Raw genomic sequence first — 288,358 nt, forward strand, 5'->3', positions numbered from 1 at the left:
TCTTCCTTTTATCATCTATACACAATGAGGACACTGAACAACCTTTTTCTAAGTTGACTTGTATTTTAAAATTCTATTATCTTTCATGGACTTATTTTCTTCTTTACTTAATGTTCAAAAGTGTTTTAAATGTTTAAGAACGGAGGGATGCCTGGCTTGCTTGGGGGAGCATGCTACTCTTGATCTCAGGGTTGTAAGTTTGAGGCCCATGTTGGGTATAGAAATTACTTAAAAAGAAAATCTAAATAATGCATACTTACCTACCTACATACATACATGTTTCAGGATGGTAAACACTTGCCAAATTTCAAGGCCTTAATGTAGTGAAGAAACTTAAGCCTCGATCTCAAGCTTAGAGAAATGGGTTCCATAAAATAAAAAGTAATCTGTCTTGGCTCAAAAGTAGTCATTTTTCTTAAGTCAAAAGCTTGGATTTACTCACTTTTCAGAACAGCTCATACTTTCAACTTGCTGATGATTACATAGTTAATCATGCAGTAAAATGTCTTTAAAAGATGGATAAATAGATTTATCCAAGTGCAGTGTGATATTATGAGTGAATAAACCATGACTGCTGCTCTTTTCTAATTGTTTCAAGGCACACTGATATCCATGTTTTACTTTCAGGTGCTAAGGTGCCAGCAAGTCTAAATTCTCAGGAGGTGGCAATATGATCACCAAAGCTTCCCCCCAGGGACTGTTGGGGACCTAAGAAGCAGTTTCCAGAACTCATTTTACTTCTCTTGACCTCAAACATAGTTCCTTTGCCAAGGCTTCTTTTCTCCTTAGACCCCAATTCAGCTTCTCTTGGGTAAGGCCTCGCAGAAATTTTGTGGTCATATGTACATAGCTCTAGATCACTGGTCTTCCCCTTTACCAGCTGTATGGCCATACATCTTCTCTGTGTATCAGGATCTAGTTATCATGTCCTTCTTCACACATCTGGGGCACAAAAGATCTAATACTTGCTGTGTCTCTAGTACATTGTCTGGTGTGATGAGTGTTAAATAAATGTCAGAACCCTTCTTATTTCTCAGTTTCCTCCAGTAAGATTTCTTCTCTATTGCACTATTGTTTGTCTACAGCACTTTACTTTTTATTTTATTTTTTTTAGCATTTTTTTTAAATTTATTTATTCAGAGAGACTGAGAGGCAGAGACACAGGCAGAGGGAGAAGCAGGCCCCATGCAGGGAGCCCGGCGCGGGACTCGATCCTGGGTCTCCAGGATCAGACCCCAGGCTGCAGGCGGCGCTAAACCGCTGCACCACCTGGGGTGCCCAGTCCACAGCACTTTAATTTGGCACTTTGAATTGTTTCTCAAATGACTCGTATGGGTATAATTTATCTATTCAATTTCTTAGATGGAAGAGTCTCAGTTACAGGACAAGCATTTATGGAACATGCTAGAAGCTTGAGGAAAGTCCAGTAACATCATCCACTATGAAGAAACCAAAAATAGAACTAATATATATTAGGTGGTTCTACATACCAGGTGTTGCGCTGTGGACTTTGAATACATTAGCTCCTTTAATTCTTAAAAAAAAAAAAATCCCATGAGGCAGATAATTTTATTGCCTCTCTACTAATGAAAACATGACATTTAAAAAAGCTGATGGTGTGACCAAGACATACACAGATAAAGATCAACAGTTGAGATCTGGAACCCACATCTTTCCAATTTTGAATATAAATTCTTCTTTAAAAATGAATTTACTATCAACAACTGGTACTTGTAGAGTTGCTACAGAGTACCCAGCACCCATCACCCAACTGTAGATGGTGTAGATGGTGCTTCTGAGGGACAGTTGGAAATTGGCTCCACAGCAGTGTTCTTGCTCTGATGTCACTAGAAAGCTCATATTTCTGCTCTTCCAGCTGTAGGGTGATACAGAAAGGAGAGGAGAGATTGTCAACTCCTCAGCAAAGGTGATCTCTATTAACCTGCCTACAATGAAAGCAAGAGTGTCTCTAAGCCCTATTATTATTCAGCCTTTTCTTTCTTTCTTTCTTTCTTTCTTTCTTTCTTTTCTTTCTTTCTTTCTTTCTTTCTTCTCTCTCTCTTTCTTTCTTTTTCTTTCTTTCTTTCTTCTCTCTTTTTTTCTTTCTTTTTAAAATTTATTTATTTTAGAGAGACAGAGAGAAAGAATTGGTGTGGGGGCTGGGCTGGGGGTGCAGAGGGAAAGAGAATCATAGTGGACTTCCCACTGAGCCTGAAGCCTGACACCTGCGGCCTCCATCTCACCACCCTGAGATCAGGACCCTGAGATCACAACCTGAGCTGAAATCATGAGTCAGATACTTAAACCAACTGTGCCACCCAGGCGCCCCTATTCAGACTCTTCTTTAATAATTGTTATTTCCTTTCTTTCACAGTTGACTGTGATCTATGATAGATCTCTATCTGTGTTGGGGGCTTTATTTATTTGAGAGAGAGCATGCGTGCACACAAGCAGAGGGAGGAGCAAAGGGAGAGGGAGAAACAGACTCCCCACTCAGCAGAGAGCCCATGGATCCCAGGGCCCCACCTGATATCATGACCTGAGCCAAAGGCATCCACTTAATCAACTGAGCCACCCAGGTGCCCCTATCTGTACTGGTTTTAAATGACTAAATTCATAGCTTTGGGGGAAAAAACTCAATAATTCTCACTGAAGTTTAAAGCTTTTGTTTTTTTTGTTGTTGTTTTGTTTTTTGTTTTGTTTTGTTTTTAGCTTAAAGCTTTTGAATCACCATTGAATATTTAAACATTCTGATGTTCTAGGATTTTAAATGGATCCCGACATTATATGGACATTTTACACCAAGGTAATAATGATTACATTCCTTTACAGAATTGTTGAATTGCTGTATTGGACACCTGAAACTAATATAACACCATATGTTAACTATATTGGAATTAAAATTAAAAAAAATAACTTTAGAATAAAATTAAACCCTTTCCTCACAAAAAAAATGATTACATTCCTTTGAACTTCTGTCTTAAATATGGCCTTGGCCTAATTGTTATTGCTACTTCTTAATTATTAAAACAAAACTGTACTCAAAATGTTGTCAAAAACCAACCTCTGTACCTAGAAACCAAAATATATAAGGTGAAGACAGAGCTTGGTTATAAAGAAGGAGGACAGTTTATTACTTAGCCAGTTGAGGAAGCTGCTGTGGGCTAATGCCTCCAAGGTTGCAAGCCTGCCCCAGGGCATTTATAGAAAAACACAGGATCTGGGGCGTTTCCACAGGAATCTAGTACATGTAGCCAGCCCAATTCATCATGTCTTCAATTCATCGTGATTAGTACTGGCCTGGCCAGCTGAGTCTTGTTATTAAATATATATTGAGGTCAGTGAGATATTAGTATCGATACCAAGTTCCTGGAACAAAGAATTCTAGAGGAAAACAAGTGAAGAGGAGAAGGCTTCAAGAATGGGGAAGAGACAAATCTGTTCAGTTTAAAGTCAAGACTTGCCAAAGCTCTAGTGTGTCCCTCTTAATTTCCGTCTGTCTTTATGTTTGTGTTGTGGTTTCAAAAATTCTCAGGGGACCAAGGTACATGGTTGTAACAACACACAGGTAACAAAAAATAGAAACTTTGAATATATGCTTCCTTCAAAACATCCTTATATGTGCAAGTGTTGGCAAGGATGCAGAGCAAAAAGAATTCTCATATGTTGTTGGTTGGAAAGTAAGATAATGACTGGAAAAAAAGTTGTCAGTTTCTTAAAAAGCTAAATCTACACCTATCACATGATGATTTATCCATTCCACTCTAGTTATTTACCTAAGAGAAATGAATGCACACACCTACACAAAGTCTCATACATGTAAATTCATAAGAGCAAAAAACCAGAAGCAATCTAAGTGTCCTTCAAGAGGTGAATGGATACAAATCTAGCTTCCTGAATGGGATTAGCTTCTTTTTGTTAGCTTAGTTAGAATGAATTCCAATATGTAAAGAGCTTGGAAGTTGTCCTTTATTCTTAGAAGAAAAAAGCTGAACAAATTGAAAATCATTGGCTTAATGTGAAAGCCATGAAGTACAAACATGAAAAATCATGTTGTTAAGTGCTTCCTAAATGCCCCCAGAAGACCTAATCTGACCAGAGTTTGTCATCCTCTCCAATTAATGCAAATGCCATTATAATGCCATAACAAAATTCTTAGCTAATGGGATCTTGCCATGCTAATATGCAAAATAGCGGGTCGCCAGTGTGGCTCAGTCAGTTAAGAGTCTTCAGCTCAGGTCATGATCCCCGGGTCCTGGGATAGAGCCCCACTTTGGGCTCCCTGCTCAACAGAGAGCCTGCTTCCTCGCCTACTCCCCCTGCTTGTGCTCTCTGTCAAATAAATAAATAAATTTCTTAAAAATAAATAAGTAAATTCATTAAAAAGAAACAAACAAATAAATAAGTGAAAGCATACATTTCAAAATAGTAAAAATTGTGATTGTAAACTCCACGGGCTGCTTCAGGTTTATTCCTTCGGTTAAACTCATAAGCCTGGAGGCAAAAGAGCTTTATATACTAGAGCTGAACCACACAGGACATACTTTCCACTGGTGATAAGATATTAGCAGAACTTCTAGGAAAGCACTTGTCAGGTCACTTTGGGAGGCCACAGCAGCAAACTGGATTGAACTACAATAATCATATATATGTGAACCTAGAGGAAAGGCTCAGCGCTCAGTATCAGAGGAAAGGCTCAGGCTCAGGCCTGTCTTCACACAGGCCTTTCTTAACTACACAATATGAGGTGCCTTTTTTTTTTTTTTTTATCATAGTCGTGCTTTTGTTCATGATCACATTTTACTTTCTGAAGTGCTACTGAAATTATTTGTTTATTTTCTGTCTCCTTCCCCAACTTTGAAAACTAAATTCCATGAAAGAGCAAGGACATTTTGTATCTGATTCACAGGTATAAATCTAGATTTTTGCAAAGTATTTGCCCCATGATAGTTATTCTAAATGAATCTTTTAATTTTTATTTTTTAAAGATTTTATTTGAGAGATGTATTTGAGAGAGAGAACATGAGCAGGGATGGGACGGGGTGAGGGAAGAAAGGAGGGGAGCAGAGGGAGAGGCAAAAGGAGAGGGGGGCAGAGGGAAAGGGAGAAGCAGGCTCCCCACTGATCAGGGAGCCGAATTTGGGGCTCAACCACAGAACCCCAGGATCATGACCTGAGCTGAAGGCAGATGCTTAACGGACTGAACCAACCAGGTGCTCCTCTAAATAAGCTTTTTGAAGCCTTTTATCTATTTTTATCCACTTGTTATATTTATTGCTCCCTCCATCTAGTTAATTAACTCTCATGACTTCACATATTTTTCTTCTCCTTCTTTGTGAGAATATTTAAGTTCTACACTCTTTGTAAATATTGTTATATAATACAGTGTTATCCCCTATTATCACCATGCTACACATTAGATCCTTAAACCTTATTCATCGTATAGCTTAAAGTTTGTACCCTTTTACCATATATTATACCATATATTGTTGCTTTAGTGTCATAGATTTCACATGGTACCCACTTTTTGCTCTTTTAAATATATTTACCAAAGATTGTATTCTGACCTAAGTCCTGGGAATGGATATAGGAGAAAGTTTTGTGAATTGTTAAAGTGTGTGTAAAAGAAAATTAGATGCAAAGAAATAATCTCCTAGACATGTTCGAGCCATATTAAAGCTAGTATTTTAGGTATAGATTATATTACCTTTGTAAAATCAAGTAACCAAGCTATTGATTTGATAGCTTTAAAGCTTTTTAAACCGGCACGTTGTGCGCTGTTGTGTGGGATTTGTCTTTGAATATGTTCGTATATTTAAACCACAAAGAGGCAAGGTTGTACTATGTCATATGTGCAAAGATGCACATACTTGAACCTAGTTGAGAAATATGAGAACTCTAAAAACAGTTTCTGTGACCAACATGCCAATGACATATACTCCCAGCTTCATAATTACTGGGAAGTTTTTCTTTTCATTTTTAATCTGAAAATTTTGGCATCTTCTACATCCAGATAGCTGGATTTCATTATTTGGCCATGTGAATCTTCGCTAATAATCTGATATTAGTACACATCTTCAAGGTCATTCTGACATTAGGTTGGTCTTTAGTATTTAATTGAGATGGTCTAATGGCAAGGAGTAAAAATACTGACAGAACTTATGAGGGATCCACTAGAGGGCAGTAAAGTGCAAACCAAATGTAAATTTCCCCAAGGAAAGGCTGGTGCTTTCGTGAAAAAAATCTGTACTGCAAGCAAGATTTCTTAAATGCAAAACATTCAAATTAGTTTAATAATGAAAAAGAATTTACATACACATGTTTCACTTTGTTGGAAGTAGAGCTCCAAAGATTCATTAGGTTGAAGAGCAAAATGAGAACAGAATTGGTCCTCGTTACATCTCTTACACTAATTGTGGGATTTGGGGCAATCTACAGTTTGTCTTTCTGGTTCTCTTCTATGATACATGGGTTTGCACAAGATAATCCTTAAAGTTTTTTTTGCCTCTAAAATCCCAAAGTTTAATGATTATATTTTAGTCATAAAAGACTTGCTGATTAGGCTCTTACATTGTTTGATCAACCATAGCTTGATATTAGTGGAGATTCTGTTTGGAAATATCCATCATTATTTCATGGAAAATTTAGGTTCCTGAAATACGTTGGTTACCTTAATAAAATGATACTTCTGCCCCTAAACTATTACTTGTATATAATCTAGTGACAATAGTGATTCCAATGTTTCCTGGAATAAGTTTCGCTATTTAAACCATCAGTGTAGTCATTTTTATATATAAAAAAAAAAGTGGGGCCCCTCTGTGGCTCAGTTTGTGAACTTCTGCCTTTGGCTCAGGTCAACATCCCAGGGTTCTGAGATTGAGTCCCGTGTTATGCTCCTTGCTCAGTGAGGAGTCTACTTCCCCCTATGGCCCTCTCTCTGCTCATGCTCTCTCTCTCTCAAATAGATAAAAGCTTTTTAAAAAATTTAAAATTTAAAAAATTTACAAAGCAGCGAAATAAAATCCCAACATGGAGCAGCCCTGGTGGCTCAGTGGTTTAGCGCTGCCTTCAGCCCGGGGTTTGATCCTGGAGACCTGGGATCGAGTCCCACATCAGGCTCCCTGCATGGGGCCTGCTTCTCCCTCTGCCTGTGTCTCTGCCTCTCTCTCTGTGTCTCTCGTGAATAAAAAAATAAAATCTTAAAAATAAAATAAAATCCCAACATGATATATTGTATGTAGCCAAGTTGTTTTCACTTTCCATTTATTTTCCTTTTAAAGTACTAGATATGTGAACTCAGTTACTCTACCAAAATTCTGACATCTTGAAGCAAGTTATACATTTTTTAAAAAGTTGTTGGTTTGAAGGCCAGGGATGTGGTGACTTAGCGTAAGTAGACTGAAGTGCGCATGAAAGGTCTGAGCTACGGTTATGTCATCATTCACTCCAGTAACCACATGGAGCTTCTGGCTGGGGCTGATTTGGACAGAGCCAAGGGAGTTCACAGTTATTCTTCACATTTGTTCAGTGATGGTCATTGTGGATATCTACCACAGTAACATTTTCAGTTTATGCCTGGGTTGTGACTAACACCGAAACCCTGTTTTAAACAGCATTTTTTTCATGAGCACCAGTTGATGAAACTCAACAGTTTAGTGCAAGCAGAGACAATTTCTGAATCCAGACTGCAAATGTGGTCATATTTAATACCACACCACATATTCACATATGAATATGTGAGATATTCAATATATGAATATATGAATATTCAACCTTCATTTAAGGACACATTTTCCTCCTGCAAATGTGGATGTGGAATCCAGACTGCAAATGTGGTCATATTTAATACCACACCACATATTCACATATGAATATGTGAGATATTCAATATATGAATATATGAATATTCAACCTTCATTTAAGGACACATTTTCCTCCTGTATGTGTAGCAAAGGAAGAAATAAGCTTGTTTGGCAGTGAGTATGAGCAAGGGAGGACAATCATCCCTTAAAACAATACATTTATTGTTAATATCAGAAGCCAGAGGTAGAACAGTATTATAGGTATATTCTAGACTACCTGCCCTGGCACATAGCTCAGCTGGGGGCAATTAGGCTAGCACTCTTTTTTCTATGATTCTGAGGCTAGTTAGCATCTTCTCAGATGGAATCTTAGACATTTGCATGAGAATATGAATTACTCATTTCAACCGATTTGCTTTTCTGCTAGGGTCTGAGGATGTGAAGAGACCCCTAACTCAGGATCCACAGTTTCAGATATAAGTTGCAGTCCCACAACAGTAATGAGACGAACCCTCCAGGTGCTTGGTATTACTTCTAGAAGGTAGTGAGTAAAATACTGATTGACTACGTACAAATCCTGACTCAGCTGTGTATTCAGTGCCTCAATACCCTCATCTGCAAAATGGGGACAACTGTGCCTGCCTTTTAGGTTTTTGTAAAAAAAAAAAATCAAACAAGTTAATATTTGTAAAACTATTATTATTTTAGCTTAGACTATTAAGATGGCTTCAATTTTTCCAGTGCTTCCCGCCGGATATGGCTAAAAGCATCAATCGGGTTGGCAGTTTCTATTAATAATTTACTGCTGGTCTTGAAAAAGTTGCTTCATCCCTGTTAGCTTCATTTTTTCACCTGAGGTCTTAAATGATGCTTCCAAAGTAATACACGCTCTAAGTTGGTCTCCGCGGATGTTGTGGAATAAACAACCTTGGATAGAGGAGGTTGGGGCAAACAGGTCATCAGGCACCGTCTCGTGTTAACACTTCGTGGGGACCATCGTCCGCGCATACTAGGAACACGGCTGCAGAACACCGTGTCACTTGCTGAAACGAAAGTGGGAGGTACCCACGCAGGATATTCCGTCCTTTATTGTGATAACGACTCCAGCAACATGTGTGCCAACGTGGGACTGAACAATGCCTGAGTCGAAGAGTCGATGAATGGCAGCTATGTCGCGCGCGGCGGCGGTCGGAGGCCGGGCCCCGCGGGGAGCAGCAGGGCGCCCAGCAGCAGCTCGCCCTGGCCCCGCAGGCGGCCCCGCTCGCGGCCGCGGCCCCGCTCCTCCGCCTGGACGCGCACGGCCAGGCGGCGCAGCTGCTCCTCCGACAGCCCGTCCAGCCACACGTCCTGCTCCGAGGCGGCCGCGCGGCTCGGCCGGACCACGGCGCTGCGCTGCGGGCGCGTCTGGCCCGGCGGCCGCAGCACGAAGCTCACGCGGCAGCCGACGGCGCGGGGCTCGGCGGCCTCGGCGGCCCCCGCGGCCCCCGCGGCCCGGCCCTCGGCGCCGAGCAGCCGCACGCGGAGCCGCCCGCTGGCCCGACTGTACTCGGCGGCCAGGCGCAGGGCGCCCCCGGCGCGGCCCAGGGCCACGGTGCCCTCGGCCTCCAGGCGCTCGGGCCGCGGGTCGGGGCCGGGGCCGGGCGGCGGCGGGGAGGGGGAGGGGGAGGGGGAGGGAGCCCGGGTCCCGGCGGGCGGCTCGTCCCCGCGGCCGTCCCGGTCCCCGCCGCACGCGGAGCGGGCGCGGGCCAGGCCGCGGCTCCCCCGGGCTCGCAGCGCGCGGCTCAGCAGCCCTTCGGGGGCGCGCAGGAGGCGGCGGGCGCGGGCCGGCGGGGCGGGCGCGCGCGGCGCCGGGCGGGGGCGGGCGGGGAGCGCGGGGGCGGCGGCGGCCGGGGCTGCGCCCGGGGGCGGGGGCGGGGGCGGGGGCGGGGGCGGGGGCGGGGCGGCGCCGGGGCCGCCGAGGAAGAGCGACTCCTTGCGGCGCGTGTGCGGACTCTCGAGCAGCGCGCAGAAGCCGTAGGCGGTGCGCCCGCGGGGCAGGTGCGGCAGCGAGAGCGCGGCCTGCGAGCGCGGGTCCCAGTCCGTGTGTCCGGCCGCAGCGTCTAGTGCGGCCGCCTGGCTCCAGGAGACCCGGAGTGCGGCCACGCCGGTGCAGGGCGCGAGGCGCGGGGGGATGCAGAACTCGGGGATGCGGTCGGGGGTGAGCACGTTTTCCCAGGCGGCCGGCGTGAGCGTCGGGAGCCGGTGGGCCCGGCCCTGGGGAACCCCGTTCCTGCCCCTCCGCAGACGCTCGGGGCCCGAGCGGAGCCTGTCCAGGCACCACATCAGGCGGGCGCGGGACCCAGGTGACCCCCGCGGTGCTGGCCGGCTTGCACTCCACGCGGCGCGCCAGCCGTCGGCGGTGGGGGCTGCGGGGCGCAGCGACCCGCGTCTTGCCTTCTGTTAGGGCTCCTGCCCCCCGCCTCGCCCGCGACGCTGCGAGCCAGCCCCCGCGCTGCTGTTGCAAGCTGTATTGCAAGTTTCAGGTGCGGACGGTCGTTCTCGGTCGTCTCCAGGAGGCATGTAGCCTTCGGGGCTTGTTGATTTAATCTCGATCCTCCTTCGCTGGCCGAAGGCGGAGATTCTCGAAACGTGGCCTTCTAACTTTGGTCGTGCCGTCCTCAGTGCCAAGAGGCGCTTTGTCTGTGCAATCGTTTCCCGAATCCTTGGGTTACTGCGCTCTAGTCCTTGGCGAGAATTACAGTAAGGATCCCCTCTAGGACTCACGGCTGCCCCCAGGGCAGTTAGACAAGGATGGGAGTCCCTCTTAGCGTACCTGGGGTCCGGTGTCAGGTGGGTGCCTGCACGGTCCGCCCGGGCGCCGAGCCAGAGGCGCGCCGCCCGTAGCAAGTTCGAAGCGCGCGCGGCAGGAGTCAGCAGCGCTGCTCCAGGACTGCGGGCCTGAGCCTTTATACCTGCGGCCCCACCGCTGGCCACGGGGCGGGCGCGACAGGCGCCGCTGGGTAACCTGACACCCGGCCTTCCGCTCTGCCACGTGGCTGGGTCGACTGCGCAAATCCAAGACGTCCAGTACTTTCTCTCTCCTGCGGCAGGTGGGTCTGTTATTCTCAGAAACCCTAAACAAGGTTCTATGTTGTCACATGCAAAAGGGTTAAATCTTGACTCTATCGAGTGCCTTAACCTGCTTTCTCGTTTTCAGTCCTGATTTTAAATGTGTTCTCTTGGTTGATTTTAAGTCACCCCACTTAAGCCATGTGTGCTGATTTTTTAAAAATATTTTATTTATTTATTCATGATAGACACACACACACACAGAGGCAGAGGGAGAAGCAAGCCCCATGCAGGGAGCCTGATGTGGGACTCGATCCCGGGACTGCAGGATCATGCCTGGACCGAAGGCAGACGCCAAACCGCTGAGCTACCTAGGGATCCCCCCATGTGCTGATTTTTGATTGGGGAAAATACGTTCCTGCATACAACTGTGCTGTTCAAACCATCCTTTGAAGCCACCCCCCACCACCTCTGGTCTTTCTAGGCTGTACCCACTTGGGAGACCCCTTTTCTTCCTTTTGAAAACTGACCTATTCTGTAAGAGAACTGCTTTCAGCTAGCTCAGATTAAAAGAGATTTGAGGCATTTTGTTCAGCATTTGGGTGTATACTGTTTCTTTTTAAAATACTGCCTGGTAGGGGGATCCCTGGGTGGCTCAGTGGTTTAGCGACTGCCTTTGGCCGGGGGCGTGATCCTGGGGTCCCGGGATCAAGTCCCACATCAGGCTCCCTTCTTCTCCCTCTGCCTGTGTCTCTGCCTCTCTCTCTCTCTCTCATTAATAAATAAATAAAATCTTAAAAAAAGATACTGCCTTGTAAGTTAATTGCTTCTCCAAATAATGTTCAGTAATTATATAAAATAATGTTCAGTGAAATCAAATTCATCCAAAGGTGGTTTTAGGATTGGGCATAAGCATTTTCTTTTCGGGATATACATACACAAACATTGTGCTCCATGATTTATATATAGTCTGTAGAATTGTCCCATAAATCTGCAAATTATGATTATTCCTAGTAACTTACCAAGTTCACATAGTGATGGAAAATGGAGGAAATAATACACATTAGCAATGAATGAGTTATTTTGGGAACTAAATGAATCTGATAATGTAAAATACTTAGCATTGTGCCTGGAACCTGGTTAGTGCTAAATACATAGAAGTAATGATTATTATTAATAATAATAAAAATAAAAGAGGCAATCGTGAGTGTTGTGGTTAAGAAAACTGGGCCTGGGCATGCGGCAGTGGCTCAATCACTTAAGCGTCTCCCTTCCACTCAGGTCTTGATCTCAGGGTCCTGGGATTGGGCCCCACGTTGCACTCCCTGCTTAGTGGGGTATCTGCTTCTCCCTAGCTCTCTGTCTCTCCTCCCACTCCTATTCGTTCTCTCCCTCTCTTCACTCAAATAAATGAAATCTTAGAAGAAAAAAAAAAGAAACTGGGTCTGAAATCAGACCTGGTTTTGATTGTAGAATGGCTTCTTATTATGTCACTTGAGCAAGTTATTTAACCTTTCTAAGCCACAGTATCAAATGTACAATAGTAGGTGGGACCTTTGACAGGTAATGAAATTAATGATAGTATAAAAGAGATCCTGGAGAGCTCCCTCACTACTTCTGATAATAATATGTACTTACAGGGTTGTCATAAAAATATAATAAGATAATCCATATTAAGAGTCTAGCATACAGCGTAAGATACACAATGTCTGATATGATGTGTTATTATAGAAGAGAACAAATTCTCATTTATTCATTCATTCAAAGCACTTATTTACTGAATGCTCCAGGGTTTCAGCCACCATGTTAGACAGGTGGACCCAGGCTGTATAAGATCACATCAGCTATATACATCCATCACAATGATGGGGATGAAATATTTTATTTTGTTTAGCTGAGGCAGGAGTGAGAAGGAACTATTGAACAGAATTTATATATGTAGTCTTGGTAGGGAGGTAGGGTTGACAGTCCCTAGGTTTCCCATGCCCTTAACTAGATATATCATTTTCATGCCTGGCCAAAACTCTTGGGGCTGTGCTAAATCTATGGAAGAATAATTGCTGAATCATATACTTGTGGGTCATGTTCATGTTTTGACTCACTTTTTGTTAGGGGACAAGAGGCTGTTAGTGCTCCAAGTGAGAGCTCAGAGAGCCCTTGATTAAAATGTTGAGGCTCACAATTTGAGAAGCAAAGCTATATTGTGGTAAGAGAAGGGGAAAAAGTGCCAGAGCATGAGAAATGATTTATGGGTGAAGAAATACAGACTTTGGAGTAAATTTGTCCCAGGTTGAATCTGTTTATGCAACTTTTTAGCTATGGAACTGTAGGGAAGTTAATTAAGCTCTTTGAGTCTGTGTTATAAAACGGGGGTAATAATACCTACCACCCAAAATTGTTGTGTTAAAAATACATGAAATGTCTGGTACACAGCAAGTGCTGGTGGACTGCTAGCTGTTATTATTATACAGGTTTACGTAGGGATTAGGTGATTCACACAAGGAGTCCTTTAAAAACATTTTTCTTTGTGGCCAAATAAGACAGATTTGCTTTGTTTTTATTAACAGTTCACCTTCTTCAGTAACACTTTAGCAGCATTTCCTGTATAAGGTTTCTTGAAAACAGCAGGCCTGTCTTTGCATGGCTAGTTTCCTGTAACCACATTAAGCCTTATGTTTTACTTACCTCAGAAGCAAGAGCCATGGAATACTTGGGAGGACAGTGTAACAGGGTCAAGCCCTGTGCCTGGAACACACAGATCTACTCAGAAGAAGGCTGTGGCCCTTCATGGAAACATCCATTAATGGAACTATAAAATAATTTGGTGAAGTAAGTATGAACAAATTACATACCATCTAGGCCAGAGGTGTTAGGAGGAAACTGAACAATGTAAAGTGGACTTAAAAAAATAATAAATTGGAGGTTGGGTGTCGCAGAAAGCAAGAAAAAGTTGACAACCGAATAAAAAATACCAGTGTTCTGGCTCATTCTTCTTTCTCATTTAAGGAGGTAGAGTATGGAGATGGAAAAAACACAGATCAGGGAGCCAGGACATTGGGTTTTAGCTCTGACAGTCACTAACTTGTGGAATATTAGCAAGTCCCTTAATTCTCTTTCATACTCGTCTCCACCTGTCAGATGAGGAGGTTGACTTAGCCAGATTTGTTTTCCTCTGACTCTCAAATTCTGCAATCTGCTCTAGTGCTTCCTGCCAGCCAATCTTCCTAACTTTCCTGACAGTCCACAGTGTTAGGCTTATTCTCTAGCTTTCTCCTTCATTTCCTTCCTTTCCCCCAAATGCCTTTTGCTTCTCTCAACAAAAGGTAAGGAAATAGCATGTGCGTATGAAGTAGTACAAAGTTAGAATTTCTTATATTTCAATTTTTAAACAAGAATTAATTTTTTTGAGAGGGAGAGAGCGTATGCATGTGATTTGGGGGAGAGGGACAATGGGAGAAGGAGAAAGAGAACCTTAAGCAGACTCTGCAACAGCACAGAGCCCAATATGGGGCTCCATCTCAGGACCCTGAGATCATGACCTGAGCTGAAATCAAGAGTTAGACGCTTAACTGACTGAGCCATCCCGGTGCCCCAAGAGTTGTTAACTTTTAACAAGTATTCCTAATTTTGACTTTCATTTTTAAAATGGAAATTATATTTTGCTCACCTGTTTTTATTGCTCAATCCCACATTGTGATTTACTTTTGTGATTGTCTTTGTTGTCTGCATGATTGTTGAGCCAGATTGTATATAAGAAATGTAATTGCTACAATGTTCACTTTCTTTAAACCTTCATATCCTCATTCCTTTGGGTATACTGCTATACATCAGAATGCTAATGGTGTTCCTTTACATTAGTTTGTTTTGGATTAGGACTGTAAATATCTGATTTCTTCAAGAAGTATGTAGGATTTGGAGCATTACAGTATGCACATTAGCAAACCCTCAAAACATACTTAAAATGGAAAATATTAAAATTTATAGGCTTTTTATATTATATGGTAATAGCATTATTTATACTGCCAATTTTGAGCTGAATTTTCCACTCCAAAATTTTCTGTTCTTTCATTAACTTTCCAAAGTAAGATATTTGAGAATTACTACTAGCCTACCACTGATTTAACTATAATTATTGAAAGAGAAAAGGGTAGCAATATTCAGGAAGCTAAAGGAAATTAATACCTGCTGCATAATTCTGGGTTAATTGCTTAATATTCCTGACTTATTTTTCTGTAAAAAAATGGTGCTAATACTACCTGCATTACTTATCTCACAGATTTCTTTTGTAGGATTACATGAAAATGTATATACCTTGGCTCATAAATTATGACTGAATATTAATAAAATGGAATAATCCATATAAAAGCACACACATTATTCTTTCAACAGTGTAAAGTATCATAGAAGTGCAAGGAGTTATTATTATATGAGGATTAGTATTGACCACGTCTCCCAGCGGATTGTGCCTTCTGTTTCATTTGTTTGACCATGTTATCCTGCCTATGGCAGCTTCCATATTATCTTGCACTGTTATTCATATATCCTTGCATTATTTGCTTAACTGTTTTATGGTGCATGCTTATCCCAACCAGAACATAATATTTTGTTTTATTTTCCCCTCAGTGCATCATTGGTGTGAGTGTACAAGGGGAGAGGGATTGCTGGAGGAGGATGGGCAGACTAGAAACACCTTGGGGACAGATTGAGGAGGGTGTTCTGAACACTGGAAAGTTAGTGGGTGTTTTTGAGCAGTTGACTGAGTTCACCTTCCTTTAGAAACTAGCTCCTGTGGCAATGTGCAGACGGACGGAGAAGGGAAAAGCTGGAGGCCATTTAGAAGGTGATTGTGTGCTCCAGGTGAGATAGAAGAATTAGGAAAAGTGGCAAAAACACAATAGACAGGTTTGGCTTTTAATTGGTTGCAGATGGTGAAGTGCAAACAAAGTGCCTCTGAGGTATTTTGTCAGGGTGACTGAGCAAGGAAAAACAAATGGTTAAGGATTTATTTTCTGTGTGTGGCAGTAGAGGGTGGAGGTAGATCTTGATAGTACTGATTTGTATTAATTCTTTCTTTTACATCCATTTTACATAACACCCGTTGCAGACTTTTTGATTTTTTTTCTTCTCCAGTGGATGTTGAACTTAAGTGATTTTTCTTTTTGATCCTTAGTCCATTCAGCCTATTGTAATAAAATACTACAGACTGTGTGGTTTAAAAACAATGCAAATTCATTTCTCACAATTCTGAAGACTGGAAGTCCAATATCAAGGTGCCAGGCAATTCAGAATCTGGTGTGGATCCACTTCCTGGCTCATAAGATTACTGGTTTCTTGTGTTCTGACATGGCAAAAGTAATGAAGGAGCTGTCTGAGTCCTTTTTTTTTGGGGGGGGGTGTCATTTTTAGAAGGGTACTAAATCCACTCATGAGGACTTTGCTTAATTACCTAATGACTTAAGTACCACTTTAAGGCCCCACCTCCTAATACAATTACCATTAGGGATTAGGATTTCAATGCTTGAATTTGGGGGGAGACACAAATATTTGGTTGATAGCAGTTGTTTAGGAGCACTTCATAGTTTTTCAGACATGATATGTAGCAAAGCCATTAATAAATATTTGTGATTACAAATAGTTTTGGCATTTAGGTTTCTGTCCACCATACCCCAACAGCTTTTTGAAATATTATAAAAAAGTCCAGTTCTCTGAAGAGAATTGGTCAGTGGGTGGTTAGATCTTATGAAGGTAGAGAGGCCTTGCATCATAAAAACCCCCACTCTCAATGTCTTGCCACACTGGGAACAGTTCAACTATAATAGGGAAGAAAGTGATCTCTAAATAACAGCGAACCCAGACTTAAAGGAAGTACTTGGTTGGTTCTTCATTTTCTTAAGGAGGTAACGGAGAAGTGGTTCCCGAGTAAAAGTGAATCAAGCTCAGGGAAAGGGCAGGAACAAAATGCATATTCAGTTGCCATCTTAATCTTTCATTTCTTTGATGCCATTCTGTTCCCTCTTTTACTTTTAAATAAAGTTTTCAAGAAGCAAAAAGAAACGGAGCTGTGTGGCGTTAACTGCAGCAGGACCAGGGCACAGCGGCCCCTTCCCCCCGCCTGACCCAGGGGTGAAAGGCTGGTTGCGTAGGAGGCGCTGCGGATGGACGCAGGGCCTGGGAGGCGCGGGTCCGCTCGGGGCCAAGCGGGGCACCGGGGATCTGCTTCTGCCCAGGACGGTGGGCTCTCGGGGACCCGAGGTCGCCCGACTGGAGGCGACGGTAGGCGCACGGAGCGGCCACATAGATGTCGCTGCGCTCAGTAACTCCTGCCCTTCCTTTTCTTTTTTGAATTTTTATTTATTTTTTAATTTATTCATTCATGATTGAGCGAGAGGCAGAGACACAGGCAGAGGGAGAAGCAGGCTCCCTGCAGGGAGCCCGACGTGGGACTCGATCCTGGGACTGCAGGATCACGCCCCGGGCCAAAGGGCTGAGCCACCCAGGGATCCCCGCCCTTCCTTTTCCTTAAAGGAAAAGTCCCGGTCCTCTGGTGCCTCGGGCTGCGAGGGCAGGCGCAAAGCCGGCCTCCGCGTTGCTCCTCCGCCCGCCCTCGGGTGGCCGGGACCGCAGCTGCAGAGCGGAGGCGAGCTTTCCGCACCGCGCGCGCATCCTGGGGTCCCCGGCGGCGGGGGGGGGCGGCAGCGGCGGCGGCGGCGGGAGCGAGGGCGGGGGCGCCTGCGCGTGCGCGCCCGCGCGCCTGCGCAGAGCCTGGGTCACGCGCGCGGCGTGGGGGCGTGGCGGCGCCCCCGGGGCTGTCATTCGCGGCGCGCCTCGCCGCCCTCAGCTGCGCCGGGCGGTTCCGGCCCCTCCCTCTGCCGGTCGGTTCCTCAGTCCCACCATGGTGCTGGAGTCGGTGGTCGCGGACCTGCTGAACCGCTTCCTGGGGGACTATGTGGAGAACCTGAACAAGTCCCAGCTGAAGCTGGGGATCTGGGGCGGTAAGCGAGAGGGCGCGGCGGGCGGCCTGCCCGTGCGGGCTGCGGGGGCCCCGCCGCGGCCCCTCCCGCGCGGCTCCAGCCCGGGCCCAGCTCCCTCTGCCGCCCGAGACTCCGCCTCCGGGGAGGGCGCTCGGCGGGGCCCCCTCCCCAGGCGGCAGGTGCGCGGGTGCCGGAGGCCCGGGGTGCCCGCCCGGCGGGGGGAGACGCGGCCGGGGTCGCGCTCGCGCTGCGGGAGCTCCCACCTTCCGGCCCCGGGGGCGGACCCCGCGCCCCGCCGGGACCCCCCCCCCCCCCGGCCTCACCTGGCCCCCGGGGCTCCACGGCCTGCGAAGAGAGGTTCCTCCTCCCGCACCGCGTGCAGCCGGCATGGCTGTGCGCTCACACACTCTGATAAGTGGCACCAAGGAAAGGAAGAAAAAGGAAATCGCCTTTCCCAGTCACCTTCTCCGGGCATTTTATGGCGAGCAGGACCTGCTTTCCTCCTCTATAGAGCGGCAGGATTTGAGAAGGGACCGATTGGCCCTGGAAGATCGTTACTAAAGGCCTGTTTAGTATGGGTTCTTACGATACTTTTAGCATCCGAGAAAACGATTTTCTTCCCTTAACGTTTCCTTCGCTCCAGTAGACTTTTTTTTCAGTTCTGTTTTGGATGACAGACAGAAATAATTCAAGCCACGACGGGCATCATCATTAGCTAGGCGCATGCCCCAAACGCACACTGCCCCCCACACCGAGTATGTACAAGTAGACGGGAAGTAGTATGCTCGCACGCTCTTCGGGAGGATTATTTGTGCTGATGATGCCTATTAAGCTTTGGGGATCTTGAGGATACTTGTTTCACTCTGTAAAGGACTTTTGGGAATTTTGTCAGCTTTGGAAGGAAACCCAAAGAACTGCTCAAGCGCGTGGAGCTGCTTTTACTTTAGTCTAAAAGTTAAAGACCTGCACTGCCTGATAGGGTAGCCAGCAGCCACTGCGTCTATTAGGCACTCCGAATGCAGTTAGTTCACATTGAGGTTTGCTCTGAGTGTCCAAGAAGGTGGAGTTTTGAAAATACTCAGTAGGAGAAAGTGTAGTATCTCAGTCTTTTATGTTGATTATGTGTTGAAATAATATTTGGGCACATTGGGTTAAACATAACATATCATTAAAAGTTCATTCCTCCGTTTCTTTTTTCCTTTTTTTTTTTTAAATCTGGCCCCTGAAATTTATAATTACAGACGTGAACCATATATTTATATCGAGCGATGTTGTTCTAGAACCATGAGCACTGCCCTAGATTGTGGATGAGCCTTCTTTGAAGAGGTGGCTGGTCATTTGATTGGTTCTGTGTGGTTTGCCCAACACTGCATTCTTTGTTTACATGCCCTATAATGCAAAAGAAAGAGAAGTTAAGATGAGACATTTAAGGAGTCAAACATGGGCTGCCTTCTGCAGCAATCAACCCTAGCAGTCAACTAGGCTAGCATTTATGAAATGTGGGCTCTAGGTTGTTGTGTTGGACAAGCCATTAACCTTCCTTGGCCTTCGTTTTTTTCATCTTAATTTAAACTTTAAAAGAAAAAAAAATCATACCAGATAATGGAATATTCCTATGTGGTCACTACTCAAAATCACCTAAAGTTAAGTTAAAGTAAGGTTAAGTTAAAACACTGTATCCTATTTACATCAGATGGATTTTTTTAAAAAAAGAAAGTTTATGGATATATTCAAAGGTTTCTTCTCTATCAAATCTTACTTTCCTTTTTCTTTAAAATTGGAAGTTGTAATAGGTAGCATCTGAGGTTCCTTCCAGTGCCAATACTTTCGTGTTAGTTGTACATGTTTTTAGTATGAAATTGTGAAGTATGCTACCTGGGGATTTTGAACTTTTACACATCTGAAATTAAAAATGCCACAATATTATGTCATTTAAAATTCGTCCCTTTTTTAGGTGGTATGTAGGAAAAGAAACTTTCTTTCTTTTTTCTTTCTTTTTTTTTTTTTTTTAGAACGAGGTATGCTGTTGGTGGCAAACATCGGTTTTAATATAGGGCTGAGAAAATAAACTCCTTTCAGGAACTAACTGTATCTACTGGAGGTCCACTTAGGGATTCCCTCAGCTTTATCAGCCCACATCTCTGCTTCTATAAAGTTTTGCCACCCTTTGTTTTGGTGGTAAACAAGTGGGTGTATTAATGAAATAGCTGATAATTTAGGACATCCATTACATTGACAAGTTTTATAAAGAATTGGAAATTTTATATAATCTTATTTGAAAACTTTTAGTAAATAAGGGTTATGTGTAGTAGAGTTTGGCTGTTTCCATTTTTTTCTTGTTAAATTTTTACGTTGTGATAAAAGAATTCAACTCTAAACATTTCACAGGACTGATGTTACTATTCTTTAGAAACAAATGGAAAACTAAATTGATATTGAAAAAAAAGATTTTATTTGTTTATTTGACAGAGTGAGCACAAGCAGAGGGAACAGCAGGCAGAGGGAGAAGGAGAAGCAGGCTCCCTGTGGAGCATGGACCCCAATGTGAGACTCAATCCCAGGACCCTGGAATCATGACCTGAGTGGAGGGCAGACACTTACCTGACTGAACCACCCAGGCACCCCGTAAATTGATACTACTTACCTGGAATGTTTGACTAGGCTAAAGCAGTGATTTTCGACTGGAAATGACTTTGCCCCAAAGGAATATTTGGCAATGTCTGAGACATTTTTGGTTGTCACGTTGAGTAACGGGGGTATGCTGCTGGGATCTAGTGGGTAGACCCTAGGCATACTGCTACATCCTGCAATGCACAGGACAGCTCCTTACACCAAGGAATTAGCCAGCCGAAAATGTTTGTTGAGAAACTCAGGTTGAAGGAGAATATTGAGTTTGTCTTTTGCATTTTTAAGAGACCTTCTGGGTGCTGAACAAGTTGTAATAAGAAGTGGAAAAGGACTTAGATGTATATTCCTCATGAAATTTGTAACTTGAGAGAAACATATCTTAAGTGATTGAAAGGTATGTTGGTAAAAATGCAAAATCTTTGGATGATATCAGGAAGTAGTTTTAAAAGTAAACAACTTGAAAAGGATTGTGGTGTATGTATATTCATACATATTTACAGTGAAATTCATAATAAAAAGTTGTAGAGTAAGAAGGAAAGGGAAATTTTATTTGAAAGTCTTGAATCAGGAAGAGTACTAAGAATATTACCTTTAAATTGGAGAAGCAAAAAAAAAAGCTATCTTTTTTGTTTTGTTTTTATTCTTTTAAAGATTTTTTTTAATGCCAAACAGTTCATGTATGTTTTCACAGTGATTTAAGCAGAATGATCTTTTAAAAAATCTTGCTTGTTGTAGGAAAATGAAGCCCTGGTTATTTACTGTGAGATCCATAGGCAAAATATTTTTATTCTTTAAACCTCAGTTTCCTTATCTGTAAAATGGGGAAATAGCACTGTGTTTGTGACACAGTCCGAAAATCCTCTGTAATTATAATTGTTAAATTGCTAACACTGATAGTAATAGTGATGATAAACAAACATAGCTGGGTTAATGGAAAACAGCCTGCTTTGTTTTATTTTCATGAGTATATTTCTTCTAGGCTTCAAACTTTATAATTTTCATATTCTGAAATGTGACAGTTTGGTTTAGAGCAAACACAACACATCTAAATATTTCTTATTTTCCAAACTTTTTAAAAGGAAAAAAACTCATTTGCATTTGAATTTGCACTTAAAATACTTACATTTACACTTATATACTTAGATGCCAGCTAGTTTGTAAGTAAGGCTTTCAGACCCAGAAGAGTCTGTGGTGGGCATGTTGCTTGCTTATGTAGGTAGGAAGGTTTTTGTTCTCCACAACCTGATACCTAAAGATAAATTGCACAGCCTTTAGCTATTTGAGCTGTGTCCAGGATATAATTGTTTTAAGAGTAACATATATTGAAAAGGTATGTTGAAACACCCTATCTTTTGCAACTTGGCTTAAGTAAGTATTGTGGCAATCTAGAACCTTTGTCGATTTGATTTTTCAAAGTGATTAACTGTGGAAAGTCAGCAGGAAAATCCTTCATTCCGAATTCTCTCTTTGATTAAACAGAGTATACCTAGAGACTGTGATGTGTTCGTTGCAAGGAGTGGCTACAGTGATCAGGAGTAGAAGCCAAGTGGAGTGCCTGCAGAGTTTGTATTTTTGCAAACCAGGCTGAACCTATGCTGATTACTGTTCTTCACCTCAGGCCTGATGCTATTCTGTCAGCTGCCAGATACTTTTGGGCAGAGCAGCATAAGGAAGTAAGGATCTAATTCCATCTCTGTTGGTGCCCAATTTGTGGGGCTTTTGGCAAGTCATTGACCAGACAACTAGTTTCTTATCTGTAGGTGAGAGGGTTGACAAGGTCATCTCTTCTGGCTTTTAATCTTTGTGATTGAACAAGGCCAGAGTAGAGGGATCTCCTTCATTGGATACGTCTTTGTGCCACTTGCTTTGCCTACATAGTGGGAAGTCGTAATCACTGCATCTTTCTTCTTTTTCTTCACTTGGAATGGTGAGCAAAGAGTCACAGGCATGAAATATAACATTAAGATAAATGAAATTCCAGCCTCATACTGATATATTTGTGAATCCAAATCTAATATTTTACATTATCTTAACAGGTAGCCGTAGAGTATCTTGAGAATACAAGAAAAATCTGGCCTCTTTGCTTCTTTTTAACCTTAACAAAACAGCAGTATCTAGATATTTCTAAAGTTTTAGAGGGATTTTTTTTTAGTCCTTTCCTCCTTCTGGCCAACCCTTGGTATAGTGAAGGCCATGCTTGTTAGTAGTTTGTCCTATAGCATGTAAAATAAATAACAGTTCAATATTGAAATATATATTTAGGCTCGGTTATTATCAAAGCAATGCTTAAAAACTTCAATTGAAAATACCTTACCATATTTTGAAATAGCATCATAAATGAAAATCCCTTTTCCAGAAATAAAACTGGAAGTTGGTAGTTTGATAACCATTCTGCTAGGAAGCTCTGCTACACTACTCACTATTACAAGATCCCTGAAAGGGAGAAAGTTTGCTGGTAATCTGGCAGTTTTTCATCTTTCTTTGCCAAGACTTCCTGTTTCAACAGGGAAATGGAAAGAGTAAGAGTCGATTGTTTCCTTTCCTTTTTTCTGCCAAGACAGAGTCTCTGTGAACTCCTAGTAAGAGCAGTTTGCGGGAGGCACCTACCTGGCTCAGTGGGAGGAGGGAGAGGCGGAGGAGCTTGTGTGCCTCTTGATCTTGGGTTTGTGTAGGGGTTACTTAGATAAATAAAACTTAAAAAAAAAAAAGTCTGTTAACTAGTTAATTTGGGTTGAATGGAAAGATTCAATTGAAATGAATTGCTACAATAGTTTCTTCAATATTCTTTACTAAACCAATGATTATTAAAAATAATTTGATTTATGTTTTAAAAAACTGCTCAGTCATTACTTTAACTCACTTTATTGGAGAATGAATGTCTGAATATTTTATATAATTTCAAATGAATAATGAGTCTGTGATAGATGCGTAAAGGTAACAAATATATAGCATTACCTGTTTATTATTCTTTTTTTTTAAATTTTTATTTATTTATGATAGTCACACACAGAGAGAGAGAGAGGCAGAGACACAGGCAGAGGGAGAAGCAGGCTCCATGCACCAGGAGCCTGATGTGGGATTTGATCCCGGGTCTCCAGGATTGGGCCCTGGGCCAAAGGCAGGCGCCAAACCGCTGCGCCACCCAGGGATCCCCCTGTTTATTATTCTATAGTATGCAAAGCTAGTTTCATGGAGTAACGCATGGCATCTTTGTTGGAGTTTTTTGTTTTGTTTTTAAACAGTTTTGAATTAGTTTGTTTTACATTAAGAACATTGACCAGGATTAGGTTTATCCAGTTTATCTCCGATTATCATTAGGTTCTATTAGCACTGCTACTTGTTAATTGTCTGATCTTAGATAAATTGCCTGATCTCTTTAGGCTTCTTTTTTTTTTTTTTTTTGGTTGTTATATGTAAAGTGAGAGGGAATTAGGTTTAAAGATATTTATGGTTCTGAATAACTTAGGAATTTCTTTTGTTTCTAGAAAAACGTAGATTTTTGAAAAGTCCTAAAGTGGTTATTTTGCAATGCTTTCTCCTGCTTCTGTATTTTCCACTGTGGCACTATCCTTTTTTCTGATAATCCTCCTAACATACACCTGGACTCTGTCTTTCTTACTGGTTTTGTCCTTGTTAGTTGTATTGATTTTAGTTTTCCTTTGTGTTTGGATTTTTTTCACAGTCTTAAAATGCAAAGACCAAAAGTGGATCCATCAACTACACAGGCCTCTCCGTGTATGGCATTTTTTCCCCTCAAGGGAGATAGAATTATTTTCAGAATTAAAATTCTTTACCCATTCTTCTCTGCTCTTTGGAAGACAGTGTGATACTCTGAACAAAACACTGGGCATCAGAGAATTTGATCTCTGGTCTACCACTTACTAGGTTGACATAGTAACCTTAGGCCAGTCATTAGCCTCCCTAAGCCTCGGTTTCTTTTGCTTGATGTCTATGTCCTGTCTCCTTCATTAGAAGGCTGTGAGGATCAAGAAAGGTTATAGCTCAGAGGGTCTAAAATAGAACGATTTTATGTTCTTACTGTAGTCATCCTACCCCAGTGAAATATGCATTCTAAATCAATTATGTCTGTTTATTGAGCACCTACTATGAGGAGACTCAGTAAGAAGTTTATAATCAGATTAGGGATTTATGTAGTTAAGTGCCACTAGAAAGATATAGCTAAACTTCTGTGAAAGTCTAGATAATTTCTGATTGAAGGTATTTAACATCAGTTATTACCTTTCTTTATTTATTTTGTAGACTATTATGTTTTAGAAGCCATTCTTAGACTTAAGCTTGTTCCATATTATGCCAGTACCATTTCATTTGTATTCACAAATCTACTCATTTGGTTGTTTTCTATAATTTGGCAACCATTTTTTTTCTATTGGTTTTTTTTATTTTTATTTTTTATTTTATTTATTTATTTATTTGTTTGTTTATTTATTTATTTTAATTTTTTTAAATTTATTTACAATAGTCATACAGAGAGAGAGAGAGAGGCAGAGACACAGGCAGAGGGACAAGCAGGCTCTATGCACTGGGAGCCTGACGTGGGATTCGATCCCGGGTCTCCAGGATCGCGCCCTGGGCCAAAGGCAGGCGCCAAACCGCTGCGCCACCCAGGGATCCCTGTTTTTTTTTTTTATTTTATTTAAAGATTTTATTTATTTATTCATGAGAGACACACAGAGAGGGTGGGGGGGCAGAGACACAGGCAGAGGGAGAAGCAGGCTCCATGCAGGAAGCCTGACGTGGGACTTGATCCTGGAACTCCAGGATCACGCCCTGGGCTGAAGGCAGGCGCTAAACCGCTGAGCCACCCAGGGATCCCCTCTATTGTATTTTTTTAGATGACTCCAACTCTATTTACGTTGGTGTCCTTTGCTAATTTAATAGATTTTTGTCATAATTTTCATCTTCTGGTTCATTAGTAAAGATTATTAAATTTTGATCCAGAATTTACCCTTTAAACTAGTTCTGAAAATACCCTTTACAATTAATTTGGAAACTTTGTGTGACTTCCTAGCTATGTATGCTCGTCAAAATGTTTCTAGTTTATTACTGAGAATCATATAAGGTGAGAATGAGAAGTCTTCTCTTTTGAAACACTGACTGCACTTACTACTTATCCTTTAGACCTGTCAGTCCATCATAAAAGGAAATCACTTCATAGAACTTCCTTACTTGTGTATCACCACTGTCTTCTTGGAACTTCTCTATGGTAGTAGAGACACCTGATTGTGAGGTTGGCTTTAGTGCCCTCCTTGCTGGCAGAGTTAGGTTTATCTAGTTTATCTCCAATTATTCTTTTTTTTTCTTTTTAAAGATTTTAATTATTTATTCATGAGAGACACACACACACACAGAGGTAGACACATAGGCAGAGGGAGAAGCAGGCTTCCTGCAAGGAGCCTGATTTGGGACTAGATCCCAGGACCTCGGGATCACAACCTGAGCCAAAGGCAGATGCTCAACCACTGAGCCACCCAGGCGCCCCTCCAATTATCATTCATTCTTTTTCTTGTTTGTTTGTTTTTTAAAGTCTTGACACAAATATTTATCCTTCCTCTAGGTTTTCAGGAACTTTCTATGGCCTCTGTACTTAGCCTTGTGATCTGGCTATAGCACTAAAGTTATTTGCTTATATATGGAATTATTATGTTATCTTGAAGTAGAAGCAGGAAATTAAATCTAACTTTTCCCTCAGTATTCATTTAAAAATAAAACGGTTGATATTTAGGAGGGGGTCTGCTTTAGTCTTAGTCTTATCAATTATTTTTTATGTAAACAAAATTTCTAATATTCTGAGGATATAGATAATTAAACTCCTGCAGATATGCCTGCAGAAAAGCATGCAGGTTAGTGGAAGGGTACATGTTAGCACAGTGCCTTACATAGATAAAGCACTCATCTACTGGTCGAATGAATGAATGCACTTTTACCCTGGTGTTAATCTGTAATATGCTGCTATCCCTCCCCTTTTCTTTGTGGTAGGGCTAGTGGCTCCACCTTCAGTGCAGATAATTTATAGAATGTGTCATTCTTATTTCATTGTTATATTTACTGTTAGATAGTATCACGTTTTGCAGAGAGGAAGTTTGCATTTGCTTGCTAGACTCTACGTAGCAGAAATAAGATACTTTTTAATGTGTCTTGTAAGGTAGATATTAGATGTAGGAGGAATGTATATAAATATATTGAGGTCCTACTGACATTAGAATTTACCTTTGTTTTGTTTTCCATTATTACAGTTTGTATAATATTAGCAATCATATTTGATTATTAAAAAAGCTAGAAAATACTGAAAAACATTAATTAAAAAAATCTTTAATCCTGTTAGCAATAATCAGTTACCTCTTTTGTCTGACTTTCTAAGTATACTTGTTCAACTGTGTTAATTGTATTGGTAGTTTTCAGTATTTCACGTTTAAATATCATCTATTTGGAATGCCTGGATGGCTCAGCAGTTGAGCATCTGCCTTTTGCTCCCGGAGTCCCAGGATCAAGTCCCGCATCGGGCTCCCCATTGGAAGCCTGCTTCTTCCCTCTGTCTATGTCTCTGCCTCTCTTTCTGTCTCTCATGAGTAAATAAATAAAATCTAAATAAATAAATACCGTCTATTCATTAAAGATGAAAGACTGTGATTAAAAATAGCCCACTTTTTATAAACGCATTTATATTTTTACCTACATTGTGTTAGTGTCTTAATAATTGTTAAAAAAATACTTTATATCTAATGTAGATTATTTGTGAGCACCCCTAATGACATTTGACCCACTAGTGAGGATCACTGAGTAGAGCTATCCAAATTCATGAGTAAGTTTGCAAGTCTCTTTATGGGCCTTAGATCTTGTTAAACTAGTTTGGATTGCTTCAAATATGTACTAGCATCTGTGCAGCTCAGTTCTTTTGACTTGAATAGAGTTCCCAATTGTGATTATTTATAATCCATAATTGATCAAATTAAATCCAGCAATATTTTTCCTTTTTATGTAATTTTTACATGCAATACTTCTTTTTTAAAAAGATTTTATTTATTTATTCATGAGAGACATACACACAGAGAGAGAGAGAGAGAGAGAGAGAGAGAGAGAGACAGAGACATGGGCAGAGGGAGAAGCAGGCACCATGCAGGGAGCCCAATGTGGGACTTGATCCCGGGACTCCAGGATCACGCCCTGAGCCGAACGCAGGTGACAAATCGCTGAGCCACCCAGGGATCTCCTTTTTTTTTTTTTTTTTTTTAAAGATTTTATTTATTCATTCAGGAGAGATACAGAGAGAGAGAGAGAGGCAGAGACACAGGCAGAGGGAAAAGCAGGCTCCCTGTGGGGAGCCCTATGTGGGATTCTATCCCAGGACCCTGGGATCATGCCCTGAACTGAAGGCAGGCACTCAATCACCGAGCCACCCAGACATCCCTACATATAATACTTAAGGATTTTTTTTTCCCAATTCCAGAACATGTGTCTTTTTTCCACCACTACTTTATTATTCCTGAATTTGGTCTGTGATGTCATCTTGTCAGTTCTACCTATAAAATAACTTCTTACCCTGACTCTACCTCTTTGACTTTGAAGTTACTATTTCAGGTTTTAATTTCTCTTTTAGCGTTTTTTTTTTTTTTTTTTTTTTTTTTAGAGAGAGAGAGAGAGCTTGTGAGTAGGGACAGGGACAGAGGCAGAAGGAGAGGGAGAAAGAATCTTAAGTAGACTCCTGGGTAAGATGGGGCAGCACAGGACAGGACGATGGGATGATATGGATTCATCTCATGACCCTGAGATCATGATGAGAGCAGAAATCAGAAGTCAAATGCTTACTGCACTGAGCCACCCAGATCCCCTTCTTTTTAGTGTATTGTGGAAGCTGCTCCACTGCCTGTACTCTTTCCCTTTTGTCCTATTATAATGCTGATACTATTTTCTTCCCACTTGTAAGGCTTACCTCCTTCTCTCCTTTTTTTTGCAGCTTTCAGCAGTTTATTTTAGAAAATTAAAATAAATGTATAACAAATGAACTTTATTATAGAAATAACCACTCTGATCATTATGGTATCTAGTTTTATAGTTGTTTTCTTTGTATGTGTACATATGTATACTCTTTAAATTATATCAGATTGTTTCAATCTGGGCATTCTTTGACTTTTTAAAAAAATTCATATTTTTTGAATATTTTCCCTTAGCTGTCTACACTTTTGCTCTATATCATAGATGTATTATGATGTATGCCTTCTAGTTCCTGAGGTCCTCCATCCCTCTAGTCTCTCTCCCTCCCATTCATCCATTCTTTCTGCCCTTCTAACCAATACTGTAGTATCCTTATAGCTAAATTGTTTGGACAGATCCATGGTTATTTCTTAGAAGAGTAGAGTAATGGTTCTAGAATACGGCTCTGATTTTATCATCCTTGTAATGTGTATTTCATCTTTGTGTTGTGACCAGTCTGAACTTTTCATGTTTAGTCTGGCTCCTGCCAACCTAACTTTATCTCCTATCCTTTTCTCATACCCTCCAGCTACATCAAATCACATGTGGTTTCTAAAATGTGTCTTACTCATGCAGGTGTGTTTGCCCTCTTTTCTTACCCACCCAGTAAATATTTCTTTAGCCTTCTAGCCTAGCCTTTCTGGGAAGTTCTTGATCTTCCTAGGCAGTTAGGTGTCTCCTTCTTTGCATTTGTGCACTTTTCTCCTCTAATGCCACTAGAATATTTCCAAAATTTTAGAAATTTAGTCTCCTTTGCTAGGTTGAGAGTTCCGTACTAGCAGGGATGTTGTTATCGTTTCTCTCTTTTCAGCACCTAACTCATAGGAGGTGCTTTTTGTTTGAAGAAATCTGAGATCTGGGGTAAAGTCATCTCTAGCAATGGCATAATAGAATTAAATATTCTTTTAAATTCACAACAAAATACTGCGAGGGAAAAACTCCTTGATTGAAAAATACGTATGGCTATAGCATACAAAGTATCGTGTTTTTAAAAATCTAAATGTGTCATGAGTGATTAAGAAAATATATAACAGAGGTGCCTAGGTAGCTCAGTCAATTAAGCATATGCATTTGTTCATGATCCTAGGATCCTGAGATTGAGCCTCCTATCAGGCTCCCTGCTGGGCAGGGAGCCTGCTTCTCTCCCTCTGTTCCTCCTCCCTGCTCGTGCTCTCTCTTTCTCTCTCTTTCAACCAAATAAATCTCTAGAAAGAAAAAAAAAGAAAATATATAACTGAATAAGTCATGCATTTAATATTGAAATGATAATTTTTATTAACCTTTAGATAATTTAAATGAAATGGAAACTTTCTTTTCATTAGATTTTTATGTAAGCAACAATGTTTAATTATAATATATCAACAAATAGGGATGCCTGGGTGGCTTAATGGTTGAGCGTCTGCCTTTGGCTCAGGCCATGATCCTGGGGTCCTGGGATCGAGTCTCACATCGGGCTCCCCACGGGGAGCCTGCTTCTCCCTCTGCCTGTGTTTCTGCCTCTCTCTGTGTGTCTCTCATGAATAAATAAAAAATCTTAAAAAAAATACATCAACAAATAACAGTACAATGTTTAAAACTGGAGTCATGTAATGGTATCATGATGGCTTTAAATAGATTTAAGAAGAATTGAACTAAACAGAACCATAGGGGCATCTGGTTGGTTCAATTGGTAGAGCATGTTACTCTTGATCTTGGTGTTGTGAGTTTGAGTGCCACATGGAAGGTATAGAGTTTACTTAAAAAAATAAAAGTAACTTTAATTTTAAAATTTTTAAAAGTTTTTTTTAATATATATTTATTCATGAGAGACACAGTAAGAGAGAGGCAGAGACCTAGGCAGAGTGAGAAGCAAGCTCCATGCAGGGAGCCTGATGTGGGACTCGATCCTGGGACTCCTGGATTACACCCTGAGCTGAGGGCAGGTGTTTAACTGCTGAGCCACCCAGGCGTCCCAAACAGTAACTTTAGAACCATAAACAATAATCATTGGGAAGTTAGCATGTTTGGAGTTTTAAAAGACCAACATTATATTCCTGTAGAAAATGTTCATTAACACCATAATTAAGGAGAAAATCCTGGGTTACAATATAATCTGTTCTAATAGTGATCTCTTTATGTCCTTTTTGTGAGGGGGTGCTTTGGCTTAATCATACAAAATGATAGGTACTTTCTTAGGTTCTAGAATTCTTCAGTCTGAAAGTCTCCAAATTCTTTTACATTGTCTATTTGAATGTTAGCCAGTTTAAATATTTTATAATTTCTTTTGTGTTGGGCTAGCCTATAGTATATATATATATATATATATATACACACACACACACACATCAGTGTATGTATGTATCCATGTGTCATATATATATATATGTGTGTGTATATATATATCTCAAGTGTTATTAGCTGCTTAAGTTCTTGAAGTTTCCTTTGCTTATTGTCTTTTTATCACTTAGCATAGTATCATAGTGTTTGGTACTGCATTATGAGGTTACATTAATTGGTATTTTAACTTCATATTTTTCCTTTTTTTTTTTTTAAGGTAATGTGGCCTTAGATAACCTACAGATAAAAGAAAATGCTCTGGTAAGTTTTCAAGCTATGTTGATTATTCAGTTAATTTGGTAAGCTCCCAGAAATTCTTGGTTACCTGGTACCAGATAACGTGAGTCGTTCAGGGAAGGATTACTTGTTTAATGGTTTGCTATAGGAAAATCTGAGATTGAAAATTTGGATTTTTTTTCCCCTGATGATCAAAATGGTATCTTTTGGGAAATGGAATGTTTTTCCTTGACTTGACTGAATAGCTTTATAGTAGACATTTGTCTTCCTTGAAATAATTTTCTCCAAAATTGTCTTTACATATTTTTTTGGTAAATAAGAATTTGATTTTAGCAATTTGTCAAATGAATAATTATATCTTTGGAAATACATTGACAGTCCAGCTTTATAATATTATGGTACTATTAATAAGTCAGGTAGCTTTTTTGGATTCTAGCTCTCTATCCCTTACTTCCCATCCCCTTCCCTGTTAGGCTTTAAGCCTATTAGACTTAATTTGATTCTATGAAGTCACTTAAGAATGAGTTTATTTATTTATTTATTTTTAGACTTTAAAAAAAATGTATTTGTTTTAAAGAGGGAGAGTGCACATGCAGGTGAGGGGAGGGGCAGAGGGAGAAGGGAGAAAGTGAATCCCAAGCAGACTCTGCTGAGCATGGAACCTGATGCGGGGCTATCTCACAACGCTGACATCATGTCCTGAGCCAAAATCAGCAGTCATACTCTTAACCCACTGAGCCACCCAGGTGCCCCAGAATGAGTAATTATTCTTTAATAATTGATCAAATTTCTAACAAACTATAGTATGTTTATAATCCTAGTGTTGACTTCTGGTTGGATTTCTACATATTAAACTGTGTATCTAAAGAGAGTCTTATACTCAAAGTGCTCACATGACTGGTCTCAGGGAGGCCAGTTTTGGATACTGAAGATCCTAGAGATCGAACTTTGTCACGAGAAGTAACAATTAATTTTGTTCTCCTGAAAATAACTTGGCAGGCATGGTGGAAAGGGCATGGACCTTGTAGACTAGCAGACCTGGGTTTCAGAGCTAGCTCTGCCCTTTCACCAGCTATGAGACTTCTGGCAAGTTTCTCAGTTTCCGTGAGCATTAGTTTAATCATCTTTTTTTTTAATTTATTATTTTTAAAGATTTTATTTATTCATGAGACAGAGACAGAGGCAGAGACAAAGGCAGAGGGAGTCTTATACAGAACTCAATCCCAGGACCCCAGGATCATGCCCTAAGCCAAAGGCAGATGCTCTACCACTGAGCCACTGAAGCACCCCCAGTTTAATCATCTTTAAATTGAAGTTAATAATACAAAATGATATAATATCTCTGTTCCTTTGTGGCTTGAATAAGATTAAAAGTAGAGCCTGGCAAGTAGTGGGCACTCAAAATATTTAAATTTTCTTTTCCTTTATATAGGATGCTACAACTTTTTAAACTTTACCCCAAAATTTAGAGCTTAAGACTCTTTTGCTGGAGACTGGAATAAAGGTTATTTTTTTCTTTTTTAGGAAAATATTTTAGAAGGAAAGAAGTATAAATAGAATTGCAGTGAGAGGATATGTATGTAACATGCTTAAGAGAGAAATTGAAATCTCTCTCAGTCTAGTTTGAATTTGGGTTATAATTAAATATAATAAATTATTTTGTAATTAATTTTCCCCATTAATTCAAGCTAGCTTCCTCAATTAAATTGGATTGGTGAGAATTTACTTTGAATATGGCTGTTTACGTTTATTTTTTGTGAAAAATTATTTCATGAGAGTCAAAAGTGAGCATGAGACCAAACTTTTAGAAGTGTATAGTTTACAGTTTGTATCCTGTATAACTTAAAGTATAAGATGAATGCCCTTGAATGCATCCCCCTCTCCCTGCACTTGCCTCTTCTCTCTTGGGTGTAGAGCAGCTCTCTTACCATCAGAGAAGAATTTTGCTTTTTGGTTTAGAAGAAGATCAGTATTGCGTTCAATTCCTGTTCACCTAGAATGCTTGCGTAATCAGATGATTGGGTAAAATGATTTTTTTAGTTAATTGTTACCTAAGGTATTTCAATCACCAGGTTGATAGTATGTACTAAGGTACATCTAACAAAAAGGCTATTCTGATTGGTTTAGTTTTTAAAAATTATAAAGATTCGGGGATCCTTGGGTGGCTCAGCGGTTTGGCGCCTGCCTTCGGCCCAGGGCATGATCCTGGAGACCCAGGATTGAGTCCCACATCGGACTCCTGGCATGGAGCCTGCTTCTCCCTCTGCCTGTGTTTCTGCCTCTCTCTCTCTCTCTCTCTCCCCCCCCCCTGTCTATCATGAATAAATAAATAAAATCTTAAAAAAATTATAAAGATTCAAGTGATCATTGTGAATATCAGTTATTGTTTAGTACTCTGTGACTATAAAAGTTATTTGTGCTTTCCAATCCAGATAAGTGCAAGTTTATTTTTATTAATGATTGGTACCTGTCAGTAACTTATCTAAAATAAATGCTAATTTGGTTAGTAATAAGTAGGGAAGCTCTCTTTCCTTTTAGGATTGTTTTATTTATTTACCAAATGTTTTATTTGAGAGAAAATAGTTGTTATTATTTTCAACTAATTTTTGTGAAAGGACTCTTCCTTTTCCTATTCTAGTATTTCAGTTAAGCAGTGTCCATCTATTATTTTAAAAGCTCCTGGCATTTCCATTGGTCTTGGTGTGGTTTATTAAAACAAGTAACCAGTTTACCCAATTACTTTAATTACTCTTTTTTTTTAAGATTTTATTTATTTATTAGAGAGAGAGTGCAGAAGCGGAGGGTGGGAGGGCAGAGAGAGAAGCCAATTCCTGCTGAGCAGAGAACCTGACATGGGACTCAGACCAGGGACCCTGGGATCATGACCTAAGCTGAAGGCAGACGCTTAACTGACTGCGCCACCCAGGCATTCCTAACCATAAACACTTTTTCTGTTGCCTCTATTTATAGTTGTGTTTCTCTTGTGAATCTTTCCTCAGAGTCCAATTTAAGTCACTAGAAACTTTTTTTTTCAGGATGTCCTTTCTGAATTACTCAGATACAGAAAATTTATTTCATGTTTTTCCTTCGAGATGATTGTATATTGTTTTGGGGGGGATTTTATTTATTTGAGAAAGAGAGCGAAAGAGCATGAGGGGGGTGAGGGAAATGGGGGGAGGGGGGTGGCAGGGCAGAGGGAGAGGGAGAAGCACACGCTCTTCTGAGCAGGGAGCCCAATGTGGGGCTTGATCCCAGGACCCTGGGTTCATAACCTGAGCAGAAGGCAGACGCTTAACCAACTGAGCCATCCAGGCACCCCAAGGTGATTGTGTATTTAAATGATGATACAAAGGTGATTTTGTGGGAGCTTAATAATTTAAGATGTCTTTAAATTTTTTTTCTTCCTTTCTAAGAGTGAATTGGATGTTCCTTTTAAAGTCAAAGCTGGCCAAATTGGTAAGTACTCTTCACTTGAGTTATTCTTAGTCCTTTAAGTTTTTTTTTTTTAATTTTTATTTATTTATGATAGTCACACACAGAAAGAGAGAGAGAGAGAGGAAGAGACATAGGCAGAGGGAGAAGCAGGCTCCATGTACTGGGAGCCCGACGTGGGATTCGATCCTGGGTCTCCAGGATCGCGCCCTGGGCCAAAGGCAGGCACTAAACTGCTGCACCACCCAGGGATCCCAGTCCTTTTAGTTTTTTATTTTTCCTGTGTTATTTAATCTAAAACATTTTTTAGCTTGGACAAAAATGTGAGAGGTTTTGGAGTTCTGGGCCTAATATATGCTATTGTAATACATAGATACTTTAAGATTTTGACAAAAGGGTAGAAAATTACCCTCTTAAAAAAAAAGACATTTGAAAGGCAATGATACTTATTAGGCTTTGATTCTACTGCACGAAACATATCTTGATATTCAAAATTGATATTTAAGTTTTGTATGCTTTTTCTTTATATGTGAAAGGGATATAATTTGCAAAACTCTAGTAAATATAATTCAAGTATAGCTTATTTCCCTCATATTTTGTTCAACCATCTGGATATATTATGCAGCAACGTAGTATAGAGGATATGTCTTGGTAAGTAGAAAGTCTTTGCAGCTAAACTTTTTTTTTTTTAAAGATTTTATTTATTTATTCATGAGAGACACATTGAGAGAGAGAGAGGCAGAGACGCAGGCAGAGGGAGAAGCAGGCTCTATGCAGGGAGCCTGACATGGGACTCGATCCTGGGGGTCTCCAGGATCACGCCTTGGGCTGAAGGCGGCACTAAACCGCTGAGCCATCGGGGCTGCCCTCAGCTAAACTCTTTTTTTTTTTTAATTTTTAATTTTTAATTTTTAATTTTTTAATAAATTAATTTTTATTGGTGTTCAATTTACCAACATACAGAATAACACCCAGTGCTCATCCCATCAAGTGTCCCCCTCAGTGCCCGTCACCCATTCACCCCCACCCCCCGCCCTCCTCCCCTTCCACCACCCCTAGTTCGTTTCCCAGAGTTAGGAGTCTTTATGTTCTGTGTCCCTTTCTGATATTTCCTACACATTTCTTCTCCCTTCCCTTATATTCCCTTTCACTATTATTCATATTCCCCAAATGAATGAGAACATACACTGTTTGTCTTTCTCCGATTGACTTACTTCACTCAGCATAATACCCTCCAGTTCCATCCATGTCGAAGCAAATGGTGGGTATTTGTCGTTTCTAATGGCTGAGTAATATTCCATTGTATACATAAACCACATCTTCTTTATCCATTCATCTTTCGATGGGCACCGAGGCTCCTTCCACAGTTTGGCTATCGTGGACATGGCTGCTAGAAACATCGGGGTGCAGGTGTCCTGGCGTTTCATTGCATCTGAATCTTTGGGGTAAATCCCCAACAGTGCAATTGCTGGGTCATAGGGCAGGTCTATTTTTAACTCTTTGAGGAACCTCCACACAGTTTTCCAGAGTGGCTGCACCAGTTCACATTCCCACCAGCAGTGTAAGAGTGTTCCCTTTTCACCGCATCCTCTGCAACATTTGTTGTTTCCTGCCTTGTTAATTTTCCCCATTCTCACTGGTGTGAGGTGGTATCTCATTGTGGTTTTGATTTGTATTTCCCTGATGGCAAGTGATGCAGAGCATTTTCTCATGTGCATGTTGACCATGTCTATGTCTTCCTCTGTGAGATTTCTCTTCATGTCCTTTGCCCATTTCATGATTGGATTGTTTGTTTCTTTGCTGTTGAGTTTAATAAGTTCTTTATAGATCTTGGAAACTAGCCCTTTATCTGATATGTTATTTGCAAATATCTTCTCCCATTCTGTAGGTTGTCTTTTAGTTCTGTTGACTGTATCCTTTGCTGTGCAAAAGCTTCTTATCTTGATGAAGTCCCAATAGTTCATTTTTGCTTTTGTTTCTTTTGCCTTCGTGGATGTATCTTGCAAGAAGTTACTGTGGCCAAGTTCAAAAAGGGTGTTGCCTGTGTTCTCCTCTAGGATTTTGATGGAATCTTGTCTCACATTTAGATCTTTCATCCATTTTGAGTTTATCTTTGTGTATGGTGTAAGAGTGGTCTAGTTTCATTCTTCTTCATGTGGATGTCCAATTTTCCCAGCACCATTTATTGAAGAGACTGTCTTTCTTCCAGTGGATCGTCTTTCCTCCTTTATCGAATATTAGTTGACCATAAAGTTCAGGGTCCACTTCTGGGTTCTCTATTCTGTTCCATTGATCTATGTGTCTGTTTTTGTGCCGGTACCACACTGTCTTGATGACCACAGCTTTGTAGTACAACCTGAAATCTGGCATTGTGATGCCCCCAGATATGGTTTTCTTTTTAAAATTCCCCTGGCTATTCGGGGTCTTTTCTGATTCCACACAAATCTTAAAATAATTTGTTCTAAGTCTCTGAAGAAAGTCCATGGTATTTTGATAGGGATTGCATTAAACGTGTAAATTGCCCTGGGTAACATTGACATTTTCACAATATTAATTCTGCCAATCCATGAGCATGGAATATTTTTCCATCTCTTTATGTCTTCCTCAATTTCTTTCAGAAGTGTTCTATAGTTTTTAGGGTATAGATCCTTTACCTCTTTGGTTAGGTTTATTCCTAGGTATCTTATGCTTTTGGGTGCAATTGTAAATGGGATTGACTCCTTAATTTCTCTTTCTTCAGTCTCATTGTTAGTGTATAGAAATGCCACTCATTTCTGGGCATTGATTTTGTATCCTGCCACGCTACCAAATTGCTGTATGAGTTCTAGCAATCTTGGGGTGGAGGCTTTTGGGTTTTCTATGTACAGTATCATGTCATCGGCGAAGAGGGAGAGTTTGACTTCTTCTTTGCCAATTTGAATGCCTTTAATGTCTTTTTGTTGTCTGATTGCTGAGGCTAGGACTTCCAGTACTATGTTGAATAGCAGTGGTGAGAGTGGACATCCCTGTCTTGTTCCTGATCTTAGGGGAAAGGCTCCCAGTGCTTCCCCATTGAGAATGATATTTGCTGTGGGCTTTTCGTAGATGGCTTTTAAGATATCGAGGAAAGTTCCCTCTATCCCTACACTCTGAAGAGTTTTGATCAGGAATGGATGCTGTATTTTGTCAAATGCTTTCGCTGCATCTAATGAGGATCATATAGTTCTTGGTTTTTCTCTTGCTGATATGATGAATCACATTGATTGTTTTACGAGTGTTGAACCAGCCTTGTGTCCCGGGGATAAATCCTACTTGGTCATGGTGAATAATTTTCTTAATGTGTTGTTGGAGCCTATTGGCTAGTATCTTGTTGAGAATTTTTGCATCCATGTTCATCAGGGATATTGGTCTGTAATTCTCCTTTTTGGTGGGGTCTTTGTCTGGTTTTGGAATTAAGATGATGCTGGCCTCATAGAATGAATTTGGAAGTACTCCATCTCTTTCTATCTTTCCAAACAGCTTTAGTAGAATAGGTATGATTTCTTCTTTAAACGTTTGATAGAATTCCCCTGGGAAGCCATCTGGCCCTGGACTCTTGTGTCTTGGGAAGTTTTTGATGACTTCTTCAATTTCCTCCCTGGTTATTGGCCTGTTCAGGTTTTCTATTTCTTACTGATCCAGTTTTGGTAGTTTGTGGCTTTCCAGGAATGCGTCCATTTCTTCTAGATTGCCTAATTTATTGGCGTAGAGCTGTTCATAATATGTTTTTAAAATCGTTTGTATTTCCTTGGTGTTGGTAGTGATCTCTCCTTTCTCATTCATGATTTTATTAATTTGAGTCTTCTCTCTCTTCTTTTTAATAAGGTTGGCTAATGGTTTATCTATCTTATTAATTCTTTCAAAGAACCAACTCCTGGTTCTATTGATCTGTTCCACAGTTCTTCTGGTCTCAATTTCGTTGAGTTCTGCTCGAATTTTAATTAACTCTCTTCTTCTGCTGGGGGTCGGGTCGATTTGCTGTTTTTTCTCTAGCTTCTTTATGTGTAAGGTTAGCTTTTGTACTTGGGTTCTTACCAGTTTTTGAATGGATGCTTGTATTGCGATGTATTTCCCCCTCAGGACTGCTTTTGCTGCATCCCAAAGATTTTGAACGGTTGTATCTTCATTCTCATTAGTTTCCATGAATCTTTTTAATTCTTCCTTAATTTCCTGGTTGACCCTTTTATCTTTTAGCAGGATGGTCCTTAACCTCCACGTGTTTGATGTCCTTCCAAACTTCTTGTTGTGATTTAGTTCTAATTTCAAGGCATTATGGTCTGAGAATATGCAGGGGATGATCCCAATCTTTTGGTATTGGTTCAGACCCGATTTGTGACCCAGTATGTGGTCTATTCTGGAGAAAGTTCCATGTGCACTTGAGAAGAATGTGTATTCAGTTGAGTTTGGATGTAAAGTTCTGTAGATATCTGTGAAATCTATCTGGTCCAGTGTATCATTTAAAGCTCTCGTTTCTTTGGAGATGTTGTGCTTAGAAGACCTATCGAGGGTAGAAAGAGCTAGATTGAAGTCACCAAGTATAAGTGTATTATTATCTAAGTTCACTTTGGTTAATAATTGGTTTAAGTATTTGGCAGCTCCCACATTCGGGGCATATATATTGAGGATTGTTAAGTCCTCTTGCTCAGCTAAACTCTTAACACTGAGATCATCCATAACTAAACATTCATCTTTGTTGAAGAAATTTTTAGTAGAACAATAACTGTGAAGTCCTCTCAACTGTTCCATACTTACCTGATTTTCACTTTTTTAAAATGTAATTTATACCTCTAGACAACTTGCTGTTACTTTAGAATTTTCATTTATGCCACCATCATTCCTTCCACTTCCATCACCCTGCTATTTCACCATGTGGCTTTCCTTCTTCACTTATTTTATATTCAAGAAAGGTATTGTCTCACTATTCTAGCATCTCTTAGCAATTACTTGAATACTTCTGTTTGAGTCTACTTATATTACCTATACATGTTCCTTTTTTTTTTTTTAAGATTTTATTTATTTGACAGAGAGAGTGAGAGAGAGCACAAGCAGGGGGAGTAGTAGGCAGAGGGAGAGGGAGAAGCTGGCTCCCTGCTAAGTAGGACATGGGCTCAATCCCAGGACCCTGGGATCATGACCTGAGTCGAAGGTAGACGCTTAACTGACTGAGCCACCCAGGCACCCCCATATGTGTTCCTTTTAATTTAAAATAACACTTTTGTGTTTCTGTCCCTTGAAACAGGAGATACTCCCTTAAATTGAAAGCTTCAGGCCATGCATTATCTTTTTTGTTTGTCTGTTACACAGAGCCTTGTGCTGTGTGAAGTGCTGATATTTAGCTATGGTGGTATCTAGTATTGCCACTCTGCATGCTGAATTGAAATACTACAATAAAGTTAAAGTCATTCTTTCATTTTTTTTTACCTTTGAGATATTTATGCACACATTGCTATGTGCAAGATTATGTAGGTAGCTGTGGGAGAGGCAAGGATAAATAGATATTTGTCTTTAAGGAAGTTTCAAATTTAGGACATAGTATTGAAATTGCATTTCCAGAGTATTAGATGAGTTATATTTGTCTAAAGAACTATTACATTATTTATTATGTTATTAGAACTGGGTTTATATTTTAGAAGAGGTTTGCTAATGTTTCAGAATTTGTTCTTTTTTCTTTTTCAATTATTAAAAGAATTAAATGACATTCTTTAGGATTACTCACTGACCATCTACATATAAGGATGCAAAGCATATTTTTTAAAAAATTTATCTCTTTTTTGGTTTATGGAGCATTTATATTAGTTATTAAACTTTTATTAGGTTAAAATATTATACCTAACCTGTGAAGTTAGTGTGACTAAGTTAAGCTCAAGTATGTTTTGGTTTGGGATGCCTGGGTGGCTTAGTGGTTGAGTGTCTGCCTTCTGCTCAGGGCCTGATCGCAGGGTCATAGGATCGAGTCCCACATTGGGGTTCCTGCAGGAAGCCTGCTTCTCCCTCTGCCTATGTCTCTGACTCTCCTCTCTCTCTCTCTCTCTCTCTCTGTTGTGTTTCTCATGAGTGAACAAATAAAATCTTAAAAAAAAAAGAATGTTTTGGTTTTCTAATAGCTAAACTGTGAGTTGGTTATCCTTTTACTTAAAAATAAAAAATTAAAAAAAATAAAAAATAAAACATTTCCTGTTCTATAAATGGGAAGCAATGATATAACTCAATTCCAGTGGAATTCAGGCTAATGAAGGATAGGAGGAAAAATGCGTTAGGGTAAATGGAGAGAAGAAAAGGTAGAGGGGACAGACAATCCCTTTTCCTTAAGCTATAGGGCTAAAGGGACATTTTCAACTTTTTCAGTCTCATGCTCACCATAAAGGCAATCAAATCAGCTTTATTTTTTTTTCTAAGATTTTATTTAATTTTAGAGAGAGAGAGAGTATGGGCATACATGAGCAGGGAAAGGGGCAGAGGCAGAGGGAGAAGGAGAAGGAGAATCTTGAGCAGACTCTGAGCTAAGTAATCATGGGGCCTGACAGAGGGCTCCATTCTGTTACCCTGAGATTATGACCAGGGCAGAAATCAAGAGTTGGATGCTATCCACTGAGCCACCCAGGTGCCCCTCAAATCAACTTTTTAGGAGTTTATGAGTTAACTACATATATAGCAATATTTGTTATAAATACAAGTGATTTTCACTGTAAAGTTATCAGACTTAGAAATGGACCAGGAGTATACTGGCATTACCTCTAGACTCCCCTGACATGGGAGCTGTTTAGGAAACTCAACAGGTTTATAAACTGAAGAAAAATAAAATTTAGATGGAGAAATAATTTGAGATTTTAACCCTGGGAATAGATTCCCAGGTAAAACTGGCTTACCTGCATAAGCCATGCAGGTGCATCAAAATATGCTCCCTTAAGTTGCATTATTTTATTTCCTCTTCAGCTTATTATCCGGTTAAACAGTTCCTTGAACTTTGGCATCTTTATTTAAAGATGCCAGTGATTCTGGTGGTATAAGTAGTTGAGTCATTCTGGCATCCACACTGATGACTTGGGTAGACTTATGTCATTTATTTAACTTCTCTGGGAATGAATTTCTTGTTTTCAAAATTGAAATAAAAGCTGTCTCATCCCTTCTTACAGGTTGGGAATATTAAATGAAATGATATCAGAAAGTTTGGAAAGCATAAAGCACAATATACATAGTTACTTCTAATAGTAATTAATATGGAAGAAATCTTTGCAAACTTCAGTATTGGGGTTTTTTTCTTTTTTCTTTTTTTCCTGAGTTAATATACATACTATATGTGTGAAGGGTTTTGTTATACTTTTTCTCTAGATGGAAAGTGGGAAATGTGTATTTTCTGGAGCAGCCCAAATAAGAATTTAAGGTTGAAATTATATTTCTTTAGATAAATTAACTTTGAAGATTCCTTGGAAGAACCTTTATGGAGAAGCAGTTATTGCAACCTTGGAGGGACTATACCTGCTTGTTGTCCCTGGAGCAAGTATGTTGTATTAGGTTATATCCATTCAGTAACAGCATAGTGAAATTAAATTGTTAACCTTGGTTAAGTATTTTAAAATGTTTAATAAAATAGATAATTCAAATAAACTAATCAATACATATATACATGTATTTTACATATATGCACATATATATTGCCACATTTGTATACAAAATAATTTATGTTGTAAGAAATTATTCCTTTTTTTAACCATTTGTTAAATTCTCTGTGAATAATTATTTTGCAGCTAAGTCTTCATTTTGAGTTGAGATGCATTAAATAATTTACTTTTGAAGAATGAAGTGAATTAAGTTTTTAAAAATGTACTGATGTGTTAATATACAGATTTAAAGAATGGAGATTTTTTTCTCTATTTTTTTGCTTCTGATTTTGAGGAATGTTCAAAAATGTGTGAAATAGGTCATTTTTTCATCGTAAATGAATGCATTTTAATTTTTAATGAATGTTGTAAAGCAGTAGTGTTTATTTAAGCAATATGTTTATTTAAGCAATGTATTTTCAGTTATAAGAATAATTTAATGTTAAGAAAAGTTTGGATATTTTAGGGAAAAATTACTTGTTCTCCCAATCATAAAGCAAACACAATTTTTATTTTTATATTTTGCTTTCCATTCTTTACCATATACATATTTGAGTTGATATATATCACATATAGACAACATGAATCTGAGTTTTTTACTTAATGTATGTATTTTTGATATGTGATAGTGGTAATTTTGAAAGGCTGTATGATATTTCATTGTGAGATGCCTACTGTTTTGGGCTGTTACATTGAACATTATAAACACCTTATTCTTAGAGATACCATTTTTGTTCTTTTGTGTTATTTCCTTAGGATACAGTATCAGAAATGAGATTTCTGGATAAAAAGGAAATATTTTTTTTTCTGATTGTTGATATATATTCTTGAGTTACTTTCTGAAAGTCTTTAATCTATATTGATACCAGCTAGTATTAGATTACATGTTTATTATACTTACTCAAAATTTTACCCCTCAGACAAAATAACTGGAAATTTTCTGATACATTTTCTGCCTGCCTTTTGTTTCTCCCTTTTACCTTTCTACTCACTCTTTCCCACTTAACCTTTTTTCCTTTTTCCTTTCTCCCTTTAATTCCGTTCTTTCTTCCTTTCTATTTTGATGAAAGCTTTGTAAATAAATAGGAGTTATTTATGTTTAAACTTTCTGTAAAACTAATTTAAAGAATGCAACTCTTTTGAGTTACAAAAAAAATGGCTTACAAGACTTACAGTACAAATACACAATCATAATGAGGTTGAACTTTTCCTCTTTATTTAATAATTGCATTTCCTAGTGTATGAACTAATTATATATTTTTAGGTATTAAATATGACGCTGAAAAAGAAGAAAAATCTTTGCAAGATATTAAACAGAAAGAGCTATCCCGAATTGAAGAAGCCCTTCAAAAAGCGGCAGAGAAAGGTATGTTTATGTTTTAGATAAATTTATATATATCTGTATTTTAGATAATGCACTGTAGGGAGGATGCTTTCATAAGACTCCATAAGTTGTCATTCCAAAGAAAGAATATTCTTTTAAGATCATATCTCAAAATACCGATTACAAATATTATAATGACTCACATTTAGAAATCATTGCCATGTGATTGTTTTATCTGCCAGTTTAATTTTCCCACTTTCCTCAACCAGTTGTTTTTATTGTGACTTTTCTGTGAGTTTTTGCAGGCCTGTTTGTTTTTGCCAAATGTTAATAGATTATTATACTTCTACATTTTTAGGTATATCCATGGATATATCTATGAGGATAATGAGGTTCAGCGTATCAATATAGTGAAATAATGTTTAGAAGAAATGGTGCTATAATTCTGTTGTTAGCTGTATCTCTTTATTATTATATAGGATATTTTTAAAAACTTGGTTCTTCAGATTTCAACATTTTAACATCTTGCCTTAAGTTTTAATTTTTTATTTTTATCTAAAAATAAATCTGATGACTTTTTTGATTTGGAGCAAGAATAAGGATAAGGATAAGATGAAAAAGCAGTCTATAAGGCAAATACGTTTAAGAACTTTTCCAAACCTCCAGTTTTTCTCTTTCAAGTGAAATCACACTCTGGTTGCTGATTCTCTAACTCACTCTCTGTGTGAGAGTTATTAGCATTTTATATCATTTTTGTATCATTTGGTTGGCATGTTTATGTATTTCTGTGATGAAAGAGGATGATACCACAAATGCTAATGCATTTCTCTTTGGTCTCTCTTAAAAGATATGGCAAACCTTGAATTAGAAATGACAGAAATTATATTCAGATATACTAAGATTTTGTTTTCTAGTTTAAGCTACTAATGTTTAATTGAATCAGTAAGAAATCTCTCTTAAAAATAGCTTACTCAGGGATGCTGGGGTGGCTCAGTGGTTGAGCATCTGCCTTCGGCACAAGGCATGATCCCAGAGTCCCTGGATCAAGTCCCACATCGGGCTCCTTGCATGGAGCCTGCTTCTCCTCCTTCTGCCTGTGTCTCTACCTCTCTCTTTACCTCTCTCTGTTTCTCATGAATAAATAAAGTCTTAAAAAAATAGCTTGTTCATTAAAATTCTTTATCAGTGATTCTAATTCTTTTTGCCCTGAGTGGTTTTTCTTTTCCTTTTTTTTTTTTTTTAAGATTTATTCATTTATTTGAGAGAGAGAGGGAGGGAGGGAGAGAGAGAGAGCACACAGAGGGAGAGGGAGAAGCAGTCTGCCCTAGGAGCAGGGATCCAGATGCGGGGCTTGATCCTAGGACCCTGGGATCATGACCTGAGCCAAAGGCAGACTTCTAACTGACTGAGTTACCCAGGCACCTGCCTGCCAATTGCTTTTCCTTTCTTTCTTTTCTTTTCTTTCTTTCTTTTTTTTTTTTTTTTTTTTGCCAATTGCTTTTTCTTATGCAAAGTGATTGATTCTTTTACAAAAAAATTATGAAAATACTTAAAATACAGAGAAGGTTGTCCTAATGGAAGAGATTTTGAAAAGCTTAGTATTTTTTCTTTCTCTTTTCATAGTTGAGCACATCTTATTTTCTGAAGCTTGAAAGTCTGTATTTTTATGAAAACAGTATCCTTCATTTCTATTACTTAGTGTGCCAAATAAAACAAGATGAGAATGGTTTTGTTTATTACAATTTAGTGTGATTATTTACTTTTACTCAGTTTTGGTTAATTAGTGTGTGTGGAAATAGTACATAAATTGAGGAGAAAGACTTGGAGAGCACTAGAATTTAGTTTCTTTCTTGATACAGTTCAGATTAAGTATATTTTTTAACACACTGTATTTAATGATACATATTTATCAGTAGGCGTATTGATATATATTTAGATAAATTGATACACATAAGAAAATATCAAAATATATGTATTATATGTAATACAGCATAATTATACACTCATATAATTTATTATGTATATACAAGATTATGTTATACTTTTCCTTTCAGAAACAAACCCCAAATTCCTCTTTCTTTTTTATTTTTGGATGGAAATAATTGTGATTATATAAAAAATATTTTCATGTTTACAGTGGGCTGTAAGAAAAAGCATATATAGTCTCTCCTTTTGTAGTAGTTGACAGCTTAATTGGTAAATGATAACCTGCTATACATATTGTATTGAGTACCTATGAGATTTTGACTTCTGGGTCTTAACGTTTAGGAAATTTATATGTTTAGGCCTGGCAGAGAGGTTAAGGATAATTTGATATGTTTATAGGAGCAAAAGAGATGATATATTTATAGGGTAAAAGATGAATTCTTGGTGCCTAGCTGCCTCAATTGGTAGAACATATGACTTTTGATCTTGGGGTTGTGTATTTAAGCCCCATGTTGGGTTTAGAGATTACTTAAAAAATAAAATCTTAAAAAAAAGAGATGGGATAATTGGAATATATGTTAATATATTTTAAGTTGCAATAAGTACATTTAATTATCTTGAGGGCGTATAATTTTTTTCTAGCTTCTATGAATATGGATCACCATAATGTTATTATTCATAGAAATGATAAAAAGACCCTAGTCTTTAGATGCTCTGCATTTCACCATTATTAATAGTTCTTACTTAATACCATACTTTATTTTTGAGACTTATAATTTTTCCACTTATTTCTTGGTTTTAAAAGCACAAAAGCACTATGGCATAGGTATAGAGACTCAGAGAGATAAGGAGAAAAAGTGATTCAACTCTGAGCAGCAGATAATATAATTGAGAACAAAATCATCTTGCTAATCTGCTTTTAAAAAGTATTTCTACTTAATTTGTTTCATTTGGTAAAATACAGTGCTGCCCACAATCGTGTGGAAAAAAATAAAACGAAAATATCAGTTAGTTCATTCCTAAACAATTTCCTCAACTGTAAAAATAAACTTCTTGATATTTTTCTCCTTTTATTTTATTGTGGTGAGTTTTATTTTCCTGAGAAGGCTATTATAAAGTAAAGGGAGGGATCCCTGGGTGGCGCAGCGGTTTAGCGCCTGCCTTTGGCCCAGGGCACGATCCTGGAGACCCGGGATCGAATCCCACATTGGGCTCCCAGTGCATGGGGCCTGCTTCTCCCTCTGCCTATGTCTCTGCCTCTCTCTCTCTCTGTGATGACTATCATAAATAAATAAAAATTAAAAAAAAAATAAAGGGAAAGATGAAATTCTTAGTGAGGCCAAAGATTCCCAAATGCTATATATTTTGTATTTAAAATGTTAATTTTGTCTAAGTAATATATACGCACACTTTAAAATCAAAGTTTTGCCATAAAGACTTCTGATGAAAAATGTCAGTCCCCTCTTCCACTCTTTTCTACCCTTTAGACCCATTCCTTAAAGGGAACCACAGTTTTAGAAATATTAATGTGGTGTCATTATCTAGTCTATTAATGTAAGGTATTATCTGGGATTTCCTCTTATGATACTTAAGGAGTTTACTTCTCTTACCATCTCCTTTCACTCTAAATTTCCCTCCCTGTCCTCTAAATGTGGTTATATCATAATTTTTGGCCAATTAGTAGTCAAAATTTACACTACTATGAAGTGTAATTGTTCACTGTAGGTGAAATATTGTACTATGATTATGTTTCCTTTCTTATGCTTATTTTTCTTGACTTTGTAAATGCCTTTTTTATTTGCTTTGTTTTCTTTGTAAATTTACCTTTAATTCTTTTCACTTACTACTTGAAATCTGTTACATGACTATCAGTATTACTTTCTAATTGCTCATACCCACCATTGGTCCCCACCCCAGACCCATTTTTCTCTTGAGATCTCCCTTTATAATGATTGTTTTTCAGGCCTGCTGCACAGTTGGCCTCCTGGAATTGGTCTTTTGTGTTTAATTCACTATTTTCTGGGTCCTTTGCCTTTCATTCTTTGTTAGTTTGTTACTTTGCTAAAATGTATCTAGTAGCTTTTAAGAAAGGATACATTGTATATAATTGTTAAAATCCTTTCAAGTCTGAAAGTCTTTGTTTACTTATAAACTTGTTTTAGGGATCCCTGGGTGGTGCAGTGATTTGGCGCCTGCCTTTGGCCCAGGGCGTGATCCTGGAGACCCGGGATCGAATCCCTTGTCGGGCTCCCGGTGCATGGAGCCTGCTTCTCCCTCTGGCTGTGTCTCTGCCCCCTCTCTCTCTCTCTCTGTGACTATCATAAATAAATAAAAATTTTAAAAAAAGGAATACAAAAAAAATAAACTTGTTTTATTTGGCTGGGAATAGAATGCTCGGTTTTAAATGAAAATTTTGAGAACAGTATCGTTTACTAAATGATATTACTAGGTTCTTTTGAGAAGTTTGATGCCAGTCTGCTCAACACATTGTTGGAAACATAAAAATCAGAAAATCTGTGAATCTTGCTGTCAATAACCTTACATTTTAGTTGAAAAAATAAGAAATATGCATAGTCATAAATAGGAAAAAGTGTTGAGTAACGTCAAAGAGGTATAGGATAAGAGTGGTAGGGGAGTTCAGAATGAACATATTATCTTAAGCCAAAGGGATCAGGGCAGACACTATGAAGATAAATATTTCAGCTAAGTCTAAAAGATGAGTTTGCAGAAAAGGAGAGAGGGTCTTCTGGTAGAGGGGACAGTATAGAGAGGGAAGTATAGAATAGGAGGAATAGGTAAGAATTTGGGAGTTTGATGGAGTAGCAGCTAACATTTATTGAGCATTTACTGTTTGTCATTCTTCAAAATGCTTCATATGTATTAACTAATTTAATAGTCATAATTCTAGGATATAATGCTATCATTGTTCCCAATTTACAGTTGAGACAGCTAAGTTAAATAACTTGTCCCAAGTCACACAGCTGGAAAATGATAGAGCTATAATTTGAACATACTCTGGCTCTATATAGATCCTGTATTTTTAGTTTTGTGCTATAATGGACTTTCATTTGTAACCAGTGGGAGAATCAGTAGGAAGTTTTCCTTTTTCTTTCTTGAAAAATCCAGGGATTGATGTCATCAAAGCTGTGTTTTAGGAAGGTTAAACTTGCTGTTGTGTCTGGGCTGTATGTGAGGAGGGAAATGGAGGATGATGCTATGTCACCATCACTAACAAGAATGGATAGAAAGGATTCAGACAATATATCTAAAGGGAACAGGTCAGACTAAAAGTAACTCTGAAGTTAATATTTCATTCTGCAGATGGGCAATACAGTGGGCAAAAAGGGAACCAAAATAGCAGACTTTTGCTGTTTGAAAATTTCCAATAATTCAATGAGTTGTTAGCCATAATAGATATTTGTCTGCCTTGCTTAATTTAAATTATTGTTATAATTTTAATTATTAGGAAATTTTGTTATAATGTTATAATAATAAAGTTTGTATGTTGAAATAATAGAGGTGGTTTCACTGTTTCCTTAGAAATATATTGTTTTGGTGTCACCACATTATACTTGTCTGTTACATGATTTCTGATTCTTTTAATTAAGTTTAGACATGTTTTACATGTGAAATTAAGGTGTCTCTCACATGCTTTGCATTCTGGTTATTGCTGCCATGCGGATGCAGGCGCACATTCAGGGGAATTCATATATGGCTTGGAAAGCTTTGTTTACAAGGACATCAAGCCTGGTGGGTATGCATGGTTCATTATATTTAGTTATTAAAAGATTATATTCTTATCCACTCTTGAGCTTTTAATGGAGTCCATTTGATATACCATTTTTTTAAAGAAAATATGGAAATGTAATTCATGTTTTTCACCTTTGCCATCATTTCCATTTCCCAGCCTTCTGTAGCCATTTGTTCATTCACTAAATATTTAGTGTCTTCTAGGGCAAACACTGTGCTGGATGCTTAGTGTTCATAGGGTGAATCAAACATGACCTATTGCCTCTTGTGAAGCTTGCATAGATCATATGGATAACTTTGAAATCCAGACTGACTGCCTTTCTGACTGGTTCTGCAGTGTAGTAGTTTCTCAATTAGGAAATTCCTCTCAATAGCAGTGGCTTTCACACTTGTAAAAAGCAATAAAATGGAACCTTTCTTAGTGAGTGAGACTTTATTTAGAGCCTTGATAAGAGGTGTTCCTCTGGGATTCTTCATAGCTTTCCTGATTGGCTTTTTCTCTGTAGGAGCTCTATAAGCACGTGGAGACTGTTGTCTTCTACAGCATATTAAACTTTGAGTCTTCACAGAAGGCATATTTGAAGGCTCACTGCTTGAGGATTTATAATAGGCCTTTTTTATATGATAGGGAATTAAATACTACAAGTACATTAAAATAATAATTCCAGTATTTTATAAAAGTATTTTATATATTTGTATTTTCTGTAACTTTGCTGGGGTTTATGATATTAGTCACACTTAAAATTTGTTTTGATTAAGTGGCAAGTGGGGTCTGTACTCAAAATGTAAACAGTAAGCATTATGTTAGAATTACCTCTGTAGCTAGAAGCTTCATTAATATTTAGGTTCATTTGACAAATGGAAGAAGAATTTACATGGCAAATTTCATAGCACTGAGTGAAATTACCCCAAAAGGCGTTTCTCTTTTAATAAAAACTGTCCCTTTAGCAAGTATAACTATGTTAATTTGTCTTACAGTTATTTTATTTAATTCAGAATATAGTCTAGAAATACTCATGGCTCACTGTTTAATTTTGTTATAATTGGACCAGATTTCTGCAGTCTGCCAGAGCGATGTTTTCTAATCCTTCTAGGAGTAATCTGCCTTCAAGATCCAGATGAATTCCAGTGGCCCATTTAAGTCATAACAAAAATCATTGGGCAACATTGGTGGTAAAAATAAACAATTCCCCTCCCCCTTCTGCAAAACCAGAGTGGTCACTATAAAGGAAAACCTAATTGATTCAGAGTTTACTCTGAACACTGCATTAACCTGAATAAAAAACTTGGCCTAGAATATTAGTGATTCTGAAACAAGAATAGTTAATTTGTTGATGATATCTTCATTTGGCTAGGACATAATATATACTCTGATCTTTTAATTTTTTACTTTCTGAGTGCACATTCCTTCCTTATTTCATGTCATTTAAAAAAATTATTCCAGGGCACGTTTCTTAAAACGTTAATACTGTTTTTCATTTTAATACTGAAATAATATATGATTTTTCACTGTGCTAACACTGGTGCTGATGGTGCAAAAGCATCATTGTGTAAAATTGTGGCTGCTTTAGCATGCATGAATTGGCAGTGGCACCAAACTTTATTTTATATTTTATTTTATATTTTATATTTTATTTTATATTTTATATTTTATTTATTTTATTTTATATTTTATTTTATATTTTATATTTTATATATTATATTTTATTTTATGTATTTTATTTTATTTTATTTATTTTATTTTTATTTTATTTATTTTATTTATTTTTATTTTATTTTTATTTTTATTTTTATTTTTATTTTTATTTTTATTTTTATTTTTATTTTTATTTTTATTTTTTTATTTTTTCAGCATGTCCACGCACCAAACTTTAATAGCAGCCATTGTATTCTTCACTACCATGTACTCACAGTAAAAAATAAGATGAAAAAAAAAGAAAAAGAGCACCAATTTTACTTAAGAATATTCTTGATGGAATAGGAAAAATTCAATTTTAATAAACTTAAGCTCTTGAGTATGTGTCTTTAATATTTTGTGTGACAAAGCAGGAAATATGTATCCTTAAGTAGGATAATTGTCTCAAGGACAAATACCAGTGCATTGTTTGAATTGTCAGCTGAACTAGTTGCTTTTTTCCTGGAAAACCATTTTAAATGCAAGAGTGATTGACTATTATTATTCAGATTTGGGTATTTCATACATACCCAACAAAACAAAACTACTTCAGCAAAACAACTTCAAGAAAAAACACTGATGATGTTTGTTGCTAATGATAAGATTTTACAACTTTTAAGCAAAAATTAGAATTTTGGAAAACTTGTGTTTGCCACCTGGAGCTTGGCAGCTTCCCAGTACTTAAAAGACTTTGCTGATATGATTGGTGGCGTTTAAAAAGATATGATACTAACAATTAGGATATGATACTAACAATTGTGATTTTTGATGTTAATGAAATCACTCAACATTGAGGTCTGTATAATTGAATGAAGCAATATTTCCATATTACCAATGCATGATATCAGGTATGTGCCAAAGGTCCATCTAAAGTGTAAGGTAGACCAATTGATTTTAATTCAGATGAAGAATTTATTGATAGAGTTTCAGATTCCAAAATACAACTAATCTTTAAGAAACTACCACTTGTTGAGTTGGGGTATAATATTCATGATTACATGAAAAGATCATGAGGATGTTCCTCCCTTTTTTATTACATATCTATAGTTAGATCAGATTTTCTTCATATGCTTCAATCTAAACATTATTTCAACAGAGCTAAGGCAGAAGGAGATAGGTGTATCTGGCTCTCTTTTGTCAACCCAGACATTAAAGAGATTTGTAAGAATGTAAAACAATGCTACTCTTTTTACTATAACTTTTTGTTTGGATAATATTATTTTCATAAATATGTGTTATCAGTGCTATCATGTAATTTTTAAATTTTTTTTACATAATGTTTTTAAAAATATGAATTAATAAATATTTTAAAAATTTGTTTTGATTTCCAATATGGTAAATATCCATAATTGTAACCCACACAAATAAAAAACTCTTTAGGGTTCTCAAGTAAGTGTGTTAAAGGTATCAGGAGACCAAAATATTTGAGGACTGATTTAGAGAGTGATACAAAATATCATTTTTTAATATTCATCAGATTAAATAGAAACTTTCACTAAAGAACTGTATAGCAGTCAGATTAGATTCTGAAATTATTTGGAGAGTTTTAAACACAGTACATATAACATTGAGATCAAAGATAGAACAAGGGGCTAAAACAGTTGTGAAGCCAGAAAGATCATAGAAGGTCTTATAAGAAGAGTAAGTTGTGATAGAATCTAAATCCAGGCAGCTGAGCCTATTTCTGAAAGCTATTCTAGACCAGTGAGATGGTTGGGAGACTTTGGCTTTCTTGTTTCTTTTCAAATGATATTTCTTTGAAAAATCCGTCTTTCCCTAAATGTTTAATTTGTGAATGAAAAAGACTCAAGAACCATCATTATGGCAAGAAATATTGGCAATAGCAAAGTTCAGATTCTTTACGTATTTATTAAATATTTCCTTCTTGGAGCTCAGGGTTTTATTCTTGAAATCCAGTATTTGGTTCTTAGTTTTTAAAATGACAGGACAATATGCTTTAAAATATAAAAGAATAATTTTAAAATTTCAAGCTAAATTTCATGTATATCCTATATATACATTTATATGTATATAGCATGAATTGAATTTATATATTTTACCATAATGTTCAGATGTGGATTTTTTTAATTCATTTGAACAGATGCGTTTCATGTGCTTTGTGCCCAGATGCTAGATGATTCTTGTCCTAATGAAGAGTCCTGACTGGTGACAAGACAGTTGTGCAAACATTTGTCATGGTATAATCACTGCTTAGTGGGAAGTCTTTATAAAGCGAGGAGGTAGCTGGCCCTAATGCTGCTTGAGATAGTTGAAGAAGGCTGCAGACAGGCCTTAGTGGACCTGAAATTTAGGAGCCTCTTAGGATTTTGCCTGGTGAGGAACTTCAGGGAGGGCAACTGAGGTTCAAAGAATGATCTATATATATATATATATAGAGAGAGAGAGAAGCATTAGCCACTAGAAAATTAGGCTTGTTTAGGAAATTAATAGTAGTTTCTGACGTATCCAGTGCAAGGATGAGTAGCAGAGGTAGAACACCACCACAGGGAGTTAGGGGCTAGATCATGAAAGGACCTTTGTGTCTTGCAGACACTTTCTCATTTATCTGCCAGGCTGCAGAGAGCCCTTGAAAGAGTTTTGAGCAGGGGATTGACGGGCTGTGAATGGTATTTTGGAAATGATCAGTCTGGTGGCACTGTAGAAGGATGTTTAGGAGGCAGAGTGGAGACTAGAGGCAGAGGAGACCATACAGAGACCACCTTGGGTGCAGACTGGAGATAATGTCTAGCAAGAAGTGGAATGTAAAGATTTGTAACTTGGTTAAGATGGGTGTTGGTTAATGCCATGAAAGCGAGGCAGTGCCAAATAAAAGATGAAGTTTTAAAGGAATTAATTAATTAGTAAGCCAATTTCAAAGACAGTTCTGTGTACAGTTTTTGCCCTTTTGGTGTTCTTTGTATCTTTAAGTCATTAAAGGATTTTGCTTTTGAGGTATATCATGCCGAGGAAGTCATCTGTCAGCAACCTACCTTCCCATTCATTTCATTTGTGTTCCTCTGTCCCTTCCATATATTTATGAAAACTTTTCCTTGAAAATTTTATATTCTGTCATTATTACATTTCCAATATTTTGATAACACTGAAGTTAAAATTAAACTTTGTATCATGAAAAGTTATTAGTATTATAAAAGGCTTTGTGTATGGATATTTTGCTCAATTCTTATATGATTGTACTTGCCAAGTTATTTGCTAGATATTTGGAGGTCATTCTAGACTAAAGGTTTGTGAATTTCTGTTTGTATTGAAATAGGTCAGTTTAGAATAAAGTGATTTGTACCAAAATTTGCTGTCAGGAAGAATTCTCTTGTTTTCTTTTCTGTCCTCTAGTCTGCTAACTTGAATTTTATCCTTTTCTCACTAAAATGCTTCCAATGAGAAGGACGTAAACGTAAAAAGCACAAAAAACATTTTAAGAAACCTTTTAAAAGTCTTGATCGTTCGAAAGGTAGGTAAACGTAGTTTTTATGCCATGTGTTATTTATACACATCGCCACTTGATTTCTGTCTCCAGAGGTAAAATGAATGTTAGATACCATGTAACTTCAAAAATAAGTTTTAAGTTGGAAGTGCATATTAAAATCTAAAATAAATCTAAAATAAAACAAGGACACCAGAATAGGCTGTCCTTTCTATTGAGTAGTGCTTTAGATATCCTTTGATCATTTGATTATGAAATATGTGAGAATTTCAACTCTTGACATTGTGTTTTTCTACTTTTTATAGATAAACCAAAAGAAGCCAAAAAGGATACATTTTTGGAAAAGTTGGCAACCCAAGTAATTAAAAATGTACAAGTAAAAATCACAGACATTCACATTAAATATGAAGATGATGTAAGTAATTTCAATTTAGTTTAAGTTAGTAGTTAAATGTGTATTTTATAATAAGAGTTATTGATTTGTCTAGATAAGGGTGACCTGTGCTGGATTTTAAATCCAAGATTGTTTTTTTTTTTTTTTCTGCTGAATATGTTACTGTATCTTCTTTCCTATGTCACGCTTTTTTTTTCAGTTAGGCATTTAAGTGTATAAATAAAAAACCACCATAAGCTCCTTTCTAAAGGTAGTATGACAGATTTCCCTGTTGTCCTCTATTATTTATTTTGAGTTTTAATGTGTTAAGATTTACACTATTATAACTTTAAAGATCTATATCGACAAAAAATTAATTGGTGGTGATGGAAATAGTCAATTATAATGGTAGTTTGTAGAGAGGGGACTAAACCTCAGGTCATTAGTCAACAACTTATTATGAAGTTGTCCATCCAAAGTCCCATCCTCTTTATATTCTTTCAAATGGGATTGAACATGCATGCACACCTACTCACATACATGTGTAAAAGTGTGTTTAGAAACCAATTTCACTTATAACCAGAGTTTAACATTAGCTGATTAAAAACTGCTGATTATTTTTTTTTCTTAAAGATTTTATTTATTTATTCATGGGAGACAGAGAGAGAGAGAGAGAGGCAGAGACACAGGCAGAGGGAGAAGCAGGCTCCATGCAGGGAGCCTGATGTGGGTCTCAATCCTGGGTCTACCAGGATCAGGCCCTGGGCTGAAGGCGGCGCTAAACTGCTGAGCCACCTGGGCTGCCTCACTGCTGATTAATTTTAAACTAAATATACATTGCTTTGTTTTAAAATTTGAAAAATATATAAAATAACTTTGAATTTTTTCATTTACCTAAGATGATGGAAATATTATTCCATCTCTTCTAAAATTGGGGTTTAATCAAAGCAGTGCTGACATATATAGAATTTTCTTTTTCTGATAAGTTACTTATAGAACTTAAATTTAAGTAAGACACATTTGTAGTTTTTCAAGATATACTATTACCATAAATTGATTTTACCTTTTAGTTTTATGTAGCCATTAAACTAAATTTTGTAAATAAACAACTCATCAATGCCCTTTTCCTAAACTTTGGAAAATAAATCAACACATCATGGAAGTAAAAGAATTATTCTTAAAACTAATGATATATTGATGAATGAGAACTTCAGTTTGAATTTAAATTAAGCTTTTTTACTGAGCAAGTACAATTAGGTACATAATTTCTCTCTTTAATAAAAAAATATAGAGAGGCACAGGAGTGGGATAAGTATATCAATTATGTTTAGGTTGGTATCAGTGACAAAATCTATTAAAATCTAAAAGAAAAAGAATTAAAAGTACAGAGGGATCTTTCTTGTATCATTCCTTTTTCAATGTGATTGTCTTATTTATTGTATATAGGATAATGAAAAATAGAGTTTAGGATGTGGGGAATAGGGAAAGTATAATAATTTATCATAAAGATGCTCATTGGGTGATAGGAGTAGTTTGTGGGTAGTGTCTTAGCAAGTGAGGAGTTGGTAAAGTTCCTTCTGAAATAGGTGCAAGTTATTTTGAACCAGTTGTGTGTAAGTATAAAAAGATGAGTGTGGGAATAAAGGAAGATATTAAAAACTGAGCTCACAGTGCTATTTGTGCTTTTCAGTTATTTCAGAGCTTGCGTTTTCCCTGCATTTTAGAAGATTCTATGTGACTATGGTCTGGAGTCCTTGTTGGTTGATTTAGAACATGATGTTTTTTTCTTCTCTTGAGTTTACCTGGTTTCTATCATAGCCAAAAAACTCTATATGACTTTTGGGCATCCTTATGATGTCTAAGACAATGATATTGTACACATTGTTGTACAGTGTAAGCTGGGAGTATCAATATAACTTATAAATGAAGATTAGGAATAGAACAAAAGTTTCATAGGTTAAGAGACTGAGGAAATTAAATGTTAAGAATCTTGGACATTCCTGTCAAAGCATTTTTGAAAAGCTAAGGATCTTAGAGACTTAAAGACAGTTCACATTTCTAAGTGTGAAAATCGTTAATATTTGAAAAGTAATTTAGTGGCAGTATTATTATCTGTGACATCTTGTGTTATTTGTCTTTGAAGAATATCTTTAATGATACACATAAAGAACCTGTCTCTTCTTTATTTGGGTAAGAATCTAGTTACTGAGAAAAGTGTTCACTTCATTAGGAAAGAGTTCCGTTGGGAAAGTGTCATATTAGTGTCCTGCCTACAAAATGTGGATATTCCTAGCCATGTTATTGCCTTTTTCTCTTCTTTTTTTCTCACAAATCCATTTGGGTTGTGTGACTTACTTGTAAACTAATTTCTCTATGTTGCCCATTTACAGAGTGGAACATGGTTTCCCTCTCACCATCAGTGTATTTTAATATCACTTTTCTTTTTTGATAGGTTACTGATCCACAGCAGCCTCTTTCATTTGGTGTCACACTGGGAGAACTTAGTCTGTTGGTAATGTTGACGTTATTTACAATTTTTGTGGAACCTGTAAAATATTCCCAAGTCACAGGATGAATTGCCTAAAATCAACTATTGATATAAATAGCTATTTTATTTTTATATATAATATTTTTAGTTTTTGTAGAAGTTCAGAATTTATAGTGATGCTGTTATTACTTTCTCTAATTATTTTGATTTGTCTTTGACCTTAACAAATACCAATATACCATTATCAAGCAGTTTTAAATAATTAAAAGCTATATCCTAAACGTGTGGGGAAATAGAAAGGTAAATCATGTTCTCATTCTTTGTATAGGCAGATAGAATTTCCAAATAGCTTATAAATGTGTACATGTATGTGTGTTTGTGTATTATATTGAGATATAGTTTATTTTGGTTATATATTTTATAATGCAGTTTGGTTTTTCTCCTAAAGATCTTTAAGGATAGATAGTATGTACGTTCAGGTTGGACATTTTTCCCTCTTATTTTCTATGGGTAACTAAGTGGTAGGAAAAATGTTTTAAAGTTAAAGATAGGGAACAGTAAATCATGCTGGGTATATGTTTGTCCTATGATAGTTATATGGAGAGGGCCTTGGTAGGGAAAGAAGGGGAAGAAAACTGAAAGAGAGTGGAATTCCAGAGAAAGGGAAAAAGGAAATGGTTTCATAGAGGCCTTCAGAATTATATTTTCATATGGAAGAAGTAGAGAGATTGAAGACCAAAGCAGAAACATTGAAAAAAAGAAAAAATCTGGAGAAACAAAGTTAAGGGAGTCAGAGAAGCTAGGATTTGTTATATTGTTTATCCTGTTTCTTTCCAAAACTAATTTTAAGTAGCTTTTAAATTTTTTTAAAGATTTTATCTATTTATTTGACAGAGAGAGAGAGCACAAGGAGGGGGAGTGGCAGGCAGAGGGAGAAGCAGAAGCAGGCTCCCTCCTGAGCAGGTGCCCTGGTGTGGGGCTTGATCTCAGGGCCCTGCTATCATGACCTGAGCCGAAGGCAGATGCTTAATCAACTGAGCCACCCTGGTGCTCCTTAAGTAGCTTTTGATAAAAAAAGAAATAATACAATAACAGAGACTAGAGATAATGCTCCAGAAAAACCAGACTGGCAATATTAGGCATAAATGAACACAATATTTTATGTTGAGCTTCTAGCTGACAAAACAAAAAATTATAAAATAGTCACGTACTTCTCATTGACTAATAAAAAGGTATACTAACACATAAGAATGATGTGTAGTTTCCTTAGTGTGTATTGTTGCTTGATTCTCTTTATCTTTTCTCAGACTCTTCATACTGTGTTCTTTGCCTGTATTACTTTTTTCCCTTTATCTCCTTGGTGATCCTATTCAGGTTTTAGTTCTTATGTTAGATGTTACTCTTTCTCATTCCCTTGTATTTTCCTCTTAAGAATTTATCACTCTTTTATGTTCCCCATTATATTTTATTATAGCACCAATATCATATTATTGTACTAGTTAGCATGGTGATCTTCTGTCTAACCCTCATTCATTCACTGACAAAATAGGACCTCTATTTTAGAATTTTGTAATGATTAACTGAGATAGTTAATGTAAAGCATTTGGCACATGTGTGGCTCGGCTATTTCCTGTTTCAACTATTACAATGACTGTAATAACAACAATAACCCTAAACTTACCTCTTTCTTTATCCACACCATTCCTTTTTCCCATTTTACAGTTAGAGTCTCTTAGACCTAAGGTAATCTTTCCACCTCTGATCTAAATCTCATCCTTCCCATGTCCTTGGGAGCCTTTTTCCCTCCCTTTTTCTCTGCCTCCTTTCCTCCCTTCTTTCTTCCTTTCTGTCAGTTTTCTTCTCTTTCCTAAATCTTCAAACCCCCCCTCTTCCACTTTTCCCTTCTCCCATTCCTTCTGTAAGCATTTAAACACATTCAGGTCTGTCTTTTATAGCAAAATTAAGAAGGCCCTCCTGAACCTTCTCTCACTCCTCCTAGGCCCCATCTACCTTGACTGTCTTTGTTTCCCCACCTCCTGCTGACTCCTTTCCCACTGTACTCTGACTCTGCTACTCCTCTGAAATTTTTCTTGACAAGTTCATTAGTAATGACCTGGCTGCTCAATAAATTAATTTTAGTTTATCTCATGGCAGTATTTGGTATTGTTGATCATGCTGGCTTTCTAGAACCATGGTCATGCTGTGATTTCCATATTCTTGTGGTTTTCTTTGCAATAATTATTTACTTGATTTTTAAAAGGGATGTGGACCTTCTTCACTATTTTATAGGCTAGCTCTTTTTTTTTTTTTTTTTTTTTTTTAATTCATGCCCAGTTCCTTCCACACAGACACATAGTGGCTCAGTAGTTATTTTCTGGATGAATAAACTCAGTTAAATTATAACCTCAATTCTATTTTCACTGTTCCTTTGATTTTGTCATATAGATATGTAGGGAAACAGCTTCCAGTAGCCATAATTAGCTAGATGTCTTTTTTAAAAAATCTAAGGAATTTTGTTACAGTTTATTAGAGTACTGTATTATGATATATATACTTTGTTTCACTGTTATTTATTTTCTTTTAGACTGCAAATGAACACTGGACTCCATGCATATTAAATGAAGCAGAAAAAATTATATACAAGGTATTAGACTGGATTAAGAATTTCTTGTTATTTTTCTAGGTACAAACACTTATTGTAGTTTTTTGAAACTTTGATGGGGCCCAATGTGTCATTGGAGTGTGAGTTAAAAGTAGAAGCTCCGGTTTTGGCTTTGCCACTTACTATGTGACCTTCTGTAATCACTTACCTTTTCTGAGGTTTAGGTTCTTCACCTAGCAGAAGAAATCAGATAAAATTAATATTTCCTAAATTGTGTTTTATGGAACATTAGGTAATTGGGATATGAGATTTGTAGAAAAAATATTTTCTGGTCAAGATGACTGACTAAAGTATTAAGCTGTACATAGTTAAACAGTGTGTTTCATTTTGTTTTAAACCACAGGACTGGACAGTACTCTAAATATGCTAATAAACATTGAGAATTTTCAAGAAGAGTGTTTATGTTTAGTATATTGCTTTCCCCACCTTACTGTTGTAGAATCCCCTCCCCTCACCTCTCCTTCTAAGCAGTCATTCATATCCACTGGAGGAATTGTGTCTTTCTTCTTATTCTGCAAAACATTTACAAGTCTGTTAAATAGTAAATTCTTAATTAATATTTGATAGCTGAATGAATGAATTTCCTCAGAAATAGTGATGCTGAAAGAACAATTTACCAAATGCTAAGATTAGTGGTAAAGTCTGTGAATAACATGCATGTATTTTTCCCATTTTTGCTTTATTTTTTTCCTTTAAAAGTTCAAAATGGCAATTGGATAATCCTAGGGTGATATGAGAATAATCTTTTAATACTGATTCATAATTTTCATGTGTTGCTTGACCTCTTTTATTTTTCTTTTGTAGCTTATACGACTTGATAGTCTTAGTGCCTATTGGAATGTAAACTGCAACATGTCTTATCAGGAGTCAAAGGAACAGATCTTGGTAATTTCAGTTTATAACTGGAAGAGCTAACTCCACTCCCTAAATTTTTTTTAACTTAAGTGGTATTTAATGAGGATAGGGCATATAGTCTTTTGTTTAAGTTGTATTTAACTAAATCAGAATTGTGAAACACAGTTTTTGGAATCCATTCTTTTTTATTAAAAAATTTTTTTAAAGATATTTTATTTATTCATTTAAGAGAGAAAGTGTGAGAACACTAGCACAAGCAGGGGGAAGGGTCAGGGAGAAGGAGAAGCAAGCTCCCTGATGAGCAGGGAGCTTGATCCCAGGACCCTGAGATCATGACCTGAGCGGAAAGAAGGCAGATGCTTAACTGACTGGGCTGACCAGGTGCCCCAGAATCCACTTTTTAAAAAAGCATTTTGTTTTTGAGGATCTTTGTGAGATCATTCACTACACAATGAGATAATAACTTATACTGCTAATTTAAAACTGCATTTATGGTTTTTTGCACTCTTATTTTGATGACATTACATTGTATTTCGTATAAGAATGATTATGTAGAGCATTGTAAGGAATGATGATACCTTTCAGATCTGAAGAATATATTTTTAGCGAATTTTCTTTTAAATTAAAGTATAATTGACCTTAGCAAATGTTTTAAGCATTTGTGATAATGATTTCATCAACAGTGAAAGGTTAACTCAAAACTTCACTGTGCTAGTTAGTCTCAGTCCTTTTTATTTACTTAGAGGAAAAAGGAAGAAAAGTTGAATTTTCTGAACTTGAATTAATTCCAAGATTCTAGCTCTTATTTCTCAGAAAGATACTGTAATAAATAATTTGCCTTTGTCTAGAGAGTGTTTGAGATCCCAATTCATGGATGTTTTATTGTTTTTTTTTAAAGATTTTTTTATTTAAGAGAGAGACATAGAGAACACAAGTGACTGGGGGGAGGGACAAAGGAAGGGGGTGAGAGAGAGAATCTCAAGAAGACACCCTGCTGAGGGGATCCCTGGGTGGCTCAGCAGTTTGGCGCCTGCCTTTGGCCCAGGGCGCGATCCTGGAGTCCCGGGATCGAGTCCCACGTCGGGCTCCTGGCATGGAGCCTGCTTCTCCTTCCTCCTGTGTCTCTGCCTCTCTCTCTCTCTCTCTCTGTCTCTTGGTCTCTCGGTCTATCATAAATAGATAAATCTCTAAAAAAAAAAAAAAAGAAAGACACGCTGCTGAGCGTGGAGCCTGACATGGGGCATGATCTCACACCTCTGAGATCATGACCTGAGCCGAAATCAAGGGTTCGGCTTAACCAACTGAGCCACCCAGGAACCTCAGTTGTTTTTTCTTTTTTTAAGTCAGAGGGGAACGCAATGCTATAACACTTTTAAATATTTAGAATTTTAAAAAATTACCTACTTCTGTATTTTAGTCTAAAGAAATATAAATAATGCTTAGTGTATTTTTCTTATGGACTACTAATTATAAAGAAGAGAATAAAGATATTGATTTAAGAACCACATTCTTTTCCCCCCATGTGTAGTTGAATATGTATGAATTTTTTTCATTCTCCAAATTTTTGTTTAGGATCAGCTGAAAAGTGGAATTGTTACAAGTAGCAACATACCTGTAAACCATCAATATAGTAAGTAGTGGTAAAAGTTTATTTCATGTTATAGGAAGCATAGGATTAAATACTCTGGCTTACTGTACTTTCTTCTGATAAAGGTACTTTGACAAAGAGAAAGTATTTTATATTTTAGTTTTATCACAGTGTATTTGGATTATAACAAATTATTTAGGATAGATTATGACACATACAACACTGGAGAGTAAGAAGAGGGCAGTACGACTGTAGTTCACTCCTAGCATCTAAACACCCTTGACCTCTGTGTTTTCTTCTTGTTAGCACCTTTATTTTAGGAATTAGGTTTTCTTTTCTTTAATCTCTTTAATCAAAATCTGAGAGATTTTGGTATTCAGGTCAACCTTGCCATGTCACTATTGCAGTGTTATGACAAACCAACCACTCTAGAGACTTTCCTAAGTGGCTTTTCTAATTCTTGGCAGCCTTGCCTTTACTTATTTTTAAGTAACCCTCTAACAAAGCAGCCTGTTTATTAACGCCATCTGTTTTCTCCTTTTTAGTTTCATTTGAAAGAGACTATTGTTGGATTTTTTTTAATTGAGTATACTCCTTTATGTTTGTCTTCAGCTTTCATGCTCATCATCCATATTCCATGTTACTCTGGTTCATTGTTGTTTTCTTCATATTCTTTTGTAGCTGATTGCTATTATGGAAGAGTTGACACTTTCTCTTTATGTTCATAGATCTGTTTAGTGATGGTGTTTTCAGATGAAAGTGTTTAGTTTCATTCATGAAAGAACTAGTTCAGAAAAATCTACAACATCATTTATAAATGGGATCTTCCACTTATAAAAACCTCTAAATAAGTTAAAATTTTTATATAATCTTATGCAAATGTAAATACTGTAATATATCATAATTTATGTAATCTTAATATAGTTCACTATTAAAAATTTATTATATTACTTTGTCATTTTCCTTAATACATCTTTCATGCTAGTTCTTCAAGAATATTTTCTTATTTGATTCTAAGATGATATATATAATGATCATTCTGAAAATTATAAAGTGGTAAGCATTTTTTTCTTGGTAGTATGAATTTAATTCATAATTCTGTTCCTAAATTCTATCAATGTTTAAGTAAGACAAATTTTAAACAAATTAAATTTTGTCTCCTACCTTGTGTTAATATTTTTAGTGAATAATAAAATCATTAAATGTCTTGTAGTAAGGAAGAGAAGTTTAATTTTACCCAGACTGAATAGCCAAGAGTAGATTGTCTATTACTTTTGTACATTTTTACTTAGTAGCATAGGACTCCAGTTTCCTCCTTGGAGATTCCACTTTGACTTGCATTTGGTATTATGCAGATAAGTAGATGCTTAAATATTTTTGGGTAGTGAATTTTTACATTTTTTTATATATTTTTGATTATTTTTCTCTACTTTCAGAGTAATAGTGTTCTTATAATTATTTACAGTTGTTCATATATATGGGTATATAAACATAATCTTGTGTCTTCCCATGTGACTTAAGTTTTCCAGCCAATATCAGCTTCTGCAAAGCTCTACATGAATCCTTATGCAGAAACAGAGCTCAAAACACCCAAACTTGATTGGAACATAGAAGTACAGAATATTGCCATTGAAATGACCAAACCTCAGGTAAGACTCGGGTGGCTATTTCTAGCTTTTATTAGCCTTGAATCTCAACTGCTTTTGTCCTTTGTGATTATTCTTTCTCCAGTGCTCTAGTGGTTCTTTTATACATTTATATTTGTATTTATATATATATATTTTTTTTTTTTGAGAAAATAATTTCCTTCTTTTTATCTAGTCTTTTCCTTATTGGTGGAAAATCTTACCAAATTATAGCAAATGATGTTTTCCTATGTAATTTCCAATTGTTGATGGAAGATTTTAATGTGTTTTTTCTTCCTCATATTTTAATAGACACCTTTATAGTATATACTGTCTACTTAATTTTTAGACCTGCTATGTTGGTGCTTTTTTCCTTTGTCATTTGGTTAATACCCTGGGTTCGAATAACAGACCTGGAGAACTGGAAGTGAAAGAAGGACAAAAGGTTTAGCTAAATGAGCTTTTAGCTCAGTGTAGTCCAGTAAAAATATACGGTAGTTCCCCTTCTCCATAGTTTCTGTGGTTTTGGTTACATGGGTCAACTGTGTTCTGGAAGCAGATGATCTTTCTGATGTATGGTCAGAAGGTCAGTAGTGCCCTGACACTATGTCACAGTGCCTACATCATTTACCTCATTTCATCTCACTATTAGGCATTTTATCACAGAAGAAGGGTGAATGCAGTCAATAGGATATTTTGAGAGAGAAACACATACCACATACACATAGCTTTTATTACAGTATATTTTTACGATAGTTCTATTTTATTATTATTACTTTTTATTTTTTTATTATTATTTTTTTATTCATTCATGATAGAGAGAGAGACAGAGACACAGGCAGAGGGAGAAGCAGGCTCCATGCCGGGAGCCTGACGCGGGACTCAATCCCGGGACTCGATCCCAGGACTCCAGGATCGCACCCTGGGCCAAAGGCAGGCGCCAAACCACTGAGCCACCCAGGGAACCCCCTATTTTATTATTATTATTCATTTCTTACTGTGCCTAATTTATAAATTAAATTTTATTCTAAGTGTATATGTATAGGAAAAACGTAGCAAATGTAGGTTCAGTACTATCCATGGTTTCAGGCATCTGTTGGGGGGGGTCTTAGAACATATTTCCTCAGGATAAGGGGAGGATTACTGTAATGCAGGTTGTCTATGTAATTTAAAATTTTCTAGTAGTTGCATTAGAAAAGTAAAAAGAAAGGTAAAATTAATAACATTTTATGTAAGCCAGTGTATCCAAAATATTATCATTTCAGCATGTAATCAATATAAAAAATTATATCCTTTCCTTTTTTCTAAGTCTTTAAAACCTTGGGTATATTTTAAACTTAAAATACATTTAAGTTCAGACTACCTATATTTTAAGTGGTGAATAGCCGCATGGTAACCAGTAGGTAGAAATCATTAAGAAAAACTGAAAGGAGGAAACTAGATTTGCCACTTTCTTTATCTTATCTACAGTCATGTTGTGTGTGTGTTTCCCTCCATTTGAGCTCTTTACCAGGTATATGCAGAGTTGTATTGGTGGTAAGATGGGCAATTATATTGGTTTATCTTCCTTTAGTTATGTAATGATTTTCTGGAGAGACTTGCAATTCAGCTTATAGAAAGTCAATGCTGAAATGATGGTCCAGAGGCAAATATGTAGTTTTAGGAACAACCATGTTCCAGTCATTAGTTACAGATAGTGTATTTTATTATTTCTAGGATGTGCATTTATTTCATTGTGTAACATATTTGAAAATAGGATGTATAATATTATTGATGGTATGATACTTTGTTAGCACTGTTTTTTTTCTTTTTGTAGTGGAACTTAAAAATTATGTTACAACTTATAATTGGCGGTGTTTTAAATTTGAGAAAATATGATACTAATAGGTAACCATGATATTCATTGTTCCAGGAAGTTGGAGTCTTACTATACTGCAAATATAATAAAATTTGGTGTTTATCCATGTGTGCAATTAATAAATATAACTGTATTTTTGTTTTAATAGTACTTAAGTATGATTGACTTTTTGGAGTCAGTGGATTATATGGTTAGAAATGCCCCTTACAGGAAATATAAGCCCTATTTACCACTTCATACCAATGGTCGACAATGGTAAGTTAGAATTTTTTTTTTTAAATGAGAAATATATAAGTAGAAACTTCCAGATTTAAGAGACCTTTAAAGCCATGTAATGAAGCCACTTTTTTTTTTTAAATCTTTGTAGACATGAAAGGGATATCTTTTGTATTATGTCGTTGTTACTTTTTTCATAAACACATTCTCTTATACTCTTGCTTTTAGATTATTCCCAAATTCTCAACTTAGCATTAAGCCTTTAATCCTTTTTTGGTTTAACTTAGCATTAAGACTTTAATCCTTTTTTGGTTTTAGTGCCCTTGAGTCACCACGTGTAATGAATGTTATAACCATATTGGGATAGTATTAATTTTGTATGTCATTTTGTGTCTTATTGATTTTGCTTTGACATACCCTCTTACTGGAGTAATTTGCTCATTTTATAATCAATTTAAATCAGAGAATTTTACTGAGGAATTGAAATGCTAATTAGTGGGATCTTATAAGGAGAACAGTTAATAAGAACAAAAAATAACTGTGGATTTAAAAAATCTAAGCCATTTTCTTGCTTTTTCTTAAACCTTTGTATTCAAATGTACATTAAAATTTGATTTGCAGGTGGAAATATGCAATTGATTCTGTTCTTGAAGTTCATATAAGAAGGTATACGCAGATGTGGTCTTGGAATAACATAAAAAAACACAGGCAGCTGCTCAAGAGTTATAAAAGTGCCTATAAGAGCAAGTTAACCCAACCTAAAGTCCCAGAAGAAATACAGAAACAAATTCAGGTATATTTCACATATATTGATGAAAGCTAGTCTTTGTTAAATTATCCTTTAGATTTTCCTAAATTTAATTTGAATTAAAATATTATTTTAGAAAGAATAAAACTGACCTCTTTTTGAGATAATTTTATGGGAAAATGTAGAGTATTTTTTCTTCAGCTCTTTCTTCTTTAAACAAATCTTTTCCTCCTATCCTAATATCAGATTAAGTACTAGAATACTAGAAAGTATTTGGAGAAATGTACTTGGTTTTTATATAATATTTAGAAAATCAGTATCAGAGCTATTCAAATATATGTTTATTAGCTAGATGTATGTTATTAGTTTTTTGGTGTTTTTTTTTTTTTTTAAAGAGCTCAAAGTATTATATAAAAAACAGCTCTTATTGCTCAAAATAGGAACCCCTTTTGAAATACAGAAAAATACCATGCTGAATATATAATTTGCCTAATATCATGTGGTCTTGATTATATAACCATTTCTGCCACAAATTCATAATGTAAAGAATTAATTGAATTCCTATTATTCTGAAATATGTGAGAGACACTGATACTATATATTGGAAAAAGCATCAAGTTTCTCAGCATCTTAGGTCTGGTGTTCTCCTGTATAAAATGGAAACAGTATCTGTTTTACAGAGTTGTGAGAACATAGATTATCTCTTACACAGATTACCCAATACCGGTTAGATTCTTACATACTTTTATATAAATTCCCCAAATTAGCTTCTATTTTAACTTAGTTGTTGATTTGTAGAATTTTGCATTCTTAAATTTTGTGTTTTATAATGGTGCCTTTAGTACAATGGTTATAAAATATTATGGAAAAGAGTGAGTCAGTATGAACCATAAGGATTAACAGGTCCCCCTCCTACAAATTCTTGTTTCTATAATGGTCTCATTAAAATTCTTATTTTTATATTTTTTGAGGATTTGCTTTCTTGGATAACTTACTTCCCTTATTGCAAAAACTAAAAGTACAAAAGCCAAATGTACATTCAGATTTATACTTATCCTTTCATTAGATCACAATTAGTTTGTTCATGGACTAGATAATCCTAGAAATCCTAGAATAAAATTTTTTAATCTAATGTCATTTTTCTTGTTTACAAGTGTCTCTTTGTTTTATAGGATTTGGAGAAGACTCTAGATGTTTTTAATATAATTTTAGCAAGGCAACAAGCACAAGTTGAGGTAATCATTTTATGAGCTTTTTTTATTTTATGTTTTAAACATGTTCATACTATTCCTTTAAACTTGAGATCAAGAAATCTTAAGTTTCATGGCAGTTGTTCAAGTAAGAATAAAGATTGAGTTTCCGTTCCTCATTTGATCTTGGGAGAAAAAAATAGGAACAGTGGAAAAAAATCCACTAACATGGAAGGAAAAAATTTTGTAATTTTACAACAAAATATTTGAACCCTGCCTAAAAGGAAAGTAAATCAAAGTTATCTGTAATTCTAGCTATGTAGAATACTGCTGTTAACATTTTGATATACAGTCTTCCAGGTTTTCCCCCATGCATATGTATCTACTTACATATGCTTTTTTATCCCCCATCCTTTCACTTTATCTTTGCTTTGTTTCCTTTTCCCTCCCTTCCTTCTTCTTTCCTTTCCTCTCTTCTCCTTCTCTCCCTTCTTTTCTTTTTTCCTGTAATTGGAATCAGCCTGTTTATATTTCATAATATATGGTGATTGATCCCACTTGGCATATCCTACCTCGTCCCTATTGTTCCATGTCAATCCTTTTATTCTGTAGCATGACTTTGTTGGTAAATAAATTGCAAGTGCAGTGCAACTCACAATACAAAAAGTTAGGAAATATAGATATACAAAGAAAAAATAGAAACATCTATCTCACACTAAAGATACATTCTGTTAATATGTTTTTTTTTGTATATTCCTTTAGTCTTTTTTTTTTTATTTATAGATCTCCATACACATACTTAGTTTTTAAGTGGGATTAAAGCATGCACTGGTTCATTCATTTACTTAGTTAAGTACTCATTGAGTGCCTATTTTACTAGAATCATGGTGAAGACTGTGAACTCTGGAGTCAGCTTTGCCTACTTGTGTGATCTTGGGCTGGCTACTTAACCTCTCTGTGCTTCAGTTTCCTCATCTGTTAAATAAGAGTAATTCATAGTGCCTACATCAGAGGGTTACTATGAGGAGCAGTGATGATCCATGTACAAAGCACTTAGACTATTGAGTACCTGGCACATAATAATTATTGAATAAGTGATTTTTTTCCTTCATCATCATCATCATCTGCATCATTCTGCATACAGAAGTGAACAAAAATCCCTTATTTACATTCCAGTAGAAAAACATAAATAAAAATAGAGTAGAAAGATAACCCCATTCTCTGACTCTGTTTCTCTTGTATTTCCCTCATCCCCTCTGGTTTTCACGGACTCCATTTTCTCATTCCTTGGCCAGACTGTAGAATTTCTCTCAGGGGTTCAGCTGCTTATGCCTATGCAAAGCTCCATGACTGAGGACCTGCTTCGGTACACTCATGTGAAGTAGTTTTCTATGGCTGCATAATAAACATAGGGGCTTAAAGCAATACACGTTTATTGTCTCAGAGTTTCTGTGGGTTAGGAGTCCAGGTTTGGTTTACCTGAGTTCTCTGCTTAAGGTCTCAAAAATATTGCCATCAAGCTGTTGGCTGGGACTGTGGTTTCATCTGGGGGGTGTCAGTGATGAAGGATCTGCTTTTGTTGGCAGATTTTAGCTCCTTGTGCCTGTGGGATGGAAAACTTCAGTTTCTTGCTGGCTGTTGACCAGAGGCTGTGCTTAGTTCTTAAATTTCATTTCATTTCCTTGCCAGAAGGGCCTCCTGACATAGCCCACAACACGGCAGCTTGCTTTTTCAAAGAGAAAGAGACACTCCAGTAAGACAGCTGGTACAGTTTCATGCACATAATCACATACATCTTATCACCTTTGCCATGTTCTGTTGGTTAGAAACAGGCCACGAAAAAGGATTTATTATTGGATGCTATGGACAAAGGGATGGATATAGATGAAGAAAAGGCAGTTAAATTCATCCAAGATTGAAATTTTTTTTTTGAAATTTTTTTATTGTATAGGAAAATCCACAGGGTCACAGAATTTAAAATATAGGCAGGAATTATCGACATAATTATAATATTAAAACCAAGGATTAGACACTGGTATATTGTGTGTGTATAGTTCTAGGTCAGCTCTGATTTTTAAATGTATTTTTAAGTGATAATTGTCAACATATAGGAAAGTTTCTTTTCCAGTACTTTTTATTTTGTTGTTTTATTTTCTTCATGGTCATTAACACTGAAATATTTTGTGTGCTTTCTAATTAATTCACTTCTGTCTTTTCATTAAATTTTTCTAGATTTTTGAATTTATTTTGAAATTCCTCAAAATCTGTGCCATCCTCATCACAGCTTTACAAAGATATCAGTGCTAATAGTGGCTTTATCCTTTTTTTAAAATTTTTTTTCTAAGTTTTTTTTTTTCTTTAGGGATTTAAATAGAGATCTGGGAGGGGGAAAGTTGAATGTTGGGTTGGTCATTACATTATCTTAATGTCTCTTATTAACATATTTTTTTAATTCCTTAATGATTAAAAGTTTATTAGTTTATAAATTTACAAACTTTATAAATTTAGTTTAAAATATTTTTAAAACATTTTAAAATTCTTTTTCTTTTTAAGATTTATTTATTCATGAGAGATAGAGAAAGAGGAGGGAGAGGCAGAGACATAGGCACAAGCAGAAGCAGGCTCCCTGCTGGGAGCCGCTTGGGGGACTTGATCCCATACCCTAGGATCATGCCCTGAGCCAAAGGCAGACTCAACTGCTGAGCCACCCAGGCATCCCAAAATTTTTATTTTTCAAGTAGGCTCCATACTCAGTGTGGAGGACAGCATGGGGCTTAAACTCACAACTCTGAGATCAAGACTGGAGCTGATAATCAAGATTGGATGCTTAACTGACTGACCCAGCCAGGTGCCCCAACATTTTTTGTTTTAAGTAATCTCTGTGCCCAGTGTGGGGCTTAAACTCATGACCCCAAGATCAAGAATTGCATGTTCTATAGACTGAGCCACCAGGTGCCCCGATTTGGTTAAAAAGGACTTTAATAAAATATCAAATACTGTACAGCTGTTCTTGTATTTAGATTTACAGGGAACTGCTCATAAATCCACCTTTTTATTAAGTCCAGTATGTAAGACAAGTTTAACTTGCAGGCTCTGGTTGCATTTTCCTTAAAACCATTGCTGATAGACTCTTTAAAGCTTAAAAACCCAGATGATATACATTTGAGTGCCTTTTCTGAATTAGCCGTTTCATCTACTCCCTGCTTGATGATTTCTCCTGTTGTTGAGAAAATCTTGTGTAGTTATCTCACTGGTTCTGAATCCTGCTGCACATTAGAATCCCTAGGGAATTTTTAAAATGATACCTGGAGTCCACTTCCTGGTATGTGGTGGAGCTTGGGCATTGTTGTTGTTTTTTGCTTTTGTTAAAGCTTCCTAATGATTCTTAAGTGCATCAAGGATTGAATACCAGTGAGCTATGATATCCACAGTAGCTGCTTTGTCATTCACTTTTAATTTGCAAATTCTAACAGTTCCTGAATATATGCACTTATCTCTGGCTAGTGACAAAAATGTCACATTTTCCCATGCTTATTCTTTACATTCTCAGGCACTACTCTTGTCTTCTCCTGAATTATCAATGGTGTAATAGTGCTCTTTCATTACTACTTTTTTAAAATTCTTTTTTATAGGTTGCATGATTTCTTTATCCTAAGGTTTCATACCTGCTGATGAATTATGTAATCTGTATCTAGCTGCATAAGAAACTTTATTTCTTATTTTGTTTAGTTTGAATGTCTCTTCTCATTAACTTTTCAACCCTTTTTTAACTTCTCTTGTTATAAACACGATGGGGTTAGTTCCATTCAAAAAATATCTCAAAGCAAAAGACACAATAAGTACTTGGATTAACAATGTTGTGCCTAAATCTGACATGAATTCAGGATATTGGTGGCTGAGAATTGATTTGCTTTTGCTGAATCTTTGTGTTCCTGAGAATTTTAAAGTAGAAAGTTTGGTGACAGGAATAGCTAACATTTTCTTGATGTAATTTGCTGAGCTAACATTTTCTTGATGTAATTTGCTGAGTACCATCAATTCTGAGGAAAGTACTATTATCTTCAATTTATATTAGTAAATTAAGACAGAGAGAGGTTAAATAAATTCTCTAAGTTCTAGTTATGAAAAATATAAAAAAGCACACTAATCTTCTATTCCAAGAGAATAATGAAGTTAAATATTTTTTCATATGGAATATAAAGTAAACAGATACATATTTTTTATTTACTACATTTCTGACTAGTGAAATTGGATTGGTAAGCTTGCCACAAGGTAGTTATGGCTGAGGTATAACTGATAAAAAACTTTTATAGTTTTGTGCACAGATGTGGACCTATTTCTTTATATCTTTAATATTTAAATGTTAAAGAGAACTTCTTTAACTTATTTAAACTTCTCTTTACTAATTCAACTCTTTTTTTTTCAACTTCTCTTTTGGAGTGTTTCACCTTTTGTTACACAGGGAGGCTTGCAATATGTTACCTATAACTCTCAATTTAAAATATAAATTTTAAGTGGAAAATTATTAACGTTTACTTATTCAGGGAATGAGAAGATAGATTACTTATCCCCTTTATTTATCCTTCTGTTTTCTGCTTTTTTAGTGATTTCATCTCTTTTTTACTGTTTCAAGGAGTTACAGAAAATCAAGCTAGGATTTATTGAGAAAGGATGAAATGAGATTCAATGATTATTTTTATTTATATTCAACCCTTCTCCCATGTCTGTAGTTGGCAGGCCAGCAATGTATATGAATTCTGAAATATTGTTTTAAACTAATATTTCTGAGTGTGGAAGTATCTTCTTTTTAGAGAACTTTTCGTTTTGTAAATCTGCAGTCTTAGTGGCTTATTAACTTAAACATTTGTAAGACACATTGCTCAAAAAAATTCCTTGAAACCTTTACTGTATTTCTGACAAAATGCAACCTCATCAAAATTTGATCAGTAGGTGTGGAAAGTAAATGAAATTAATAGTGGAACTATATTGACCAAATTATTTTGAATACCATTTCAGAAGGCTTTCTTGACTGTTTTTTAACCTAACGTAGTGTTGAAAAAATTAACCATTGTTCTTACCTGGCTATACCTGGAAATGAAGAGGGCAGTTCCTCTTTAATTAAGTTTAAAAATTTTTACTTTTTAGGTGATTCGATCTGGGCAAAAATTAAGGAAAAAGTCTACTGACACAGGCGAGAAACGTGGAGGCTGGTTTAGTGGGTTTTGGGGTAAGAAGGAGTCTAAGAAAAAAGATGAAGAATCTTTGATTCCTGAAAGTAAGTTTCATCTCAGATAATTTGTTGTACACTGTTAAGAAAAAAATATATACATTTTATTTTAGCCAGTTAGTGGAGTTTTATGATGTTTATTATTAGTAAACGTATAACCAAATATGTCAGGCTGGAACATTTCTGAGTTTAACTAAATTAAAACTTTGATTTTTTTTTTTAAAGATTTTATTTACTTGAGAAAGAAAGAGAGAGAGAGAGAGAGAGAGAGCACAAGCAGGGGGGAGGGGCAAATGGAGAGGGAGATGCAGACTCCTCTCTGAGCAGGGAGCCTGACACAGGGCTCCACCCTAAGACCCTGAGATCATGGCCTGAGCTGAAGGCAGATGCTTAAGTGACTGAGCCACTCAGGTGCCTCAAAACTTTGATATTTTTGAGGAAGTTATTTCTGTGAAACTTTATAAGGTGAAATTCAGAAGTGTTAACTGACATTTCTTATTGTTAACTTTTTGCATGGATATTAGAAGTTTCACTTAATTTTTAACATATTTAGGGAATTCTAAAATCCTTATATGAGACCAGAATTTCTTTCATGGTGTCTCTTTGCCTTTTCTTGACGTAAGCAAGCAAATACATGATGGCTGTTTTGACTAGGCAAAGTAGCATATTAGAGGAAATTATCTGGCTGATATTGCTTTAGCATTGATTTTAGGGCACTTGTTACTTTGGTTTGATATTTTTTATTGCATCTATAATACTGAAGCAATTGATTTCTTAAAATACTGTCCTTTCTTTGTAGCTATTGATGACATTATGACTGCAGAGGAGAAAGATAAGCTCTTCACTGCTATTGGCTATAGTGAGAGCACCCACAACTTAGCCTTACCGAAGCAGGTGATTATTTTTAGGTGGTTAAAGAGACATTTTGTTTCATGTTACTGTATTATCTTGAATTGGGCTAAACGAGTTACTGATCTCTTATAAAAATTGTATTTGTTTCTTTTCACAAGAATGTATGAGAAGAATTGGAGTAAATTCTTATTTATTTATTTTTAAATATTTATTTATTCATTCATGAGAGACAGAGAGAGAGGCAGAGACACAAGCAGAGGGAGAAGCAGGCTCCCTGTGGGGAGCCTGATGTGGGACTCGATCCCAGGACCCCAGGATCACGACCTGAGCCAAAGGCAGACGCTCAACCACTGAGCTACCCAGGCGCCCTGTAAATTCTTTTTTAAATGTTTGATAGGATTTACCAGTGACTTTTTCTGGTCCTGAGGTTTTCTTTGGTGGGAGGTTTCTGATTACTGACTCAGACTCCTTTTTTTTTTTTTTCTGACTCAGACTCCTTACTCATTATTGCTCTATTGAGTTTCTGTTTCTTCATGAATCATGATGCAGTCTTGGTAGATTACACATTTCTAGAAATTTATCCTTTTTTTCTAGGTTGTCTCATTTGTTGATATATTGTTGTTTAGTAGTCTCCTGTGATCCTTTGTGTATCTGTGATATCTGCCTTATTAGTATCTCCTCTTTTATTTATAATTTTATTCATATGCGTTGTCTCTCTTTTTTTCTTGCTTAGTCTAGCTAATGGTTTGTCAGTTTTATTTGTTCTCAAAGAACCAACTTGGTTTTGTTAATCTTTTCTATTTTTTTAATCTGTTTCATTTATTTCTTCTCCCATTTTTATTATTTCCTTTCTTCTTCTAACTTTGGGTTTAGTTCTTCATTTTCTAGTTCCTTGAGGTGTAAAGTTACGTTGTTTATTTGAGATCTTTCTTTTTTCTTGTTATATGAATTGATCACTATAAACTTCCCTTCTAGAAGGAAGATGCTTCTGCTGCATCCCATAAGTTTTGTTGTGTTATATTTCTGTTTTTGTTTGTCTCATGCTTTTTTTTTAAATTTTCCTTTTGATCCAGTGGTTGTTCAAGAGTGTGTTGTTTAATTTCCACATATTGGTGAATTTTGTAGCTTTTTTCTTATTGAGATCTTATTCCATGTTTGAGAAAGATACTTGGTATAACTTATATCTTCTTAAATTTTGGGAGACTTGTTTCATTGCCTATTGTATGATCTCTCCTGGGAAATGTTCCTGTGGGCTTGAAAAGAATGTTTATTCTGCTGCTGTTTTGAGTAAGTTTGTTTAGTCTCTTTGGGTTATAGTGTTTTAAATCCATTGTTTATTGATTCTCTGTCAGGATGATCTATCTGTGATTGAGAGTGAGTTATTGAAGTCCCCAACTGTTGATATATCGACATTTATTTCTTTTTTTAGTTCTTTTTTTTAGTTCAAATTTCTTTTTTAAGTATTTGTTTTATGTATTTAGGTACTGCGTTATTGGGTGCATAAGTATTTACAACTCTTACATTTTCTTGATTGACTGATCTCTTTATCATTATGTAATGACCTTCTTGTCTCTTTTGACAACATTTAACTTAAAATTTATTTTCTTCTGATATAAATATAGCTCTCCTTTTTTGGGGGAGTTACTATTTGCTTGAAATATCTTTTTCCATTCTTTCACTTTTAGTCTATATGTGTCCTTAAGGCTAAAGTGAGTTGTCTTCTGGTAGGCAGCCTAATCATTGGATATATTTTTTAAATCCATTCTGCTGTTCTTTATCTTTTTATTGGAAAATTTAATCTGTTCACTTTTAAAGTAAGTATTGAGGTAAGGACTTGCTGTTGCCATTTTGTTAATTGTTTTCTGTTTTGTGGATCTTTTGTTCCTTGCTTCCTGTCTTAATGTCTTCCTTTGTGGTTTGATGAGAATCATCTCCCTGGTTCTCTGTCCTGCTTTGTTTTGACCTATCAATTTTTCTCAATAGTTTTTTAACCATCTAAAGACATCAAGCAGATGCTCTTTATATCTTGTCCAGTTTTTGAGCCAGAGGATTGTTCTGAATTAGTTTGCTTTAGTGAAAGTTGGCGAATTGAGTCTTTATGTGACAAAATATTTTATCAGGTTTCATTTCTACTGTCTTTAAAATTAGGAGAAGTGAATTTTGGATCTCTTGTAATTGTGTTATTTGGACAATTTTGTATTTAAGTTTCTGATCTTTTTTGAACATTGTATTTGGATCACTTTATAATACAGCAAATTTAAATAAACTATTAAAGTAATAATTACTTAAACTATAATAATTTTCATTCATTTCTTTTGTTTAGTATGTTGCCCATATAATGACACTGAAGCTAGTAAGCACCTCTGTTACAATAAGAGAAAACCAAAATATTCCAGAAATACTGAAAATTCAGATAATTGGCTTGGGCACTCAAGTATCTCAGCGACCAGGAGCACAAGCACTTAAGTAAGTTTTAAAAAGCTTATAATTTCAATTTTTATTTCTAGATATGACTTAGCCAAAAAATAGTGTATTTAGCATTAAACAACTGATTAATAATAGTTCTCTAGTTTCTTTTCCTTTTGTGTGTCAGATGGTCTTTTTACTTTTACATTTGTTTTGTTATGAAGTTATATGCAGAGTTCATCATTTATTCTACCCTCTGTTCTTTCCCTCACAAATACTTAATATTGCTACATTTATCAGTTTGATACTATGAAAGCTAGCATAGGAATAATAAATTTGTTTCTAATAAGTTTACCCTGTAGGTGTTAAGAATGAATAACCAAAAAGTTAATAATGTAATAACTATGTAACATATTAGAGAGCTCATAGCTGAGAAGATGCTGTAAAATGAAATCCTTGAGGTTAATGCTACACAAGTTCAGTTGCAGAGGAGAACTTGGGCTAGAAGAATTGGGACTTAGGGTAGCTGAGTAGAAAGGACTAGGAGAAAACAGGATAAGGTTGTTTTCAGGTGACATGAAAGAGAGAGATGAATTCCTTAAGTGAAGTGTAGCTTGTATTCATGTAACAGTGATCAGAACTTCTGTATTCTTTGGAAGTTGGCCAAAGTGAATTTCTCATGTGGATGAGGAGTTAAGAGCCAAAACCAAAACAAAACTCCAGATTGTAGGGTAATTAAATGTCAGGCTGAGAAGTTTGGACTTTACCTCTGGATAATAGGTATAGTACTGGCTCTCAAAGTAGTTTTTTTTTAAAGGAGAATCTGTATTTTAATCCATTATATTACTCAGCATTTTATTTATATTACTTATTTTTTTACTCACCGGATTGTAGGGTGGAAGCAAAATTAGAACATTGGTATATAACAGGTCTGAAACAGGAGGGTATTGTACCATCACTTGTGGCTTCCATTGGTGATACTACCTCATCCTTGCTTAAAATCGAGTTTGAAACCAATCCAGAGAATAGCACTGCTGACCAGACTCTGATTGTTCAGTCTCAGCCTGTGGAGGTCATCTATGATGCTGTAAGTGCAAGGAAAAAGTCCATCTTTATTAAGCCCATCGTACACTTCTGACGTATGATTTTCTTCTTTTTCCTCTTTCATACTTTTATTAAATATTGTTCATATAAAAAAAACATTAACATTTAGAGTTATTGAAAATGGTAGCTCAGGTTCTGTATCTATGGTTCCATCTTTTATTGTGATGCTCTTAATTCAGTCTAGCCATCAGGATCACTAATCGTTGTATCCCTTGTAAGTTGGCCCTACTGTGTTGTTGAGATCCATGATTTTTCCAATTTTCCAGTTTAAGAGTTTCACAGTCAGGGTGAGAGGCATTTTATAAAGACTCTAGAGTCATTGTATTCTCTGATTTTTAAAAAATTTAAATTGTAAAATATATTTAACTTACCATCTCAGCATTTAAGTGTATAGTTTAGTAGTAATGTCCATTACTATATCAACATGACACCTTAGAATGTACTTAAAGTAACCTTAATGATCTGCACACATTTTTTTCCTCTCTAGTAAGCTTACTTGGGCTATTCCTTTTTTTTTTTTTTTTTAAACCAGAGAGAGATATAGTAGGGTAGAGTATCTTTGGAAGTATCTCCTAAGTTTAGAGCCACCGTTGTTTAGAATTAAACTGAAGTTTTAAAATTTATAATATGGAAAGTACTATGTATGGCTTGCTTATATTTTAAATTATTTTACAGAAAACTATCAATGCAGTTGTTGAATTCTTTCAATCAAATAAAGGATTAGATCTTGAGCAAATAACATCAGCTACATTAATGAAGCTGGAAGAAATTAAAGAGAGAACAGCTACAGGTAAAGAATTTATCTGCATGAACAGCAATGAAATTAAAAATTTTGTTGTCTATTTTAATGTAAATAGTGTATTTAAAATAGCATATGTTGGTCTTTTTTTAATGACATTACATTTAATTAAATTACGTTTAATTAAAATATTTAAATTATTAAATTAAATTACATTGAAATTACATTAAACACATACAAACTGTGTTTTGTATACATGAGTTACCTGAAGTCAAATATACCTGTTAGACTGAATGAAAAAGGGAATAGTACTAGGCACAGATGATTCTGTCTGCCATTACCTTTAAGAACCTGTACCCCAGAGTGAGCTCGAGATGAAGAGCATCCCTCCATCTCAGTTCTTAAGAAACGGTTCATCATATTGTGTGTGAATCTGATTCTAAAGATACCTGCTTTTGTACAACATGGTCTCCGAACTCAAGCCAGCTTACTTTATGTGGTTGCTTAAATAAAGAAATGATGGATTATCTTCTTCTGGATAAAATACTATGTTGGATTTACTGTACAGTATAATGATATGATTGCTTCCCAATGACCATATGCAGTTTCATCTTAGATGCTTAATTTTGAAACTCTAGCTTGTGGGAACTGATGCTCCTCCATAATACAATTGATATTGTATTCTCATTTGTTTTTCTTTTTCTCATTGTTAATAATATAAATTACATATATCAATTTGACCATCTAATCTTTTGTTCTTTCTCTTAGGACTTACACATATTATTGAAACTCGAAAAGTCCTTGATTTAAGGATAAATCTGAAACCTTCTTATCTAATACTTCCACAGACAGGTTTCCACCATGAAAAGTCAGATCTTCTCATTTTAGATTTTGGTACATTTCAGGTAAGTGTATACCCATTTCTTCTCCCCGTTTTGCTCAGGTTGGAAGTTAGTTATCTGACACTTTGCTATTTTTTCCCCCAGAGTTTACTTAAACTTAGACTTATTTCTTCTTAGTATTTTGCCAAGCCTAGCTTAGATTTTATGTAAATCTTATGGCTATTAAAAAGAACCATGGAAAATCCCTAAAATTTTCTGTAATGGTAGATGATTTGATATTGAGGACTGGATTACTGCTGTATTTTTTTAATTGGAGAGAAGTTTTCAAGTACTCCTAGATGTCCAGAGTTTAATTGCTCAGTGTTATTTGTTAATTTACATATTCTGACAATAGGAAATTATACACATATTAATATATGTTTGTTATACCACTGCCAGCAATTAAGTAGAGAGTAGAACTCTAAGGTTTTGGGTGTCAAACCCATTAGAAATCCAAGCATCTGAGAAAAAGTGAAGATTTCAAAAAATAAAGTCCCAAATTCATCCTTGCTTCCTTTGGGAAGAGGGAAAAGGAAGTAGAAATTGGAGCTGAATTCTAATAGCCTGTTTATTCTGGTGATGTAATGGGAAGAAGAAAGAACAAAACCTGCGATTTCAGGGTGAAGACATTAGAATAGGTAGTAGGGGTGCTGAGCCTGAGTGGTAGTAACTGCTAAGAGCCAGGAAGAGTTGCATGTCTAGACAGGTTATTTGAGGTAGACAGCTGTCTAACCGATCTTCTAATTAGTACAACTATGCTGAGCACCTATTACCCAAGCATATTAAAGAGATATACTGAAATATTATACTCTTAATAAAATATTTGCAAATAACTGTCAGAAAATTAAGCAGAATATGAACTCATTAAGGGCAGTGTTTTCAGTTTTTAAGAAAACACAACAAAAGTATCAATATATTTTTCCATTTAGAAAATTGGAGTTTTTTTGTCCATTTTAGCTTAACAGTAAAGATCAAGGTTTGCAGAAGACTAATAATTCATCTCTGGAAGAATTAATGGATAAAGCCTATGACAAGTTTGATGTTGAAATAAAAAGTGTGCAGTTATTCTTTGCACGAGCAGGTAAACTGTTGCTCAATTTTTAGAATCTTGAAATTACGTTGAGTAGCTAAGGTTAAATATGTGTGTATATATGCATGTATATCAACCCTGACAATATTTTGAACACATATCTATTGGTCACTTAAAACCAAATAGAGCCCATTAGTGCAAATCATTGCCACAGTTAGTAATGAGATAAAAATTTCCCTGTTTATCTTTAGATACTTAGTGCTGTTTGAATCTAGGTCTAGTCATTGCCTCTTTTGTTGTGATATGACTATGAAACTGTCTAGAACACAAAAATAGAAGCTGCCCTCAGCTTACATTTTTCTTAGTGCTTTTGGGATGTCTCAGTGTTGTCTTCCCTTGTTGCTTCATTTTAAAATATTTTGAGTATATTAGGCTAGTCATTATTTCAGTAGTGTTATGGTCTTCTGCTTTTGTAGATAACTAGCAAGTATGAGTCTTAAAACCCTAAAGGCAGTAAATTATTTTCCAAAAGCTTTGGTGTTTTCTACTGCTTAAGTAAAGCCTAGACATAATCTAGGATGAAGATAAAAGATGTCAAATGGAGTTAGAGTGGACATGTGAAAGAATAAACACTGAAATTCCTTGGCATTAAGAATCCTCAATTTTAGTGCCTGGGTGAATTTTAATTGTTTTCTTTGACGGGAATTGTGTAATTTATTACAGAAAATTATTTTAGTATTCCTACAGGAGTAATAATCAATTCTATGAGAATTATTTAGTAATTAAGTGGGGAAAAATACCCACTTATTATAAACTGTTACTACTACCTAGAAAACTTTATTTATTTATTTAAGATTTTTATTTATTTATTCATGAGAGACAGAGGCAGAGACACAGGTAGAGACACAGGCAGAGGGAGAAGCAGGCTCCATGCAGGGAGCCTGACCTGGGACTTGATCCCGAGTCTCCAGGATCAGGCCCTGGGCTGAAGGTGGCGCTAAACTGCTGAGCCACCCGGGCTGCCCAAAAACATTTTAAAATAAGCAGTTACATTATTAACTGTCAATCTTATTTTTAAAAATATAGATCATTTAACTTCTATATTGAAAGAACTAAGCATTAGTATTTATGAATATTATGTTTGCTTTTTTTATATAAAGTTTTAGTAATTTTCCAAGGTAATTAGTTGTTTAATTTAAAAATTTTTTTTTAAGAGGAAAACTGGAAAAAATGTCGATTTCAGCATCCATCAACTATGCATATATTGCAACCCATGGATATTCATGTTGAGTTGGCCAAGGCAATGGTAGAAAAAGACATTAGAATGGCCAGGTAATGTATGAGTTTCTCTTTTATTATAAAATTAACAAGGTGAAATTATCTATATTCCTGGATTTTAAGAAAGCAAAACTAGATTTGTGAAGGACAGAAAAAATGATTATCTTATAGCAAAAACATTTTTAAGAAATTGTTTATTTAAATTATGGTGTATCACCTCTCTTAGAAGTATTTCGACTTTCAGATTGTGTAAAAGTTAGTTATCTGTGTTTTTTTATATTTTTTTATCTGTGTTTTTGAATGGATCAAATCCATGATTCAATATCAATAAAATAAAATCTTCAAAAATTAGCAGTGTGAACGGAGCTAGAGAGTATTATGCTAAGCAGAATAAGTCAGAGAAGGACAAATGCCATATTATTTTATTCATATGTAGAATTTAAGAAACCAAACAGATGAACATAGAGGAAGAAAAAGGCAAACCAGAAAAGACTTTTAACTATAGAGAACCGAAAGATCCTGGAGTGGAGGTGGGTGGGATGTGGGTTAAATGGGTGATGATATTAATAAGGAGGGCACTTGTGATGAGCCCTGAATGTTGTAAGTGCTGAATCACTAAATTCTACTCCTGAAACTAATATTACACTCTGTGTCAACTAGAATTTAAATAAAAACTTGAAACTAAAAAAAAAAAGAGGCTCTTTTGATTATGAAACCATGTAAAATCTTGAGAATAATTCAAGGGAATGAAAAGTAGAAGCTGAGTTTTGAATTTAAGGAGATAATTATGAAACATTTGTGCTGCCTTAATAGCCTTATTGAAATATTATTGACATTCAGTAAGCTACATCTGTTTAAGCATACAATTTGATAAGTTTTGACATATATATAACCTATGAAACCATCACTACAGTCAAGATAATGAACACATCCATCATCCCTCTTTTTTTTTTTTTTTTTACAGTTGGCCCTTCAGCAATGCAAGGCTTAGAGAGACACTAGCCCCCATTCTATTCTATTCCCACATCTGCTCACTTGAAAATCCATATATTTTTAATTTCTCCTAAACTTAATTACTAAAAGCCTACCTTCTGGAAGCCTTACAATAATACAAACAGTTGACTAACATATATTTTGTATTTGTGATATATAGTCTGTTTTTACACTAAAGCTAGAGAAAAGGAAATGTTATTAAGAAAATCATTAGGGAGAAAAAATAGTTACAGTACTGCATGGTATTTATTGAAAAAACCACATATAAGTAGAACTATGAAGTTCAAACTCCTATTGTTCAAGGGTCATCATCTTTATAAGGGATATTTGTGCTTTTATTATTTTCGTTTCAGAGTATCAGGGTAATGTTGGTCTCATGGAGTGATTTTTTGGAGGAAGTAGTGTAGAATTATTTCTTCTTTATATGTTTGATAGAATTTATTAGTGAAGCCTTCTAGACTTGAGTTTTGTTTTTGAGGGGAGAATTTTTAACTGCAAATTCAATATATTTCATAAAGGGCTATTCAGATTTTTTTATTTTTTTTCAGATTTTTTTTATTAATGTTTGGTAGTTTGTCTTTATAGAAGAAATCTGTCCATCTTAGTTTTATTGTCGTAAGATTGTTTATATATTATTGTATTGCCTTTTTAACACATAGAGAATTTGTAGTGATGCTATATCTCTCTCCTTGCTGATGTTAGTAGTTTGTGCCTTTTCTCTTTTTTTTTGTGATTGGCTTATTAGTTTTGTTGATCATCTTCTGAAAGAATTAGCTTTTGGTTTCAATTATTTTCTCTATTGTCCTTCTGTTTTTTATTTCATTAATTTCCACTTATGTTTATTATTGCTTTTTTTCCCCTTCTGCTTCTCTTTGGTTTCTTTTGCTTTACTTTCCTAGTTCTTTAAGGTAGAAATTGAAAACACTCATTTAAGACCTTTCTTCTTTTCTACTGTAGGCATTTAAGGTTGTAAATTCCTCTTCAAGTACCCTTTTACTGTTCCTTGCACATATTGAAATTCTTAAGTCAGTAAGCTAGGGTATTACTAGGTCTTCCCTCATTTGTTTTGTCTTTCATCTGTCTTTTCTTGACTGATGTCCAATGTTCTTTTAAACCGTTGTTTCATGTGTTTTGTCCAACTTTGTAGTTATTTTAGGTGGGAGGGTTCATCAGTCCCTCTATTTGAGATACTTTTAGTTTTATGTAATGTTTCACAAATAATGAAGAAGCATTTTACATATTTATGGTGCTTTCAACTTACGGAGTACTTTTGTAGAAAGTTCAATATTTTGAGACAGGAACAACCAACTGACCTCTTTGGAACATTAATGGTTTGTGCATTATACAGAAAATCATTCTTTATGTAATGGTTAGGCATCTCTCAACCTGAGCTGTTGACAGCTTAGTTGGGAAGTCAAAGATAAATAATAACTGGAAAGAACTTCATGAGCAGCAAACAGCTGCCACAAAGCTGTTGAGACAGATAAACCTAGGCAGGTATGCTGAGTAGGAAAGCACAGTAGAAGCAGGTGCCGAAGAGTAAGCAACTAATGAAAGCACAGTAGTGATTCAGCAGTGAATGAAACAGATTTCCTCAGAGTGCTTATATTTTAATCAGGAGAAGTAAAATAAGCAAAGTATATATATATATATATATATATATATATATATATATGTGTGTGTGTATATATATATATATATATATGATATGTCAGGCACTGTCAAGTATGAGGAAAGGAATTAAGGCAAGGGGATAGGGAGTGATGGAGTGAGTAGACACTAGTAGATACGTGTAATGCAAAATCTTTGATGTCAGGAAATAATGTATAGTGGTTTTATAAATTAGACATTGTGTTTGAAAATAGGTTCATAAAATTAGTTAACTTTAAAAGGTTTGGCTGCTTAAGAGGGATACATTAAATTTATCTGGAAATTTGGCTTATATAGAATCACTCTGACAATGTTGACTATTAGTATTAGTTAGATTTAAACATTCCCAGAGTCACTTTGACTTCACAGTGTAGTCTCTAATATATCTCCCTTCCATAATAGAAAGAAGCTGGACCTTAAAACCTTACTGTTGAATTGTATTTTTAGATTGAAACTATCTGGAGGACTCCCTTTGGTGCATGTGAGAATTTCTGACCAGAAGATGAAAGATGTGCTATGTTTGATTAACAGTATACCCTTGCCACAGAAATCCCCTGCACAGTCTCCAGAGAGACAGGTAAATGGATATAATAAAAATGTTAAATCTTTTCATTTGTGGATACGGTGAATTTTTTTCATCTTTGAGCTAATTTATTTTTGAATATTTTTTAGGGCCAGTTTCATTTATATGATACACTTTTGAAGTTTAATGTTGTTGATTTTATACAAAAGTGTATATGGCATTGAATAAATAAAGTTTGAAGCCCCTTTTCGTTCCTGTTTAGAGTGGTGGCAGGAAGTCAGCTTTAGAGAGCAAAGGAAACAAAAAATACATAAATGAAAGGAAAACATATTTCACAAATATATGAAATGTGTTTAAAGTTAGATACAGAAATCTTTAAAATCTTTCAAAATAAAATAATTTATATGTAGTTTTCTTACACATTAGACTTAAAAGTTTTAGATAGCTTTAATTAGAATTGATCTTTACAACACAAAATAAGTGTTGAATTTCCGCTTGGAAATGAAATTTGAGAGAGCCCACTAATGCTGATACCATTTTCTAGGAACCTGTAATACAGACACACAGTATTGTCCTAGATAGCAACTAAATGACACACTATGATTAATATACTTATCTACTAGAGTAGTACCTAGTCTGCTCTTATAAATACAGGTAGTAGTCTTAATAGTTAGTGAACACTAGCCAATTATTAGTTGATGGCATAATGTGCTTCGTTGGAAGGTTGTGTATTGTGTGTCTTTTCATCTCTCTTTTGTTACTTTTTCAGTATTTTTCTCATTATCATTTGATCCTGCTAAATCAGTGTGTTAAGAAAACTTTTTTTATTCTTTGCTAGGTATCCTCAATTCCTGTTATTTCAGATAGGACAAAAGACCTACTTGGTACTTCACTGTTGCTAGATGGAGTAGAATCAGGTAAGGATTGTAAATGTTCTTTATTAAAGCAAGCCTGTATACATTTGAACATAGAGTTAAAATTTTCATAAAACAAAGGGATTTTGAAAGTGCTAAAGCAATTCACTGGTTTTAGTTATCTTTTTTTCTTTAAGATTTTATTTATTCATGAAAGACAGAGAGAGAGAGAGAGAGAGAGAGAGAGAGAGAGAGAGAGAGGCAGAGACACAAGCAGAGGGAGAAGCAGCTCCATGCTGGGAGCCTGATGTGGGACTCCATCCTGGGTCTCCAGAATCACGCCCTGGGCTGAAGGCGGCTCTAAACTGCTGAGCCACCCAGGCTGCCCTGGTTTTAGTTCTAGCTGTGCTACTAACCAACAGTGTCATTTTGAGTCACTTTTTTTTTTTTTGGTTTTATTTAAATTCAAGTTAGTTAACATATAGTGTATTACTAATTTCAGGGTAGAATATAGTGATCCATCAGACAGTTATGGTACTAGCACAAAAGCAGACACATAGATCAATGGAACACAATAGAGAACCCAGAAATGGAGTCATTTTAAAATAAGCTACTTTTTCTTTTTTGCCCCAATTTCTACCTGATCTTTTTTTTTCCAACTCTAGCTTAACTGATCTGGTTTAATTTTGAAGTAGATTATAAGCTTCATGATCCATGAGGATCATGTCTGTGCTGTTCACTGTGGTATCCATAATGGCTGGTACAGACTGATAGGTGATGGGTGGTGCCCAACAGTTATTTATATTGGATAGTGAATGAGTGAACTGAAGTGAAAAGCAGAACTGTTGAAAAAAAAAATAATAGGGTGGTTTGGCCTTTAGATGGGATCATCACATGCCAAGTTGAGTCACTTGTTGGGACTTTGAAGTAACTGTATTCTCATTCTGAATATGAAGATTATATCTAATAAATGAATTTTACTTTTGAGAGATTTGAGTGTTTTATGCAGTTTTCAGTGGACATTCTCTCAAGATGAATGTGTTCTTTAGAGTCTGATGATGAATATTTTGATGCTGAAGATGGAGATATGCAGACTGGCAAAAGTATGAGAGGTTCAGAACTAAAAAAAGTTGCAGAGGCCCCAAATGAGGAGCTCATTAATCTTTTACTAAAGTTTGAAATTAAAGAGGTATGTATTTTTGTTTTGTCCCTAAATAAATAGTTTTCGTCACTATCCTTGTAAACTATCTCATGCTAGATCTCAACATTAAGTACATTAAAAATGATACTCTGTCTTCCCTAGTTCCTAACACACACACACCACACGGTTCCAAGAAATGAAATGTTTTGTAAAGCTGGTATGAGAGTGATCTATACCATATCTAATCTATTCTGTAAAAGCCCAAGATACTTCTGTGGGGTTTTGTTTTTTATAGAATACTATACATTATTTTATTTTATTTTTTTACTTTTAAGCTAAATAATATTGCTCATTGTGATGTTTATAATTCAGAAAAGTATAAACAGCCTAAATTTTCAGCATGTTTTTATATCTATTAAAAGTTATGTAATAAAAGAAAACAGCAACATTGAAAGATGTTTACAAAGTATCATTATTCTGGAGAAAAAAGATTATAATATCAAGGACTTTATGATTCTATTTAGAAATTACACATGGATTTTTTTTCTTTGATAATACATAATGGACAGTGTTCATCTCTGTGCAGTGGAATTATATTTCTTATTTATGCCTGTTTGCCTTTCCATATACTCTAAATTTTTAATAATAAAAATGCTTTGCTTTCATAATAAAACACAAAGGTATAAGAAGATGTTTCTTATTGATTGCTTTATATCCCAGTGTGAGATAATGTCCTAAAATGTAATGTCAGAAATACCAGATTTTTTTTAAAGATTTTATTTATTTATTCATGAGAGACACACACAGAGAGGCAGAGACATAGGCAGAGGGAGAAGCAGGCTCCATGCAGGGAGCCTAATGTGGGACTCGATTCCAGGACCCCAGGATTACGCCCTGAGCCGAAGGCAGGTGCTCAACCTCTGAGCCTCCTAGGTGTCCCAGAAATACCAGATTTTAATTGTGTATATAAATCCCTCTAAGTATTATTGGTATTTGCTTAAAAGAAATATATGTTATTTATCTTTAGCCTTCTTTGACTTCTCTCTTTCTCTCATATGCACATCTAAATATCAGAAAATCCCTTGATTCTTACTTCAGAATACATTCAAATGAGTGCTCTTCTCTTCTACTGCACTGTCCACATCACCGTCTTGTCTAGGGTAGTGTAGTATCCTCATAATTGTCTCTCTGCTTCTGTAAGGTATTCTCTTCTCAACATGGTAACCAGATTCTCAACATGGTAACCAGAATGATCCTTTTTTTTTTTTTCTTTTTAAGAGAGAGCCTATAAGTAGGGGTGAGAGAGAGTTGGGAAGGGGCAGAGGGAGTGGGAGAGAGAGAACGAAGCTTGACACAGGGCTTGATCTCATAACCATGAGGTCATGACCTTGAAACATAATCAAGAGTTGAACACTTAACTGATTGAGCCACCAGGGTGCCCTCAGAATAATCCTTTTAAAGTGAAAGTCAGATCCTGTCATTTCTCTGCTCACAACTGTCCTCTGGCCTCCATCTTGATTATAGAGTAGAGGGCTGAGTCCTTCCCATGGCCTGTCAGGCCTTACATGGCATGTAGCTCACCCCATGTGACTTCTTTAAGATTCATCTTTAGTTCTCTTCTGCCTTGCTCACTCTGCTCCAGTCATGTTTAGTTCATCCTTTCAATAAATATTCATCAAGTGTCATCATGGAATGCATTGTTTTGAATATTGCAGTTATAGCAGTGAGCACAAAGTTCTTGCATTGAGGAGCTTACACTTGCCTTTTGCTCTTCCTTGTATATACCAAAGCACATTCTTTGTGTTTGCTGGGTTTGTTTTGTTTCGTTTTGTTTGTTTTTGCCTGGAACACTTTTTTTTTCTGCATGACTTGATACTTCTGTTAGATGTTTGCTCAAGTACCATCTTATTGGAAAGGCCTGACCACCTAATACAAGATAACAATCTTCACTTTCCCCACTCTTCCTAGAATATAAGCTCCATTAAGAAAAGGACCTTGTTGGGATCCCTGGGTGGCGCAGCGGTTTGGCGCCTGCCTTTGGCCCAGGGCGCGATCCTGGAGACCCGGGATCGAATCCCACGTCGGGCTCCCGGTGCATGGAGCCTGCTTCTCCCTCTGCCTGTGTCTCTGCCTCTCTCTCTCTCTCTCTCTGTGACTATCATAAATAAATAAAAGTCAAAAAAAATTAAAAAAAAAAAAAAAAAGAAAAGGACCTTGTCTGTCCTTGACAGTTTGGTGTTCCTATTGGCTGTCATGGTCTTGTACATGATAGATGATGCCCAATAAATATTTTTTTGAATATTGAATGAATAAACTAAAGTGATAAATAATAAACAATCAGAATCATCTAAGAAAAATATAGTACTATTTTTCCCAACTTCTTTGCCCTTTTGAAGTTTTAAGTGTTGCTGTAGTGAAATATATTAAATTTTTATTTATATCTTAGTGTACGTTTAGAAAATTCTCCTCCACTACAAAAATACCCACAATTTGGGATCCCTGGGTGGCTCAGTAGTTTAATGCCTGCCTTCAGCCCAGGGCGTAATCCTGGATCGAATATCACATCGGGCTCCCTGCATGGAGCCTGCTTCTCCCTCTGCCTATGTCTCTTCCTCTCTCTCTCTGTGTCTCTCATGAATAAATAAATAAAATCTTTAAAAAAAAATACCCACAATTTAATATTTTATGATTTCATTCCTTTCACTTAAATCATTGATTTTCTGAAAAATAACTTTCGTGTAACAACTCTGCACTGAATATCTTATTATAACGTCTTATTTCTATTTTTCAGATAACATGCCTAGTTTTTCTTAAGAATCTATCACTGCCAATAATGTCATTTTTGCTTTTTTTTTTCAGTATTTACATTGTTCAGACTATTATTGCTGTCTAACAGGTTATCTCAGTACATGATAGCTCAAAACAACTGTTTTATTTTGCTTGGAGTATTATGGGTTAGGAATTGTGGAAGGGCCCAGCTTAGCAATTTTTAAAAAAATATTTTTGTTTATTTATTATTTGAGAGAGCGAGAGCGAGCGAGAGAGTACACAAGTGGGTGCGGAAGCAGGGGAGAGGGAGAAGCTGATTCCCTGCTGAGCAGGGAAGCCTGACATGGGGCTTGATCACAGGACCCGGATATAATGACTTGAGCTGAAAACAGATGCATAACTGACTGAGCCACCCAGGCGCCCCTCAGCTTAGTAACTTTTGTGTATAGTCTTGCATGTGGTGGCAGTCAGATTTACTAGAGCTACAGTAACCTGAAGTCTCAGAGGGTTTCAGAAGTATCTCCCTCATGAGGCTAGCACTTGATACTGGCCATTGGGTGGGAGCTTAGTTTGGACTATTTGAAATACCTACTCCTGGCCTCCTGAACATGGCAGTCTCTGGGTAGTTGAACTCTTTACATGACAGCTAGCTTACCCTCAGTGTGCATTCCTAGGAAGTTTAATGGACCTTTTTTTATCATTGGAAGTTATAGTGTTGCTTTCTCTGCAGTCTATTGATTGAAGTAGTCACAAGCCTGTTGAAATTTAAAGATTGTAAGACAAAGGTCTCCATTTCTTGATGAAGTATCGAAGAACTTTCATGTTTTAAAAATTGCCACATAAATGTTTTGTTGATTGACTGAATATCCTGGCTTTCATAACCAGAATAAATTTAAGTGGTACTGTAATAGTGGATAGCTTGTCTTACTTTTTACTTTAATGGGAATGCTTTTTAAAAAATCAACAAACATGATTTACATGTGATGATAGGTTTAAACATGATAGGTTTAAACATTAAAACATGATAGGTTTAAGGGAAATATATTGAGTAAGGATCCATACTTTTGTATTTCTACTAAATTAAAAAAAGTAAAATGATAATTGATGTAAAATTATATGATTTTTATATAGATGTAGTTGTAGTCTGAATAATAGAATATAAGGTTGTAATTTCTAGTGATAGTAAATAACTTTATGGGAGTAAGGAAGTATGAGAAAGTTTTGTTATGATGATATATGTATAAAGAAAAATTTTGTTTTTAAGCATGGTTGAAAAATTTATCAAGGTTTTATTGTCTCTCCTGATTCTTTTAGGTGGTTTTGGAATTTACCAAACAACAGAAAGAAGAAGATACAATTCTAGTGTTTAATATTACTCATTTAGGAACAGAGGCTACAGTGAGAACATTTGATATAACTGTGGTATCTTATTTAAAGAAAATCAGCTTAGATTACCATGAAATTCAAGGTAATAGTCATAAAAATAGAAACAATGGTTAATAAATATCCTATCACTGAGTATCTGAAACCTGTGTATATAATAATATTTATAATAATAGCACTGTTCTAAGAATTTTATAAATAACTTATTTAACCCTTATGATAATGTTATTATCTCCAATTTACATATGAAGAAACTAAGGTATAAATTGATTATATATTTTAACTAAGGTCACACTGCTGGTTAGTGGCTAAACCATAATTAAAACCCTGGAATTTTGGCCTTGGGTTTGTATTCTTAACTACTATGATCTACTGTCTCAGTCCATATAAATCTCCTTTATATAGACAATGTTGTTCCTATTTTACAAAGAAAGATTAAATAAGGAGAGATTAAGTGGTTTATTCAAGACAATGGCATCTTATGAATGCTAAAATGTAGAATTTATCTCTGATTTTATAATATTAAAGTCCTTGTTCAAGACTATTGTATTTATATATCAGAAGCAGCACCAGGTTATAAAAATTAGAATGGGGGATAAAATTCATTATTTTAGAAGTTCTTATACTTTATTTATTTCTGTGTGCATCTTATGTGCTCATTGGGTATTTTAGGAATGATGGAATGGGTGAATCTATAGTAATTACGTAATATTTGCCTAATATTTTAGTCAAATCTAAAGTCCTATTTTTGTTATTTTTTTAACAGTAGAAACTAAAACACATCTCGGTTTAGAAGAAAAATGTTTTATATGTTAGTTTCTGTAAGCACTGTGTTTGGATGGAGTTTACATTACTGTCTTGAAGGAAAAATGTAAAAAAAATTGCTAGCTGTTTTTCCCTTTAGGGAAGGTTATGACCTTGAAGGTAAAGTGAAAATTCTGAGATTTCTCAGGAGCAGGAGTTATAGAATTGCAAATAATAAAAGATGGATAAAATGGTACGTAGATCACTTCTCCATCTGCAGCTTTTTGAGGCAGTTCCTTGCTATGTCTATGTGAAAGACATAGAGGACATATAGAAGTATACTTACAGTTTTTAAATTAAAAGAAATTTTGCAACTCCTCACCCTTAGAAAAATACTGTCTTTTCTAATAAGCATGTTCTCTTAGCCTAAACAAAGGAAAATTATTTAAATTTCTTTAATATGAATTAAATATTTGTTCTTAGAATTTTATAGCTCAGTAAGATATTACATATTTTTGTAGTTCAGTTTTGTTACATAGTTGAGAAAGCTGAGGTTGAATATTTCCTAGTAAGGATAGAGATGAACTAGAATTCATTTTTCTTAATTCTTAAATTTAATTCTTAATTCTTAATCTTTCTACTGCCATACAAATGCACATATGTCCTTAAAAATATCTAGAGAGGTGTTTATTAGTTTTGAACACAGGTATAAAATCAAATGAAAATAAATATGCATGTTTTTAAGTAAGTTGAATGCTAAACCTAAGGTCAGTATTTAGATTGGTTTATTTATTCACCATCGGTGACCTTAGTATTAAATAACCATGAAATATGTGTGGATAGTTTTCTAAAGTTTAATTAACAACATTTTTTAGAAATAAAAAGACATAGAAAATTCCAGTCTTAAAAAACAGTTTATTTGAGACACTTTTTCTTTTTCTTTAATCTAGGATCCAGAAAGAAACCCCTTCACTTGATTAGTTCTTCTGATAAACCTGGGTTAGATCTCTTAAAAGTAGAATATGTTAAGGTAAGGGCCATAAAATATTTACATATTTATCATATACTCTTAACTGTCCTTTGGAAGAAAAAAAGAGGGAAGAAAAAAAGATGACAGCAGATTACTAAATGCTCTAGATGTTTGTCATAGGTTTTAATCATAGGGATATCCACTGTTTCTCCTTCCATTTCTGTGTTACACTTTCTCTTTCACTTTAAGTACAAGAGAAGGACCATTAAAAAGCCACCAACTCTTTGTCTCCAAAGATGGAACCTTGAGATGAAGTAGGATGCACTCTTACCTCTTGGGGCATATTCACCTGCCTACATTCATTGTACATGTTGGTGACATTTGGCTAAATATCCTTCATCAAAAGGGATAAAGTCAAATTTGATTGGGTTCAGAAGAGAACTGCCAGGATTGGGAAGGGACTCAAAAAGATCACATGAGAAACGCTGAAGGAAGTAATGATATTTAGCTTCATTCAAGATTAGTTGATTTGTTTAATCATTCAACTATTTATTGAATATCTTTTTAGGTTTTGTTAGGCACTTGGGATACAGGGATGAATAACATTCCCTATATTCAAGGAAATTATGGACTTGTGGGAAGATAAGTAGATAATAATTAAAATATAATGTAATTGATTCTCTCACAAAGAAAAGCATAAAGTTTTATTGCAATAAAGAGGCAGAGTGGGGCACCTGGGTAGCTCAGTCCATTAGGTGTCCATTAGCCTTCAGCTTGGGCCACAATCTCTGGGTCCTGGGATAGAGCTCCAAGTCAGGCTCCTGGCTTGGTGGGGAGTCTACTCCTCCTTCTCCCTCTGCCCTTCCCCCCAACTCATGCTCGCTCTCTCTCTCTCCCTCTCTCTCTCTGTCTCTCAAATAAATAAGTAGAATCTTAAAAAAAAAAAAAAGTCAGCAGAGAAACTGGCCTATTCAGGAGGCTTCTCACAAGAGGTAAAACTGAATTTACTGTGGATATTCCCAAGAGACAGAACTTGAACCAATAGATAATTATGTTGGGAGATAGGTTTTTGACTTAGTATGAAGACCTAATTAAATCAATATTCTCTAAAGATCAAATTTGTAAATAAATGAGGATTCTTTACTGGAGAGAGCCTAACATAGACTTTCTAAAGATATAAAGGGATTCAAGGATTAGGTGATGGATGGGCTAGATGACCTTTAAGCCTTCTAGCCTTCAGAATTTATAATTCTGGTCTCTAGCTAGTGTCCTAGAAGTAAATGCTGCCATAGTCTTACATATTTGAAGAGGAGAACAAATTTGCACAATTGTAATAAATACTTTGAATGTAACTTCAAAACAATGACAATAAAATCAATTATATAATATACATAAAATAACAGTTCTGAATATAAAAAATAAAGATCATAAATAAGTGATTTGTTTACTTTGGTTTTAAATCCTTCTTTAGAACTCTTGTTCCCTTTTTTTAGGCTGATAAGAATGGACCTAGTTTTCAAACTACTTTTGAAAAAACTGAACAAACACTTAAGGTAAGAAATTTTGTTAAAAGAATATATCTTATTTGAAAATAACTTACTGTGCAAAGATCCAGTATTCTTCTTAGAAATAATGACTGGGTAATTTGATGAAATAACCAATAAAAGTTATAAATTAATCTCATAGATACCTACCATGCTCTATATTTATCATTGAGTATTAATAGAGCTGGTGTTTTAACTCTCTGTGGCACATCTTGATTATTTCTTATAAAGGGAATGCTATACATGATGGGACTTTGATTTACAAAGAAACAAGAGGATTTTAATCAAACTATACCCTGCTGTTTAAGGGAGGACCAAGAAAGTACATGAAATACAAGGAGAGATATTGAGTACTTCTGGAGCCACACTAACATAGTCACATAGAAAGAGAGGGGATAAAAAGTAGTTGTGGATTACATTAAAAAGAAAATCAGAGATAGGAATTTTAGGTTACACTTTTGAGAGCTGGGAAAGTCTGTTGAATATTGTGAGCCTTTTTTATAACTTTTTTATATCCACTTAGTGCTTTGAGACAATAAAAGCAAAATTCTTTTATATAAGCAAAGTTTTTTTTTTTTTAAATTTTCATTTGCTATTAGAAAACCACATATTCCTGAAAGCAATTTTTGTTGTTGTCTAGCTTTCTGGAGTCCTAGTTTTAAAAAATTAACTTTTTTTCTAAAAGATATATTATCTATTTAAATGATAGGACCTTTATTGTGGTTTTAGAAGATCATTTAGTAACTGAGAACTCACTTATAATTTTACTCCTTATATTTAAATCTCATGAATATCACATTTGAAATCATTTCTTGACCTAATCACACATGGTGATTTTGGAGCTTCATGATCTAACTTACATGTTATGTAATCGTAATAAAGAGTCCATTGAAGATCTAAAAACATGATGAATATTGAGATGGCCATGACAAGCATATTATAGGCTCCATGATAATTATGCTGCAAAATGGAGTAATTAGGTTACTTTAATATTTGTAGGAACTCTCAGTGTGTGTAAGTGTGATTTATTCTCCATATATATATTAAGGAGTCTGGGCTATGATACTTGATCTTCTCTTTCTTTCTTCCAAGCTATAGAAGCTATGATGTAAGCCTAGCTAGAAGACATTCAGGTCCATCATGGAAATTATAGGTATAGTTGGCCTGGAAAACTAATTTTCTTTATAAAAAATTTCTAGGTGGCTTTTTCATCTTTAAATCTGTTACTGCAAACACAAGCTCTCCTGTCTTCTATTAATTATCTGACAACCATAATCCCATCTGATGACCAAAGAAGTGATACCAAAGAAGTGCAAATTTCAGATGAAAAGCAACAAAAAAATTTAGCTCTGCAGAAAGGTATGGAAAACATTTTGTTTCTTGTTAACAAGCATATTAGAATTCTAGAGGTAAATGGAGAATCTTAAAGACCATTTAGTTCAGTCTTTTGAGTGCCATTTTCTCCACTTCTGTCCTTTTCTTCAAACAAAATAATATTTGGTAACTGCCATATAAAGCAGAGGTAACTAATACTGTTGCTTTAAAAAAAAAAAACAACCTGTTTTTGTTCTTTGAGGATGGGAGGGATGCTTTAGGTGGATAATAGGGAAGAAAACTTATATTTACATTGAGTTCTTCCTCCCCTACAATGGCTCCTGAACTCCATGGAGGGTTATCTTCCCTTCTATCATACAAATAAGGAAGTAAGGCCCAGAGACATGAGAGTAGCAGTGCAGAAATAGTATTTAATTGGCCAAGAGCCTAGATTTTGGATCAGAAACAATTCAGTTTGAATCCTGCCTCTGCGACTTAAATTATGTGACCATAGGCAGTTATTTAACTTCTTTGAATTTCAGTGTTCTTAATGTTATTTATTTTATGTTTTTTTTCTTGTTTTTAAATTATAAATGTAACATCTCAATGTGAAAAATGCAAACTGTACAGAATATATAAAAAAAATATTTGAAATCTTTAAGAACTTGAGAATTTTATAATTTTTTAAGACAGGACTGTGGATCACTTAATCTAAGGAAGAGACCTTAATAGAGTTTGAATTACTAGAATCCCATGTAATAGAATGCTTTGTTTTATTTTTAGCGATTGTATCCTCTAAAGATAGGGACATTATTGACTTCAGGCTGTTTGCCAAATTGAATGCTTTCTGTGTCACTGTTTGTGATGAGAAGAACAATATTGCTGAAATCAAGATTCAAGGTAAAAGTTCTCATGCTATTAAAAATTGTTTAAAAGATAGCTTTTTAAAAAATGTTAAAGAATATATAAATGTAGGGCTCTGAGCTGTGAAAACTGTTTTTTTTTTTTTTGAGGGTAATTTTTTTAATGACATTATTGAACTGCATGTTTTCTTTGCTCTTTGGGATGTAGATGCTGTTCAGAATCTGACCTTCAAATTGAAACACACATGTTAGTGTTTTGAATCTTTCTGAGAGTCGTCTCAGAGGTGAAAAGAGATACTAATGTCCATGTAGGGGTGTTATTATTGGGCTGGGATAAATGTCAATTCAGAATTGAGGTTAAGATCTGTGAATATGCTTTATCTTGGCGCAAATGCAAAACAACTTTATAATGAAAAAAAAATCTATGAGCCCATTATGTTCTTTTATGCAAAATCTGCTAAAATGAATCTGACTCTGTCTTTACCAGCTCATTGTGATATGATAAACATAAAGAATATGTTTAATGAAATTCTTGAATAAGTTAAAGAGAAAAAAATTACAGGTTTTTTTTTGTTGTTGTTCTTTTCAAGCTGGCAGCGTATCTATAGTGAATTTGATTCATGAAATTTAGAGCTTCTGTGTAAATAAGATATAAAAGATTTCCTAAAATCCCAAGAAAATCAATTTGTATTAGGTGTAATTTTTTCAAAAGGTTGAAAATTTAGGTAATTGACTTATAATGAATTTGTAGGTTTTATTGTTTATAACACTAAAATTATGCAATATTGCCACTTATTTATCAGTTGGGAGTTCAAATATAGCTAAATTTTTAAAAATATCACCCCCAAATAAAATTACACAATGAAAAGAAACCTCTTACGATCTTATTATGATAGGTCTTTAGAAATTATAATAATGTAATTTTTTTTTTTCAGGTCTTGATTCTTCTCTTTCTCTTCAGTCAAAAAAGCAGTCCCTATTTGCCAGACTGGAAAATATTATTGTCACAGATGTGGATCCTAAGACAGTCCATAAAAAAGTAGGTGTCATAAATAGATAGCTAATTATTTTTTGATAATTGAATATGAAATTCTGTTTTTAAATGTATTCTAAGAAATATTAATGAAATATATTTTGATGCACAAATGTTTCTATAATGATTGTAAATATGAGCCTTTTAAATGGGAAATGGGACTTTATTTTGTCATTATTCTCTTGGACAGAGTACATTCAAATCTCTGCTTTTCAGGCTGTATCAATAATGGGAAATGAAGTTTTTCATTTTAACTTGGATTTGTATCCAGATGCTACTGAGGGAGAGTACTATACTGACATGTCCAAAGTGGATGGTGTTGTATCACTGAATGTTGGCTGTATTCAGATTGTCTATCTTCATAAATTCCTCATGTCACTTCTGGTAAAAAATGTCTATTTGTATATTGATTTTTCAACTTAGAAATAAGTCTGGTAGTTATGATTGCAGATCTCATAAACTTTGGATTTTAGTATGTGCATTGTTTTGATTATAGATATATTAGTGTAGAGATCAAAACCTCTTTTTAATAGTTGAAATCTGAGTCATTTAATGATTTTTGTCTAGAACTGGAAATAGTTTTGCCAGGACAAAGCCAAATATTCAAGTGAAAAAACATACTGAAATTATTTTTTTAACTGTCTTCAGTAATTAGTCTTCAACTAAATTACTTTAGCCCTTATCAAGTAGCTCATAAATATAGGTGGATGATTGGTGATTCCTTTCTAATTCTAGATAAATAAGACTCAATTGAAAGTTATGTACAGGAAAAAAATTATGCATAGATGAAGAAAAAGATTGCATTATTAACAATGTGCTTATTATCTCTTTTTCTCCTTTTATACTTTGTGTCCGCAGAACTTCCTGAGCAATTTCCAGACAGCCAAAGAGGCTCTAAGTGCTGCTACTGCTCAGGCTGCAGAAAAGGCTGCCAGAAGTGTGAAAGATCTTGCCCAGAGGAGTTTTCGTGTTTCTATCAATATTGATTTGAAAGCACCAGTTATAGTCATCCCACAGTCTTCCAATTCCACTAATGCAGTAGTGGTCGATCTTGGGCTAATTAGAGTTCAAAATCAGTTTAGTCTTGTGTCTGTGGAAGACTGTTTAAACCCTCCAGTAATTGATAGAATGGATGTACAGCTAACAAAGCTCAAGCTCTCTAGGTATACTTTCTTTCAATAATTATGGATTTAAGTATGATTTAATGATTTCCATGAAATTTTATGTCCATTGAAATTCATACCCACAGTGTTTCTGCTGTACAGAATACTTTATTTTTTAATCAGCTTTTTATTATGAAAAATTTCAAACTTACAGAAAAATTCCAAAAATATTACCACGGATACACTTAAGAGTCCTTCACCTAGGCTTACCAGTTATTTACATTTGCTTTAACTTTTAAGCATATGCATATTATTATCATTTAAAGCATCTTTTTAATTTAATTTTTCCAGTTGAGATGAAATTGACATATTATCTTAGTTTCAGTTGTATAACATGATTTGATATTTGTGTATACTGTGAAATGATCACCACCATAAGTCTAGTTAACATTTGTCACCATACATAGTTACAGTTCTTTTTCTTGTGATAACTTTTAAGATCTACCCTCTTAGCAACTTTTTTTTTTAAAGATTTTATTTATGTATTCATGAGAGACACTGAGAGAGAGAGGCAGAGACATAGGCAGAGGGAGAAGCAGGCCCCCCACAAGGAGCCCAATGCGGGACTCAATCTCAGATCCCAGGATTACGTCCTGAGCTGAAGGCAGAAGCTCAACCACTGAGCCACCCAGGTGTCCCTCTCTTAGCAACTTTTAAATATATAATACTATATTATTAACTAGTCACCTTGCTATACATTATATCCCCAGAACTTATTTTTTTAATTGAAAGTTAAAATTTTTTTTGCTGAACCTTTTGAGTATAGACATCTTAACCCTTTGCTCTAAAAGCTTTAGTGTGTGTCTCCTAAGAACAAGAACCTGCATCCTCTTATATAACCATAATGTAATTTTTAAATTCTGAAAATTCAACACTGATTTAGCAGTAATATCTAATGTATAGTCAATATTCATATTTTACCAGTTATTCCAATAGTATCCATTATAGTAATTTTCCCCTTGATCCAGGATCACATATGGCATTTAATTGTGTCCTGTACTACTGAGGGAGTTTTCTGTATTGAAGTTACTTGCTCTGGAATAGTTCTTCAGCCTTTCTTAGTCTTTCATGATGATAGTTCTGAAGAGTACAGTCTAGTTGTTTCATGGAATGTCTCTCAGTTTGGTTTTGTCTGAGTGATTCCTCATTATTTAATTGAGCTTAAATATTTTTGGCAGAATACTATGTAAGTAATGATGTAGCTGAGTTCCCACCTGATGAACATGAAAGTCTATACATAATCAATTTTAAAGAAATTTTCTACCCCATCCAAGGACAATTAATTATCCTAAATAAAAAAGGAAAAATATAAGGCAAGTCCAGCAAATATTCCCAGAGAAGAGCTTTATCAAATTCTTTTTTTTAATAAAGATTTTATTTATTCATAAGAGACATACAGAGAGAGAGAGAGAGAGAGGCAGAAGCATAGGCAGAGGGAGAAGCAGGCTCCTTGCAGGAGCCCGATATGGGACTTGATCCTGGAATCTCTGGATCAGGCCCTGAGCAGAAGGCAGACAGATAGATGCTCAACCACTGAGCCACCCAGGCATCCCTTATCAGACTCTTTAGAAAATGCTAACTGTTCATCTTGCCATTTTTTAAAAATCATATCAATGCATGTATTAATCCTTGAACAGCTGTATTTGATGATTTCCCCCATATACAATATGAATTTCTTTAAAAAATTTAATCCATGTGTGACCTATTTGAAGGTTTTCTTGCTAATTGTACATCATGTATTTTATTTTATTTTTTTTTTTACATCATGTATTTTAATCTGTCCCTAAAGTGAATTATTGATTGAGATTAGAAAATACTTAAATAGCACTATTTCAAATCAGTGTTTAGAGCAGCAGCTTTTGATTTTGTGTCTTTTTAATGATAGGTTGCATTTTCTTGTTTTTCATTAGGACAGTGATCCAGCCGGGTACCTCCCATCTTGATATTCAGCTCTTGCACCCAATTAACTTGGAATTTTCTGTAAATCGGAATCTAGCTGCATCTTGGTATCACAGAGTGCCTGTTGTAGAAATTAAAGGACATCTTGAATCAATGAATGTAAGTATATGAGTGAAAAAAACTCGTTACTGAAATTTTAGGTTCTGAAGACTTTCTTAGCATAAACCTATATGATATGTCGAATTTTTTACTGATTGGTGTACAAAAAATTTCAGTGAGATGTTATCCAAAAGGATGTTTATTATTTAGTGGAATTTAATCTTCAGTTAAGTGTCATTTAACATTTATGTATATATGTATAATTGACCTATAACATATATTAGTTTTGGGTATATAACATAGTGATTTAACATTTATATACATTACAAAATAGTCACCACAATAAGTCTGTTATCATCTGTCACCTTACAAAATTAATATATTAGTGACTGTATTTTCCATACTGTATATTACATCCTCATGACTAATTTATAAGTGGAAGTTTGCCCTTTCACCCATTTCATATCTCTAATCCCCCTTCCCCTCTGGGAACCACCAATCTTTTTATCTATGAGCCTGATTTTTGTTTTGTTTTTTAGATTCTACATATAAATAAAATCATGCTGATTTCTGTATTTGTCTTTCCCTGACTTACATCGTTAGGCATAAGTGTTATTGTTTTCTTTGGGAGGATAAGCAGTAGTGGAATTGCTCTATCACATGGTAGCTCTAGTTTTTATTTTTTAGGAACCTCCATACTATTTTCCATAATGGCTATACCAGTTTATATTCCTATTCATAGGGCCTGTGGGTTCCCATTGCTTCATTTCCTTGCCAGTACTAGTTGTTTCTTGTCTTTTGGGTAATAGCTATTCTGAGAAGTGTGAAGTGATATCTAATTGTGGTTTTAATTTGCATTTCCCTGATGATTAGTGATGTTGAACTTCTTTTCATGTGCTTGTTGGTCAATTCTGTGTGTCTTGGAAGAATGTCTATTCAGCTCTTCTGCCTATTTCTTAACCAGATTGTTTTTTTTTTATTACTGAGTTGTATGAGTTCTTTATATATTTTATATATTTTGGATATTTAACTGCTTATTAGATACATGATTTGCAGATATCTTTTCCCTTTTCATGAAGGGAAAATGAATTTCAAATGAAAGGTTGCCTTTTCATTTTACTGATAGATTTTGTATTTTTGGTGCAGAAGCCTTTTAGTTGATGTAGTTCCAATTGGTTACTTTTCCTTTTGTTGCCTTGCCTTTAGAGTTAGATCTAAGGAAAAGTCTTTAAGACTGTTGTTAAGGAGCTTAACAACTATACTTTTTGTTTTTTTGTTTTTTAGGTCTCACATTCAAGACTTTCATCCATTTGAGTTGTTTTTTTATATAATATAAGAAAGTGGTCCAGTTTTATTCATTTACATGTAGCAGTCCAGTTTTCCTGTCATCATTTATTAAAATAGACTGTCCCTTCCCTACAATATATACTCTTGCTTCCATTTTATAAAGTAGTTGGCTGCATTTACATAGGTTTATTTCTGGACTCTAAATTGTTCCACTGATCTATGTGTCTGTTTTTATACCCAGTATCATACTGTTTTGACTGCATTAACTATGTAGTAGTTTGAAATAAAGGAGAATGATACCTTTGCTTTTTTCTTTCTTAAGATTGTTTTGGCTGTTCAGGATCTTTTGTATTTCCATGCAAGTTTTAGAATTATTTGTTTTAGTTCTGTGAAAGATACCATTGGAATTTTGATAGGGATTGCATTGAATCTGTAGATTGCTTTGGGTAGTATGGACATTGTTAATTATTCTAATCCATGAGCATGGAGTTTCTCTCCATTTATTTGTGTCTCCTTCAATTTCTTTTATCAGTGGATGAGTATTCCATTCTTTTTGGTGTGATTGTGAATGGGATTGTTTCTTGATTTGGTTTTCTGATAGTTTGTTATTAGGGTAGGGAAACACAATAGATTTTTTTGGTATATAAATTTTGTATCCTGTAGCTTTACTGAATTCATATGTTAGTTCTAAGAGTTTCTTGGTGGGGTCTTTAGGGTTTTCTATATATAGTATCATGAGATCTTCAGAGAATGACAGTGTTACTTCTTTTTCAATTTGGATGCCTTTTATTTCTTTTTCTCACTTAATTGCTATGACTAGTACTTCCAATATTATGTTGAATAGAAGTGGTAAGAGTGAGCATCCTTGTCTTGTTTCTGATTGAGATAAAAAGCTTTTAGCCTTTTACCCTTGAGTATGATGTTACCTATGGGGTTTTCACATATATCCTTTATTATGTTGAAGTACATTCCCTGAATACCTGGTTTGTTGACTTTTTATCATAAATGGATGTTGAATTTTGTCAAATGCTTTTTCTGCCTCTATTGAGATGATTATGTGATTTCTATCCTTCATGATTGATTGAACCATCCTTGCATCTTTGGAATAAATCCCACGTGATCACGGTGTATGATCTTCATAATCTATTGTTGAATTTGGTTTGCTAATATTTTTTTAAGGATTTTGCATCTGTGTTCAAAATACAGTATATAGATGTGTCTTGTTTATTTTATCCACTTAGCCACTCTGTCTTTTAATTGGAGAATTTAGTCCATTACATTTAAAGAAATTGTTGATAGGTATATACTTTATTGCTATTTTGTTAATTGTTTTCTGGTTGTTTTTGTAGTTCCTCTCTGTTCCTTTCTTCTTTTCCTATTCTATGCCCTTGTGGTTTGCTGACTTTCTTTGATATTATATATAGATTCCTTTCTCTTATGTATTTACCTGATGTTTTTGCTTTGTGCTTACTGTGAGGCTTACATAATTTATCCTGTGCATATGGGAGTCTATTTTAAATTTGAACATATCTTAAATTTGAACATATCCAAAACTCCTTATTCCCCACCCCCTGACGGTTTGTTCTTTTTTTTTTTAAAATATTTATTTATTTATTTATGATAGACATAGAGAGAGAGAGAGAGGCAGAGACACAGGCAGAGGGAGAAGCAGGCTCCATGTTGGGAGCCCGATGTAGGACTCGATCCCGGGACTCCAGGACTGCGCCCTGGGCCAAAGGCAGGTGCTAAACCACTGAGCCACCCAGGGATCCCCCAGAGTTTGTTTTTGCTGTCACTTTTTACATCTTTTATTTTTACTACTTTTGTTTTTTAACATTTTTAGTAGTTTACAAGTGATTAATCTACTATTTTTACTATATATTTACCCTTTCCAGTGATATTTTTACTTTTGTGTTTTTCTTGATTAATTAGTGCCATTTCTTTTCATCTTAAGGAAGTCTTTTTAACATTCTTGTAAGGCTTGTTTAGTGGTTATAAACTCCTTTAGCTTTTGCTTGTCTGAGAAACACTTTCTCCTTCTATTTGAATGATAAACTTGCTGGGTAGAGTAATCTTGGTTGGAACTTTTTTTTTTTAGTGCTGTGAATATGTCATCCTACTTCTCTGGCTTGTAAAGTTTCTGCTAAGAAATTTTCCAAAAGCCTTATGGATTTTCCCTTAAACCTAACAAGGTGTTTTTGTCTTGCTGCTTTTAAGATTCTCTCTTTATCTTTAGTTTTTGACATTTTAATTATAATGTGTCTTGCTATAGTGCTTCTTAGATTCTTTTTTTTTGGTACTTTCTGGGCTTCCTGGACCTGAATGTCTGTTTCGATCCCTAGGTTAGAGAAGTTTTCAGGCTTTATTTCTTCCCCTCTTTTCTCCTGTGAGACCTCTATAATGTTAATGTTCTTCTGTTTGTTGTTGTCCCAGAGGTCCCTTAACATAGCTTCATTTAAAAAAATTTTTAAGAATGTTGTTGCTTTGTCTTGGTGAGTTTTGTTGCTTTATTCTCCTGTTCACTGATCTGTTCTCCTTCATCGACTCTGCTATTGAACCCCTCTAATGTATTTTTCAGTTCAGTTTTTTGTATCTTAGTTCTCTGAGTTCTGTTTGGTACTTTCTTATATTTTATAACTCCATGTGGAAGTTCTCACTGTGTTTACCCATTCTTCTCCTGAGTTCAGTAAATAGCTTTATGATCATAACTTTAATTCTTTATAGGGTGGATTTCTTATCTCTAGGTCATTAGGTGTTTTGCTGAGGTTTTGTCTTATTCTCTTATTTGAAAATACTTATTTGCTCATTTTGCTGGACTTTCTGTTTTTTTTTTTTCTAGCAGAATAAACTAGATACTTTATTTTTTTTTCTTTCTTTTTTTTTTTAATAAATTAATTTTTATTGGTGTTCAATTTACCAACATACAGAATAACACCCAGTGCTCATCCCGTCAAGTGTCCCCCTCCGTGCCCGTCACCCATTCACCCCCACCCCCCGCCCTCCTCCCCTTCCACCACCCCTAGTTCATTTCCCAGAGTTAGAAGTCTTTATGTTCTGTGTCCCTTTCTGATATCTCCCACACATTTCTTCTCCCTTTTGACTTTCTGTTTTTGTTTCTATTTATTAAGTGAAACAGCTGCTTTTTTTCTGTCTTGAATGGCCTTGGTTAGGGGATGATCCTTCTCATTCAGCATTGCCATAGCTTGTTGTCTCTTGAACTTTTGTGGTTGCCTAAACCACCTGATTTATTATTGGTATGGACCCATTGTTTAGGGTCTGTCAAGATCTGTGAGTGAATCCCAGAGGAGGAAAGTTATTTAGCACCTAGTTTCAGGCTGATTAGAAGCCAGACTCTCAGGCAACAGCTTTTAAAATATTCAAATATATACAGTCCTTTGGGACTGCATTCAATATCTTTGCTGGGCTCCAGATGAGGAGATGTGAAGGTGTCCATTGAACAACAATTGAAAAAATTGGTTTATAAATTGGTGTATAAAGGAGTGTATGAACTCCTTTCTAGGAAGTCTTGTCTAGCTGTAATGAGGCTAAGGGGATGTGCAAGGCTAGTTTCTCCCTGTCATACCCTGGAAACACCTCCTTAGTCTCTAGGTGTGTGGAAAACCTGAAGTCTGTCCCTTAGGCTGATGCTTAAGGTTGAGTGAATAGGTCTTTTTCACAGACTGAGGGTACGTTTCAGTATGCTGTCTTTGCACTAAGAACTGTCTTTTTGATTGTTATGGTCCTGTGGAGCTCTGGAACACCAACCCTCTTGACTAGCAGGACCAGGAGATTGAAGGGTATTGACTTTGTGGATTGCACATGCCTCCTGCCTTTAGGAAGACACCTGTTGAGTGTAGGGGGCAGAGCACGCTCACTGGCTTCAGGAAGGCTCTGGGAAAATGTCTTAACTGCCTGTGTCCATGGGCTTCAGTGCCTTGTGTGCATTTACTAACTTTAGGCTGGGAGTGGAAAAATGCCAGGAGCACTCCCCATCTCTAGCCACGGGTGTATTGCAACTGCTTGCATTTGCAAAATTTAGCTAGGAAGTGGGAGAATTCCTCTCTGGGCCAGCCCCTTTGCTAGGGAGCACTGCAATTGCCAGTGTACTCCAGGCTCAGCAACTGTCGTGACTGCTCCCCCACTCATCCCAGCAAGGCTCTGGGAGGGTGCTGTGTCTGAGCTCTCTTGTCTATGCTAGCAGGCTATATGGTGAGTGCAACAGTGGTATCTGCTAGCATGTCAGTCTCCCAGGTTTATTTCAGATGTCTTTTTCTTCTACCAGTGCCCCCAGATCAGCAAGTGAATTTCCCTCACATATAGTCTAGGTGCTTTTCAAACTGCTGTTTTTCCCCTGGATCTTGGGGCAAGCCCTTTAAGAGGGGAATATTTCTTTTAGCACTTTGGGACCCCTGGAGGTCAGCCCTATTGCTCTTCCAAGCCAGACATTCTAGGGGCTCCTCGCTGTGGTACAAATGCAGGGGCACGGGTACCCCATGAGGACCACCAACTCCTCACTTCTCCCTGAGAAGCACCTGTCTGGTGAGATCCTTCTCTTTTGTGTGACGAAGAGAGAAGGATCTCTGGGGGTAAGCTTTTTTGGGAGACCATGTCTGTCTCTTCCTCTCCAACTCATCTCATTGTGGTCCTTTTATCTTTTGTTTTGAAGAGCAGTTTATCAGGATTCATGTCTTTCTCAGGGGAAAATGACCCATATGTAGTAGTAGATTTAGTGTGTACATTGGAGGCAAATTCAGCATCTTCTTATGCCACCATCTTGGACCCCTCTCCATTATTTAACTTTTTTTTAAAAGGTTTTATTTATTTGACAGAAAGAGAGCATGTGAGAGCACAAGCAGGGTTAGCAGCAGAGGGAGAGGGAGAAGTAGGCTTCCCACTGAGCAGGGAGCCCGAGATGTAGGACTCAGGACCCTGGGATCATGACCCGAGCCCAAGGCAGATGCTCAACTGACTGAGCCACCCAAGCACTTCCATACTTAACTTTTAAATTTGCTATATGTACGCAATAGCAGAGATCTATGTGTAAATTATATATTAGCATATTATATCTCATTCTATATGTTATATACCCATACTTTTAGGGATATCTAAGTACTTCTATAGCATTGAGGAAAAAGCTTATTTTTTTATATTGAAGATAGCCTTTTTATTTCATTGGTGGTATTATTTTTAAAAATGTAGAATTTTTGTTTTTTTTTGAGTTTTGTCACTTTTTTTGAATCTGATTTCTTTTTTTTTTTTTAATTTTTATTTATTTATGATAGTCACAGAGAGAGAGAGAGAGAGAGAGAGGCAGAGACACAGGCAGAGGGAGAAGCAGGCTCCATGCAGGGAGCCCGATGTGGGATTCAATCCCGGGTCTCCAGGATCGCGCCCTGGGCCAAAGGCAGGCGCCAAACCGCTGCGCCACCCCGGGATCCCTGGATCTGATTTCTTTGATTATTATCTTTCACTATGATTTATAAAGTAGATGAAACTAATACTGACTTATAAATCACATTTTTTCTCCATTTTATTATCTTAGAAAAATTTAAAAATGAAATAAGTAGTGAAATAATTGTGTAGTGAATATATAATTTTTCAGTCATTGTGTTAAGGTTATTCTTTCTTTTATGTCTTATACATAGAAATTTATTTTCTCTATTAAAATTTACATTTTAAAATGAAGAATCTTTGTCTTTTAATGATATTTTACAGGTTAATCTGAATCAAGAAGATCTTAATCTTTTATTTAGAATACTAGCAGAAAATCTCGGTGAGGCTCCTGAAGACATAAATAAAATGAAACCAGGAGTACAAAAGACAGGTGAGAGACTGACAGTAGGTGGCATAATACACATATCCACTTATTTTATAATTTAGTAGGGGCGACAGACAATAAAATTAACAAATATATATTTATAAATTGTGATTTGTGTTCCCATGAAATCAAAGAAGATGTTACTTGTTGAATAAATATCAAATAAAACTGTAGTAAGGGCTTATGGACTCTTAGTTATTTCAACAGTCAGTTACAGCTTCTTAACTTTTTCTAAGTTGCATAAGTTAGGAGAACCATAAAGAAGCTTTTTAAATCTGGTGGATTCCTGAAATAATTATTGAATTTGCATGTATACAAATGAAAGCATTCAAAGTTGGCAGTAAGCTATGGTAACACTTAATCTGATTTCTAAATTAGGTTTTGTAGTAAAATATCTTTGAGTTGAAACATTTGATAAATTACGCCTTAGCAAAGAAAATACTGAAAAATTGTCCTGCCATAAAAATTCAGAGAATTTAAATTATTAGTTGCAATGGCTTTTTAATTTAAAGGGAAAGTAACTACCAGACTTAATTTTATAAACTGTTTCCTATATATATATTATATACACAGACATATATAATCATATTTTCAAAAAAATGGTACTATCCTATAAATATGTGTGTGTGTGTATTTCTGCACTTTGCTTTTTTCATTTAAATGACAGTTTATTTTGGTGTTCATTCTCTATAAATATACTATGTACAGATCTGTCTATTCTCTCTAATGGCTATCTGATATTAAATTGTCTAGAAGTATTATAATTTATTTAGCAAGTCTGTGTTCATTGACATTCCATATTGTTTTAAAAGTCTTTTACCACATTGCCTGTATATCCTTGTCCATACAGTTTTATAAGTGCATGTATATCTGTGGGGGAATACTAGAGCTATTTGATTGAAGGGTATTATTAACTTAATATATGTTAAGTTAATGAATTTAATTAATTTAATTGAACATTTTTGGCACATCTTACCAATTGCTCCCCTTAGAATGTGTACTATTTTTGCACTCCCACCAGTTCATCTTTCTGTATTAAAATTTTTGCTAAATAAATGCTAAGTGAAAAATGGTATCTTACTGTATTTTTATTATTTAAAAAACCTTTTTTTTAAAACTCTTTTACGAAGCACAAATAGTAGTAAAAAACACAAATCTTAAGTGTACAATTCAGTGAATTTTTATGTATAGCTATACCATGTAGCTGTTAATCACCATGGCTAATATATAAAACATTTTCAGCTTGTCCCAAGGCCTCTTCTTCTTCTTCTTTTTTTTTTTTTCAGAAGGGCTTTTCTGTGCCCCTTCCTAATCAGTACCAAACACCCACCCTACCCTCCAATCCACCAGAATTAATGGTCTTCCTAATTTTTAATACCACAGGTAGATCAGTTTTGCCCATTCCTGAATTTTACAAAAATGGAGTCATACAGAATTTATTCTTTGGTTTTGCTTTTTTTTTTCAGTCATTATTTCGTTTGTGCAATTCCTCCATGTTGTTTATGTGTAGCAGTAGTTCTTTTAATCCTGCTCATATTCATCATGTGAATGCATTAATATTATTTTATCAATTCTACCTTTGATGGAAAGCATTTGGACTGTTTCCATTTTTTGACTGTCTTGAATAAAGTTGCTATGAATATGAACATGTCTTTTGTTACACATATATACTGTCTTCTTTTGGTTGTATAGGTAGGCCTTACATGTTAGGCTCATACACCAAATGATTTTCTGAATGGTTGTACCAATTGTACCAAATTACCAGCAATGTATGAGAGTTGTTTCACATTTTCTCTCTTTTTAAAATAAGGTTTTATTTATTTATTCATAAGAGACATAGAGAGAGTCAGAGACAGGCAGAGGGAGAAGTAGGTTCTTTGTCATCTAGCCCGATGTGGGACTTGATCCCAGGACCTGGGACCATGCCCCGAATCAAAGGCAGAAATTCAACCTCTAAGCTACCCGGGCATCCCATTGTTTCATGTTATCACTAGTCCTTGGTATTGTCAATATTTTTAAATTTAGCTATCCTTTCTGATATGCAGTGGGATTTCTATGGTTCTTATTTTTTCCCTGATTATTAATGAAACTGAAACCTTTTCATATGACCATTTGGATCATACTCATTACTGACCATTTGGATATCTTTTTTTATGACATGACTACTCAAGTCTATTGACTATTATTTTCATTGAGTTTTCTTTCTTAGTGATATATTGGAGTTCTTCATTCATTCTGTATATGAGCCCTTCTTGGTTTAGTGTGTTACATGTATATGTGCTGATATTGGCATAGAAATATCCTATCCCTATCTGTGATTTGCTTTTCATTCTTTTAATGGCTCTTTTATCAATAGAATTAGTTAATTGTGATGAATTTCAATTTATCATTTTTGAAAGTGATTAATGCTTTTTATTTCTTATTTAATAACTCTTTACCTATTTCAGGAATTATTTTGTAAAAGCAAAATATTTGCTAGAGTTATTTCCCCTGGATCACGCTTTGGAACAGTGCTGGAATAAGGTGATAGCTAAGAAATCTCACCCTATGTATTTCTTTCTTTCTCAGAGTTAATAATTGACAACAGTGGTTTTCCATATGGTTTTCTGGTATGGTTTATGGTATAAGATTCTTGTGTTAGTGATCATAGATAACATTCACTGCAATAGTATTGATAACTAATGTAACGAAATTGAGGGTTAGTTGGGAGTACAGGCTGTCATGGGACTGATGAGTTTGGACTCTATTATTTGCTATCTCTGTGATGTTGGGCAACATCCTGACTGTCTGAACCTCAATTTGCTCATCTGAAATGAAGATAGTAAACTTTCTATCTTGAAGGGTTGATATAAGGATGAAATGAGACAATCCATATAGCATAGTGACTAGCACAGAAGTAAGCACTGGGCATTTGATAACTATTATTAGTTTTGTGTATTACAATTTACAAAGCAATTTTATTGCATTTCAGGGTATGTGAATTTCAGCACAGTATCAGTTTCATACAGCTTTACTTTTGCTTTTTTGTATGGCATGAGAGGTTGTAACCATCCCTCCCATTTTATTTCTTTTCTAGCCTTAACTCTTGTTATCCTCCTCATGATTTAATCATAGCAAACTCTGTTCTGTTTCCAAAACCTATCATGATGTGCTATGATTTTCCAAAATATCTTATTCTTGGATGTCTTCTCTGTATGAGGAGGTCCTTAAGCTCTACCTGAATGATAACTCCCTTATTAAACCTTTCTTGACCTCCCCATAACCATTTTATGTTCTGTATTTTCTACAGTTTTCTATAGTCTATTAACATTTGTCCACTTAATGTGACCAAGTGTAGTCTGCCTCTTCTGTTTGTTTGTATTTTAAATGTTTATATCTCTTCTATTAAACCATAAGCTTTCTAAGGGCTGGAGCTACGTGTTACTAATTTGTGGATTTTCAGAGCTTACACAGGTCCAGAGTACTCATACATGTCCTCAGTGAGTATTTGTGGAAAAAAATGTGTGGATGGAAATGAAAAAATTTCTTTTTAACATCTTTAGGTGAAATTAAAGGACCGCTTGAAATCTCTACAGCAAAACAAGATGTACATGCTTCCCATGGTACTTCAACAGCTGGAGTGGAAGAAATGAGATCTGTAGACATTATTAATGTGCTGCTGAATTTTGAAATAAAAGAGGTATATAATTGTCATCTATTTCTGTAAAGTGAATAAATAATAGATATTTGAAATCACCTCTACTAAAACTTGTGGATTATTGATATGTATGAAAAAAATCTCAATGTAGGCTATTTATAATTTGTATGTAGCAATACAATTTGTAGTAAATTTGAGAGTTTATGAAAGATGAGTTATATTTGGGGTATATACTGTTTCATAGAGAACATGGTAACATGTCCTGTAACATGCTTTTCAGATGATTTTAGAACACTTGGGATGTAGCTTGCTTTGGATTTCATATTAGAAAGTCAGGAAAGGGAAGTAGTGACAGAAATCCTTTGTTAATTTTAGAAACCCTTAATAGAATAAAACATGTAAAAATATGTCTATATTTTTAAAATGTTATATTATCATATATAATATACATGCAAATATATATGATATATTTGGCACAGATCTCTTTGCCGTTAAGAAATATGTTCTATTACCACTATCTGCTTTCCGTCTGCAGAGTCTTGAGGAAAGAGTAAGTGGATTTTCCTTGTCTGTATTTGCACATTCAGATATCCATTGCATGTGCTAAGTGCTGAGGATAGAGTTAAAAGGCAGAAACTCTGAACAAGAAAACAATTAAAATTTTTGTAAGTGCTCCCATTACAAAAGTGTCTGAGGACATTGTGGCTATAATAGTAAGCAGGGGGAATGCATCTAAGCAGGATGAGAGTGTCAGGGAACATTTGTTGGAGGAAGTGACATTTGAGATGAGCTTTTAAGGAATATAAGTAGAGTCTGAGAAAAGGAGATCAGGAAAGGAGCTGGGTGAGTAGATGAGAAAATGTAGTAGACCCAGGGACTTGCAAGAACTTCCTTGCAAAATCCCTTCATCATTATATATATATATATTTAAATATATATATATATATTAAAGATTTCATTTATTTATTCATGAGAGACACAGTGAGAGAGAGAGGGAAAGAGGCAGGCAGAGACACAGGCAGAGGGAGAAGCAGGCTCCATGCAGGCAGCCCAATGCGGAACTGGATCCCAGGTCCCCAGGATCAGGCCCTGGACTTAAGGTGGCGCTAAACTGCTGAGCCACCCTGGCTGCCCTCCCTTCATCATTATGGTAGAGATCATGTTCTTCCTCTAAGTTAAAAATAATAAACTTTAAATCAAATGAGTTCTACTTTTCTTATCTGAAATATATGCTTTTCAGCTAATTTCTTTCACCTTAAAACTTTAATGTTTTGTGGTTAATATTAGAGTTATTGAAGATAAGCTTTAATAATTGAAACAATGATAGATGAATCATTCTATTTGCAAATGAGCTTCATTAACAAGTGTGCATAGAAAACCCATAAGCTGTTTTTAATGTCATTTATAATAAATACTATTATAGTTCCATTCCCTGAGGACATGGAAAGCAGGGGAGGCAAATTTGCATTCCCCCAAGCCAGTACTTGACACTATCTTAAGACATTTTTGGTTGTCACCATCTGAGGAGAGGGAACTGCTGACAACCAGTGTGAGAGACCACTGTTACCACTAAACATCTTAAAATGCACAGATCTGCTCCCTCACTACAAAAAATTATCCAGTCCAAAATGTCAATGGTACCAAGCTTGAGAAAGCTTGCCTTAGGATTAGTATAAAAATTGACCATTTATCAAATAGATTTCCAGATGAAAGGCCATCCATCAGACTAGACTTCTGGGAATTAGGCAGAACTACTTTCTTTGTTTTTTTAAATCTTACCTTAACGATCACTAGAATACACTGGCAGTGTTTCAGAAGTCCAAACAAGTAAGTGTACTTTCCAAAGTAAATAACACTAGGCATTTTTCTAGGCACAAATAGTAGTACACATCTTTACATTATGTGAATTTTTTTTATTATATCAGTCTGAATGGCTATGAAATTGTTGACTTACCTTCATGATATATTAGTGGAATTGTATGTGATAATACTGGGGCCTTTTCTAGGTTGTGATTACTTTGATGAAAAAAGCAGAAAAGAAAGGAAGGCCTTTACATGAACTGAATGTCCTGCAGCTTGGAATGGAAGCTAAAGTTAAACCCTATGACCTGACTGCTAAAGCTTATTTAAAAAAAATTAGTATGCGATGCTTTGAGTTCAGTGGTAAGTGTGAAGTATAGTCTGTGTAAATTATTCATGTTAGAGACATGGTCTATACCTTTTTGTCAGTAGTAAGTACATTTATTAATGTTACCATAATTATTTAGTTGATTAAATTTCTTATGTTGATAAAAAGGAATTTGATATTTAAAAATTTATTTTCTATATAGTTACCATAAAGTAAGAATATATCTGAATATATATATGTTCTGAATATATATATATAAATATATATATACCATGAAGTAGAATACATTCAAGTCCACTTTTTATTGTGTATCAAGCCAACTTTTAAAATTGTTATGGATGTTTAAAGTTATAGGAACTCTAGGGGCTAACTTTAAAGCAAACATCTTGAGAATAATCCTTAGTTTATTTTATAGCTTTTTTCTTCAATATATTCTTTCTGATTTGTTCAAATGAATAATACCAGTAGTGTAAATATTACAACAGTTATAATTGACTGGTACTGGGTATTTTTCAAAAATTTTTATGGAGTTTTTTTTTTTTTGGAGTTTTTTTTCAAAGCCACTTTTATTGAGGTATGATATATATGCCTTAAAATTCTGTTTAAAAATACATTTGAAATGTCTGAAAGACTTACTGGAGTGGCCCTGTGTTTTTTATTTTTAGACTCTGTAGGACAGCCGCTTCACATTATTAACTCTTCTAATGTAACTGAGGAGCCGCTGCTAAAAATGTCACTGACAAAGGTACCTGGTTTCCTTCTAGGATTCTTTAATATTTGAATATATGAAGTTGTGTAATTCTCCCATATTTAATATTTCAATTTTCCTCCCTATAATTTTTCATTCTAAAGCTCATTGATTACAGTGAATTAGCAAGCATCCAACAATAATCTTTTGAATTAACCCTTATATTGAATAAGTGAGTATGTACAAAGTTTTGTGGTAATCTGAAGCAAATTTGTCATAATCTATATATGCTGGCATTTTCCCTTACCTTTAGCATTTATTCCTACATAGGATAAAGAATTTTAGTTTTTGCTTCTATAGAGTGTGAGAAATGCTTCAGGATTTTTGGCACATGCCTCTTTGCCATTAAGAAATATGTTTTTAGTGTTTTCATAGCATCCTTGAAAAGTAGAGAATGTGTATGTACATATATATGTGTGTGTATATACGTAGGCACGTGTATATATCTATATAAGTATATATTTGTATATATATTTTTTCAGTGTGTGAGTTCTTAGTATTTTCAACCCCATGGTTTAATCTTCCACTATTTCTAGGCAGACAGTGATGGACCAGAATTTACAACCATTCATGACAATACCAAACAGAGACTGAAGGTAAGTATTTTCTAATTCACCATAAGGCAGTATTATAGTGGAGTTAATGAGTAGAGGTAAGTATTTTCTAATTCACTATAAGGCAGTGTTAATGATTACATCTAGCTTTGTAGCCATCTTTCCCTGCACCCTCACCAACAAATAATATACTTTTTAAGGGAATTTTATACATGATTATTTGGCCTAGTATTGATGGTAGCATTAAACATATGAATTAAATATTGGCTTTAGGGTTAGAATAAAATTAAGGACAAGGCTAAAAGTATGGCTCAGTACAGAAATAGTTTACGATATATTTGAGCTTATATAGTCTGTCCTGGATGCATCTGAAATGTTATTGATCTAAGGCCCTATATTACTTACTGTATCTTTCCTTAAAACCCACCAGTTAAGGTCTGAATAACAGTTGAGCATGAGTGGAGACAGACTGTCAGTTTATTGTCTGATTGAGATTAACCAGTGATTAATAGTGAGTTCTTTCTTAAAAAAAAAAACAAAAAACCTTAATTGATCTTTTCTTAAATGAATTGTCCTTCAACATATACAAATAAGTATATGTCACCATATACCATAAAAATGTCACCATATCTGAACTCTGCCTCTCTAATTGTTTATTATCTTAGGTTTCATTTTCATCCTTAGACTTAATACTTCATTTGGAAGCTTTACTATCCTTCATGGATTTCTTATCATCTGCTGTTCCATCTTCTGAACCTTCCTCTTTGGAAAAGGAATCATCTGAGCTGAAACCACTTGTGGGGGAGTCCAGAAATATCGTTGTCAAAGCTGGTATTAACTTTTGAGTCATGGTCTAATACTTTCTGTCTGAATTTTTAATAATCATATGATAACTTATATTTTCAAGCTAAGACAAATATTTAGCATCTTAATATTACAGCTGCTCTGACAGATTTAGTTTCAAAAGTAAGCAAATTTTACCTCTGCGGTAGGGACAGGATAATTTTGTGAGAGATTTAAAAGAAATTTTAATATTAATCATGTATTTGTATTTTATTTCACTGTCTGTCCTTTACATAAAATAAAATTATACGTAGGTACTTTGTATTGATGTCTCTGCAGCCTTCACTTCAGTGCAAGTGAGAACAGAAGAAATTAAAATATGAATACAGTCATGCATAGTACAAAGGCCCATTTCTGTCAGTCACATAAGTGTTTTGTAGGGCACAAAAGGAAGAAGAATATCATGGAAGAGACAGACTCATTTTAGTTTCTAACCAAATTTGAGTTTAAATCACATAAAGTTATGGGCATATGTTCCTTAAGCATATGGCTTGTGCTATGAGTTAGATATGATGTTATCCTGAGTGAACATGCACCTGTTTTCAAGCCATATATCATCTAAATTATTTTTCTTTCATATGACGTGATTTGAATATCCAAAACTAGTAATTTAATTTTTAGACCCTTACGTGTTTTGAGTGACATCTGTATTACTGACATCTTTAAAGCATAAAGCTTTAGTAATATTAGATCTGATGTAAGGTTGAGAATTTTTTAACAAGGTGTCAGAGCAATACTTTTGCTATAAACTAAAGAGGTTTATTGTTGTGTACTTGTTATATTAATATCTGTGGAAATACTTCTTTATATAACATACATATATACATACATGTGCACATACAATTGGATAAATGAAAGAGCAATGTTTAAGTTCACAATAAACTACAAAAGTTATTAATCCAAAGAAATAGTCTTCCAATTGTGCTCTCTAGTTGATTTTAGTGGTTTGATTATAGTTTTTATGGTTTGATTTATATCTTAGGGGAAAAAAATCTCTGTTATCACCTTAGTGATTAAGGACTGATGTCCTGTGCTTTTTTACAGTATTATAGGAAAAGGAATGTTTCCCTCATCAAGACATATCTCTAGAAAAATATATCCTAAATTTATCAATCAAGACCTGGACCAAAGTTAGATTAAGGGAATCCATTTGATTGTGATTCTTATAGACAATACACATACTTTTTTTTTGTATTTTTTAATCTTTAGCTCTTTATATTTATGCCTCATAGACCTAAACCTTTTTTCCAAGAAGAAAAATTATAGGAAAGTTTCCATCTAACAAATTGTACTTTCAAGGTTCTATTAAAGGTTGCTTTTATTCTTAAGTTGGAGGGGAATAGACTCGTTTCTGATTGGCATTTGAAAATTGAGTAAAATCCATATTAATTTCATGTTATCTTAACGGAAGTCTTTTTGATTCTTCATAGTTCATAATGTACTTTTTGTGAATTTTACATTATTTAGTCTGTTATACCGTCTTTGCACTTTGCTAATCTCAAGGTTTCTGTTATTTTTCAGTATCTAGCAGTACTTCTCAAGATGATGTGTTTGATTTAAAGGTCATAGCTGAATTAAATGCATTTAATGTCTTTGTCTGTGATCAGAAGTGTAACATTGCAGATATTAGAATACGTGGTAAGTAATGATTTCCTTGGCGTAGGTATTTCTGTTTCTTTACATAGACCTCAAGGAAGAGTGAGCTTGTGTATGTTAGGTTTCATATGAGTCATCATTTTGTTTACTTATATTGAAGACTTGCAGAAGCTTTTCAAAGATGTACTTTGAAATGTTGGACATGGATTTGTTAGGATTCACAGCTGACATGAAACATTTCTTACATATTTTTCAAATTTTAGAATAAATCTAAGGCTTCGTTGCTTATGTTCCTTTTATATTTTCAGAATAATATAACCTTAATTTAAACTGAGAAATTAATATCACAACTCCTCACTAAATAAAGAAAATGTTACTATCTTTATTTCCCTTGTCTTTTGTACATATAGAATCAAAATAGAAGTACCTAAAGGAAATTTTGTAAGCATTACCCATCATCAGCTTGATGAAAGAATAGGTTCATATTATACCATGGGTTCTTGAACCAGACTGCCAAGATTCAAGTTTTGGCTCTAACACTTATTAGCTGACCGTGAGAAAATTAATTAATTTTTCTGTATCTTAGTTCCCCTTTTGTAAAATGGAGATAATTATAATAATTACTTATGGGATTGTTGTGATAGTTATAATAATTATTTTTAGGATTATATACACATTTACATATACTTAGAAAAAGTGATTGGTACATAGTAAGCACTTGAAAAAAAGGTTAAAAAGTAAGTACTATTAACAATTATTACTAAGTATCTCTTTCATGGATGGCATGTAATAGGTTGAACTTATTACTGGGTCTTAGCTATAGGCATTCTCTTTTACTAAGGAGTGGTTTTAAAAATCATTATGCTTTTAGAAATTATGGGAATAACCAAAATTTTTTGAAGGGAAAGATTATATTTTAGATACACTTTATTGTAGAATGAATATTTATTCATCAAATTATATTCATTTATGCTTAGTTATCAGAGCATTAGTTTTCATAATAAGTGCTTGTTAAGAAATACTGTGTGTCTTCCTCTGTGACTACTTGTGATCTTGCCAGTGCACAGGATATTTGTTTGAAAACCTGTGATTAATTCTCTTTGAAATTTGGTTTTGTTTGTCTTTAAAATTTCCACAACTTTTATGTATGAAATACCTGTAGCACTTAAAGATATTGTAACCTTTATTCGGCATCTCATACATAGAAGTTGATACCTTTAGTATGTGTAATAGTAATTTTATTCATTCTTTATCTTGGTAGTGTATTTTTTAACTTGATTAAATACCACTAAATTGGGTCACTTGGGTTGGATGAAAAGTTTGTAAATGTTATGTTTCCCATAGGAATGGATGCCTCTATTTCTGTGAAGCCAAAGCAGACTGACATGTTTGCCAGACTTAAGGATATAGTAATTACGAATGTTGATTTGCTGTCCATTCACAAAAAGGTACTTAAAAAACAGGTTTCAGGAAAATGAGGCTGTTCGAGATGGCAGGGTAGGAAGGTCTTGAACTCACCTCCCCCCACAGCCATAATAATTCTACAGAGCCAAGTGGCATAATTTTCTCTGAAAAGGTCTTGAAAACTAGATGAATAGCACCTTCACAACAAAAGATAAAAGGGCCATATTGAGATGGGTGGGAGAGGCAGAGATTCAAGTATTTCATTCATTTTGAATTAAATTTGTTATATGGCATAAAGACAGTGGTCCAAGTTTATGCTTTTATATATAGCTGTCCTGTTTTGTTGATAATTATACTCTTTGGCATGTAGCTGTCCAACACACTTATTGAAAATATTGTCTTTCCTCGTTGTGTAGTCTTGCCTCCTTTGTTGAAAATTAATTGATCATATGTACATGGGTTTATTTTGGGGCCTTCTAGTCTGTTCCATTGATCTATGTGTCTCTTTTAATGCCAATACCATACTGTTTTGATTACCATAGCTTTGTAGAATCTAAGACTGGAAGCCATAGTACTCCTAGAAGAAAACATACATGGCAAGGTCCACGTTGGTTTTAGCTAAGAATGTACAGATTAATAGAAACCAAAAAAATAACATCAAAAAATGTTTTAAATGAAAAATAATTTCCATATTGAAATTTTGTTTTGATTTTTGGTTGAGATGCCTTTATTCATTTGTTCATTGTATATTCATTAATAGTAATGTGTCAGGCAATTTGTTAGGGATTGGATATGAATATGGTTATTATGTGCTTTCACATTGTGTATAGGCTGGATGATTTGTAAGTTATATCTGACCAATTAAGTGACTGATATTTCCATTAATTAAAACTTTTTTTGTAGAAATAGGAAAAAGTTTTGTGAGCAAAGTGTTTTTAACAATTTATTGAAGGTTGAATTTAAATAGTGCTTCTTCATATGTTAAGGATTTTTTAATTAGGAAACTTATTTATATTTCAGCTCTTTTGATATAGTGTAGCTCTTTTGATGTAATAACCAGTTAATTTAATACTTTTAGGCTGTCTCTATTTTGGGAGATGAAGTCTTTAGGTTCCAAATGACTCTTTATCCAGATGCTACAGAAGGAAAGGCCTATGCTGATATGTCTAAAGTGGATGGGAAACTTAGCCTAAAAGTGGGTTGTATCCAAATTGTTTATGTTCATAAATTCTTCATGTCTCTTTTGGTAAGTTTATTTTTAAATGTATTTATTTCTCATTGAGACCTAAATATCTTTGCCTATACATTTGAACTTAGATAGTCAAAATATTTACTAATAGGGCTGTGTGCTAAACACCTAGATGCTGAACAGAATATTATAGTGAAGGAATTCCTTTACATGATGGATAACCAGATGAATTTTTGTTATCTTTGTTACCATTCTTTCACATTTCCATAGTTACATAATTTAAAAGTACTTTTTTGTGTTTTAATTTAGGTATTTTCAGTGTTGTTTTGTCAAATACCCTTAAAGATATTTAGCTAAAAGAATATTTTTATGAAGGACTAATATTGGATTTTATGGCTTTTAATTATAATTGATCAACAAAGCCATATAGTTATTTTCTTCTAATTATTTCCATGTAAATGTTATGGGCTGAAGAGTTTTAATCTGTTTATGCCTCTTAGCAGGGCTGTTATTCAAAGGTTATAAGTTATGGATTTCTACCTAAACAATCAGAGGTGATGGTTGTTAGTATCTCAGAGTATGTCTGTGTAGACTTACACTCTCCATATATACAATTATAAATAACATCTCTTTTAACTCTTTTATTTAGTTTTTCTTTTTAAGGTAAATGCTCTTTAAAGTTAGTTTTTTTTTTTTAAGGAAATCTAAATATCAGTCTCTTTCAACAGAACTTCCTCAACAATTTCCAAACTGCCAAAGAAGCTTTGAGTTCAGCCACAGTCCAGGCTGCAGAAAGAGCTGCTTCCAGCATGAAAGACTTGGCTCAAAAGAGTTTCCGCCTTTTGATGGATATTAACTTGAAAGCACCAGTTATTATCATTCCTCAGTCTTCAGTATCGCCAAATGCTATTGTAGCAGATCTGGGTTTAATCAGAGTTGAAAACAAATTTAGCTTAGTTCCTATGGAACATTATTCTCTTCCTCCAGTCATTGACAAGATGAACATTCAGCTAACTCAGTTGAAGTTGTCTAGGTACAAATATATAATTCATTTGTATACTACTGCTAGAAACAGAATTCTCATAAAATCTTTGGTAGGGATAAAATACTCTCATGATTTGTGGTTCTCATCCTTGCTTTTTATAATTATAAAACCATGACCATTGGTTTTTGGTCAGTGATAAAACTAGTGTGCCTCATAGAATCTCTGTTTTGTCTTACCACATTTATTATGTAGTTTTCTTCATTTTGTAGACATTAAGGGGGGCACATGATATAATGAGCATTGGGTATTATATAAGAGTGATGAATCACTGACCTCTGCCTCTGAAACCGATAATATATGTTAATTAATTGAATTTAAGTTAAAAAATTAAAATTAAAAAAAATAAAATTTACTCAGTATACTTAATTTAGACTTATTTTTATTCTTCACTTTGCCTATAGCTATTTTCTGTCAATGGGAGAAAACTTCTTAAAATGTAATAAAAGTTAAGATTTTTTTTCTCATTTCTAAACCTTGCCACTTTTGGGAATTCTCAGTGTGGTATGTAAAGGATTACTGAATCCAAATGGGAAAGTGTTGAGTCTGTTGAAAGACTTTTTTTTTTTTTTTTTTTTTTTTTTTAAGATTTTATTTATTGGGCAGCCTGGGTGGCTCAGCGGTTTAGCGCTGCCTTCAGCCCAGAGCGTGATCCTGGGTACCAGGATTGAGTCCCGCGACGGGCTTCCTGCATGGAGCCTGTTTCTCCCTCTGCCTGTGTCTCTGCCTCTCTCTCTCTCTCTCTCCCTCTCTCTCTCTCTCTCTCTGTGTGTCTCTCATGAATAAACAAATAAAATCTTTTTTAAAAAAAAATGTTAAAAAAAGAGAAACAAATGTTAACATTTGTTTGCATGATGCTAGTTGCTAATATTCAACAGTCTTTGTGAAAGTAGTAAATAGTATAATAGTCATACTTTCTGTCTTTGAAATCAGCATTATGTAGGTTTTGTATCAGAAAGGTCTTGATTTATTCTGATTTGGATTGATTTGTGAAAAGAAACATGTTTTAAAGAATTCTTATAGCAGCCTTCAATATCTAGGTAAACTATGGAAACTGTTAGACAATATGATAGTCTTCATTCTAAAACATAAATGTCAAAAATATAAAATAAATTCTTGTTTATCTTTCAGAACTCTTTTGCAGAATGGCTTGGCACAACCTGACATTGAAATTTTAAAACCAGTCAACTTACTTTTGTCCATACAGCGAAATTTAGCAGCAGCATGGTATGTGCAAATTCCAGGGATGGAGATAAAAGGAAAACTAAAACCTATGTTGGTAAGTATATGTGTACAGTATATGAAAATTGCTGGGTAGGCTTTTATTATTCATCACAATGCCATTCTAGCATACATCAGAAGTGATGAAGCAGGGGTGCCTGGGTGGTGCAGTTAGTTGGTTGGGTCAGACTGCTGCTTTTGGCTTGGGTCATGATCTCAGGGTTGTGAAAGTGAGCCCTGCATTGGGCACTGCACTTAGCACAGGTGCAGAGTCTGCATGAGTTTCTCTCTGCCTCTGTCCCTCCTGCTTGTGCTCTCTCAAAGAAATAAATCTTAAAAAAAAAAAAAAAAAAAAGCAGTGAAGCATTAAAAGGGAATACTTTGTTAACTGAAAATGAGGTCATCCTAATTCTCACACTTTATTTCACTTTAGTCACGTATCTGGTAAATCCAGCAAGAAATCTGAGATAAAAACTCATTGGAATCTACTGAAAATATTATTAATAATTTTGGAAAGTTCTATTAAAGTTTAAGGCAGTAGAATAGCAAGATAGTATAAAGTACTATTTAGATACCACACTTTAGGAGTATTTTTTTTTAATTCTTTATTTATTTGAGAGAGAGCACAAGTGGGGAGAGGGAAAGGAGCAAGCAGACTCTATGATGAGCATGGAGCCTGACGTGGAGCTAAATCCTGCCACCCTGAGATCGTGACCTAAGCTGAAATCAAGAGTCAGTCACTTCACTGACTGAGCCACCCAGGTGTCCCTCCCTGCTTAGGAGTATTTTTAATGTAAAGAAGCACTCTTTTAATTAGAAAGTGGACATTTTAAATAGGTGAGTATGTAACTTGGTAAGCATATAAATATGGAAATACTTATAGTGTAGTTAGCAGGTCATATGTTGGCTTACAGGGAGAAATGATAATGGCCAAAGACAGTTATGTAAGTATAGGAATCCTATGGTCTTTGTGTGCCTGTATGTGAAACCATTGAAGCCAAATACTAGGGGATAGGGGAAGAGAGAGAGTGACTGAACAGAGATTGTGAAAAACAAATAAAAATTTAGTAGTTTTTAATACCTGTGATTACTTTAGAGTAAGTTCTGGATAAAACAGAAAGGGTTAGAGGAGCCGAGTTCTATTAAAGAAGTTAAAATTGAAGTTTATTGTAGGGATGAAAGGTCCTGTGTGTAGTTTTGCGTAAATATGGTACATGGGAAGAGTGTCTAGGGTATTCATAAAGACTTCTCTCTTTCAGAGTATGTGACTCTTCCTTTAACTTCTCCCTTACTATTGAAAGATTAAATCTCAGGGCTAATATTTGACCTTTTCCCTTTGCTTTCAAAGATTGTGTGGTTATAGGTTTGCTGAAAGCAAAAGTAAAGCCTATATGTTTATCAGTAAGAGAATATGGACCAAACAATGGTATATTCATGCAGTAGACATTATAAACCAGATAAAGTGAGTGAGCTAGAACTTAAAATGGATATATCCTAAACATAAAAATGGAAAAAAATTGTGTTGTAAAATAATAGTATAATTCTATGTTATTTCAAGTTTTATAATGAGCAAGACAATGGACAGTGCTATCTATTATTTATAGGGAATGCAGTAGTGGTAAGTATAAGAAAGCATTCATGGGAAGAATAATTCAGGATAGTGTCTTTCTCTGAAAAGGAACATAGAGGGGATGGGGTCTCATAGAAGTAAACATGGGGCTTCAACCATATCTATAATGGGGAAACAAGACCTAAAGGAAATATAGCAACTTGTAAGATTTGACAAAGCTAAATGATAGGCATATTGGGGAGGATTATTGTATCTTCTCTGCTTTTCCTTTATGCTGGAAGTATTTCAAAAGAAACTAGAAAAAAATAGTAAGAGCTCCGTCAGTTTAACATCAAAGCATGATCATCACTTTAACTAAAAGGACCCTTGTTAAATCAAGAATGCAGCCATAGTGTGTATAGTTTCCACTGCTAATGTGTCAGCAGTCCAGGCCTCTCAGAACACTCCTTCTTGGGTATTGAGTCTGTGTACTTTTCCTAGGTCTAGAGTGTAGCTAAAATGGATATTTGGTAAGTGATACCTGTAAGTTGTTTTGGGTAGATCATCTTGACAGTTCTTAAAAAACTGTGGTGCCATCTCTTAAATTGTCCTTCAGACTTACTGAAGGGTCAGTCTGAATATGTAATACAGCTGCTCTTTTCACCACAGCAAACCAGAAGAGGTGATGAAGTTAGCTGCTTTTCAGGCAGTTGTTATTTCTTGGTATCACACATGAGAATGAAGATACAAGGAAGTTCTAGGGAGTTAAAGTGACATCTGTTTTCCTAGGATTGGGGCTTGTAGCAAACAAGAAATCCTTGGTCATTACTTCAGGCTAAAATATCTCCCCATTTTCATTTAGGCTGGGAATCAGAAAATTTTCCTGTCAATAGGGGCCTAATTTGGGGAACAAAGGGTTCTGTGGTGTTCAAAGGAGAAGGTGCTGTGAATGCATGCATGCCTATATCAATTTGTGTTTAAGTACTTGAAACAGGGCTTTTGGACCACTGTATGTGTAGGAAAAATGTACAAAAGATAGAAAGATTAAAAGGTTTAATGGATCTTAGAGCCAGTGGCAGCTACTTTTGTTCTAGCTGCTTCATGTTGTATAGCCACCTATGAGGAAGATGATATTATTTCTGTTTTATTATTTTTTTAAGATTTTGTTTTAGAGCATGTGCACACTGGCAGGTGGAGGAGTAGAGGGGGAGGAAGAGGGACAAGCTGACTCTACGCCCAGTGTGAAGCTTGCTGGATCCCAGCACCCTGAGATCACAACCTGAGCTGAAATAAAGAGGTTGGATACTCAATAGACTGAGCTACCCAGGCACCCCATCTTTCTGTTTTAAAGATTGAGAAACCTGGCTTAAGGAGACTAAGAAACTTGGCAAATATCATAGTCTTAAAGTTGTAGGGTTGATACAGAGCTGGCTGATTCAAAAGCTCTTGCTTTTCCTCCCTCCCTTCCTTTCTTTTTCTCTTTCTCTTCTTTCCTTTTTTCTTGTCACATATCCCCTTTTATAAAAGTAGGAAATGAATAGGATATTCCTTTCCTGCTCTGTGGTTTGGTTTGAAAAAATTCTTTGTAGACACTTTGGTTATTTTCCAAGTGACATTATTCTTGATGAGTTGAACAAATGTCTTAGGCATGTCCAGATGTATTTGTATGGGGGAATAAAAACTACATTGCAGGAGAGCTTCTTGGCAGAAGGTAGAAATTGAACAGCACTCTTCTTGTATTGAGTTTGGATGGAAGTGAAGTTGAAGAGGGAGCAGGTACTGAGCCAGAAGAGAGAGAGGCCGATTGGAGATGAGGAGATAGGAGAGGGGAGAGAAGCACAGGTTCAGGAACATACAATAAAGATAGGAACAGACATGAAGAGTGACAGATGCAGGGGCTTGGGTGTGAGTGCAGGCAGAGTGTTTTTCCACATGCAGAGTGTCTCATACTATACAAGATGAAATCCTTATCTCCTATATTTACTGTCCCAATTCCTTTTTTGTTGTTGTTGTTCAGATGGACATTGAATATGAGGAACTGTAAATTAAAACATGGATGTGATATTCTGTGTTTTTATTCCTTTATATTAACAACTTATTGTTGCTTTCTAGATTGCTCTCAGTGAAGATGACTTAACAGTTTTAATGAAAATTCTGCTAGAAAATCTTGGAGAAGCTTCTTCACAGCCAAGCCCTACACAGACTATCCAGGAGGCTATAAGAATAAGGAAAGATGTTCTGGGTGGGTCCGACCACCTCAAAGGTATAAATTAATGAAGATTTTTGCTTTGATCATGGAGAAAAATTAGTGTTAATGCCGTATGTATGTATAGTGTCTTTTTAGTTGTCTAGCATAATGTGGTATGAACTGATTCAGTATTATAGTATTTACTATAAAAATTGGCTTGGTACAGGGCCTGGGGCTGCCTTGGAACTCCCAAAAAAGGAGGTATGCTCATTGTCTTCTGTAAGAGGAGAAACCACCTATTGTCTATAGGATACATGTTGGCCCCTTTACTTAAAAAAGCTGAATTTGCTGAATTCAAAAGCCACTGAGGTGGTGGACCTTGAGATTATAGCAAATTAGGCATACAGCATAGTAAGGTTCCAAAATAATTGAGAGAAGAGGATCTCGGTATCCTACACTGATGACTGGCCCACAACAAAGGAAGGTTGTTTTGTACAAAAACAGCTTCATTTATTTGGTTTTATTGGAGTGATATAGTCATATACGTAAGGGAATTTTCCACATTATTAGAATGGGATCTTTTAAAATTATTTTAAATTCATTTTTAAAAGATAATTTTTATAAAATGAAAGTGTCCTTCGTGCTCAAAACAGTTATTTAAAACATAATTTTATTTTATTTTATTTTTTTTTAAAACATAATTTTAATCTGTTTTAATCATTTAAAGTCATTGATGGACATCATATGTTTTATTAAACTTATAAATAGGTTATGTTTCCATGGCTGAAAAGAGATGAAGTATCCCTTGCCCTTCTAATAAATGGTCCCATACTGTTGTGCTTTTATAATGTCAGATCATCAGCTGTTACTTCAGAAAGTAATAGATAAAAAAACTCCCAGTTAATAATACCATTAATATTGCTTCTTCTATGGTTGGACCCAGTGTGTTTTGAAATCACAAAATAAATGACTAGAGCAGTGTGCAGAAAAGGTTTTTGTTTCAGGTGGATAGTAATGAGTACTCCCTGGGCTTAGTGAGGCCAGCATCTTCTCCCCAGATTGGGTTTATGCTACAGTATGGATAAATGCTAGATAAGCAGGCTGTTGCTATGGTTAGACAGAACTGTGTACAGATGAATAAAGATAGCAGGCAGGCTTTATGTGATTAATGATCTCATTATGTTCAGCTGTGGTCAGTTTGTTTATCTGGTTCTGGCTATATTGTTAATGTGGTCCTTGGGAAAACTTGTGAATTCAGATGAAAGCTGCAAAAGAATGAAGATTAGAATGTGAATTACTTTCAGGAAGAGTGAAGGAAAAAACTAGTGTTTTCCAAATCGGAGAAGCATTTATCTGGTTAAAATTATGCAGTGTTTTCTCTTCTAGCATCTTGTAAGAGCGCTTCCCTATAAATGATCAAAGAATAGAATCAGTCTCTAATAGAGATGATAAAATCACTTTGTAAGAATGATTGAAAGCAGTATCTATTCTTACTCTTATTGTCTAAAAAGTTTTTGCCTAAAGATAAGGGAATGGACAAAATTACTTCTTGAAATCTCTTACCTTGGAATTTCAAAAGCTCCCTGCCCCATGTTATATTTGAGCTCTGTTTGACTCAGCTATTGAATTATATTCTGTTCTTGTCAACATACTGAGTTGGGTGATACATGTAATTAAAAATAGAATTACACCATGCTAGCAGAGTATCTGTTACTAATTGTCTGTTATAGGTCAAAGTATTTTATTTTTCTGTGCCTCCAATTTCATAATAAGACCCCTTCTTTTTGTTGCTTTTTAAAAAATGTAGATGGCCTGCCTCTGTCATTTTGCCCTGTACTAAACATATACAGAATAAATCATTGCCATTTTATTTTTTATTTTTAAATTAAAAAATTTTATTGGAGTTCAATTTGCCAACATATAGCATATCATCCAGTGCTCATCCCATCCCGTCAAGTGAATCATTGCCATTTTAATTAATTGTCTCATAATATGGTTTAAAGAATCCTAGAAGTATGATACAGATTTAGAATAATAAATTATTAGCTTTTAAAATAAGTATAAAATAATGTACCTACTTAAAGCTTTTTAATTTTCATACTTATGTTTGAACCATCAGAACAAGATTTGACAGACTCAAAGCTTTCCGTGGACCAAAATGTCACTCTCCAATTTGACTTTCACTTTGAATCTCTTTCCATTGTCCTTTATAACAATGATATCAACCAGGTATGTAGTCCATGTCTTTATTAGAGATAAATCTAAAAATGCTAATAAAGGGAAGACAATGCAAGACCAATGTATATTCTCTAGGCCAAATAGAATTTAATAAACGTATTAATTTTTTTTTTACTTCTTTCCAAGTAACATCAGCACTGAACCACTTAGATCCATCTCTAGTAGAGGAATTTATGTATACATATATAACTATTTAAGGAGAATAATTTAGTAGTGGCTTTGAAATGTTAGAGGATCCTTTCAAAGTTCATGATTATCCAGTATATGTAAGCATTAATTGTATTTCTATTGAATAAATTTTATATATAATAGATATGTATGAAGGATACTCATTAGTAGATTGAAGAACGAAGATCTAGTGCCATGATTTGAAGTAATTAATGAATCAGTAGTATTTTAGAAAGCTATTTTTTTGTTACGTAGATAGTATCTTCAATAAATATTTTTACTATATCAGTTATGTTATATTGCTCATAATAAGTACATCATGTGACAATATCCATAATCTGCATTGATTATATATATCTGTTGTTAATGTTTATTTATGTTTTATTTTGTTTTCTAAAAGTTATACAATATTCATATATTATTACTGTTGAGCCTTGAGCTAGTATCTGCCATTTATGCAATAAAGTACTTTCGTTTCTAATGTTTAATGTTAATGAAAAGAACAGAAAATGACCTTATGGAAAATGAACAGTTAAATGTATTCTTCATTTCACTTAAGGAGCCATCATTCTACTGGTTCCCCAGCCTTAGAATGTTGGTATTTTTTTTACTTTCTTCTTTGTTCACCTTTATTCGTTAGACACTGAGTATTACCATTTTTTTCTTTCTTTCCTGTCACTTCTCACTGCTACTTTATTTGAAACTTCTTAGCTCACCCTACTGCAATGGCTTCCTTGTTTGTTGCTTTTTTCTTTCATCCATACTAGACATTGGCACAAGTTCAGTTTCCTACATGAATCTCATGTAGCCATTTACAACTTCCCATTTTACTAAAAAACATTCAGTATTATGTTATCTGAATTTTACCTTATTAAAAAAATTAAGTGGCTCCAAGTTGTTTACATCAATAACTATATATTGTGATGGGTAGATATGTCACAGATCATTTCTATTAATAGTTACAGATCAAAAGTTTGTGAATTATTTATATTTTAAAAACTTACATTCCAAATTTGCCAATAATAATGTCAGTAAGGCCTGACCCATATGCATCCAATGTACTGTCTTGAGTGACAGATGTAAAGTTATAACCAAGTGTGTCAGGAATGGCACATCACTAGTACTCCTTATATCCATGTCATCATCCTTAGTGAGTAATTATAATTGAGGTTCTTTACTTCCCTGAAGAGATTTTTGTTGGTTGGTTGGTTGGTTGGTAGGTTGGTTTTTTGCTTTGAGGGGGAGTTGTTTTTTTAAGGTCCGAGCATATGTACAGAATTTGGAGGTATATGTTACGATTAAATAATTTTTTTTCCTGTAAATGAAAGTTTAAATCTTTAGTTTGGAATTTGAGATCTCCATTAGGCCCATATATTTCTTTCCAGCTCTCATTCCCTACCATTCTTTTTTCTTTTTTTTTTTTTTTTTAGTTTAAATTCTAGTTAGTTAATTGGTTTCAGGAGTAGATTTTAGTGATTTATCACTTACATACCTACCCTTTTTTTTTTTTTTTTACCTACCATTTTTTTAATTGGAATATTCAAACCTGAAGAGCTGGTACCTTGTGCCCTCAGAGCATCTTTGAACTATTTACTCATGTTTTTTCCCCCATCTAGAATGTCTTTTTTTTTTTTGTCTTTCTAAATTTTATTGGCACTGAAATAGAACATGGGTTGAGCATAAACCTCTCCAAAAACAATTTTTTAAACCCCAAAGATACACACACACACACAAAAAAAAAACCTGAATACAAAATCTAACCTTTATCCCCAGCCTCCCTGTGGATGTGTTATTGTCCTTAAGGCAGCTAGATTGCCCCACAATTCGAGGTTTGAATTTAGCCAGTATAGGGCATATCACCAAGATAGCATCAATATAATTCACAGCAATGCACATAAGACAGGCGGATGGGTCAGGGAGAATCAAAGTCAAGGCTCTGGCTAGGGCACTGCATGGAGGGACAGTATGGATGGGGTCAGGGAGGAATCAAAGTCAAGGGCTCTGGGCTAGGGGCACTGCATGGAGGGACAGTATGAACTTTAGGGACTGAACTCTGGGGAGAAGAGAAAATAAAAAGAACAACAAAACCAAATACTAAGTACTTTAAGAATGGACTATATGACCTATGGTGACAGGTGACATCACTAACACTGAAAGTTTATTACAATAATGTTTCTGGCAAAATATTCTTTTAAAATATATATGCTTCCCAGGTATGGGGTGGTAAGGAAATGAGGCCAAAATGATCCTGCCTCAAAACTAAGAGTACATTAGCAAGAAACACAGAAATCATTATTGAATTAGATGCCACTAGAATATATAATTCTGGTAGAGAATAAAAGAGCACACATGAAATAGAAAGGAGGAGGTTACTCCTGTGTTGAGAGAAAGAGGTTAGAGTGTAGAAGGGATCAGGTTAAAGTCTCCAATAGCTCTCTGAAGCCCAGTGTGAACATTTCCCCTCTTCGTGATGAGTCCAAGAAGACTGCCAATGATATGATCCATGCTGAGAACATGCGACTTGGCCGAGACAAATACAAGACCCTGCGTCAGATCCGGTAGAATGTCTTTTACCTGCTCTTAGCCAGTCTGATCTCATTCAGTTTCTGAGGCTCAATTCAGTTCTCACCTTCTTCATGAATTTTTCCTAGCCTGTGCTGATCTCTTTGACCCTTTGAGCTTTTGCTGTTTGTATTCTTTACCTAATCATTAATACTCTTTGTGGAATATGGGAGGATTAAATATGAATAAATAAATGACTATATGTCAGTCTTTGATCAGTTGCAACTTATAGCATCTCCTTGTAATGTTTCTTGTAATATATTTCTACTTCCTATGTTTGTTAGGGTACAAGCTTACTGAGATCATCTACTGTTATCTTGTTCTTTCTCATAAACCCAATAGTTCGTTCCTATCACAGTGTTTTTTACAGAAGAGCTTATTAAATATTTATTAGACTGATTAACAAAAATATTTCCCGATTATTTTTGTGTTAAGCTATGAGATAAATTTTGTATATATTAACCATTGTTGAATATCAGTGCACACATTATTTTTTGTATGTACTTATACACTCACAAACACACATACTGCTCTGTTTTATTCTTGTATTTTAACACCTATACCTTTAAATTTTGTTTTATTGATTTGCTTTTGTCTCTGAGTTAAGAAATGTGTTCAAAAGTAATTACATACTATTTAAAGATAATTGATTGTTTTGCTTGAAAATATTCCACAGGAATCCAAACTTTCATTTCACAATGACAGTTTCCGGCTTGGTGAACTCAGACTACATCTTATGGCCTCCGTGGGGAAGATGTTTAAGGATGGCTCAATGAATGTCAGCCTTAAACTGAAAACATGCACACTTGATGATCTCAGAGAAGGCATTGAGAGAGCAACATCAAGGTTTGTCATCTCTGAACCTGCTGTACATTATTTAAATTTGACGTTATACCTTGCATTGCTGCCAGGCATTGATTGCTGGGCTTGGGATTATCAAAAGATGTCTTTGGTCATGCTTCAATTTGAAGTGCCTCAGTAAATAGTGCTAATATCAAATTCAATTGCTTTGAAGTTTGAATTAAAGGGAAACTTAATAATAAAATGGACTACTGTCTTAAAAGCAGGAACCAAGAGAATGTAAGAATTTTAATAATGAAATCCACATGGGGTGGTTTGTTGGTATTATGTTTTTCTCAATTGTCCCCAGTAGGCAGGATCTTTTTTTTTTTTAATGTCTAAATATCTAAATGTCTAAAACCTTCAGGTTTTAGATCATTGTCTTACTTATTTTTTCTATATATTTTAAAACAATGTTCTGAAATTTCTGTCAAAGTTTTACTAGAAATGGAACCCCTAGCATTTTTACCTTGATTCCAGTTTTATTTTTTTATTTTTTTTTCTTTGTCATAGTTTTTATTTTTATTTTTTTTAATAAATTAATTTTTATTGGTGTTCAATTTACCAACATACAGAATAACACCCAGTGCTCATCCCGTCAAGTGTCCCCCTCCGTGCCCGTCACCCATTCACCCCCACCCCCCGCCCTCCTCCCCTTCCACCATCCCTAGTTCATTTCCCAGGGTTAGAAGTCTTTATGTTCTGTCTCCCTTTCTGATATCTCCCACACATTTCTTCATTCCAGTTTTAAACAGTAACTTATATCAGCTTTCAATAAAGTGGGAAATAATGTAACTTTAATAGTCTAATTATATTTTTATTACTCTCTCAAATAACAAGACATAATATTTTTGTCCTTGACATTCTTTGGAGGAAAACTATGCTGCTCCCTAAATCTAAGACTCCATTGAATACATACTGGATACTTCTGAGCCCTTTGTTTTTCTTGGAGATGAATAAATGAGGAAAGAGTGCTGTCATGCAACCAGCTTTTCTAGTTTGCAAATTTCATGTTTGGGGTGGCTATCCACTATTGTATAGGCAAGGATGGTAAAGGCCGTTTTCTGTTTGGTAACCTGCTCTTCCTAGCACATGTGAGGACATAAGGGAACTATCATTGCAGACACTTGATAAACATTGACTGCTTTGAATTGGATTGAATACTTTTGGACTCATTATATAGGATGATCTTTGGAAATAAATTCATTCAAGAAGGTTTTATTTCATAAAATAATTTAAAGAGATTGTCCTTTAAATTTTGTGGGACCACATTAATGTCTTTTGTGAATTGCCAAAATTCCTTTCAGTAGTCATTCATTTATTTTTCTGATATTGCATTATAATTATATTCTGCAATTGCTTAATAACATGAATCTTGCTGTGGAGATTAGAGGACAATGTCTTAGTTGCTCATTAGCTAATTAGACTCTGGTTAACACTGACCTGTTTTCTGTTCAGATTACAAACCCAAAGGTGAATGAAAGATTATTTTAAGATGTTTAGGAAATTTTTCATCTTTTAAATTATTTTTGCAAGAATAAAATAATGAATGTACATATTTTTTAGAATGATTGATAAAAAGAACGACCAAGATGACAACAGTTCTATGATTGATATAAGTTACAAACAAAGCAAAACTGGAAGTCACATTGATGCTATTCTTGACAAGTTATATGTATGTGCCAGTGTGGAGTTTCTGATGACTGTGGCTGATTTCTTTATCAAAGCTGTGTCTCAGAATCCAGAAAATATGGCAAAAGAAGCACAGATTCCACTACGACAGACGGCCACAGCAAAAGTCAAGATGGAGAAAGGTTAGCAGCAAAATGTATCTGTCATAGATGACAACTTGTCATATATTTTAACAAAGATTACAGACAAAAAGATGAATGGACAATTTAAGAAAGAAAATTGCTCTTTCTAATTTAAATATATTCTGTGGAAAAACTTCAGTAAGCATAAATTTTTTAGAGATAGAGTAGAAATATATATTGGATTAGGGGCTAAGAAACCTCTGCTCTGGTTCTAACTCTGCCATTAACATTTCCTTACTTATCCAAAAATTGGGGGAGTTAATCTGGGTCTTTGGCTAGCAGTCTGTTTTATAGAAGGGCAATCATTTATTCAAAGAAAATATATGAAAGAATTATATAGCACATTGAAGAACAGTTGAACAGATAGAGCCAGAGAGTGGGGATATGGAGCACCCAGCCTGATGCCCCTGGACATCACTGTAAACAGCTTTAAACTCACCGGAGCATTTGCACGTGTCTGGTATTGATGTACACTGAAGTTATTTCCCTGCTCAATAAATTGTTTATTCCAGCATTACTACATAGACCAGTGATTTTCTGTGTTAAATTATAATAGTTTAAGGTCAGGCATTTATCTTTCTAATGTATAACTGAGCAAGATTGGAAAATGCCATTTACTGGCAAGATCAGAATTTAATTTTTCCATTTACCGTACCTAAATAGTAATCACATATGATATCTCTATATTCACATATATATTTAATGTATTTATAGTATAGATTGTAGTACACTGACTATGCATTTTATGGTAAAATCAAGGCCAACTTTGATATCAGAGTCTCTTATCCTCTTCCTTATATTCCCCTCTCTTGTTTTTTCCTCCTTGTCTTTGCAACATAGTCTAATACATGCTCATGTATATTATGTACACACTTGAATTCTGACAAAAACGACTTCAAAACCAGATTATTCTTGCTAGGTCAAAATGGAAATGTTCTTCTTATGACAGAAATCAGATTGCATTATCCCACAGAATCAGCTTTTGTTAATAATCATTTATCATTAGTATAACTATTAATATTGTTAGTTCTCCAATATCCATTATAACAAGATAATAGAAACAACTTAGTGACTTAAAGATAATATATACTCAAGGGACAGGATATATTTTACTACAACTTTTTTGGTTCCTATTTTTGGTCTTTCAGACGACTCTGTAAGACCAAATATGACTTTAAAGGCCAAGATCACAGATCCCGAAGTGGTATTTGTTGCCAATCTGACAAAAGCTGATGCTCCTGCTCTGACAGCCTCATTCCAGTGTAACCTCTCTCTGTCAACATCCAAACTTGAACAGATGATGGAAGCTTCTGTGAGAGATCTTAAAGTCCTGGCTTGCCCTTTTCTCAGAGAAAAAAGAGGAAAAAACATTACCACAGTAAGAATTATCTTATTATAAGCTTGGAGTGAGAATGACAGAAATCGTGGATTCATAGAATCCTAGAATATGAGGGCTCTATAAGACTTTAGAGATTATTTGCTGCAAATGTGAGGTTTTACAGATAAGGATGTGGAGTTAAATGATTCAGCCATGGCTGCTAGTGACGGAACTAAGAACTATCTTTATACTTGTTTTCTTTTCATTGTGCCATCTTTTGTTGAGCAGTTTTTGAATTTTAGTAAAAATCAACATTCCTCTTCAGCTGTTTTTTCATTTGTTTACCACAGTATATCCAGTGAATGAATGAACAAATGCATGAACGATTATTAAAATCTTTAAGCTTAGAATGAAAAAAATTTCATTTGGAGTCATGTGACCAAAAGAGATTGTGTTTTGCTGTATCAAAAGTTAACTTCAATTATTTGTTCACATTATTGTTGAAAAATATGATTTTAGTTAATTGGCTTAATTGCCATAAGAATAATTTTTAAATGTTAAATTGGAAATTTAACCTTAAAGAGGATAATTATATGACCCTTTTGCAGTGTTACTTTAAATTAAAATTTTTAGTGGCCTACATAAAGAAATGCAGTGCTAGGCTTAGTCTGTACTTTATCATGGAGCATTCTTTAGCAGGATCATCTTCTTTTGGCATATCACAGAGAGCTTATATTAATCACTCTGTTAAAAGTTCATCCCAATTTGTTTGAAATGACAGTTATGCAACACTTAATTCCCTCATTCAATTCAGATGCAAGGTTAGTTTATTTCTTTAATGATAAATGTATATAAATGTAAGCTTCAAAGTTTTAGTACATCATTGGGTTTGAAGATTTGAAATTTATTCTTGTAAGGACCTTATATAATACTTAGGACTGACCTCTTATTGATCATATGGAAACTTTCTATTTGCCTACCTTACCATAGTCTTTTTTAAATGTGTTAACAGAACTCTTTATGTAAATTAACAGTTTCAAGTGATTTAGTGGTCATAAAAATTACAATGAAATAACAATTTCATTTCATCAGGTACTTCTTTGTGAATGTAAGGCTTTAACATAGTCTTTACTTCATCTTTACAGATATTTTAAATGCATTTTTTTTTTACAGAGGGCATCATTTAAAGTATATTTCAGTGAAAGGAAATATTTTAAGATTCTATTAGTAAATGTACATTATTACTTATGAATTTGATCTAGAGGAATTAATAAAAACTGCTTTAAAGTACTTTTACAATGTTCACAGATTTGTCATAGTTCAGAAGAGCCCTCACAAGAAATTCTCAACTAGTTTAATTTGCCTTTTGCTTTTAGTAGTAGACTGTAAAGATCTCCAGTTAAGTAAGACATGTTCTTGTGTGTATTTTATATATACGTATATATGTATATATATACATATATAGGAAATGTGAATTTCATTTATTTGTTTCTAGGTCTTACAGCCATGTTCTTTATTTATGGAAAAATGTATGTGGGCCTCAGGAAAACAAAATATAAGTATTATGGTTGAAGAATTTATAATTAAGGTTAGTGTCTCTCATATTATTTGAGTAAAAATTCTTATTTTTCTAACAATATCTTTTACTAGCTGTTGTAACTATAGCATTATGCTAGTCATTCACATATTTAAACAGTAAATACCACTAACATTAAAATACTTTTTTCTTGAAAGCAAATGTTTGTTTCTATCTTTTTATAAAAGAGTACTTTTAAATATCTACAAATGATCAGGATAGTTTTTATCTCTTATTGGCGTGTGTGTATGTTAGAGAGGAGATTGGGTTTGGGGGACAAAAGATGAGGTGGAAAGAGAAGGCAAGGAGGGATGGAAAAATGAAGTTGTTATCGTTTGTAGTAAGTTATTTTTAGGCTTTTGAGGTATGATTTGAATTTAATAATTGTGTAATTAAATGTTTTATTTGTCTTATGAAATATTTACAATGAATGACAGATGTATGCTAGAAATAAATTATTAGGATTTACTTTTTTTAAAATCTCTTACATTTGAAATATTGAAGAAACAATCTCTTCTCCAATGGCATTTGTATTGTTTAAGTATGACCTCATGATAGCTTATAAGTGGAAGATATAGAATACTTACCAAAATCTATTTCTTTCTCTGTCCAAAGGACCCAAGATTGAGATGGTTAATACCAATTCTGATAGTAGCTATAAAATAGCCAATAGTGATTAAACCAAGGCTCAAACTAATGTCATTTGAGTTACTATACAAATAACAATATAGATTTCTCTCAATGTTTTAAAATACTAGGTAGTTTTAGATTTCATTTTGTTAACAAATTTATTTCTTTAAAAACTTAAAGTAATAAATGGGGGAAGAAGTTCTTGAATTTACATGCACTTAACCTAAGACAATAGGTTAGGTTAAGGTGCTGGGGGAATTGTCTTTTCTTTGTATATCAGCTTACTTGTTTATTAAGCAAACATTTTTTGAGTTCTTACTATGTATGAAAAATGTCCTGTACAAGGTATTGGGAATATAGTCCCTACCTTCAAAAAATTTAATGACATATGTGAGAGAAAGAAGTAAATCAGTGAGTCCAGCTTTCAGAGCTAGAGGTGTGCACAAGGTGCTACAGGGAGCACAGGCAAGGTGCCTCTAATTCAGACCAGGACATCTGAACAAGCTGCCTTAGAGTGGGGCTGCTTGAACTAAGTTTTCAAAGTCTGATGAAGGTTAGATGGACGGGAAAGGTAAGGGTTATTAAGACAGAACCTGCAGTATGCACAAAAGCAGGGGTATGAAAAACCCTTTTAAGACTTAGAGGGGTAATCCCACATGGCTGGAGAGAAAAGTGTGGTGGAGTTGTAAGATTGAGAGCACAAATAGGTGACATTGCTAAGGCAAGGACGAAAAATGGACTTGGTTGACAGGTAAGTTTGGGAAGAAGTACTTATCAGATCCTTCATTTGGTGATGGAATCCTATCTTTTTAGCATATTAAATGAGTAAAGGATGTGAGAACTGAACAGTATAGGAATCCACTTAACTTACTTAACTCCTATTGCTTAGACTTTAGGTTTCCTTTGTTAGCTAATTGATTAGGCGTTAGTCACAAAGGCCTTTGTGTTCCTAAGCTGAACAGAAGTTTGAACTTTATCCTTAAAGTTATGGGAGATTGAAGATTTATGGCATAGGAATGGCATTCCCAGGTTTGGGTTTTAGAAAAATAGTACTTGTGGAAGTGTGGAGGATGGGTTCTGAGGATGTGGACTGGACAAGAAGGCATTGTCAGCATAGAGCTAAGGCACAGTGATAGGAATAAGGAGGTGAGCAAAGATACTATACAAAGATAATAAGTATAAGTGTAAGCTAAGTGTAAGGCTAAGCTAAGGGCTAAGTGTAAGGAGATTCCTAGTGATTCTTAGGCTTTTTGTTTTAGTAAGACAAATGAAAACCATGTATGTATACCTTGCTGAGGATTGTGTATGTTAGTTTAGTTAATACAGCTATTTGAAAAATGAAAAAATCAGTTATACTTCTACATTTTTCTGTTCACATAGCACTTTTTTATTCTGAATTGATCAATTTAACTTTAGTTTTTAAAAATTGACATATAATGTTAATTACTTAATTCCAGATTAGCCTGAGCAGAAATCATCATTATGAGAGAAGTTAGTTGACTTGACATATAATTTTGTGTATTCCCTTTTGTTTTCCTTAGGTTTGAATGTAATATATTTAATATTTACTTATATTTAATTCATTTTTTAACTTTTGTGTTATGTATTATTCTTATGTGGGAAACAATTTATTCTTAAAACTTTTCTGCTTTCTTTTAAAGATTTCACCAATAATTCTGAATACTGTGATGACAATCATGGCTGCTATGACTCCAAAGACAAAAGAAGATGAATCCAAGGATACATCTAAGGAAACAGAAAATCTTTGGGGTGTCAAACCTATTAGTGATTATAACTCTTGGTTTCTTGGTGTTGACATGGCAACCGAAGTAACAGAAAATTTCAAAGACATTCAGCATCAATCAGTAGAGGAAAATTGTGCTGTTGCTGTAGAGTCAGTTCAAGTTACTTTAGAATGTGGCCTTGGACATCGAACTGTACCTTTATTGCTGGCAGAGTCTAAGTTTTCTGGAAATATTAAAAATTGGACTTCCCTAATGGCTGCTACTGCTGACATGACATTAGAGGTATGATACCATCATTTAGTACTTCCAGAGCCAACTCCTCAAAAGTACAATTGCAGAACTAGGATGTGAACTTTTGTTTCTGCATCATCACAGCAAGTGTAATATCTATTAATAGATAATACATTTTAACATTAACTTGTTAATACATAGTATTATTTCATTGGCTATTATTTTTTGTTAAATAATTTGTTTATGGCAGTAAAGTAAGAGTAAAGGAAAATGCACCCTCCTTATTAATAGATATTCTTTGTGTCTTCAGATGTGTTAAAATGACAATTGACATGTAACATTAATTACACAATACTTTTTCCTACTGGTTATAGAAATATGTGGTTAAAGTTGAAAGACTCTGTTAATATAATTCTGTGCCTTTCAGGTTCACTATTACAATGAGACTCATGCTATTTGGGAGCCACTGATTGAGCGAGTGGAGGGGAAGAGACCATGGAATTTAAGGCTTGATGTAAGGAAACCATGAAATATCTTTATATTGAATGGTACTGAGGACATTCATTTATATTTTTCAGTACAATGATTCTCAAGATGTGGTCTAGGATTCTAGAGGCCCTTTCAGGGGGTCCATGGCATCAGAACTATTTTCATAATAATACTCAGACATTATATATTGTTTTTATTTTCATTCTCTCATGAGCATACAATGGAATTTTCCAGAGACTATGTGATATTACAACAGAATGAATACTGAGCAAAAATGAGAATTTACCTCTCTTAAGGCAGGCACTAGAGAGATTTGAAATACCCCTCTTTTTACTAAAAAGATAACTTTAATAGTTATCGTTCATTAAATATTATTTAACATATAATTATTATTTAAAATGAATATTTAAAATTTTCTTCAGTTTTAGTTTCTAATAGAGTTCACAATGATAGATATAATGCATATAAATGAAGCTCTTTTGAGATCTTCATTGGTTTTGGTTTTAAGAGACCAAAAGTTTTGAGAAAACTTGAATTCTAGTTCATGATTTTTTTTTGTGTTATCTCCTTATGGTATTTCTTGAGAACACTTTAGAATCTTATATACCAAAGCACAATTTCTAAACTAAAAGGAACATGAATTATATACCCTTAACAAATTATTACAATACCATTCTCTGGAGTAGCCTGATTGAGTGTGAGGCACTGAACTTGACTCAGCAGATGCTTATTTTTTAAAAAAATGAGAAGTCATTTAACCTGTTTCCCAATTTCTTCTCAGTAAAGTTGAAAAATATTTCTGACCTACCTGTCTCTGGCACGGACAGGCTAACAATTTTTTATAAGGCTTTGGCTCTATTAGAACAAAAACTGTGATGGAACATGATAACTGGTTGAAAGCTTATTGTAGTATTTATAGATGGTAATGGTAAAAAGTAGAAGGACCTCCAGTCAGTTTAGAGTTCAGGGTCATCTTTTTTTTTTTTTTTTTTTATTCATGAGAGACAGAGAGAGAGGTGGAGAAGCAGGCTCCTTTCAGGGAGCCCGATGTGGGACTCAATCCCAGGGTCCCGGCATCATGACCTGAGCCAAAGGCAGATGCTCAACCACTGAGGCACCCAGGCACCCCGAGTTCAGGGTCATTTTAGATCACTCATCAACACTTAAGGACTGATTTAGTCAGGTGACACTGGGCAAATATTGTTAGCTGACTTTGAGTGCTTTCATGGCACAGCCTTTGTTTTTAAAGATATCATTTATTTATTCATGAGAGAGACAGAGAGAGAGAGAGAGAGAGAGGCAGATACAGAGGCAGAGGGAGAAGCAGGCTCCATGCAGGGAGACCAGTGTGGGACTCGATCCCAGGACTGAGGAATCAGGACCCGAGCCAAAGGCAGATGCTCAACCACTGAGCCACCCAGGCATCCCTCATGGCACAGTTCTAAACATTAGCCCACACACTGACTACGCAAAGAAGGACTGCTGATCTGTGGTAAATCTAGGCGAAGAACTAATTATTTTTGAAAATGAGGCTATTAAGGAGTCTTCATATAAAATGACCAATTTAGGAGATTTTAACTCTTTGAGAGTTTTTTAATTTTAATTTTATTATTAATTGACTGATAACTTAAATATGCTGTTATTTATTCTCATAGATAAAGAAGAATCCGGTCCAGGATAGAAGTTTAATGCCAGGAGATGATTTTATTTTTCTTCCTGAGCCACAAACTGCAGTTCATATTTCTTCAGGAGATACAATGAATATAACAATATCCAAAAGTTGCCTTAATGTCTTCAACAATTTAGCCAAAGTATGTTTGGTTTTTGCTTTGAATATTTCAAATGGGATTCAAAATTGAAACATGTATGAATTATTTACATTTGTCATCAAAATTAGTTTCTTAAAAATGTATAGTCATAGTTAAATTTTGGAAAACATGAATTTTTTGAAAATTTTATTGTGATATTATGTTCCTTTTCAGGGTTTTTCAGAGGGCACTGCTTCTACTTTTGACTACTCTTTAAAAGATAGAGCTCCTTTTACGGTAAAAAATGCTATAGGTGTTCCTGTCAAGGTGCAGCCCAATCATAGTCTTAGAGTAATAGGCTCCCCTGGGAAAAGTGGTGTTTATGATGTTGATGTTGGTCAAAATTTGGAATTGGAATATGCTAGCATGGAACCTTCACGACAAGGAAAATTATCTGTATTGAGCCGTCAAGAAAGCTCCTTCTTCGCTCTAACCTTTGGTATGCTATATTTATTTTATTTTATGGGCATATTTGGAATTATAGGTGTGGTGCTTATTTTTGATAAAATTTGAAGATACTGTTGCAGATATCATGGGAAACAGCATTTCTAAAGGCTTGAAACAAATAATTTTTTTATAAATTTATTTTTTATTGGTGTTCAATTTGCCAACATATAGAATAACACCCAGTGCTCATCCCATCAAGTGCCCTCCTTGAAACAAATAATTGATCAAACTCTTTTCTTCTTCTTCTAAACCTGAAAAAATTAAATTTCGTTAGGAATTACCTGGTGTGGGCAGCCTGGGTGGCTCAGCGGTTTAGTGCCTCCTTTGGCCTAGGGTGTGGTCCTGGAGACCCGGGATTGAGTCCCATGCCGGGTTCCCTGCATGGAGGCTGCTTTCTCCCTCTGCCTATGTCTGTGCCACCCCCCTCCCTCTCTCTGTGTTTCCCATGAATAAATAAAATCTTAAAAAAAAAAAAAAAGAATTACCTGGTGTGCCTAGGTGGTTCATTTGCTTAAGTGTCTGCCTTTGGTTGAGGTCATGATCCCCAGGGTCCTGGGATCGAGCCCTGGGTTCGTCTGCCTGCTCAGTGGGGACTCTGCTTCTCTCCCTCCCTGTTTCCCTCCCTACTGCTTATGCTAGCTCTAACTCTCTCACTTGTTCTCTCTCTCAAATAAATAAAAATATAAAAAAAAATTTTAAAGAATTACCTTAGATCATGATCCTCGGGATTGTGGAATCGAGCCCTGTGTCCAGTTCTGCACTCAGGGAAGAGTCTGCTTGAGGTTATCTCTCTCCTTCTGACCCTGCCACCCCACTAACATGCATGTGCTATCTAAAATAAATGTCTTAAAAAAAAAGATTTGCCTTAGAAAGTTAGATTTTTTTCTGTGCCCTTAAATAATACAATATGTAGTAGGCTTCAAAAAGAACATGTTCAAAGAGGAGAGGAAAATCAACTATATTCAGAAGTCTTAAAATATTGACACTAATATCACTATTACAACAAAAAGGTATTATTCTATATAGTTGAAAACAAGGAGCCAGTTGGATGTTTTAATACATTTTTTAAGTTTTTATTTCAATTCCAATTAGTTAACATACAGTGTAATATTAGTTTCAAGTGTACAATATAGTGACTCATCACTTCCATACACCGATACTCATCACAAGTGCACTCCTTAATCCTCATCACCTGTTTCACCCATTCCCCCCCCCCCCCCCCCCCGGTAATTATCAGTTTGTTCTCTAGCGTGAAGAACCTGTTTCATGGTTTGTTTGGTCTTTTAAAAAGATTTATTTGTTTGTTTATTTTGAGAGATTGAGAGTATGTATGTAAGAGCAAGAGGAAGGAGGGGCAGAGTTCCAAGCAGACTCGCTACTGAGCGTGGAGCCTGAAGGAGGGCTTGATCCTAGGATCCCAAGATCATAACCTGAGCTGAAATCAAGAGTTGGATGCTTAACCAGCTGAGCCACCCAAGTGCCCCTGTTTCTTGGTTTTAGTACAACTTAAAACCCCAAGAGAAATTGTTTTGGGTCAAAAAGTTTTATAACTTGATTCTTTTCTTTTCTTAAATTTTAGTTTCTTCAGTTTCCTTTCTTTGTTAGTTCCTGTGTCTTAGAAAAGCATTTTGTGTAGTCATCAGTTTTAGTCATGAAGAGGAATAGTCTTGTCATTATTTTAAGGTGTTGATAAGTACTTTGTCTCAGAGAAATATAGGTAAATATTTGGAATGTTTCTCACTCATGCTCTGCCTTAGTACCTCATGGATATACGGAAGTTGCAAAAGTCCCTGTTGCCAGATCTGGAAGGCGATTGTATAATGTACGGAATCCCAATGCCAGTCATTCTGACTCAGTCTTGGTACAAATTGATGCAACTGAAGGGAATAAAGTAATTACCCTTCGCTCTCCTCTGCAGGTAATGCATTAAAGTGAATTGTGTCCCTTCACATTAAGAAGTATTCAGTCATTTAGCTGAATATATGAAAATAGCAAAACATTAGGTCAATACTGATTATTCAGAAATAAATTGTAGATTGAACTGGCTGCTATTTCCATTCCAACTTGCTTTTGTAATACTCTTCATTTTAAATGTCTGATTAAACAGTCTTGCTACTTGAAAGCCCAATTTTGTTATGGTCTAGGTTTAAAACTAATGAAGCTTTTTGTCTATTTCTTTAAAGACTTAGAACTGGGAGTATTAATAATTATAGCTGGTTGTCAAATAGGATAACATTCTATTCTCTTTGTTTATCACTTGGGACTGTGTTTTTCTAGTATGTGTAAGAGAATATTGGAATGATTTCCCCAGAACAAAATTTTAGTATCTTAATATTTTCTACCTTTAAGTCTTTATCCATTTTTCCTCTGTCCATTATTACAGGTTTCATTATATGGTCATCAAAAGAACATTTCTTCCTACTTATAGCATCAGATCAAAAATTAAAAGATTATTAGCCATTGTTATCTCTCAGCGACTAGCTCAAGCTTATATCACATTGTAATGAAGAAAAGAGAGTTTATTACTTTCCCTCATGTTTCTTTTTCTATCCTTTTCTATTTTTATATGGTGCATTGAAAAAGGTTGTAATGGGGGAAATATTATGAATGAACTCTTCAAAACTAGTATGTTTTATACATTAACAGTGAACATCAGCATAGAGCATGTGAATATCTTAGAAATTTTCAACTATCACTTAAACATCTAGTCTCTCACATATAGCATTTAAATATCCTAAATTCTAATTATCCGTAAAAATATCTTCTAATACTGGGTTTGAAACTTTTTAGATCTAAAATAACTGTGCAGTGTTCATTTTTCTTTCAAGTACCTGTATCTTTTTAAACAACTTGTATATCTTCTTTATCTAACAGATTAAAAACCATTTCTCTATTGCATTCATCATCTATAAATCTGTTAAAAACGTTAAGCTATTGGAGCGCATTGGAATAGCCAGACCTGAAGAGGAGTTCCATGTTCCTTTAGATTCATATAGGTACATACTTCTTTGAACATACCAAATTTTAAAAGGTTCATAATACATATTTTTAATTCTGTGAATTGGGATCTATATTCTAGAAAAGGTAGCCTTATTTTTCATTATCTAAAGATATGTAAAAGCCAATTTTAGGAAATATATAGAGAAATACATTTATTTAATTATTGAATTTACCAGATGAAAATTTCTTGTATATTCAGTGTTTTAGAATTTTGAAATATATCTTTATTAGATTGCCTTTATATTTGAAATGACTATTTTTTCTGACTTGTCACTGTTTACAGATTTTTTTTTTTCTTGGAAAGTTCTTCCATGGGTTAGCTATGTGACTTTGGGCAAGTTTCTTAACCTTTCATATCCTTGTTTTCCTCATCTGTAAAAATTGGAATAATAGTACTTACCTTACAGTGTTACCAAAAAGATTTCATGAGATTCTTTTTCTTGATAAAAAAAATTTTTCCCTACTCTGTTTTATTTTTTTTCTCTAGATGTCAGTTGTTTATTCAGCCAGCTGGTATCTTAGAAAATCACTACAAAGTATCCACCACTTATATTTCTTGGAAGGAAGAACTTCACAGGAGCAGGGAAGTCAGATGCATGCTTCAATGTCCATCAGTAGAAGTCAACTTCTTACCTCTCATTGTCAATACTGTTGCTCTGCCTGATGAATTAAGCTATATATGTACCCATGAGGAAGACTGGGATCCAGCTTACATTATTCATCTTTATCCTACCCTCACTTTGCGGAACCTTCTCCCATATTCTCTAAGATACTTACTTGAGGTATGTCTCCTGTATTTTGTTTGACCTTTATTATTGCAGAATGAATTCAGGTTTTTTTTTTTACTGTGTTTTTAGGTGAGGTCAGTATTTTCCATAGCATACTCATAATGCTTTAATAATATTAATAACAGCAAAAACTGATACAGCATTTAGTATATGGTAATCACTGTGCCATGTGATTTACATGTATTAACACATTTAATCCTTGCAATAACCTTTTGAAGTAGGTACTATGATTAGGCCCATTTTACAGATGAAGAAACTGAGTCACAGAGGGGTTAAGTAATAGGCCCAAGAACCCACAGCTAGTAAGTTGAAGAGCTGGGATTTGAACCATGCAATTTGGCTCCTTTGCTTGCTACCACTGAACTCTGCTGTATCTGCTATGAGTTAAGAGCCATAAAAATTTCTGTTAATTAAGTAAAATTCCAGTAGCTAATAGATAGAAAAAAGCCAATGGGTAAATACTTCATCTTATATTCTTTTAAAGTTTATTTTAAAGTTTTTATTTTAAAGTTAATAGTATGATTATTTGATCCAGGTTTCTGTTGAACTTAAGATAGTTTGAGAAATAATGAGTTTTTAATAATGATGTATAATAAATATTTTTAGATTTTCATGCCACAACATTTTAAAATACAAAAGTCTGGGTAGTGTTGGAACCTAAATTATTTCTTTTCTTTATCTGACAATGAGCTACCATTGAGGTCTAAAGACTAAAATGAATTAAATGAACTAACTAGTACTTATGTAAGAGAAGCTTTCAAAAAGAAAGCCTGATTTATTATTTGGCTATTATTCATTTTGGAAATAATTCTACCCTATTACTTAGGTAGCTTGTCAGAATAGTTTGATATCACTTTCCTTCTCCTATTTATATGGGAACCACTAGGCATAGTGTGTGAATAGCAGATAAAGCAGAAGCCCAGGCAATTAAGTGGCTCATTTAATGATGCAGACAACAGCCAGCATTCCTGCATCCATCCTTTGATTCTTGGCATAGATCTTTTTTTTTCAAAACTTTTGGCTATTGGCCTACTTATGGCCAAAAGATAATTTTTTGCCTTTGGCTATGATACAGTGTTTTCTTTCTAGTTCTTAGTGGTTATTGGACACTCAGAATATGTAAACATGGTACTTCATTGAAGAAATGTCAGTTAATCTGAATCTGATAAGTTATTTATTAGCCTTTGTATAAAATATGGATATTGCTATTGCAGAGGTTTTAATAAAATCACTAAGCAAATTTCATTTTTGTTTGTCTTTAGGGAACAGCAGAAACTCATGAGCTAGCAGAAGGCAGTGCTGCTGACGTTCTACATTCAAAAATCAGTGGGGAAGTAATGGAATTAGTTCTGATGAAATATCAGGGCAGAAACTGGAGTGGACATTTCCGTATATGTGATACACTTCCCGAATTCTTTCTTGTATGTTTTTCCTCTGACTCTGCAGAAGTGATGACAATTGACTTGTCAATACATGTCAGACGAATTGGCAGCCGGATGGTGCTATCTGTCTTTAGTCCCTATTGGCTAATCAACAAGACATCTCGGGTTCTCCAGTATCGTGCAGAAGACATTCACATGAAACATCCAGCTGATTTCAGGGATATTATTTTATTCTCTTTCAAGAAGAAGAACATTTTTAGTAAAAATAAGGTGTGTTTTGGTTAATTTAACAATTAAAAATAGATAAATTCCTAACCTGGAAACTCATGAGTCATTAGCCTTCCCTGAATCACCAGTTGCTAAGTGCCACTGGTATGAAGTAGGTCCAAGGAGACTTTTCAGGAATACATGATCAAGTGGCATGTTAGGACCAGCAGGTTTCCCAAAGCTGAATTGCCCTTTTCTCTATGGCCTTTAGAATTACTTCTGTTCTTTTAGTAGTGTCAGGTAGAAAGCCAGATTTACCAGTAATGAAATAGCATTTCCAAAGGTGGAAGAGTTGGATTTGGCTTATGTTAACTGAGCTCACCTAGGTATGTAGCTACTAAGCCAGGCCTCTGAGAAAGAACCTAGGGTCTACGCCTGATCTTTTGTGCTCTGGTCCCTTCTTTCCTTTGTAGCTTCCTATCTTGGAATTGCTTATCATATACACCCCAAGTACTTGCTGCTAGACCTTTGTCTGTGCTGCATCCTCTGCTAAGAATGCCTCTTCCCCTATGCTTTCCCTGACTGCCAGATCTTTTCTGGCTATCTCTGCTGTTCTGCCATCGACTATCATTTTGCTCAGGCCTGACATGTGAAGGATTTCTAACTGTCTGAAGTGGAGCTAGATGTTACATCCGTGTCCTCTTAGAGCAGGGGTTCTCAAATTTTAGTATGCATTAGAATCACCTTTAGAGCTTTTAAAACACATTTCTGGGTTGTTCCCCTTTCATTTGATTTACTAGGTCTGGATAGGGTCTGAACATTGCATTTCTAACAGATTGTCAGGTGATGCTATTGGTGCTGGTCCAGGGACCCCATTTTGAGAATCACTGTCCTAAAGTGTCAATTAATCTATAGATTGTAGTTACTTGTTTATGTGTCTTACCTCTGGTTGTCCACAGGTTTTTTATAATCTAGTTGGGTAGACAGAGGAACACGATTAGATCTCTTCTATAAAACTTCGTCTAAATCTCATAGCCAGAAGTAAACGTTTTACCTTCTCACCTTGATAGCATTTTGTACCACTCATATAGCTCTTAATAACATTGAGCCCCATGTCATAATTATTAGTATATGTTTCTCATCTCCCTATTTAGTTGAAGACTGGAACTGTGTCCTCTTATCTTGTATTCTGCTGATCATGATTCCCTTTATTTAACATTTGCTGAATAATGTTAAAGGCATAAATTCTCTATGTTTTAAAACTTTAAGAATTTGTTAGCTCAGTATCTTAAGTGTAATACTGAAAATATTTTACATAATTTTTTTTTAAGCAATGGAGGGTCTCATTGGTATACATTTTTAAATTTGCTAAACTCATTTCATAGGCGAATAGGAAGATCAGAGCTCTGCTTTTATTGGCCTCTGGAACATCTATGGCTGTATGACCCATTGGCAGTATGACTTTATGTTTTTCGGTGTCCCATGATACTAAATCAATTTCTGTAGTCTGACAACTTTCCCTCAAATAAAATACAACATAGTCTTTAAGGTTTCTTTTGTAATGATTATGTGTTCTCTGGTATAGGTACAATTAAAAATTTCAACTAGTGCCTGGTCCAGTAGTTTTTCATTGGATACAGTGGGAAGTTATGGGTGTGTGAAGTGTCCTGCCAACAATATGGAATACCTGGTAAGAGTCTGCTTCCTTATTTACTTCTTACTTTATTCATGTTTTCTTTGGTTCATTAAACCAGCTAAATTCTAGGGGGCACAGAAATTTGAAATCGGAGTATTATGTAAAGGACTGTTACCTCTATAAATTTCTGTGGTCCTAGTATCAGGACAAAACCTGAATTTGATATCAAAGTTTAAAGCAGCAAGTTGAATGCATTGAAGTAAGCAACTTGGTGAATATTCGGAGTATATTAGAATCCTCATTCCATATTACTCCCTGCCAAATGACTGAAAATTTGAGTAATCTGATACCATTTGACCTGTTTTATTGCTACTTTGAAATTCTCTTCTTAGTTCATTAACAGAGAGATGATAAAGCAGCAAAGCTTGAGCCTCTCCACTAAATATAAAACAATTTATATCTGGAATGTTAAAAAACAAAAAATATAAATAAACTAAATATGTTATTACAAGTCATCATTAGTTAGATTACCCCTTGATATTTCTTGAATTGATTTCAGATGGAGCCAAATACAGGAACCAAAAATTTTTGAGTTAGAACATTAGTTGAATATGGCTTATATTAGTTATTTCATTTAACAAGTGTTATTTTAAAATACTTTAAGAAATCTATGTGTGAATGGAGTATGTGTTTGTAGATTTCAGAGAAGCTATATAAAGTACTGGGAAATGATAAATTTGTTTGTTACTTTATACAGGTTGGTGTTAGCATCAAAATGAGCAGTTTTAATCTTACACGAATAGTTACTCTGACCCCCTTTTGTACCATTGCAAACAAGTCATCATTAGAACTAGAAGTTGGTGAAATTGCATCTGATGGCTCAATGCCAACTCATAAGTGGAACTATATTGCTTCTTCAGAGGTAAAATATTCTTTACTGGCTGCTAAAATGTACAAATAAATATAGACATACAAATAAGAATTGCATATACTTCTTTGTTATATTCATTTTGCTATGGTATTTGTGTATTAAAATATGATAGCCAGCTTTGACTTTTGACTATAAACTCATGTTTCAAAAGAAGAAAATTACTGGTAATACTTATCATCAGTAGAGGGCTAACACCTAGTCTTTAGTTCTTCCTATATGTGTAGAACATATGGATGTGTACTGTGAAAACATAAAGATAATGTACTATGAATTATCTCAGTAGTGAGGAAAATGTCTCTGCATTCAAGAAGCAAATAATCTTGTTGGAGGGCTTAAGATTCATATAAATTAACACATGGAAAAAAAATATGCTAAATTATAGGTGGTTTTAGAATTTCTGAGTAGATTATCTGGAAGTTTCCTTAAAAATTGCCTAAAATTCAATTCCCTCACTTTACTGAGAAGGAAATTGAATCTCATACTTTTCTAAAATCAGTACAATCATTGGAAGTCTCAGTCACTGTGGCCAAGATTAAAGGGAATGTTTCATAGAAGAGATGGGATTTGAACTAAATGTTGCAGGCTCAATAAGATTTTACAAGTGGTAAGGGAGTAAGGAAAAGAATGAAGAGGACAGGTGCATAGATGAGCATTACTGCTTGAATTTTCCTGAGTTTTCATCCAAAACAGCTGATCTTAAGGAAAGAATCATTCTTCTGTACATCTAAAAAACAAAATTATAAATATATTTAAAAAATATTTAGCAAGAAGTTTAAGATGGAGGATTGCAGTTATACAGATATAGAGTTCTGAGAAGCATGAGTTTTCCAAGGCACTTAGAATGATGTCTGTAGACTTGGCAACAAATAAATGCTCATTATCATTGATGTGGGTTTGTTAAGAGTAGCATTTTTTTTAAGAGTAGCATTTTTATTCAGAAATAGAACTTACTTAGTATTGTATAACAGAAGGACATTTTGTATATTAGGAACTAAAATCTCAGTTTTACGGATAAGGCTCAAAGAGGTTTATGCTTTAATTAAGATCAAACAGGAAGATAACATTAGGACTTCCAGCAAGGTCTGTGGTGTCCTCTTCTCTGCCTTCAATTATCTTTCTAGTTTAAGATAATATGTGAAATGATTTGTAGTGCTTTAAGGAGTTAAAATAGGATATGCACAAAAGCAAATGTTTTAAATTATAGGTTTTAAATATTCAAGATATTTGAGGGACTCTTAATTAGTAAGATCTTTAGTTTCTCATAATTATTCTTCCATAAGTGCATATAGACTAATACATACATGTGTGTTCTTCTGATGGAATTTCTTTGGTTTCGTAAGAGGGTATTATATTGTTAATAATTTTAACATGCTATATAGAAGAAATATTTTAAACTTATTAATAGTTGTATCATGATCCAGTTTAGAATTGAAAACTTAATTAGCCATTGTCTTCTACCACAGTATATTTTAAGACTGATATTAACTTTTATATTTCTAGTGCCTTCCCTTTTGGCCTGAAAACTTGTCAGGCAAACTTTGTGTGAGAGTGGTGGGCTGTGAAGGATCCTCCAGACCATTTTTTTATAATCGACAAGATAATGGCACTTTATTGAGCTTAGAAGAGCTGGTATGTTTTCATGTTTTAAAATAAAATGTCTTCAATTTTTAAAATTTGCTTTAAAATATTTTATTAAAACATGCTATGAAATCTGGTAATTCTTTGAAGGTGCTAATATATATATTTGTAAGGTGCTATACATATGTTTGTAAGACATCAGAACCAGTATGCTTTTCAGTAAGAACTTAAGAAAACAGATTTTTCATGTCTACATAACTAATTGAAATTCGAAATGTCGCTGCAAGTTAAACCAATACCTCAAACACATTTTTTTTTTTATGATAGAATGGGGGCATCTTGGTGGATGTAAACATTGCTGAACATTCAACTGTCATAACCTTTTCTGATTATCATGAGGGATCTGCACCTGCCCTAGTAATAAACCACACATCACAGGATGTCGTCACATATAAACAGAGGTATGAAAAAAAAGGTTCATGGAAAATCTCATTTGCTTTTTACTGGTCCATAGTCTTTTCTAGGAAACACTGAGATGGTAGATGTGTTTCACATTCCACATGTTTTCTGATTTTAGAAGGGTAACGTGAAACACATGTTGTTTATTGTAATACCCTTGCCAGGTTTTGAGACAGTTCTCTGGAGTCCAATACATTAATATTCCTCTGGCAAAACTTATAAATATTCATACAAAGAGGGATAAATAAAACTATTTGTATTCTCACATCAGTTCAGATTAAGTTTTTTAGCTAAATAACTCTCGACACAAAACTAAGAGAAAAATCTTTGGACTTTTGGAGTTTTTAAAATTTCGGAATTGCATATAAAGGAATTGTAAACCTGTTTAAGTATTATTATTCTTTAGTAACTGGTAATAGTCAGTGAACCTCTCCCTATAAATCTATCAGGTTGTTGTTTTTTTTTTTCCTCCCAGTAGCGATGGTAGAAGATTAAATGAGAGGACAATGAATAGGTAGCAATGTTGAACAGAAGTATAGAATGAGGACAGCCCAGGTGGCTCAGCGGTTTAACGCCGCCTTCAGCCCAGGGTGTGATCCTGGAGACTCGGGATGGAGTCCCACGTCGGGCTCCCTGCATGGGGCTTGCTTCTCCCTCTGCCCGTGTCTCTGCCTCTCTCTCTGTCTCTGTGCATCTTTCATGAATAAATAAATAAAATCTTAAAAAAAATTGAAAAAAAAGGTATGGGATGATAGGAAATTTGTTCTTGCTTGTGCTGTCATTTGGCTTAGATGATGCCATTATTTAATGACATCACAGATGGTCTTAAACCCTTAAGATATATATTATATATTTTCCAAGAATAATTCTAAATCTGCAAGGCATTATTTCATATATGTATAAAATCTTTATATATAAGGTTATTTTTACGTGTAGAATTATTTTATATAAAATAATGCCCTGCAGATTTACCTATTCTTTACTCTCCTGACTTGAATCCACTGAGAGATTTATTTATTTATTTATTTTTAAAAAAGATTTTATTTATTTATTCATGAGAGACATAGAGGGGTGGGGCGCAGAGAGAGAAGCAGGCTCCATGAGGGAGCCCGACGTGGAACTCGATCCCGGGACTCCAGGATCAGGCCCTGGGCCAAAGGCCCAAAGGCGGGCGGCACTAAATGGCTGAGCCACCCGGGCTGCCCCCAGTGAGAGATTTAAAAGTAAAGAATGTGATTGAAACCTAATTGGATTCCTTTTGTTGTTATTCTCTAGAAAGTTTTTTGTAATATGGACTAACACTTCTTAAACTTTAAGGATAAATTTAAAGATCTCCCAGAAGTCTTGTTAAAATGCAGATTCTGATTTAGTAGATTTTAGATGAGGCCCAGGATTTTGCACTTTCTGCAAGCTCCGGGTAATGTTTCTGCTTCTCCATAGATCACACTTTGAGTAGCAACAGAATGGACGTAAATATTTTTTTCCTAAGACCCATGTTTCTTATCTATTGCATTTGATTAAAAAACTTAAATTTAAGCACTGAGTGAAATTCTGCTGCTGCTAAAGAATTTGTAGCTTTTCCTGCAGGTGAGCTCTGATGTACCAGTTTGTTTACCTTAACGAACTCCATTGCCTGCATCAATTTGGAGTATACTCCAACTTCAGAGAGGCATTCCTTCATGCTTCAAAACTGTTAGTTTATTGAATATTTTAGAGTACTTACTTTTAGGCAGAGCTCTGTTTATTAACAAGGAGTTTTATAAGATTTTTATATCAGTCCCCTCCTTTGTAAGCCACAGGTCTGAGTTTCTCAAGGCCTAGATATTTTAATCTTCCCTCTGGCTATTGTGTTTCAGTGGGTCACAGGAAGAAGTACACTTGGTGCCAGGAGAAGCTCGACTCTTTGCTTGGGCAGATCCTACTGGTACCAAAAAACTTACATGGACGTATGCAGCAAATACTGGAGAACACAGTCTGTTAAAGGTATCATTTGATGGGAATGAGTGCTGTATGTGTTGCCTGGTGGCTAAGGAAGCAGACAAGCAGCTTCATACAGTCATCTTTGTCCTTACTGAACTAAAAATGAATTGAAAGTTGGTTTTGGAGTTTAGATTGCAAGTAGTTCATACCAGTATTTTAGATTAGTCAAGATAACTTATTTACGATTTGAAAAAGGGGCCTGCTTTATCTTGCCCAAGTAAAGACCAATAAAGTATCTTTTTATATACCATTTATTTTTTAAAGAAAAGCATTTTTTTAAATATTTATTTATTTATGATTGTCACACACAGAGAGAGAGGCAGAGACATAGGCAGAGGGAGAAGCAGGCTCCATGCACCGGGAGCCCGACGTGGGATTCGATCCCGGGTCTCCAGGATCGCGCCCTGGGCCAAAGACAGGCGCCAAACCGCTGCGCCACCCAGGGATCCCAAAGAAAAGCATTTTAAAACTAAGAGAAAACAACTTTATTTTGAACATATGCATACCACTGTTGGCTTTGAGGTTTTTAGGCATATTTTCCCAATGAAGACCTTGTGTTTTAATTAGAGGAATCTGGCAGTATACAAATTATCCCATGTAAGAAATTTAGTGAAATATTTATTGAAACTATTAAGGTAGCTAATTTGATCAAATATGTTATTCTTAGACTCTTAAACTTTGGGAGGGTCTTAAGAATTCGCTACCAGGCTTTCTCTAGTGTAGGAATTGCTCTTGTGTTAGTGATATAGATCATCTAGTTTCTGTAGAAATATATTCTATTATGAAAAGTTCATACAGTGTCCTCTTCCACTGTCTGATAATGTCAGTTTTTAAAAAAGCTTTCTTGACTTTTGCTTTAAAATGGTAATTGGCCAACAGTGGCTGAATTATCCTTTCCTATATTCCCTCTGAAATACCCATAAAAGAGAGAAAGACTTATCCACTTCTGAAAAATTAGACTGATAGTTCCTCTGTTACAAGATTCTTGGAATAATTTTCACCATGACAATCTGATGGATCTCTACTCACTTGCTTGTGCTTTACTTTTTACAAGACAGAAACTCAAGGTTTGCAAATGGTACAGAGGCTTAAATTCCCTGATCCTCTTAGCTCCCTGGCTCAGAGACATGGGAGTTCTAGCAGAGGTCTCTGACTATGCTGGTATTATTTCCCCTCTCCTCCATTTAACCTTTAAATAGAATATGATGATATGACAAAGAAGACATGACAACCATAAACTTTCATGCCAAGAAAAACATGGTATCAAAATATAAAACTTAAAATACTAGAAGTTAACTGAAACACAGGTATCAGAGGATATTTTATTTTTAACAGATCAAACATGAAAAAATGCAATTAGAGAGTACTTCAGTAATAACTAAGACTGAAACCAAGACATATCAAATTTTGTACTTTATAGAGAATTCACCTTCTTAATAGATATCTCTGAAATATTTGCAAAATTTGGTTGCATACTAGAATTTGAAAAATTGAATAGGCTACTTTGATATATATATTAAAAGCAATAGATTTTTTTAAAGCAGTATGTTGATGAGGATGTGGAGAAAAAGGAACCCTCAGGTACTGTTGGGAATATAAATTGGTGCAGCCACTGTGGCAAATAGTATAAAGGTTCCTCAGAAAAACTAAAAACAGAAGTACCACAGTATCTAGTAATTCCACTTCTGGGTATTTACACAAAGAAAACAAGAACACTAAGTTGAAATGGTATATGCACCCCCATGTTTGTTGCAGCATTATTTATAGTAGCCAAGGTATGCAAACAATCTGTGTAATCAATAGATGAATGGACAAAATACATGTGGTTTATTATGTATATATGTAAAATGGAATATTACTCAGTCTTAAAAACAATTAGTTCTTGCCATTTGTGACAACATGGATGGACCTTGAGGGTATTATGGTAAGTGAAATAAGTCAGTGAAAGACAAATACCCTATGATTTCACTTAAACATTGGAATCTAAAAAACAAACAAACAGATCCATTAATACAGAGAACAGACTTGTGGTTGCCAGAGGTTGAGGTGGGAGGGTGGGTGAAATAGGTACAGGGGAGTGGGAGGTACAGACTTCCAGTTATAGAATGAGTCACAGGGCTGACAGGTACAGCATAGGGAATATAGTCAGTGGTATAGTAATAATGTTGAATGGGGACAAATGGTAGCTACACTTGTGGTGAGCATAGGATAGTTAATATAGAGTTGTTGAATCATTATGTTGTATACCTGAAACTGATGAAACATCGTGTGTCAACTATACTTCAACAAAAAAGCGATAGATGTCAAACAACAACAAAACTCAGCTATTCATCTCCTCTGTATAAATCCTTTATTTGCTTTTTTTTTTTCCAGGAAAGCATGAGATGAAAGGCACATACTTTTCATCTGCTTGTACTGCTTGTTGAAATGAACTGTTGTATTAACATGAAATGTTAAGCCCAGAATGAGGAGGAATCATTATTTCAGTCTCTGAAACCACTGACCAAATCAAGTCTTATATTTTTAAGCACTATATGAGACCTTTAACCAAGTAGATTTTGCAAAACAGTACACACTAAGTACAAACCATAGTTTTATTGTTTAATAGTGTGATATATGTAAATATACATTTGCAGTGTTATAAGTTATTAAAACATAAAAATAAACTGGGTTAGTTTTACCTAAACTAGGTTACTTTTATTCTAATAAACTTAGGAATCTCTCCCTCTTGGAGACAAGTAAGTGTCTTAGGGCCCTGGAACCTTGAAGGGTACTCTTCTTCCTGCCGAGTGCCCTTTGAACAGTCAAACCTAGGACACGCAAAAAATTAAGCACTCTTAATGTTTGTTGTTGTTTGAAAAAAAATTGGGGAGTTATGTCCTAAAATAGGTTATTTTAATTTTATTTTAATTAATTTATGTCATTTTGAAGATTAGTTTTCCAATTTATAGTCATGGTTTTTAACTTTTCTAGATGTTCAGTTACTGTAGTTTAACTTTATGTAATAAAAACTTACTGCTCATGGGTTTAATACAAAGTCTCTCTTTTCCCCAGGATGAATGTGGCCAGTTTCCCTATGATGCAAACACCCAGATACACTGGGTATCATTCCTAGATGGGCGCCAGAGAGTGTTGCTTTTCACTGATGATGTTGCCTTGGTTTCCAAAGCACTGCAGGCAGAAGAAATGGAGCAGGCCGATCATGAAATAACCTTTTCTCTCCACAGTCTTGGGCTTTCCCTGATTAACAATGAAAACAAGCAGGAAGTTTCATATATTGGGATAACCAGGTATGGCAGAAGGAAGATAAAGCATCAGAAATCTTTAAAAAGCATTGAGTTCATATCCAGTTTAGTGAGAATAATTAGCTGTTCTGAATTTTGATGTACTGTATATTCTTTCAGCATAATTTATGGTTTTTTTCACTGGAGTTGAAAAGCCCCTAAGATAGGAAGATGACTAAAATAATGTCTTCGCACTTACTGTACTTATCATCAGTTGGTGGGGGAAGAAAGGTTTGCTTCTTTCTTTGTTTTTTGGTATGTATTTTTTTTTTGATGAATTATGATAGCAGAAGTGCTACAAAGAAGTATATATACCTGCAATGGAAGTACAGAGATAGAAGCAACTAGGTAGTTTTCTGCAGTACAGGCTGAAGAAACTGGCATGGATTAGGGGAAGCTGACAACAGTGGGTCAGACAAATTGGAGAAAACATTCATAAAAGAGGCAGTATGACATGAGTACATAGTCTTTAATGGGCGATTGTTTAGAATGTTTTAATAGTGATGGTACCAGGTATTTTTCTCTGATTCTGCTTGTATCTGTATGAGAAAACATTTGAATTTACTTATTATGACTTTTTAAATGTCACTAACTTTGGTTAAAAGACTCATTCTTTTCTTGGAGGCTGATGGGTAGAATTTTGTGTATAACCATCATAGTATTATTCACTATTAATAATGTTTAGTGAGGTAAACAATAAAGTCAATAAAAGGATCATGTATATAGCACACTTTACACAACACCCAACAGATTAAGGGTTCTATAAAGGGTATACATACAATGATATAACATTAATATATTTGTATATATATATGAATAATATATTCTCTTGATTATACATTTCAGTATTTTATAATATTTTTAACCTAAATAGGAAAATCATTTTTAAGTCCTAGAAATTCCGTTTCTTCACTCTATTGTTCTTCAGTATAACTTATTTTTACTTTAATATTAATGTTTGGTATTATATTTTGTCAGATTGGTCTTTATAAGGACTTTTAAAAATTCATCTAAAAGACCTTGCTTATCTTCTGACACAGTACACAGTTAATACCCATTCATTGGGGTTGTGTACTAAGGAAAAATATATGTTAGATAATTTTTTAAAATAACCTTTTATTTTTTTGAGCACTTTTAGGTTTACAGAGAAATTGGCTATAAAGTACAGAGTTCCCAAATGCCCTGCAGCTTTCCTCTATTATTAACATCTTGAAATAGTATGGTACCTTTTTTTTTACTATTGATGAGCTAATGTTAATACATTATTATTACCTAAAGTCCAGTGTTGATGTATTTTAAGTTAGAGTTTGCTCTTAGTTTGTAAATTCTGTGGGTTTTGACAAATGAATAACGTATACCTGTTATTACAGTGTCCTATATCATAAAAATCACCTGTGTGTCACTTGTTCATCCCTTTCTCCCTAACCCTGAACCTCTGGAAACCACTGATCTTTTTACTATATATAAAGTTTTGCCTTTTCCAGAATGTCCTATCACTGGAATCATTGAGTATGTAACCTTTTCAGATAAGCTTCTTTCTTTCACTTAGCAATAATCTTTAAGTTTCCTCATGTCTTTTTGTGGTTTGATAACTCATTTTTTTAAATCACTGAATAATATCCCATGTCTGGATGTACCACAGTTTATTTACTATTGACTATTGAAAGACATCTTGGTTGCTTTTAAGTTTTAGCATTTATGAATAAAGCTGTTATAAACATTTATAGGCAGGTTTTTGTATAGACATAAGTTTTTTTTTGTTTTTGTTTTTAAGAATTTTATGATGGACACAGAGAGATGGCCTAGAATCTATGGCAGAGACATAGGCAGAGGGACTTGGTCCCATGACCCCAGGACCATGCCCTGAGCTGAAGGCAGATGCTCAACCACTGAGCCACCCAGGCATCCCTAGACATAAGTTTTTAATTCATTTGTATAAATATCAAGGAGTGTGATTGCTGGATTTTATGGTAGGATTATGTTTAGTTTTGTAAGCAATCACCTAATTGTCTTTCAAAGCGGCTGTACCATTTTCCATTTCCACCAGGAATAAATGAATGAACATTCATTGCTCCATTGCTCCATGTCCTTGTCAGCATTTGGTGTTGTCAGTGTCCTAGATTTTGGCCATTCTAACAGGGATGTAGTGATATGTCATTATTGTTTTAATTTGCAATTCCCTAATTACATGTGCTGTTGAGCATCTTTTCTTTTTTTTCTTTTTTTTAAAGATTGTATTTATTCATGAGAGACAGAGAGAGAGAGAGAGAGAGAGAGAGAGAGAGAGAGAGAGAGAAACAGATACAGGCAGAGGGAGAAGCAGGCTCCAAGAGGGAGCCTGACGTGGGCCTAGATCCCCTGTCTCCAGGATCAGGCCCTGGGCTGAAGGCGGTGCTAAACCGCTGAGCCACCCGGGCTGCCCATGAGCATCTTTTCAAATGCTTATTTGCTATCAGAATATCTTCCTCATTAGAGTCAAGTCTTTTTCCCATTTAAATTTTTTTCATTTTCTCATTAAAAGTTCTTTATATATTTGGGGTACCAGTATTTTCTCAGATACGTGTTTTGCAAATATTTTCTCCCAGTCTCTATCTTTACATTCTTTTCATTCTTTTAACAGTGTCTTTCACACCAATGAGGTTTCTAATTTTAATAAGCCCCCGCATTGATTCTTTCTTTCATGAGTTATGGTTTAGGTGTTATATTTTAAAAGTTACAAAAATGCAAAGTTACTTACATTTTCTCCTGTGTTACCCTCTGGATTTTTTTGGTTTAAGTTTGATATTTAGGTCTCTGATAATACATCTTGAGTTAGTTTTTGTGAAATGTGTAAGCTCTATGTCTAGGTGGATTTTTTTTTGCCACGTTTGGTTCTGTCACCATTTGTTGAAAAGATTGTCCTTTTTCCATTGAATTTCCTTTGCTCCTTTCAAAAATCAGTTGACTATATTGGACCTCTTGGTCTTATTCTCTTGGTGTGTTTGTCATTTCTTTCAGTTATACCATTGTGTCTTGATTTCTCTAGTTTTGTGGTAATCTTAAAGTCATGTAGTGTCAGTCGTCCAACTTTTTTCCTCTTCAACATTATGTTGACTATTTTGAATCTTTCACCTTTCCATATAAACTTTAGAATTAGTTTGTCAGTTAGCTCAGATATTGGTTGGAATTGCATCTAAGCTATAGATGAACTTGGAAAGAACTGATATCTTGACATTATTGAGTCTTCATATTTGTGTACACAGATCCTTGTATTCAGATCTTTGATCTCTTTCATCACACTGTTGTAGTTTTCCTTATATAGTTTTTGCACAAATTTGTTAGATTTTGTTTATACCTAAGTTATTTTATTTCTCTGGTGCTAATATAAATATTGTTGTGTTTTTAATTTCAAATTTCAATTGTTCATTGCTGATACATAAGAAAACAATTGATTTTTGTATATTTATATCTTGAAACATTAGTTGTAGGAATTTTTTTTGGTTGATTCTTTGGGATTTTCTACATACACAGTCATGTCATCTGAGAACAGACAGCTTTATTTCTTCTTTCCTAATCTGTGTACCTTTTATTTTCTTGACTTATTGCATTATTTAGTATTTCCCAATGTTAAATAGGAATGGTGAGAGAAGACATCCTTGCTTTGTTCTTGATCTTAGTAAGAAAGCATCTAGTTCCTCACAGTTAAGTATGATGTTAACTTTAGTTTTTTTTGTAGATGTTATTTTTCAGGTTCAGGGAGTTCTCTCTCCCTAATTTGTTGAAGAGTGTTTTTTTTATCATGAATTGATGTTGGATTGATTGATTGATAGATTGATTTGTGAGGGGGGGAGAGGGTCATAGGAAGAAGGAGAGAGCAAATATTAAGCAGGCTCCACACTGGGTGCTTGATCTCACAACCCTGAGATCACAACCTGAGCCAAAATCAAGAGTTGAACACTTAACTGACTGAGCCACCCAGGTGGCCCAAGATTTATATAATTTATAGTGGATATTTTATTCATTATTTTCATTGACCGACAACATAATACAATGAGGGCATTGTTAACAGTATCATTGATTAATACCAACAAACTGTTAAATTAAAATATTATGGAGTTTTCTTTTATCATTATGCAAATAGTATTCTCTAATCAGGGATCAGCAAAGGATGGCCTAGAATCAAATGTAGCTGATGCCCTGTTTTTTCAAGACCTGGTCTAAGAATTTTTTATATTTTTGAATGGTTGGGAAAAATTGAAAGAAGACATTTTATAATACATGAAAATTATATGAAATTCTAAGTTTGTTGCCCATAAGTAAGGTTTTACTAGAACACAGCCTCGCTTATTCTTTTATATGTCTATGGCTGCTTTTGCACTGCTGCTTAGCATACAACAAAGGGCAAATAGAGTGTATTATTGCCACACTTATAGCTATCCTGCAACTTTTATTTGGTTTTTATTACTAATGCATTCTCATCATGTCAAAAGAAGTAGAGAAAAGTGGATTTTTAGTGTCTCTCTTACAGATCACTGTTATTGAATGATGTGGCAAAGCATATTTTATTATGTAATGACCCTATACCTGTGCTAAAAGAATACAGTATATATTGACATTTCCAAACTAAGAACACATCACAGTATGCCCACCCAACAGGAAAAAAAAGTGGCCAGAAAAATCAGAAAATTTAATCAAAATATCTCATACAAATAAATTTCTTCACACAAATAAAATAACCAAAAATGAGGCTGCAACCAAAGTTAGTTTCTGAATAACTCATTTGTTAGCCAGGTAAAAAATGGCTTTTACCAATGGCAAATTAATTAAATCACCTGAATGTAGCAGCTGAAGAAATGTGTCCAGAGTAAATAAACTTAGGGCCCTTAGCCTTTTTGTGAGAATAGTTACTTGAATTGAGGACATTCAGAGCAACATCAATAGTCAATTAAAAATAAGGCAAATAATTTTGAATGGTTTTCCTTAGTTCTTGATGAGTCATCAGATGTTACCAGTGTTACCCAATTATTGTATATTTGAGAAGCGAGTGCTGAGTTTGAGGTGACTGAAGAATTAACCTCTATGAATACTGACTTTGAGCCCCAATTAAGTGAAATGTTGTCACCCCTGAGAATGAAGAGTAAAACAAAATTTTTGTAGTATGTACAGTGACAGATGTTAACTAGATTTATTGTGGTGGTCATTTCACAGTATTTACAAATATTAAATCACTATTTTATATACCTAAAATTAATTTAATGTTCTGGTTCTATGTCAATTATACCTCAATAAAAAGTAGAAATATATTTTTTCATTAGTAGATTTATATTTTTAAAATTTTGCTGAATTGTTTTTATATTTTGAATTTCATCAATTAGAAAAATTTGTCCAGTTTTTTCTCTCTTATTATTTAAGCACTTATTATAATCTCAATTTTGTCTCAGCCACAAAATCTAAACTATTTACTATATGGGGACACATGGGTGGCTTGGATGGTTAAACATCTGCCTTTGGATCAGGTCATGATCTCTGGGTTCTGGGATGGAGCCCCTGTTGGGCTCCTAGCTGAGTGGGGAGTCTGCCTCTCCCTCTCTCTCTGCTTCTCACACTGCTTGTGCTCTATTTCTCTCTCGAATAAATAAAATCTTTAAAAAAATTTACTATATGGCTCCTTACAAAAAAATTTTGTGAGTTCCTTGATTGATTGATGTCAATGTGTGATAGAACATTTTCCCCTGCTCCTTTTTCTTATGTACTTTATAGCACCAATATATTTTGTTGTTTTAAAAAAATCTCTTGCATAAGTATAATTTTCATAGGAGATTTATAGTTGAGATAATTTGAAGTTGAATGACAATTCCAGCAAGCCTAATATATATTCCTAATTTAACTTTCTCTGAATTGTTTTAGTTCTGGTGTTGTTTGGGAAATGAAACCAAAACAGAAATGGAAGCCTTTTAGTCAAAAGCAGATAATGTTGCTGGAACAGGCCTATAAAAAATATCAAGTATCAAGAGACCATGGATGGATTAAACTAGATAATAATTTTGAGGTATACCAAAATTTTTTTGTTTTGGTTTTTATATATGTATTCTGTTGGTAGAAAATAAGGAAAATTTACTGTCCATGTAAAAAAAAGGTGTATTCAGAAACTGTTTATTAGTTAATAAACTCTTATTTATTAGTAGTATTGACATGACTGATATTCATTAGTACATTTTAAATTAAAATGTTATTAAGCCATATACTATGAAACATGATTTAAGTATGTTTCTCTTTTGCATTTTTTTCATTTCTTCTGTTTATGAGACAGTTTCATGGAACTTGTTTTCAGTAGGATTATGCAGAAATTAATATTGCTTATTGGAACTTTTTTCTGTTTTGAATGATACCAATATATATTGGCAAATAAAGTCTGTGAAAACTTATGTTTTTCAGCAGTAAAAACCCTATAAAAAATTCACTCAATTAAATTCATTAAATGTGAACAATTGTTGGACATGGGTAGATGTTACAAATACAGGTGTTCTCTCTGCAGGCCCTTACAGTATTACAGCTGAAGGTTTGCTTGCTCTAGGAAGACCCCAGAAGCTTGACTGCAGTTTCTCATTTGCTCTGCTTCAGTCACACAGTTTTAGTTACTCTTTGTCTTTGATATCTAATGGTTGGTTTTGCATTGATCATCAGATATGTCCCCCACCCCATCCTTACTTATCCCTATAAATGTTGGCCATGCTTAAATGAAAATAAACTGTCAGACATAAATAAGCTATTAACTATTCATTGTTTAACTTTGTTAAAACAAAATTTAAGAGTTACCTAGAATTACTCATTGCTCTTGAGGTTTTTAAAAAATAAAAAGCATGACTTATATAATTGAAAAGTTTATATAATTGAAAAGTTCCTCAGTTATTTTCTTGTTTTCCTCATAACTGTGGTGGAGAAGTGATTCTGCTTCAAAGATCTCAACTGTAGATCACCTTAAGGCAGATCTTTTTTGGTGAGACATAGAGATTAAAATGTTTTCCCCTTCCAATTTGTGAGTAAATGGATATTTTAAATGGGCTACACTGATAATATCAAGTCATCATAAATACATGTGCTTTTTCCCCAGGTCAATTTTGATAAAGTTCCCATGGAAATGCGCCTCCCTGTTCATTGCCCGATAAAGCGAGATTTTTTATCCGGGATTCAGATTGAATTTAAGCAGTCTCCTCACCAGAGAAGTTTAAGAGCCAGACTGTACTGGCTTCAGGTAACGTTGTCATTTTCAGTTCAATAAATATATCTAATCACTTTGGGGATCCTGGGGATGAATTTTTTCTACAAGACTCTAGTATAGGGCAGGCCAGGTGGCTCAGCAGTTTAGCGCTGCCTTCAGCCCAGGGCCTGATCCTGGGGACCCAGGATCGAGTCCTGCGTCAGGCTCCCTGTATGGAGCCTGCTTCTCCCTCTGCCTGTGTCTTTGCCTCTCTCTCTGTCTCTCATGAATAAATAAATAAAATCTAAAAAAAAAAAAAAAACAAAACAAAAAACCTCTAGTATACCTTATAAATCGTATTTTTTTGTTGTTTGTATGTTCATTCCCCTTCTCCTACGTATCCTGTGGATTCTCTAAGCATCATCCAAGTCCAAAGACTTTGCGACTGTTGAGACTATTTAATTTGACCATCTAGCCTGCAAGAATATTTTCCTGCACTGAAATTGTTATTTCTAAATATTCCTTTGAATTTGTCATGGGATCCAAAAATAAGATTTTCTTTTTTATTTTATTTCATTTTTGTTTTTTTAAAGATCTTTATTTATTTATTTGACAGAGAGCACAAGCAGGGGAAGTGGCAGGCAGAGGGAGAGGGAGAGGGAGATCAGGCTTCCTGTGGAACAGGTTGCCCAATGCAGGGGCTCCATCCCAGGACTGTAGGATCATAACCTGAGCGAAAAACAGACACTCAACTGACTAACCACCAAGGTGCCCCCAAAATAAGATTTTCTTATCATTCTATACATGAATGAGCTGGGCTTAAATTGGAGAATGTTTTTGTCTCTTTGCTTGATTGCTCCCTTCTTGCTTCCTTCTCTTCTTTTTAACTACTAAATATTAGTTAGGACATGTTTATCCTTTTTCTTCTTTCTAATTTCATATCCAGTCTCCACTTACAGTTTATAAATTATAAGCTGTCAAAAATCTCACATGATCCATAGGCACAAATATGTTGATTAATAGTATATATGCTGCACAGTATTAATGCATTTATGAGGATATTAAATATTCCTTTATGTAAAAGCTTACCCTTGCTGAGATATGTATGAATTTTTTATCTAACGTGAAACTTCTCATAGTACCACATATACAATGCAGATATTTAATTATGATGAAATTAGCAGCCTCTTCTATAATATTCTCTATAAAACTAAAAGTTTTTTTTTTCTTTCTTTCTTTCATTCTTTCATTCTTTCTTTTTTTAAGGTTGATAATCAGTTACCAGGTACAATGTTTCCTGTTGTATTTCATCCTGTGGCTCCTCCAAAATCTATTGCTTTGGATTCAGGTAAAAAAAAAAAAAAAGATTGAGATATTCCAATTTAAAAATTAAATAGACATTATATTAATCTAGTATAAAGCTTGATATTTTTCTCTTGGTTTTTGTTGTTTTCTTTCTTTTTTAGAGCCCAAACCTTTCATTGATGTGAGTGTCATCACAAGATTTAATGAATACAGCAAAGTACTACAGTTCAAGTAAGTAAAAATTCCCCTATTTATCTAAAGGAATTTAAAATGAGAATCTATTTTGAAAATAAATTTCACTCTTGTGAGGCTGACTTTCATCTAAAACTTATATTCTGCCTGAATGTACGAATCCACTTTTGATCAAGTAATTTTCTGTGTTGAAACTTAATTTAATAATAGCCCCTCTATATTTTAAAGTGTAAAATTCCTTAACCACTTTTCCTGTTTGTAATTCCAATTAGAATATAAAATAGCCAGTGAAATATAAATGATGTATTTGTGAAATGTGCTCTTGAAAGTGATTACTATGTACCTTAAAAATGGAATAATATATGCTATATCATCTAATTGCATTTGTCTCTCCTATAACATAACAAATATGGGATTTGAGACTTTAAATGCTAAGTTTCAAGATAACAGTACTACCTTTAGTGAAACCTTATCTCTAGTGGAAAAAAACAACTCAGTTAAGGATGCTTGATCTTGTTAACATAATACTTTTTAAGAGTGAGATCTTATTGTGACTTGTGGCCAAAATCAAAGTTTTAACATTGAAAATTGCAAAGTTTGATAGAAATCCTTTTCCATCTTTAACAACTTTTTTTCCTTAGGTACTTTATGGTCCTCATTCAGGAAATGGCCTTGAAAGTTGATCAGGGGTTTCTAGGAGCTATTATCACACTGTTTACCCCAGCAACTGACCCTGAAGCTGAAAGAAAACGGGTAACAATTTTTATTTCTTGGGAAAATGATAAACTAAAAAAAATTAAATGAGCCATTCTTTAACTAGAGAAAAAAATTAAAATAGAAATTCTTGATTTCATTTTTTTCAGACAAAGTTAATCCAACAAGATATTGATGCTCTAAACACAGAATTAATGGAGACTTCAATGACTGATATGTCAGTTCTTAGTTTCTTTGAACACTTCCATATTTCTCCTATTAAGGTTTGTTGTAATATTGTTTTGAAAACAGGGTAGAATTGCTGTAAGATTTTTAAGGGCTTTGTGTACAAATGTGTGTTTTAATTTGTTGCATCAAATATTTAGTGGGAATTTTGTTTGATTAATTGAAATAATTAAGACAATTCTCTGTAACATATGTACAACCATAATTCCCACAGAGAAACCATCAGAGCATGTTCTCTAGTCTTGAATTAATAACCCCTTTATTCAAGGAAGGAGCTGACAAAAGCATTTCTTAATTAAGCGAAGAAGTGCTCACCAACATTTAATGTTTTGGTTGCACTTTGTAACTACTATCACTGTCTAAACAGAAAGCTATAATGGGTGCCCTAACCAGAATGTGAAAACGCTGAAGTAGGTATTATACTGTTGATGTGGTGTTTTTCACCCTTCCAAAATTTGATTGTAACTAAGGGAGTGGAAAATTGGATACCTTTCACTTGCCTGATTTTGTACTTTATGAACCCATTTCCTTTTCTCCTTTTGTTGTTCTTTTTAGGTTTTATAGGAAGAGGTGACTGCTTTAGTAAATTCACAAATGCTATTAACCATAATGCTCTAAACTTGTGTAATGGGCCAGATTTACAATTAAGTAACTCTAAAATATTGATGATCCTTTACATTCTCAAAAACTGTTTACAGCACATTATTTTCAATTGCATACACCAATCCTTTCAGCTAAGTAAATTAATTTATAAAATGGAATTGAATTATTATTTTAAATTGATGTACTAGTTTGGTACTATTAGACATTTATTGTGTTAGGTTTAAAATTGATAATCATTTTATGTGGTAGATTATACACAATTTCTTTTTCATTATTAAGTGAAAATCAATTATGAGATTGAACAATATTTTCAACAAATATTTACCGAATGCCTACTATGAAAGTTGCTCCAGAAGGTATAAAATGACTTTATGGAACATATAATCTGAGGGGAATGTTAAAAATTGTTAATTTATCAATTCATGATTTATCGATTTATAATTCATGATTCACACATTGGAAGTTACGCCATGAAGTTGAATAATTAAGAGCATGAGCCATTATTGTTTCCTTATTCCATGGTGACTTTGCCTTAGGGAAAGGCTGGACCTCTGTCCACCTAAGCTTACATTTCCTGGATCTGGACACTGATTCTGCAGATGGACAGAAGTCCACATCAAAAAAAAACAAAATAAAACCCAACAACCAGGCTTTCCTAGTTTTACCCCAAGTCTCTTCTATTGAGCTCTACATTGGTTAGGTAAAATGCAGAATAAGAAAGGAAGAGTCATCTGCTTTATTTGCACAGATAGAACTATCTTCTGCCTGTGTCTTTTGCCACTATTGCACTATTGATGATATAGCACAAGGTATAAGAAACTAAATGGGAATGTGAAAATCTCACGTCTAAGTATGAGTTGAAGGAGTCTGTGGAAGCTGAAAACTGTATTACTCTTTTAAAATTTATTTAGCAACTTGCTAATTGTTGCCATAACTGTCATGTTGTTGCTACCAATTATTATTGTATAATTATAATGTTATTGTTAATTATTTCCATGAATTATTTACCTTAATTGGATGAAAATACATGATTATTTATTATTTTAACCAGTAGACATGTTTTGTGTGCCAGTTGACATGGTTTTCTTTTTCAAATGATTATACTATTTTTGTAAAGTGTTTTGAGCCATTCCATATAAACACAATGGTATTTATACACTTTAGATAAAATTTTAGCTCTTTGGAACATACTAATTTGTACTTTATCAAAAAGCAAATATGAGAATCAGATATTAGTGAGTTACCCTGAGTAGTGTGTAGAATAACAATAACAGCTTTCTTTAGGACTCTGGAAGATATGACATCTATTTGTATCTGTAAGATTTTGTTCCTGTGTATATTAATTTTTGTTTTTGTTTTTAACTTTTATTTATTGAACATTCTTTTTCTTTTAGTTGCACTTGAGTCTGTCGTTGGGTACTGGAAGTGAAGAGTCAGACAAAGAAAAACAGGAAATGATTGCAATTCATTCTGTCAATCTGCTATTGAAAAGCATAGGTGCTACGCTGACTGATGTGGATGACCTAATATTCAAGTAAGATTTATGTTTAAGAAGATGGGGAGGATTTTGTACCAAGTTTGTTTCTAGATATTAATTCTTTCCATTTGGGCTAGAATGTTAGCTTAGGAAATGATCATTCTCACTGTACTTAAAGTTTGGCCTCTTTCTTAATCGTGCTTTTTACATACGCTTGTTTTACTCATGAAGAGTTTTATTTTTTCTTCAATTATTCATATGTTGATAAAACATGAATATAGAATAAAAGGAAATATTTTAGTAGTAGCTTATAAATTGACGGTGTTTTAAAACACATATTTAGAGATAAGTAGCCGTATGGTGAGATTTCAGTATGGGAGACTATAGAAAGTAACTCTTTGCAACATTTATATGTGTGCTAGACACATGTAAATTCAATGAATGTTTATTGAATTGAATATCCAGCAATGATATTGGAACAAGTACTTACCTTGGAGAAAGAAAAACCCATTTGTATCATTTCCACCTGCTCATATACTATCAAATTTCATCGGAATGCAAGGGTAAATATAAAATACAAATGAAAAAGACGAAATTATCCAGGTTAATCGTTGTCAAATCTCTGAGTAGAGGAAATATTCTCAGTTTAAGAGCAATGGGAAAATCTGCAGTGAAAATAAAAGGTAGATTTGACTACATAAAAATTAAACACTTTTATAACAAAATCAGTGGAAACAATTAGAAAATGAACTGGGAAAATACAATGGCAAGTATGACAGAAGATTAATAGTCCTAATATTAAACTTCAATAAGGCAAACCTAAAGATTCCAGTGCCATAATTGCCAACAGACAATAAGAGATAATTTTCAAAAGGGAAGATACAGTGGCTGATAGATATTTGAAATACTCAGCTTTATCATTTATCATATATTATATGAAAATTAAAGAAAATTATCAAAGGTTTCAAAATATGAATAATCCTAAAACTAGAGACAGTTGGTTCTAACAAATGAGAGCTTTAAAAAAAAAAAACTATTTGTATGAATGGAAAGAGATATGTTCTTGTGGTTTTCACTCAGTAATTCTTTTATTGGGAATTCAGTAAGCAAAAAAAAATCTTGAAATGCAACCAAAGAGTCATATACAAAATTTACATATGGCAGTGTTAATTATTATTGTCAAGATTTCGAAATGTCTGACAATAGTAGAATTGTTATGACACTTCCACATTACAGAATGCTATGCATCCATTAAAAATGGCTACATGGAGTTTTGAATAACCTAGAGGAATACATATTCACAATATTGAATGTAAAAATGCATGCAAAATGTCTTAAATATTTTTGAATTGGATAGAAAAGAAAGAATTCAAAGTGGGAAATGACAAGAAAAAAAATGCCTAAAAAATCCACTGTATAAAGAGATTATGGTTGAGTTTTTCAACCTTTTTACTCTTTATGTATTTATGAGAGACTTGTATGAGAGTGCACTATTTTTACAGTAATTTTGTTACCATAATATTAAGATCTCAAACATAAATTATACCTGGCATATGTACAAATTGAACTGTGAAAGAATTAGCAGTGATTAATTTATCATTGAAATTTTAAGTCTCTTTCTTTCAGAATGTAATCATCATGCCTTTGACTCTTTCTTTATCCTCCCAGACTTGCTTATTACGAAATTCGGTATCAGTTTTACAAGAGAGATCAGCTTATGTGGAGTGTTGTTAGACATTACACTGAACAGGTAATTGCCTATCATAGTAGTTCACAAGGAATATACTTCATAAAATATCAAACAAAACATCTGTATGTGACGGCACACTGTGCTATATTGTTTATCTAATTTACCTCAATTTGCAGTCTCATTACTTTGTAGTTTTCTTAACTTTTTCCCTTTGCAATTATACATTTACCACTTTGGAAAAGAATACTAATGTAGGAGGCATCACACTTATTTTGTAAATGTCTACAGTTCTAAGCATAATCTGGTAGAGTCAGGAGAGGAATTCAGGCCAGGCTCTTTGCCATGCCTCAGTTACTCTATGATTTGAATTGTATGCAGAGGCATAGTAGTTGTTTTAGGGTAGCATTGCTGTACCATGGAACTCCAGGGTGACATTCTTCTTTCCTTCCTCTGCTGGAAGGTCTTTTCTCCTACAGTGTACATAGACATTATGGTTATTATGTGTTCAAATAAGGATATGTTTTCATTTGTGTTTTGTTTTGGTTATTAATTATTTCCCCCATCTAGTTTCATAGTAATAGTGATAGTAACTATTAGAATAACCAAAATAAGTAATTATTATTGAATTAGATATTCATTTAATATGTGTTCTCAGCCATGCAAGGTCCATGTAATCCACCTCTCATTTTTTATAAGAGGAGACTAAGGCCTGTAGAGACCAGTTGACCTGTCCAAGGTTACATAGCTGTTAACTGGCAGACTGCCTTGAACCTATACTAGTTTAATGACTGGCACATAGTGAAATCAATTAATGGATGTAGTCACGGTTGTTCTGTATAGATTTCCTTTAACAACCTAATGTAGCCAATATTCTCCTTTATTCCCAAAGCATCATGTTACTATTTCTTACAGCTATAGCAGGAGTAAAGGACTTAATATATATTTTTTTCCTCTTTAGTTCTTGAAACAGATGTATGTCCTGGTATTGGGCTTAGATGTGCTTGGAAACCCATTTGGATTAATTAGAGGTCTGTCTGAAGGAGTTGAAGCTTTATTCTATGAACCCTTCCAGGTATTGACCTTTTATTTAAGTATAGGTACAGAAAATGATATTCTATTTTTTAATGACTGATAATTTATATTTTAATTGTATCTGAGAATTGAATAATGTTCAAATAACAGAAATACATTAATATCATATTTTATTTAAAATTGCTTGAGATGACATTGAAAGATTGTTGTAGAAGTAATCGAGCATGTCTAGTGTCTGAGTGATAAAACATGCCCAAGTTTTCCAGGATTTCATGTAGTTGTAAGGAGGAATGATAGGTAGATTAACCCCATTTTAAGGCTATTTCACTGCTGTGGGAAGGACTCATGGAATATGAAAGATGATGTCTTGTATTTAGACTTTCCTGTAACCTGTTCACTTACACTTAAGGGATTCATGAGCTCAAAGTAGGGAGAGTTTTAGCAGGACAAAACAGAACACTTGGGAGAACAAGACTCTGTGGGCTCTCATTCTTGTTACCAGGGCAGCTGGCTTCAGCAGTCTGATGGGACTTGGTACTGGGAGGCCAACTTCAGATTATGACTAAAGCCATAATTTATTCCTATCCAGTTTTTATCATCTCACAAGAGTTTCCTGAGAGCATATAGATCTGCTGTCCATATTTGAGTTACAGTGTGAAAACTGTTATAGCACAGTGTTTGTCGATCTTCACAGATTCTGTATCTTCCTGGAAACCCTAAAGTACTAGATTAAAAGTTTTAAGTTTATTTTAAATTAGTAACCTTTTTTTTTTTTTTTTTTTTTTTTTTGACCAGGGTGCTGTTCAAGGCCCTGAAGAATTTGCTGAGGGGTTAGTGATTGGAGTAAGAAGTCTCTTTGGACACACTGTAGGTATGTATCACATATTTATGTATATAAATATATGTACTTTTTACTACAGTTATCTAAAATGCAGGGTTTACCAAAAATAGGGGCACCGGAATGCCTGGGTGGCTCAACGTTTGAGCGTTTAGTTCAGAGCATGATCCTGGAGTTCCAGGATCAAGTCTTACATTGAGCTCCCCACAAGGAGCCTGCTTACGTCTCTGCCTACATCTCTGCCTCTCTCTCTGGGTCTCTCATGAATGAATAAATAAAATCTTTTTTTTTTTTTATAAGAAGACTTCTCTCCCTCTGCCTATGTCTCTGCCTCTCTCTCTCTCTCTCTCTCTCTCTCTCTCTCTGTGACTATCATAAATAATTAAAAAAAAAAAATATCCCTGGGTGGCGCAGCGGTTTAGTGCTTGCCTTTGGCCCAGGGCACGATCCTGGAGATCCTGGAGACCCGGGATGGAATCCCACATCGGGCTTCCGGTGCATGGAACCTGCTTCTGCCTATGTCTCTGCCTCTCTCTCTCTCTCTCTCTCTCTCTCTCTCTCTCTGTGACTATCATAAATAAATAAAAATTAAAAAAAAAGACTTCATTCTTTTTTTAAGATTTTATTTATTTAATCATGAAAGACCCAGAGAGAGAAAGGGGGGGGGGCGGGTGCGGGCACAGGCGCAGGCAGAGGGAGAAGCAGGCTCTATGCAGGAAGTCTGACCTGGGACTCGATCCCGGGTCTCCAGGATCACGCCCAGGATCACGCCCTGGCACTAAACTGCTGAGCTACCGGGGCTGCCCATAAAATTAAAAAAAAAAAAAAAAAATAGGGACACCTGGGTGGCTTAATGGTTGAGTGTCTGCCTTTGGCTTGGGTCATGATCCCAGAGTCCTGGAATCGAGTTCCACATCAGGCTTCTCACAGAGAACCTGCATCTGTCTCTGTGTCCTTTCTCTGTGTCTCTTATGAATAAACAAACAAAATCTTTAAATAAATAGTGATCAGTTTTCTAATCCCTTTTATAACATATGTACCTACCCTTGTTCTTTTTTTTTCAATCAGCATAATGTGGATTCTAGTTTTCTTTTTTTTTTTTAATTTAAACTCAATTTGCTGTCGTATAGTATAACACCCAGTGCTCATCTCATTATATGCCCATCAAGGAGGGCGTATACTGGGTTTACCCAGTAACCCCATCTCTCCACCCACCTCTCCTCCTGCAACCCTTTGTTTATTTCCCAGAGTTAGAAGTCTCTCATGATTTGTCTTCCTCTCTAATTTTTCCCCACTCAGTTTTCCCCCTTCCATTATGGTCCCTTTCACTATTTCTTATATTCCACATATGAGTGGAGCTATAAGATAATTGTCTTTCTCCAGTTGACATATTTCACTCAGCATTATACCCTCTGGTTCCATCCATGTTGATGTAAATCCTACCCTTGTTCTTAAGTGAAAAATAATATAGACTCATGGATTTGTTTATATTTCTTTGTAGTGTTGAATCAGTGTGCTTTTTAAAAATACAATATTTTTTAGAACAATTTTAGGTTTACAGAAAAATTTTGGAGAATCCATGTACTTTAAATAGTTTTATTCCTCTTCTTGGTAAATGTAAAATGTAAAATACATTTCTGTATGTTTGTATATGAGACAGAATCTGAAGCACCTGTTTAAAGCAGGGGGTGCTGTGTACTGTGGTAATGCTATTTATTTTTTTTAAGATTTTATTTATTCATGAGAGACACAGAGAGAGGCAGAGACATAGGCAGAGGGAGAAGCAGGCTCCACACAGGTAGCCTAATGGGGAACTCAATCCCAGGACCCCAGGATCACGCCCTGATCCAAAGGCAGATGCTTAACTGCCAAGCCACACTGGCTTTTTAAAGAAATAATGTGATTTATTTCTCTGGGTCTTCTAATAGGTGGTGCAGCAGGAGTTGTATCCCGCATCACCGGTTCTGTTGGAAAAGGTTTGGCAGCAATTACAATGGACAAGGAATATCAGCAAAAAAGAAGAGAAGAGATGGGTCGACAACCTAAAGATTTTGGAGATAGCCTGGCCAGAGGAGGAAAGGGCTTCCTACGTGTAAGTCTCTTATACTGGATATTCAAGAAACCCTGAACTTTGATGAACACTTTAGAATATGTACTTTAGCTGGTTTCTTTGAAACTTGGAATATTACTTATGAGTAAAGGTCTGTCAGGAGCAGGAGTGATAAGTTGTGGGCTTTTCTGTTCCCTCGTATGCTCTCCTTCCCCGATATCACTGTCACATCTATCCCCCAATCCCAGACTTGGTTTGGCACTTGGGCTGGAGTGAGAACTCTGTAATGATGGCTGGTTAGCATTCTTCTGGAAGGCAGAGAGGCAAAGCAGAGAGAAATACGGTAAATCATGGTAACTAGAGGGAGGAGGAGTTGTTCAGATCATTATCAGTTGACCATTTCTGTGGAGGGGAAGGTATACTAACTAAGCATTCATAAACCAGGAACTGCCTTTCATTGTTTTTTCAGCACTTTAAAAATTACACAAATAATATATGAATATTCTCTTACAAGTAATTATAAGAATTTGTAAGTTCTTCTTTTAATAAATAATGGAAATATTTTAGATAAAGCTATAAAGTACTATTTGATCACCCTCACCTCTTCCCAGAAATTTCTCATCTTCTCAGCAGTATATATACTTCAGTTCTCTTTCTGTGCATTTGTATAATATATAGGTGGTCTTATTTACTACCATTATTTGGCAAGTATTAAGAATGTATAAATGTATTACTATTTTAATTTTGGAAACAATTTCAGAAACTATAATTTCTGTGTTTGTACCAGTGACGTGTAATGTTGTATAAAAGTGCTTTACTTATCAGGCTATTTGGGATTCTTCACGGGACCCTTTATTTTCAGTTTTCCACACTTACACTAAATTACAAATTTATTTCACTAAAATTTATCATTGGATCTTAGGGATTATTTGGCTCAACTCATTCATTTTACTGGTATGGAAACTGAGACTTAAAGAGGTTGAATCAGTGGTTACATAGCTAATTGGTGCCAGAGCCAGATGTAGAATATTTTCACTTGCTTTCCTATTCTTTCTATCATAAAATTTTACTTCTATAAGATTCTTTTATTTAAAATTTTCTATTGTATAATATTTAAAATAGTGCTCACTTAGGTATATGTTGTTTACATTATCAAATAAGTCCTCATTCTTTAAAAATTATTTCTAGTATGTATGTAGAGACCTCTAGTGGTTGACATAAGATTAAGCACCTTCCATTCAGGTTTATGATTGATATTTTTCAGGGAGTTGTTGGTGGAGTAACTGGGATAATAACAAAACCTGTGGAAGGTAGGTTGAGAATGTTTCATTTGTGTACAAAGTCTAAAGAGTTGATATGTAATAAACATAATGTTATTGCTACTAGTTATTTGATTGAGAGAATTTCTAATTTTATGTTCATAGTCTTAAATTGTTTTTTAATGAATGTACTTTCTTCAGAAAGTAGAGTCTATGAAGTAATAGACTCTGATTCAGATTTTGAATGTAATTTTCAGCAGGACGATAAACTAGGTTCCTTTAGGTCCTGAATAGCAACTGATTCATTTTTTTTTAACCCTCTTTAAAAAGTACTTTAATCAAAACCCCAGTTGGCTTTTTTACAGAAATTGATAAGCTGATTCCAAAGTGTATATGGGAAATCAAATGACTCCAAATAGCTACAACAATCTTGAAAAAGAACAAAGTTGGAGAATTTACAGTATCCAATTTAAAAACTTATCATAAAGATACAGTACCTAAGATAATGTGTTACTGGCATATGTATGGACATATAAATCAGTGGAATAGACTTGAGATTCCAGAAATAAACCCTTACAATTGTGGTCAATTGTTGTCAACAAGGGTGCCAAGATAATTCCATGAAAAATAACCTTTTCAACAAATGGTGCTGGTATACTTGGATATAAACATACACTTTATGTGTCTGACAACAACTCCACTTCTAGGTATATACCCAAGGGAATCAAAACCATATGTTCACTCAAAAGCTTATATATAAATGTTCACAGAACGTAATAGCCAGAATGTGTTAGCAGCTTAAATGACTTCCAACTAATGCACCATTAAGCAAAATGTGGTATACCTTTACAATGGTATAGTATCCAGCTGTAAAAAGAAATCAAGTACTGATACAAGTACAGGATGGATGCACCTTGAAAACATATTGCTAGGTGAAAAAAGCTGGTCACAGAGACCACATATTGTTTGATTCCAGTTGTAGGAAATGTCCAGAATAGGCTAATCCATAGAGATAGAAAGTAGACTAGTGGTTGCCTTGGTCTGGAGGGCAGGGAGGAAGGAGTTAAATTGCACAGGATCAGGTGAAGATGGGTTGAAGGAAGTAGAGAATGATCCCAATGGTCATGGGGTTTCTTTTTGAGATGATACACATTTTCTAAAAATGATTGTGGTGATGGTTGCACAGTGCTAATAATGTACCAAAAACATTTAATTTGTATACTTCAGTGGGTGAATTATATGATATGTGAACTATAAGATTCAATAAAGTTCTTACATTTTTTAAAAAGTACACTGCTTGGAAAATCTCCTGATGGTAGACATAAAGAGAAAAATTCCTGGTCATTTTTTTAAGAATCGGAGGTTGTAAAACTTGAGCATAACTTAGGATGACCTGGAGGACATGTTAAAACATTGATTGCTAGGATCTATTTCCCGGGGTTTCTGATTCAGTAGGTCTAGGGTGTGGCCTAATAATTTATGTTTTTAACACATTTTGAAGACCACTGGTTTTTATGGGTTAGGATTAGATTTAACTTCTTTAGAAAGCCAAAATTTAGAAGCGTCCTGAGTAAAACAGTTCAGTATTTGACTCAGGCTTTTGTTGAGTTCAAACTTGCTTATTATAAAATATCTTTATACATTCATTATCCTGGTTCTATAAAGGTGCCAAAAAGGAAGGAGCTGCTGGATTCTTTAAAGGAATTGGAAAGGGGCTTGTGGGTGCTGTGGCTCGTCCAACTGGTGGAATCATAGATATGGCTAGCAGCACCTTTCAAGGAATTCAGAGGTAATTAAGTATGCGTACTGTGTGCAAGGTATGTGTCTGTGTGCTAATGGTTGCTAGGAATATATAAACGAGTTAAACACTGCCTGTTCTTCAGGATGTGGAGGTCTAAGTGAAAACTATGATGGATCACAAGGTGGGGTGCCACCAGAAAGGAGTAAGAAGAGACAGCTTTTACAGTTCACTTTCTCTTTTGTTCAACAAATGTTGATTGGTACCTACTACATGCCAGGCCCTGTGCTAGCTGCCTATACAGAGTGGACAACCTAGTCCCTGCCTTTGTTATTTTGTTATTTTTTTTTCTCTAAGGAAAAGTGGGGAAACTTGGAGTCTGACAGACTTGGTTTTAAAAAAGACTTGCCACATTATAATGGGCACATTATTTAAAATTATTGTTTTTATCAAATGCTGATATCATATGAAATGTACAGTATTTAGTATTACATATGTATTTCTATTTATAATTTTGAAAGATTCTCATATATTTTCTTATATTTATTCTGCTGCCCTATACAGGGCCGCAGAATCAACCGAGGAAGTGTCCAGGCTCCGTCCCCCTCGTTTCATCCATGAAGATGGCATCATTCGCCCATATGAAAGACAGGAATCCGAGGGCTATGATTTATATGAGGTATAAATTCTCTTCTTCGTGGTCATGGGTAAAATTTAATATTAAATATTTCTAGGACAAGAATTTCATGGGTCGTTCTTAAAGCTCCTGATTCATGAACTTCATTAAGGATTACACAGGGAACATGGTTTGTAGAGTAGAATTTATTATCTATTTCTTATTTTTGCATAGTGTGTTAAATCGGAATGACTGGTAGTTTTTTTCTACACAAGAACAAAGAATCTTTGTGCAGAGAGGATGTTAAAAGATGTCATAGGCTTTTTACTATTTGTGTGGTAGTTCATTTAGTTAACTGTTTACTTTGGTCTCCTACTTTTGTAGCTAATTATAGGAATTCCACTGCTTCTTTTTCTCCAGGCCAAATTAATTTATTTGGATTACTCTGTAAATCTAGATTTATTCAGATAAACAGAAACTAGAGGAAAGAGAAAAAGATTATGTACAATGACAGTCTTTTTAAATCTTAAAAATATTTTAGGGTGGATTTTTTTGGCTTTTATTTTAGTTTTAACTTTACTACATTTAAATAATACTACATACATATGTAAATTGCTTTTCTCCCTTGACTGGAATCCCCCTTCCCAAAAATTTAATGTTTCCCTACTTTGACCTCAAAATAATATGATTCTTTATTATTCTTAGCCTTTGGTTTTTATTGTATTTGACTACATTTTATCTTTCTGCATGCTTCTAACTTTATTTTCTTTCTTTTTCTGCCTACACAGCAAGAACCGGAAATACAGGAGTAAATGTTTCCTATACTACTACTTGATTTCATCCTTAAAAATCAAAACAAACTGTGGTATTAATTGACTGTCTTAGATTTATTTAGATTGAGTGTTCATTTCAATGAAGTTTTCTTTACAACTCTCACCTCTCAGCTTTTTATTGTAGTAGCTTGACTACAAACAAAGATGATGGTATTCTTAGTAATACTGCACAGGAATAAGAGATTAGTAAAAAAAAAATTAGAGGGTGTAGGAAATAAACTCTCCTCTTTTTTAATTGGTGAAAGACTTTATTTGTGTCCAGAAGCAATTTTACTATCATTTTGAAAATTTTTTCTTTTCTTATGGTATTCATGACTTTCAGGTAAAGTTGAAAAATAAGGACAATTGTCAGGTCCAGTCTATTTTGTGTTCTTTACATTTGTGAGTCCTGATGATGGAATTACATAACTCTGTTTCACACATCATCTGAGATTGAATCAAATTATAGGGGTGTTAACTGGGGCATATGTTTTAATAATTGAAATATAAGTAGCTGTTGGTCTGTCCTTAGACCTCAATCAGAGTTGAGGCATGAATTTTGAGAACGTGTTCCCTTAATCTCTTTTCTTTTTTTAACCTCTCAGAACTCTCACTGGACAAATGGCAATCATATTATATATATATTACATACATCCTCAGCCGTTAGTATTTTTGCTTTTCAGAACTTGAATCTCTTTTTTTTTTCTTTTAAAGATTTTATTTATTTATTCATGAGAGACACAGAGAGAGAAGGCAGAGACTTAGGCATCCATTAGCATTTTTGCTTTTCAGAACTTGAATCTCTTTCTTTTCTTTTAAATATTTTATTTATTTATTCATGAGAGACACAGAGAGAGAGGGGCAGAGACTGTATGGAGTCTGATGTGGGACTTGATCCCAGGATTCCAGGATCATGCCCTGAGCTGAAGGCAGCCACTTAACCACTGAGCCACCCAGGCATCCCCAGAACTTGCATCTCTTTGTTGGTTGTGCTTATTTCACATGTTTTAATTAACATAAATAGGAGTAGAACATGTAATTCGGCAAATTATTTATGTGTCCATTGAATTTATATATAACTTTATTTTTTATAGATATCTTTATTTTTAAAAACCAATCCTTTTTGCTTTTAAGTTCTTAAGGAGGATTTATCTTAATGAGAACAAAAATTATTCTAAAGTGTCATTTTGAAATTGGTACCCTAATAGTTCTGAAAATAAATTGTGTTTTGATTTCTCTTCTTTTATAAGTGGTAGAAATGTTTGAAATGTTTGATTTGATTTAGCAGCATCTTATCTGGCAACTTTCATTCTTCTCCCCAAAATTGAAACCAAAGTGTAAACTTATATTTAATGTACCGTCCATTTGTAGAGAGTGAAACAGCTGACATATAACTGTTCAGTTGGATTATGTATTGTTTAAACTGCAGTTACTGAAAGAATAAATTGAATGCTTATTTAAAACAAGCACTTAAAGAAGAAAGAATGACACCTAAAGATCAGCCTAAAACCATAGCTGACAAACTTTTCTTGTGCCTAGATAATTGAGGGTTGGCAAAAATGTCACCGCATGTACAGTTTCTGAGAACCAAGCACAGTAACTAATTCAAGATGCTGTCTTAAATCATCACTAATAATTAGCCTTCCTTCTTAGGTAAAAATAACGATTTTTAATTTTCCTGGATATGTTGTCATTTTAATGAGACTTGACTTTTGGGAAATTGTATAACTTGTTTAAATTTTTTTCTTATGGTTTACTTTTTGTTTGTTTAGCTCTTTATGTTATTAATCTTGTGATTTCCCTTTTTATAACTGTATGTCTATAAGCACAAAATTCAAGTAACTTTTTATTATTTTAGCTGAGTATCTTGTCTGATTTATTAGTTTTTGTTATGATATCAGACAACCTTTTAAACTTTAATATATTATTATAGTTACTGGAAAAAATAGAATGATTGTACATTAATGAGAGGACTTGATAATTTTTTTCCATGAGTAACAAGGGTAGGCATAGATAGTTAAATTCAGGCTATTTCATTCCTTGCCTATCTTGCTGTAATCACTTTGGTATGAAGTATTTATTATCTAAACTGTGCTGGATATACAAAAGAAGTAAGACTTCAGTCCTTAAGGGACCAAGTATATCAAAACATGTAGTATTAACACTAGAGTGTAAAAATCTGTCCTCCCAACCCTTACTGTAATATGGGTACATTCTAAATTATTTGGGCTTCTTTTCATTTACCCTATTTTCCTTTTCTCTTGAGTATTGCTTTGTATTCTTGACTCAGCTTGGAAAGTTACTAAATCATATACTATGTTTTCATAGGATATACTTTCCTGCTTATCCTTTATTCTCCTAAGATAATTACTGTTTACACATGCATATATATATATGTACACACATATATATGATACATATATGAAATATATAAAATAGTTTTTATTTAATATTCTCTTGGTTTACATACTTATGACTATATAATATTTAAAATGTTTGTTGCTTTTTAATTTTAATTATTTTTTCCATGTTCATAGAAATATTTCATTCTCAATTCTTGCATTACCATCTCTTGAAGTAAACTTAACAATGTGTATTTGACTATTCCAAGTTGTTGGCCTTAAAAATACTTGTTATTTTACTAATAGTAATAATTCTGTGATAGACATCATTCATTATACATACTGATTTTTCATATATTATTTACTTAGAATTTACTTGAAAATATTGAATGCTTTTGCTAAATATTGTAAATTCCTCAAGTTGCATTTTGGGAAGGGAGTAAATATTTTATCAGCTATAATCTGGTCTTCTGCTGCCATCAGTGACTCAATATCTTAATCTGATCTCAGAGTATAGTGGATTTTAGTCATACTGAAAACAGTTTCTATCATGTAGTAAATATGATGATAAATTACACTTTAAAAGCTTTCAGTGGTTCAGAATACAATAGCCTGATAACTAATGAAAATGCATACACAATGGAAAGTGGGTAGTATTTCTTTTACATTGCATCTCACATCTAAATATTTTAACATTTAAATTTCAAAGCTAAAAATAAATATACTGAATTGTTCTATTCATTTCCCATTTTCTCTTAATTAAAGAACTTAAGGTATAAATGTTAAAAGATTTTAGCTAATCCACAAAGGCAAGATGTGAAACAAGTGACTTAAATACCACTTGTCTCTGAGACTCATTCTAAGATGAGATCCCACTTCTGGGATTCATCTTCTTTGTTCTTGGCTTTTCATAATTGTCAAGGAATGACTGAACCAAGAATTTTTGGAAAATGTGTATGTATGTAAGCATTGAAATAACAAATGTGTTTTCTCTGCTTGTGATTATTATCGATTGTTATCCTTTTAATAATATTGATGTATTCTTGGTTATAAATGTTATAGTCTTATTTATTAGTTATATTTATGTTCTGTAGTTTCATATACATTATATCATCTGATCCTTAATCATGCATTATAGATAATGTCAATAATATTCGATTAGCATTAATTATAAAAATAACTATTTTACTCATTTTTTAATGTGTGCTTAATTCAAATCACAATAGTTTGGAGATAGTTGAAATGAAAATAAATGTATTTTAATGTGCTACTATTTATACTTGAATTATTTATGCTTGTTTATTGTCTTTAGCAATAAATTGTGCCAGCTATTTGAAATCTTAGAAATTTTTCATGTTTGTTAATATTGACATTATATTTTCTTTTCTTTCAAGAATATAATTTGTTACATACATGTACTTTTCATGCATGTTTAATCTATAAGACCAAATACTCAAAAACATTAGGATCAGCTATCTTGAAATTTTATTATGTATATATCTATCTATATAAATCAGTGGTTCGTAACCTTTGAGAAGGATCACAGACCTACTAAAAAAGTGATGAAAAATATGAACCATCTTCTGAGAAAAGTTGCAGAACCACATTTTCAAAATTTTATGTGCTATTTTAGGTGCAGTTCATAGACCTCCCAGAGTCTTTCCATGGGCCCAAGGTTAAGAACCCCTATAACGTTAATGTCACACTCCATATTAGCATGTGTTCGTATTCCATTAATGAAAATGCGTGATTACCTCTGGTAGATATTTTTAAACCTATGTGTTGTCACAGAATGAGATGTATTTTATAAGATCATTTAGTAAGCATTTAATACAGATTTGTCTCTTAAGGCACACTCAGAGTTATGCTGTGAATAGTTTTCTAGCTTCACATGCCAATATTGTGCCTTTGTTTCTAATATTTTTTTTCCCTAACTAGCGCTGTTACTATAATTAACTAATATACAGTATTGGAAATGCTATTTGGATGCATGTACTATGCAAATTTTGAGTCTTGTTTTCTTTTCAGAATCATATCAGAAAGTTAGAAGGAGAGACGTATCGATACCACTGTGCTATTTCTGGAAGCAAGAAGGCAATCCTTATGATTACAAATAGGTATTAACTTTAAGTGACATTTTTTTTCAAATGCAAACTATATAGATGATAAGAATTTCGAAAACTAAAATGGCAGAGGACTTGGAGAACTGTACTAAAATTATAAAATGCTCATTGTCATTTAGTCACAAAAATACAATCTAGATGAGTCCTTTGAAATCATCTGTTCTAACCCTCTCGTTTTGGAGATGCTGAAACTGAGACTCAGCATAGTTAAGGAGGTTATTCCAGTTAAACAACTACTGAGATATGGGGTCTAGAATAGACTTTGTAGGTGTAGTAGTCATACTATTACATGTGAATTGTAAATCCAGCTATGGAGACTGGGTTCATGAATTACTTTTTCTTACTATAAGGTTTTATTTTAGATGATTAGCATACCTTTTTTAAGGATGGTATTACATCTGTGTGTTTTTTTTAATTTTTTTCTAAGTATTTTGGGAATGGTAGATAATTTTTCCAAATAGAAGAACTTGGACTAAACCACTAAGTTTATTTTCCTGAAATTTTTCCTATATCACTTGTTCCAAAATGACTATTAAATGTTAACAATTTTCAGAACCTTCTAAGTTATGTACTTTAATAGGATTAAGGCAGAGTATTTACAATAGGCAAAAATCTGCATTAGATTCCTTACTCTACTGCTTTGAAATATATTTGGCTGGAAGAAGAGAAAGGAAAACTAAAACGATAGGATTCAGACTTAAACCACAAACTTTTTCAAGGAGTTAACCAGTCACATGATTTGCCCATTAAGTAAAAATATGCGCAAAACAATCTAAAAAGTGTTTTTTTACTGATTGGACAAGTAATCATTTATTTTTATGGCCATAATTTTGTATTTTGTGCATTAGATTAGACTCAAAACAGTGTTTATTTGTAGTATATGTTGTACTTAGCTACAATGGTAATGTGTTAATTCATTTTAAAATTGTATACCTTTTATGTAATTCAAAACTAGGTAATGAAAATAGGGTTTTTTGGGTGGGTTGTTTCTGGTAATAATACTTTAGAACTTGTTTGATTTAAGTACTTTGTAGGAATATTACTGTACATGTTATATATCTGGTTTTTCTTCAAGTAAAATGAAAAATCATAATAACTTTAAATCTAGTCACTTATAGAGGTTTTTTGGGAAGTAATTAGTAAGATATTTCTGACCAGTACAATTATTTAGTCTCCTTGTAGCTTTAGAAGACTCTAATAGGAAATGCTTTGACTGAAGTAATTATCATTATGCTGATCTGTTTTACCTTTAATGATTACATAAAAATAGCATTTCTTCTAAAGTTGGTGTTTAAAAAATAACTCTTTTATTGCTAGAATTATGCTTATTCATTGTAGATAGTACAGATCAAGAGTCAGCAGAATTTCTTTAAAGGATCAGATTGTAAATATTTAGGCTTCAAGGGCCATAGTATGTTTTCCAACTATTCATTTCTGCCCTTGTGGTGGGAAAACATGGACAGTATGTAAATGAATGGGGCGGGTATCTGTTTTCCAGTACGATTTTATTTACTAATACAGGTCATGGGCTGGATTTGGCTCACAGGTTGTAGTTAGCCCACCCCTGATAAAGACAATAATTTAAAAAATGAAAACAAAGTAACCACACATTGTAGTTTGTTTAGAACAGAGCTGATTTGCACCTTTTGTCCCAATTAGCAACTATCCCTTTCATTTTTATTTATTTTTATTTTTTTTAAGATTTTATTTATTTATTCATGATAGACATAGAGAGAGAGGGAGAGGCAGAGACACAGGCAGAAGGAGAAGCAGGTTCCATGCCCGGAGCCTGACGCGGGACTCAATCCCGGGACTCCAGGATCACGTCTTGGGCCAAAGACAGGCACCAAACTACTGAGCCACCCAGGGATCCCCTCCCTTTCATTTTTAAAAATGTTTTGGTTTGAATCATAAATTATGATAACCCCTAAAAACAGCCTTTACCAACAGTCCCACCATCCAGCTACATATGTATTTTGTAAAAACTATGTATTTCACAGCCAGCTGCAGTACATTTAGTGAAAACTATGTACAAAAATACGTTAGGTATATTTAACTAACCTAGGTTTTTCACCAATGTATTATTATCATCTTCCCAGACCATTAGATAGATATTCATAGACAACATACTTTTTAATGACTGTAATATTGTATTTATGGATATACTATGACTTATTTAAATGCTATTTATTCCTATTTGATATTCAGTTTTTCCCTCCCAGTACTGTATTATTATAAACACATCTTTGCAACTCAGTCTTTTTTCTATAATTATTTCCTTAGGATGAATTCTTATCAGTGGGATTGCTGATCTGAAAATCATGAAGATTTTTGAGACTCTTTTATATATTGCTAACTTGTTTTATCAGAACAATTGTATTGATTTTTTTGCATACAGCCAACAGTTTAAGAGAATGCTCTTTATCCTGTGAGTTTTGCTAAGACTAGTGTTATTATTTAAACTTTTTTGTTCTTGCTAACTTAATGGGCAGAAAATAGTTCTTTGTTTTAATTAGCATTTATTTGATTGTTAATGAGTATGAACATTTTAATACATTCATCATGTATGTATATTTTCTATTCCATAAGTTGCTTTTTCATACCCTTTGTTCATTTTTTATTATGTCATTCTTATTACTGAATTTAAATAACATTTTATAAATTAATATTAGCTCTTTTTACCTAATACATTATCAATATTTTAATGACTTTTTTGAGTTTTCCAATATATAAGGCTCTTAATTTTTCCATATTGGAGTTTATGTAAAATTTAGTCTGAATTGTTTCTCTTATCAGTTTTTAGAAAAAAAATACAAGTTTTCATGACCTAAATTTATCAGGCTCTATCTTCACTAGTTGGTCCTAACTCCTGCTTAGTATTTTAGTAATCTTCATTAGGAAATTGTTCTCTGAATAGGCATTTTTTTTAACTTTCTGTGTTAGTTTGTATGGGCTACCATAACAAAAATACCATAGATAGGTGGCTTAAGCAACAAGCATTAATTTCACAGTTCTGAAGCCTGGGAAGTCTAAGGTCAAGGGGCCAGCAGATTCTGTGTCTGTGAGGGCTCCCTTCCTGATTCATAGATGGTCATCTTGCTGTGTCCTAACATGGCAAAAGTGGTAAGGGAGTTTCCTCAGGCCTCCTTTATAAGGGCACTGATCTCATTTATGAGGGCTCTACCCTCATGACCTACTCACCCCCAAAGGTGCCACCTCTAAATACCATCACACTGGGTTTGGGATTCAATGTATGCTTTGGGAGAGGACATACATATTTTGACCATTGCACTATCAGTGTCTGACAGATATAGGGACACAGTTAAAAGTTATATCTTCTGTCCCCTCATCTAAAGGAGGGTCTGGCACATTATTAGTGACATCACAGTATACTAGATGCTAAGATAAAGTGATATACAGAGACTCTGGAAAGGAAAAATGTCTTGGTTCAGTAAGGTGGGAACCTAGGTATCATGGGGAGTGTGTTAGGGCAGATGTGCTTGAGCTGTCTTACAGAGTATGGAGTTTTCATACACCTAAATAGCAGGCAGTCGGATTAAACAGTACGGCATTTTCAACAGTATGATCATTTGAAATGGCTGGACAGTAGGATGTTGGTGGGAAAGCATTGGGAGATGAAATAAGTCCTAGGTATCTGCTCATGACATCTGAAGGGTATAGATTTCATCATTAATGTGATGGAAGATTACTAATTTTTTAAAAAGTATAGATATTTTACTGTTCATTATTGCAGCTTTTCACATAGAGGTATATTGCACATAGCTCACATGTAAGTCTCTCTTTTTTTCACTCCCGCTGAAGGTTTGTGCACGAGAACTAATATGATGATGTTTGCAGTTTAGAAAGATCTCTGGCAGCAGTTTAGATGTTGAAATGGATGAGGATCACAGTGGAGTCAGGGAGACCAGTTAGAGACCAGTTAGTTTTCTATTGTTGCATAGAAAATTACCATGAAATTAGCAGCTTAAAATAACACAGATTTACTATCTCACAATTTCTCTAGGACAGGAGTTGGCTATGGCATGGCTGGGCTCTCTGCTCAGGGTTTCACAGTCTTAAATCAAAATATAAACTTCCTTTTTAGAAGGCTCTGGGACAGAATCCACTTCCAAGCTCACTTAATGTTGTTGGCAGAATTCAGTTCCTTGCAGTTGTAGGACTAATATCCCAGTTTCCTGGATCTCTGTGAGCGGGGTATCTGCTAACAGCATCTGGAACCTATCCTCATTTTTTGCCATGTGGCTTTCTGCTTCTTCAGTCCAGCAACCAGCACTCTGGATTCTCAGCCTCTAACCCAGATTTAAAGGGGCCTGTGTTTATGCCATGCCCATGCAGATAAACTTTTTCTTAAAATCACCTTTGCCTTATAATAAAGACTAATCATGGGAGAGAAATCCATCATAGTCATAGTCATGGGGATTGTACAGGTCTATATACTAGAGGACAGGGAATCTTCGGGACCATAGGAGAATTCTGTCTACCACATAACTGTGGCAGTGGTTCTGATAGGAAGCAGTAAGGCCTAAACTAAAAGAACAAAGACAGCCTTGAAAAGACTAGGGCTTGGCGTTGTTTGAGTTTAGAAGAGAAAGGAATATAAGAGGACTTTTTGGTTTGGGGCTTAAATACCAAGAGTATTGGTATTATCATTTATAGTAATTTAAGGAAAAAGATTGTTTTTGTTTCTGTTTTTAAACTTAGTGAATTTCACGTAGCTTTGAGATATCATAGTAGAGATGCCTTAATAGTCCAGGGGACAGATAGAGATGTAGATTATAAACATAGGTGTAGATAGTTGGAGTTTGGATAAGGATTGGAGTTGAGATCTTGGAGATTTTCCAGAGTGTGTGTGTCAAATAGAAGACCAAGATTTGAGCTCTGGTAAACATGGAATGGGAGGAAGAGAATGAAAAGGATTTAGAGTGCTACGAGAACAATATTATTATTGGCATGGTGAAGAGAGAATGTGAAGACAATGGGAATGGTGAATTTGCATTTTACACAGTGATTTGTAATTGTTATCTGGAACTCTTAGCTCTTGTGATTCTCTTCTGGAACAGGAAGTGAAGGGATGGAATTCACTTCCTGGAGACTGTTTAGAATATGGAGTGGTGTTGAAGGATGTCACAATGATGAGAGAGCACTTCTGGCCCTTTGAAGCCTTGAACTAGGGATGATGAACTTCCTACAGTACACAACAGTCCCAAGTCAGCCCCAAATTCCAGTACTTCCTCTGCTGAGAAATAGTGCTGGAGGTTTAGTTCAATCCCCACCCTGCATCAGTCACCAGGTTCATTCAGCTCTACCTCCTAAGCATCTAGAATCCACCTTGCTCTCCTCCTTTTTCATAGCTACTGTCTTAACTGAGGTTCTGTTCCCTGATTGGACTATCCTATTAGTGTTCTACTTTGATTATGCCTCCTCTCCTCCCTTGGCCACTAGAGCTGTGACTCTAAAATGGAAACTTGATCATGAAATTTCCCATTACCTTACAGATTTAAAGTCAAGATGTACTAAAATTGAAAAAAAAAAAAAAAACACCAACAACAAAACAAAACAAAACAAAACCCCAACAACAACAACAACAAAAACCCTTCAAGATCTGGCACTAAGCTAATTTTCTCACCTTTGTGTATATGTAATATTCCAGCTATAGACCTCTACATTCCTCAAATAAACCCTCCCTTTTTTTGTACCCTCCATTATGTTAGTGCTCTGCTCCCTTTGTCTGGACTATCTTTTCCCTTTCCCACGTAGAGAACTCCTTTCTTTCAAGAATCAGCTCTTATACCACATACTTTACCCACATAATCAGTCCCTCTTTCTTGTGCTCCGGAATAATTTTCTGCACACTGTCCTTCTGCACTCATCTTATTTTGCTGTCAGAATATTTACATGTTTATTTCCCTTCTAACCTATAAGTGCCTCTCAAGCAGAAATACTATCTTCTTGGTTTCTCTAGCACCCTGGATATTTGTAGAATTAACAATTCCTTTACTTTCCTAGTTATGCTTTCTGTAATCAGAATCAAGTATGGTTATATCAGTAATTAATCTGAATCACACACTGGGAAATCAGTGTGGATGTCCTTTAAGGATTCCGTGATTTTTCTTTTCTTTTTCTTTCCCTTCTGCCTCCTCCTCCTCCCCACTCCCATCTCCTCCTCCTTGCTATTAAGTAAAATGGGATACTCACTCTGATACAGTACATTAGTGTTAAAGTGTTCAAACCTGATATTTATTAGTAGGCCTAATGTGAATCTTTGCTGACATTTGAGGTTTGTGACATTTCCTGCACATTCTTTCTTGACTGGAAGGCATAGATGATTGACAGTAAAGAGCAATTAATAATTTTCCAAGTAAAACATTTTCAGGGGCTTCTGCCTTTATTGCTTCCCAGGCGAGAGTACAGCCTGTTCCTTATGTGTTTCAAAGATGATTTAAGTTTTTTGGTCAGTTAAAAAAAAATGACACTTTTCTGAATTTTGCAAGATTGGCAGAAGGGGAACTTTTGAAAGTCTGCTGTGTTAGTTGGTAGGTGCCATATTTTCTCTTTGACAGTTACCTAGGCTTTTTTTTTTTTTAATGTAAAGCATATTTTTTTAGTGCCAAGTTATATTTATTTACTGAATACTGCCTGTGCCGTCCAGCAAAGTGAAATATTAGAATAATGAACTATCTTTATGACTACCTGCATGCTTTTGTTTCCTTTTGAAAAACAGGCGAGTGTTGTGTATAAATGAAGTTGAAATCCTAGGCCATATGTCCATAGACTGGCAATGTCCATTTGAAGATTTTGTATTTCCTCCCAGTGTCCATGGAAACATGCTAAAAATTCCAGTCAAGGTAAAAAAACATGAATTACATGTTTAGAGCCAAGACTTTGTTAATTGAGTGGAAACCAGTGCTTTCTGGCTGTCTTTTACAGTTAACTACACAAAGTGTTTGAAGGATCATTGTGATGATTATATTATTGTTATTATAATATGGTGAAATGTAAGGAAAGATGTATAATCAATTTATTTCTGTGCTGTATTCTTTTGACAGTCTTTGATTATGTCAAGTAGAATTAAGATGTGGATGCTTCCTTTTTGTAGAGTAAAGCATTAGTAAATAAGAATTATTTTTTTTACTTCATATGAATAACTATTCTGCTGTAATCTTAAATGCTTTTTGGAAGATTCCCTTTTTAAGGCTTTTAGGAGATTATTACAAATATACCTGAAACACTCATGTTTTATCACATTTGGCACTTACAAAATTTAAGTGCATTAAATGTACATACATTAAATGTATTTACTTAAATGTAAATACAATTTAAGTATATGATAATACTTTCATGTCTTTCCTTCTCATCATTTTCTAAGGAAGAACTTTTAATTACATAGCAAGTGATTAACAGAAATGATACCCCAACCCTTTGCATAGTTCTCAGGCTTCACTTTACTTTGAAATGTATCATTTTTCTTATATATATATTATAAATTTATTTTCACCCCTTTAAAAAAAAAACTACAAATTGTCATTCTGAGGGTGGTTATTCTTGGAATGTGTATTTTCTCCTAAACAATAATGATACCTGTTATTGGAACTATCTGAAAAACATTTATCATAAAACTTAATAGAGATGCAGGTACTATTATCCTTTAATTTATGTTTTCTTTTCATACAAATTTACAAATAAAAGAACTGTAAAACAATACCATTTTGCATTTCAACTTTACCTCATTGTAGAGCGTCGAAATTGAAAGTACCCCTTGGTATATGAAACATAGTTTTCAAACCAGGGAAAACTGTGTCACTCTGCATATATATTACTGTCTCCTCAGTTATCACTTTTCTTTCACATCAGTGGTGAGAATTGACTCAATGTGTTTTACATTATATAAGAATTTTATCTATCAGCCAAGGAAATGAAGGAAGGGTTTTTTGATTTGTCAGATGTGGTGAGTTATCAAGTGGTGTTTCTGTAGGCTATTTATCATAGCCTGTAGAAAGCCATTATTTTACCCAGATAGATGTGTACTCATCCAATTTCATAAATTCTAACAACTCACATATGGAACAACTATCCTTGTACTGAAATGATTTAGTTCTTATCATACCTGAATATGGATATTTGGTTAGTCTGTTGGTTATAAAATAGAATTGACATTTAAGCATCCAATTAAAGGATATCATTTTTTTTCTTCCCCAGAATAATTTTTCTGTCATTGTTTCTTTTGAAACAGGAGCAGGGACTATTCCACAAAAAAGACAGTGCTGGTTATGGCTACCGAAGCATTTACCTGCAGGACGCCGCCACAGCAGAGGTAAACAATTGACTTTACAGAATGCCCCCTTTGTTTTTTAGCTGGAAGAATTTTTTTAATCTGTTATACTGATTATTTCTCCCAAAAGATTTTCCAGTTTTAACTCTGGATGGATATGTTAGCTTAAAATAATATATTGTGGGCTCACTAGGGCATAAGGGTCTTATTTCGCATTATACCTATGGACTAGTGTATTCTTGTTCTTTGCTGTTGGACCTCTATGGAAAGCTCCAACTCTTGCTTTTCTGCCTTTACCCATAGATGAGCCTGTACTTGTCTTTACCATTCATAGTAAATATTTTATTTTACAGAAAGCATATAATGCCATTGATGATGCACAATCAATGAGACAACAGCAAAAATTGAAGAAGCAGTCATCACTGAAACTTCTCAGGCCCCAAATACCATTTTAATCACACTATTAAAGCAGCCCCAGAGGGCTGCTCCCGGGAGAAAAACCAACTATCGGTCTTGTCTATAAATCACTCTTCTTTATCTTGCTAAAGAGAATTTTTAAAGCAATCCTTTAGTTTTTGAATTCTTTTCCAGGGTAACTGGTATTGGATTTTCCATTTTTTTCCCCTTTAGTTTTGACTCTAATTTTGTAACCATGTCTATGTCAGCAATTCACTTCTACGCTGCCCCCTATATGCGTCAGGCCCTCAAAGAAATAACACTTTCAACTCAGAGTGGAATTTCCATTAACGTTAAAGTTGTGAAGCAAAGGGCAATGGGCTTGTTTTTAATTAAAGTTCTTACTGAAGAACGAGAAAAAAGCTTAGAATGACTGGTGTTCTTTAGGAGATTTTGGACAAACCTTTGTACACATGTTGGATATTTTATTTAAGGGTACTTTTTTGTTCAGTAATTGAACTGAGGTCATATTTTTGGTAAATCAGATAATTGAAGAAAAGCCACTAAAGGGAGAGATGACATGTTTTCTGTTTTCTCTTCATGAAAACATTATTTTTCTCCTAATAAAAACATTTTTTACTTTGGTGCTTATTTTTCTTCCTTGCATTAGAATATAAAAACATATGGAAAATCAAATCTCAAACTATCTGTGGTCTGTAATGTAGCCTTCATAAAACTTTTGAAATTATTTACGTGCTCTTTTGAGATGAACTTAAGTAGCACATTAATAACACTGATACATGAAAATAGTGTACTTTGTTTTTCGAGACTCAGAAATATGAAAAGCTTGATATTTTTATATTTCTAGAAATTATTTTTTTATAAGTTGAAAGAGTTTTATGGGCATCATAAACTAATGCTTAATCCTATTGCATACCTTGAAATGTATTTTAAATACTTACTAAGAAGTATGAAAAATGTCTAGTTATTTTATATAAAAATAAAATAAAGCACATATGACAACACTGTGGAAAATACCTGGTAAGTGTATCCTTTGAGGGAGCAAGCTTATGAGAATCAGTTCAGTACAGTATTTTATTTTTGTCCTTTCCACATCTTACTTATGCTGATCAGAGATATACTGCGTATAAAAGTTTCTTTAAAAATGATGAGAAGTATTTAATTTCCTTGAATGAATCTTTATATTTGCTCATGGTTTTTAATGTGACATTTATTTCAAATCACCGAATTGAAGAAATGAAGATGTGGACATACTTGATTTGCTCTGTTTTTGTTGATATGTGGTCAAGTTTCTACAAACTTTATGTCTGTTTTGTAAGAAAGCCGTAAAACTTTTAAAATGTTTCCTAGTTATTATTTACTATAGACTCCAAAAAGAGGATATAACAACTGATACCCTAATATCAGTTAGGGTACCAGTTATCTGGTACTTGATCTCTGATACAGTATGGTGGACCTTGCCTTTTCAACATCATTTCTTTTTCTGTGAAGGAACGTGTCATATATAAAACTTCTAGCCTTAAACAGAATTTCTGTATCAGTAGTTAATTGCAGTATATTAAAAGAAGCATCATAAACAGAATTTCATAGCAAATGCACTAGTGTTTTGTATCTTTAAATTTGACTTAATCAGGAATTTGAGATATCTGATTATATATTTCTTTTTTATTTTTTTTTGATTATATATTTCATAGGAATCACAGCTATTGACAACGTCCTAAATATTTAAGAAACCATATTATACTGATGGCATATACAAAACATTGACCTAAAATTTTTTATAGATATATTTAAATTCATCTCAGTTGAGGTAAAAATAAACTTTCAAATGTTTGTAACATTTTAATTTGATTTAATCCTCTGGGATAGAAATAATTCATTGGTAAAGTATAATGTATTTTGTGTTTTTAAAAATGCTTTGAGAGTTAATTGCATATGAACTACTGAGAGAAATAAAATATTTGGTGCATTGTTTACAAGTGTGAAAACTTTGTAGGTGTGTGTTAAATATTCAAATAACACTTGCCTTTACTTTCTGTGTCTTTCCCCTTTCCTCTTCCAGTCCTATCCTAGTGGGAAATTAATAGTTACAGAGCATTTAAAAAAAATGCTCCTGAATGGAAGCCTTTCCTGGAGAGTACTGAGCCCCTTGACCACATCTCGGGCACAGGTATTCAGTGCAGGGGGAATACAGAGAACATATTTGTCAAGGGCCCTGCTCCCACACTTCAAAATCTTTGGCTGCTTTTGCACTGGGGTTATGCCTTCTGTTGTTTCTATTAGTCATTGATGGCATATGGCAAGGATACGAGTGCAGGCCCATTCCTGGGAGACAGGAATTCCTCTGATAGCTAACTGGCTTGAAGACTCTTCAGTGGCCTTGCAGAACCTTTCTTAGACTGCATGATAGTCTGGGAGGCTCCTTTCTGTTTCTCTCTCTTCCCCTCCCTCTACTCCCTTTACTGGGAGATCAGACTACAAATCTGAAAACTCTCCCAGTCCTGGATTATGCAATAAAGAAGAACAGGTGCGTGCTGTGGACTGTAGCAAAGTAGAGGCATCAAAATAAGAAAGAACAAAACATTGGAAGGTGCAGAGACCAAAGTATCATATGAAAAATCTGATCTAGGATGGATTTACTTACATGTGTTTCATATTTTGAATGATGTTTGAGGGAAGACACTGTACGCTTTCCTCTAAGTCTATTGATCTGGTGTTGCCTCTGTCTGTATTTTTAAGTGTCCCACATGCATTTCTTAAGGCACAGCCAGGACTAAAAATTAATGCTCTGGACTTAATATAATTAGAAAAGAGCTCTACAAATGTCTATGTTATTTAAAATATGGAGCTGTAATTACTACCAGAGCTACAAGAACCATCTTTCTACCAGGGAGAAAACAATCCTCAAGGCACAAGACCTTTTGGTTGAGAATTACTGCCAGAATGCCCACTACTACTGATGGAAGTGAGTTTACTACACGTTATGTGTTGGTTCTGAAAAGAAATGGAAACTCACTGGAGCAGAAATGGAAACTCACTGGATCCCCCACTGGAACTCAATGGGGGATCACATTTCTCTTGGTAATTGTGACCATAGTGGAAAAATGTAGGCTTCTTTTGAAGTCATGCTTGAAAGTATCGAGTTATAAGGCTATTTCATTCAAATATTCAACATAGTGGATCTCTTAGAACTGAAAAAGCGTTTAGAAAGGACTTTTGCATTTTTTGTTTTTGTTTTTACACCTGACAGACCCAGGATCCCTTACCAAAATTCAAAAAGCTCTGAAAACTAAAAAAGTTTTTCATAAATTTGAAGTAAACACATTTGATCAAAAACTCAACTGAAGTGACATAAAGCTAATTTTGGTATTTATTATATTTGGTTTAAATGAGTTGTGCTGCAGCAAAATTAATATATTCAGTTATGAGGTACTGCTCTGGACTTCATTGGAGGTGTAGAAGCTGTGGTATATGAAGCATATTGCCTTTCTAAAATTTAAAAAGCTCTATCTTCTGAATTCTATCTGGTTGAAGGGTTTCAGATAAGAGATTGTAAATCTGTATACCCCCAAAATTACCAATTTATTAAAGTTGCTTCCCAAGTTTTAGAAAAAAAACTAAAATACAGGAGGAGGAACTGAATTTTCTTCTACTTCAGATCATGTCAATGTTCCATTTTACAATTATGCTGGAAAATTGTTCTGATAAATGTTCAAAGTAATTGATGTTGACATTCAGGAGGCTGAAATGTTACCATAGGATGATGATGCATCATAAAGGTTTGCAAAAACTCTGGAGAAAAAAATACAAATTAGAACCAAGTCATGGTTTCTGTCTGCTTTGTATATTAATTAAGTAAATATCTGGTGGATGAAAAGTTTTTAGAACTGACCTCTAGTGGGAAAATAATTCAAAAGTAATGAAATAAGCTCACATGATCCTCTACCTTGATAGTACCCAATAGGATAATAGCGAACACAAAGAGGATTCAGTTCTTCAGTATTTTTTTTAACTTGAAGAAGAACCAAGTAGCTTCCCCAGAGATTGACTATAATGCTTAAAATTTCTCAGGTATAGTTAAAATTCCATGATAAATAATTTTCATCAAAAGTAGGTTTCAGATCTTGGTCTTTGGGTTTGTTTTTGTAGGAAACATTTACATTTACCTTGGGGTGCCTGGGTGGCTCAGTCGGTTAAGCATCTGCCTTCAGCTCAGGTCACTATCCCGGGGCCCTGGGATTGGGCCCCATGTTAGGGTCCCTGGCTCATCAGGGAGTCTGCTTCTCCTTCTGCCTCTTCCCCCACCCCTGCTTGTGCTTGCTGTCTCTCTCAAATAAAATCTTTAATTGAAAAAAGACATTTACTGCAGCCCGGGTGGCTTAGCAGTTTAGCGCCGCCTTTGGCCCAGGGCCTGATCCTGGGGACCTGGGATCGAGTCCCACGTCGAGCTCCCTGCATGGAGCCTGCTTCTCCCTCTGCCTGTGTCTCTCTGACTCTCCCTCTGTCTCTCATGAATAAATAAATTAAAAATCTTTTTAAAAAATAAATACATTTACCTTATAATACCATTTCTTTCCCCTCAAACCATTTTCCTCCTTTGTCATCATTTAGGCTTTATATATCTTCTTTCCTTTTTTATACATTACTTTATTTCTCTTTATGATGTATCTCTATTGTTAAATTCTCTTCATTAAGTGGATTTTATATTGGCTTTTGGCATACTGTAGCCCAGGAGCCAAAAAAAAAAAATCTGTTCTTGTAAGTAAAGTTGTATTGGAATGCAACAATATTCATTCATTTGTCTTGGTTATGGCAGTTCCCACTCTACAGTGGTAGAGTTGGGATAGTTGTGACAGAAGCAATATGGCTGGCAAAACCTAAAATAGTTACTATCTGACCCTTTATAGTACAATCCATCAATCTTGATATTATACTATATAATGAATCTTACAAATGGAATAGAAACAAGACACTAAATGATTTTCCCAAGATCCTGTGATGAGATAGGAGCTAAAATTAGGATCCAACACCAACCAACCTCCCTCTTATCTCCACCTCTTTCTAGAAAAAAGGATACTTGTGTCAACTTTGAATGAACGTGGCCAATGTTAGCTTCTTGGATCCCTTTTAGAACCTCACACTCTTGTCTCAAATTTATCTATGTATTTTCTCATCTGTGTTTTAGGCTTAACAGTGACAAGCATTTCCCATAGTAACACTTGAAATCTAAACTGGCCCTTTGTCTAAATTTATTTTTTCCTAGGGAATTCTTATGCATGGTCTTATATTATTGTGGCAGTTTACTAGCAAACATAGCTTTTGAGCTGTAAAAATTAGGAAAAAAACAGAAAACTTGCCTCTTTTCTAATGTCCAGTCAGAACAATGAATCAAACATAGGGTGTTCTACAATAGTCAAACCATTGGAGAGTTCTACTGATTCAGAGGCAAGATACATAGTTTATCACAACTAGGTGGGGGCTTATCAAGGAAGAAATGATATTTTTAAGCACAGAATATCATATGATAAGGCAATGATGTAACAAATGAGCAGGTGTTTGAAGGTTGCAATTTGAATGGAAACTACAACATTTTAGCTTCATCAGAGGATTCTGCTGCAAATTGGTTAAGCAAGCACTTATTGATAGTATAAATTAAGAAGCCACACTTTGGCCACACACTAAAGATCCTTAACCTACTGTAACACTTCTGATCAACTCTTCCCTATTTCATTCAATTCAGGTTAATGCACATTTTCAAAAATAGTTTAAGAAAAAGGGTGTGTGTGGCATGAATAGAGGATTAAGAGAATTCTTACTTAAAAAAAAATAATAAAGATTTCCTAGACTCCGCAGTCATTTGAATATCAGTAACTATGTTATGTCAATAGCAGATTTTTTTTTTTCTTTAAGCTAAGAGAGTCATGCTTCTGAGAGATTCTGAAATAGTTGTAAGGTCTTTGTGACATTTTAATACATGTGGAATTATCAACCACAAACACATTGCAGGAAACAGTTGCTTACCCATGTTAAAGATTCCTATGGTTAAAGTTTAGAGATCTAGAAAATGCTTCGTTTGAGTTGACCCCAAATGAATAGAGTGGAAATCTTGCATGACTATTATTACAATCCAGATGGTGAATGGATACTATTGAAAACACTGTTTTGTAAGAGCCATAAAGACTGATTACCCATGACTTAGACTGGCGAATAAGAATATATTGCCCATTCTACCTAAAATTAATGACTCAATCAATGTTGAATTATATTGCAGCTCCTTTGGAAGCACCAATAATGCTTATTTTATGTCAGATTGATTAATTTTAATATCACTCATTTTTGGGGAGAGAAAAAAATTCATTCAGAGGCCTTTGTTTTAGTTGTACCTAAATTCATAGAATTATAATAGTCCCTTGTTGGAAAGTCCTTATTTTCAGCATGAATCTGTTTTCCTGTGGCTTCTATCTATTGAACTCAGTGTCAAATACTTGGGGCCATCAGAGTAAGAATAGTTCTTTTTCTATTTATGAAAGCCTGTAAAGGGGAGCACCGCATAATGGAATTCAGGGTTGGTCTCATGTCCTACCATTCATTCAGCAAAACATGTAAGTTTTCAAGTTCTCATCTTTTTCTGTCTACCATCCCTGATTAGACACAACTTCAAGTCGTCAACAGTTTACCCATGCCCTTCTCAGATATGGCACACTGAGCTGAACGAGTATTGTAGGAACTAACTAAGATGGAGTGGAAACTTGAGCAAGTCCATATTTTCTTCTCCTATCCAAAGAGAAGAATCCCAACCTATTAACTACTTAAAATAAAACTACTCCATTGTTGTAATACTTTTCCCCATTATTATACTTCATTCAACTTACCACTTTTACTTACACAAGGAAATTGTTGAGTTATCCCTTTGATCACTATTAATAAAAGCAAGAGTAAATTTTGTGTAGTATTATAAATTTTAAAACCAAAAGACCATTTTAAAAAAAATCCTGGGCAGCCCCCGTGGCGCAGCGGTTTAGCGCTGCCTACAACCCAGGGCGTGATCCTGGAGACCCTGGATCAAGTCCCATGTCGGGCTCTCTGCAAGGAGTCCGCTTCTCCCTCTGCCAGAGTCTCTGCCTCTCTCTCTCTCTCTCTCTCTCTCTCTCTCTGACTCTATGAATAAATAAAATCTTTAAAAAATAAATAAATCCTTTTACCTCCCTTAGCCTCAGTTTCTTTATTTGAAAACAAGACCTTTAGACCACACCTACCTTTTTGTGACTGTTACGAATTTTAGTTACTTATAAAACATTACATTGACAATTGTTATTTTGAACTGTGAGTTGTGTTACTTAAAGTTTGTATTCCCTTTTTCTCACATAAGATCCCCATAGACATTAAATATGTATTTTAAATCATCAATAAGGTTTTGGGTTTTTTTTTTTTGCACGACAAAGCCTTTAACAGTGAAAAAAGAAGTTTGAAATACTGTCGCTAGTCCCTGCAGGTGAGAGTAGTCTGGATGTGGGGACTGCGGGTAACTGGGTGCCAAAAGAGAGCCTTTATATTACCTGTGAAGAGGAATGGCCACTTCTGGAGCCAGGCTGCTGCTGTGGAGATAGAAGTCTGCTCTTCTTTCTCAGCAGTGCCCTTTGGTTGTCTGAGGATCCAGGCTATATTTGATGGAATCATAGCTCACAACATGCTATACCAGGCCAACCTATGCTCTCTGTAAGATACTGCTACAATAGATTCTGATATTAGGGGGCAGGGCTTTTACATAGGTTATGAGGACAGGGCCCTCATGAAGGAGATTAATGCCTTTATGAAATAAAGACCCTGACATGCCTAGCTGACTCAGAAGAACCTATGACTCTTAATCTTGGGGTTGTGAGTTCAATCCCCATGTTGGCTATAGATTATATGAATATTTTTTAAGTATTTTTTTTTAAAAAAAGGCCCTGAGAGAGACTTCATCCCCAACTATGTAAAGACAGAGAAGGTGCCATTTTGTCTTTGAAGAAACAGATTCTCACCAAACACCAAATCTACTGGCATCATGATCTTGGGCTTCCCAGACTCCAGAACTGTGAGAAATGTTTGTTGCTTATAAGCTACCCAGTTTATGGAATTTTTGTTATAGCAGCCCACATCCACTCATAAGATTCTCCTGCTGGCTAGCCCTATCACCTGAAATTTTTTTGGAGACCTTGCTTAGAGAAAGGATTATATATGTTACCCATTTGAGTCAACTTGCCGAATCAGAAAGAGGATAAGTTACTGCTAGGATTAGACTGCCGGAAAATTTAGAAAAGAAATATCCAATAAAAAAATGTTAAGTAGATATACTTAAAAAGTATTTAAAATGAGATACTATAAAAACACGAGGCAAATTTGAATAATAATTCAAAGTGGGTCTTCTAGAGTTGGAAAATATTGAAATAAAAAGTCAATGAACAACCACAATAGTAAAATTAAACCTAATAGCTGAAGTAAAAATTAGTGAACTGGAGAACAGAATTGACTCAGTACATATCCTGGAATGCAGTAGAAATTAAGAGATGGAAAATATAAACAAGTTAAGCAACATAGAGAGTATAAAGAGAAATCCAACATACTTTTAATCCAGGTCACTTTTCTTCTTTTATTCAGAAAGAAAAAAATTATTGATACATTCCAGAATTTATGAAAGATATGATATGACAGATACAGGAAACAATGCAAGCCTAGAGTAGGGTTAAAAAAAAATAAATCCAAGCCTAATATAATTGGATTGAAGCTGTAACAGTGCAAACACAAAAACAGGAAAAAAAAAGATTACTGACAAAGGATCAACAATTAGATTTACAATAGAATCCTCAGCATAAGAGCACCTACAAGACAACGGAATATTTACACATTTCTGAGAGAACCAACTGTCTACCTGGTTGTATTTAATCAGCTAAATTATCCCTGAAGAGTATGGGTTAAATAACCGTTTTGAGAAAAAAAGTATTTCCCAGTTTCAGATTTTTTTTTTAATTACCAAAGAATGACCATCAGGAAAAAAAGAAAGTTGAACTCAAAAGAAATAAAATACAAAGCAATGGGAATAAAGAAATAGATAAACTTTAAATCACCACTCTAAAAAGCAACAAAGCTGCACAAGTTTATCAGAACTTTGCAAGACACCGAAAATTATGAAACCCTATTGAAATAAAGCTTAAATTTTCTTAGATGGGAAATTATACAATGTTCATGAGTGGTAAGACTCATTTGAGAGTAATCATGTTCAAACTCATCTATAAATTCCATGCAGTTCTAATCAACATTCCATGAACTATTTTTGTGGAGTTTGAAAGGTTGTTCCAAACATTCACATGGAAATTGAAAGGCCAAGAACTGTCAAATCAATTTGAGAAATAAGATCAAGTGGAATCAAGTTTTTTTCTTTCATATTATATCTTACTAAACAACCTGTAATCTTAATGAAAACAATGTAATATTTTTGGAAAGACAGGTATATGTAACAAAAGAGATAGTAGCAGAACCATGTATACATGAAAATACCTAATAATAAGAATAATAAGGAGAGTAAATAAAACATTGTTACTATATAAGTTTCAGGCAAGATTGTAAGTGCTTTACATATTCTTTTTTTTTTTTAAGATTTATTTATTTGAGAGAGAGCAGGGGGAGGGGCAGGAAGAGAAAATCTCAAGTAGACGCTGAGCTAAATATGGAGGCCAAAGTGGGGCCTTGTCCCACCACCCTGGGATCATGACCTGAGCCAAAATCAAGAGTTGGACACTCAAGCAACTGAGCCATCCAAGTGCCCCAGTGCTTTACATATTCAAACTCATGTATTGTCAAAGGTGCATTCAATTTCAGTCAAGCACAGCAGCATTACTCATAATAGCCAAATGGCGAAAACAGCCCAAATGTCTATCAAGGGATGAATGGATAAATAAATCAAGGTATACATATACAATGGACTATTATTGTCTAGCCACGAAAAGGAATGAAGTATTGAAACATGCTACAAAATAGATGTGCCTCAGTGGTACTCCTGTAGGTGAGAGAAGAAAGACACAGCAAGTCACATTTTGTATGATTCCTTTTATATTAAATATCCAGAACAGGCAAATCTACAGGGACAGGTAAGCAAAGTAGTGCTTGTTAGAGGCTGGGGAAATGGGAAATGGAGAGTGATTACTTGAAGAATATGGGATGTTCTTCTAGGGGTGATGAAGAAGTTGTCTAACTAGACAGCGGTCAGTGGCCACACAACATTGTGAGTTCACTAGAGGCCCCTGCATTATATACTTTAAAATGGTTCATCATTAATGTGAATTTCATCTCCATAAAAACATTCAGTCATCAAGAATAGACCATTCAATAAGCATGCTTGGAGACTGATTTATTCATATGGAGAAATAGGAAGATTTCTTCTTCACACCATACACTAAAATAAATATCAGGTATATTAAGGCCCTAAATGCAAGTAATATGTCAAAACTTATGGAAGAAAATGTAAGAGAATATCTTTATGGTCTTGAGAAGCTAGAATTTTCTGCAAGAGTAAGGACCACTAAAAAGTGAAGTGACAGACCACAAACCAGGAGGGAATAATTTGCAGCCAGTACAAGGGACAAAGGGGTTATTTTTTTTGTGGGGCGAGGACAAAAGGTTATTAATTGAGAATATATGACTAACTCCGTCATATCAGTAAGAAAAAAGACAACCCAATAGAAAAATGGGCCAAGGCAATGAACAGAAAATTCACAGGAAAGGAAATCTGAAAAGTAATCAGGAACATGCAAATTGGAACAATGACATGCCCTTTTACATCTGTCAGATGGATAAAAAAAAATCCAAGTTTGAGCACAGCTGATGTTTCACGGGACGCCGATATGTGGTCCCAGTGAAACATTGCTGATGGGATGTAAAATCACTTTAGAGAGCTATTTGGCGTTACCCACACAGCTGAACACAGGCGTACAAAACAGTTCCACTCTCGACATCCAACCTAGAAAAATTCTCAAACAAGCAAAGAGGAAATAAGTAAATATACAAGGATGTTATGCAACACATAAAGACAAAAATATAGAAACAACTATCTATCAGTAGTGGATTTAAAAAAAAAACCCATAAAAGACTACTAAAATAGCAGTTATAAGAAATGAACTCTGTGTGTGTGCATGCACGCATACATACATATATAAGCTAAAAAACAAAATGTTGAGTGAAAACAAGTCGCGAGACATTTCAGGCACATGAAAATCACACATGCCAACTCTAGGATGCTGATTATTTCTAGGAAGGGTGGGTGAGAAAAGGAATGGGTTGGGAGAAGGATGGCTTTCTGTAGATCTACAGTGACTTGTTTGTTAACAGTGAAAGAGTGACTGCTAGCAAAAATGGCAAAATGTTGACATCTGTTAAATCCAGGTGGTAAGTGCATGAGTGTTTATAAGATTGTTTTTCACACTGTATAATATGCAAGACATTTCATATTTGAAAGAAAGAGAAAAAGAAAGATCATGGCCTTATGCTCATAGTAATATCTGCACCGAAGAAGAACGTTAGCCCAGCTCGGTGAGTTGAACCCTTCACCCACACCCCTTCCAGCCCCCCCAGGGCCACCCCCGGATGAGCAGCATGCAGAATGCAGCAAAGAGCTCCTCTCAGACCAGAGCTAGAAAGGTTGACCTTTCCTTACAAGGGTGGCTCCTGGTGAGGGGAAAAGGGCAGATGCTGAAGTTACTCTGCGTCTTGGCAAAAGGCAAGGAGGGAAGGGGCCAGATCAAATACGGAATGAACCCCACTCTGAGAATGTCTGTGTAAACAGAGCAGAGCCCTTGGTGCGTGCATCTGCTTTCTCCCCACACTCCCTCCACGCCACAGCAGTGAACAGACACGGACTTCGGGGAGGGGGGGCAGAGAGAGGTGTCCACAGATTGCACTGTATTGGACTTAGCAAACTGGAGACAGCTGACGTTTATAGGGTGTGGTGGGGACAGGGGAGGGGAGAGGGAGGCGGGGTGGATCATGCCGAGGAACCCTAGGCCGACCTAAAAGTAAAGGAGGCCGTGATTTGGGTGGAACTGAAAAGAGGAGGATTTGTTTAAAGTCCTAAATGAGTAATTAGATCCCCATATTCCCCCGCCCCCAGCTAGCTAGGATTCCTTTTCTGAACTTTGAAGGAGACAGGTGGGAGGAAGGTGTGTGCAGGGGTGTGATGGGTGGGGCCAGTTAGCGCCTGGGGAAATTGACAGAGCTGCCCTCTGAGATACTAGATCCACTGTGTGGGGAGATAGTTTGGGGTGCTACACTGAAAATGGGGAGCAGTTAAAGAAAAATTAATATTTTAATGAAACAGAGCCCCCCCCCACCAATGCCCCCAGCACCCCTTCTTCCCTCATGCTCCCAGGTACCCAGGCTCAGAATCCCAGACAGGAAAATGGATCCGATTCCCTCTAGAGAGCTAATTTGCCCAAGAGATTTTTGACATTTTGAGATTCTGACATTAGAGATTTTTGACATTTGATGGTCTCCCAACAAAGTAGCTGGGTTTGATTCTGACACATGATGGTGGCTGCAACAGGGGGAAGCGTGGACTCTCATGGGCGGTGGTGGGGGGAGGCAGCGGGGGGGACAAGGCCCTTTTACAGAGCCCTACCCGAGTCTCGGGGAGGGAAGGGGCCTGGGCACGATGAAAAGGAAGGACAATGAAAAGAAGTCAGACTCCACACTACTATGTACAATGCAGGTGTCTTTTCCTTGAAGATAGAAATGCTATAAAGTATAGTAAAAAGGTACAAAGTCAGACTCCGCAGAAGGGAATTTCGCAGGAAAGCCGATTCTGTTATTTTCAGGTGCAAATGGTTTTGTAAGTTAAACGAGCCTACCAAAGGATGGTCTGGCCAGGGCTCTGGGGGACCCACTTTAATGAATTAGATAAAGTTGATTCATATCTCATATACGAAATGATTGTCAATTGCTGCTTCTAAGGTAATTGAGAATGCTTGAGAGTAATTTAAGTGACACTTTACACTATTAATTAGCTCTACCTAACTTTTTTATTTCATCGACAGAGCAGGGGCCTGGCTTGAATTACCTCGGCAATCCAAGCTAATGAGGTTTTCTGGGTAAGGAAATGTTTCTGGATCTAGTATGGCCTGAGAGAATCTGAGTCGGGTTTAGGACGCTCTTCACCTTGGATGACATTTGTCTGGCCTTTCCCTATGGCAGCCCAGCCCGGCCCATACCTTGTTGAACACTAACTAAGCGCTTGGATCAGAAATCTCCCTCTTCTAAGATGGAACACACGCACTTGAAACAAACATATTTTAGGGCTGATTTGAATAATTAGTTTGAAAACCGGAGCTCTGGGCAGTTAGCTGCTCCTAGAAACATTTGTTTTTGATTCAACATTTTTGTCAAAACAAATAGAAACAATGTGGCCTCCTAGAGAAAGATGATGTTCCACTCATTTGCTCCCTAAGGAAGCTTGCCATATCTTTTTTACCTCGCGTCCGAAATACAGGAGTGCCTTTTCATAAAGAAATACTGTACACCTACCTCCAGAATGGCTCTGGTCTTCATGGGGCTCATAATCTAGCAGGAGATCCAATAAAACACAGCGCCGTGTTGGAGCGTGTGGCTAAGGAGTGGCTCAGACAAATCCGCACCGTCTGCATTTGATTCTACTTTATGATTTTTCCTTCTTTCCCTCCAAATTCCTTTTTCTTTTCTTTTCCTTTTTCTTTCTTTCTTTCTTTCTTTCTTTCTTTCTTTCTTTCTTTCTTTCTTTCTTTCTTTCATTTCTTTCTTTCTTTTTTTTTTTAATCTGCCCCCTTTCCTAGTTCCCAGCTGGCGAGGAGGGGAGACTGTGTGTGACCTCACCTACGGTGGCATCAGGAAAATGACATCAGGCAAAGTCTACTGTACTGCTTGCCCTGTGTTCCTGGACTGCCCGACTCTGAGATTGTAGACCAAGAAGAGATCCTGTTATTTATCTTGACGATGCTGCTTTTTCTGTGATGTGGGCAACCCCTGGAGACCCAGCCACACAGGATAAGAGAGAAGTGCCAGTTTGTAGTGGGGTCTCAGGGCTGCCCTCAACTCTCGCCTGTCCCCTTGATGGGAACCGAACACATTGGTTCTGAAAGCCCTTCTAGTCCTTTAATGGGCTGAACAGTTTGAACCATGAGTGAAAGGCCCTGGTTGTAATGAGCTGGACATTCTTTTACAGCATGGCAGGTACATTTGTCCCTGGTGAAACTGAGAAACCTTTTTAGGGATCAAACCTGCAACCCAAGTGTTAGTACAGGTCAGTTAAAGGAACAGTGAGCACCTGCCATGTGCCAAGCCCTGGACTAGCTGGGGACATAGAAATAACCATTCTCTGCTAATCTGGGACATTTGGCCTAAGGAGGCACCAAGGTAAGGAAGACACAATTGGGTCTCGCAAAACGTTATCATTTTCATTGCTCTTGAAATTTGAGAATAAAGTTTCCTTATGTTAATTCTCTTAAAGTAAACTTATATATTAACATGTGCATAATTATTATTAATCTAAGCACACTTGAATTGTACACTTCAGAATTAAATTATGAAGCACAGTCTTATTAATGCAAAAAGAAAATGGATGGGTGTGCTGACGGATTTAGTTACCTTTTATAAACGCTGAATTGGCTTCTTGAATTAAAATAATCATATGTGTCTCTTGAAAAGATATTTACACTGACAGGTTATAAATGCTAACTAAATTCCTTTCAGACCAAGCAGCCAGGCCCCTTAGACTGGAGGCATTTAATTTAGGAAAGGTGAAGTTTAAGATTAATTAATCATTTTAAGTTATTTTTTTTACATTACTTATAATATTTTACTTAAGTGCTCCAAAGAAGAGCCACAAAATCTTCTTTTTTGCAGGGAGTGTCTATGTTTTCAGATGTGTTATTCAAAAGCTGTGCTTTTTGGTAAATTTGGAAGTTATGTCTTCCTGGGAGCACTTACTACTCTTTTGTGCAGTTTGAGTTTGATTTTCAGGGTTCTTAGTGTATCCATGTCATTTGGGATCAGAGACACTGTTTAGCACCATGTTTCTTTTCTTTTTTTTATTATTATTTTGTTTTCCATGTTTCTTTTCTAAAGACATCTTTGCATGAAAACCTTTGGCTGAATGTCCCACATCCTTTTCCTTTTAAGTATTTCCTTTAATTTGACCTTCCTGATTTGTGACTTAAATTTTTTTTTTCACTCAGCATCCTTTTGGATGTGGGTACTTGAGAAGAGGGTGAGGCTGCCAGCGTTTACATCACCTATAGGAGAGGCAGTACAGCAGAGAGGATGGAACAGAGGCTTTTCCAGCAGGTGGTGTGAGCCTCTGCACAGTGGCTGCGTGGCTCTGTTATGATTCTTAACAATAACATGGAAACAATAACAATACCCGTCTCATGGAGGTGCTGGGGAGATGACATGAGATTTTATGTGTAAAGTGTCTGGCAGGACGTCCAAAGCTCAGAGGAACCAAGTAAAAGACAGCAAATAATTAAATCCTAGTGGTCTATGATTTTGTCGGGCCATGCCCACGAGCTAGGGCGGGACGCTTCTGCTGCAAGCGTCCAGTCCACGCGCCTGCGCGCTCTGCAGAGTGGACTTCATGCTTGAAAGGGACTCCTAAAAAGACCAACATGTTTTGCAAATGAAGTGATGCGATTTATAGGTTTTTTTTTTAATTTTTATTTATTTATGATAGTCACACACACAGAGAGAGAGGCAGAGACACAGGCAGAGGGAGAAGCAGGCTCCATGCACCGAGAGCCCGACGTGGGATTCGATCCCGGGTCTCCAGGATCGCGCCCCGGGCCAAAGGCAGGCGCCAAACCGCTGCGCCACCCAGGGATCCCAAAGTGATGCGATTTAAAAAGAACAGCCACTACCTGCCTCGGTTTCAGACCTCCTGCCCGAAAGGGCTGTGCCCGGATTTGATGCCCAGACTTGAAAGTTCTCTGAACCAGGAGAACCATGTGCGAAACACATCAAGGGAGCAAAGGCTTCCCAAAAACCCAGCTTCGTTGTTTTTCTTGGAGGCGGAGAGAGGGGCCGTTCAGAAAAAAAAGTTGCAAGGTTTCTGGGACTTGTTATGGATTGAAGGTCGTTCCCTGGACTGGATCCGTGGGAGGCACCGGAGTCCGCCCGCGGGTCAACGTGGAAGCAGATGTGCGCTGGCCGTGCCCTCCCCCGAAGCGGAGGAAGGAAAATCTGGAAGAAAAACTGCCTTGGCTCGCCCGCTCAGGCTTCCCCCGCGGCCCTCCCGCCTGTCTTCCCGCCGACTCCCACTAGAGGGCGCCGAGCCCCCGGCTGTGCCTGCGCTCCAAGGGGGGCCTGTGCTCCGGGCCCAGGAGACGTTTGGGGCCTGCTGCGGAGACACGGGACGATTCTGGGTCCAGTCCGGGGTTCCGGGTAGGGAGTGTGAGAGCCCTACACTTAAGGACAGGGACTTCAGAAACCCCAATGAGGGTTTTTTTTATTATTATTTTTGATTTTCTTTGTTTTATTGTTTTGTTTTAATTTATTCATGAGACACAGAGAGAGACACAGGCAGAGGGAGAAGCAGGCTCCATGCAGGGGGGCCCCGACGCGGGACTCGATCCCTGGACTCAGGGATCATGACCTGAGCCCAAGGCAGATGCTCAGCTGAGCCTCCCAGGTGTCCCTTCTCTGTTTCCAAAGGGCACTGCAGGGGTGAACTTTGTTAGAGCCCAGGGCTCTGGGGGCTGGGCTTCCTGAACCCCAGTTGCCAGGCCCCTCCGAACACACATGTCCTTCTGGGAGCACTAGACTGGAATATTTGAAACCAGAGCTCCAGAAAATCCAGAACAGATGTTTTCCCTGAAAAAGGCAGGCTCTGGGTCCCAGAGCCGCCAGGCTTCCCCGCCCCCCGCCCGGGCTGCTCCTGCCCTGGCATTGTACGAGGGAGGGGGTTCCTCTGGGACAGGCCAGCGGGCCGTGGGGCTCTAAGTGGGCTGCCTCTCGGCGCGGTCTGTAAGCGGCGGGGGGCGGGGGGGATGTCTACCAGTCGCGCCCTGCCTGCCCCATCCTTGGTTTCTCCTGGCTCTGTCTTGAGGACCTGAGCCTGAGCCACCTGCCCCTGCATAAATTACTCCTGCCACTTTGAAACATTCACTGCGGGCAGCCCGGGGGGAGCGGGGGCTCAGCGGTTTAGGGCCGCCTTCGGCCCAGGGCGTGACCCTGGAGATCCAGGATCGAGTCCCATGTCAGGCTCCCTGCATGGAGCCTGCTTCTCCCTCTGCCTGTGTCTCTGCCTCTCTCTCTCTCTGTGTCTCTACGAATAAATAAATAAAATCTTAAAAAAAAAAAAAAAAGTAACACTGAGAAGAACCAGGAACCACGTTTCCACTGCGCTTACGCCTCACAGCCTCCTTTTGCACACTTTAAGCCACGTGATACCTCCACCATGGCGAGGCGTGGCTCTTACCCCTCCCACCTCACGGATGGGAAAAGCAAGGCCCAGAACGAGTAAACCCGGGCACTGGGACTTGAACTCACATAATCTGATTCAAAAAGGATTGCTCTTTTTTTTTCTTTTTTTTTTCTCTTTTTTTTCAGGTCTTGGCCGCAGCAAGCATTGATTTGGGTTTGACTCCAGGGACAACCTTCTGACTCCCTGAGCTTCGCAGGGGCGGGTGCTGCCAGGAGGTCATGCGGCTCCCAGCCTGTGCAGGCCGCGGACTGTTGCAGGGCGTCCTCCCTTGGGGCCCTTCTGCTCTGTAAAACGAAGCCCCCGGAAAGAGACCGGTGGGTCCCCTTTACGGCAAGAACGTTCGCGGATGATTGCACGAAGACAGGCGATCTCCAGGCTGTTAATACCTACCGCGGGGTCTTTCAGGAGGTGCACGTTCTCCATAAGCGATTATAAACATTCTATCCCGCGGAGGCGCTCACGGTCCCGGCGCGCGGCGGCCGTCCCGCGCGGAGAGTGCAGTTCCCCCCGCGGCCACAGGGGGGCGGAGCGACCTTAAGCTTCCTCCTCGCCGTCCGCTCTCGGGCCCCCGAAGCAAAGCTCTGGTCGCAAGGAGCAAGATGGAGCAACGTTCAGAGCGTCCTGCACTTCACGTCTGCAAGCGCCTGAAAGGGGAGCAGAAAGAACTCTGTTTCCAGAAAGTCAGGGATGGGAGGGGGGAGGTAGTAGAGGAGCCCATCACATGCCCCGGCAGGTGCCAGGTGCGCTGTCCTGCAGAAGCCCACCTTCTGGCGTCCCTTCCCGGAACGACCGCCCTTCCCTCTTCTCTCGCTGAACTTTCTTTCCTGGGGCTCTGCTCTTGAAGATGCCTTGTTCCCGGTTTTTACTCGTTATTTCTTGAAGAGATGGTTTGAGTGCTGTAGAAATTTGGGGGGGGGGTGATGCACAGTCCAATGGGGTAAGGACCCGTTGCTGAGCCTCAGACGTGGAATATGTATCTGACACGAGTGGCTACGTTTTGGGGGATGGAGGGGAAATATTGCAAATCCGGGACCCACTTTGGCCTACAGGCACCACAGCCACACACACACATGCACACGCACACACGCTGCGAGCTCAGCGGCGCCTAGACTTGCAGGGAAGTGTGCTGCGGGCCTACTGTGTGCATCACGCTGTAGCTGCGAGCTGCCGTCAGGACGAAGAGGGTAAGCTCGCGCCCTGGGGTGGGGGTGGGGGGACAGGAGCCTGACAGATCCCTCTGCTGCCCCACCCCCCCAAACCCTGGGCTTTCACCTCCTGCAGGCCTGCCACGCCCTGGATGCCTCCGCAGAAAGGTAGCCCGGGTTTGGTGTCCGTGGCTCTGGTCTCTGTAGCAAGATTAGACGAAGCAAGGTTGAATTTCAATGTGGGAACAGCTTCCAAGCACATCTTGAGGGATGGAGGAGCCTGTGACATTTTGCTGTAGAAGGATTAATATTCATTTTCTTAAATTTGAGACCGTGGAGGTGCGAGCGCGCTAGCCCGTGTTTGCACCTATGACCCACAGGCCCCGAATGGGGAGGCCTTGCTGTCCAAGTTTCAAGGCAGAGGCTCGAGGGAACAGCTTCTTTCCTCCCTCCGCAGGCACTTCCACAGTAACATTTATGTCATTAATTTCTAAATCTTTTTACGGATATTCACAGAACACCTACTGTGTGCCAGGCAAATTAAAATGAATCAGAGTCATGCTTATTTTTGGAAAAAGACAGGCCCCAGGGAACCCATGCTTTATCTGAGAGGGAGAAAGCAGTGCGGGAGCCCCAGGGCTGAGAGCACAGGCTGGGGGCTGCTCCCTGGTGGGGGGGGGGGGTCCTGGCCCAGGCTCTTCCCATCTGTGCGTCATTCATTCAGTTTCCTCATCCAAATATGTGGGTAAACAGTAGCACCCACATCCCCACACCGTTGTCAGGAGCAAGTGGATGACTATGAAGGGCTTTGCACCATGCTTGTAGAAAGGAGTCCATGAAGAGGGAGCCTTATTATTATAAGAACAGCAAATAGTTCTGCCTTTCTCCTGGTGAGCGAAAGCTCCCCACGATCCTCTTTTTGACAGAGCTAACATGGAGAGTAAAAGGTGACCTGGACACAGCTGTTTCTGTTCAGGGAGCTGGGGACAGCTGGGGAGACATGTCCATTGACAGTGGGGAGGTGGTGACAGAATGGACTCAGAGATGAGCCCAGTTGGGCATGGGGTGAAGGTGAGGGGCAGTCGCGGTAGCCCCTGACTCTGACGGGGTTGCCTGCCCAGGAGCCGCCATCTTCCTGAGGCATCACTGTTCAGAAACTATAATCCCTTAAGGAGAGTAAGAGCCTCAGAAACAAAGAAGGACCCTTCTTCGGTCAAGAGGATTCTTGGGGCATCAGGAGATTGCCTTCAGAGAGTCTAAGGTCTGGTTTCTGAGGGATCCCTAGGTCATGGAGCCCCTGTGTCACCTTTTAGGATTCGGTGGTCAGGTCCATGCTGGTGGCCAGGAGACAAGATGCTCCTGACAAGGTAGTGTCTGCACACTTTACGCCTGGAGCCGTGCCGTGCCTCACCCAAGTTCTTCCGGCTTCACGGCTGAGGGTGTGTGGAGGGGAGCCATGTGCTCCGTTCCCCAGGCCTTGAGCAACCTGGGTTGAGAATGAGTGACCTCAAGCTCTCAGCAGAGGGTGGACCAGCTTCTGTCCGGGAGGCTCCAAAAGGCTGTGAGCTGAGATCCACTAGGGACTTGATGCTGCCCTAAAACCAGGACTGTGGTGGCTAACAGGCAGGTGGGTGGTCTTGTGGTAGCTCGGTGCCAGGCACCAGGGGGTGTTCTGTAAGTGTCTGCTGGGAGAGACAGATGCAGAGAGGACAAGAGCGAATGTCGGGGCCCCACACCAGGCCCCACAGGGGCAACGAGATACCGTGGGAGGGGGTGACACTAGGGAGCTGAGATTCTTTGTTAGCCAGGTGCCCTTGAGTAGACTATTTCACCCTGTGGGACCTCAGTTTTCAAATCTGTAAAATGGGGAAGAACAAATGTTGCCTCCCTCACTGGGCTGGACCAATGTCAGGGAGCCTGGCTGGTATGTGCAGACAGCTGTGGTCCCCGGAGAGAGGCTTCTCCTCCAGGGCCGGCGTGTCTGCAGTGTCCGTGCAGGCATTCCTGGCATGTCCCCTGCCTGGCTCCAGCTCTGCCTCCTCCAGGTGAGGAGCACTTGGGGCACCCACAGACCATCCGTCCTCACCATATGGCTGACACATGTCCTTTCCAGAGCCAGGTCCCCATCAGTTTTGAAGTCATCAGGCTCTGACCTGACCAAACTTCTCCGTTCCCTGCTCTCCCTCCTACCTGTCTTGTGCTCCTTCACACTGGGGTTTCTGTGGGACGTTTCACCTTTGCCAACACCCTGTCCTTCAACCAAACCCCGGGGTACCTCAGTTTCCAAAACAGGCCATCCAGGCAACCAGGCAACATGGGCATCATAACATGAGAGTAACACCATAATGGTAACACCATAACACCCCTGCCCACTCTCGCTCTCAACCCGAAGCACTTTCTCTGCAGTGCCTCAGACTTAAGGTTTGCATAAAGAAAAAATATTTGGGTCTAATGACAGGGCCAAAGGGGCCAGAGACTCCTCTTACCCTTCAGACTACTCAGGAGGCTTTGCCCTGGTGTTGGCTTTGCTGCTGTGGTTCCCCCTCACTCATCCCCATCTGAGCTTGTGTGAGGACACATATTGTCCCCTCTCCCTGGACTCTTCCCCATACCCCTATGCCCTTGGCACCCATACTGCTTATCCCACCCACCCCCCCGTGGGTCCCACTGACATGGACAGGTTCCTGCTCCCTGGTAGGGTTTGGGGTTTGCAGCATGACTAATTTATGTCGCCACTCACTAGGTGCTTGTAGACTGGTTGGGGGAGACAGATGGGCTTTAGATATGGCCTCATTCTTGCATCTGTAAAATGGGTTTAACGGGTCCCTCAGCTGAGCAACACCAGACACCCTATTTCTCAGATCCACTGATGCCAGACCATCATGTGTCCCCATTAACGTATACTGAGCAGCACTTCCTGTGTTCCCCGTACTGGCCTGGGTCCTGGGGGATTTGCAGTGCACAAGGCTGTTTTCCCCATGGAGCTTCTAGTCTAGTGGAGAAACAGAGGAGACCTAAAACTACAGATTATTATATGTATTAAAGTGGTGATGACTGAGTAATTGCTATCCTCGCTTCTGTCCCATGGCATGCCAGGGTGCTGCAACTTCTTGGGAAGCTCTGGATTTGTCTTCTGTGGATGAGCCTCATTTGCTTATTTTGGTGTTTTCATGCAGCCCTTTCTCCACCAGTGTTCCTCATGGGAACCACAGAACACGGGAAATGATCTGAGTGACAATTTTCTTAACTCTGACAAGGATCTAACTAGGACCATTCTGGATGCAGAGGAGAGAAGCAAATTCACTATATACAATGGATGCCTTAGAGCACTGGGCACCCCTCCGCCCCCCACCCCGCTGCTTTTTGTGTTCTTCCATTTTTCATTCTCTGAACATGGGTTTCTCTCACTTCCTATCTCTTCTGGAACTTTTGTATTTTTTTAATTCTTGAATTATTTCTTCTATCTTTTGTCCTCCAGAGCACAGAGGAAGAAACAGAAACACAGGGCAGCGGTGGGATACTTTTCACAAGTGATGGATGAAGGTTCTTCTTGATTTAAAAATCTACACGCAGAGGAATGGAATATAAAGGTAAAACCTACTGCCAAAGGTAGCCAAACAGGATTTTTTTTTTCAGGTTAACCATTAAGAAGAAAATAAAAGCCAGCAAATACCTGCTGTATTCATGCCCCACCCCCTCAGGGTGGCTAACTTTGCTAATAGAACAAGGTTCTCCTGGATGGTGTGGAAACCAGGGCAAAATGGCATCTGGGCAGAAGGAAGCATTCTGGCTAATGGTGGTGGGGTTTGTAGACTGAGTGCAAGAATAAGAGGCTCTGGTCATGAGCAGTAGCCCCTGTGGCCACTGCTGTGCCTTTTTCTCCTGATTTTTCCTTGGACACCCAACTCCTTTTTGTAGGGGCATGAACCCTATTCAGTGTGGGTTGAGGGTATGATCCCTACTCACTGTAGTCTAGGGTCTCTCTAACCCTGGGTGGAGTGCTTGGAGGACAAGAAGATGAGTAGGACTCCTTTCCAAAAATGCCCAGCCCAACTGTGACTTTGGTGCTGAAGGAAGGTTTTACAGGTTGAAGACAATGATCTGTTATTGTTATTGTTTTATATTCATCAAAGGCCTGTAATGTGCTGGACGACATTGAAAAAGATTCGGAGTGGGTAAAATTAAACTGAGCTCAGAACTGGCCTGGTGCCTCTGGGTCTGGCAGGCCAAGTTCTGGCGTCTTCTACTTGTCCACAGGAATGACCTCAACAAACAAGGAATGAGAAGCCCTCTCCCCCCTCAACATAGACCTTTTATCAACAGGTCTCCTTTAAAAAGGCATTAATTCTCGTCATTTTCCCTGCCTTGGGTTAAAGAGGGTACAGTGATATGATGATCTTCAAGAATGGAAGATCCAGGGAGGGAAGATGACCCAAAAAGGTAATAAAGCAAATCAATGTGAACAAAATCTTTGAGCCAAATCTATGACATCAGCAAAGCTGGGCTTCAGTTCTTCCCTCCACTTCTCCCTGATTTGGATGCTCACTTCCTAAGACATGTGGCTCCTCATTCTCCCTCCCCCTTCAAGACCACCTGCCAGGAGATGATTAGACGTTCATTCAAACTAAAGAACGTTTGGGGCACCTGGGTGGTTCAGTGGTTGAGCATCTGCCTTTGGCTCAGGTCCTGATCCCAAGGTCCTGGGATCAAGTCCCTCATCAAGCTCCCTGCATGGAGCCTGCTTCTCCCTCTGCCTGTGTCTCTGCCTCTCTCTCTCTCTATGTGTGTGTGACTATCATAAAAAAAAAAAAAAAAGACAAACTCTTAAGACAACCTAAAATACAATGACCATTATGGGGGAATGTTCCAATTAGACAAGATCATTCATTTAAGATGTGCACCTGAAAGCAAGGGTTCCTGAATTAAACAGACAGAATGGGATACCTGTTTTAATTGGTATTCATAAGCTTCCAAAAGGCTTCAAGATTTTAAAGTAGATTTTTTTTGAAAGATTCATTACAAAAACTAATGAAAAGTTGAAGACACAAGAGGTATCCAAAACAAAAGACATGACTCCTACTGCCCTTCTCTATCCTCCTTTACCTGAATACTCACTCATTCCAGTTATCCTCTAACTTGTCTTTACATTCAGAAGAAATCACACAACCATAAACAAAAGTCTACCAAGTTAATGACCTTACAGATGCCCCTAATATTTACCTTTGAAGGAGTGCTCCCGTATGGACCCACCCAGGATGGATGGGAGTCTGAGGGGTTTTCTGGTAAACCACTACAGTAAACAGCTAAGCGGAACTAAAATTTAAATTAATGGACAACCTCACCAAGTTCTGGCAGCTTGCAGAGGCTACAGATGGGATCCTTTGCATTGCAAGGTGAGAGTTCTTACCAGAATCTCTACCTATAGTGCCTGGTCAACAGAGGAAAATAAAATTTCATGTGATCCCTTCCTTTCCAAATCTAGTCCCATTGCCTATCGATCCTTTTTTCCCCAGGGACAGCCATTACCTTCTTGTTTGTGTTGTTTTGTGTATTGATAATTGGGCTTTGGTCAGGTTGGGGACTCCAAAATATGAAGAGACAGAAATGTGGTTTGAATCCCATTTGTGTCAATCTATGTGTGGACAGAAATGTGGGTTGAACTTCATTTGTGGCTGGAGTCCTACACACCTCAAGGCAATTGTCAGTGTTGCTTTCTTCTGGTTATCTTTGGGAGTGGCTCTGGATCTTGGGAAGGTAATATCTATACCCTCTTTGGGCTTGCCTCTTATATCCAGGGCAGGTTATTTAATATTTCCAGGAATATTTGCTGCTTGTCTTGGCTAAAACCTAAGTATCTGAAAGGATTTTTTTTAAGTACCTCCGTAGTCAGAAGTTGGCCAAAATGGAAGCTGATATGCAGAACCTGGTAGAATTTTTTTCCCCTCTAAGCTAAATGTGTCCAGAGAGTGAGGGAAGACACTTCCTGAAGCCTTTTGGAAAGGATTACTAAGACATTCCAAAGATACACAGCCCTAAATCCAGAACATAGGAATACGGTGGTTTGAAAGGCAGATCAGCTCCTTGATATAATTTAAACTGCCACTCAATTCTTTGAGGAATCAAAAACAACTGTCCTTATCTTACAAATCTTTGCAAAACCAGAAATGCAGCTGTAGCAGCAAATCAAAGTCCACCTATCCTTTTTGCCAATCCTAGGAATTCCCCTACTTATCTCAAAAGGCTCCTAAGTATTGTAAGAATTCTGGCCTTAAGAAACAAAATTTGTTGTTGAAGCAATTTGCATTCTTTCCCCATGCCTTTGAGATGTAAGTGTTCTACCTGGTCTTTTCCAGGAACTCCTATCTGGATCACCTCTTTGAAATGTGAATTTCAGGGAGGACATTCTTATCAGAAGGAAAACAAAAGGGGAAAAGGTGATTTGGAACTTTGGTGAGTGCAAAATCTTAACTGTCTTCCACAAATACTAGTAAAAATCTGTAACCCCTGAACAGGCAACCATAACTTATTCCATCTGCCAGAAGCACAATTTGGATCTAACTTCTTTTATAACCAGTTCTCTTTGTACTATTTTACCAGATTCATCACTAGAACTTCAGAATGGAATTTGTAACATCTCTGTTTGCGTCTGTCTGTAGGCTTATATGTTTCTCTCTCCATATATGTTGTAAATCTGTGATACCTTTCTATCTTCAGATGGTATGGCTAAATTATTTTATAGAAGAGCTCTATTTAATTGATTCAAAGATATCTAGTTGATAGGTAGGAGGGGCTGAGGTGCTTAACTATTACCCTATGGCATTAAATGTACCACACGTGGGATGGTTTACTCTTTAGTCCAGTAGGTTCAGCCCTGGCTCAATATTAGAGTTACCTGGAAGGGGTCTTTTAAACCATACCGATGACTGGGGCCCTCTCCTGAGATTCAAATTTAATTGGTCTGATGGGGGAGGGGAAGCAGCATTAGTGTCTTTAAAACACTCTCCATGTAACTGCAATGGGAAGGTAGAACTGAGAACACCTGCTAATGAGGAAGGCCAGGGAGAGGGGCAGCAAACACAGGGGAAGACTTTCTCCAAGGACTGGGTGATAGCTATGACTGTGCTTACTTAAAGAAACTTGATCTTGAGTCCTGGGAAGTAGTGAAAATGAATAAATTGTGCTCCCAGGGAAGAAAGAGTGGCTGGGTCAGCTGAAATTCTGGGGCTCAGGAACCAGCCTTCTAAGGCAGTATCATTAGGGTAGCCCTCAAAGCTATCTAGTTCAGAGAGAGACCCAGAAATCTGGGACTATTCCAGCAGCCCTCAGGGCCTGACCTTTGTTTTTCTTTACCCCCTGGCAGTGACTGGCATGACCGGAGGAGCCATTCTCCAAGAGTCCTAAGGTGCCACGGAGAAGGGCCCTGGAGGTGGGGAAGAACATGGCATAGTGCAGACCAGGGAAAGAGAATTTGAACCTTTGGAAACGTGCCCCCAGCATGAAAGTCCTCCCATGGCATGGAGAACATTGGGTCCAGATCCTAGAAGGCATTTAGTCTCCCTGTGGCTTCTCTCCCAGGGCATGCTGCCCATGCCTCCACTTGGTGAATCCCATTGGGATAGGGTTGGTTGTTCCCCAGTCTGTCCTCGCTAGCATTGTAAGGCCACCTGGCAGTTTGAGAGTGTATCTAGTTCATCTTTGTACCCATCCCCAATGCTGAACACAGAGCCCAACATAATAGGTATCCAAAAGAATGGCCAACCACCCCAGTTTGCATGAGATGGAAGGGATGCCCAGAATGTGGAATTTTTAGTGCTAAAATGGAGAAAGTCTTGGCAAACTGGAATGTGTTGATCGCTATAGTGCCCAGTGACACCTCTGAAGCAAGACTCCAAACTGGTGAGTGGTTGGCTTTCCTAAGGCTTCAAAGCTGCCTTGGATAGTGTTGGCCTAGCCCATCTGGGATGCAGCTATCTTCCTAAAGGATGTCTCTGACATGGCATGAAGACCCTATCAAGGTCAATGATCCACCAATTATTTTCCATTTCTTGTAATACATGGAAAAGGAATGATACCAACTACATGGGTGATGAGGGCAGGAGAAGGGGAAACAACATCCTAAGTCAGAGGCTGAGAGTCTTCAGAGACAGCTGGGAAATTTACCTCTGCCCCTAAGAAGAGAGGAATGTCTGGAAAACAACATCTGGCTGCATGAATGGTATAGAAGAATGACACTGTACTAGGTGCAGTACATAATACTATGAGAATAATGGCTACTGTCTTTGAACACTTGTGTTATGCCAGATGCTGTGGTTAAGACATTTTTAAAAAATATTTATTTAAAAAATATTTATTTGAGAAGTGTGGGAAAACATACAAAATTAAAATGGCCTATAATCCCAATTCTGAGATGGTAGGTGTGGTTTACATAGAGAGTTCTCCTGCCTTCACCTGGGCCATCCAGTGTTAACGCACTTTGGGGCTGACCCTTCTTGACTTTATCCAGGTAATGCAGATGAATCTCTGTCTGTGTCTGTGCAGACGTGTCTTTACGAATGGAATCCATCGGTACATTTGGTCTGCAACTGTTTTTGTTTTGTTTTTAATATATATAGACAACCTTCTTTCCAGATCATTGGATTTTGATCTGCTTTGTTCTTTTAACTTCCGCATAGCATCCAGTGTAGGAATACGGCATAATTTTTCTACCTTTCCCTTATTGGTGATTTACTTATTTCAGGTATCATTATTATAATCATTATAGTTACAATGCCACAATTAAACATTTTTACATTTTTTTTACTTATGTGTACAGATATTTCTGTTGAATACAGTCTTCTAAGTAGGGGTGTGTGGACCAGAATTCATCTAAAGTCTGATCTTCATAAATATTGCAAAATTAACATCCCAAAATACCACTTTTTATTTTCATTTCCACTTCTCTATAACCATGCCATTACTGGATGGTATTATTTTCAAAAAACCATTTGCCAAACCTATGAGTGCAAAGTGATATTTTCCTGAACAGGCATTTCGATGATGATCTTTTTGATCTGAATTTAAGCATTTTCTCATTTGTTTATTGGCCATTTAAATTTCTTCTTCTGTTTGTATCCTTTGCCTAGTTTGTCTATAAAGTGCTTGTGTTTTTCTTATAAATGTATTTTTATAAGACATACAAACACTTGAGCACTAGATCTTATCTATGATACTATAGTTTTTGTTTTTCAAATGAAGTTTTAATTTTGATTTGGTGAAAACCATTCATTCATTGCAGTTTTCTCTCTCTTCTTTATATATCATGTGATGGTACCATGCTTGCTAAAATCTTTGCCCATATTCTTATATTTAAAGAAATGGTGCAAAGGGGCAGGAAAAATCTGAAGGACCTGAGAGATAGCAGTAATAGGGATTGAGTCACAAAGTGGAAAAAATGTCGCAAAGAAGGAACATAAATTTCATAGATTTTGCCAGGTAGAAACCTGGCCAGATTTTGTTATGGGGGAAGCATACAGAAAGGCTTCCATCCTTTTCTTACCTTCTCTATTCATTTTTGGGTTTCAAAACACTCATTTCGGAAAACCTGGCTTAATTGGTCTAGTTGTAAGCACCCTGCCTGCCCTCCTGCAGGCTTCCCTAGCTGTACCACCACTGCCACACCCTGGTGAGATAAAGCTGTAAAAAAGAAGAAAAAAGAAAGATGGAAAGGACCACCCATGGTGACAGAAAGTGGGTTTCTAGTCATAATACTAGAAGGTGTTTAAACTTCTTGATGGAGTTTTTATTAGAGAAAATGTGGTCCTAGGTTCTAGTGACCTATAAGCCCCCTACTCACCCTGAGATTCTCTGATTCTGGGACTCAGCAATGAAATATATTAATGGGAAGGAATATCATATAATATGTTTTATAGTAGTAAACTGGAAATCATAGAAGGGGAATGGGAGTATAGCAAGTTTTCACTGGAGTGCAAATCCCAACAGGGAGGGAGGGTGGTGGTGGAGAGGGCAACAGGAGTCCTATTTTAGGACTATATGGATAGTACTTTTTAAAGGCCTAACACAAAGCTGGCATGGAGGCAGGATCCAGGAGTGAAGGAAGACTTCAACCATCTGGCCATCAGCCTGAGTCTCAGGCAGCTAAAAACAGATAATGTCTTGTCTTGCCTTGCTGACAATTTCATCTCTAAAGGGAGAGAAAGCAAAGAGGAAAACTGGTTAATTGGGACCTGAAGGACTCTATCTGGAGTAGGAAAAGACAAATCCCCAGAGGACTGTGGCCCCTGTCATGGAATTTGTCACGAGAGAAGAGAAGCTGAGAGTGGAATGGGTAACATCGTCCTTATATTACTCCCAAAGAGTCAGAGTGGAGGGGTGATTCTTACCCCCCAAAGCCTTAAAAGATAAAACTGGTTACAGAGACAGGAAGCTCCCAATGCCATTCTGTCTATGTGACTATAAGCGACCCAAAAGAAACAGGTGGAAAAGGCTCATAAAGAAGCCACTATAAAAAAAAAAAAGAAGAAGAAGAAGCCACTATAGCCACACCAAAGAGGGGAGAGGGAGTGTGTCAGCCTTCTCCAAAGAAACAAAACCAATGGGATGAACACACACACACACACACACACACACACACACACACACACACTTTTTTTTTTTTTCAAAGGAACCAGCTCACATAAAAGTCTGAAATCCATAAAGCAAGATGACAGATTGGAAGTTCAGGTAAGTGTTGATTTTGCAGTCTTGAGTCCAGATTCTGAAGGGCTGCAAGTTGGAAACTCAGACTGGGTTCTAATGCTGCAGTCTTGAGAATTCCTTCTACTTTGAGGAACTTCAGTCTTTGCCCTTAAGGCCTTCAACTGATTAGATGAGGCCCACACACATTATGGAAGTGAATCTACTTTATTCAAAGTCTACTACCTAAATGTTAATTTCATCTAAAAAAAATACCTTCCTGGTGACATCAAGACTGGCATTTGATCAAACAACTGGGCCCTATAGCTTAACTAAGTTGAAACATTCGTATCTATCCCAGGGAGCACAAGGCCAAGGGCAAATATGAGAACACTGCTGTGCTGTAGGATGAATCCCAGGAAGGATTAGGTGGGAAATGGCTGTAGAGCCACCTAAAGTCCATGGTCCTGTGTCGTAGGCAGGTGGAGCACAGAAATATAGCAGAGCACAGGGCACTTGTCTTCTCTCTTTGCCAAGGAGAAAGATCTCCAACCTGGAGTAGATAAAATCTGAATGTATAAGAGAGAACTGAGACTGGAGACAAGAAAAGACCCAAGCACCTTTAAAAGGCCAAGGCTGGAGGCCAGTTCAGCTCAGGGTGCTGGAACTTCCTGGAGATGCTGGACTCCTGTCAGGATTTTAGAGAGATTACACAGGGCCAGAAGGAACCAAAGGGTTGCAGGCTAGTATTCAGCTTTTCACACAGGGAGCATCTTGGATATAAATTGCCAGCCAATTTCTAAAATAAATTACAAGCCTCTGGTCTCAGCATTTAGAAATGAAAGGTTTGCAGAGTGAGAGCCAGCCCGGGGTATCAGGTTTGAGATATACCTTGCACCTGTGCAAATGCACTCCTGAGCACAGGCTTGGCTTCACTCATTCCCCATAGTATCCCTTCTGGAAGCTGGGCAGAGTCAGAGGCTAAGGGATTTGCCCAAGATCCCACAGCTGGAAGTATGGGACTCAGTGCATTACCGAAGCTTGTGCTTATTCTTTCTCTAAAGCGGGGCAGCAAACTATGGCCACAGGCTGAATCTGGCCCTCCAGCTGTTTTTGTTTGTTCTGTGAGCTAAGAAAGGATTTTTTAAATGGTTGGGGGAAAAACAACAGCATAAAAAAAAAAGGGCTTATATTTGTCAACATGTAAAAATGATATGAAATTCAAATTTCAATGCCCAAAGATAAAGTTTTCCTGGGCCGCAGCCATACCCTTTGTTTATACTCTGTGACCACTTTTATATGAGAAGAGCAGAGTCGGGCAATTGTGACAGAGATTGACTTGCAGGGCTTGAAGTATTTCCTGTCTCTTTGTTGAAAAAGTTTGCTGACCCCTGCTCTCCAGCCTCTAGGTCGGCTCCTAGGTTAGCAGTTGCTGTCTTACCAGAGGGCATCTAGAGAAACATTTCAGAACCTGGGAACCAAAAAGATGAGAACCGGTTTTCAGGTTGGCCCAGCTTGAGTGAGATGATACCATGTGGCCCAGGGAGGGAAGTGGGGACAGGACGAGGGGGCATGATGAAAGATTCTGGGATCTATTCTAGTTTTTTAGACAAGGGGCCTGCTTTTCAGTAGAGCCTTTGCAGCGTCTCTTGTGATAGGTGTGGGTCTAATACAAAAAATGTGGATCTGATGGTAACAATTAGATAGATGTGTCATGAGCTGGTCAATTGTCCTCGCAGGATGTGATTAATGAATTGTTGCCAACCGAAGGCTTCTCGTAATATGTGGCGGGGTCATGTCTCTTGAGCCCATCCTAGCTCACAATTAGATCAAATGTCTGGATAAAGACACAGAGAGCATGTTTACCCAGTTCAAAGTAAAACAAGTCTGGTGTAGTAGTAGTTGGAGTTAGAAGACTAGGAGTTTATAAGATAAAATATCATGAAAAAGCAAATGTAGTTGTAAGGCTAGGAGGAGAAGTGTAGTCAAGAGAAACCATGGGACATGCAGTGTGTTGGGCAGATGTTCTGGGAGCGTCACATCCTGTCCCAGGCACCACCTGGTAGAGAGACCTCTGCGAGGGAGAGGACTAGTGAGAATGTGGCCATGGCAGTTAAGGCCTGGAAACAGTGCTGCATGAGGAATAAGAGATGGGCACCAGGAATATTCGGCTCGGGGAAGAGAACTTAATTAAGTAGGGCATTGCCTTTGTTGGCTTCCCCCAAAACAGACAGCAAGACAAGGGGTGGGACATGTGTTTTATTCAGCAAGTACAGAAAATGCTGGAAGGGATGTGGGGAAGTGAGGCAGGGAAGGAAAGGCGGCCAGGACAGAGTGTGTTATCCATGTTGTGCCCAAGATTGCGAATCCGAGAAACCACCACAGAGCCGACACCGATGCAAACACACGAGGGTTACAAGTTTGAGCTTGGGTCCAAGTATACACGACACAGCAGAGCAGGGGCTTGGACCCCAAAGTGGGTTACAGCTGGGTTTTTTATGGGCTGGTCTAGGGGATCTTCAGAAGGGGTGGAGAATTTTTTTCCATTCCAGTATGGGGGAAAGGGTGGGGGAGTTTCTTAGGATCTGATATGGGATTCTCTGCCGAGGACATTCTGAGTTTTATTGTCTTTCCGATATGGGATTCCCTGCCTAGGACATTCTGCAGTTTTTCCTGTAAAGTTCAGCTCTTCTTCCCAGGGGCCTAAGATGGCTGTACTTGTGCTAATGCTAAACTTGAGGTGGAAAGGCCTTAATTTTTCTCGGCTTCCACAATCCAGCCAATTCCCACTGTGGGTAACCCGGTTTAAAGCTTTGGAGAAACTCGGGGAATTGGTGTAGACACGTTTCAGTGATTCCCCCCACCCCGAAGGATGAGGGATCCCAAGCGCTGATTGAGGACTGTGCCCAGGGGTCTACCCAAGGCTTTGGAGGGAGCCCCCAGATCAGAGAGCCACAGTGAGAGCGGGAGGCTGTGTGAGCCTGGCACCCACACACGTGCCATGGGCTTCAGAACTGTCCTCAGATCTCTGAGGAGCTGTGATGTGCGTGCGAGCTAACAGGAAGCAAATCCGTGGTGAAGGGAAAGAAGCCTTTTCTAACAGTTGTAACCCCATGAACTGGTGGCATCACAGGGCACTGTCACCCCCAGCAGCAGGGCCTTTAGGGGCCTGATGTCAGAAATGCTTTGGAGGCATCCTGGCTTTGAGGACAATGCTGGCAATAATGACAGGCCATCCCTTTACAGGTGCAAGGTGCTCTCATTGAATGAATGAAATTCCAGTGGGCTGTGGAGCACCCGGGGGGTGAGAGACCCCCACCAGGATGGTGAAGGGGGCAGGTGGGTGACATCACAGCCCACATGCTGGGCCCCACGTCCCCCGGGCCCGCCCTGAAGTGATGGGGGAACTGCGAGCCAGCTCCAGTCCTGGGCTTTGATCCTCCCGATTCCCAGCATCGGGGTTGGTGAGTAGAATTGAAGTGCGTTTGAAATAAAGCTTGAGTTCAAATACAACCCTTTGGGCAAAAGCATTAATGCAAGAGGCAGTGGGGGTCCCGCATGCCCCCCAGCCCAGTGGCCCCTCAGCTCCATTTCAGAGACCTCGGGGCGCTGGGGCTCGTACCCCTCCACGCCTCCCCTCCCAGACCCTCTGAGCTGGAGTCAGCCGTTCACGACAGAGGCAGCTCATTATTTTGCTGCAGTTGACTTGAAATCTGAAATCAATCGGGTATCAAATATGCAGTCCTCAGTTTGATACCGTTTTTCAAAGGTGCAATAACGTTCAGAAATGACACCACATTTCCTAATTATGAAATTCTGTCGTTGCCGCTCAGTTGAGGATGACTTGGCTGCAGGGTTGTCTTTTTCTTTCTTTCTTTCCTTTTTTTTTTTTAAAGGTTTCATATACACCACGATTATTTTAAAATTGCTTTGGAAGAATGTATTTCATCAGTGAACTGTGAGTGTGCTTATTACCGAAGTTTGGAGGCAATTTGAGAGGAAGGATAAATTAGCACGGAGACTCTGGAGGCCTCGGAAACGTGCCCTCCCTCAGCCCCACCACCTCCTTCTTAACATAGCTAAGAAAAGCTTTCACTCTTCAGGACTTCTAGACTCTTCTGCCCACCTCACCCATGGCGGCCATGGCAAACTTTTTGGGGATTAGGAAATCCCTGCCCTACATCAGAACTGTGGAGCAGCTGGGAGGAAGGATGGAGAAGATGTGAGAACCCCAGGGTTCCCTTGGACCCCCTGAGCTCCACAACCAGAAGAGATGCTACAGATGCGGGAGCTTCTGCAGAGCCAAGGCTCTCTTTGCTCAGAAACACCAATGCCTCTGTGCACAGTGGGACCGTTGAGGGAGTTCCCAACATTGAAAAAGTGGTTTGACGCAAGCCACTGACACACAAAGGCATCCCGAGTCTCCAACACATTATGGTGAATGAAAAAAGCCAAACAAAAATGGGCATGAGTCCACTGGTACTGCTGCTCTGGGATACTCGAAGCTCATCTACAGTGATAGATGCCAAAATGGTGGTGCCCCTTGGAGACATTGACTGCAAAGGAGCATGAGGAACATTGGGGAGGGGGATGGGAACATTGTCTACCCAGATTAGGGTGTTGTCACATGAGTATATAGGTTTGTCAACATTCATGGAAATGTACATATGTGTACATATTGTAGTGACTCGAAATGACTTAGATGAATGTAGATGGAAGCTTACAGCTACTTGTAGCCCACCCCAGACACTCCAGGTACTCAGGCCTCTTAGGGGGGCACCATTTCATTGGTTTCTTTCTTTCTTTCTTTCTTTCTTTCTTTCTTTCTTTCTTTCTTTCTTTCTTTCTTTTTTATTGGAGTTCAATTTGCCAACATATAGCATAACACCCAGTGCTCATCCCATCAAGGGCCCCCCTTAGTGCCCATCACCCAGTCACCCCCACCCCCTGCCCACCTCCCCCTCCACCACCCCTTGTTCGTTTCCCAGAGTTAGGAGTCTCTCATGTTCTGTCTCCCTCTCTGATATTTCCCACTCATTTCTTCTCCCTTCCCTTATATTCCCTTTCACTATTATTCATATTCCCCAAATGAATGAGAACATACACTGTTTGTCCTTCTCCGATTGACTTACTTCACTCAGCATAATACCCCCAGTTCCATCCACGTCAAAGCAAATGGTGGGTATTTGTCCTTTCTAATGTCTGAGTAATATTCCATCGTATACATAAACCACATCTTCTTTATCCATTCATCTTTCGATGGACTCCGAGGCTCCTTCCATTTTGGCTATTGTGGACATTGCTGCTAGAAACATCGGGGTGCAGGTGTCCCGGCGTTTCGTTGCATCTGTATCTTTGGGGTAAATCCCCAGCAGTGCAATTGCTGGGTCATAGGGCAGGTCTATTTTTAACTCTTTGAGGAACCTCCACACAGTTTTCCAGAGTGGCTGCACCAGTTCACTTTCATTGGTTTCCATTGAGAAATAGAGTTACAGTGGCTACCCATGCCTGCTTAGGGATCTGCCCTGTTATCCTAGCCAAGAGCCAAAGACCTAAATACTCCCCACTCTCCAGGGAAGCAACTTGGCTTTCTACGTAATTGATTCAACCTTGAACCCACACCATCACCACGTCAGCAAGGCAGTAACTGGCAGCCCTCGCATAAAGTCAAATGCTAGAGGACAGATGTGGGCAACACACAGGTACCTCCTGGGGCTGGGGTGAAGGGAACCCCTCAATTTGTATGAGAGGACACTTTCCGAGGAACTTTCCCCCCCTTACTCTCTTTTTCTTCTTCTTCATTCCTCCTTTTTTTTTTCTTTTTGAGTAACAAAGACCTCTTCACATTGGTGAATTATGAATATGCAGGAATGATGGTGTGAGACCACTCTGTGTCTCTGAACTGAGGCCAGTTTAATTCCTAGGACTCCAGTCACTGGTACTTTTCCTGCATTTTCAGCAGCACCTGAAATAGATTTCACTTCATATGAAATGCAAAACACTGCAGAGTAGAAAGCTCACCCTGGTCTCTGATCCAGGCGAGTGTTCTCAAGCCTGGTGTTCATATTTTTTTCTCCCTTTCTTCAAAATACTGCCTTGCTAAGCCCACAGATGGGGATCATAGGATAAGTAGATGCATAATATATTACCCAAAATATTCCACCAGGCATCTCCTCTTACAGGTCAGGAGGACTTGCAAATGGAGTCTTCTGGGTCACCGCATTTCCATCCGAGAGAAATTCTCTCTCATAATTAAGATTATGTCAGCATTTCCATTACAGACCCCAGTGGTAAAATCCACTCTGAAGTGGAGCTTGGTTTTAAAGCTCTTGGTCTTGAAGAAAACTCCCCCCGTTCTGACATTGGTTGTGCAGCACTTTTCCCCTTGGAAACTAGAGAAAGGAAAACACACAGTAAGTCAGGAGCAGGAGCTCTATGTGGTTGGTCCAGGGTTTGGAAAGAAGGGCTCTGCTTGGGCCTCGTGGTCTCCTGGACAATGCCAAGTACATGTGGAAGAGTCTCCAAGTCTAAGCCAGTGTTCCCCAAATGCCCCCTGCAGATCTCCTACATCAGAATCACCTGGGGAGTGCCATTCCCTCTGGATTCTTACTCTCTCCTACAGTTTACCTGCCCCACCTGCCCCATCCAATCAGAAATCCCAGTTGGGGCCTGGGAATCAGGGTTCTGTAGCTAAGTTTCCTAGATGATTCCTTTTCTCAGGGAAGATGAAGCCTCCTAATCTAGGCTTTGCTATTTTGTTGCTGGTGACCTTGGCCAAATATCTTCACCGCATTATGCCTTGTATCCTCATTTATAAAGTAACAGCTAACATTTATGTCAAGTATGCTCTAAGAGAGTCCCATGCTTTAGCTCTTCTAATCCTCACAGAAGTCCTATGGGGTTGGCACTATAGTTACCTCCTTTTTGAGGATAGGGAGACCCTGAGAGGTTAAGTGAGTTCCCTCAAATCATGTAGCTAGTCAAATGGCAGAACTGGGCTTTGAACCCAGGGCACCTGGCTCTCCTTGTGCTACCTTTTAGAGGACAGTTAGAACTCTCACCAACCTGTGCTGTGAAAGGCAAAGGAAGAAGAGAATGTCAAATTGCTCTGTGGCCTGTGATTATTGTGTTGGACCTCTGACACCAGGTTCTCTGACCCCTGGATCCATGCCTCTTTCCCATTCTTCGTGTAGGACGGTCCTGGTTCTTGGACGGTCCTGGCTCTTCCTGTTGTCCTGTCACCCTCCTTCTCTTCTCCTGGTGCTATTCAAATCTTTGACTTTTGAATAGCTAATCTCACCAGCTCATTTACACTCAAGTGTTAATAAATGATGATAGCCTAATGCATTTGCTTTACTCAGATAACACACTTTCATTTTAGCTGAAGTTTTAACTCAGAATTCCCTAATCTCCTGACACTAGGGAGCCCCCTCACTATCTTTCTCCTTACCAGCTCCATGCTCTATGAGGTGTTTCTGAAAGAAGCAAACTTCATTAATTAATTAGGAGTCAGTTCCACATATACATCTTTATATTTTATAAAATGGAAGAGAATGTGTGAGCATTATTTCAGTGGCTTATTTGAAATCTTGAGAACTTCAGAAGGAACCTTCCTCATTGCCGTCTTACTGGGTCACCAAGTGTCTGGAGACCCCTTGGAGGAAGCCATTGTCTCTCCCCAAGGGCAAAAGAACAAGGTAGAATGGAATCTGCCAGGGTTGGGGTGGGAGGTGGGGGTGGTATGATTATGAATTTGTAACAGGCAGTGTCCTGCTCTGTCTCTGGGTTGGGCTGGTCGTGCTGCTCAGGACGTTGTCCCTGGAAGCCAATGAAAGGATGGATAGCAGTCTCATTAAAGGGGCAGCGGCTGGAGTGTGCAGCCCATGGGGACGGGCCAGGCGCGCCTCTGTTACCTGGCAGTCTGGGGTGGGGACAACATGATGAAGTTGCCGTGAAAGGTATGTTTGTCAGACGGTCATCACAGTGAAACTTATACTTTCCCCTATCTTATTATTGGGTATATTCCTTGTACTCAGTATGTACACCGGACACACAAAGGGGTTCAATATACACTGGGCATGCAGGTGACTTTGTGGCTTGTGCTTCTTCTTCCTCTCCTCTCACTTGCTCTCTTCTGGCCCACTGGCATCCTAGAACACATTGGGCACACGCAAGGCATGCTCCTGCCTTGGGGCCTTCAGCTGTTTTCTTTCTTAGGGTTTTATTTTTGAGAGCCTTGGTGTTAGTACTGGTTTTAGCCCTTGAAGTCTCATATCCTGGAAAATCCTGCAGTGCCGGCAAACTGAGTTAGTTAATCACCTACATTTCTCTGGAACATTCTTCTCCAAGATACCAATCAGGAGAACATCTTCCCTCCCATCAGGCCTCTGCTCAAGTCTTGCTTTCTCAATGCAGCCCGTGGCTTCCCATCCTCACCACTCTGATTAGCCTTACCTTGTTTCCTCTTTTTTTTTTTTTTTAATAGCACTCCTGCTCCCTCTTTACTCTCCCTAGGTGGCCTCACTCACTCATAGGGTTTCAATACTTTTATATTCTCATCCCTATGGGTGTGTCTGTCTCCAGCTTAAATCCTACCTCCAAGCTTCAGCCTCTTGTGCCCTGCCTACTTAGCATCTTCCCTTGGATGTCATCTTGGCCGCTCCTGCTGGCCACAGCCCAACAGAACGAACCACCAGCCACTCCTAACATACTCTACTTCCTGGTTCCTTTATTTCTGTTCATGGCACCATCGCGTAGCTCTCTGTCAAGCTGGAAAAGTGCGAATCGTCCTTAACTACTCTTTCCCCCTCACCTCCTATGCCCAGTAAAGCATTGAATCTTGTTAATTTTACTTCCAAAACATTTCTCAAATATGTCACTTTTATTCTATACCAACAGCCTCCCCTGCTTCCATTCAGGGTTACTCCAACAGCCTCCTAACGGATTCCGTGCCTCCGGTCTTGTGCCCTGAAGCCCATCCTCCACTCCACACAGCTGTCATTCTTTCCCTACTTAATATCTATCCTGTATAAAACATGGTGATAAGTATTAGGGATATAGCAGTGGAAAAGACAAAGCCCCGATTCTCATACATCAGTGGGATCCACATAAATAATAAATCTCACATTGGCCGTCTCTGGCCTACAAACTAAACATGTTTCATCCCTTCTTTCAGCTATCCTGTGCATGTTTGGAGTCATGAGCTCCTTTTAGAATCTGATAGAAGTTGAATTCACACATAAAACGTGGCTTACTGGATTTTTTAGATTGCTCACTTACACATTTTAAACTTCAGGGGAGAGGACACTGGACTCTAGAGGCCAGTCTCTAAGAATCCTTGACAATATACACAGCCTTCCATGGCCTGAAGTGTGACTCCTCTCCTGGCCCTGTCACCTGAGTGGCATCATGTCCACCTGCCTCACTTTTTTGGTGTCATAGCAACACGGAACTTCCTGAAGTTCCTGGCATGCCTCATCCCTTCATCTAGTGACCATTTATTAAAAACTTATATTTTTTTAGATTCTGAGTCACCAAGAGTGTAGAGGTAAAAAAGATTATGATGTGGGCTTTACATTCTAACTCTGTGCCTTGTCCTCACGTTGGCTGTCCTTCTCCAGGAGCCCCTCTGGTCCTTCCCATTCACTGGCCATTGCTCACTTTAAAATTCAACTCAGGTATCTTTCTTCCTGGAGGACTCTCCTAAATGTTATGTCCCTCTTCATTTTGGCTTCGTACTGAAGTCCTTCGCTGGGTACCCATATTTCCTAGCAAATGTCTGTTTCCTGTTCCTTAGTACATTGTATGATAATTTTCTTTCTACGTGGATGTTTCTTACGCTAAATTAGGAACTTTAAGGATAGCAACAGTTTTGTTCTTGATCACTTTATTTCTGTGCCTGCTTCAACTCAGTACACAACAAATATTTGTTGAATGAATGGATAAATGGGAGGGATGAATAAGGCTAGAAAGGCTGTATCAAGCTACACCAAGGGAGATCCCGGAATGCTGGCCAAACTGTTTCATTCATTACTGAGTAGTTTATGGAATAGCTGCTGGAAGTGGTGGGTAGAGGGTGATAGGGTAAAAGTGAGTCTTGGTAATCGCTAATCTGGCAATGGCTTCTAGGGTGGGTGGAGGGGATAGGCCTCTGCCAAGGGCAGGATCTAAGCACTAAGGGGAAGAGGCAACTTAGGCCTAGTGGAAAGGCTGGCTTGAGCACTCAGGCACCACTGCTACCACCTTGTAGCTGTGTGCTAGTTATCAGGCATTTCTGTCTCCTGGCCCTAGTGTGTACACCTGTTAATTTAGGGAGTTTAAGTGGATGCGTTTCCGGGATCCTGTTTTGTGTTTCTGGGTTTTTCCTCCAGGATAGCACCTCTCCCTTGCAGGCCCAAACCCTCAGCTTCTTTTGGAGCCAGAGATTTCCCGGGCGCTGGTTAGGAATGACCCCGGAGGCCACCGGAGCCCCCTGTGCCTCGCTCCACTTGGGCGCCTGGGCAGACACCTCAGACCAGGAAGGCAACCGGCGATGTTTCAGGCTTGAGAGGGATGTCAGCTGTCAGCGGGGCTTCGACTGCCCGGTAATCAGGCCTCAAGCGACGGCTGGCTACGTCTGCAGCCCCGTCACTTCCCTCCTTGGTCGGAGAAGCCGCTGCTGGCCCCCACCTTCCCGCCGCGCAGCCCTCGAGGACCGGACCCGGCGCCGCTGGAGGAGCCGAGTGGAGGTGGGGCTGCGTGTGCGCCTGGGGCTGGGTGTGCGCCTGGGGCTGCGTGTGCGCCTGGGGCTGCGTGTGCACCCCGCCTGCAGCAGCCTGACCGGCCAGGGCCCGACTCGGAGTGGCCATCCCGGGGGTGGGGTGGGGACGGGGCCTCATCCGTGTAGGCACGTGCCACCTGCCCATCCTGGGGGAGGGGGGGGACAGGGCCTCGCCTGTGTGAGCATCTGCCTCCGGCCCACCCGGGGGGGACAGGGTCTCCCCGCACCCCCGCAAGCCACCAGTTTCCTCTTCCCCAGCGAAACGAGGGCGTCAGGGCCGGGAGAGGCGGAGGAAGCGCCCAAGTATTTCCACCCGGACTCCTTAATACTAAGGTCTGTGGTCTTTGCAGCCACCGAGGCCTGGAGAATCAGCCTCTGGGCACCACAGGTGGCCCACACTGGGACTTCGTTTATTATCAGGGAAAAATAAAGGCATCTGGGAATCCAAGATGTGGGTTGGAGTCATGAATGCCACTTACTACGTGAGGTGGGCAAGTGACTCTGCATCTGAGAGCTTCACTTGCCTTATCTGTAAAATGGGGATGTTTCCACTTACCGTGTGGCCTAGTGAGGAGGAGCTGGGGAAACACAACTGCAAATCCTTGTCATTCTTGGTGGGGGGGTTTTGGAGGGTAGGGTGGCACCAGACTTCCCCTCTAATGGCTTCTCGTTTAAGGATTTAAAGTGGACTCATTCCAATGACAGGGCCTGGAAAGAGTCCTGTATTGTTATTTTTCGTCACTACCTTCCCCGGTCAGGAGTGGGTAGTTTGCACGCCTCTGCCTTCCTTGGATGTGGTAGCTGTTTCTCAGTCTCCCTCTCTGGAATCGAATTCTGATTCCCCACCACTCGTGGTCACCATGGTAGGCCTGGGGACTACCACTGAAAGTTGATAGGCCAGACTTTCCAATGGGTCATTGCTGCCATGTGGGGGGGGCGGGTGATCGCCCGAGGTTATCTAGAGTCACCAAAGCTGAGTATATCTCCCATTGTCAGCTGCACCTGGGCTTCCAACCTGAGCTTGTGCCACCCACCCAATTCCATGGCTGACCCGGCCAGGCAGGCCTTGGTTGCCAGGGGTGTCAGAGACTCAAAGGAACACAGTCTCTAGAGGCTTATCTGGAAGTGACAGAACCACTGTGGGAGGAGGAGGAGGAGAGGGACATCACCAGGGCATCCTTCACCCTGCCTTTGTGGGAATGCCCCAGTGTTATCAGGAAGTAGGGCTGGAAGGGCTCAGGGGACTGGGTTGGGATAGAGGTGAGGATTAGTAGAAGCCACACACTGGGAGACAGCGACCTCAGGAGGGAAGCCCAGGCTCAGCACTTGTTGGCTGGGACGCTTTGTGCAACTTACTCCACCTCTCTGCACCTCAACCCCTGCATCTGTGATTCAGTGTACCTCACAAGCTATTATACAGATTTAAAAAGGAGAGGAGGCTGAAGGGGAAATAACAATATTGAGGATACATAGTTTCTAAAAATTTGGGTTGTTGGGTTAACATGGAATATTTTTTTCTAATTTGTGAATTTATTGATATAAAAAGTCTTACAAATGGCAGAATTTTTTTTTTTCAGCTCACAAAGGCCAGCTGGCCCCTGGCTCCAGAGAGCAAATGATTTATTTTTCATTTTTTATAATAAATTTATTTTTTATTGGTGTTCAATTTACCAACATACAGAATAACACCCAGTGCTCATCCCGTCAAGTGCCCCCCTCAGTGCCCGTCACCCATTCACCCCCACCCCCTGCCCTCCTCCCCTTCCACCACCCCTAGTTCGTTTCCCAGAGTTAGGAGTCTTCATGTTCTGTCTCCCTTTCTGATATTTCCCACACATTTCTTCTCCCTTCCCTTATATTCCCACAAATGGCAGAATTAAATTGTGTTTTGGTGTAACTTAATGAATAATCCTTGTTTCAAAGACTCCTAGCACGTTGAAATTCTGGTTAAAAATCTAGGCTACATGATCAGTGTTGATAAGGAATCCTTTTTACTCTTTTTTCCTAAAGACAATTGCAAGAGGGACATTGGGAGAAATCATGACAAAAGCGGCCAGGGAAAAGAAAACCTTCACTGTCTCTTATAACTATTTTGAACACATCCACTGAAATTTATTTTTACCTGTTGACTCTTATTCCCCAACAAGGACATTCTTCCTCCCTGAATTCCTTTTTCTTTCTCCCTTCAGTATTAATTCTACATACGGTATCCTTTTCTAGAAACCAAAATAATGATTTGCTTGATGATAAATAATGACATAGTACGTGGTCCTGGACTAACACAGCACACCAGTTCAGGCTTGATGTTTCCCTATTATTTATTGTGCTATGAGCACAGCTCTCAATTGGATCCTGGTCTTAAATCAGGGATCCCATCACAGAACCTAATGTGAAAGAAAGCCAGATGCACCAGGAGCCTCCTTTATTTATCCTCCCTGGCTTGTCAAGCAGTCAGAAAACGGAGACTCGACATTAAAAGGTATGTGCTGAATAACTCTGTCTGGTTGCTAATGACACTGTGATGTGGCGAAACTCCAGCTATTGCTGATGCTACTCCGAGCAGATCTGCATTCTAGAGGAGTCAGGCCCAAAGTCCTTTGTCTAATAAGACATTTAGCATTTCAAACTTACAGCCAGCGCATCCTCAAGGCATTTTGAAATTTTATTTGAGTCTTGTGGGAAATGCAAAAGGGTCAAGGGATTAGAAGAGCTGTTTAAAGAATTTTGAGGTTGACTCAGTTTGTTAAAATCTGCTAGAGATTTTGCTCACCTTCCCTGGAGATGGTATGGGATTGGTCCCCTGATGAGCTGCATCTGGGTCTGGTACATCAATCGATTGCCAACTGTGTGGCAGGCACTGGGCTGCACTCTAGAAATGGATGCAGAGGTCAAAACCCTTGGTGCCTGCCCTAACTGACCTGTACTCCAGAGACGGGCAAACAAATGGTTGTGGTATATAGGAAAGGCTTTTGCAAGACTTCCTGTGAGGGTAACTGGAGGCCTGTTGGACACTAGCTTTAGGGTATGAATTCTGAGGAGGGCTTCTGGCCTGTCCTCCCTGACCTCTGCCTCCTTAGAGAGCAGAGGTGACTCCAAATTCCAGAAGGGTGATTTTCAGGGGTCCTCTCTTCTCACTTCCTGACAGTAATTTACTAAAGAGCAAGGAAAGACATTTCAGTGAAAGAAAAGTGGTAGCAGGTGAGATCCTGGATGAAGTCTTCTAGTGCACAGATGGCTGTCTCCTTCTACCTCCCCACCCCTGCCCCTACAGCTGGTAGGGGGAAGTATGGGTATATGGAAAAACCTGTCCTGTTTCCTGGCTGTTACTTGCTAGACATGGAACCAGTGATATACTGATAAACTGGCTCTCAAAGGGGGAAAGAAAAAACCCTGATTTGTAATTTTTGCCCATTTCCATAGTGTAAATACTCCCATGATAGCTAATTTCAAGCTATCAATAGTTGAACACCTGGCTTGAAAAATCCCTGAAAATTTAATAGGCTCTGGGCAGCCACAGAAGGGGGCTTCGGCACACCACTGCATGGGACCTTGATGAACTCTCCTTTCTCCAGGAGTAACAGCTTCTGCCCTGGTATCTGCAGGACTGTGGTGAAAATGGAAATGAGGTAGGCTGTGCCATGGACTGTCACGGTGTGTGGTACACGGGGGTCTCAATAAATGTTGTTTCCTTTAACTCCTTTTTCTTCACCCTGGGAATAGCAGAGTGAGATATGTACTGCCACTCACTCACCCATTCAACATTTACCGAACACCAGTGAAGTGTCAGTGGACCTACTAGGTCCTGAGGGGTAAACATAGACCAAGACAAGAGTCTTGTCTGCATACATCCTATAGACCAGTGCGGGAGACAGAGCCATAGGTCAGAGCCTTGGATGGGAACTTGGGCATTAGTCCCATGAACTTGCTGTACAGAGGTTGTCAAGGGAACAGAGAGGAGAGGGAAAGAAAAATGGGTGTTCAGAGAAGGGTTTTTTTTTTGGTTTTGTTTTTTGTAGTAGGGAACATTGCACTGAGTTGTGCAGCATGAGGTAGATTAAAAGGGCAGAAAGTCACTCTCAACCAGTGTAGACAAGTGACTGTCTTTTCATTATTGCTCCCCTAAGGAGCTTTTTCCCACATTTTTTTTCCCCTAATCATTCTTCCCTTCCCTCATGAGATTTTAAAATATGCTATATATATGTTTACATACTGCATGAATATTTGTGCTTTATATATTAAAAGAGTAAGATATTGGGATCCCTGGGTGGCTCCATGGTTTAGCGCCTGCCTTCGGCCCAGGGTGTGGTCCTGGAGTCCCGGGATCGAATCCCGCATCGGGCTCCCTGCGTGGAGCCTGCTTCTCTGTGAGCCTGTGTCTCTGCCTCTCTCTTTCTCTGTGTCTCTCATGAGTAAATGAATAAATCTTTAAAAAAAAAAAAAAGGAGTAAGATATTTTTCAGCTTCCCCAGAACCAAAGGGCAGTATTTCCCCCATTGGAAGTGTGTGCTCCAGGTGTAAAGCCCCAATGGGTGGGTGCTTAGAGACCATGACTCCTCTTGCTAACCAATGAGCACACAATAAGCAGTTAATAATTATTTGCAAAACGAATGAAGACATAAATAAATGTCACCGCCAAAAGGAAGAACTAGTGCAGGAGGTGGGGCAGAAGAATAAAATAGCATCGGTGAATGAGGCAATGCAGGGTTTTGCTCCTTTTTACAAATAAGGAAACTGAGGCTCAGGGAGTAATTAGTGATAGAGCAGGAGAGGTACAGTTGGGTCCATTTGGTAGGTCCTCAAATGCCAGGCCGAGATGTCACATTCCATCTGATAAGATTCTTGAGCCCTGGGTTCACACTGAGGAGAGACTACCTACGGCTCTTAGGGCTCTTCATTGCACCCTTAGTGATGAGCCAAGATGTGGACGCCAAGGCGGAGACGCACAACCACTGGCTAACTTATTACGCTCCAAAGTTTTAATGAAAGAGCTACAATTACCAAGCTCTCTGCCTTTGGCACTTGAGAATCCATCTCAATTTCCCCTTTCTTTCTGAAGCGACAGTGATTAAGGATTCATTCTGCACATAAAACAAGTGATCAATGGCTCCTGGCAGTTGCCATTGTCTCTCCCCCCACCCCCATCAGTAGACAATGTATCTTGGGGAGCTGCCGGGACCTGAGAAAAATGAGTTTGCCAGACACAGTTCTATTTTGATTTAGATCACAAATAGCTCAGCTCAGTTTTTACATTGATAACAAGGAGATGGGCTCCATTTCCTGAGTTCTGCAATCTCAGAATAAGTCCATCTCTGTTGAGAGAGAGAGCAAGAGAGATCGATCTTTTTGTGTTAGTTGGAATGCACTGTACCCAGATTTTTGTGGTCAAGCATGAGAAAATTCAGGCTGACTGACCTGGCTTCTTTCCTGCAACCTCAGAGATCAGTGGAAAGGGGGTCCAAGCCCCACCCCTTTTTTGTGGACAGGCTGTGGCTGCTGAGGACACCAGGGGGAAGGTGGGGCACTTGAGAGGAGTTTCAACCTCCTCATTCAGTATCCTAACCCCAAATGTTCTCCTTTCCCCTAGTCCTTTTCTCCTAAAGGGGAATACTGAATTTGCAACTGAAGAGCCCAGGTTAAGAGTAGATGCCCCTCACAAGAACAAAGGGTGATCCCTGAAAGAAGTGTCAGGAGAAGCAACTGCTGAGGGCTCTGGGGAAGCTTCACTGAGGAGTTGATATCTGGGCAGACGATGAGGAGAGTTGGGGCTCTTCCACCCGGCAGTCAGGGGAGTGACATTAGAGTCACAGAGGACACCATCTGAGTGAGGACAAGGATCCTGGGCAGGGGGTTCAAGGAGAGAATGGTGGTAGGTAGGGACAAGGGGTGGACCAAGTGTCCAGGGAGTGGTACTGGGGGTTATTCTGAGGAAGACTCCCCATAAGATAGTGTCTGCTTATAGTTTCAAGCATGAAAGTAATTATTGAAAATAAATTTCAGAAGGAAAAACCCCAAAATGTTAGTAATGCTTATCTCTGGTGGTCATGAATGACACTTTTGTCCTTTGCTATACTTTTCTGTACATTCCATCTGTCAGAGCATGTGCTACTTTACTTTTGAATTTTTAAACAGCTTTGGTGAGGTATAACTCACATACCATATAATGAGTCACAGTTACGTGACCATCACTGCAATCACTTTGAGAACATTTTCATTACCCCCCAGAAGAAGCCCCATGTCTATTAGTACTCATTCCCCATTTTCTCCATCTATCCCTACTCCTGCTGTCTCTATAAATCTTTTTTTGTGGAGATTTCATGAAAATAGAGTCATACAATGTGTGGTCTTTGTGACTGGCCTTTCTTGAAATCGTGTTTTCAAGGCTCATCCATGTTGTAGCATGTATTGGTATTCCAGTCCTTTTTATGGCTGAATAATATTTTATTGTGTAGGTATGACAAATTTTGTTTATCCATCATTAGTTTAAGTGGACATTTGTATTATTTCTACAATCTAGCTATTATGAATAATACTATGAACATTCATTTACAGGTCATTGTGTAAACATAGGTTTTCAATTGTCTTAGGTATATATACCTAAGAATGGAATTGCTGGGTCATATGGTAACTATATGTTTAACTTTTTGAGGAACTGCTAGACTGTTCTCCAAAGCAGCTCTACCACTTTACATTTTTACTGGCAGTGGGTATATGTCCCAATTTCTCCCTATCTTTTTAAATACTTATTGTTATGTACTTTTTTTTTTATTTGCTTATGATAGTCACAGAGAGAGAGAGAGAGAGAGAGAGAGAGGCAGAGACACAGGCAGAGGGAGAAGCAGGCTCCATGCACCGGGAGCCCGACGTGGGATTCGATCCCGGGTCTCCAGGATTGCGCCCTGGGCCAAAGGCAGGCACCAAACCACTGCGCCACCCAGGGATCTCTGTACTTTAAAAATTTTTAGCCATCTTGGTGGGTATGGAGTAGTGTCTTGCTGTGGTTTGCATATCGCTAATGATTAATAATGTTGAATTTTTCATGTGCATATTGGCCATCTGTATATGTTCTTTTAAGAAATATCTATTTAGGCCCATTGTCCATTTTTACATTGGGCTATTTATTTTTCTATTGTGGAATTATAAGAGTTCTTTATAGATTCTGGGCATAACACCCTTATCAGATGCACAGTTTGCAAATATTTTCTTACATTCTTTGAGTTATCTTTTTACTTTCTTGTTATCTTTACTTTCTTTCCTTTGAAGCATAGAAGCATTTTATTTTTATGAAGTCTAAGTTATCTGTTTTCACTTTAGTTGCTTGTTCTTTAGGTACTAAGAAGCCTTGTCCTAACCCAGGATCACAAAGATTCACCCCTATGTTTTCTTCTAAGAGTTTTATTGTTTTGGCTCTTACATTTAGGTCTTTGATCTGTTTTGAGTTAATTTTTATATATGATATAAGGTTCCAACTGTATTCTTTGCATATGGGTGTCCAGTTGTCCCAGCACCATTTGTTGAAAAAACTATTTTCCCCCCCATTCAGTTGTCTTGGCATCTGATTTTTAACTGTCTTAAAAATCAGTTGCCTTTAAAGGTACAGATTTATTTCTGGACTCTGAGGTCTGTTCCATTGATCTCTATGTCTGTCCTTATGCCAGCACTTTATGCCACACAGTTTTGATTGCTGTAGCTTTGTAGTAAGTTTTGAAGTTATAAAGTGTGAGTCCTTTGCTTTTGTTCTTTTTAAGTAGTATTTTGGCTCTTCTGCATCCCTTGAATTATTATATGAATTTTAAGAACAACCTGTCAATTTCATCAAAGAAGCCTACTGAGATTTTGATAGAGATTGCATTTAATTTGTAGTTCAATTTGGGGGCTTTACTTTGAAAAAGGAAAGTGGTCTTGAAGTGAGACAATATGGTATAGAAGAAAGAATGGATGAAGGAGTTGATGTCTGATTTCTCGGCACTGACTTGTTTTGTGATCTTGGGCAAATTGAGTTGTCTTTGAGCCTCAGATTCCTCATCTGAAAACAGGCCTAAGGATGCTCACTTTAAAGGTGTTTTGAGGATTTAATGAGCTTATATGTGTAGTGTGTAAGGACAGTGCTTGGCACATAACCAAATGTCCATCCATTTCCTGGGGCTACCGGAACTCACCCAGTTAATAGGAGGGAAAATACTAGGTTAGAAAAATGTGAAGACTGGGGAGACCTCAGTGATTAAATTAACACATTGAGATGTCATCATCTGTGACCTGTCTTTCCTTTACCCCTAGAATATTTTTCTCCTTATACCTTTGTCAAAATTGTATCCACCCTCATAGCCCAGTTGGAAGTAATCTCTTTTCTGAACATACCCAACACTTTTTCTTCTCCCACAGCATCTAATTCTGTTTGCCAGTTTTCTACAGATTTGAGTATGAATCTTGACCCTACTTCTAAATTGTAAGCCAATAGCAGCCGGTTGTTAGCCCTACCTTCCTTGGAATATCAGTGTGGCAGGGCTGGATAAAGCGTGACTGCATTCATGTTTAGACACCACAGATCTGTGTGTGTGTACAGAGGGGGTCATTTCCCTGCACTCTCACCCCGCCCATCCTCCCCAAGTACACGCTCCCCACCTCACGCTCAGCAAGACTCTGCTAAATGTGAAATGTTGGAGGACAGAAGTGAATTGACTCTTGAAGACCACTGAAGGCTACAGAGGTTTCTTCTGCCTTCATCTTCTGCTCACTTCATCATACACGCCTGGCACAGCTGGCAGGCTGCCAATACCTCCAGCAGGGAAGAGTTGCTTTTAATTTTGCCAGTTGGACAGATGGAATGTAGTATCATGTCTTGATTTGTACTTCTTTCATTACTGCTGGCTTTGATTTTTTTTCATATATTTATTAGCCATTTGTACTTCTTTTTTGATTACCCTTTCCAGCTGAAGTATTTCACCATTCGGATTTGAACTGGTATGGGATAGACTGGTGACTGGTAGGAGAAACAGTTCAAAGCTTGTCAGAGGCCGATAAGTCAGAAGCTCAGACTGGTACAATGTGGGGATGTGGTGTGTGTGTGAGGTGCCTGAGAGACCTAGAGATTCATTGCTGACTTTGTTCAGTGCCACTGTAAGGCATGATGGCATTTATGCCATGCAGCCCCTATTTCATGCAGATTTTAGCCTTGTAGCCTTCTGCATAGAGCTATGACTGAGATCTGTTTCTCTTAATTCTTTCATTTAAGCCTTCTTGCTGACTTCAGATGTTGGCGCCTCTGTCAAAATGTCTCTTATGTGTGCACAGGCTTCTGATCACTTCCCTTGGAAAACAGAGTTGAACATTACACGCCCCTGTTGGGGTGAGAAACTGCTTTTTTGTGTCTGTTGCCAGTTGTCAGTTAATTACCTAAATGTTTGATGAAGGCTAGAAGCTGGGCTGGGACTGGAGACAGAAAGGAAGAGAAGATTCCATGTGCTCACTTGCTGCTGAGAGAGTTCCTGATGCCTGGAATGTGCTACTGGAGCAGGATGCTCAGAAAAAAGTTGCATTAGGCTCTGGTATTGAGTCCAGGGTAGGATGAGAAGTAAGCACCTTGTCCTTGCTCAGAACCCAAGAGGAAGGCTTTGTGGATGGCTTCACAGGGCTGGAGATGTTTAGACAGAATGTGGGTAGACAAAAGATGACCATGCTCTAGGAGGAGGGGACAGCCAGGGCAAAAGGCCTGGTGCTACTAAAGAGCCTGACATGTGGGAAGTGGCAGGTGATTGAGATGATTGGGGCTCTAGGGTAATGACAGGTGAGGATGAATGATGAGGATGAGAAGTAGGTCCTGGGTGGCTTAAGGAGGCCTTTGGGCCATCTACAGGTGATGGGGATATAAAGTTGGGACAGCATCAGTTAGAGTGCTCAGGGGAGGGAATCTGCTGCCTCTGTTAATGGGTCAAGAGATTAAGTGACGGGGGCTGACTCTGGCCTGACTGGATGGTGTTGTCAGGAACTGAGATAGCAGGTATAAGTAACAAGTTCAGAATAGAACATGTTGAAATATTGAAATGGAAGAGTCAGTGGTATATGTGAGAAGGTGGGAATTTGAGAAATACTATGTATGGAGCAAGGAGAAGCTATAAGAGAGACAGAGGTTAGAGGAAATTTGTTCCAGGTCAGTTTCCTGAAAGCCTGAAGAGGCGGAGGTACTCCCTAAGAAGACGACACTGGTGATACTGTCAAATGCCACAAAGAATTTGGGCAAGATCAGTGTTAAGAGTGGAATTGGTTTGGTAATGTAGCGTTCAGCTAATCTCATGGGCTTTAAGTTGAGATGAGCCTAGGTTTTTAATGCTGGTTCCAGCACTTAGTGTCTATAGGGTCTTAGAGATTACAGTTAACCTGAGTCTCAGCTTCTGCATCTATAAAATGGGAAGACGATAATGGTAGCCACTTTATAGGTTGTTGTAAGTATCAGGTGATTTATTGCAGATCAGGTACTTGGCACAGATCCTGGCACGTTGCCAGCAGGCAATAAATATTGCTGTTATAGTTATGGTAGATAAAAGTGGTAACAGTTCTTTACAAACTGTGGTAAGAGTTACATGTGAGTATGCATGAATGTCATGTCTCTTGTTCAGTCTCAGGTGTATGGGGGTGTGAAATTATAGTAAGAAATGTATATTTAGTCTTTGTCCCTGTTCCTGGCACAGATCTCCTAAAATCCTTGGAATTCCCTGAGTATTGAGAACCGTAAAGTTGTTTTTTGTTACATTGATGAGGTGACTTTTGGAAAGCACCTTTGGATGGGGCCTGGTTGTCATGGAAACCAACCCTGTGAGAGGGTTGGAACTTTCGGTCCCATCCCCCAACCTCTGGATAGGGGAGAGAAGCTGGAAATTGAATTCAATAGCCATAGGTCAATGATTTAATCAATAAGGGCTATGTAATAAAGCCTCCATCAAAACCCAAAAGGCCAAAGTTTGGAGAGCTTCTGGGCTGGTGAACACATGGAGATTCAGGAAAAGCTACATGCCTGGAGAGGGCATGGAAGCTTCACACCCTTTCCCTATACACCGCTCTATGCATCTCTTCCATCTGGCTGTTCCTGAGTTATATCCTTTTATAGTAAACCAGTAATCTAGTAAGTAAAATGTTTCTCTGAGTTCTGTGTGCCATTCTGGCAAATTAATCAAACCCACAGAGGGATTTGTTAGAACCTCCAACGTATAACCAGTTGGTCAGAAGTACAGATGACAACCAGGACTTGTGATTGGTACATGAAGTTGAGGTATGGAGGCAATCTTGTCAGACTTAGCCCTTAATCCATGGGATCTGTTGTTAATCTCCAGATAAATAGTGTCAGAATTGAGTTGAATTGTAGGACACCCAGCTGGTGTTGGGGATGTGTGGCACCCAAACCCCCCAGACATACACACAGTGTAACTGTGAGTAGAATGCTTAGTGGGGGTGAGAGCTGGCAAAAGAAGGCCAGGGAGAAGGCATAAGCTGGGATCAGGCCAGGAGTAGTGTGGTGTATGCATGAGAGACACCTGGAGCATTAGATTCAAGTTTTTTGCAGGCGGGTTTCATCTGAGAGGTCTGAGAATACTTTGAGACTGAAGTGGTAGTATTAGGTGGGAGTTGGGTTTTGGGTTTTTTAAAGTGAGAGTTTGAAACATAAATCTAGACAAGGCTAGGTTAAGAGGTTCCAAAGAGTGAGACTTGTAGGCAGACTGGAGCAGTGTGGACTCAAATGGTGGGTGCTTGCTTTATGGGGAACTGTGGCTCAGACCCCTTGTAGGAACTCAGGAGCTGAGTCTACCCTGCAGTGCACAGGCATGAGAACTAGAGACTATCTATAGACATTGCAAGCTCACAGGCAGGGCTCTGCATGTTCCCCGGCTCTCCCTGGCCCAGGATCAAAACCTGGAGCGCTGAGCCTGTGGGTGTCAGGGTACATTCTGGGCAGCTTGGAATCATTGTTTGCAGATTGACTGATACTATGAAAATGCCCACCAGACTGGGACTTCAGGTCAAGATGGGGTTCATGCTTTGAAAGCCCCTTGATTTAAAAAACATTACGACACCTAACTCTGGGAAATAAAGAAGGGGTAGTGGAAGGGGAAGTAGGTGAGGGGTTGGGGTGACTGGGTGATGGGCACTGAGGGGGGCACTTGGCGGGATGAGCACTGGGTGTTATGCTATATGTTGGCAAATTGAACTCCAAAAAAATAAATAAGTAAAAAACATTACAATGTTAGATTAAATATTTCAAGTAGAACTTAAACATAGCCACATTCAATAGGAAACAATGCAGTTGAAGATGGCAATTGAGGTTATAGATTTGCTGGGCTATTGGGTGTGGGAATAGGGCTTGAAATATGGTTGCCATGAGATGACAAGGACCAGAAGTTCTGGACTCATAATTAAGAGTTAGATTCTAGCTCATTGGGAGAAATTGAAGGGCTTACTGCCAGCTCTTCACAAGGAGCTAGAAGAAACTTCAAATACTGCTTGGAGATGCAGCATATTTTAGAGCTGAATGCCCAGGTGAAGAGAAGGAGCAGGGGAAGCTATACCAGAAGATCTCAACTATCCACTGCTGGCCCAGTGATTAGATCTGGGTTATCCCCCAAGATACCTCAGCGTAAGAAACCTGAGTAACCAAATCAGATCTGACTCTGGCCTAGGACTTTTTAAGGGAGGAAACTCCCAGACAAGAAGGGGTGAGAGGAGAAAGTGAGCTTACTAACCAAAGTTCTAAAGTACATGAAGGAAACTAATACTGAGAAAGATAGCCAGGAAGCTCAACAATCAGTAGAATTCACTCCCATTGAAAATGCATAATAGAGCATTCTGAAAATGACTTTTAAATGAATATGTTTGAAATTATCAAACGTGTCATGGTATGAAGAAAGGAATAACATCTAAAGAGCAGGAAATTATGAAACAAAATCAGGCAGGTAGAAATCAAGAACAGGTGTATGTGAAAATGAATTAATTAGACTCCAGAAATGAAAAATCAAGTAATTGGAATAAAAATACGTTCAGGAGACAAGATCAACTCTGGACTCAGTGTGTGCAAACAAACACCAGTGATTTGGGAAATATCACTGGGGAGTTCACTCCTTATGTTGCAAAGAGATAAAGAGATAGAAAATAGGAAAGAAAACTTAGGAGACATGGAGGATAGACTGAGAGTCTCCACTTGGGCTTCCAGAGATAGAGAATCGAAGGAATGGGAGAAAGCAGTTTTCAAAAAGATAAAATCTGAGAAGATTCTGAAATTTCAAAAAAGACACAGGCCCTCAGATAGGAAGCACATAGTAAATTCTGAACCGGAACATGCCCTAGCACAGTGCCTGGATTGGTTCCTTTCCCTCTCTCCTTCTCCTCCTCTGTCCACCTGTACTTCTTTTCTTTCTTCCTTCCTCTTTCTGAAAATAGTTACTGAACATCTGGTATGAGCTTGACACTGTGCTGAGCTTTGGACAAACAGAGATGACTATAGTACATTCCCCCTGACAATAGCTTAGAGTTTGGTAGTTAAGACAGATGTATAAACAATATATTCAATAAAGTTATAAGGACTGTGACAGAGATCCATATAGGACCTGGAAGGTACAAAAAGGAAGGAAAGGTGTGTGTGGGTATGTAGAGGGGGAGGTTTGATAGACTAGGTGATCCTTTCATAGTGTCATGAAGGAGGACAAGCAAAGGAGAAGGAACAGCACAGACAGAGGGAAAGGAGGGACAAAATTGCAGAGACCCATGCTCTTGCATTTGGGGAGCCTGTAGGCAGCTTCCTGTGGTTGGAAGGGTTGCATATATTTTTCCTGTTTTCACCCCATGTATTCTGAACTCCCCAAAGGTAGATTCTTTGGGGACAGTACTTTCCCAGAGCATATTCAGTAGGATCTGTGAACAGCTGACCTTAAAAAAGTGTCCTGCTGATTCATCTGCATAGATGCAGGGTTCTCTTAGTAGATGTTTTTTGTCACCAGATTTTAGGAGAGCAAAGACTCAATGCCTGTGTTATTCACAGTCAGACAGTCCTTAAACCCATTTCCCTTAGGACACTTGCTCCAACAGTCCCAGGGAAGTGCTGATCTGGAGAGAGACTGATCTGTGCTTGCAAGTCCTTGGCTGATTCACTGGGAGAGTTTCTTAGCTTCTCTGTCCTTTCATCTGTCACTGAGGAATGACAATGCCTGCCACCTCTATGTTTCACAGATATGTTGTTATCAGGAACATTGGCAACACTCTTTGATATATAGAGATGAAAGATGCTGGATTAATTCAAAGCTTTATTTGTTGTTTTTCACTATTATTACTAGTTAAATTGCTGAACACACTTTTGACAGTCTTGTCAGAAGCTCTCCCATATGTCCTTTCCTGGGAAGAGTAAACATTGCCTTCAGAGGCTTGACTACTATTTTTTTTCTTTCTTGGCAGTGAAAAATGATTTCAAATCACAGTATTTAGGATGATGATATTTTTGATGTACTTTCTCTTCTTTCAAGCTCTTACTCTACTCCTTCCTGTGTAAAAATGAAAGGGCAGAGAAAAATTCAGATGTTAGCCTTCTCTTGGCCTCCAGAGCCATCTAGGGGTCAGTGTGAGGTGGTTGTCATTTGATGGGTAATGAAGAGGGGTAGCTACTCAGAAGCAAAAAGACTTCTTGGATGTTTATTTTCTTGGTGGATGCTAGAAGGACTATACAGGGTTCTGGTCTACATGTCTGGCTGTTACTGTCCCCTGAGACACCACTGAACACAGATCTGCCTAAGTCACAAGGTTCTCAAGGGCTTTCATTTTGTGCAACTACTTTTGTCCTCTGGGTGGAAAAGAATTTTTTGAAGTTAAGGTTTCAGGGTCCTTCATCTCAGATCTCATCCAAGACCCAAAAGAAGCCCAAGCAAAGTATTCATATGTTTTTGTAAAATTCACAAAAGTAAGATATTTTAGCAACCGTTAGTTAAGAACCCAGATTCTTTCCATTTAATTTCCTCTCCATCATGTTTCCCTTTGTGTCTAGGTGGTGCAGAGTGACCATGAACATCTTTGGGGTTCTGCTAAAGGAAAGTTGGCTTCAAATATGCCAGTTTGACTTCAGTTTGCAAAGATCACTGGGAACATATCAGTAAAACAAGTAAGAGTTTACAGATTTTCAATTTGGACCTATGTGAAGAATACCTTCCTTTGTCACCTTCATTTATTAAAGAACTATGAGAAAATTCAGATGAAGATTAAGAGACCATGAAATGAAAGCAGTAAGATACATGATGAAATCAATACAAATTTTTCACTTCCTGATGTCAGAATCACCATAAAAAATTTCAGATTCTATTAAAAGGAGAAAATCTATAAGAAAAAGAGATACATTTTAGAATTCATTGACATCTAGAGCTAGATATTTCTTATCAGTAGCTATCCTGGGCATTATAGAATGTTTAGCAGCATTCATGGCCTCTACTCACTAGGTATCTGTTCTACCTCCCCAGTTGTGACAACCTAAAAGTCTGTAGACAAAGCCACATGCACTCTGGGGGCAAAATAGCTCTTTCTGAGAACTGCTGACATAACACTGAAGGGGGTGGAAAAGAAAGGAGCTCAAGTACTTCTGGAAATTTGGGTTTTGACTTGATACAGTAAGGCTAAAGACAGAAAGAACTGCACACACACACACTTTTCCTACCGAGATATGGGTTAGCAATTGTGAAACTGCTTTCTGTATACACTGGGGTTGAACAAATAAGAAAATGTATTGTAGATAATGAGAGCCAGGTTTCTCACTGTAAGAGAAACAAGCTACAAATAAGGAAAGAGGAAAGTGTAGAATGAGTCTTATGGTCCTGGAGTGGACTCAGAGAATTAGTAGGAACTCTTAGTGTATATAAACACATACAGATAAATACAAAAATAAATACAGATGTGTATGCACATATGGGCTAATATACATGCCGAAACATTCTTCTGTTCAATAAGAGGGCCTGAAAGCAGGAAATGGGAGCAATAAGCACATCTAGCACCCACATCTTGGTTTCCAAATACTATTCTTCATTAGAAGGAAAAGTGGCTGGTTCCAGGGCCGATGTAGAGAAAAGACAAGAAGATCCTGGAGCATCTTGTGGTGCCAGAAAGTAAGGAAGTTCTTAAAAAAGAGGAGGGAAGCATGTTGATGGGCACAAGAATCAATCTGAAATAACTCTTCATGGTTAAAACTAGAAGAATTTGAGCAAAAAGTCAATTAGGACAGTATTGGATTATAACTCAAAGAATAAGTAGCCCTGAGTCTATACTCATATGAAAAGTAACTGCTAAATGAATAAATTTGGTAAAAGGGATATATGAAAGAATTCCACTTAATAAATGTCAAAGGTATTAGAGAAATAGAAAATCATCATTAAAACCTTGGTATTACCTCAATAATAGTCATTAAGCAAGCTCCACTAATGGATAATAAAATTAGAAGATGAAAGTTTAAGGAGAACCAGGAGGGATCCCTGGGTGGCGAAGCAGTTTGGTGCCTGCCTTTGGCCCGGGGCGTGATCCTGGAGACCCAGGATCAAATCCCACGTTGGGCTCCCGGTGCATGGAGCCTGCTTCTCCCTCTGCCTGTGTCTCTGCCTCTCTCTCTCTCTCTCTCTCTCTGTGACTATCATAAATAAAAAAAAAATTTAAAAAAGGAGAACCAGGATTTTTCATAATCTTAAAGATCTCTCCTCCAAATAGTTATTTAATACAAATTGGGAAATAGTAACTTTTGAGTAGAGAAGCCTGGAGATGTCACTTTTACCAAGTGATCAATGTTAATCCCAGCAGTAAGAAAAGCAACGTCCTGTCCCCCTGACATGACACACTGGGGCATATCTGTTCTGTGAAATTCTTTCCAGTAATGCATAAGCTCAATTTAATCATGAGTAAATACCAGAAAATTCAAACTGAGGGGCCTTCTGGAGGGCTCTTTGAGAAGATCAAGATCATGAAAGACAAGGAAAGGTTGAGGAACTGCCTCAGACCGGAGGAGATTACAGGGACACAAAAACTAAATGCAGTGTGGACTAATCTTGGAACAGAGAAAGGACTTAAGTGGGAAAACTAGTGAAATCCAAGTAAAGTCTGTAGTTTTGTTCATAGGATTGTACCAATGTTAACATCTCACATTTGATAATGGTGCTATAGCTACATAAAATGTTAAAATGAGGGGAAGCTGGGTGAACTCTTTGTACTACTTTTTACATTTCTTCTGTGAGTCTAAAATTATCTCAAAATTAAGAAAAATTTCAATTAACCACACCAGAGGAAAGATTGAATTATCTTTCTAATTTTTAGATAGGAAATACTATAAAATAATTGCTACATGAAGTGGAATTGCAGAATATGCTGTCAAAAATGTAGGAAAAAATAGTATTATTGAGGTATATAGCACAGTTAAGTAAGAAAAATTTTGTTTTATTTGTCAACTTCTTGTAGTTGTAATTTATTTTATATAAATGTTTATTTTTGTACTTAAGTTTGTGTTCTTGTAATCAGAGTCAGGCGCAGAGGGGGTGACTATTACACAAGTTGGTTTCCAGTCTCATTCTTTCTGTCTCTCCTGGCCTGTTGGCTGTGCAAGAGACTGCTTTCTCCACAGGTTTGCCTTATTCCCCTCTACATAATTGTGAGGTTAACAACCTTCCTGCTCCCTCCGCCTATAATTTTAACACACTCATGGTATGTCTGCAAAACAGACCCAATGGTTAAATAAAGTTCTCAGAATACTGCTGACCTAAGACTCGACTCCTAAATTTTCTAGCTGTCTATCCAGTTGCAATTTAAATCTCTTTTCTGTGTTTTATTCTCATTGGAACTTCATTATTTGGGGTCTCCAATGATGAGAAAATATATATGCTTTTTCTTTTATTTTTTAGGTCATTATTTTCTCTCCTAAAAAAGAATTCTGTCTTTGAAATGGAAGAAAAAGAATTCTAAGATATTCTAACCCTAACCATGACCATCATAAATATTTTGATATATCTCCTTCTTGTCTTTTTCTTATGCATGGGGATGTGAATATGTATATTTTAAAACATAATGGTACTAATGCTGTATGTACCATTTCTTTCCTGCTAACAGCACAATGTAAATGTTTTCTTACAATGTTTTGTCTAGTCTTTATATATATCATATTAGTGACAAAACACTCTTCTGTTGAATGACTATTTTAATTGACTTAACCATTCCTGGATCATCGGATGTAGTAATGTACTTTATTAATGAAATATGTGCATGCATATGTGCACTCCTATGTGTGTCTGTGTGACTTTTATAAGATGAACTAGGGCTGTTAGAAAACCTCAGATAGGTATAAGCAATTTAGGGAAGGGCAGGGTCTTTCCTAGGTTCCTGGAGTCATCCCTTGGAGGCTATGAAAAGTAGGGCAGACAATATCAATAGAAACACAGGTTTTGGTTCTAAGAAGGGTCTGGAGTTCAAATTTTTGGTTGAGCTAAATGGTTTTTCTACCTTCAGGATGAGTGCCTAAGAGGATGTTTATTAAGCACCAGGAGAAATGAAAATTAATGCAAATGTCTATTAGCCACTAAAGCCCAGGGAAGGGCAGAATGAGACATTGCAGCAGAGAGGAAATGCAATCCATAATAATGGAGCAAACAGCATGTGTGGAGACTTCCAATGAAGACAGAGACTTGCAATGTAATTAAATCAAGTCCTTGGACAGCTGAGAAGCAGGGCTGTTAATGTGCTGAAGCCCACTCTGCAGCAGAGGAGGCTGAGGACGTATTAGAGATTAGAGCCTTAGCTTCCATTGTCTGTGGAAGCCCCACCAATTCTGTAGTATAGTATCGCAAAGAATGATTGTGCTGATGAGTAACATGAGTGATATGAGGGCTCAGATTCTGTAGATTTGCCTCAGGGAATTTGCTTATGGTCTTTTTATTTTTATTTTATTTTATTTTCAGATGGTCTTTTATGTATTTGCAGAAATCAACAATATTCTACCAAGGGAGGGGGCTATTCAGTTAATACAACTTTGGACAGTCTGCCCCTAAACAGTCCTTATACTTTGAAGGATATTGGTGACATTCAAAAGTTCAGAAGTGCTTGGCATGGAAAGAAGGATAGGAACTTAAGACACGTCAGCCCAAGAACTCTGTAAAAGCCAGCTAAGTGCTTTGAAGCAAGCTGGCATTAGAGATAGTCAACAACTACTAGAGGAACCCCAAGGATTATAGGGGTTGCCACTCAGCTCAGAAAAGGGCTTTTTATCAGAAGCCCCAGCTCTTGCCATTTATGCCATCTTGATGCCTGTGATTTCCCACAGATGTTTCTAAACAAAGCAAAAATGCTATTCTACACATGTCCATAGACCTTGTCAAACAGAGAGTCGGATTCTCTCAGGGGCCTGCTTAACTGCTCAATGGAGAAAGGAAAATGAAAGAGGAGAAATTGTTCTTTTGGTGCAGAATGAGTGGGCTGAGGTGATTCCCTGCACCATGTTGGCATCTGACAGGATGAGAGTTATTTCTAAGCCAAATGTAGAGAGAATGTCATTGCGTTTTTGAAAGTGACTGTTTTTTTCACCCAGTGGAGGCAAAATCATTATGTGGATTTATTTCCAATAAGGCAATAGTTTTCAGAAAGGAAAGATAATAAATTCTAGTGACAAAAATCAGTAAACAGCTTTGGATTCTGTTTCCTGTCACTCCTAGGATGATGGCCCATACTTTGGTACTAAGGCTTGCTAAAAAACAAAAATTCACCTTAGTAAATGTGAAGAGTCATGATCCCGTCTGGCAGACAGAATGGAGCTCTGAGGACCTGTACAAAATAGATAACTTTTATCGGCAGGAGGTGGCAGGGCAATGAAGTTATTCTAGCAAACACTGGATTGTTTTAGGCAAGGTCACCTACCTTTAGGGTATGGCAAGGGTCTATCTATTGGATTATGTCACTGATGTTGACTGGGAAATGCAAACTGACCTGTTAAGATTCCATTCCTGGGAGAGGCTGAAACCACAGTTAGTTTAGGTATTAAGTCTCAGATGACATGGGTTTAGCACAAGTGATTCCATTTTGGGACTGCTGTCTCTCTTTTTTAACAGGCTTTTTGTGATCTGGGCATTTTCCAGCTTCATTTTCCATCACGTTTCTGCCAAGGTTATGCTACAGCTGACCTTGTGGTTTCTAGAACATATTAGGCTCTGTCAGTCCTCTAGGTCTTGAAATGTTGATGAAATGGATGCTTTTCTCTGTCAAATGCACTTTGCCTTGGGAATCTTCCATGCATCCTGTGAGACCCAACTTGACATTTTTCCTCTCAGGGAATCCTTCTATCAGACCAGACGCCAAAAGGAAACAGATAATGTACTCACATTAGGGTGCTATCAGGAGGGTTTAGTAAAGTTACCAATAGAAGGTACTATTCGCAGAAGAATGGACAGGGTCTCAGCATCCCTAAGTCCAAAGGGTGAGAAAAGAGAGGAGTTACCAGAATCCAAACTGAGAAGGACAGAGTTGTGCATAAAAGGCTATCTTGAGAAAAAACAGGCCCACTTGATCAAATAAATACTCTGAGTGCCCACTCTTCCTCCAATCTCCTATTGGAGCTCCCCTGTTGGAGCTATACCCAACCAGAAGCCAGAGGCATGGGAGTCTTGTTGAGAGCCAAATGGATCAGCCTAGGGGCAGAGAACAGGGCAGGTAGAAAAGGAAAGAGAGTGGATCTGAAGGAGAAATAGAAAATATTCATCTCAGTCCACCCCTTTTGTCCCTGCGAATCCATTGCTTCTTTGTGTGCAAAGTTCATATTCTTTAAATAGCAAATGCAAAAATTTCAGTAATTCAGTTTTACTCATATGGGAAACCTCACTCACTAATCTCTACTGATGTTCTTTATATAAAGTACTTGGGGGAGTAGGAGGAGAAACTAAATCATTAAGTAACATAAAACATAGCTATTGTAGTCCTTAATTCTATAGCTAATTTTGTGGCCCCTGTTGATAATTAAAGCTGTTTTCTCTTACCACCAATTCCGTGTGCCAGACCCTTTGCCAGACCCATAGGTTGTATGGGATTCTTTCTCTTTATTGCTAAGGATTCTGAAATCTTTATTCCTATAAGGTCAGAAGTCTTATTTGTCTTGATTTTATTGTGTCTTGTTGATCAAGGCCACTGGGAGGGGAAGTAGAGAGAGGAACTCTAGTAAATATTTTGGATTTCAAACTTAATGCTTGTTTTTATTGAGTATCAGCAGTCCATTTTCCACCCAGCAATTGGGATCATGCATATGCATACCAGCCATTGGAATAACTCCTTTAAATTCCTTTTTGTTCGATAGTATGAGAAGCCCAAAATGGTTAGGGGAAATCTCAGTTTTCAATTTATTGGAACCATGACTAACAAACTAAAAAAAAAAAAAAAAAAAAAAAAAACAGTTTTCTGAGCCCAAAATTATTGGACTGTGAAGCAAAAATTCTCTAAGTGACTTATGGGGAATAAGAGAGCCACTTACATTTCCACTACTAGTTTCTTGAACCCAGTATTCCAACAGGGAGAAGTGAAACCCTATAAAGGCTGCTAGTTGGGATGCCTGGGTGGCTCAGTGGTTGAGCTTCTGCCTTCGATTCAGGGTGTGATCCTGGATCCCTGGATCGTGTCCCATATCGGGCTCTCTGTGGGAAGCCTGCTTCTCTCCCTCTGCCTCTCTCTCTCTCTCTCTCTCTCTCTCTGTCTCTCATAAATCAATTAATCAATCAATCAATCAATTGTAAAAAAAATTAGAAAGGCTGCTGGTTTAGGATGTGTTTTGCATCCTGCAGGAAAGTAGCCTAACTTTGGACAGTCTGCCTCCTAAATAGTCCTTATATTTTGAAGGATGTTGGTGTTTCTCCAGCTGGTATGTAACTAAAACCTTTCATGAAGTGTTTCTCCAGCTGGTACTTAACTAAAACCTTAAGCTATCCCATTGTTTTATCAAGCCAGCTGCATCTGAGTATAGGTACAATTCATTCCTCAGTGTGAGCCCTTGTCTGACTCTCCTTTATTATTAAATGTGTCCCCCTGGTTGGAAAGAACATTGTATGAAGTACTGCAGTTTTGAATAAGATATTCTGTAAGTCTATCAATAGTGGCTTTAGCAGGCACAGTTTGGGTACAAATGGCAAATATATACCTGAAATGTGTATCTAATTCTGTGAATATAAAGCATTAATCATTCCATGGCAAGTAGTCAACCTGCCACCTGGTATCTGACTGGTCCCCACAGGAACTGGTGCCACTCAGCAATGGTCTCTGATAGCATGTTGGACACTTAATATTGGAAGTAATCAGATCAGCCTTGATGAAGGTAAGACTATGTTGCTCAAAATACACATAGTCTAAATCCCTGAAAATACAGCCACTTTGTACTTGAACAGTCATTGTACCCCTTGAACAGATATCAGATGACTGGAGAAAGGGACTGCTTGATATCCACTGGGTTGATCATCTTGTCTACCTTACAGTTGAGAGCTGCCTCTACTATGGATGCCTCTAGTGGGCATTTAAATGGACTGGTGTCTTCACATTCCTTACCTATTCTGAGAAATTTGTCCTCTTACTTCTTTTTCAGTATTTCTGCCCATACTTCCCTAATTTCATCAGCCAGCTTACTTGGTAGAACTTCAGGCCGTTTTTCCTTCTACATGTTATTCTTTTTTTTTTTTTTAAAAAAAAAAACATGTTACTTTGTTCTTAACTTTGGCATATGGATAGATTTCAGGGAGCTCATGAACTTGGATAGGAAATAATTACATCCCCATTTTCACAAACATCTAACTAAAATTTAGAATTTCAATTATGAATAGTAGGTAACAACCTACATTAGTGTCAATAGTACCTGTGATTCTGTCATGAATAGAAATCTTTATAGTAAAAAAAAAAGGAAGAAATCTTTATAGTATAGTTGTTTGTGGATACCTTGAAATATCATCAGTGCCTTACTACTTTGAAAATACAGTGGTTTCTTATGTTTCTAGAAGAAACATGGTTTCAGTCATCCTACATATATATTATCTATCTATCTATCTATCTATCTATCTATCTATCTATCCATCCATTTATCTGTTTATGGAAGGGTACACTTTGATAATCCAGATACCTATGATGCTTTTCACTATTTCCTGTCTACAGTTGGTAAATTTCTGAAAATAGTTTAGTGGCTTTCAGTGTTTTCTAAGGGTTTGAAAAACTGTATGAATGTTCAATAAGAATTCTTAATTATGTGTAGAGTATTTCCAAGTTTGGATTTGCCAAATAAAAAGAAAAGCCATATACATTAGACAAAAATGGACTGCTTTGTGGACTGGAGCAGAAGGAAAAAGTTGATAGCAACACTCTTGTTAAATGATGACATCTGATCTAGAGTAGTTGATTTAAAAAAAATTCATTCTGAAGTCTGTCACTTAGAATTGGCAATTTTGCCATTCTCCCTCAGTATATGGCTACATGTAAACAAAGATTTTTCTTTTTCTTTTTTTTTTTTAAAGTAGGCTCTATGCCCAAATGTGGGGCTTGAACTCACAACCTTGAGATCAACATTTTTCACTGTAGCCAGATCCTTGCTTTTGGTCCCTGTGTGCATGCTGATGCATTTTTAAGAATTCTTATTTTTGTGAGTCCCTCTTGGAAACTACAAAACCCTTTAGTATTTTAGAAATGATAAAAAGTTTTTTTTTCCTCAAACAAAACTTTGCCTAGAAATAAAAGCTTCAGACTGCACAGATGGTGCTTCTACAATACTTGATGATGCATCTGCTTTTGGTATATAGTGAAACTGGAAGCTCCTTACATTTGTGTCACTTATTTCTTTTCATACAGACATGTATTTACATTATGTTTAGATTCCTTCAACAATTCTGAAAGTTTGGTAAATGCCATAAAGTCATTAGCTTTATCAGGAGCAGGTCTCCAAATCATAGTATTTACTTTGTCAAGAAATAGGAGTAGAATCTGAGGAGCTTTTCTACTGCATGGAGGTCCTTTGGAAAGAGAACCTCCTAGCTACTGCTAACAAACTAAGAGCAGAATTTTACCTTTCTTAAGGAAAAAGGAAATCTACTTTGAACCTTTCTGAAAGAAAGGATTTTATCCATGAATTGACTTACCATGTAGATATTTTAAGCCATGTGAATAAGATAATAAATCTTTCAATTCAGGTTCTTGAAGTTACCTTTATGGATGCTGCTGAAAAATTAAAAAACTTTCTTGCCTTAGGTACTGATAGGGAAGAAAAAAGTAGAAGCCAACATCCTTACAAAATTTCAATTGCTAGAGGAGTTGCTTTTCCAAGCTAGAGTTGAGATACAAAATTCTGTCAATTTTGAAAAGATAAATCAGAAGACACATAGAAACTCTTCAAAAGTTTTTCAAAATTTATCTCTATCTTGATGGCACTAAAGTTGAATTATGGACTCACAGTGCCTCTCTCTCTGATATAAACTATGTTGAAGATGTAGACTGAGTGAGCCAAAGAACATGTTGGTTTTAGGACAAAAGACTCACTGCAATTGGAGTTTAAAACAGCCTAACAAAATGTTTGATGTTCCCTAAGGGAATCCCATCTTGATCTTATGAAGTGAGCTATGGAAACTTTAATTCTGCTTGTAACATTGTATCTTTGTGAACAAGAATTTTTAACATTTGTAATCATTAGAACAAAATGTCAAAATTATTTGGATGTCCAACTTTATGTGTGTGTGTGTGTTGCCAGTCAATGATCACTCCAGAGGTTAATGTTATTTTACATGCTAAACAATGGAAGACCTTACATTACATGTCCTATTTTTTTTTTTTTTAGAGAGAGAGAAAAGGGGAAGAGGCCGAGGGAAAGGAAGAGAATCTTAAGCAGACTCTGACCTGAGCATGGAGGTTGGCACAGGGCTCAATCTCGCAACCCTGACATCATGACCTGAGCAGAAATCAAGAGTCTGACAATTTACTGTACCGCCTAGGCATCCCAAGGTTAAACTTATTTTTTTCTTTTAGGTTAAACTTATTTTCTAAAAAACATATAATATGGGGCACCTGGGTGGCCCAGTCAGTTGTGTCCAACTCTTGATTTCTGCTCAGATTGTGATCTCAGGGTCATGAGACTGGCCTGGAGTTTGCTTAAGATTCTCTCTTCCTTTGCTCTGCCCCTCCTCTTCCAAATAAATAAATCTTAAAAAAAAAAAAAAAGTAAAAAGTAAATTTAATCTCAACTTGCCTATATTATGTTATCTTGGTATTTAATGTAATAAAAAGTATATGTATTGCTATATTACAAGTACATAACTGCATATATACATAAATTCATGACATGTATAATGAAACACATATTTCAATATGATTGGCTTTCTGCATAGTCTTCTGTGTTTTATTTTGCGCATTTAAAACTATTAATCTGGACAGGTTACCTCTCTTTACCTCACCAGATCCACAAGAGGACCAGGGGACATAAAAAAGCTAAGAAGCTCTGTTCTGAATGCAGCACCAACCGAAGTTGTCCCCACTAAGAAGGAGCTAGTCAGGGAATAAATAGCTACTGAATTCCACCTCCCTTGATCCTTTGCTGAAGTTCCTTACTCTCTGAGCCCTCCAGAAGCCAGGTCAAGGGAGACTTTTAGTATATTCATAGAAGTCACCCTAAAAGGACAGGCGGCAGAGTAGAGGGGTGGGAAGGATGAATCTGGAGCAGACAGTGCAAGCTACCTGGAGACTTTCTCTTCTTTTCCTCCCATAGCTGTGTCACTGAGCCACATACTTTATGCTTCTGTCACATTAATGGTATTTTAATGACTTCATTTCAGTTCTGCTCAGAAAATATTTTTTGAGTATCTACTAGAATCCAGGATTCATATATTATCTTGCTTAATACTTGAAAAGTGGATATTAGCATTTCCATTTTACAGAGCAAACAAGCTTGGTCACACAGTTAAGAAATGATAGGACTCACTGCAGGACCTTTTAACACTTGCCTACAACATCTTTCCTTCTAATCAATTCATGCAGGTCGGGAGATGGAAGACTCTGCACTATAGGAGAGAGGTAAAACAGGTCTGGGAACATTTGTATACAAGTATGTTAGTTGTTGCTAGAAGCAATAGGCTTGTGCAACTTTATGTTTGGACTGTAGGCTATCATAAAGAATAGAAGTTCAAGTTTAAACACTTACAGTGAATATTCTGGGCCTATAAATAACATAAGACCTATTTACGGGGAAATTTGCCAGAATAAACTTAGCAGTTTTTCTTCTTTATGCAGGCTTAAAGTTTTCTCCTATGTCTATATCCCCTTGTGTGTACCCATGAAAGTTACATTCACATGAAATATGTATTACTTAGGCTTTTTTTTTTTTTAAGTTACCACTGCCCTAATTTAGCACCTCACAGTTGTCCTTGTCTTTTGCAATAGCCTCCTGGCCTATTGCCCTGCCTCTCATTTCTTCTTCTTCAATAGAATGACTGAAAAGTAGAATGTAGGAGTTAAAATCCTATTCCAAATCCTTGCAATTTAATTGACACACACACACACACACACACACACACACACACACATATATATGTGTGTGTGTGTGTATTGTATATATACACATATGTATGTATTTAATTTTTAAAATCAATTTAATTAACATATACTGCATTATTAGTTTCAAAAGTAGAGTTTAGTGATTCATCAGTTGCATATAACACCCGGTGCTCTTTACTTCAAGTACCTTCCGTAATGCCCGTCACCTAATTACCCCATCCCAAAGTTCTGTCCTGTTCCTCTATGCTGTGTCTCTAGTTTCTCTCTTGGCCGGTCAGACCCATTTTAATTGGAGGGCTGACCAAGCCTAGTGAGTTCAAATATCACAATAATTTGATTCCTAAATCTTTATATTCATCTCTTTCTTAGTTTCAGACACATTGCCTACTGCATGTCACCACATAGATAGATGGGTCAGCATGACCAAAAAGAACTCTTCTTGTTCCCCTTAGAATTTGCTTCTGAACTTCTCAACAAATAGTGCTAGAAAAATTGGGTAACAAATGGTGCTAGAAAAATTGGGTATACGTAGATAAATAAATAACCCCGTACCTCATGCCATATACAGAAATATACTCAAAATAGATCATAGACCTAAAATATAAAACCTAATCTTTGAAACTTCTGGAATAGAATGTAGGATTTAAAATTTTGAAACCTTGGACAAGGCAATGATTTCTTAGCCAAGACACAAAAAGCTCTAACTATAAAAAAATTTTTTGATACATTGGACTTCATCAAAATTAAGTACTTTTTGAAAGCATCATTAAAATTATGGAAAGACAAATCACAGACTGGGAGAAAATATTTGCAAATAATGTATGTGATAAAGGACATATTCAAAATAAGAATTCTTGCAACTTATTAGTAAAACAAACAACCCAACAAAAAATGGACAATTTGAATAGACATTTTACAAAAGATACAATCTTATAAATACATGAAAAGTTGCTCAACATCATTATTCATTAGAGACATGCAAATGAAAACCATAATAAGATTCCACTACACACCTATTAGAATGGCTTAAATGAAAATTAATATCAGTATCAAAAGCTGGTGAAGATGGAGTGCAGTTGGAACTCTTAGATTGCTGGTGAGAATGAAAGACGTATAGGCATGGTAGAAAAGTTTGGCAGTTTCTTAAGACGCTAAATAAATACTTCTTATACAACTGAGAAATTCTTGGTCTTTAATCATGAGAAATGAAAACAAATGTACACATAATAACTAGTACTTGATTGTTTATAACAGCTTTATTCATAATAGCCACAAACTGGAAACAACCGAAATGTCCTCAGCCAGTGAATGGATGAACAACTTATTACATACAATGACATGCTACTCATGATGTAAAGGAGCAAACTACTGAGACACCGAGATGAATAAATTTCAAAAGTATTATGTTAAGTGGGAAAAGGCCACACAAAAGACTACATACTATATGATTCAATTTATGTGGAATTCTGCAAAGGCAAAAAAATCTGAAGAATCAGATCAGTGGTTACCAGATCTAGGATAAAGAGAAGGGAGCCACTTCAAAGAGACTCAAGAGTACTTTATAGGATGATGGAAATACTGTGTATCTCAGTACTGAAGGAAGTTACGTGGCTATATGTGCTTGTTAAACCTCAGACCTACGTACCTGAGACAAGATGGTAGCAGCGGGAGGGTGGGACTGCAGTGTTGGTGGCCAAGGCAGCAGTGCTGGTGGTGGTCCCATATGCAGGAGAGGCAAGGGCCACAGCAACTTGCTGGACAAGTGGAAGATTGATGACAAGTCTGTAAATATTGATAAATGGGATGGATCAGCTGTGAAGGATTCTTTGGATGATTCTGCCAAAAAGGTACTTCTGGAAGAGTTCAAGTGTGCACTTTGGTATGATTTACAGTCACTTCACTATCATACCATCTCCTGTTTCTTTGCCATAGTGACTTTGATTTGGGGTATATGCCCCCCCTTCCATAATATAAGCCTGTTTTGGCTTTGTGTGTCATATCCTATTTTGAGATGATGGCAATCCTGACCATTTATATTCATAGAAGGAAAAGAGTAACTTTCTTATGTCCCACAGGAAACACTCTGGAGTTGTTGTTAAATCCTATAGGAATGGATCCTGAGGATATTTGGCAACTGTCCTCCAGTTTCAAAAGGTTCAGTGGTAAATACGCTCTGAAGCTGACTCTCATGAGTAGAAGAACAAAGCAGCAGCAGAGAGTTTGAATACCCTAAGTCCATTGCTAAGTTTTTTGACCACAGTGTGACACTGGTCATGGATGCATAGGAGCCTGAAGTATCCAGTCTCTATGACATTCTTGCCACAGAAAGAAAAATAAAATAGCCAATTCTAAAAGCAGCCATCTTTCTGCTGGATCGTGCTGAATTTCAAGGTGAAGGAGAAGGAAACAGAGAACCTAAAATGGATAAAGTAAAATATGTTAAAATGACCCTGTCTTGTCCTGAAGTTTTATTCCATTCTGACGGGACTTTCGAGTTCAGATATGGGAAGTTGTAGCTCTGATATCTAACTTTAGCCTCCTTGATCTGCTGATTGGTGTCGTTTTTATTTGCTTTTCCAGAAAAGCATTTTTTAAACAGCCATACAGACTTCCTCCTTCATACCTAGCAGTACTTTATATCATATAGCTTTGTGCCATGCAGCATTTAAAGACTCAATTTTTAAAACTGTTAACCTGTTGCTGACTTTCTTGTGTTAATTCCTGTTTCAACAGCTATTTCCCTTGTTTTGGAATACAACTTCTTGTGTATGACAGCTTTCCTTCATACATCATTTTTGTGAGTGTGTATATATCTGACTTGGGGAGAATTAGGGAAAAAAACACAGATTTTTAATTTGTTTAAAAAGACTTCCTGCCTGTTACGTTTTGTGCTCTTAATCAATTAAAGGATCCACGGGCATTTTAAATTTTATACTGTCTATGTATTCTACTAGTATATCCCTGTTGATATGTTTGTGCCCTTTATTAACTGCCATTTTCTAAAATTTTTTAAAATAAAAGAAGATATGAAAAAAAGGAACTACATACTTAAAATTGATTAATTAAAAAATATTCCCTCCAAATGACTTCTCTTTCAGTGTTCTCTACCTCAGGAACTGGTTCCACCTTCCAGTGAGGTCCCCAACCTGATACCTGTGTGATGATCTATTTTTCTGTTCCACCTCGCCAAAACAAGCAATGGCAAAGTCAAACAAATTGTTCTTCCTCTAAAACTCCTGAATCTCCCTTCAGCTCTGTGTCCCCACTGTTTCTCTTTTGTTCACCCCGTTATCCTTCCTTGCCTGAATTATTGTGACAGCCCTGATAGGGCTCTCTGACACTGGCACTATGCTTTCCACTGCTGCTGAGTGGACCTAGCAGAAAGGCACCCTTCCTCGTGGCATTCTCCTGCTTAGAAATGTTCAGTATTTCCTATTCATTGCATATAGGATTTATATCACCTTTTATTCACATCTGGCCCTTGTTTATTCTTTTATTCTTATTTACCATCACTCTCCCATATACACCCTATGGATTTTTACCTCATAGTACTTGCTCAGTTTGCATGACGAATCTATGGTTTCCAGTGTGAGTTAAGCAAAAGCCCTGTACTATATCAGAAATTCCCTTACTCCACTGTTCACCTTACAGACTCAATTCAAGCATGCCATCACTCTGGAAAGTCTTCCCTGACATCTCTATTTGGGCAACACGCCCTTCTGTGCATTTCCATGGCACCCCATGCATGCCTTGAACATGGAACTTGCTGAATTATATATTGAAAGGCTGAGCTTATTGAATGCAAGTATGTAATTTTTCATTCACTTATGCCAAGAACTCAGCAGAATTCCTATTTTATAGTTGCACCAGTTTTAGATTCCCTGGTGTTGGTATTTCCCCTACCACCCTCTCAGTGAGGCTCTCAGGACCTCACTCCCTCCCTTTGCCGCTCAGCAATGCTATTCTTCTAAGCAACTCCCAAGGCTTTCCCTACATCTAGGCCCACATGAATTTTCTCTGATCCAAATTATTTCAGGCCAGTGGTCCATAAATTATGGACTGAAGCTATTCCAGAGTTCCTTGAAGGGGATTATTAGAAAAATAAACAGAATATTTTAATAGCGAAGAATAGGAAGGTGGTGAACAATTTGATTCCACTCCAAATAGTTTTTAATCTGCTAGTCTGATCAACCCCAAATGTTAGCTTGAAAGGTAACATATAAAGGGATCCATTTTCAACATTTATTGCCTGTGAACAACCTCTTTTAATGTTATTAGGGATTATGTGCCCTCATGAAGGAGAGAAGTAAAGCAAAGAATGTGTGTGCATATGTCTTCAGGAAATGCTAACTGAGTAGCCTGCAAGTTAACTTCCCAGCTTTCTCTTCCAGAGTCAACTCACTTCTCCCCTAATAGGCAAAAGGCTCTGACTCCTGAGGAAATGCATGTGTAAGTAGGTGACTTTGATTCAAGGCAAGAACAGGGCTTCGTCCTGGATAAAGGTCGATTGGGAAGATAAATGCTCCCTCTGTGTCCATACTTCACACCAGTGAATAGAGTGATAGTCAACCTGTTTATTTTCTAGCAAAGGGGACACGGCCATGTGACACGTGAAGAAAGAGCCTGCATTTACCTCCCAGATATTTGACCCTGTCCTTCTGAGAGCTACCGGGCATATTTCAAGTCTAAATCCACAGGAGAGCATTTCCAGAGCACTTGGCCGAGCATTCAGATAGAGATGAGGAAACAACCTGAACAGAGCTGCATTAAGGAAATCCAATTCCATGACCTTCATCTGTGTCAGGTACAACACCTGCATCTCATGTCATTTTTTGGTAATGGGACTTGACTGTCATTTTTCTTTTAATTTTTCTTCTCACCATCCTGCCTGGTCATTTCTATCAAGTTCCTACCTTAGGAGTTCCTCTAGGAAGCACACAATTAATCTTTTATAGACCTATTCACCTAGGTTTGAAGGTAGTTTGTTTACAGCATTGTCATTCCCATGAACCCAGAATCCCCCTGGAGTGTGTGTGTGTTGAGCCAGGGTCCCAGCTGAAAGGAACGATGGATTCAGTACAGCTCGGGAAACCATTTAGAGCTATTTGGTTTTGATTCAGAGGAGGTGATTTTCAGAGATGGTGTTAGTGACTGGTCAAAATGTAGTTTGTTTACAGAAAGCTTGATTCTCTGTGTGTCTGCCTGCATTTGTATGAGGGGCCATGTGCCCTTGTATGGTAGGAGACAGACACTCACAGCCTGAACACAGTTGTATTGTAGGGTCATGGCTTCCTAAGTTGTTGCTAAATAGCAGAAACCTATTTTAAAAATCTCATAAGAAACCCACATATTTAGCAGATAAATTGGTAGGTATTTTAGTAGCAAGATGGAGTTGAATACTTGATATACAGTTAATCAATGAAAGCAGAGAAGTATATTTGTGGAGCAGAGAAAGTTAAAAGTGCTAGCGATTGATGACAGTTGCAATCTTAGCAATTTTAGCATCTACTTTATTTCTTTTTTTTATATATAGGTTGTACTATATCAAGAAAAGCTAGATTTACATAGGTTAGTAATTGTGGTTCTACATTTTTAACGCTTACCGTATAATCTCAGAATACTCTTCATAAAAGAAAAGGCCAGAGAAGCTTCGTTCTGAGGTCTCAGTAAAAATGAAGTTACCTGAAAGTTCCAGTGAACACACTGATATTTTCCTTTATGTTAAAATTTGGGATGTAACACATTTGCATGTCTACATGCTTTACAACAGTTTGATAGATAATTGAGAGCTCTGATGCTACAGCATATGGAGTTAACACACTCTACCCTGTCTCTGCCACTAAAAGCAGCAAGAAATCCTGGACAGGACACATGAAACGTCTATTTGAAGACTCTGAAAAGTAAATGGTAGCAGGCAGATTGGGAAAGGAGACCAGAATTTGAAGTTCTAGCACAGTGGTAGTGAGGGAATTTCTCTCTCTCTTTTTTAAGATTTTATTTTTAAGCATTCTCTACACCCAATGTGGGGCTTGAACTCATAACCTTGAGTTTGCGAGTTGCAAGCTCCACAGGCTGAGCCAGCTAGGTGCCCCAAGGAAGTTTCTCTTTTTGTTTTCCTCTAATGTCACCTGATTCAGACTCAAAATAGCCCCAAACTTAGAGGTGCACAGTGGGTATGGAGACAAAAACTGAAGAGAACTCTTCTGTTTCTCATCAGAGGAGCAGAGAAAGGGCTCCTTCAGGGCAGAGAAAGTGGGAGGCATCTTTGGGATTTACCCTCTTCTTCCATGTCCTATCTTTAGGCAGCACCATGAAAATAGTGGTGACCAGAAAGGGTCCTGAAATTCTAAGGGAGAGAATCCGTTCTGACCAGAATATCTGTGGTCCCAAGAGTATGAAGTGAAACTCCACTGATTATATTTTTTCTTTCCTGTGCTCTTACTGCTTAGCCCTACATTCAGACACGATTGTGGGAAGTTCATGGTAGAGCAGGGAAACAAAAATTACAGGTTTTTAGTTGGAGGACCAAGAAGAGGGGCCACAGAAACCAGAAAGTATTGGGGAAATCATAGAGAGAAAGGAGGTCAAGAGAATAATCTCATAAATGGGTATATGCATTTTTGAATTCACTTCTGAACTATACATACACTAATCTGATTCTAAACAGCATACCACAGGCTTTGAGAACTGAGCTACAGGCTAGATCATCACCATGTTGCCAGATTGGCTACTCTGGCACATACATAGGATAGATCTAGGTAACAGAACACTTTGAAACTTGAACTGATACTGTAGTAATAGCCCATGAAAGGCAGATTAGAATTTGCAGCCTGAATCTAAATTAGGTTATTGCTTTCTAAAACAAAAACCAACATTCTTTTCATGATTTATAAAAGGCCTAGAGTCTTAGAACAAAATATTCAAAATGTCCAGAATACGATCCAAATTTACTCAGCACTTGAAGAACCAGGAAAAATTCAACATTCAAGAGGAAGATAATCAACAGAGTCCAATCTTAAGAAGGCACAGATGTTGGAATTATCAGGCAGAGACTTTAAGAGAGTTAGTATAATTGCATTTTGAGAAGTAAGGTCAAACATTCTTGAAATTAATAAAAAGAATTCCAGCAAAGAAATAAAAGACATAAAGAAGAACCAAAAGGAAGATGAGTGAAAGAGACAAAAGAGATTAAGAGGTACAAACTTTCAGTTATAAAATTAACATGTTACAGAGATGAGAAGCACAGCATAGAGATTATAGTTCAGTAATACTGTATTAAAGTTGTTTGGTGGCAGTTGGTGACTGCACTTGTGGTGAGCACTCAATAATTTATAGGATTGTTGGGTCATCATGTTGTACACCTGAAAATAATATCATTGTATATTAATTATACTTCAACAATTTTTTTTAAATAAAAAAAGAAGAACCAAAAGGAAACCAAGAACTGAAAAATACAATATCCAAAATAAAAAAAAAATAACTGGATGGGCTCAATAGGGGCATGAAGACGACAGAGAAAAAAAGCTATTGAGCTTGATGATAGATCACTAGAAATTATCTAGTCTGAGTAACAGAGAGAAAAAAGACTGAAAAAAAATAGAGTCTCAGCAGCCTATAGGATAAACACAAAAAATGAGATTTGGAAAACAGATTCGCTGATCAAAGGCATTTATACACATTAAATCTAAACCACTTGTTACAAGAGGGGAAAAGTTTTCCTTTACTTGAGGAGTTGGTAGTTGTTGCTTAAAGACAGTGAGAAAAATGTAACCTGTCACTGCATGTTTCTTATCATTTTGGTTTCCAGGAAACTGAGTTAAATTCCAGGCCCAACTATCACAAGTTGGGAACCTTTCAGACAGCCTTTCATTATTTATTTCCAGTGCACAAAGCAAAGAAATATATAAAAGGGACAAAATTAGAAAAGAACAGGCAATACGATTCCTATTGGCAGAGGACATGTTTTCAAAGAAAACGTATGGAATCTTAAAAATTATACTAGAACTAATAATTTAGCAGGATTGAGGATTACAAGGTCAATATAAAAATTAATTCTATTTCTAATACTAGTAATCACCAATCAGAAAATGAAAATTTTAAAAATCATTATAATTTATAAGAGCATCAAAAACTACAGATACCTAGGAATAACTTTAAGGAAAGCTGTGAAGGACCTCCAAAATATACACTACAAAAACATTGCTGAGAACAGAGCAAATTGAAAAAAAACTTATGCCGCATCTGTTTTGATTTTTTTTGTTTTGATTTTTAAATGTTGAACCAACCTTGCATTTCCTAGCATGAAACCCTCAATCATGAAATATCAATCTTTTCTGGATTAGAGTTCTTAAAATTTCATTAAGAATTTTTGCTTTTTGTTCATGAGGATATTATTTGTGCTTTTCTTATAAGACCCCTGTTTTGATATCAGGCTTATGCTAATCTCATAAAATGGTTTGGGAAATTTCAGTCCTCTACCAAAAAGAAGTTGTGTACGATTGGTATTATTTATTCTTTAACCTGAGAAACTATCCAGACTGGACTTTTTGGTAAGATTTGCTATTATATTAATTTCTTAGATGAAGGGTTGTTCGTATTATCTGCATCTTCCTGTGTCAGTTATGCTCATTTGTATCCTTAACATTGACCTATTTCATCTGCTTTGTCCACTTTATTGGTATAAAGTTGTTCATGGTATTCCATTTTTAAAAATGTGGTATCTCTAGTAATGCCATCTCTTTAATTTCTACTTTATTCTTTTATTTTTGCTCAGTCTATTTAAAGGGATTATAAAATGTGTGCTATTCAAAGAACTAATATTTATTTACATTTGTTATATTTGTCTATTTTCCATTTCATTGGCTTCTGCTTTATTCCTTTTCCCCCCATCATTTTGCTTATGTTAGTTTAAATTTGTTCTCTGTTTAGCTTCTTAAAGAAGAAGTTTAGATTATTGGTTTTATACTCCCCCTCCCAACCCCCCCGATAGAAGCATTTCGAACAATAAATTTACCTCTAAGCACTGCTTTGCTTATATCCCACACATTTTCAACTGATATATTTTTATTACTACTCAGTTTTATGTATTTTAAAATTTCCTTCATGATTTCTTCTTTGACTTATTAGTCATTTAGGAGTATTCGGCTTAATTTCCAAAAATTTGAGGATCTTCCATATATTTTATTGCTGTTTTCTAGTTTAAGGCCATTGTATTCAGAGACCATACTCTGTGATTTCAGTTTTCTTAAATTTACTGAGCCATGTTTTATAGCTTAGTATATGGTCTCCTTCTGTGACTTCTTAACGCATTGACTTGTAAAGAGGCTGTGTTCTGCTGCTAGATGGATTCAGGGTTCTCTAAATATCATTAGGTTAAATTACTTGATGATGTTGCTCAAATTTCTATTATTGATTTTTGTCTTCTACTTCTATTGATTACTGAGAAGGGTAGTCAAAACCTGTCACTATGAATTTGAATTGGTATATGTTCCCTGTCAATTCTGTCAGTTTTTGCTTCTTGTATCTTGAAACTCTGTTATTAGACCTAAACATATTTAAGACTGTTATGTCTTCTCCCTGAATTGACCCCTTTATCACTATAAAATGTCCTTTTAAATCTCCAGTCCTTATTTTGAGGCCCATTTTGTTATCTACAAAGCTGCTTATGATTAGTTTCTTCTCCATCTTGAACTTTGAATTTTTATGTGTCTTTTATAGTTAAAGCATACCTTTTATAAACAACATGTAGTTTGATCTTTATATTTTATCTGGCCTGACATTCTCTAGCTTTGAATTAGAGTCTTAATCCACTTTCAGTTAATGAATTATCAACACGATTGACATTAAGTCTACCATTTTGCTATTTGTTTTCTATTAATTGACTGTATTTCAGTATTCCAGTTTACTTCCTTTATTGGATTTTTATTTATATCACTCTTCTAGTTTTTCTTAATGTTTGTTCTAGGGATTACAGTATACATTCTTAACCTATTACAATGTACCATGAATTAATATTTTATCCACCTCACCTATAATGTGAGGATGCTTATAATTAACTTATAATAGGATGCTGCCACTTACCCTATTCCATTCTTTGTGCTCTTGTTGTCACATGTTACTTCTATAGTATAAATCCATGATATATTTTTTATTGTCTTTTCAAAGGACACATATTTTAAATAAATTAGTCTTTTATATTTTACCCACACATTTGCATTTCTGTTGCTTTTCACTTCTTTGTGTAGATCCATGTTTCCATCTGGTATGGTTTTCTTTTAATCTAAAGGACTTCCTTTACCTTTTACTATAGCATAGGTCTGCTGGTGATGAATTGTCTTACTTTTATTTCCACCTTTTTTTTTGAAGGATACTTTTATTGAATATAATATTCTAGGTTGATGGGTTGTTTTATTTTAGCATTTTAAAGATATCATTACATTGTTTTCTGGTTTGTACTATTTCTTTTAGGGAGGTGGTACTTACTTTAATAATTGTTCCCTGTAGACAATACATGATTTTCTTCAGCAGCTTTTAGGATTTTCCCTTCATCTCTGTTTTTTATCTCTTTGTCTCAGATGTATGTGGCTGTGGTTTTCTCTGACTTCTTCCTAGTTGGGTTTGTCAAACGTCTTATATAGGTTGATACTTTTCATCCAATTTAGATATATTTTAGCCAGTATTTTTCCAACTATTTTTTGGCCCTAATTTTTCTCTCCTTTACTTTTGAGACCAAATTATATTATAGTATTGGCTTGATGTTTTCGTACATGTCACTGGAATTTTGTTCATATTTTTCAGCCTTATTTTTGTTTTAGTTTTCATGGTATTTATTTTTTTTAAGATTTTAAAAAAATTTATTCATTCATGAGAGACAGAGAGAGAGAGAGAGAGAGACAGAGACAGAGACAGAGACACAGGCAGAAAGAGAAGCAGGGTCCCTGCAGGGAGCTTGATATGGGACTGGATCCAGAGACTCCAGGATCACACCCTGGGCAAAAGGCAGGTGTTCAACCACTGAGCCACCCAGGCGTCCCTAGTTTTGAAGATATTTAAGTTGTCACATTTATTTGTGAGCTCCTCCAGTGAATTTTTTCTTTCAGTTATTAAATTTTTTAGCTCCAGGATTTCCAGTTGTTTTTAAAATCATTTCCATTTATTTATTGAGTTTCCCAATATTGTTCACTCAATATGTCCATCTTTTTAAAAAGTCATTAAACATGATAGCTATTTTGAATCATCTGCTAATTTTAAAATCTGTGTTATTTCTGGATATATTTCTATTGATTTTTACCCCTAGTAATGGATTAACTTTTCTGACTTTATGCATCTAATATTTTTTTATTATGTGCTGGATATTGTTGAGAGATTATATTTCATTGTCTTTCTTTAAAGAGTTTTGTTTCTACAGGCAGTGAAACAAATGGTCAGTTTGGTTTGATATCTTTGAACTCTATCAATAAGATTTATTAAAGCAAGTTTAAATGAGTGCTTACTATGACTGGCTAAAGTTCCAGTTGAATGACTGGGAGTATTAGGCAAGGTCTGTAAACTCTGGCTATTCAAAATTCCTATGTTTTGTAGCACCATGTGACTTCTGGAATCTTCATGTAGCTCATATTGCCTGAACATGTAGAGCTTAGTACATGTTCTAAGCATATACAAGTTAATATTCAGCTAAAGGGTTAAGGGGACACCTCTTTGGGAACTCCTCTGTGGAGCTTCTTCTCCAGTGTTACCCTGTATACTACAAATCAACCTACTTCATCAATCCTGAATTTCAGTCTATACCTGTTCAATTCTTTGAGGCCTTAAAGTTCTGCTTATGAACCACCTCTACTTTATTGTGCAGAAACTAACTGGGCAGAAATGTGGGTGGTAGTGGTGATTACCATATAGATTTTTTTGGTCTCTCAGGGATGACAGTCCTGTGCTAATTTCCAATGACTCAAAATAACTTATTCATGTATTTGGTCTAGTTTGAGAGTTGTTTACAACAGCAGGGATAGTCTGGTGTCAAATATGTCCTCATGATTAGAAGCAGAAGTCTCATTTACTTATTTTTTTTTACCAAGTTCAACCTATTATTTAGAGTAGCTGGAAGTTAACTAAATCCAACTGCTGTTCCTTCTCACTGTCCTTAAAACAAGTCAAAAACATATGTGTTCAACTAAAATTTCAAGGGCTAAGATTATGAAATATATGTAATTAATACTACTGCACTAATAAATTCTACTCTGTAAACCAAAGCTGGAATTTAAACTTGAATTTTGAGTTTAGCATAATAATTTTTAAGACTCTTCAAGGAAGAATTTTTAAAAGGCAAACCAACAGCTCTCTATAGATTAAATATTGGGAGTTGTGTTTTTTTTTTTTTTTTTTTTTCCCATTTGGAAGCATCGATTTCTTCTCTGCCTGGGTTTTTATGTGATGCACTGATTGACATGGCTGCCTAGGATGGCAAGTCCATTGCATTTCATTTTTTTTTTTTATCATCTCTGAACATCTTGATTCAGGCCTCAGAGTCATTGATTGATTGCAGTGTTGTCCTGAACATTGTGATGGGTTGTTTTGTTTTTAAAATTTAACCTCTGTGGGTAAAGTGAAGAAGTGTCAATTATAATTTTGTAGACCTACTTTTAAGTGGCTACTTCTGTGGCTACTTATTCAGACTTCCATAATTTGTGATTTGTGGTTCTTTAGGCAAGTGCTAGCAGAGGTGAATCTCTTAGCTCTTTCTTCTTAATAGAAGCAAATAGTTCTCAGGAAGCAGAGAACTCCTCTCCTCATTTTCTCCAGGTCATATGACTTGCAGAGGCATTTAGGATTAACACGTCACAGAACATGGCTCTGAGAAGTTAATCACTTTCTTTGGCTTCCCATTAGTGTACCAAGTGAGTGAAGCAAAGGCTGAACTAAGCACAGCCTGAGCTCAGGAATTATAGAAAGAAAACTAGCAGGTATCCCCACTTGTATTCTAAAGTTCTGCTTTGTTTCTGCCAAATGTTAATCTCCTTTGCCCAGGTTTGAGGACTACTTCCTAGGCTTCTTGCTAGTCACTTATCTAGGACTAGGTTTTTCTTAGGCCTAATATGTAGAGTATTTCATATGATCTCAGCTTTTTTTTCATATTCTACAGAGTATGTAGACAGTAAATAGGAATCTGGTTATATTTTAGTATCAGTTACTTGGCCATGTTTGGCTAGGTTTGCTGTTTTTTCTGTATTTTTCTGAATATTAAAGCTACATTTTTTTTAAAGAGTAGTTCCCAATTCAGACTTTCTCCTAGCTAATCTACTTGAATTAATGACATTTTGATGTATTTTAATTTTGGAACTCAAAACGGTGAGGTTTTTTTTTTTTTCTTTTTCAGTTTTCAGTGCAATACAGATTGTTCAATAGTTGCACAAAGAAATTGTGTTATTTGTTTAACGTTAAAAATACTTAGATAATGTTTCAGATCTATTGATGTAATGCTTATTTTATTTGCTCCTAGAATTCAATGTTTTCTAATTACATACATGAGTAATCCACAAATATGAGAAGCTCAGGTGTCCATCTATCTTGTGATCCTCTTAACTCACTGTCCTGGGATATATACTCTTGGGAACAGCTCTCTATGGAAAACAATGAAATGGGTGGACTCAAGAATTCCTCTGATTTTTCACACATAGAAATATATGGTCTGTCAGGCCCATTTACCCTTTGGATGTCTCATAATGAGCTGGTAGTACAAGTGAAGTTGAGATTTCCCTGAGTCCTACTGTATCCATGTCTTTTTCCTTCCTTTCCATTGTGAAGGTTTGTCAGGATTCTTGCCTCAGACAAAGGTTAGCTAGTCTTTTAAAAAAATTCCAATTTTTTGAAATTGGTAGCAATCTTTAACTTCCCACCTGCAAAGAAAGAGAAGAGGAAACTCTTTAATAATAGGATAATAATAACTAGATTTAGTACAAGTCTGAATTCACAAGGGCCCTTCTAATGAAAACCTTACAACAAGCCTGGGAAGCAAGCAACATTATTATTATCACCGTTGTACAGAGGAGAAATGGAGGTTTGTAACCAAGAATGTAAAAATGAGAATAGCCTTATAAGTGAGTAGAGAGATTTTGAAATTTTGAACATTAAGTTTTGCTTTTTGATTGAACTATGGGACTAGAGGGGATCTGTGAAGTTCAGCTCTGTGGTCTTATTTTCCCTAGACCCGGGGAACTAGGGAGCTGCTGACACTTGAAGGACTTCCCAGTATTACAGCTGGAACAGAGCACCATGGCTAGAAAAACAACACCAGGGCAGAATGGATCCACGTTCCCAATAGCTGTTTCCCCTTACGAATTTCTCAGCACTTCTGGCCAGGCTGGACATAGGAAGAAAGCTTGGCTTGTTGAAGGCAAGGTAAGGGCAGGTATATCCTGCCCTAAGGTCACTTTTGCTCTAAGGCATTAGGTCTCTCAAGACCCTCATTAAAATGCAACTCTTTGGTGTGGGAGGGGAAAGACACGCAGGCAGTATGCTCCGGCATCATACCAGCACGAATTAGATCATCTAATTGGCCTTGCAGTATGACTTCCAAGGTGACAGCTGCTTGGGCTGGCACATTTTTATTGGGCAAGAAAGGAAATGAAAGACAATAGTGCACAGGACTGAAGAAAGTGAATTTAATTGGGGCACATGATGGACAGTTGTGGAGAGTTCAACAGGCATTGGGCATCTAGGTTTGGCAGGTTGGGAGAACACCAGGCTTCACTGAGTTTTGCATAGGGCTAATTCTGTTTGGATCTTTCAATGTGACTCCAGGGATTGATCATTCATTCATTCATTCATCAAGCATTCTGGATTTACTTTTTCTCAAGGAATTTTGCTGAGCCTATTGTAGTTAGAGAAGATTAATTAATTAAGCCAATGTCACATTGTTGTGTTCCTAATATAGACACAATGCTAGGCACTAAGAGAATACAAAGATGAAAGTGACATAGTCCTCGACCACAAAGAGTTTGCAGTCTAATACACAAATAAAGACAATGATATAAAAGGGAGTCAGATGTTGATACTCAAGAAAATATATGGAATGTATTTTAAAATACAGAGATGAAGAATTTTTGTGCAGCTGTGTGTAAGTGGGTAAAGAAGGGTCCCTGGAGGAGGTGGCATTTGAACTGGCCCTCGAGGAGTGATAATGTCACTTACAAATTTATATCTTCAGGTCACATGTCTCTCTTGCGTCCACACTCCTGTGTCGAATTGACTGGTCAACATCCTCATGCAGATATCAAATAGGCATCTCATACCTGATATGTTTATAATTAGACTTTTGATTTTACCGCCCCAAACTGACTTGTACCCCAGTTTTATTCATCTTAGTCACATGAACTCCATTCTTCCAATTGGTCAGGGCTTTTCTCTTCTCCTTAATCTACCCCTTTCATTTTTTGCCAGAGCCACCATTTGTGCATTCAGTAGATTATTGCTGTGTGAGACTGAAACTTTTTGATGTGTTAATGAGTCTGATAAATAGCCAATAAGGACTCAATAGTATTTAAAGATGATGTCTTATACTCTTAAGACATCCAATCAGTCTTTCTTTTCTGAACCCAGGACTTTAAACATATCTGTATCTCACAGGGGCTAATACATTCATAAGACTTGTGTCACCCTTTACAATTTTACCAAGTGTGCTCTCGCTGTGCCTTTTCATTTGATTTCATAGCAAGAACATTGGCACAGATTTCTTACTTTTCTTATTCCATGGACAAGGAAGCTGAAGGAGAATGAGTAGCTCACCTGTGATATTACAGCTAGTCCAAAGAAGAGCCTGGACTTACAGGCTGGCCCTAAAGACTCCTGGGCAGCTTGGAGCCTGTAGGCAATCGGTGCTTCAGTCTGAGTGGGGGAACAATGGCACATTACTCTGGAGAGGAAGTTTGAGACTCAGGTGTAGAGAGCCTTAATTGCCACTCAATAGTTAGGACTCAATCTTCTGTTTGTTTGTTTTTTTTAAGATTGTATTTATTTATTCATGAGAGACACAGAGAGAGAGAGAGAGAGAGAGAGAGAGAGACAGAGAGACAGAGAGACAGGGAGAGGGAGAAGCAGGCTCCATGCAGGGAGCCCGACATGGGACTTGATCCCGAGTCTCCAGGACCACACCCTGGGCTGAAGGCTGCACTAAACCGCTGAGCCACCCGGGCTGCCCTAGGACTCAGTGTTCTAAAACAGAGAGTACCTGAATAGGACCCACCCTTTCTAGGCGTATGCTAGGCAGTCCATCTGAGCATTGCAAAATATTAAAATTTCTATTGAGATTTGTAAACCTCCTCTTTCTGACTGCTATTTTTATTAATGTTTTATAATATGGTTATGTATTTCCAGAGTAACACATGAATATACACACACATATGTTTCTATCTCAAAATTGTTTTTATTAATAGAGTGAAGCGGCATGCTTTGAATAAGACAGTATCATAATGACGGTAGTTCTTAGGGAAAAGTAGCTGTGGGTACCATAGCTGGGAACACAAAGAGAGCCCCATCCACCAGGGTTCCTGAGCACACCAGACAGTCTGGTCTGCATGGAAGCATAAGTGAGATGAAGCAAGTGAAAGCACCCTAAAAATATAAAATAAACAAGAAAGCATACCAAAAGATGCAAACAGGATTTGTCTTTAAAACTGCCTAACAGCTGATGCTAGATTCTTGGAAATCGAGGACTCCATTCGAGGCTAAGAGGAAAAGCTTAAAAAAATAAGATGAGGAACTTGGAAGCGAGGCTGAGGAAACCCTTTTCAGATCTGACTGAGCAGATTTTGAATTGTTTATTTACTTGGCATTCCTACTGTCTGTTTTAGAATCATTAGAGCCTTATGTGGAAAAATAAAAACACTTTAGAAAGTGGAGCTGTGCTTTGAAACACCCAAATGAGTTTTTAAGGCATCTTTACCTTTTTATACAGGATAGCATTTATCATTCTGTGGTCCAGTGCTGATAAAACATTAGCAGAAAGGCACATGGTCTAGGAAATAGCTGTGTGAAGAAACTGACTACCCAAGCATTAATAAGTAGGAGGTTCCATTTGTTCTCAGCCCCCTCGAGCTTCAACGTTTTTTATGCCCAGAAGCCAAGGCGACATTTTTCTGTTTTTCAGAACTGAGCTGAACCTGTGTTTCAGGAGCTCTGGCTTGAAAAGCTTTTATTCTACAAGGAACAAAGTGGCAAACTTTCTAATTTAGTTAAAATTCCTGTAACTTAAGAACCAGCTAAAAAGGATCTTGGTGCAGAACAGTCTGTTTGCCAGAGTGAGGACTCCACTGGCGTGACAACTATTTTTAGGGAGAGTGCTGGCAGGCAGCATTCTAATGAAAGGCACAACAGAAGCACCCTAAATGCCTTCCCTCTTTGTCCAACCTAGACTGGAGAGAAGGGCGGTTTTACAATCACATTTTCTTTAGTTCAAAGATTTTATGTGATTTTATGCATATGTGCATATTGCATATGATTCGAACGCTAAGTTCCACGGAGGGGGAAAAATGCCATTTGCAAATCCGTGGCTTACGGTGGTTGTTGGTTGGTTAGAAATGATCAGTTCCTGGCTCAAGGAAGCCTGTATGGGCAGACATCGAATCTTAGCTAGTAGTGTAACTGAACAAAGTCCTGAGTAAACTTGAGGCCATGGAAATAAGCGAAATTCAAACTTGTCTTGGAGGAAATAATGCGTTTGTTGAGACGAATGCCTTTGTCTAAGGCAAGAGGTTTTTTGTTAGAACAAAGGATTCTAAGTAAACAACAGAAATAAACAAGACATTCCTCACTGGCTGCTCTGGGTTTGGGTTTCCTGTGGTTGGGCTTCTTGCAAGGAGAATTCTGGCTGGAAGAGTAGAGGGCAGCAGGAGCCCTGAGCTGGGTGAAGGTCAGGAGACCTTGGTCTGCTTTGTCTCTGTCAAGAACTCACTCTTGGGTGTGACCTTGAGCAAAAGCTTCTGCTCTCAGACCTCAGTTTCTTTTCCTGTGAGGACGCTCTCTCCAGTTCTGAGACTGTGACTCTGTACCTTCAGTTTTCCACGTTTCTCCTTTTTTTTTTTTCACTAGAAAATGAGAGTAACTTCTTTCATTCAGAGACAGAGCCCTGCATGGTTCTGGCCCTGTGCCTTCCCAGTGGGGCACAAGTGCTGTCTTCCATTGAATCAAACTCACCTTCGATTGTATGCTGCACCCTTATGTTATATACTACTAAGAAAAAGAACACACAACTCTACCTATGAAACTTTGGCTGTCAACTGTGAGATGCACCCTGACTTCAGAAAGAAAAAAATTTTTAAAAAAGGTAATAATGTGCATCTGAGGATAATGCAATGTAGCCATTGAATGTAGAGTAGTAATTGGTAGAACAGGTGCTCAGGGAAGCACCAGAAGGAGATGCAGTTACCCTGCCTGGGAAGGGTGTGGTCAAAAGTCTTTCAGAAGGCTTCTGGGTCAGCTGAGAGGCAGTGTAGCATTGGAACTCAGACTTCTTTCCCAGCCCTGCCGTTTATTGGCTGCAGGACCTAAGGCAAGTTTCTTCATCAATTTGTAACCCAGTTTTCTCATCTGTAAAATGCGGTATAAGGATAGTAATTGAAAAATATTAAATTAATGAGTATATATAAAATATGTGGGACAGAGCCAGGCACTTAGTAAGCACTCCCTGAATGATACAACTGATATGATTCTGTGATTATCTGCCTGCCCGCTCCAGAATGTGACCCTCAGGAAAGCAGGGAACAGGCTCATTTTGCCCCCAATTGTAGTACCAATCTCTGCCTGCCATATAGTAAGCGCCTAATAAATGAACTTGCTATCCTTTATTGGCCAGTATTCCCCTTTATCCATGATAGTACAGCCCATTCACTGGCTCCCAAGGCTCTTCCATGAAATGAGCATGATGAAAACCTACTGAAATTAGTTTTGGTACTTAGTTAGCAAATGTCTCGCAGAACTATACTTTTAGGTCCTTGCAAATGATGAGTGTCTTTGTCTTATCAGTCTGTAGACTCTGGCCTACCAATAAGGACAAAAGTAGGTGCTAGAAATAAACAAAACAAACAAAAAAAAAGACCTGCTGTTCCCACAGCTCAACTTTTTCAAGGCTCTGCTGATAGGAAGGCAGATGATGTCCTTGAGCGACTCCACAACCCAGATAAGGCTGGCTAAGACAAAGGGACTGTCCCTACTTTGACAAATGGGACTGACCTTCTAGTCCTGGTAAAACATTCTGGTTTCAACAAAGTCTGTATCAGGTGGAAGATGATATATGGCTGGAAGTATGTAAATCCACAGGCAGGTGTTAACTGGCTGCTTTGTTATGCAATTAACCCACAATTTACAAGCACATCCCAGAAAGAAGGGAAGTTGTATTTGCCTTCTCTTCTGGCTTTTTAGTTAAGTGGCTGTATTAAGAAACACTTCTGAAAAAAGAAAGATTCATTAGTCGTAGATTCTAAGAGTCTCTATCTGAATTAAGATTCTGTAATTCAGCTTCAAATAACACTTGTCTAAACACAAGATGAGTCAATTAGCAGAATTGGAGGGATATCAAGCTTTCTTTGTATGTTTTCACTGGTGCTACCCCCAGCAGTCAAGGAAGGTAACTGCAGAAATGTATTTATCAGGCCGGAAGTGAAGTGGCGATGAGAAATGAGAATTTCATAGTTAATTTGAGTCACAGGAAGAAAAGACATCGTATATTATTTGGTTCTCTGTCCTCAGTTTCAGATAGAAACTTGCTCTCCCATCCATTATGTTTTGTCTGATCCAACATGTCAGCCTGGTTCTGTTTCTCTGAAACTAATCCAAATCCCTGTATTTTTCCAAACTTGCAATTCAGTGTCACTATATTGCAGATGCTTGAAATTTCGAATTACTAATTGAAATTTTGATTCAATTTGTAGAAATGAGGGCCTGGGAGGACATGATAAGTACCTTCAAATAGTTGAAGGTCTGTCATGGGAAAATGAAAAACATTCTATAAGGGTGTAGAACAAGGGACAGATGCTGCAGAGGGAATTTTTAATTCGTTGTAAAGATGGATTGTTTATCAATCAAGGATGAGCAAAAATGAAATGGGAAATCCCAGGAGATAGAGTTTTCCCATCCCAGGGTAATCCCTGGATTTGCCAGTCATTAGTGCCATTGCCAGCACCTGGCTTTATCACTTGGGAAACGGACATTTCTGGCCCCTTAGTGGTTAAGCAGGCCTTGTTGTTGTCCAAAAACGACCTCTGTGCTTCTGAGCCAAAATACGACGTGAAGACTGATTTTGGGATAAAAAGGAACAATAGCTTTATTGCTTTGTTGGGCAAAGGAGGCTGAGGCAGGCTAAGGTCTTTAGAACTGCAAGCTTACCCCAGGAAGGGGCTGAGGGGCTGGAGGGATGTGGTTTATAGGGAAATAGAGGATCTGGCTGCTTTGGATAGGAATTGTGTACCCGCTGTCAGCCTCCTTGGTCATGTCTTCAGGGTGGTGCTGAGTTCCTGAAACAAAAGGCTAAGAAGGGAAAAGGGAGGTTTGCCAAAGAGAGGAAAAAGGCTACTTAGTTTAAAATTGAGCTTCACTAAAGCATTAGTGCAGCCATTTTGATTTTTGTTCAACTTTATGCTTTTAAGTGGTTTCGGTGTGACTAGTTCCTACTGTTTGGTCTAACCTGTACTATTAAATTACCAGTATGAAACCTCAAGGGTTCTCTTCCCCTGCCAGTGTAATCTAGAAAGCATGGGCCTGGACCTAGCATCCATCATTCTGATTCTCAGGGGGTAACCATGAGCAGAGACTCCTTGTCATCCTGCACTGAACATACAACAAAAAGGAGAAATAAATGTTATTTTAAGCTACCATAGCATAACCTAACTCATCCTGAATATGGATTTTGTTCAGTTATCCTTGAGCAGCAATAGGCTCAGGAAGGCAGATCCCTCCCCCAGCCTCGGGGTTGGATTGTCATTGGTCACAGCCAATCGTAGCAATCCCATTTCCCTTTTCTAGAGAAAAAAATCCCCAGTGGCTGGCCACATGACCACAGTCTGACTGATGAGAGTTAAGGGAGGTCTTGGATTAGAGAGTCTTTTGGAGAAGATTTTCCTTCCTGATAAAAAGAAGGAAAAGAGCAAGGAGAGGAATTATTTTCTTCCTGCTTTTGATTGTTTCATGTGAGATCATGACATGTGAAGGGGGATAGGGAAGACATAGTCCATTTTACACAGAGAGGGTGCTAAACCCATGGAATGCTTTATTCTAAGGGGTTGCACAGGTTGTGCTTTACGCAGTGACATTCCCACTTCTACCTCCGCATCTAGCCAAATGATACTTTTGCTTTTATGTCTCACCAGCAATTCAATCTCATGTTCAAAACCTGTTCCTCCTCGTGGGATCCCTGTCTCAGCTAAAGGAACAATAAGTCTTCTCTCTTCTCCAAATCAGAAACCTGGGAATGACCCTGCTTTTGCCTCTGCCTCATCAAGTCCCTTATATTTCCCAAGCCCATCTATTCCTATCTGTTTCCATTGCTTCCGCAGAAGCTCAGGCCCATCAGTACCTCTGCAAAGGGCTGCTTACCTGACCAGGTTGCCTAAAACCTAACTCCTCTGCAGCACAGGTCCAGATCGCAGCCAGAGGTATCTTTCTAAAACAAAGTGATCACGAAAGTCCCTTGTTTAAAATGACTTCAGTGACTTTCTAATGTCCCCAGAATAAAGCCCCAAATCGTTGGCTGAGTTTACAAGACCTATCATGGCTTGAAAGCCTGTATCTAGAGTCTTGATTTAGGCCACTCCTACTTGTCACTTTTGCACCATTCTTAACTCTATTATCTATAGGTCACAGAATGCTGCATGCTCTCTTCCTTCCCTGCCTTTTGCACATGCTGGCCTGTTTTCTTGGAACTATGCCTTCTGTTTCTCTTCTCTCTCCCTTGTCCAGCTAACTTTGCATCTTCTTTAAGGACATCCTTCCTTCTCATAGAAGTTATATTCTTTTCTTTTTTTAAAAAAGATTTTATTTATTTATTCATGAGACACACACACAGAGAGAGGGAGGGAGAGAGAGAGAGAAAGAGAGAGAGAGAGAGAGAGAGAGGCAGAGACACAGGCAGAGGGAGAAGCAGGCTCCACGCAGGCAGCCCAATACAGGACTCAATCCCGGAACTCCAGGATCATGCCCTGTGCCGAAGGCAGGCGCTAAACTGCTGAGCCACCCCAGGATCCCCTAGAAGTTATATTCTTTTCCTGGAAGCCCCCTCCCTTCCTCAGTGCTGGCTGTGCTGCCCTTCTCTGTGCAAATAGCACATTCTTTTGCTCTTACCAACTTAATCTTTTTTACCACTGAGTTATAATTTCTTATTAATTCTCTGCCTCTCCCATTAGATTGTAGCCACTTGAGGGTGATGACTGCCCTTTCCATCTTTGGAAGAGTATCTGACACGTATTAGGTTCTCCACGAAGGGTTGTGCGTGCTGTCATTATATGCCTCTTTGCAAGACAGAAGAGAAAGTCTATGCATGTGGGTTTTGAGAATACTGCTGTAATGAGCCAAGGGATGGATGGCATGAGATAGGGATGATGGTGAAAGAGACAACGTGGGTTAGACAGCTTCTGAATCTGGAGTATAAGCCAGGCAAAGAGCATATACATGATGAAGCCAGAAGTCAAAGCAAGAGTAGGTATAGAAGCTCAAAAGGCATGACCAGAGCCTGGGAAACTATCCAGCTGGACAGATCCTGGGCAAAAGCCCTAGAAGGAGAGAACACCCAGGTTGAAGTATCGAAGGCCTGGAACAGGGATCTGGGGCTGTCTCTGAGCACAGAGCAAGGGGGAAGCTTGTTTTCTTCAATATAGGGAGAACTTAGCTGACCTGAGGAAGATGTAAGGTGGAACAACAAAAGCAAACTGTGTTAAATTGGAGAATGCTGGCTCTGTAACCATGCACATAGCTGTGAGTACCCTGCCTATATAGACTATGTACCCCAAGAGCCTTCACACTGCAGTAGATTAGACCTGTCAGCAGGCAGACAATGATAGGTAACCTGGTTCAGGGTAAAGGAGCAGGAGAGCTGTGGTCCCAGCCTCAGCCACCTTCTGGGAGGAGCATTACTAAGATCAGCATACACAGGTCCTTTGGAGTGAGGATGTCCCTGGTTTCTGCTACAGATTCACAAAAATGGTTCATAGTCATGATGGATCCATGAAGATCCACAGATCTTAGTGAAGAGTTAATAAATTAGGAGAAGCAAAACTGGAACTTTATTGGAGGAGGAATTTATTAAGTAGACAGTGTGGACTGTAAAGCCAGAAAAGACACTTTGCCCAAGTCAAGGTTTGCTAATATCTCACCTTGGAATTTCATGTGTCACCTGTCATTAGAACTAAGAATCCCCATGAGAGAGTACAGGCTTGTTTACTGGTCTTTTCTGAGACTTAAGGTGGCCCGGGGGTTTAGAATCCATGTCTTCCTGTTGGATTCAAGCAACTGATATCCAAATGATGAGTTAGAGTCTTCTAAGAATTATAAGGACAATAGAGAAAACTGTCTCTTTGCTCTCCATTGTCTTAATGGGGCCATGGTGGCTTTTTCAGTCTCCTCTAAGTCTAGACCTTTGCCCTACTCACTTCCATAGGCCAGTAATACCAGGATACTATATGCTTTCATTACTTTATCTTTATTTTCATTTTATGGACTAAAACTTTGCTTGAGTGACTCTGCCCCACCCCCTTGTTCCCTTTGTTGCTACTCTCTGGGCATTCAAACCTAGCCTTGTTATTTCTTTTCAGTGATGATGAATCATCCTTCACAGGGGCATGAAGATGAAGCAAAACACCACGGTGAGTTTGCATAGATGGAGTACATGCTTCATAAATGCTTTTTCCATGTACAGTCAAGCAAGTCAGACTTGTGAACACCACTGAATTTAGAATTAAACTTAATATTCTTTGAGTCTTTCTGTTCCCAGGAGAATTTCTTTACAAATATGTATCTAATAATTGTTTCTCTTTTGTTTCTGATTTTTGAAAGAGACCTAATATTTTGGCATGTAAGACATGCAGCTCATATTATTTTCTGTTATCCTAAAGAATAGCATGAAATCTATCATACAGCATGAAGTCTTCATAACAAATGAAGGAATTTTTTAACAAGCAAGGAAATGTTTATGACCAGTCATTAACAGTGACATGATATGGACTGAGAGGAGCCTGCCAGTGAAAATATAGAATGGTCAACTGCACTCTGCCAGGCCTTCACTGTATGCCTCCTGGGCCCACACTCCATTCGTAGAAGAGGGTATATTTTCTGGAGAAATGAGCAATATTCAAAATATGTTCAAGGGAACTAAATCTGCAAAACAGAAGTTGCCATTTAACATATCACTCACATCAAAGGAGATCAAAGCAGGAATATCAGGGCAGTGGCCAGGGAATAACCTCAGGTCGAGGGTAGAAGGGATCTCTGAGCTAGAAACAGTTTCTTCCATCAAGGGACTGCAAGGACTCTGGCCTTTAATGCCAATAATGAAGAGACATGACCCCACTAATAATAACAAACACGCCATAAATACTGTATGCTGCTTTAAGAAACTTACATATTTTATCTTTTGTAATTCTTATAACTTCAATAACATGAAATAAGCATTAGTATCACACCCATTTTATAGATGAAGGGAAGTGAAGCATAGAGAATTTGAGTGGCTTACCCAGCTTGAAAGTAGCTGAGCTGGGATTTAGAGCCAGGCAGTCTGGCTGCAAAGCTTGCTCTGCACTATTGCCTCCCTACAGAGATGATGAGATTAAAATCTTTAATTTTTGACTTGGTAGTCCATTTTCTGTTCTCATCTGAAGCAGCTCTTTGTTTTCAGTAATATATATATAGTGACTCTCACTAGAAGCTAGATGCCAGTTTGCATTGTTTGAGCTCTCACTGGTCTGGAATTTTGGGGGAAGTCCCTAGAAGATACATGGTAGATGTGGCAAGTTGGCCTTGGAATGAGCCAACCATAGGGAATTAATTTTTTAGAAAACTTTATTTATTCATGACAGATACACAGAGAGAGAGGCAGAGACACAGGCAGAGGGAGAAGCAGGTTCCATGCAGGAAGCCTGACGTGGGACTTGATCCAGGGTCTCCAGGATCACACCCCAGGCTGAAGGCGGCGCTAAACCACTGGGCCACCGGGGCTGCCCAGGGAATTAACTTTTTGAAGTCAGTAGGTTCCACAGGCCAAAATGAAAATTGGGACCTATGCAAGTGGTTGATGCTTGAGCCCCTCCCCTTAGAACTTGTCTCCCACCTGGCCCTGTCCAGCTGGTGATTTTTGGGGCTATGTGTTTGGTGAAGATATGTGTGAAAACACCATTGTTTGCTTGCATTTTATCCAGAGGGAAGTGAAAGGGGAAGAGTGGAAATAGAAAAAAGGACCATCCTCTTGTTGGGGTAGATCACTTAAAGGAGAGGCCAGAGTTCTGTTCATACCGCCACCATACTCTCTCCCAAGTCCCCTCGGAGTCTCAGCATTATTGGTAGTGCCTTCTCCCTGCATTTCAGCCTGCCATAATCCCACACATTTCCAGGGCCCAGATCAAGGCTGTGCTCATTTGAGATGCTGTCCTGCCCCCCAGTCCTCCCCACCTTGCCCTTCCTAGAGCCCCTTGGCATGTTCAGAAACAGAGAGCTCTGAGGGGTGGTTTGCTCCTATTGTTGCACAAGTCTTCTGCACTATACCAGTATGGAAAGTACTAGAAGATAGAGATTGTGACTTTATCATGCTCCCCCAACTCCTCCACTGTACTGGCCCATTGTCTACTGTCTACTGGTCAGTGTTTCATTGGTACCCAGACATTTCAGCACAAGGTTTGTGTAATCTCTGGGTTTAGGGTGCGGGGGAGACAAAAGAGAAGCTTGAGAGGAAAAAAAAGGTAGTTTGCTTTGGGAGAAGAGAGATGCTTTCCTAATAAAAGATAAAATGGCCAAATGGGGGTAGGCTTGTGCCCCTGAGATAAGAGGAAAGGTCATTTATTTAAATGGTAAATGGCTAGAAATGCAGATCGGATTTATAGGGCGCCTACAAATCCATAAAAAAGCTTGCACACAGATGCATGCATAATAATCCCGAATTGGCTATGAAATTTATCTTCATGAGTAAAGAGAAGAGGGATTGTTGATCCTGTTATGATTTTTACCCCATCTTTCCAAAGAAGACAGGATTAATACCAAGAGAGATAAATCATGATGTGATTTTTGTATATATGCACAAAGCAAACACAATGAATATTTGATTTTCTTCAACTTCTGCAGGGCTAAATCAATTTGAAGAGATAATGGTAGAGGATTAAGTTATTGGAACGTGTGTAACTATAAAGTTTTGAATACAGTTAACTCACAAGTTATTACAATTTCAGTATAACATCTGTTATCATTGAAATAGCAGATGTGTTGTGTATTGTGAAACTAAGGGAAAATTGGATAGGCACATGTTTTTCAAAAGAAACCAGGCTCACATTAAATTATTTCTGAAATGCAACCCTGTAAAAATTATTGCAAAGAGTAGACTAACTGAAGGGGTATCCTCAAAAATGAGGCTACATCACAAATAATGCTATTAATAGAAAGTCACCTTAAACTATGAAGCAAGTGAAATGTTATATGTATCTTTGCACTACAAAAGTAGAAGGAAGGGAAGTTAACATACTTAAGGACTTAGAAAAATTTAAAGCCACAGAATGGAAAATAGCAATTCCTAAAGGTGGGTGTGTTGTAAAGAATGATGGCTTCCCAACTTTGTGGTCCATGCTCAGTGCCGGTGATTTTACTCCTTCATTAATGTGACTAAACCACAGACTCTTCATGATCAGTGAGTTATGTCCACCCTCCTTTCAGCAGTCATATTTTCTGAAGCCAGAGTTGGGACATGTGTTTTAATAAGAATAAGAATAAGAATATGTGGATGTGCAGGAATGAGGGAAGAGGATATTTGACATTGAGGTTTTCTCATAAAATCCAGAATGTTTGGTCACTTTTCCTGCGTTGCCCAGCAGAGTGCTGGCCTTAAAGCCAAGACTCGGAAACCATTTACTCACGGATCTGAATTGCAGCCTGTTCTTTGCCAAGTGCCACTCTTGAGGCAGCTCTGTGAGTTTTCTGATTACATTATTGTGATTACATTATTAGTAGCATTCAGCTAATATTTTGTCGAGAGTCTTGAAATTGGTTGCTACATTTTAATTTTTTTCTCCCTCTGTCCACCCTTATGCCTTTCTTGTTTGAAGGTTCGGGGAAATGAATCCCACAGTATTGTTATTTATCAAGTTTCATGGTCAAGAAAGAAAATACCAGAAATGTGAGGTTGGAGGTGGGGGGAGATCTAATTAAGCTTGACTCTGTCTGGTTTTCAATTCTATGACCGTTGACAGCTCGCTCCTAGGAGAAGGAGGTCCCAGTTGGTCTCTACCACAAAAAGGTTTTTAATAAAATATTCAAGATAGCTGAGGACCTTTAGAATGGATAATTTTATTCAACATACACTATGATCTTCCTGCTGGTTGTGGGCTCTGGACCAATACCCAGGAGCTTCTCTTGGAGTGCATGACTATTATGCATTATGTTAGAGTATTCTGTGAAAAGTCAATTTACTCGGAGTCAGATACACCATATTTTAACTTTGAGACTAAAATTGTCTCTGGGGTTTAGTTTGCTGCCATGATTAAGTTCTTACTGTTCTGCAAATCCTAGATTTATTTTTAACTGCTTCGGTGCTGCATTTTTTAAAGACTAATGAATGGTTAAAAAAAGAGAAAAAAAAACACAGAAAAATCTAGGGCTCAGGAAGAATGCTCTGATAAAGTGCAAACTTTCATTAAATAATGCCTGTAGTGAGTTTACCTGCCGTTGGCTTTGCCTCTGGTTTCGAGAGCCTGCCTTACCAGGCCTAAGACTTAATGAGGTGGCTCCCTTCAGTGTCTTAGACACTTAGCTCTAAAAAATCTCTATCTACAAACCAATTTTTTCCCATCCATTACAAAATGAGCAGGAGAAATTGAATGCGTGGGTTGAAATCCCTGTTAATCAATTGGACTACTCCCCTTGGGTTGCGGTTGAAGAGCAAGTTTTCATTATCTCCAATAATTAGCATCATTTTTTTAAAAATGAGCTGAATGGACTGACACAGTAATCTGTGGCAGATGTGTCATGTGTCTGTCCATTATTAACTTTTTTTGGGAGGAGGGAAGAGTAGGTAGGGGAAGAAACAGACTAGGGAAAATTCTTTTCTTATCTTGGTGGCATTTAACACGAGCATGTGGCAGGGAGTGGGGTCTGTTTCAGATGTAATGAGCGTGACTTTGGAGACTTCATCAACATCTTGAATCCTGATCCTATAGTTTATTTGGTGAGTGAAATTTGGCAAGTTCCTTACCTCTTTGAGCATGCATCTGCCTCTATAAGATGAAGGTAGTAACACCTCCCTAATAAGGTTATTGTAAAAATTAAATGAGAGAGTGCATATAAAGTGCCTATTAAGTTACTGGCATTTAGTAAATACCCAGTACATTGCAACTACTGTTATTGCAGCTTATTACTTTAGGCAGCTGTCATATTACATGGAAATTCTTTTTTATTCATCATATATATTGATGGATTCACTTAACTACTATATGCTCAAGACTCCTGATGAGGCCCTGAGAGGCATAGAGAAATGTATTCATTGTTCTCATAGGAGGATCAGAGGTGGTCAGAAATGACCCTGGAGGAAGGTGGGAGGTGACGAGTGCCACAGAAGATGAACAGGGCAGCGCCCGGTGCAGTGGTACTAATGGAACAAGCACCTTCATTGAGTGGTTGATGGCAGAGGAATGTGGGAGTGATTTTGGCTGTGGTCTCTGGCAGCAGAGCCCCTAAGCCTAGCTTTCTTTCCAAAGGTGTTATAGACTGATTGTTTATGTTCTGGCCTCTAAATTCATATGTTGGAACCCTAACCTCTGATGTGATAGTATTTGGAAGTGGGGTCTTTGGGAAATGATTACGTTTAGAAGAAATCATGAGAGTGAGGACACTCTGGTGGCTTTAGTATCCTTGTTAAAATCAAGAGAAAGAGACAAGAAGAGTTCTGTGCTCTAGCTCTCCTGTGCTCTCCTGTACATTCTCTCTCTCTCTCTCTCTCTCTCTCTCTCTCTCTGTCACATCAGGGCATAGCAAGTTGGTGGCTGTCTGCAAGCCAGGCTAGGGCCCTCACTTGGAACCAAATCTGCTGGCCTCCCAGTCTCTGGAAATGTGAGAAATGCATGCCTGTTGTTTATGCCACAAAGACAGAGGGCTTCGATGAGCTGCCTGTTATCCTTTTATTTATTTATTTTTAAAAAGATTTATTTTATTTATTTGAGAAAGAGAGAGAGAGAGATCATGAATGGGAGGGGCAGAAGGAGAGGGAAAGAGAATCTGAAGCAGACTTTGCACTGAGTATGGAGCCAGATGTGGGGCTCAATCTCATGACCCTGAGATTATGACTTGAGCCAAAATCAAGAGTCAAACTCTTTTTTTAAAAGCTTTTATTAATTTATTCATGAGAAGCAGAGAGAGAGAGAGACAGAGACAGAGACACAGGCAGAAGGAGAAGCAGGCTCCATGCCGGGAGCCCATCGTGGGACTTGATCCCGGGACCCCAGGATCGCCCTGGGCCAAAGGCAGGTGCCAAACCGCTGAGCCCCAAGAGTCAGACTCTTAATTGACTACGCCATCCAGACACCCCCTGTTATCCTTTTAACAAGTCCCTTTTCTGCTTTCATCAGCCAGAGTCCACTGATACTCACTACTAGGAAGCTGACCAGCATACCCATCAGTGGCAGGGTCCACATTGTGAGGCTGTGGCACAACTTGGGTTTCTGGTCCTCTCTGCCTGCCTTCTTTCTCATCCTACTCTAAGAGGCTAAGTCCTTTAGGGTTCCCCCATACATCTTCCAAATTGGAGAATCTGAATGGCTTTGCTAATTACTACTGGGCAGAGTGGGACTTCAGACCACCTCAATGGACTATAGTCAACTTGGAGATTGAGCCACAATTGGTCTAATTAGGGGCAAAGATGTGCTCAAGGCCAAGGTTGGGACACCTTCCCTTAGTATAGGGCACAAAGGAGGCATGCTCTTGACAGGGATAGTGAACATGGTAGGCACCATGATTGACTTTTTTAGTATAGTTTTTACCATATAACCTCAATTGAGGCACAAACCGGCAAGATATGTGGTAGAGGGGAAACCAGGGCTGGGATGGAATAACTCAGATGGACTTATTAGAGAAAGAGATGCCAACTCCACGAAACTCTCAATTATAATGGTTCAGATATGATGGATGGAAGACTAT

General features: G+C 37.1%; 2 protein-coding genes and 1 pseudogene across 3 annotated transcripts; 2 read left to right on the top strand and 1 right to left on the bottom strand.

Moving 5' to 3' along the window:
- Positions 1 to 7,959: 7,959 nt before the first annotated feature.
- On the bottom strand, positions 7,960 to 10,705 carry LOC129506365 (C2 calcium-dependent domain-containing protein 4A-like). Its single transcript, XM_055320034.1, has 2 exons — positions 10,271 to 10,705; positions 7,960 to 10,021 (listed from the first exon to the last, which is right to left on the bottom strand). Exons 1-2 carry the CDS (start codon positions 10,359 to 10,361, stop codon positions 8,970 to 8,972), a joined length of 1,143 nt encoding a protein of 380 aa, XP_055176009.1. The 5' UTR covers positions 10,362 to 10,705; the 3' UTR covers positions 7,960 to 8,969.
- A 6,979-nt stretch (positions 10,706 to 17,684) lies between these two features.
- On the top strand, positions 17,685 to 192,053 carry VPS13C (vacuolar protein sorting 13 homolog C). 2 transcript variants are annotated; one of them, XM_055319705.1, is made up of 83 exons: positions 17,686 to 17,842; positions 30,972 to 31,015; positions 34,405 to 34,447; positions 41,844 to 41,939; positions 43,304 to 43,405; positions 54,459 to 54,568; positions 56,979 to 57,038; positions 59,599 to 59,658; positions 60,481 to 60,561; positions 62,104 to 62,161; positions 63,641 to 63,768; positions 65,751 to 65,857; positions 66,440 to 66,611; positions 67,739 to 67,801; positions 72,902 to 73,031; positions 73,783 to 73,877; positions 76,159 to 76,301; positions 77,136 to 77,328; positions 78,021 to 78,135; positions 78,853 to 78,989; positions 79,923 to 80,046; positions 81,210 to 81,327; positions 84,364 to 84,493; positions 85,278 to 85,356; positions 86,343 to 86,482; positions 90,518 to 90,671; positions 92,281 to 92,360; positions 93,794 to 93,853; positions 95,044 to 95,203; positions 95,942 to 96,058; positions 96,957 to 97,060; positions 97,271 to 97,438; positions 97,913 to 98,217; positions 100,128 to 100,275; positions 107,218 to 107,326; positions 110,863 to 110,999; positions 112,964 to 113,120; positions 113,751 to 113,830; positions 114,370 to 114,429; positions 115,053 to 115,218; positions 116,752 to 116,868; positions 118,171 to 118,274; positions 119,309 to 119,476; positions 120,148 to 120,452; positions 121,593 to 121,740; positions 125,344 to 125,494; positions 127,539 to 127,648; positions 131,064 to 131,233; positions 132,794 to 133,041; positions 134,190 to 134,419; positions 135,855 to 135,947; positions 138,227 to 138,592; positions 138,969 to 139,055; positions 140,686 to 140,841; positions 141,013 to 141,277; positions 143,043 to 143,203; positions 144,160 to 144,281; positions 144,773 to 145,067; positions 146,336 to 146,725; positions 148,248 to 148,352; positions 149,056 to 149,220; positions 150,730 to 150,858; positions 151,135 to 151,268; positions 153,123 to 153,249; positions 156,301 to 156,536; positions 162,417 to 162,558; positions 163,621 to 163,761; positions 164,974 to 165,055; positions 165,174 to 165,243; positions 165,846 to 165,957; positions 166,068 to 166,181; positions 168,141 to 168,280; positions 169,892 to 169,973; positions 170,872 to 170,985; positions 171,741 to 171,816; positions 173,712 to 173,875; positions 175,098 to 175,143; positions 176,758 to 176,881; positions 177,395 to 177,509; positions 182,629 to 182,717; positions 189,466 to 189,589; positions 190,975 to 191,055; positions 191,367 to 192,053. In XM_055319705.1, the coding sequence occupies exons 1-83, from the start codon at positions 17,743 to 17,745 to the stop codon at positions 191,466 to 191,468; spliced, it is 11,133 nt and encodes a 3,710-aa protein (XP_055175680.1). In that variant the 5' UTR covers positions 17,686 to 17,742; the 3' UTR covers positions 191,469 to 192,053. The 2 variants fall into 2 exon arrangements, 1 of the variants encoding a protein (XP_055175680.1); XR_008663727.1 differs by lacking the exons at positions 190,975 to 191,055; positions 191,367 to 192,053 and adding an exon at positions 178,235 to 179,911 and having other exon boundaries at positions 17,685 to 17,842; positions 189,466 to 189,512.
- A 67,606-nt stretch (positions 192,054 to 259,659) lies between these two features.
- On the top strand, positions 259,660 to 260,346 carry LOC129506182 (signal peptidase complex subunit 2-like; annotated as a pseudogene).
- The last annotated feature ends 28,012 nt before the right edge of the window (positions 260,347 to 288,358 follow it).

Source organism: Nyctereutes procyonoides, unplaced genomic scaffold (assembly GCF_905146905.1).
Source record: "Nyctereutes procyonoides isolate TBG_1078 unplaced genomic scaffold, NYPRO_anot_genome, whole genome shotgun sequence".
Taxonomy (NCBI): Eukaryota; Metazoa; Chordata; class Mammalia; order Carnivora; family Canidae; genus Nyctereutes; species Nyctereutes procyonoides.

Excerpts from the sequence above, each read along its gene's own strand:
- LOC129506365 (XM_055320034.1), bottom strand. The coding sequence starts at position 10,361 with ATGCCTCCTGGAGACGACCGAGAACGACCGTCCGCACCTGAAACTTGC. Across the intron at positions 10,022-10,270 it reads GGGGGCTGGCTCGCAGCGTC|CCGCCTGGGAAAACGTGCTC; the intron begins GCGGGCGAGGCG and ends CGCTCACGCCGG.
- VPS13C (XM_055319705.1), top strand. The coding sequence starts at position 17,743 with ATGGTGCTGGAGTCGGTGGTCGCGGACCTGCTGAACCGCTTCCTGGGG. Across the intron at positions 78,990-79,922 it reads TAGATTTTGGTACATTTCAG|CTTAACAGTAAAGATCAAGG; the intron begins GTAAGTGTATAC and ends TGTCCATTTTAG. Across the intron at positions 95,204-95,941 it reads AAATTTAGCTCTGCAGAAAG|CGATTGTATCCTCTAAAGAT; the intron begins GTATGGAAAACA and ends TTTTATTTTTAG.